General features: G+C 48.7%; 3 protein-coding genes and 2 long non-coding RNA genes across 22 annotated transcripts; 4 read left to right on the top strand and 1 right to left on the bottom strand.

The window, feature by feature from the left end:
- Positions 1-26,032: 26,032 nt before the first annotated feature.
- RSPH9 (radial spoke head component 9) lies at positions 26,033-116,427 on the top strand (the record flags this gene model as incomplete). Of its 6 annotated transcripts, none has more annotated exons than XM_080586193.1 (5): positions 26,033-26,352; positions 26,496-26,658; positions 27,965-28,094; positions 28,691-28,837; positions 107,073-116,427. In XM_080586193.1, exons 1-5 carry the CDS (start codon positions 26,126-26,128, stop codon positions 107,291-107,293), a joined length of 888 nt encoding a protein of 295 aa, XP_080442319.1. In that variant the 5' UTR covers positions 26,033-26,125. The 6 variants fall into 6 exon arrangements, with proteins under 6 accessions (XP_080442319.1, XP_080442324.1, XP_080442320.1 ...); XM_080586194.1 differs by lacking the exon at positions 107,073-116,427 and adding an exon at positions 45,496-45,888 and having other exon boundaries at positions 26,038-26,352; XM_080586196.1 differs by lacking the exon at positions 107,073-116,427 and adding an exon at positions 42,062-42,177 and having other exon boundaries at positions 26,038-26,352.
- Positions 42,008-68,228, bottom strand: MRPS18A (mitochondrial ribosomal protein S18A). 5 transcript variants are annotated; one of them, XM_080586199.1, is made up of 7 exons: positions 68,054-68,228; positions 67,822-67,853; positions 64,650-64,754; positions 57,644-57,767; positions 56,793-56,859; positions 55,609-55,878; positions 51,914-54,277 (listed from the first exon to the last, which is right to left on the bottom strand). In XM_080586199.1, the coding sequence occupies exons 1-7, from the start codon at positions 68,151-68,153 to the stop codon at positions 54,169-54,171; spliced, it is 807 nt and encodes a 268-aa protein (XP_080442325.1). In that variant the 5' UTR covers positions 68,154-68,228; the 3' UTR covers positions 51,914-54,168. The 5 variants fall into 5 exon arrangements, with proteins under 5 accessions (XP_080442329.1, XP_080442327.1, XP_080442326.1 ...); XM_080586203.1 differs by lacking the exons at positions 51,914-54,277; positions 55,609-55,878 and adding an exon at positions 42,008-43,795 and having other exon boundaries at positions 68,054-68,211; XM_080586201.1 differs by lacking the exons at positions 51,914-54,277; positions 55,609-55,878 and adding an exon at positions 47,083-47,844 and having other exon boundaries at positions 68,054-68,211.
- A 4,183-nt stretch (positions 116,428-120,610) lies between the features above and the next one.
- Positions 120,611-145,898, top strand: LOC308192936. The gene is made up of 3 exons (XR_013949232.1): positions 120,611-123,303; positions 134,770-134,967; positions 138,381-145,898. It is a non-coding gene; the product is annotated as an uncharacterized lncRNA (long non-coding RNA).
- Positions 145,899-163,782: 17,884 nt separating this feature from the next.
- Positions 163,783-178,504, top strand: LOC308192935. The gene is made up of 3 exons (XR_013949231.1): positions 163,783-167,008; positions 174,991-175,279; positions 175,440-178,504. It is a non-coding gene; the product is annotated as an uncharacterized lncRNA (long non-coding RNA).
- A 246-nt stretch (positions 178,505-178,750) lies between these two features.
- VEGFA (vascular endothelial growth factor A) lies at positions 178,751-201,821 on the top strand. 9 transcript variants are annotated; one of them, XM_080583708.1, is made up of 9 exons: positions 178,754-179,777; positions 185,569-185,620; positions 190,744-190,940; positions 192,549-192,625; positions 193,031-193,063; positions 193,231-193,377; positions 195,754-195,825; positions 196,968-197,099; positions 199,379-201,821. In XM_080583708.1, exons 1-9 carry the CDS (start codon positions 179,712-179,714, stop codon positions 199,398-199,400), a joined length of 798 nt encoding a protein of 265 aa, XP_080439834.1. In that variant the 5' UTR covers positions 178,754-179,711; the 3' UTR covers positions 199,401-201,821. The 9 variants fall into 9 exon arrangements, with proteins under 9 accessions (XP_080439836.1, XP_080439838.1, XP_080439834.1 ...); XM_080583710.1 differs by lacking the exon at positions 196,968-197,099 and having other exon boundaries at positions 178,751-179,777; XM_080583709.1 differs by lacking the exon at positions 195,754-195,825 and having other exon boundaries at positions 178,755-179,777.
- Positions 201,822-221,471: the final 19,650 nt, after the last annotated feature.

Here is a 221,471-nt window from a genome sequence, read left to right as displayed (position 1 = left end):
TCTCTTTGGCCCTTGTGAGACCATGTCTGGAAGCGCAGTGCTGAGGTCTGGTCTTGTTGGCAGAGGACGGAGCAGAGTGAGTCCAGTGCAGGGCCACCAGGCTGCCAGGGGCTGGAGCACATGCTGTATGAGGAGAGACAGAGGCCTGTGCCTGTTCAGCCTGGAGGACAGAATGCAAATGTGTGTGTGCGTGTGTCCATCCTACTGCTGTGTACAGCTACCTAGTGAACAGCATAGAAAAAATAGAGCTAGACTCTTCCTGGGCGAGCAACAGTGGAGGGACAAAAGGTAATGGATGCTAATTGCAACAAAGGAAGTTCTGGTTAGATATTAGGATAAATTAGTTCCCCATTCAGACACTGAAGTGTGTCCCAGAAAGGACACTGGAACAGGGTCACAGAGAAGATCTGGAATCTCCATCCTTGGAGGTATTCAGAATTTGTTAGGAGCAAGGCATTCAGCAACCTGACCTACCTGGACCTGCTCTGTGCAGGTGGTGGGACCAGCTGACTTCCACGGGTCCCTTCCAACCTGTGCATCGTGTGGTTCAATCCCATGTGCGCCTGGGATTTGCAGCAGCCAAAACAAAACAAAACAAAACATCAAAAAAGGAAAAGATAAGTTTTCTCATATACCACAGAAACTAGTGCTTTTATTTAGCTCAGGGAACTAGATTTCATTTCCCAAATGATCAATTAAATCTTACTGGATAAAGGTTTCTTTTTTCCCAAATTGTTGCACAGTGTCCTTGCCGTGTTTCACTTCAGGGATAGCTACATTTTACTGTCAGAGGGAATGACTCCTACCTCCATGCAATGCTCAAAGTAAAGTCCCATTACCAATGAGATCTGCGGAGATCAAGTCTTGTATTGCTGTGCTGTCAAAAGAGCTATCAGGAGGAAAACCTTGTAAATCCTACATTTGGTTTAAGTTCAATTTATTGCTACACCACAGCTATTTCTGGTTATGCCTGGGAGATGGCTGGGATTACTTAGCTTTAAGGCCTTATTTCTAAAATAAAAGCAGGTCTGGAAGCCTTTTGGAAGATGGCATCCCTGATTGCAGAGGGGGCTGTAATTAAGACTGGAGAATTACTATCAACGCGAGGAAAAAATGATCACCTGGGTGAAAGGTAGTTGAGGACCCCCGTAGTTTGACATGTTGGGGTACAACAGGCTGTGATGTTTCTAGGATTCAAAAGAGACCTTGAGAGAATTCTGTTTCTTACCTATCACTAGGAAAAGGCACAAAGGAGGAAGATCTGGCTTAAATAACTGAGAGTGAAAATATCTATTCCAGGAATGTTGGAAAAGAGCCAGCAGAGCTAGTTAAAGCAGCAGAGAAAAGATACAAGTTGCTGCCGTCTGTCTAAAAGGTTTGGGACTATCAGAACAGGTTTCTCTGAGATATAGGAGGGCACACCAAGGCCATTAATATCCTGAGGCTAAAAGGCAAAAAACAAAACCAAACCAAACCTCAAACAACCCATAAGACACAAAACAGTGATAAATCTGAAACAACTGAGATGTTAGCATGCTATATAAAATGCAGGGTATATGTGCAAGAGTTTGGTGAGTGCTGGAGCAAAGAGCTCAAGGGGTTCCGGAGGAAATCCTCCACTTTGGGATACTGCAGCAGCTTGTCCATCCACTGGAAAACAAGTTTTTTTTCCCTTCTCTCTTACAACCCCTAGTGGCCCAAATGCACAACTCCAGGCAGAAACTGCTTGCTGGTGTCAACTAGGCTGCCTACCAGGAGGCTGTGATGCACGTCCCATAAATGTAACTATCAGAGGAAAGGATATAGAAGAGTGTCTCAGAGCATCTCCCTGCACTGGGGCAGGATCCCTTATCCTTAATGATAGACGTTTTATCAAACCCATTTTAAAAAGCCTCCTTGGAGCACTATTAGAACATTTTCTGCCCCTGTCCCGGTGCTGTGATTTTGCTGGTCCAGCTGCTGTTCTGGCATGGGAAGAAAAAGAAAAGAAAAAAAAAAGAAGAATTGTTATATAGTATTTCAGTATTGCATCTGTCTAAACTTTAAAAGGCTCTCATGTTTCCATTGCACAAATCCCATGTGAACAGAGGGCTTGTTTCCTCTCTCTCCCTTGTTTTTGCCACCAATCAGCAGTATCACGCCTGCACAAACAATAGAAAATATGCACATGGAAATGTAACCGTAATGCATTTTTCCCACCTGTTTCAGCAGCGGGATACAAGCAGGAGCAGCCAAACACAAGATAACCTGCCAGCTCTCCCAGGGCCATTCACAGTGCTGCCGGAGGGAGAGCTGCTGCTGGAGCGAGCACCAAAAGCCCAACCAGAGCTTAAGCGAGTGCCAACAGAGGCACTCGCAGCACTTCTGCAAATACTGGGTGCCCTCTGGTGGGAAGAGGAGCTCAGAGTGCACAAAATAACCACTTTTTTTTTTTTTCTTTTTCTTTTTCTTTTCCCTGTTTGAGCACTTTGTGGTTTTCTCATTGTCCTTTGCACATAATTGGAATGGAAGCCTCCTAAATGCCATTAGTTCCAAAACCCGAGACGTGGGGAGGAAAGTTGGTGATTTCTGGTTATGAAATGAGATTGTGAACAGAGCTAAGACTGGAGCACAAAAGCTTTGCCTGCAGCTGTTTTATAGCTTGAGATGCTGGGCTAACTCGTAAATGATCATTCTGACCCTTAGGTCGATTACAAGCCCCTCACTGATATTTATGCTCCTGGCTGTAATGCTCTGCCCTTCACCTTTCTGTATGAAGAATTCACTATATAATTCTCCTTTTGCATGTGCAAAATCAGGTTCGCTATCTTGAGACTATTACTGGAGAGCAAAGACTGTGCAGTAACAGGGGATCTTTATGAATGTGGTCTCCTGACATACACCAAGGGCAAGCTGTCTTCTTTTTAGTTGGTGAGTGGCCACTTGGCAAGCTGCTGGCTGCTGATGCTGTTGCAGGGCAGGGCAATGCCTGGGAGCCTCAGGGCTGCCCTTTTCCCTTTTCAGGCTGTCATGCAACCCTGCTCGACCCATGGCATCACCTGATGATACCCACCTTCTCTGTGACACTCCATTTTCTTCGTTTTCTTTTAAGAAAACTCCTTAAAACTAATGAAGCTTTCCTCAGCTTGACAGGACCTTTGCTCCCCCAGACAAAAGACAGCTCCAGATACTGAATGCAGCATTTCCCTGCATGAACTCTGGAGGGGAACAGTCTGCACAACCCAACGGGTCCAAGCTGGGTCTGCTCGTGCACGCACGTCTCTTTCCACAGGTGTTGTATGAAAACAACACTGCCCAGCAATGGGATCGCACAGGAAGGACTGCAGAGCTTCCCACATGTGGCTGTGTCCTGGAGGCCAAGGAAGAGCCCCAAGCGTGTCTCCCTGCCCACAATGGATGGGCAGAGGTTTCACCTTCCTGGCGAGGCCTCGGGGAGTGCAGCTGGTCAGCAGAAGATTTGCTTTTCACCAAAATCTGCTTGAGCCCTGAATGGCTGCCTCTGTGTTCGTCCTCAGTGATTACATCCCAGAGGAAACACTGAACTCCTAAGCGCTTCCAAGCTGTTAATTCCTGAATTGTATTAACAAGAGCCAGACCAAACATCTGAGAGCAGATCGCAGCAACACCTCACTCCTGCCTCCACCAGCAGCCAGCCCACGAGGCTGCTCCATGGTATTTTATATAAAACTCAGATGGCAGGAGCAATGAACAACTTGGAAGGGCCATGGACAACCCCTCCTCTTCCCTCCTCCCCCTTCACAAATGCTCCTTTCTTGCCTAGAAAGCCCATCTTCATTTCTTCAGCTCTCTTCTGCAAGTACCCCCCTTCCCCATCTGTTTAGTCCTTTGCACTGCAGTGTACGCTGAATAAAAGTTAGTGTTTTCCCAGCTGGAAATGGCCCCTTCTCTGCCTCCCTTATTCTCAGGAGACCTCACAAATGTTTCACTGCTACCTCCAGCAAGGACTGGCCCCTTCTGTTGCTAATTAGGGAGCTAAGAGGTTCCCCCAGGCACTTCCCAGTGAAACCGAGCCCATTAAATGAATGGCAGGCAACGTCTCAGGGGGTGGGGAGCAAAGTTACACAACAGCTGTTTGGAAACAGGCAGTTGGTTACGTGTGCTGGTTTTTAGAGACTCTGCAACATTAAAAACAAAAGCAACTTTCAAGTCCAAAACAGCGTATTTAGGTCACTGATACCCTGGGGATAATCTCGGGGATATTGGTGATTGGAAGCAGGCAGCGGGCACTGGGATCTGGTGCTCAGAGCTTGGATGCGCAAAACGTGGTGGTCCCCCCATGTGCACCCCGCCAAGCGCCAGGAGCTGGGTGCACGGCCCCTTTCTGTGCTCTGGGACGTGGATCCCGCTGTGCTGCAGATGAGGCCTGTTGAATCCTGGAGCGTAATGTGAGGCAGAGCCCCCCTGGCCTTGGACACATGGAGTGAGCGTGGCTGAGGCTAACCCAGGAGCCTGGCAGCCTGGACACGGGTAAATTCTCCACTGAAGGCTGAGAGCATCAAAGCTGAACGTGCTGTTCCCAAGCCGTGTCTCCCAAGAGGCTGGATCTCTGGACGGCGTACTAAAGGCTACGTATCAAAGCTATGCATTAAGCATCAAAGCAGAATCTCTGACACGGGATGGAACTCCACACAATCAATGCAGATGCAGCTTTAAAACCCCGATCAGTTATGTCATTTTCATTGTCTTACAATCTTAGAAGTGCATCATGTACCTCCCATAACAGTTGCCCCAAATCACCGTCTCACAAAGCAAACAAGAATCATTAAAGAAAAAATGAGGCAACTTACCAAAGGCACTCGAAGGAGAGACCAGTCATAAGATCTGTAGGGCAATAAAGATATAAATACCTTATGGAAAAGAATATTCCAGACGATTTGTCATTAGTGTTGTGATGGAAGTATTAGGGGCAGAAGCAAAGGCCTTACCTTCATCAAAGGGATGAAGATAAATCAGAATGCACAGGTGGTCTATACTCAATAATTTATTTAGTTTAACAAAAAGTACTGAATAAAGCAATAATTGTGTTTGGGTGAGGCAAAAAGAAATGGCGGAGGAAGAACTCCATCCCTCTCAATAACAATGACCACTGCTGAGGATCCTGCAATGCTCATTATGATCACAAGTTCGTTTTCTGAGCCCTTGTCCTGGCAAACTCTGGGAATTGCTTTCGGTGGGCATCAGTGCTCAGTGGCTGCGGGGAGTAGGTGCACTGGAGGAGAGGGGCAGGCAGTCTCTGCCCCACTGCTCTCACACAGCTCTGTCAGCCAGCGTCCTGAATTGAGGCAAACCTCCTTCAAAGAAGGACTTCATAGGGAAAGGGAGAAGCCCAAATCTAAGCATGGTTTTGCAGAGACACCAGCAGAGCTCCCACAACTCTTATGAGAGGCAGTCGGAGTGTGTGAGCCCCCCTTTGCAGGCCTGAAGAAACATGCAGGCAGAAGAAGATTTTATTTATTTATTTACGTGTTTATTTATTTACTGAGAAGTCAGTTTCATGGTGTGTTCAGTTCACCAGAAATCTCAGAAAGTTTTCTGCTCTGATCCTATGCGTCAATTCCTCCCTTTTTGGGAACTGCGCTAGCTATCTGGAAACATTTCTGTGGCCTCCTTTCTGAATTATCATTTATTCTCTGTGTGATTTTTCCTACTGTTCATTATTAGTTGTTATGCCTACATTGTGTAACAACAACAGTGACATGAAGAAACTCTGTCCAGAGGCATTAAGCAAATCAAGACCGAATAAGCTGAATTTCTAACATAAGGATATGATTTCCATTTTTCATCAAAATCAGCTAGTCTGGGAAGCCAGGGAAGTTTGAGTATAATGCAATAACAACACTGCAGACATCTCTTCTAAAGAAAATAGCACTGTGGACTTTAAGCCTTGTAAGAGGACCTACAAATAAATCTGGGAAAATAACTAGGTATTGTATTTTAAGCTATTAGGCTGAATATGGTAAACAAGACTCTAGCAACAAGTCTGTAAGGATAATTTTTTTCTCTCCTTCAGCTTTTCAGCATTCTTGGAAAGACTTATCTAAGTACTATCCCAGCGTACGTAACTGGCCCTTCCCAAAGGTACAAGGATAATGCCCTTTGCAAATGGCTATTAAGAAAACTTGGCAACAACAGCTTGCAGGATGAATACTTGCCAAAGATTAATAAGCAGTTCCACAAGCAGTGGAACTAATGAAGCTTTGTTTCCTACGCATATTTGCAAAATAGAGCTACTATTTGCAAATACAAATACAAAAACTTTTAAACTGAATTATTGTAAGACTTTGTTTTCTCTATGTACATTTAAAAATTTCACACTGCACTTCCCAAAACAATCAGATTTCATGAAATGTGTAGGAACACATTTCATAACTATTTTGAAGTCTCTGCTTGCTGAAATTGAGTGAAATCAGCAAAAAGATCAAGAAATTACTGGGGGGACACACCAGATGATTGAATAAGCATTGGTTCTGCAGAAAGCAAGGGAATAAATTGAAGTTATGAACGAAAACATAGGAGGAAGCATCTATTTCTTAGCAGTGTTTTATAACAGGAGTTGCGAGGCATTTCCCATGATCAGCACTGTGATGTATAGCAGCCAAAAATGACCCACTCTGACTCTTTTTATTGCAGCAGCGGAATCTTCAACATTGCTAGCGAGACCACAGCTTGCTTTTGCACCACACCCAGAAGACGAAGAGTTCAGTACAGTGTCCAGGTCTATATAAGATACAGAATGATTGGGAAAAACTTCAAAAGACCTTAGCAAAGGCTGCTCCTTCTAAATCCGATGCATGTTTTGACATTTAGATTCAGTGGAAGCAGGAATGAAGCAAAACTTAGGTAAGTTGGACAAAGTGATGGCAGATGGAGCTCTGTGCATGCCAGCATAAGTCACGGAAAGCTGGAAAAACTGTTTTACTTATCTGCATTCTGAAAAATTTTGCAATAGAGCTGATCTCAGGAAAAAGATCTGGGTTCTTCCATAGATAATCATAGAATCATTTAGGTTGGAGAAGACTTCTAAGACCATCTGGTCCAACCTTTAACCTAGCAGTATTTAGAGATGAAGCTGAGAACAGAGCAAAGTGAAATCAAAATAAGATGTCATGTACTAAATGGGAATTTATATATTGTCATAATAATTCCTAAATAAGTCATCTGTGTATCACCACCTTGAAATCTGTGTTGGATATGATCACTTCCTTATCTAAACTGCAGAGAGTAGTAGAAAAGGCAGAAAATAAAACGGCATAACACTCATGGAACAGTGGAGGCTGTGATGGGAGAACAGAATGAGCGAACAGCATGGCTTAGCTTTGTGGAGAGTTGAGTTAGAGGAGAGACAAATACTCTTTCCATAGCTCCCATGCAGTTACAACCCCCTGTCCTGAAGATAAGTTTTTGTTTTCAAGGCCATATCTTCTCTCTGGACTAACCACCTGAGGGCAATCTCACACATGCAATCACCCGCACAGAGCTCCCGTGCCTGCAATACTGCACTCGGTTCCAGGAACCATATTACCAGACAAAAACATGACAAACTAGAAGCAACTCAAAGAGCAGCAGTGATGATGATTAGGAGGCTGGAGGTACTATGCAGAAAAAAAAAAGAAAAAAAAAAAAGGGGGGAGAGGGGGAAAAAAACATTACAAAAGCAAAATCAAGTTTGCCTAAGGGATGTTTGATTAGCATACTGACCTCCAAATATTTGAAGAATGAAGAGAAATTATTCAGCATAATAAAGGAACATAGAACTACGAGTAATTGGTGGAAATGAGGCAAGGAAAATGTGCCTAGTCTTCCTGCTGTATTTTTCCTACCTGTGACATACTGGTCTGGGAATTAAATGTATTGATTTTCTGATTGTGTAATAAAGATCAAGGCTCTGTCAAGGTAATCATAGTACAGACCAGGACCAGAGACTCTTGGCCAAGAAGAGCAGCTCTTAGTCAAGTGGCAGCCAGGATATGACTAATGAGTAAAGTGCATCACTGTTGTGGGGCAGGAAGATAACACAAAATATGCGGTTCTTTGAGAAAGAGAAGTCATTTCTCCAGGAAAAATACCTGAAGGCCTGGGAACACCAAGCTGTCCTTCCCCATCTGCAAATTTCACAAATTTCACAATACGTGTTGTCCCAAGAAGGCTCTTTCTTCTTTGTTGGTCTATGACAAATTTTTGGATGCTATAGAGCAATACTGATTTCAGGCCAGGGCTATTTCTTCACCTTCCCACTTTTTTCCAAGAAAGAAGGCGTTTGGGTCCTTGGTCAGACACAAGAGCAGTTGGAGGCAACCCACGGGACACATCATTTACCAATGGGACTGGGTATGGGGTACTATGCAGTGTGGACAACTGAGTCTCCCTGAAGGCCCACAGGATGGCCACAAAGAGGATGGGACGGGGTGTGCCGGATGTGTCGGACAAGCCAGCAGAACTGCCGCTCTGCAAGCCCAGGTGCTGCCCCAGCCTCTTCAGGACAAAAAGCAGATTTAGCAACCTGGGAACGCACATAGTTGGCAGGATCACACCATGCCAGGCCTGAAGGCAGAGCTAAGCTGCAGAGCTAAAGCTGTGTCACTAGGGGTAGGGCAGCATCTGTCCTCTGCTCAGGAAGGGAAAAGCTTACAAGTGCTCACGGGGAGCTCTGAATGCCTCTGTCAGCACAACACGAGAAAATCTGGTTCAGCTCAGCCTCAGGCAGGTCTGCGGGCAAGTGGTGCAGAGAAACTAGCTTCACGTGGCTTCATACGCCACGTGTGGTGGGGATGACGGGGGCACAGCGTGTTCTTTGTGTAGCCAGCCAACGAGGCAAATATGCCCTCAGTGCTGTCATACCTTACGGGAAGCAGGTCCATGGGAAAGGGGAAAACTGTGTTTGTTTCCACGGGAGAAGCAAGGCCTGGGGTGGCTGGAGCTGCTTGGTGACGGTGCTAAGGCATAGGCACGGCCTACCTATTTGGTAGGCGCTGCCAGCCTGTGCAGGTTAGCGGGGCTCAATAAAGCAAGCATTACGAATCAGGGCAGCACAGGGGCAGCATCTCCTGCCTGCTCGTGTCGACCCAGTCTGCTCTTCTGCTGCACCCAGCTCCCTTGTGGCAGTGGCCAAGTGTTTCTGTGCAGGTGCTGGAGTTACTCACCAGCACCTCTCACCACCCTGTGGGCTCTCCTGCCTTGTTCCCCTCTCAGCACCCCTTGATGGAACCACCTCCTTCCCCACTCCTCCCTCAGCTCTCTACCTGGCACACAAATTTCAATCTTCCCATCAGCAGGCTTTGCCTTTCTTCCCGTTCTGTCCCTCCATCCGCCTCCTTTGGTCACTGACCTGACGGGGCCACACCAGCTCTTGGAACGTGCCAGCATGAAAATCAGCTCCTAGCGCAGAGCTCCCTGTGACCGCGGAAAGCTGCACGGCGTTGTAATTCGTGCCAGGCCCCTAGGCAGAAGTGGAGCAGGCTCGGCTAATCCCAAAGGGAAATGATTAGCAGCTGTAGACTTGCATCTCGGTGGCACAGGATTTGGGATTCATTCTCTTAAAAAGTGCAGAGCTCGAAGCTTCAGGGTGACCTGGGGCCACCAGAAAGCCCTGGAAAAGCCCTGGAAAAGAAGCGATTCTGGTCCTGCCTGATGTCCGGAGCACCAGCTTTACACCATGACTTTGCAGAAAGATTTGCAGGATGTTCTTTATTTAAAATGCAGTTGGGGAAGGGAATGCTGTATGGGAAGACTTATCTAGCTCTAAATAACTGGGATGTCAATAGCGGTAAAGCAGCAGCAGCAGCAAGGTCTAACAAGCTTGCTCAAGCCCTGATTAGACTTGCCTGGCCTTCCTGGAAGTCTGTCCTGCTGTTACTTCATCACTGTTAGAGTTTACTTACAGTTGCTATGCTGCAGTTAAACATTCTGATTCTGTGGTAAGTATGCCCTGAGTGTGACGGAGCCTGAAAATTTGGGAAGCAAACTGAGCTCAAGTAACTGAACTGACTCCAAATGGAAAGCAATAGAAAACAGCAACCCCTCATTCCCTTCCCAGGACCCCCATTTAAGAAAGAAAATCCTAATTCTTCTGCTTTCCAGTCCTATAACAGGCTGGTTATAGGACTGACCTGTACCAATGACTTTTTTTTTTTTTTTAAGAAAGGCAAATCTACTGTCTCATCTCAGAGGGCTTATTTGCAAATATGGCTAGCTAGATCCCTTTCCTACAGTCTGCAGCAATACATTTTTTTCTCAGAGATCAAGCAGTCAACACTCAACTCAGTCAACCTCAGACCCTGGAGGCAGTCTAATGCACCATATACTCCAAAGCATTATCCCCACTGCCTGCTGTTTTCAGGTTCCTGCTAAAGATTAATAATCAAAGAGCAAACAGCTTTTGTTTTGACTCTAATACTGAATATACCCTGGATCTCTGTTTGAGCAGAAGCAAACGAGTGTTCACTTGTTTTGAGAACCACTGGTTCCCAGGAAAGAGGACAAATTTCTCTTTCCATCTTGATTGTTTGTATTAGTAGCTCTGTGACCCAAAGACCTTCATGCCTCCATGGCACAGCAGCTAGAACCCAGAGCATATAAGGGTGTAAGTGAGGCTGTATAACTCAAACTTAGAAGAAATTGTTTGAAAAAAAAATAAAAATAAAAAGCAGAGTGGTTTTCCAATTGAGGACAATAACCCATGGCTCTTCTGGCACCCTAAAGCCCTATCTGTTCTTTACCAGCATCCTCTGTAGGTTCCCATAGTGGCTACCTCGGAGTTGAGGATGACATGGGGAAAGGACACCAGTACTGAAGTGCTTATTGCTCTGTGTTGGTTTCTAGTATCTCCAATCCTTACATTCCACTGTTGAAAAACAACATACAAAGGGTATCTGGCAACACACTCAAGTACCTGACCTGTGCAGCGACATGAAGAGGGAGATACAAACTGTTCTTTTACAAAAGAAATGGCAGAGGTCTCCCTAGTTGGAGGGGAAGTCATCATTAGGAGGTTGTTTTATTTTTCCTGGCTGTTCTTTCATGGCTTGGTAGGGTCCTTACCCACCGGCTGTTTTCCTGGGAGAAGTAGTCAGAGATATTAATTTGATGTCATCATAACCTGTTTTTACTGGCTTCTGGAAAATATATCTCTTGTGAATGTGAAAGAGAAAAGGGATGAGCCCTCAAACAGTGATCTGTGGGACAGCCACGGTGCCCACAGCTACCTGTGTCCTGTGGCTACGACATCTCCCTCCTTGCTGTGCAGACACTGAGGCAGGAGGTGTGAGAAAGCCCAGCATCCTACCCCTAGTGTTGAGACAGGGACAGAAAAAGGTGTCCAAATACCTCCTGGTGCTTCACCACTAGCTCACAGCCAATGCTGGCTATGGAAATTCTGTCTTCATGCTGGGCCCTGCCTCTCAGATGTGTCAGTAGGACAGCAGCTCAGCTTTCCAGGTGCTCTCTTGCTCTTTTACTTCAGCTGCAGGGTGCTGTTATTTATCCCACCCTTTCCCCTTTTGACTTAAAAAGAAGAAGAACATGTCCACCAGAGCAGAGACACACTGGCCAGCCTGCACGGATGTTGGTCTGCAAAATCTGGAAGCCAGCAGCCCCCTCTGCTTAGGGCCTCATGCTTTATTCATCCTCCTTTGCTCTGAGTTTTGGGAATATAGATCCAGCCAGCTTTGTCTTACAGCTGGACATGGAGAAGGGTCATTTCACAATCCTTTGGAGTTGCTCCGGGTATGCTGGCCTCTAGTATCTATCCCACTGTGTATTCCCGACATCCCCTTTCCATCTGAACTGCTCTCCCATGTGTGGTATTGCCAATGTTACTGCTCCCGACTGCAGTGTGCTATCATGCAGAAGCTGTTGCTTCAGCTAAGTTCAGTCCTGTGTACATTCATTCTTCTTGCTGGTGATTTCCTGGATGACGAGCATCTGCATGGATCCCAGCCCCCATGTTTCAAAGGGCCTAGAGATGGAAGGCAATTAATACCATCTTTTGCTTTCTGACCCAGAGGAGCTACAGGGACACCATCAACCACCAAGGCATTAGGAAGTTATCTAGAGTTTCACACACTGTTTGGAGAGAAAAGCTCCCCCCATCTCCTAAAATCTATGTAATCCCCTTGCATCACAAGAAAGCCTTCACCTTCCAGGCTACTGCCCTGGGTGCTGCTTTGTGAGTTCCTTCAGCAGGGGGCTTAATGGAGAAAGATACCACAGACTGCTTTTCTCAGCAGGACGCCATCTTTGGCTCCCTTCCCAGGGTCTCAGTGAACTTCTGGAGGCAGCAGCAGAAGCTGAGAAAGCACAATGTCTTTATGGAAGACATTGTGACACAAATGGGAACCAACTTGAACAGTTCATCCTCTTCCTGGTGGAGTCTGGTGAGTCCTGAGAACCCTGCAGAGTCCGTCAGGACAGGATGGACAGTACCATCAGACATAAACTTGTGGCTGTAGCCTGCACGGTTTCTCAAAACATCTCAGCTGCAAAGAGCTCTTTTGTCCAGCTCTGCCTGTCCACGGGAGCCGCGGTTCAGGAGAGTGGCTGTGGATGTGCCAGAGCATGCAACTCACTATGTACAAAAGCACTACACCAAAATGTAAATGAAGAGGAGATTAAAGGGGAACAGATGTTGGCTGATCGTGTCCACCCTGCTCCTGGGAAGCAGCCCAGCGCAGCTGCTGTCTGCCCGGGGCCCTGCTAGCTCAGGGCAGCAGGGCTAGGATTCTTGCAGCCTCATGATCCTCAGAGGACAGTACTGAGAGTGCTCCTGGTGATATGCTTTTCTGCCCTGGCAGCTTGTTTCATGGGGAGGCCTTTCTGTACAAATTCCTTTAAATGAACCCCTGTGACCATAAGACACGAGCGTTTGACTGCAGGATGCTGGGTCCCTGCTGAAACTGCAAACTGGGCCTGACTGAGGTGAATGATCCAACCCCTATCGGGAAAGAAGATCTGAACAATGGGGTCATTAGTCCCAAGCCAGGTTAGGCCATCCATGACACACAACGTGCCATCAGAAAAGACAGAATGGACTTCTGACACTGCCTGACTCTATACATGCTTCAGCTGCAGAAACTATTTTTTCTCACTTCGTGCATGAGCCACATTGTTCTTGCTTTGTTATCTTCTTGCTGCTTTCTTTTCACTGTCCATAGCCTTCTTTTCAATACTGTGTATGTCCTTGTCTCCTTTATTCTTCACTCTGCTGTACCAAGCCACCACTTACTCATAAAAGGGGTGGACTCCCTCGCCTCATCTCCTCGTTGCTCAACCTCTCTGTTTCCTAAATCCTTGGGGAAATGCCGCCACCCACATTGCCATCTCTGAGGGATTTTCAAACGTACTTCAGCCAGCTTCTGGAGAACTTATGCTCTCGTGTCACTTTGTAGAAAAAGGCCCAGCCATCAGTCAATTATATTTCTTTTCCTGAAGGGTCCTGGTGGAGAGGGATGAAAAAAAAATGATCAAGAAGAAACAGCCCAAACTGAACAGCTTATTCTTTTTTGAATATTCTCCCTCAGTATCTCTAAGCCCTTTCTGCTGTTTACTGATCCCTCCCTTCTGCCATTTCCCACCACTGGGAGCTATTGTCCATCTAATGCAGAGCAGAACAAGCCTGCAAGCTCAAGCCAAATTCAAACCATTACTTGTAATGTGCCTACCACTAAAGTATCGTCAAACAGCTGTGAAATCCCAGAGAATTAAGCCTGAAGACGTAATGGCAGAAACTGGCTTCTTGATTTTTATTTATCTGCATATAATGTCTCGCTCATGCATGTTTGTTAACATGAGACAGCTCCCTCATGTTCTACAGCTGAGTTGAGAAACTGCAGCTGTAACTGTGGAGTGGAGCTCCTTGCCTTTTAGCCTGTGATGGTGCTTTCCCCACAAGTGCATCCCAGCTCCAGCCTTCCCCATCTCCTATATACTCAGAAATGGGAGATGGGGGCACCTTTGTTGGTGCACGTCTGGACTGGTTTTGCCCCCTCCTTGCCATGTGCTCCAGGCTGCTGCACTCACAGGGCTCTGCTGAAAACCCCATGACGGGGCTACGGCTCTGAGATCACACCGTGCCTTCCCTGTGGGGCTGCCTTAACAATTCACCACGCAGCCCTGCTCATAGCTGCATCTTCCCAGCACCCGATGCCATGAATACACCTTTCCTGTGTCTCTCCTGATACAGCATCATACGCTACCTGATACTTGCAAAAAAAGAACATCTTTCTCAGCAGGTGTCCCGAGCCCCCCAGGAAGTGTTTGCTGTTCTCTGTTTGCAGATCTCTTCTCATTTATCAGGCCAGCCTGGTCACTCATCACCTCCTGATGTTAATGCTGGAAGATAGGGCTACTGAGTGCAAGAGTGGCAAAGCTGTCATGCTCCAGCTGGGCAAAAGTGGAGCCTCACTCAGTAAATATTGACACGTCTGCAAGCAAACAGAAGGCAGCTTTCAGCAGGCAGCTCTCTGGCTCCCTGAGCTGATGCTGGACCAGAGACACTGGGTGCTTTGCGGTTATGAGCTGCTGTTTACAGAGTGCAGGATGCAGGAATGGATCTCCAGCAGCTGTGATGACAGTGGCAAATTGATGGGCTCACAGGAGTCACCAGCTGCATGCCCACTGCCCACCTGCAATACAACAAGTGGCTGCGACCACTTCAGGCTCTGGAAAAACAAGCAGTCTTTTCCAGTCCTCAGCAACTTCTGGCCAGGTCTTCTTCAAGAGGATACTCAAGACAGTCCCTATTAAAAATAGACAGCAAAAAGAAGTTTTGTTACAAGTCCCTTCGTTCCTAAAACATTGCCCTGAGTGTCTAGATGGTTATTGTACCTCCTATAAGTTGTCAGATGTAGAGAAGTCACAGGTGCAAGTACATGTAAATACAGAAGTCATCAGACTGAGTCCTTCTCATGGGTCTACGGATTTGAGTAGCCAGTCATTCTTAGTTTCGGTTCTTACAGAAATCCCCAAATTTAGTTGTTATATGTTATAAAAACTACAGCTTAGCATGTGCTCTAAAACAGGAGTTTTATGTCCCCTTACAGACTATTGCCTGGAAGCTAAGGACCACATTCCCTGCACAGGTGGAGCAGAGTCCTTACGCCAAGAAGAGATGGGATTGCAAGCAAGGGGTCTTGATGGATTGGGTTCACTTCCTGACCCACCCTCCCTATGGCTTTGAGCATGTTATTTGATCTTTTAATGCTCTCATTCCCATCCATGAAACAGAGGTGATAATGCTTTCTCTCCTCAGCTCTTTCTTTTACCTACTTAGACCGAAAGCAACTTGTCTTTTTTTTTTTTTTTTTTACTTTTCCCCGTTTCTCTGTTTTCTGTTTGTTTGTCTTCCTAGTACAATTAGATTCTGATCCACAGCAGAAGTTCCTTGGTTCTGCTGTAAATGTAAATAATTATCTGTTCTCATTTAGAGCCTGTGGGCACCACCAGCAGGCAATAAATAACAAGAGGATGACTCAGATCTTTAACTGACACTGTGCGGATCTTAAATAGAGAGCTAAGGAGTAGGGCAATAACTTCAGGAGTAGACCCCAGGAGTCACAATGCGATAAGTCCCTTTCACCTCTTTTCTTGAATGTCCAAATTCTTTCTTTACATTTGTTTTCCACTCTCTGATTTGTCTCTACTACATCCGTCTCTCACTTGCAGAGTAAAGACAACAGTTAATCCCCAGTTTCTTTCCCCTGCATGAAATAAACACACTAATGTGCGTGCTTTGGAGAGAGGGCTGATCCCTGCCCAGTCTGTATCATTGCTCTTTTTCCTTGCAGTCTCTTGCCATTTTTTATTTCTAAATCAGACTGTCAGTCTCTTTGAGCAGGGACTTTGTGTAGTGAAGCACAGTGTGCCTACAGCACTGTAGTACTTATGTCAAGCCATTGGTGTAGACTGTACGGGGTTTTCTGATTTATTAATTTCTTGGCGTAAATCAGTAACTGAATGTTTTCTGTCAGATGGCCTCTTTTCTGAACCAGATGTTGGGTGATGACAGGTATCAAAAGTGTGGAAAAGGAGGATGTAAACGGCAGCCTAGGGATAGTGGAAGAGAGCACAAGGATTTGGTTGGTGCAAGACCAAATATCTCACTGCTGCACCAGTGACAGCCCAAGCGCTGAGCAGAACCGGAAGGCACTGAAGTGCTGCTTCGACAGCAGTGCTGTTCTGATCCAAACCTCAGCTTCTGAAAAAAAATGTTTAATAGTAAATCATTTCAGCTGTTCCTCTCCTTCGGCCTTCCCTGCTCTGTGGGGCCTCTGCAGAGCCCTGTAAGGAAACCCACAGTTCCCGGCTGAAGTCAGTTCTTTTGCCAAGATCATTGGGGATCATGTCAAAGCCAGCGCCAAAACTGCTGTGTGCCTCCAGCACTGGCAAGTCTACCATTACAACCGAATTACAGGGAACAAACACAACCAGGCACATTGCTGGAGAACCAGGGGAGGGGCAGAGAAAGAGAGAGAAGAGGGACATGCAACAAAGGGCAAAAAGAAAAATAAAGGGATGTAGCAGACACAAAACGGACCTAAAAGTAAGTTAAAAGGGCAAACTGGTGATACCTTTTATTAATTATTCATCGAATGGTCGTTTGCACAGTTACAGTCAGAAGCAGCATTTACAGCAGGCACTGAAACTTCAATGGGCTGGCAAGCTGCATTCCTCTTCCCAAAGTCACCCATACTGACCACTACAATGGTACCAGTACAGGGCTGTCAGTATATATGGCGCTAAAAATTAAGCCAAGCAATTTTTTTTTCCTAAAAACTGCTTCCAGGTTAAGAACATACAGGTGGAGAAATTACACCGTATGCCACCTATGCTCAAAAGACAAAATGAAGAATCCTGCTATTTGGTGGCTGGTATCCTCACTGGACACTGGGAAGTGAGCCTGGACTGCACCTCTGTCTTCTGTGCCTCGAAGAGACTGAGCAATAAATAATTTATTTGGAGGCTTTTCCTGGCACAGACAGATGTGTATAGACACAGAAGGGAAACATTGCTTGTTGAAAGGTCAGCATATATTGGTTATGAGCAGGGGAATGTTTTCACAGGAAACACTGAGGACTGTGCAGAAGTAAACATACCTCCAGTGTGGAGTGGTGTGGTGATCCAGCTGAGTCTTTGGGGTCTCGCTTCCCAGGGATGATGCACAAGGCCCTTGGGGTATTTACACAGCCCGTTCTCTAAAGACCAGCTGCCACTCAGCACAGTTTATCTTCTTTTCCTGATTATTCAGTTTGTGTTTTCTTTGCTACTCCTGGCTTCCACTTCCTCCAGTTCCAGGAACTATGAGGAGCCGTGCGCCTCTGTAGCACCTGTGTGCGTGCGCCAGGCACGGCAGCTGCAGCGTCCCGTCCCCAGCTGCTGAGCGCAGCCCGTCAGCCACACGCATTTCCACGCCACTGTGCAATAGCCTGCTTCTAGATCCTTCCCACGCACGTTTCTTTCTAAACACACAAACTTTGGGGTTTTTGTGCAGCATGAAAGCACTGCTCTTTGTCCCTGGCACCTCCGTGTTTTGTGTTCCTTTCAAAGAGGAAGGCTCCCGTTATTCTGGTGCAGTGAGTGCCTGAAAAGACCCATCTTCATGCTGCTACCAGAATGAGAAGGGGAGAGAAAGTCTGAGTTTGGGAAGAGCCAGGCTGAACTCGAGTAGAGCACGGGGAAGATGAGAGACGATCTCACTGGATCCCTGCATTTGGGTCCTGCAAAGGCTCCAAATTCCAAGAGCCTTTCAACAGAAACAGCATCTAAAATGGATCCAGTTTTGGTGCTCTTACAGAGGGTCAAGGCCTCTATTTCTTCCTGCAAAACCTTGTCTGTCCGTGTCTGTGCTAGACCTCTCTGCAGGGACACAAAAGTCTATACGCAAATATCTGTCATGGTCTCCGCTTTGGGCTGGAGGAACCCTGAGTTGCACAGGATTTCCAAGCAAACAAAGATTAAGCAGTCCAAGCTGAACTGCTGGAATCTCTTCAACACACTTTTTAGCCAGGATTTTGCTTACTTGCAACAGCAAATTAGTAATAGCAGAGAGATGCATTCTTCCTTGTGGAACAAAGAGGGCACTGTCTACCAAGCTTTTATATGAAATCCACTCAATGAATTAAAATTTGCTACATGCCCACTGTCTACTTTCACAGGCCTGCCCTCCTGACTATATTCACCAGCCCCATTATTTTTTGATTCAACCTATAAAAAATATAAAAAATCCATGAGTTGCCCACAGAATACAATTCACACCTATTTCTGGAACACAAGGCCTATGAGAGAGATTTCTTCATCCACCCCAGATCTTTTCTAGGCATGACCCTGCAGAGAAATAATCCTTTGAAAATATGATTTAGAAAGGAGAAATACTTATTAAATGAACAAACCAAACCTCCCTTTGCTAAATTCAGGTTTTACTGGCATTAAGTCTCTCAGTTGAAAAACAATGGAGGAGATATTATAATGTTACTATTCTTCAGTTATTCATATCTCTCAAGGAGGTGCTATTTAATACCACACTGCACAGGAGAAAAAGATATTTATTTCATGCTGTAGTCTCCAAAATCAAATTCTTGATGTTTTCAGGTAGGAATGAGTGCCTTGATGTTCTTCCTATAGACTGGTGGTGCTGGGGGGCTGCTCTGGTGGGTATGAAGTCAATGAATATTTGCAAGGTAGGATATCTAGGGCATACAAGGCAGCTTGTCATCAGCCATGGTTACTTCTGACTTAAGCAATCAGCTCCATGGACTTTAGCATTGTTATATAATTGTAACCAGCAATCCTCTGGGAGTTTGAACCATGCTGTTGTGCTCTCATAAGTAATTTGGGAGGCATCTCTACCCTCAGGAGTCCATACTGGTCAGTAATGTAGAACAGCTGTCCACTTTCTTTGGGAGAGAGGTACTCCTAATGACCAGTGCCGAAGTCATGCCCTAATCACCTCCCATGATTTTATCTTACAGCTGTTCTTCAGAGCATGTAACTACCTCACAACCACTTCTTTTCATCGTGTACGGATTGTAGGTTTATAATTTTGCTTCTCCATGTGTAACATTGAGCACCACATCTCACTTTACCACAACTATTTTACTGCCATTTCTGCTACTGTTGTTCCATTGGCTCCTTATTTGCACTCTACAGATGAAATCGTAATCCAGCAAAATCAATGGAAGCTTTGCCACTGACTTCTGCGAGACCTAGCCTTCAACCAGTAGCGTCTGTATTTTAACCCAGAAACAGTTTCTGATTTTATTTTTTTTTCTCAGCAAGATTTTCCAGCCATTTAGCAATACACACATCTGACAGCTTACCTGAGCTCCTATTTCTGCTTACACCAAGTGGACAATGTTTTGAAATTGGCAGCCTACCCTCAGCGAAGTTCAGACAGCTGTGGCCTGTCACTTCAAAGACAAATGATCTCAAGCTGCCAAGATGAGATTCTGGGTCGACGAGGGCAAAAATAAAGCTGTGGTCAAATGAAAAGGAAACATTAAGTTGTTTTGTATTTTGTAACTGATTAAGCATTTACACCCTGAAGTCCCAGAACCAGACATCCAGATCAGTCAGTACTGACCTGAACAGCTTTCTCCCAAAACAATTATAGCTTAACTCATCCCTGCTGGTATTGGCAGCTATAAAACAAAGAAAGAAACAAAAATGCCAAAAACCAAACAAAACACAAACAAACAACCCACAGTTCTTGAGGTTGCATCATGGTAATTCTCTGGGTAAGGAAATTTGGTTCAAAAGCGCCCCTGTAGTCCAAGCCTGCATGTCTCAGGTGCTCAGAAGTTGGCAACGAGGTTATCTGACTTTGGTGACAGCCCGTCCCGCAGTGATTCTGCTGTGCCAAGTCGAGCTTCATGATGTGTCGTTTCTAGTTCGAGCTAAAGCATAAGAGACACTATGGCAGTCTAAAATACGAGTTCACCCCACCACCCCTTCCCCTGCCCTCCATCCCAGTTTTCTTGGAAACCAAGAAGCACAGCAGGGAGGGGAGGGAGGAAAGGACGGACGTTTACACATTCAGACTGCATCCTGACAAGCAAGCAGGACGTGAAAAGTGTGGTGCACATCTGGGCCTCTAAGCTGGAAAACAGTCCCAAGCCTCACAGTTCAGACGCATGTCTACACCTCAAAAGTTGTTGTCAGCATGTAATTGCCCTGTGGCTGGTTATAAAGTCTAAGCAACTGAATATGTGAGGCCCAACCCATTTTCCAGTAGCATAGCACCGTGCAGTCATTGAGCAAATTTCCCCAGCTCAGGTCTGGAATGATCTCCAGCCCTTGCTGGACAGTGTCAACCTGTGCTATGGAAAATTCGGAGGTGGAGGCATGTAGAAACACAGGCAAATAAACATTACTCCAGGAATGCAAACTGGTAGTCACTATTACCATTATTATATGTGATATTATTTGTATTCCAGTACAAACTAAAGACCACAAGTGAGACTGGAGGAATAGTTAATTCTGCTAGAGGTGGTAAACAACCCCAGAGTGACTCTCCATCCTTGAAGTTTACAGGTATTACCTGTAAAACTGAAGCTGAGCTCATGTAAAGGAAGACCTCTAAATTAACAGATTTTTTTTTTCCCCTATAAATTCTTTCATTTCTCTAAAGATTTGAGAAATAGAAAAGAGATCAAACCAGGAAAGGCTGGAGTTTGCAAGCACAACTATGTGGCTCGAGCATATGAATTATATTTTTATAGGGTTAATCAGGTTTTGGGAGTGATCCAGGCAATGATAAACAAATCAAGGCAAGAAGAAGACAGGTAGGAAATAAATTTCATAGGAGTATGACTCTGGGTCGGGCTATTAAGAGGACTGAATCTTCCTTCACACCCATGAAACCACAAACTGTATTCTCTCTTTAGAACAAGTAGGAGTCTCTAAAGAGACAAGGAGGAAAAAAAATCTCCTATCAGAGCTATGTCAATATAGAAGTGTCAGTAAAGGTTCTGTTGATTAAAAGAATTTCCCAACACAGAGGATAAAATATGTTTTACAGGGTGGTCTGTAAATGCTCTTAATGACAACCCTTCCCCTCCCACCTACAAATGCTTACTTAGCTTTTCAATAGCTATGTTGGAGGCACACATCCATTTAACATTTGAAAATTTTCACATAGAATTCCCTTCTGAATAGGCGGTGTATGTTAAAGATTTTATTAAACGAATAGGGACAAATTCTGCTCTTTGAAAATTTGATGTAAATCTGGAGTATCTGCCCTAATATAATTATTAAATCACTTTAAATGAGAACACAGTTTGGCCTCACGATATCCAGCACAGGGGCAGGAACGTAATACAGGAAAGGGTTACTTTCTAACTGCTTGTATGATTTAAGGCAGATAAATAAATAATAATAATCAGCCTTTGTTTCTGAAAGGAGATATTCAGTCTACCCAAAGCACCATCCAAGTCATTAAAGGATTCCCAGGTGCCAGTATTTGGAAAGGGTATTAGCTATTCAAACAGTGTAGGCAGAGGTCTCTGCTCTTCTCTCTCCTGGGTCATCTCAGATTTCTTCAATCTCTGCCCAGAACTGAACACAGGCGGGAAAGAAAGGTTGGAAATTTCACAGGAGTAAAATTTTCTCGTGAACAAAAAGAACATATTTTTCAGTCCTGCAGTAAAAACGAGGAAAACCCTCCTTTGTTAGTACAACTGCAAGGCTGATTGGACAGAGGCCTGCACACTGCACATGGAGGGGAAGACAGCAGGAGACCAGACTCTGCAGCAGATGCTGTGCAGGAACCGTCTTTTCCTCCCCTTTTCAGAGATAATTTACCTGGCTTGACTCTATTCCTGGGAAAAGAAACCACACAAAAGTGTCAGCGCAATGCAGCTGGGCTGTTCAAACAGAGTAATTCAGCAGCAGGTGGCAAAAGTGAATCCACACAAATGCAAAAGAATTGCTGAGGGGATGGCTGAGCTATACTGGCAACAGTCAGTGCCCCAGAGACAGGGATACAAACACCTCTCGGAGGGAAGTTCAGATTTAGGGTAATGACAATCATCTCAAGCCACCCACCCCAGCTGAGGTGGTCTCTAGCTCCTGCACATTTTTAAAAGTTAATAGTTGTAAGCAGGTGCCTGAGATTGAGTAGAAGTTTCAGTTTGGAAAGGTTTTCCTGAGGAAATAAAGAATGGATCGGAAATATCAATCACTTCAGATAGAGACATGAGGAAAGACCAGTGGACTCTTACTATCTGACAAAAGGAGAAATGCAGATGTCTCCAACTGGAATAAGCTCTGCCTAAATAAAAGCAAAGCTTTCTAGAAGGCTGTTTTCTGAAAACTTCATCTTTATTTAATGAGATCTGCCTTGTGAATTGTTCTGACCCCAGAGTCCCTCTAGATGTAACTCCTCACTCCTGCTCCGAGTTCCCAGACAGTAGGCCAGAAACGCTCATCTCACCATCATCTTGCCAAACGCTTGTTTGCTTTCCTCACATATCACCCAGGTCTTGCCTCTGAGCTAAACTGTTAGAGAGGTTCTGTCTGGAGCCACCTGCAAGCTGCAGACTTATAGACCTTTCTTCCAAAGACAGGTTGATTAAACTTTGTCACATCGAGACTGTGCTTGCTCATGGCTGCTGACTCATTCCTCTCTGTAATATATGGTCTTGGTTATGACTCTGAAAAGCTTAAATCATTCAGGTCCCTGCCACTATAAGGTATGCTCTTCCACCATTTCACTTTAGCAACTGCAGCTTGTAGAGAAGAAATGAGCATCAGTCCTAAAAATTGAACTTGTAAAGACCAGAGATCATCATCAGCAAAACTGCAATGTAGGAACAACCAAAAAAAAAAAAAAGGTAATTATTTGTCCAATGCCTATCCTTGCTTACAATATCTAAACAATCCTGTGTTAGCCCTTGTGAATGCATTAACTCATTGTGGCAAAACAGTAGGATGATGGGCAGCTTGAAATGTGGATAATTTAATAATGCATTAAATCCTCCTGATGCCCAACCACAGTCAGGACCACAGTTCCATACTAGTTTCTCACTGATATTTTTCTGTTTCCAAGGTTCCTGAACAGAATCCTCCCACTCAGACTGTAGGCAGTTTATTAGCAGCATGGTGGGGCAAGTTCACAGCGCTGCACCTCACCTCTCTGGTTACCTGGAAAACACAAAGAAAGGCGTGTGTTCAGTTGCCAACTGGATGAATTATAGCTACTCATGTGATGCCCAGGCATGGATGTAATCAGCACATTGGTGCTTCTTACCCAGTAAATGCTTTACCTGTCCCATGTGCCAGGAACAGTCAGGAAGACAGATGCTATTAAGAGAGTAATGAAAAGCATGAAATTAAACTGATAGACATAGAAAACTTCATGTCACAAATACAACAAAGCTCATTGCCTCTTGCGTCCATCTTTTCCTGACAAGGGCAGGATAACCACTTTTTTTGGGCATATTGCCTGCCCAGGATTACGCCAAAGAGAATCTCCGGGAAGAGCTTGTCACAGTCAACCCACAGATTTCCTCTGAATCTCAGCACAGCTGTTCCCATCCTGACCTACTAGCCCAATTTCTTGCTAACTTGTTACTGGGAATGCTTCTGCAGTGTTTCCAGATGTGGAGGATCCCAAGCCCGCGGCACACAGCACCTTCACCCCTTCCTCTCCAAGGCTCCCAGTGACAGCACACAGCAAGCTTCAGCCACACTAGTGGAGAAAATCGCAATGGTCCTGGATAAGCCAAAAACCCACGTCCTTTTCTTTGAACAGTTTGCAGTCAGAGTATTACCAGAGTTTTGCCGTATTTAGTACAATCTCCAAGACAGAGGAGAGTGTTGGTATTATAAAAAATAGGGACATCCCTGGTGCCTTCTGCTGCTGTTATACTGTAACCCAGAGGACAGATAACTTAAGAGCAGTGATGGCCTAGTATATGCCCAGAACAGTGCTACATGTGTCCTTTGAGAGTATTTCTAGGGCAGCCTTCATAATCTGTACCAGCAGAAACAGTGACAGGGATCAATGACTGCTTGTCTTTCTCCTGAGATGAGGCATACTGGAGAACACGAAGGAAAATGAGCTCACTTCCTACTACATCACTAAAGGTATTTTCAAATGTTTTATAATGCTGTGCAAGGCATACAGGAGCCACTGTGCACTCAGCAGTAATTTACATGTATTTCAAGATATTTGACGCTGCAAAGAGCTGTACAAGCTTCAGTACCTTGCCCAAGAGGAGTGCAAGGAGTTTGATTTCTCACCCAAAAAGTGTCACCTGCTCTAACAGGGCAGCCGTGCTGTGGGGTGGAGCAGGGAGGAGCTGAAGCATTTTGGCACACAGATATACGTCTTGTTTGGTCAAAGGCAGGAGAGCTCAGTGCTCTGATGGGAGACTGCCGTGCACCGCTGGAGCACAGCACCTTCCCTCCCCGAAGGAGGCCTCTGAGGAAAGCTGCCTGACCTGAGCCCTGCTGAATGATGCCCGGTGCCTATCTTCTTCCCTCCTGGCTGCCCGACTGCTGAGCTGCTTGTTTGAGCCTGCGATGGCAACTGATGGGAGAAACTGCTTTCAAACTGTTTAATAACAGTGATGGTAACCTCTGACCCTGCTGAATAGCAGTGCTTTTGACCTTTCATTTGTTAAATAATACAACCACTTACTTCCCGATGCTTATCAGTGTTTAGTAATTGGGGTCAAGACAAAGCAAGGCAGAGTACAGTTGCCCACCAGACTTTGCCGAACCAGGAAGAATTTCCTTAAGCTACAGATTTCCTTTCTGATAATCTTCAGTCAGGACAAGCAAAGATTGGAGACTGGGTGGCTTAGAAGATCCATAACAGGCTAAAAGAGCTGCTCAGCTGCTAGCATCTGGTTTGAATCCAGTTGTGGTTGACAGTGGCAGAAATTCATTATGGTCTCAGGTTGCCTCTCTGACTCATATGAAATGAGTATGGCTTGCAGTTCTCGTGTTTACTGGCCAGACAGCCATATCATAAAATATTAGTGCAAGAAATGGTTCTAGCAACATTGGTCATTATATGAGCTTACGAAGCCTGAAAACGCCTGTTCCTGTTGGGAAAATCAGGCTAAGGCACAGTGGTAGGTGACAGTGTGGACAAAATTTTGTGGTCACTCCTGCATGTTCTGCGTGATTCATGTTAAAGAGAAGTGGTTAACCTGCAGGAATCCAAGTTCATTTTTGTGAGACGTAAGTAAAACTAAGGGGCCTGATTGCATGCTGTACAGCTCATCGAACATCTCGCTTGACAGACAAGCAGGTGACAACCGTTACAGGCAGCAACCCTTAGATCAGTGTTTTCCTTAGGTGTGAACAGGAAATAGATGAAAAAAGAAATACAAGAATTTATGATGTGACAATGCATTTAAATATATGTGCACATACATATATTTATGTAGTGCACATATAAAGATTTAAACTTCCTTAAGACATCAAACACAACTTTTATTTGTCTAAGCAGCTGGATGACCTCATTATTTATTTACTGACGTTTGTATCAGGCCGGTCTGCAAGATTTTTAGGGCAGGAGCTATTTCACGAATGTCTGTCTGTGTGTGATTCAGCAAAACCGGGCCCCACACAGTGATCCAAATACTACAATTTAAAAATAATAATAAAAAAAAGCCATCTACTTATGGATGTACATGAGTTGGATAGCGAGGTCAGTAAAATGACACCGTGCAGTGGGATTCTGAGGTAATTTTTGCTGCTGGCTGTGTAAGACATGAGGAAAATGGAGCTGTTGGTGGTATCCCAGCCAAGGTGTCCTGCAGATTTTTAGGGACACCTTTGGCTTTAGCCCTCTGAGGAACACCGAGGGACGCCCGCCCCTGACCGCAAGCTTAACACGCTGCTTGCCAGCGCCCCCGGGGCTCAGATAACGGGTTAGGGTTACACGGGCCTGACACACCCAGCCCTGCCCGTGCGACGCCCTCCCTCAGCCCAGCGGGGCCGGCCGCCATTTTCCTCCCGGGGCCGCCGCGCCGTTGCCATGGCAGCCGTTGCCGAGGCGCCGCCATTGCCGCCCGTTCGGGGCCGTTCCCCCGGCGGCACGGCGGCGCGGCGCGGCGGGCGGCCCGAGCGCCGGTTGCCCGGCGACGGCGACGCGGCGGCCATGGAGGCGGCGGGGCTGCCCGCCTCGCTGGAGCTGGCGGCCGGCGGCGGCGCGGGGCTGAGCCCGGAGAAGCGGGCGGCGCTGGGGGCTTCGCTGCCGCTGCTGCGGCGCGACTACCGCTTCGAGGCGGTCTGGTTCTGGGGCTGCGTCCGGGGCGTGCGCGGCGCCTACTACATCGCCCAGGGGCTGGGGACAGACCGCGCCGCGCCCCGCAGCCGCCTCTACAGGTGCCCGGGGGACGGGGAGAGGGAGCGGGACGGGCGTCCCCACTACAACAAACGGTGTGGGGGGAAGAGGGGGGCTCAGGGCTCTGGAGAGCGCCCCGAGGGATGAGAGCGCCAAGCCCCGTTGTCGCGCTTGTCGCCGACAGCTTGGACTGTGTGGAGTGGAGCCTGCTGACGCCGCTGACCAAGGAGGTGGAGGCGCAGGCTGAGAAGCTGAAGGGCCGTTTCCAGGGGGATCCGTCTTTCCAGTACGAGTACGCCGAGGTAAACGCGGAAGATGCCGAAAGGTTGCTCGAAGACGGTAAGGAGGTAAATACAACAAAACACTTTCAAACTCGTTTCACTACGGTTGTACCCCTCACACCGAATAGACTTTGCCTTGTTTGTAATGGGCAGCTGACGGGTCACAGGAACAGCCTGGTTCCTACTCGTTTAATCACAGGATGGTTTGGGTTGGAAGGGCCCTTAAAGACCACCTGGTTCCACCCCCCTGCCATGGGCAGGGACACCTCCCACCAGACCAGGTTGCCCAAAGCCCCATCCAGCCTGGCCTTGAGCACCTCCAGGGATGGGGCATCCACAGCTTCTCTGGGCAGCCTGTGCCAGTGCCTCACCACCCTGAGTAAAGAATTTCTATCCAAGTATTCTACCCAAACATCCAATTTAAATCTGCCCTCTTTTAGTTTAAAGCCCTTATCCCTTGTCCTATCACTACAGTCCCTGACAAAGAGTCCCTCCCCAGCTTTCCTGTAGGCCCCCTTTAGGTACTGGAAGGCCGCTGTAAGGTCTCCCTGGAGCCTTCCCTTCGCTGGGCTGAACAACCCCAACTCCCTCAGCCTGTCCTCATATAATTGGAATATTCATAATAGTTCTGATAATTGGCATGTGTCCCAGCTGCTCCAGGCAAAACTTCCCACTTGGGGGCACTTCTTTCTTCAGAACCAGCACACTTTTACCTGGACACCACTGACTGATGCCTGAAAAGTTATGGAAGCAAAAATGGGAGACAAGTGGGACTCCATATCTCCTATTTTACATCTGTTTAGAAAGGCTGTTTCTGTGGTTTGTTCTCTAGTTCTTGGAGTATTAGGCATAAGTAATGCTCCTTCCAAAATGCATGCCTTCAAGAATCTCCCTGTTCACAGCAGGTGGAATATACCCGCCTTCCTGTTCTCTGTCATTGTGTAGCAACAGCTTCTTGATTGAACTCTTACTTCAATTATTCCTGGACTTAGATATGGCTCAGAAATATCATTTCTCCTTCATGTTTTATTATGTGCAATTCGTACAGATCCTCACTGCAGCGTCTGAAGCTCTAGGCAGGAACTGCAGGTATCACTCTTTCTAACTGAATAGTCACAAGTAGCTTAATTGAGAGGGAGGAAATGGTTGAATGAAGGGAGGGACAGGTAATTCTCTTGGGCGTCTAGACTCTCTGCTCCTAGCCATGTTTCCTGTCATATCTTATGAGAAGAACGGCTGATTTGTGATCATCTTTGGATAGCCACTGGGCACCAAGACGAGTTGGTTGTGGTTTCTATTGTCACACTGAGTTTATTTTCAGAAACAACAAGAAGCAAAGCCCTGCCTTTAAAATTTTCCTCTTTTTTAAAAGCCTGTGATCAAGGAGGAGGACCGCCTCATAGCTACGATAGACCAGATAGACAGAGCAGTTGGTATCATCCCCCGAGGTGCATTTGTGAAGACTCCTCTTGGGTCTGTGCATGAAAACAGAAACTTTGAAGGTAAATTCTCATTGTCTTTATCAGAATCAACTGTACTTTGATCATAAAGGCAGTAAATGAAGATGACTTTCTCTCTCCAGCTGATGCTTTGATTTCAGGTGTATTTTTGACCTGGGTAAGATGAACAGGGAGGAGACAATCCGGTGCCACTCCTGCCATTCTGATTCACACCACAGAGCTGTGAATATAATCACTAATGTTCAGGTGCAACTCTGCAGATTCAACTCTGGGAGATGGGAGGAGAACCTCTGGGTCATTAAACCTGTAGTTTCATTTGTCTGTGTGTGGTTTATGCCAGTGTTTAGCCATTACAGCTGCAGTGAATTCATCATCTGCATATAGTATGTAACCAAATGGGCAGAGAGTTGGTCTTGCCTCAGTGCCCACTGCATATCTGGGACTGCACTTAGTATGGTCCACAATGCATCGGGGAGTACTGCCACCCACTTGTGGCAAGTCTGTGGACTTCCGTGGAGTCCACTGGAGAAAGACTGTGATTCTGTCCTGTAGGCACTAGAGAAAGAACATAACTGTCTGTGATAGTATGTACATTAGCTCAACTCACTGTATTAATGGTCAGGAATGGCTGTTTGCAGGTCTTTCTTTGATGGAGGCAAAAAAATTAAGTTCCTATTTCCATTTTACGGAGCCTGTTAATCTGAAGAATAAAACCTTGCTGGAAAAGGCTAACTGGGACCCATCCACTGACTTTCTGGACTCTCTGGAGCATGATATCCCACAAGGTAAAAACAGCAGAGTCAAGAGATGCAATGAAAGGGAAGGCAGTCTGCATAGCCTGGAAAATGCTGAGGAGACAAGGCATGGGTTACAGTGGAGTTGGTATGCTTAGGGGAACCCCCTGCTAACCTATAAACATTATTCTTTACTAAACGTTGTACTTAATTCATTTTTTTTTAAGCAATTATAAACACTTAAAATGGTAAGTGTACCAGGGCTGTTGCATCCTTACAAAAGGTCTCCTGACCACAACACCACTTCCCCCCTCTCGGCCTCAGTGCTGTATTCCCTCCTGACTTCTGTAAAGCCTGTGACAGCTGGTGACCCTATAGGGGGAGATAAATTCCATTTCATTGGCGGAGTTACATGGTTTGAAGTATTTCACACCTTCCATCCCACCCAGTATTGCTTTTCTTTGCCTAAATGGGCTCTCATTAACACTAAGCTGATATCCTTGAGAGGCTGTGTTGAAACTTTATTTTGATAAACTGTGTTAGAAATACTGTAGCGTGGAATAATCTGTCCTCTAGCAGGATTATACACTGCAGAAGGAGAAAGGATGATGAATACTGGAATGTATCTTCAGTTCACATCTCTACTGTTCTTCTGGGCAACTGTTAAATATAAATACATTGAACCTCATCCAGGGATTCCTCTGGTGAGGTATTTCTCTAAAGAGATGTTACCAGTTTGGATTTATGTTGCTGTTTTGCTTCTGGAGCTTTGAACAGGGATTTAGTTTCTCATTCAGAGAGAGTAAATCATTATATCTACCACCTGGTCTGCAGCTGCATTCCTCGTTACTGTGCTACATTTTGAAATACATAGAATTCTACAGAACTGCTTTACGTCTGTAAACCGGGAATGACTTTTTTTTTTTTCCTAAAAAACACTGCTTTTTGCTGATACAGTGCGTTTTTGGGTTGGGCCAAACATTTCCACATCCTGCTGTCTAGAAAAATTTTTGAGTCACAATCAGACTTTACGTTTGCTATTTTATTTCTGTTCTGGAGTAGGAGGATCGGATAGTAGCTGTCCTGTGCCAGATAGAATTGGCTGTAAGAACTGGAATATATATATATATTTGCCCAACCTTTCCTCTGCCAAAAGGGAATGGAGAATGAAACTAGTGAGCTCTGTCCTGAATTCTGAAAATTCTTGACTCTTCAGAGCATAAACAGCACTAAAATCAAAACTGTCCAACTTACTGGTAGTATCCTTGCTGCAGTCATTTTTCAGAAATGTAGTCTGGACACACTGCGTGTTTTTACGTACACTGGCTCATTGAATTGCTCGTTTAGACTCAAAAAGGAATATTGCAAGTGGGGTTAGCTCCTAGATGTTTCCTAAGAAAATCTTAGTTGCAATTTTGTATGGCAGTTAAGGCATTGCTGCTACTTAGATTTTTTTTTTCCCCTCTCTTTTTCTAGGGTTCCTGATAGGGAGAGTCTTTAGTTTTGTGAGTTTTGTGAGTTTAGTTTTGTGAGTTTAGTTTTGTGAGTTTAGTTTTGTGAGTTTTGTGAGTTTAGTTTTGTGAGTTTTGTGGTTTTAGCCAGCTTCAGTGTGACGGGGAACGGCAGTTTCTAAAGATTAGAGACCCCGTCCTGCAGTTTCCCATCTAGTTCAAGGGTTCAGGCAACTGGCAGGTTGTGCTGTATATTAGACACGAAGGTGGAGGTTTTGTGGAAGTCTTTAAATCAAATGTGACTTGTAGCTCTATTTTACCCAGTGGCAGGTAGGAAGTGGGACTCAGACAGGTCACCATCATGTTTGTCTTCCTGTGGCAACCTGAGGTTTGTATAAGCGTGAACCTTTGCCCTCTTTCCAGGAGGCTGTTGCTCTTAATGCAGTTCTCAGTCTCCTCAAAAAAGTTACCTATTAAAGACTACCTGAGTTCAAGTGTAGCTGAGTGCTTCTTAATGGAAGAGTAGAAGATTCATCATGGTGCCTGTGCAGCTGTGGCTATATTGTCCTGCTCTTTCTTGGACTGAACCTGGGGATTGATGAGATGAGCTTGTCAGGCTAAGGAAGTAAGACAGGAACTGATTAAAGGATCAGCAAAGCATGCACCCTCTCTAATTGCACTCTATCACATGCAGATAGGAGCTCTGACATTAAAGAAAGATCAACCCACCTCTTTAGCAAGTGTTCAGGTTGTCTAACGTACTGGTTGCATGGGAAAATGTGGGAAAAAAAAAGGAAGAGGGGACAGACACAAACTTTGCGCTGATTTTATCAGCGTGGCTCTGCCGAAGTCTCCCATTCTTGGTTGCAAAGCTTTTGAACTCTGGTTCTTGGATCACTTTCTTTCAACTCTGCCAGTACATGTTAGTCCTGATTGAGAGCAGACAATGCTTTTTCTATTTCTTGACATGTTGTTCACAGTTCTGGCAAATCCCCACATTTTGACCTGAAGCTTTTCCTGTCTTTCCTGGCTAGCTCCTTTCTTGAACAGTTGTTATCAGAGCCGAAGCAGGAATTTCCAAACCTATTATATTCAGAATAGATTGTGACTGAAGCAGAGAATTGTTTTTGCCCTCAGCAAATAAATAAAAAGTGGACCAGTGGGTGAGCAACATCTCAGTGATGCTCACAGCCAGAATTGGCTAGAATTTCCCTAGTATCTTAAAAGACCTAAAGAACAGGACTGAGGGAGGAAAGGCTGCTTTTTTTTTTTTTTTTTTTTTCTCCTGCCTAAATGTAACAACTCTGTTGGAATAGTTTTCTTTATTAACTGGAGACTGAGCATCTGTGATGGTTATCAAGAGGGTAACTGTCAGAAAGTGGCATGTCATTATAGGAGAACAGAGGTGTCTTACAGAATGGAAAGCTGGAGGCAGAGAGATTTTATTTGACAGCTGAGAGGTGGGAAGAAAGGAAGCTAAAACCAGGTTGAATAAAGGATGCAATGGTAAATGCAGAGAGTTTAGTGCAAGACTACAACAACTGGAGTTTTATAACAAAACTGTCTGCCACCCTTATCTTTACCAGTGATATCTGTGGTGATTGCAGGTTCCAGATTCTGCTTGTGTGTCTGTCTTTGTGGTTATCTGTATACTTCAAGAGTTCAGAATATGTTGGTGCTCCTCCCCTGATCACACTGTGAGTCTGTCTGCTTTTTCTTGGGATCTCAGCTCCCAGAGGCAAGTGATTGTGTGACTTTTTATAAAAAAACAAAACACAACAACATTTTTTTTTTAATGATTGGAGAGAAAAGTGGGAGAATGTGAACACTACCGTCTCATAAACAAATTCAGTTTGCTTACCCCCTGTAAGATCTCCAGCTCTGAGCAAAACTCATGAATTTGAGTGGCTTGACTCATGATTTTTGAACATGGATGCGTTGTGATACTGATCTTCTTGTCACCGCAGTATCAGATCATGCAATGCTTCTTTCTGATCCAAATGGCCAGCTGGCCAAAACGTTGCGTGCTGGGATCTGTAGGTTTTGCTGGCCATATGTCTGCATTAAAGATAAGCTTGTTTGCTCTAGTCTAAGCAGACAATCTGCTCCAATTTATGCACAATTAGATGTAGCCTTTGAGCTGCTGGCAGATTGCCAGTGTCGTCCTTTCTGTTGCATGGAGTTCGGCACCATGGGCAATAACACTTCAGGAACTAGAGTTGTGGCAGTTTTACATGTGCTTGTAGATAATAAAACAGCAAAGCAAATAGCAGTAATTCCTAGCATGCCTATAGTGTTTTCACTTGACCTAATGTTGTGTAGATATGAAACAATAGTCACTTGTCACGCACTGACACGACGGGGAAAGTGAAAATGGAGAGGGAAGGATGATTTTACTGTGACCATAGTACCAGTTTAGGCAGTGCTACATTCTGCAAGGATGAAGGAAAAGGATGGGAGAAAGCCTAGGGTACTAGTGTAGAATGGAAAGCTTGGGAAGAACTAAAACAGTAGATGGAGAATTCAGTTCTTAGGCACTTTCAAACTACACTTCAGAAAAGCAATAAGTTGACTTTGAAGGTTTGTTACAGATTACTGACTCAGATCACTTTGATATGGAGATAAGGGACACCAACAGGGCGCTGTTAAAAACCGATGCAGAAGGGGAAGTTTGTCAGAGGCAAAGGGAAAGAAAATTGTAGATAGGAAAAGATATGAGTAGAAACAGGATTTCTATGAGAAGAGTTTAGTCAAAAGTCATGGCTCCCAGTCAAGAAACAGCAACTTTTGGCTCAAAGCCTACCGCAGTTTGTTGATGTCATAAGAGCAAGAATCAGAATTAAAAATCAATATAAAAGGAAATGCAGAAAGTCGGGTACAATTAATGATCAACATAAATTGAAATTTATAATGAATAAAAAATGACAAAGGAAGACAGAATAACCTGGGGTAATCCATTGCTGGCTTGTTTGACAACTGTAAGAAGGAATTTTTCAAGTATATTGACAGGAAAAGAAAGCATAGTAAGGGTATTGGAATCTGTCACTAAATGGCGATGGTAAAATAAGAACGTGGAAGGACAGAAATGCTCAAGATTTTTTTTTCTGGTTTGTATTTGGAACGAAAATAAGAATATGGACTTGCATCAAATGAAGACAATAAAATACTCTTTCAGGCGGTTTTCAGACTAAGTGAGCTAAGTGAGAGAAGGATTAGACAACCTTTACTGTGGGCCAAAAAATGAAAATGGCAGAGCCAGTAAGTTGCTCCTGAGTGCATTATCTCAGAAGACTTGTGGCATACTTATGATGCTAACCTTTAATAAATCCCAGCATTGCAGAGATACTCCCCTAAACTAATCTTGATTAGTAGTTGTGATTCAGAAATCACTGAATGGGTGTGTTCCTGGAAGGGGTCAGAAGGGGTTTCAGCTGGGACTGGTGCCAGCGCTGATATTCTTCAGTGTATTTATAAATTATGTAGAAATGCAGGATTGGTGGAGAGACAGATAATGACAAAGGCGACACCTACAGAGATCTGGTAAACCAGGCTTACTTAAATAAAGTACGTTTTGGTGTAAGTGCAAAATCAAGTATACAAGAACAGGGAGCATGAGCAAGACTGAGAACTGTATTCTGGAAGCTGTGGCTCTGAGAGGAAATCCAGGCACAACCCACTAAACACAAGCTCTCAGTCTGATGTTGAGACTTAAAAAGGCTAATATGATCTGTAGATGTATAAACAAGGGCGTAGCAAATAGGAACTGGGAGGTGACTTTACTTTTGCTATACTACTGGTGCGATCAGGGCTGTATTACTGCACATTGCAAAACTAGAGAAGTTGCAGAAAAGAGCCACAGAATGATTCAAGGGCTGGTGAGAGACATAAACAGTTCAATCTGTTTATCTTGCAGAAAAGAACACGAGAATGACTGTATTACGCTGTGTAAATACTCCATGGAGTTTAAGTATTGGGTACTGAAGGTCTATTTAGTATAGCAGAGAAAACCATAACAGGAACCAGCAGCTGGAAATTATAGCTGGAAAAACCGAAAGGAAAAATCAGGTAGAAATCTTAAGAGTGAAATGATTACCTGCTAGCAAGGGCAATGGGTGAGTGCATTCCTTGGTATCTTAGCGTCATGCTGGATGTCATTCTGGGGGATGTGTCCTAGCCAAATGGAAGCACAAACTGCGAGTCCTAGACGTGAGTAATTGAGTTCAATTTAATAGCCAGTGGTATGTAAGAGTCCAGAACAGATGACTTCCTGGTACACCTTGGTAAATTTGGTGACAGCTAGGATGATGATGTTTGGCTTCTTCATTGCCCGTGACGATGACACAAAGGTGACAGCGGGTTCCTGAGACAGTGACTCCAAGCGCAGGACTCTCAATACAGCTGGCTTTACTTCCTGAGCTATAACACATAAGGGCTTAAAAGAGCATTGAAGAGACTCCTGACTTATCACTCTTCATCATGGAGTGTGATCCGAAGAGCTGAGATTTCCTTAGATGCAGTTGCTGACTAACACAAGGAGAGATTTTATAGCATTGATCTAAATGGGTATACAGAGGGGGGATAATGGTGAGCCATGTCCACATGCTGCGTCAAGATTCAGTTAGAGGAGGCGCAGAACTGTCTAGACAGAAGATTATTTTATCTCGTCACCCAAAAGTGCAGTGTTTTGGGAGCGTTCCTTATACAGCGTTACAGACAGGGGTTTGTGGCTATTTCCTTGACTGTGGGCACTAGCCTTTCTTTAAACTTCCTGAACAGTAGCCTGGGTTAGAACGCTAACCTCCTGTCCTCTGAGCTTCATTAGCACACTCTTTATCAGTTTTGCAAAACCTTGTGCTTAATGGGGCCTTGAAGATGGAGAGGTTGCATTTTTAAGCTAGAGAGAGAGTTTCCTTTGGCCACTCTCAAGGGCCATTTTGGTAGCCTCATCTCGGCTGCCCCAAAAGCCCAGGTGCTGGGAGGAAGGGGGCCAGGAGACATGAACCTGCTTTATCTCCATGCATTAACGCAGCTAATTAACTCCCTTTCGGACTGCTCCCCCCCCCCCCCCCCCCCAAGGCGATTAATCCCCTATCAGCCTCCAGTCTCCAGCCATTCGAAGAGTCTGTGTCTGCAGAGGTATTTACAACCCCAGCTAGGCAGCAGAGAGCAAGTCGGGCTGTTATCAGGGCTCTAAGACAAATGGCTGCCTATCTCCCCAGTGGCCTTGCAAAATCCAGCGAAGTGCTATGCTGTGCTGGCCACCTACTTTCACCCAGCCTCCCTTCTCCGCTAACATTTCACAGATGTGACCTGAGGCCTCCCCTTTCATTGCTTAACAATAAGCAGCACCTCCCCAGCTCTGTGAAAGCTGAGAGCAAGAGCACTTTACTTCTTAGCCTGCCAAGAGCCACACGGGGACAAGGCTTTTTAAGCTGTCTCACTGAAATCCAAACTAAAAGACCCATAATGAATGAGAGGGCAGTGCTGCATGTTAGCAAGGAAAAAAAAAAAGAGGTAGCCAAAATGTAAACCAAAATACCTCTTGTGGCTCATAGCTATCCTCATTCCTGTTTAGGAGAGGTAATCCTTAGACTCAGTGAATCTGTGAAACTGAGCAATGGTATCCCTTGGAGTTACCTGACATTTAAACAAGTGGTTTCAGCAACCAAGCTTTATAGCACGGTGGCACAGGGGGAGTACAACAGATGTCTGTGGATCAGAACATCTGGTGGCTTTCGGATGTGGGAATTGAACCGAACAGTTGGCTTAGTGGGTTATTAGTTTTTTTGTTTGTTTGTTTGTTTTGTTTTTATCTGGTACCTGAGTTTCTCTGTTAAAACTGAAGTTAGCTATCCCTAGAAATAATTCTAGCGTGGCTGTAGCTGCTGCCTTCCAGCAGAGTGCACTATGGTGCCAGCATTGTCAGCGTTGAGCACAGAAAAGGAAACTACAGAAAAGTAAAATGAGAAAGAAAAGCACCAAGATCAGATTGAGGAGAAGGTAAAGCCTGGGTTCCCAGGCTGTGTGTGGTGTATTGAAATCCTGAACAGTAGGTAAGGAGAGGAAGAGATCCAGTCCCTTCGAGGCTTAGACAATTTCTGGAATGGTCACTGGACTTTTAAAAAGCTTTTTCAGCATCCTTAGTGACCAGAGGCATGCAATGGACGTACGCAAACACATAAGCATGTTTCCTGCCTCCTTCAAAGGTAGAGACACTCTTCATTGTTGCTCGTGATGTTGGACTAGGGAGCCTTTAGAGGCCAGAGGCTTTAGAGGTTAGCTTTCAGAGGCCTTTAGAGGCCACTCTCAGAGTGGCCCAAGAAAGTTCCCTGGGAACAATACAAGATACTGTCCCTCCTACAGGTGTGGTGCTGCTAGCTTAGGAGTTCAGTGTCGGACTGAAACCTCCTCTGTGGCAGCACAGCAGGAGGACTCCAGAGCCAGCTGGAGAGCCAACTTTTGACTGGCTGTCCATGATCTGCCTTGATTTCTGGAAGGGAGTCTGTTTTCCTTTGGCTTTGTGTCTGTGGGTAATAAAAGAGTGCATTCACTACTTTTGGGTCCTAGGTCTATATCACCTCAGGGGTCTTGTTTAGTCAGAGGCCTTGGGTGAGTTTATACTGGATCAGGGCTGCCCATCAACAGAGCTGTGGTGGGATCTTTCACCCTCCTGACTGCTGCAGTGAAATAATGAGGACAGAAGCACAGTCTTCACAGCAGCTTTCCAGGGATTGTATTTAAGATTTGTTCCTTCTCAGTAAAGGAAAACATTGCCCACCCTGTTTCTATTTCAGTTCCTGGTTCACTGGATGTGAAAAGGAGATGAACTTCTTGCTGAACTGATGGGGAAATGCTGGTATAGCCTCGGAACCAGAAATTGTAGTTTTATCAGTGTCAGACTTGAACTAAACCCTTTTTCGAGGGAATGATGAAAAATTACTTGAAGAGGAAATCCCAGGGCAGTCTGTCTGTTACTGGAAGTCAGAATGAGCCCTAAGCAGGTCAGCTTTTGCTCGGAGCGATCTATTTCTGAAGGGACTCCACGTAAGGAGCGGCGGTTCCTGCCTGTGCAGCAGCTGGCGTTGGTGCCAGCTCTTTGCACATGGCTTTCCTCTGCTGTTTGCTGCTCCTTTCGCTGTAGAACTTTTGCAGAGAGGGAGTTAACAGGCATTGTCTGGTTTTGCTGTACACAAATACTGCATGGATTAAAATTCTGCGTGCTGAAGGGGTGTGTGGCTGTGCGTAGAGGGAAAAGGTCCAGGGACAGTTGATCTATGGGTATATTTGTACAGCAGTTGTGGTGTGCATAGGTTTCCAGGCTATTCCAGGTACTAGAAGATGCTTAGCCATCTTTAGTGTTTGGAATTAGGTTTAATATCACCACAGCTGTACTGGGCTGTGTGGGCATGCTCTGAGTGACAGTATTCTCCGCAACTGGTAAACTCTTCAGGTAATTTGGGCCAGAATTTGTATCTAGCCTAGTATGAAAACATCCAGTGTTCATGATCTGTGCCGTGCCATCTGTTCTTCATCCTAAGTCCTTTTAACTAGTCATGCTAACTTGATGAGGAGGTGAGAAGTACACCTTGGGGACTGACAGCGTTCGTAGCCTTGCCCCTCCTGCAGGAGAGTGAATTGGATGTGCTCTAAGCATTCAGTGGGTTTTGAATCCCAGCACTGACTGCTTTGTGCTCTCTCAGAATTCAGAGATCAATGTGAGGTTCTTTGCTCGTAATCCAGCCCCTGTTCATCATTATCACCTCCTCAAAGTGACCAGTGCTTTGTTATCAGGAGAGGCAAAATCTTACAAGGTGGCCATAATCTCCTCTGAGAGTCAGACAGATATTCTCCCTCGGGTAAGAAAGTGACAGTGACCGAAAGCTCTAGGGGGAAGATGGCTAGAACAAAGCTGTCCATTGCATCCTTTCATCAAACTGTTAATCTTTCTTTCAAAGACATCACATTTGTTTGGTGACAAAAGCCCCAAAGAAGCTGAATTGAGCCTGAAATCCTGTAGCAAGATTTAGAGGAAGCGTCTTTCATTCAGAGCGGGGAGGAGCGAGAGACTCCTTCTTTTTCTTCCTTCTAACCAATGGGCTCACAGAAGTCCACGAAGGTGACGGATTAATGCAGGGGCTCCCCAGGTAGATGCTACGTGACTCCTGGCACGCTCCAAAAACGTTTCCACAGCGACCAGCTGAACAAGAAATATGGAGTGTGACGGGATCCAGCATAAACCTGTGCTTTGGAAGGAGGGTGTTTTGCTGCTCTGAGAGATTTCTAAATTTACTACCGAGGACCCAAGATACAATGGTCCATATTTTTGTTGTCATTATCCAAACAGAAGGGATTTGAATTAGTTTTTCCCGCTACTTAGAAGTTTTGATTGTATATTGTCTTGTTTCCTCTAGTGCACAGCACCATTCCAAATCCTTGTTCTGGATGCTTTCTGTGCCAAGACTGCATCTCTTTCATAACAAAACAGCAACGACAAAAAAATAAAAAATTAGCTGGTGGGAGAAAGGATTCTAGTGCTATTCTAATTATCACGTGGATTTAGGAATAACGGGCAACGTAACTGGGCTAAAAGGGAGGCTGTAATTAGATGTGCGTTATTCCTGTGCTAGCTCTTTCAGTGCTTCCCATCCTCTGCTGCTCATTTATGTCTGTGTATTGTCCCTTCTTTTGTATCAACATTGCTGGCTGTGCAGCCAGATTCCAGCTGGAAAAATAACTTTATTTTTGACTAGACTATTTTTCAACCAGATCGTTTCCCTGACCTCGTTCACTGAGCAGTAAATAAAACACTTTTGCAGTCTTTATGATGGAGGAGTGATGAAGGCGGGAATAAAGGTTTGAGGGCAGAGGCTGCTTCAACTGAATTAAAGAGCACTGATGTCAGATGTCTAGGTATGGCCTGAATTTCACCTGAATATTGTGAATGTGCGACAAAGCTGCAACCCCGGAATCTTCCTTGTAAGCAGGAAGCCTCTGAAGTAGGACTGGTTTACTTTGAGCTTTGGGCATGGTTTTATTTGTGTGTCAAAGATGTGGCAGGCATTAGGACCATGCAGGAGCCTCCTGGCAGCATCTGACTGTTTGTAAGCTCCACTTTCCTGGCTCTGGTGGCTTTTTAAAATAGTAGTGAACCTGCAACCAGTCTGTGTTTCTATTTAATTGTTATTAAATAGTTACATGGGGAATTGGAAATATTGACAGCAGTGTTAACATATGGGGTGCAGGTGGTGTGTCAAGCAAGTGAAAGAAATTTAGTTTGCAGCCAGTAAGTGGCATGAAGGAGTTTGAGCCCCACATAGTGTTTGGATGTGTTCTTATGGCTGTTAGGCTGTGTGTGAAACGTCCGTGTGGTGAAATTTGTTGAGAGCCAGAGCATAGTGACCTTTCCTTACAGCTGCTCTGCTTTGCAATTGGTCTTTGTTCCCTACAGACAGTGAGTTAGAAGTAGGAAGCTCTCCCCAGCGTAGGATTTTCTGTTGGAGGGAAACGGAAGTTAAATCCCACGGGTGTAGTGGAGCGCTGTCAGAACTAAGTGCCTGGGGTCACACAGCCAAGCAGCAGCTGCTTTTGCAAAGGGAAATGGTTATGTTCGCCTTCTCTAGGTGTTAATATTTGTCCTGTAACTCAGTACTTTACTCTCACTCTGGATTGACTGCAGAAAGACACATTACAACCTGCTCGTGCAGCAGCATATTGTGTTATTGGTAAGTGCAACCACGGCGTAGCTGCTTTTCCCTTGAGGCGTTTCCTTCTTTGAAGAGGAATTGATAATGCCACTTTTATGACCCTGTGTGAGCTTTTGCGACATGGAGTCTCTGTGTCAGGCTGTCTAGCTTTTAAAGCTGTTTCTTCTCAAGCTTGCTCTGAAATTAGGCATTGCTGAATCACCTCCAAAGCAGCAATGTTATGAGAGGTCATACTGAAAGTGGACCAGTTAAGGCAGGAAACTTCTCCTGCAAACAGCCCTCTTAAAAGGCTTTTGTTTAAAAGCTAATGTTTCATGCACTCTCTGAATTACAAGATTCAGCCCATAGCCGAGACAGACGCAGGGGATGAGACAGGGATTTCTATTGGCGACTGCAAAGGAAGAAGAAGCTGAGAAGAAGGAGGTTGACTTTTGAAATTCAGCCCTGGTGTCCTGGCAGCTGTTGAAGGGCCATAAAAAAGGCAGCGGTTTAACACTGGGTGAGCATCAGGATCTTCAAAGTGCTTTCTTGTTTGGAAAGTTGTAAGGAACTCCTCAGAATTCCTGCCTGGGTTTGGAGGGGTGGAGGCTGCAGCCTGCTCCGAAGGGGGAATAGGAAGCTCCAGATCTTCATCCAGCGGATATTTTTCCCATGCTCTTTCCTCCCACACAGCAGCTCCCTCCCTTCCCTTCTGGAGCAGTAACAGGCAGTGCTTGGCTTCCTTAGGTTTGCTGGGTGCAGCTTAAGAACTATCTTGCTCGTTTAAAAATATGTATTTTGAAGAACAGAAACCTTACCACAGCAGCGTTGCCATGAAAAATCTCTAGCGTGAGAGTTATGACCTCCATTTCCCTGCACCTCATCAAGTGTTGCATGATGAGCGAGTTAACTGCTGCTTGATTTAGGGACAATACAGGCTGCACCTCATGCTCAGGTGCAACTTAAAAGCAGTGTTTAACTCTAGGAAAGCTAGTTCTTACTTGCCATCTCCTAGTTAGAGTTGTATTCCCTCCAATGCGAAAAATAATATATGTGTGTGTGTGTGTGTGTTTTCCTGACTACTTCTATTCAGGATTCTTGGTGTACCTTACAGACTGATGTTCTGAGCTTCCCAGTCACACATTAAGAGACACCTCGCCTGACAGAGGGGTAATGATGAGCACAGGGGTAATGATGAGCCAGTGTTAGAAGGGATTTGAACCCTGCATCCTGCTTCAATATTTTTGTATTAATACAGACCCACACCTACCCATGCAGTGATTTTACTCTGAGAACCATTTATAATAAAGGGAAGTTTATTTATTAAAAAATATAAACGCAGCAACTAATTTTCATAATTCTCCTGATCCCTTTTTATATTGCTTTATTAAATGCATTTCTAAAGCTTTCTCTTGAAGGAGAAAGAAGAAACGTTCATTTTAAGCTATTATTTTATGCTGTTCATTTGCTACTGATTAAAATAGTTTGAGTGATTTATGACGTTATTTAGAGTTCCTGCAAGAAAGGTGGGGCTGAAAAAAACATCATGTTGTTTGAAGATTGTGAGATTTGAGCTGTGATGGAAGACGATGCAGTTGTCTTGGATCTTTCAAGGAGAACAACTCCATGTCTCTTAAATTCAAATACTAACTTTGTTTCCTTGAATGTAGCTAACATGGTAAGGTATGGAAAAAATCAGTACTGAGATACTGGACTCCAATTAACCTTTAACAAAAAAGACCAAAGTAAGCAGGCAAGTTCCAGAACTTGATTGTGATGTCTTCTTAGAAGGCAGACACCAGCATTGTGTATCAAATGCAGTTTCTGAATGGGTTTTGTGCATTGCAGGAGTGCAGTCTGGAAAAGTATACTGAATGAATTCAGCTATCAAAGATGATTAGAGAAATCTTCCCAGTGATTTGGTTAGTAAATGATGAAAGATGGCGCTGCTGCTGCCCTTTGGTTCTGCACAGTAAATAGTAGTTCTATGACTGGTCACTGTCATGGCTGAAAACAGGACCTGAGTGAAGATGGCATTAGAGTTTCAGGCAGTTACTTATAATTCGTCCTGTTCTCAAACCTACGTATGTTGTGATGGTCCAGCTGAGATTGCCCTTAAGTACCCTGCTTGTTTTGTTCAGGTCCTTGTTTCACAAGTACTCTTACGCAGCATCAGCAAAACTTTATTGTTCCCATTTGCATAGAAGTAGATGCAGAGTCAAGGATCAGAGAAGAGCTGGGAAGTATAATAACATAATATTCCTCAAAGGTCTTGCATTTATGAAATGACATGTTTGAGCCCGTAGCGAGTTTGCAGCTTGGACTGACGGTAGGAAAATGAAGCTGTTGCCCATCACAACCCTCAGAGATCTAGCATAAAAGTCTTCAGTTACATCTGTCCATTTCTGCCAGGTCTGAAAGTGTACGGGAAGCTCCTTTGATCAGTAGAGTTAACTGTTGATGCATACTCTACAGAGATTGATAAGCCTGTGTGACACTGGGTAAATGTTCTGAGGAGACCATGGATCCATGTACTGCATTGTCCCAGAACAAAGATATGTTGATTTAATCAAGCAGAACTTGATTTACTCTACCTTCTCTGTGAATTTGTCCAACAAAAAAGTCTTAATACAAACATAGGACCCGAGAGCATTAGCTTCCCTGTTTTCCCTCGCACCTTTCCCACTTAACGTGCTCCAGGCATTTGTTTTTTGACTACAGATAGTTTGGGGCAGAGAGTTCATCTGTGTACATGAACATGAATGTATGCATATTTATATACACACATACAAGCTATCACATATACACAAGGTGCTGGATGCTTCCAGTATGTTGGGAGGCATTAGCAAACTAGATAATCCCTAAGGGCTTTCACCACCCAGCAAGGCAAGACACAATCCTATCCTTGACAGACTTGCTTTTCAGAGGACTGGTCCAAAATCAGACAATGGGAGTTCTTCATTCCATTATTTTCTTGTCAGACAAACTCTTCCAAAAGTTTACAATCCTGCCTGCAAATCCATGTGTAAAGCTGCAGCAAAGCCCAACAGTCTGTAGATGAAAGGCTTGCAGATCATTTCTGCAGCTTGAAGCTGCAAAAACCCTGAACCAAAAGAAAAGTCAGTTCAGTGTTCAGTGTTGAAATGGAAGTTATTTGTCACGATTGCAGTCAGACGTATTTGCTTGCCACTTGTTGCCCAACACCTTCATGCATAGACTAGCTACTACCACTAGCAAATGCTGAAAACTTTAGAAGCAAAGTTCACAAAGCGATTTGAAAACTCGTGACTTTTGCCTCAGTCACTGGATGATTTGCCTTGTAGTGGAGTGTTCCTCAGCTAGGCTCCCATGCTATCCAAGTAGTTTTTCAAGAACATGTGGATTTTGTAGGAGATTCATTCAGTCAGAATTTGTAATCTCTGCCTGAACCATGATGTGTGTGTTTACCCCAGCTATGACAAAGATCCAGCCGTTTGTTTGCCTATGTGTGGCACTGGAGAGGCTGAGTGGGAGACTTGAGATTGCCTTGTATGGGAAACCGCTGCTTACGGAGACACTAGCTCATGTTTTAACTAGGACCTGCACAAGAGTCCCTGCACAATGCAAGGAAGGTGCAGTGATGGCATACCTGTACTGATCCTGCTCTGTATTAGTCAGTGTTTTGCTTTACTGTCATTTCCAGCTGTTTGTCTGTAGTGTAAACACAGAGCTGAGTGAGTCAGAAGCAAGCCCTTCATTGCAGAAATCTCCTCAGTCTTTGAAGACTGTGAATATCCTCTTTGTACTTCCATACTGCAGCCAGGGTCAGTTTGTCAGAAAGTTCAGCGGCTGTCCCAGAAGGCGAAGGGGTTCTTGTGGTTCATTTAGTTCCATGTCTGCATGTAATCAAAGAGGGTACTTTAAAAGGTAACAGAACAAAGATGGCACGGGAATTACGTTGTGCGTATTATAATATAACCCACCCGTGCAACTTGCTACTGAAAGACAGGAGAAACAATCACGACCAACAAAGTTTTGAAAAGAACAGAAATACAGAGAACAGACAGAAAACAGCTGAGTGGCAGCACTTGTGACACCTGGTTTTACAGGACCTTGAATCGTGTTATTCCCTTGTCATTCTGCAGCCACCATACATATGTTTCCTTTCAACATCACCTCCCTCCTCCCTCAAGAAATTAACTATTGTAGTTGGCCATCAGCTGGGTAAGAGACTACATGTACTGCGAGGGTACAAGAGCCATGCAAACACCAGTTGCCCAAGCTAGCTGTTGCCTTTTGGCTGCCAGGCAAGCCTAACAGCCTATGCTTTGTGCAGCTGCTGGCAGGCCAAACACTTAGCTTCAGGAGTTGCGGTCAACCCCTGGACCCCGTCCTGTGGAGATCTGTTGTAGGAACTTGGGGTGTTGAAGCCCTTCATCAGACGTGACTAAAATTGGCCAAGAACCAGAAGTTCCTGCGAGGGGGAGGACTGGCAGCTGACAGCAATCACAGAAGCCCTTCCTCAGGCTAACCACGACATGAGTAAGCATGAGTCACAGTACAAATTGATGAACCTAAAATTATCTACAAGGATGAATACAGGCTAACTGGCCCAACACATTATGGGCTTTCTGCTTACTCTGGAATTGGCAGTTTTTTGGCTTTGAGTACATGTAGGTTTACCACTTGACTCTAGGCCAGCAATAGCCAGATAGCTCCGACTGTGGGTGGTATTTTTTTTTCTTTTGATTTGGGTCTGCTGCTTTTGCTTTTAGATGGAGATTCAGCAAGAACCTTCTTCCCTACATTGCATCCTCTAGGCATTACTTATTTGGTGCTGAAGCTCTTATTTTCTTCTTCTTGGCAGCTCCTTGCCCCTAGCATTGAATCCAAGTTGATGCTCCAGCCCCCTCCCCTCCGGCATTGTTCCCAGGCTGTTGTGTCAAACTCAAAACAAATACTCAGTGGCTCAGAGCTCCTTGCATCCAGGAGAAATTGCATTTTCACACTGGCTCTGGACTTCCTCTGCAGAGCCAAAGCAAAATTAATGCTGAAACTAATCCCTTTGCCCCTACCACGCACATCCTCGTCAATGGTGGAGCCAAAAAAGACTGAAGAGAATTAACCTTTTCTGTAAGTTTCTCTGAGATGGGAAATATCCTGCTTTTAGCTTTCTTTTCTTCCTCTTTCCCAGTTGCTGCATTAGGGAAAACAGTCTCCCCTGAAGCAGGAAGAGTGCCACCTTCTCTCTATTAATGCTACAAGTGTTTTGAGGAGAAATTTCATACCTCTGCACACTTGTCCAGGATTGCCATATAGCTAGTAACTAGACCAAATAGGTAGCAGAGCTCGTTAGAGTAACTGCTGCCGATTTAGAAGCAGCCAAGAATAACTGCAGCTTCTCCTAGGGATAAAGTATTCAAGTCTGGAGCTCCAGGGGACCCTTCCTGTGATGCACGTCATTACTGTTATGGCTGTAGGAATGTGCTTGTGTGAAACTAGACGCAAACACCTGGAAATGAAGGCAGCCAATAATGCTGAACTGCCAGAAGAAGAAACAGCATTGAGGTTTCTGGTCTGACTTCCCTCTTTTCAGGTGTCAGGAACTCCAACGTACTGATGCATTCTTGTGCACTGTTAATTCGTGAGGCAGACCCCACCACGATCCTTCTCCCTTGCTGCAGGAACACCGCCCTTCTGATTTGCAGTAGTGACTCATCAGCACATATTCTCCTACAGGCTCCTGGACTGTCCAGTCAGAGAAAGGCGGCGCTGTGGTGGTGTTGAGGAGTCTGCTCTGGCCGGGACTGACGTTCTACCATGTCCCAATGACTAAGCAATATGGCTACGTCTACTTTGGCACTGGTGAGAAGAACTTAGATCTGCCTTTCATGCTGTGACACGCTTCTCTGGGATGAGGACTCAAGAATATTTAGATTTTACACTTCGGAGATTTTGTTTATTGCTTATTCTATAAATGTGTAAAACCTCTGTACTTTGAGCAGTATTCTTTTGTGCCTGGACTCTGGCCTCGATTCTTGTCCTAGGACTTGTGTGCAATCCTCCCTCAACTCCAGGCTGAATTCCCTGTAATGTGTCACTACATATTCTTCAGCCAGTAACAAAACACATTTTCTTCCATGAAGGGCAAAGCCTTAGGTTGGAAATCAAACCTACACGATCTTTTTGTGTACAGACACCACAACTCATCCGGAGGCAACACAAATGAATGCCTGCTGTCACCCATGAATGCCAAACAGAGTTTGTGCCTGCTTCTGGAGTCAAAGTAGACAGCTGGTGCATACTCTAAGGGATCCTTACTAAACCCTGAATTAGAGAAAGGCCTATTGAAGACAGGGCTGAGTGTTTTGTTTTTCAGGTGTTAGGCTTCACCAAAATTAGAGATGTCTTTCCAGCTCATGGCACAAAACCTTAGGAAAAAAATTAACTGTAGGCATCACCTAGTTGTTTGCAAAACTTTCTCATTTGGGTTCACCTCAAGGCAATGGCTTTATCCAGTGACTTTTCCATTTGTAGAACTCACTGAGCAGAGCTACCTGGGCTAGAAGACATTATTAACTTCTGTACGCAGCAGAAGAAAGAAAAATATTTTTGTTTCTGAAGGGCTGCGGGTTTCAAAGCTTCATAAAACAAGGATGGTCAGACAGAGATTTTATCTCAGGATAGAATGAAGTGTTCGTTCTGTCTCCCAAAGCCAAAAAATCTTGGCCAGCTTAGGAGGCTGAATCTAGGGCTTCCATTTAAACAAAGTGAGACTAAAAAGAACCATTTTAAACTAATTTCATTTCCTGGGTAATATGGGTTTATCCTCATCCTTTGTTCCTGTCAATGCTGACAAGCATTAACTGATGATTCTGATGAAAGCAGTACATTCAGTGTTGATTTGTAGCTCAGATAAGTATCAAGGAAATGGAGCCAATGATGACCCTGATAAATTTAATAAGCTTTTCATATGAGGTCCTTAACTAGCACTCTTAAGCAGAAGTTGTCAGTGGAAGACGCACACATGTATTGCACAGGGAGAGAAATGGTGCCGCCTTTTAGTTATAGGATGGAAAATTGTGCACATCTCTCAGCCCAAAACTTTCCCAGGAAGCAGCCCCATCACTGAAAAGGAAGACTTGTGGTAAATGTATTTGCAAGGAGGAAAAAAGAGGCCAAGTTGTCAAGAACATCAGCATTCTGTATTTGCTAGATCCAGGAGGGATGCACGGGCTAGGAATCCTGAAGACGTCACGTAAGACATACACATGCCTGCCTGACACTCCACAGGTGTTACTGCTGCAAATTATGAATAGTACAATTATAAAAATATTTCACTTCAGTAATCATTAATGTAATTTCCATTACTGCTGAGGAAACAGTGCTGCAGGAGGCTTTTTCTTCCATCAGTGTCACAGATATAGGAGCCCAAGTAAGGCAAATCTGAGTTGAAACACAATGGGGAATTACTATTCATTTCTGGAAAAAGAAGGAAACAACCTTTTCCAAATCCAGTAGTAGACTGTAACGAAACAGAAACCTTCGGATCCTTTCTGGCTTTGAGGAAAAGTCTTCGCCCCCTGCTTTCTCCAAATCATTCTGAACACTGAACTCTGCTTTGCTGAACCTTGTGTCTTCTCCTAGAGAAGCAGACTGAAGCTCATTCACTGGAGACAGTACAGAACACTAATGACAGTTTTTGAATTTGGAAATTAGAGATACTTATGAATTTGTAAAAAAAAAAAAAAAACAACAGTGTAAAACAGCTGTACTCATTGACTATGCCAGTTCTGGACCCTAGTGGTTGAAATTAAGAAACTTGTGTGTATATTTGACATTATCCTTCAGCAAGGGGTGTCCAACTGGCATGGGAACTTTGCACCACTTAGGGCCTCTCTTCCAGATGGGCTTTGCAGATCTGACGGACCAGCGGGTCAGATACCTGTCAAAACAACACAGATACATTTCAATTTGAGACTGATCACACTGATAAAAGGTTTTGGGTGAAGCAGAAGCACACACTCCTTCGTCTGCCTTTGCCTCCCCAAGTGCCTCTTCAAGAAAGCAATTACAAATGAGCACAGCACCCTCAATTCAGAATGGGCCACTGGAAAAGACCGTACGTTTTGGCACTGCTGTACCTCTGTACTGCACCCATTAGCACCTGCTTGACTTCCAGTCTCACAAAACAAATCAGGTGTAATCTCCAGGCTGCTGGTAAGTTGTCCACTAGTAGCTAAAACTGGAGTGCCTTCATTGCAATGAAGTCCAAGACTGAATCCATCGGTCCCCTAGGGGAGGTGTCGCTTCAACAGCTTGCCTCCATAAGGTATACTGATTACAAAGTAATTAGCCTAACAGTGTAAAATAGTCTCTAAAAAGGGACTTGTTTACTTTCAGTGGATAAATGGTTATTTCTTCTGCACAGGATGGGCTTCTGGCCTAGCCTTGCATTTTCATAGGCCCAAATTTACTTTAGTATTCTCTGTACAATACTATTCCAGCTTGCTGCTGCAGGAAGCCAGAACCTGAAATTAAGAGGTACTAGAATAGAATTATCACAACTACAAATCTCTGTGAAGAGCAATGTCTGGCAAATATCCTCTGCTTTTTACCATTTGAAGTTTTAGACTTGGCTTTGCAAACAGGCAGGGGATTTCAGATCCAGAATCAGTTACTGGAAATCTTACCCTGTGGCTGGGTGGCCTGCAGTTTTGTTAGGCTTTAAATCTTTTGCTACCAGTAGAGAGGGAACAGAGGTCCTTAGAGAAAGAGGAGTCTTTTCAGACAATAAAGATCCAAAGTAAAACCCCAGCGTAATCTGCACAAACAATGCTCCAACAAATTAGAATTTGGAACAGACTGATAAACTTTGTCCAGCGATGTTTGCATGCCTGTGTTGAGTAATCCCATGGTCTTAATGGAACCTCAATCAGTCATCCTCTCCCCAAACAGCTTTGTTACCTTCTATTTGTATCGTGCAATTTTGAGATATTAAGAACTTTGGACAGAGACCACGTAATGCATTTGAAGGCATTTGGCAGATTCCTGAGAACTACAAAGAAAGCTTGCTATGCCAGGCAGCTACAAACTATTTAACAGCAGCATGTTTTCCTAGGGCTTTCCTTCCTTAGCAATCCTGAATAACAAACATAGAAAAATGGATCATATTTGGAGGTCCCTGCCACTGAAATGGAGTCACTTCCAAAATGTTTTTATTTGCTTTGAGGAGTTTATGATAGTTAAAAGACCTAGAAGCAGCAGGAGGGATTCAGGAGATGGCATGGAACAAGACTCAGTCACTTTTTCTCACACGCATGCGTTAAATTAGTCCCTTTTGACCTTTAATGTTATGCTAGTGCATTAGTGGAATCCCTTACATAACACCACGAGGACAGGAAGTCAGAGAGACTCCTGTCTCTAATTTCAAATGCAAGGGGAGTTCAGAGAGACCAAACACAGGTCCCTACTTGGGAATCTGGCGGAGAACCAACGTAAGGCAGCTTTTTTTGGGAGAACTTGTAAGGGTATTTGACAGACACATAGGGCTAAGTCCTTCTCAAATTTCCCTTACTGTAGGGGGAGGTCTGTAGCACAAGTTTTGATATCGCAAGGCTGCAGTTACAGTGAAGGAGGAAAAAAATACAAAATAGTTTTAATCCATCAGTGTGCCAAGTGCAGTTCTGATCACGTGTCCGCACGCTTACGGGAAAGTGCTCCCGTGATAATAAATGATCTCACTGTGAGAAGTGAATGTGTGAATGTGAGATACGCATCAATGCTGTGTGCAGGTTTAGACAGACAGTGGCTTTTTAAGAAATCCCTCTGTTTCTGTGTGGGGGCTGGAAGTGCACACCCCAATTCTGCATAGGAAGGAGGATTTAGTAATGGCCTGATTTGAAAGCTTTTGTTATTTCTCTTTTGAGCAGGTCTAATCCAGCCCTCTGGTCCAGGCTTTTGGCTTCCTTTGGGGACTGCAGGCTGGGGCTTTTCATTGTTAGCTGAAACAGACATTTGGACGCTTTCCCTTCCTGGAGCACATTTGCTTTTAGCACTTTTAATACTTGCTTTGTCCCAAACTCAAACTTGTCCTATTTTGTTTGCTGCCTTTTTTTTTTTTTTTTTTACCTTGATTCAGCAGTGGCAAAAGCCTGATGCCTGGGAGCGCTTGGTCTACCAAGTTCCTTTTCCGTTTTGACTAACACCAGTTCCTACTGTTTCACAAAACAGATTTTCTTTTCCTGAGATCCACAAAACTCACATGAGGGCTTCAAAACCCACAACACAGGACTTTCCTGTGAATTCTGCTGTCCATGTCATCTGGTGTTTCTTGAAATCGTACCCCCTTTTTTAGTCAAGTCACCCAACTTTCCATTATATCCAGCCACTTGGTCTGTCCTGGGGAGCTTTTACAATAACCTACAGCTATACACTGGCAGATGGTCTGAATTTTCTCAACCAGCTGAGGGGTGTCAGGACAGAGCCTCCATGTGGTTGCCAAATGCAGCTGGTGTGCAGTCTCCTAACCTGTTACCTCAGTACACGGAGCTCTCACTCTGCTAAAGGGGGACAGAACTGCCAATCTCAGAGAGTGGCAACCCACCCCAGGGCTCTGCTTACCCCCTTGAGTATGATAGGATCCCAGGGAGCAACCAGAATTCCCAGACTCCAGCTGCACAAAGGACTAGTTTGGATAAAGTGTGATGAGAAGCCTGGTGGAATTTCCCTGATGGGAAACGGCAAGATATAAAAAGCATGGAAACAGCTGTAGGTATTGTCACTGCAGTCACCTAAAATCTCTGTGGCACATGGCAATCACTTTGCATGAATTTTATTCTGTGAGCAGGAAGGCCACAAAGCCTTCTCGCCCAGAGGCTGCTGCTTAACAGCTAGGAAGGGGCACAGGACTTCCACGTGCTAGGAGAAATTACCTACACATGGGGCAATTGCAGCCCTGCATGCAGCTCAAGCACGCCGGTGGAGTTCAAGGCTGAACTTCTGAACCCTCAGTGAGCTTTTTCAATCTGGCTCTTGTTTGGATTAAGAGCAGAAGGCAGAGGGCTACAGACTATGCAGGAAGCACTCGATCAAAGTGCTGGCAAAGACTGCCTCCTCCCTGCCACATCCCTTCCCTTGACACCTCTTGGTTTTGCTCACCTGCAGCAGCTCTGGCTCTTTGCTTTTGAATTCACGTGGTATGCACAGCACAGTTTCCATGCAGATGAGAGAAACCACATGCTGCTGGCGTGAAACACTGATAGCAGTGAAACCAGATTCTGCTCCAAGGGATGAAAGGTGTCCACAGAGCCTGAGAACTTCGTAATTCATGAGGAGTTCATATGGAACCTGCCTGTTCCCTAACGCATAGCAAATTCTTCAGTTCAGGTGATGGAGGAGAGGTTGACTTGGATGTTACCCGTGCCAATTTCTGTTCTTCCAGTAGGAAGCTGAAAATGGAGTGGCAGCTGAGCACTCAGGACCATGTACTCCGTATCTACAAAACCTGTTGCTGACAGAGCAAGGGTGACCCAGGAACCCGTGACATCCTTCAGTCCTTTTGGGAAGGTAACAACTACACAGTGTTGTCCTTTAACCAACAATTTGGACCTGCCAAAAGAAAATGAGTGCTATATTAAGGGAGCGTCTAGATGCTGGCCTGAACTCAGCGACTCTTCTGGATAGTTAGTCCACACTATCCACGTAGCAATCTCCATGCTGTAAACTGCTGAGCTGCTCAGGTTTCCACTCCTGAAAGCAAGAAGTCTGACCTGCAACAGTGCTTGACACCTCCCCAAATGGTTTTGGTGTGTTGGTGGCCTGCACACATGACTCTGGAATCTGGAAATGGCCTATTGCTCCACACAGCGCTGGTGAAATCCCTGAGAACTTACTCAGCCTCATGGGCTAGTGAAAATACTTCGTTGCTACAGCACTTAACTGGAACACGCCAGGCTAGAGCACAAATGGACTCAGAAATAAGAAAGTAACAACAGGAAGTTATGAAAGGGAGAACTTAGGCTGGGGTTGAAAGAACAATCCTTGGCTACAAAACAGATTTGCTTGTGGAGTCATCCCTTGGAAACAGTGAAAGCCGCGGACTGGGCCAAATATGAGAAAGTGAATTGTAGGGAGCAATTCTGCAGTGATAGGGTAAACTTCATTGGTTTTTTATGTCCAAGTGCTGCAGACAAACGTTATGAAAGAGAGGAGGAGGACTCAAGAATTTATGGATGATGTGGGTACTCTGATGGCCATACTTCTGCAGAAGAGCCCATAACAAGTAAAGCAGTTAAGCAATAACGTTCATGAGATATTGCTGTCAAAAACAAATCAGGCAGAAAGTGAAAAGACAAAGAACTGAAGTCCAAGAAATGAGGAATACCATGGTTAGTCTCACCTGGACGGTGTCCGAACTGCAAGGGGTAGAACAGAAAGCTGTGGAGTGCTCCCCAGATGAGTTCTGACCACAGGCTGTTCTCACTCATCTCCTACCACTCTAATGACCACAACTTGGCTCAAACTAGCATTTCACCTTCATGTTATACCTTCATTCAATCCTCTCCTCTATGTTATATCATATCCAGGATGGGTGCAAAACAAATTCTTACCATTGTGCAGAGAAATTGAAGGCACATAGGAAAGAAGTTTGTACAATGGAAACAGTAAAACCTCTGCAGAAAATAGAACAGGATATTTCTGGTTGTAAGCACCAGAAAAAATGCATTCAGGAGGAGCAGAGAAGGCAGAGGGGTTCTGGGTGATAAATCCAAACTTCACATCGTTATATCAACTGCAGAACAGCACCCCTGACCCTTGGTAAAACAAGGCAGTTTGCTGATAGTTCCATATGGTGGCGTGGTACTTTTTAATCTCAGCTAGGTGATAGCCAGTGCATGCCAGGCACTTTGTATTTGAAGCAGGCTCTCTTAGACAGGGTGAATGTGACGTGGGCCAAACGTTCTGGCCAAGATAGCCACAAGCACAGCCGAGGTACTCTCAAAGGTATACATTAATACAGCTCCTCAGCCCTTCTTTATGCACCTCCTTAGCACCTCTGCCCAGGAGCCACAGGGCTCCTCCTATGCAGCTGGTTTGAACATCATCTGAGGAGCAAAGAGCAGATTCCTCAAGAACAAACCTGCTGGATAATTTGTACTGCTGACTGCTGTGCTATGAAAATAGTCTCAAGCTGGCAAAGCACCTCACTTCAGGTCAGAGACAAAGCAGAAGTGTTTCATCTGTCTGGTTTGTTCCTCCTTCAGCAGCAGATCTCAGCAGTACCAACACAACTTGGAATAAACCTGGCCAAATGGAGCATCAACCATGACTTTGCAGGACTGGAAAGAAACAAAAGGAATTGCTTATCCATATGAAGTAATCTGCCAGACTCCATCCAGGTAGGGGTTGCTGCTCTGAGTCTGAAAAGCATCCAGAGTCTACATCCAGAAACTGGATGCTCAGGTCTGTAGTGTAGTAGAGGTGCTGGGCTGACTCCTGAGTCACGCTGCATTCCCCACATTAAATCTCCTTCAATCGCAGGTGGTGTGAGTGAGCGGAATCTGTCCTTAAGGTTACCTTAGGCTTTTGTCTTGATCCTGTCACTTCACTCATTTCAAAGAGCAATGGTGTCCTTCAGAAGGGCAAAGCTCTTACTGTCATGGTCAGAGACAGACTACATCCCTGTACAGTGCTCAGCTCTGCCTATTCTTTTCACCTTGCAGCAGACCTCCTGTTTTAGGAGCACAGCAGGAACTAAGTGTCTTCTGTATGCAGAGTTTTCTTCCATGTGCAATGCAAGTCCCCGATGGCAGGAGAATAACGGCAAATGAATGAGGGAGATAGACAGCAGGAACAGAGGATGTGATTGGGAATGGATGAAATTCTCAGTATACTGGATATCACTAGCCACCTGTGAGAAGTACCCATCTCAGTTTGCAGCCATGATACAAATTTGTCTCAAGTTCTGTTCTGTTTCCTCATGATTACTTTCCTTTGACCAAGGAGGGACAATCTACAGAGCCCAGCAAGTGACACACCTCTTTCATTTATGCAAGCATCAGTACCAGCAATCGGCAAGCTGCAAGGGCAGGTACGCTCCTAACATTTTGGCTAGTCAGGGTTTTTTTTGGAGGGGACAGGGAACAGAAGAGTATATTTCAACATTACACACACAGCAGACCCACTGGTGGTGTAAGGAAAAAGCCATGAAGGCAGGCAGATATGGAGAGCACACAGGCTGGTTAACCCTGATGTTAAGGGATGTACATTAGCTGTGTTCCTGTGTTGGAAGAGCTTTAAGAAGTAGCCCAAAGTGTGATCTTATGCAACTGCATATCATGGGACACCTCAGTTTCTCCTCACTGGTGTTCCCAGGCCTACAGCAGCAGTGAGGAAAAAAAATAAAGGCACTGTTACCTCTCTAAACAGAGGTAAGGAAGGCCACAACAGTCAGTACAGCGATCTCAAGCAAAGCTGAAATTTAAGGATTTAGAAGAGACATCATCTAGTTGTGCAGTATAGTGCCTGCTATGATAGGCTCCCTGCAGACCCTGTTGATCTCTTCATGGACTGATACTTAAAACTCCAGCAGGTCCAAATGCAGTGAAGAAAGGCTCAGTTAGGTTGGCAGATATTACACCAGACAGGATTAGAGGATGTCCTGGTCAAGTCCTCATGGCGTTGAGCAAGGCAGCTTGTTCCACTTGGAAGTCCCAGCTCGATTCTACCTCTGCCTTCCCCTGCCTTGTGGCAGCACAACAGGTTGAGCACTTCCCCAGTTACCATGGACTTACAGAAGGCTTTAGAAACAATTACAGAGGTAAAGAGAACGTAAGCCTGGACAACTCATTTATATGGGAAACTTGTGATAGGAATTCTGGCTTCATTCCCCAAATAACTACTAGTTAGGTGTCTTCAAACATGTTTAGTCCTCGCAGGGCCACCCGGCCCCATCAGGTTGGGGGATGGAAGCAATTAATGGCTCCCACTGTTAAGTGGTGCCAGCTACAGTTAGTTCCACAGAGCAACATAGAAAGCACAGGTAGCAGGGCAGGAAGAGTCAAAACTCTCACAGAACCACAGTGGATAAGATTCTGCAAGGAGACAGAAAGCTTTCCCCTTCCAGCACGCTGAGACGTCAGTGCTCTGGACATTTCAATGCTGTTCCATCTCCTCAACAGCTCTGTTCTCTTTTCCTCAACTGTCTCCACCCCACTTGTTACGTCTCCTTGGTGGGAGGAGGAAAACATCAGTGGTGTAGAGAGGGACTAGCAATGTAACAGGGAGGGCTTGAATCCTAATCACTAATTAAGATCTCTTAATTTTAGAGATTAAACATAGAACATATCTGGAGGTATCCTTTGTTCTCACTAAAAGCTTATGGAACAATTTATCAGAGTCAAGGCATTGGGTCTGGAGTCCTGGTGTGATTCCAGCATGACAGAGGATTTACCATTTCCCATCTCAACCTGCTGTGCAGGGTTGCTATGTGAATGCTAGCTAGATAACGTGCTCCACCCCACAGCTGCTAGATAGACGCAGCAACTAAAGAATCTCAAAGACTTCAGATACAGGAATAACAAAGCTTTCAGAATTGAAGTATTTGATGGCTACAGGGCTGCACCAAACGTACTCCTCTAATTTAGTTCTCGCTGTTACCCATTGCACAGCGGGCCAGCATCTCTCAGGGACTTTTCCAAGGGCCTACCTCAAGTCTCCACTGCAGAACGTCAGATCCGAAATGCAGGAGTCTCCAGCTGCCCCAAGCCCTGCAGCCCAAGCTCTCCCAGCAACAGCCCCATGGCCTCTGGTAACCCCATGGCTTGCTAATGCAAAGTTCATAAACCGCTCTGACATCCCCATGGAAACAGAGTGTGAGGCCATAAACAGGGGATTAGCACCTCCTAACGCTGAGCAAAGCGCAGAAGGCGACAGCAGCCTTTCAGTTTGTCCACCAAAGGGCAGAGGCCATTCAGTCCTGGGAGGGGGAAGAGAGCGTGTTACACAGGAAGGGCAGGCTGAGGGCGAATCATTGCCTGCAGTCAGAAAGGGCAAATGGGGATGGGGGAGAGTAGAACAGTTTTGCGACAGGCCCTTGCTAGCTGCTCAGCCCTCATCTCACTGCTGGTACCCATCCTGAGCACACCTTTCTGTCCTAATTGCAGCTGGGGGCCAGACACTGAAAGGCTGAGAGAGAAGGGGCTGTTTGTTTTGGAGATGAGGGGGCTCAGCGCGGGTCTTATCAATGCTTATAAATACTTGAAGGGAAGGTGGAAAGAAGACAAAGCCAGACTCTTCTCAGTGGTACCCAGTGACAGGACAAGAGGCAACAGGCACAAGTTGGAACATAAATTTTGTTTGAATGCAAGAAAGCACCTTCTTCGTGTTAGAGTGGTTGAACTCTGGAACAAGCTGCCCAGAGAAACTGTAAAAGGTTCATCCTTGGGGATATTCAAAATCTGACTGGACATGGTCCTAGGTAACCTGCTCTCGGTGACCCCGCTTTAGCAGGAGGTGTGGACTAGACGGTCTCCAGAGGACCTTCCAACCTCAACTACTCTGTGATACTGTGACTCCAGTTCTGTGGCATCCTTCCATGACTGCCCTACTGAATGTTACTGAACAGGAGGCCAGTGCAGCTGGGAAAGGGCGAGCAGACTAACACACATGGCAGTTTTCATCCTGTGGGGATAGATGGTCTGAATGAGATGCAGTTTGCCCTTAAAGACTAACAAGAGTTGTGACAGATACTGTTTCCCTGAAATGCTGTAAGTACTTTTTATGAAACCTGTTGCCTGAGGCATGTTCTACCCAGTTATAAGAAACTGCTTTTCCTCTTCCAATCTATTGCTTAAATAAATAAAAAAAAGACAGAAAGATAAGACTATTCACCTGTTGAGCTTGGGTTTCTTGGGAGTATGCCCTTCAGGAAGTCGAGGCCTGTGGTTTGGCAACAAACCTGAGATAGAAAAAGAAAGGTGTGAGAATATTTTGCAGTCCCTCCTTGCCTCTGTATCATCCAGAAGTTACATTACACCTCATAAGCCAGGCAACCCAGATCCCTACTGCTAAGACACAACTAAAGCACAAAGGGTATTTGTTCTTCCTTTAGCCATTGCTGAACCTGCACCCTAGCCAGAGAGAAATGAGGAGGTTCTGCTGGATACACTCTTTGAGAGGAAACACACACATAAGACCCAGCCACTTGGGCTCACCAGAGGCTTTTGGAGAGGACATAGGACAGGGGTGCCCAATCAGATTCCATCTCCAGGGTGAAAAATCTATTAAAATTCTCAGTCCATTTAACTTGGATACATCTCATGTACCAGACAAAGACCAGCACAATACACAGACTGTGTCGACCTGGGACCCACTTCCAGGTCAAAACAGAGATCTTCACAATGCAGATGGTCGACAGGTGCATTAATGGGGTCAGGGTCAAGCTTACACTAAAACAAGTCACTTCAGAAGCGGGTATTTAATCATTAGTAGCACAGTTACAGTCTGTGCCGCTTCCCACCTCCTTCTACAATGGCAGACTCATCTACAGCGATAAATGTTGACTGCTAAGGCAGGAGCAAGATGCACAGAAAGCAGAACACGTGGTTTCTGGTCCATCATCCTGTCCCAGTACTTGGTGCACAACGGCTTTGCTGGGTGACTGGACAATGAAACCTTACAGAGTTATACCAATAGCGTGGGACACCCCTCTCATGGGGTTGTCTGAGGAGGCGGCCAGGTACCTGCACGGTGAGCCATCTGCACGCAGACCGCAATCTTCTTGTGCTCCTCCAAACAGAGGCCTGTGGTCCGTCGTGGCAGCATCCCTCCGTCAGAACGGATAAACTGGCTCAACAGCAGGACATCCTGAGGGAGCAAAAGAGGGCAGGACCATCAGTGCTGCAGCTACTTTAACTGCTGTCATTCTGAGGTGTTGTGCTGGTCCTCACGCTGCGCACAGAACTCGGTACAAAGCAGAACAAGGATCACTTCCTACACGTTTGGCTGCAGCTTGACAGCAAGTGACTTTTGCTTGCCATCACTGCCTGCCAGCTTAGCTCAGTTAGGTCACTTAGATGGCCTGACTTTTCCCCTGACTTCACTAGTGTAAACACATGATGTCAGCTCCAATCCTTGCTCCTTCGCTGTCCCTTGCTCCAAGATTCTAGCTAAGACAATGTGTCCTAGGTACTGAGGCACAGTTACACAAGACCTACAGATGGACAGTGTTTACACAACTTGAGATTCCATCACAGCTGCTATCCTAAAGGTCAGATATGTTAGATCACCCCTGGCCCTTTCATTGTTCCCTCAGAGCAGGGCTGTTCTCTGCTACCTATTCCTCCAACTTTCATCTGGTTTCCCATGGTGGAACTTCCCTCTTGTCTCTCTGGAACGGCGGAGAGCAGGGCAGCATTCCAAGACCTTGCACGAAGCAGCTTGTTGTGAGAAAAGAGCGTGCGCCGATAGGGAAGACCTAACAGAATAAATCACTGCTTTCAGCCTTTCGACTGTGCGTGCGTTAGGCAGGGCTGTTAAAGCCATGCTGGATGGAAGGAGCGCTCAGAGCACGCTGAGGGTTCGGCTGGGATTCAAGGATCATTTAGATTACACTGCTGTTGACCTTTCCAATTAAGTGCTCTAGAAATATAAAGCGCTTTTAATAAAAACAAAATTAAAGGGAACTGTAGAATCAGATAGTATCATAAGTCTACCATGACAAATTATTAAACACAGCACAAGTGTCCCATTAACTGCACATAGTAAAACAGCCCTGTACTCAGATACAGCTCTCCATTTCCACACACACCCACTGCCAGAGCACCCTCAAGCCAACATAGGCACGTCTTGACACACTGACGTCTGTGTAAGTTGGCCCAAAGGGCTTTTGGGGCCTCTGTGCTGGTTTCCCCCCCCGTCTGTTGACAGACTTGTTGCTGGTTGAGAGTTTACTTCTCCACTGCTGTTGTAAACATTTTCATAGTTGAGGTAGCTGGAGCGTGCAGAGGCTGCTCTCAGGCTGGAAGGGACGTGCCAGCAGGCACCCCGACAGAAAGGGAATTCAAATCAGGTATGTCAGCACTTTATTCCCCCGTCTAGGGCAACAGGCAAGAACAAAGAGCACTTGTTGCTTTTCGTGATGGGTGACCCCTGATTGCCTGTTGATCACAGACCTCCTCCTACCCCATATCTATTCCATTTTCCATAAAGAATTCCACAAAGAGCTCCCTGAAGCACTCCTAGCTTCATTTACTGCCCTTGCAAAGACAAACAATCAAGTGGACTGACATTCAGAATACATAGCTATCTAGGATTTATAAATCCATCCCCACTGCAGGAGACCAGCTCAGCTCTGAAGTGGGCTGTTGGAATTCAGCATGGCTTTCTGGTAATGACCAGCTCTGACAGATGCTGCCATACAAGTGCTGCGGTCAAAATATGGAGTTTTTTTTCCTCTCCAATCCCACCCTCACTACTGTGATCATGAAAAACAAAGTTTCCCTCTTCCCTTATCTGGCTTCCTTTCTACCAGTTAATGCATTCAGGCTTATTTTCAGATTTGTCTCTTTGAAATAACAGCAGGTTAGGTAACTCCATGCTAATGAAGAATGACTTACAACCACCATACAGTGATGTTGTATCCAAAGAACAAGAATAGCGCAGTTGAGCAACTAGCAGGAAGCTCCCAAGAGGCCATCTGTGGGTAAAAAGGAAGTGAAGTGTCCTCAGCCCAGCTAGCATATGACCTTGCCAATGAGAACAGTAACCAAGGGACCATTTGGTGCCAGCTGCGTTGGTGGAAACTGGACAGAGGCCAGCCAAACAGTCCAAGGGCACTGACTTTTGGCCACTCCTGAAATGCACTGGATTGGATCCAGGAAGCCTAAGCAAGCCTCCATCCCGTTTTTTCCATCTTCTGTAGCCATCCAGTTCTCCAGATCACCTACACCTCCACTTGCTGTTTAGCACAAACATATCACTTCCCTAAATGAGAAAGGGCCGTTCAGCTCCAAGTGCCTCGAAAGAGAAAAGCTTCCTACACTCTTCTACTAGCCTGCTGTACTACTCTGTGGGGAAGAAGGAGAAGGGAGCTGATGGCAAGTTTGAGGCTGTTCCAGTCGTTGCAGCCGTGAAAGCCTGAGTAGCCCATAGGCTCTCCTGAAGGGTGTGTGGTCCAAGCGCTTTCTCATATTACCACCACGCCTCACGGAGTCACAGGGCTGTTATCAAGTGTTTCCATGCAAAGGTGGGAGGTGGGAAGCAAAAGGAGACAGTCTTTTTCTCCCTCTGGAAAAAAAAAAACAGGGAAAAAATCCATTCTCTGTTATTATCTTTGACCAACAGCGTGTCTCCAGCTGACCAACTTCCTTGTGTGACAGTTGTATCTCAAGTGAAATCATCTATGTCCCTGCCGCTGCCGTTCCAAACTACGCTCACACCATTTGGCTCAAAATGCTGCACACTCAACAGAAGATTTGTCCATTTCAGAAGATCCCCGCAGTTAGCAGGCCAGGTGCCTCTCCCAGCGTACTTGTGCAGATGCATCCTACAACAGGGAGAAAGCAGACAGGTACAGCCAACTTTATGGGGCAGCTGCGGAGGGAAGTGAACAAGCATGTAGAAAAATCAAAGAAAAAAAATACGTCTGGCAAGTTCTCATGGTGCCGTCATGTTCCATGAAATTCACATTCTGTGCTAGTGGACAGCCAAGCCTGTAACTACAGATTTGCTTTAATCACTGGACAGCTCCCATGAGGCTGGACCCAGATTCCCACCCCTGTAATCTGCAGCATTTGATGAAAACAACTTGGATTGAATTAATCTAGGGCTAACAGGCAAAGATTGCAGTTTGGTTTCCCCTAATTGCAGCCAAAGCAAGACGACATATTTACTACCTACTCAGACTAATGATGTTTGAAGTGGATAAGGGGGAGAAGGAAAAACAAGTTTAGCCTTCACCTTTAAAAGGTCTGGATAAACTTGCTGAACAAAACACTATGTATAACACATTCTTGTGAGTGGATGGCAGCTGAAACACAGAGGCATCTCTGCATTTCAGTATCCGCAGACAATTTGGAAAGCAAAATCCTTGACTGGTTACATGCAATTCATTAAAACCTTCATTTATCACAACACGAGTTCTGTCTGTGTAGCCAAATTACTACAGGGCTGTAGACAAGCCTGCCTGTCATTATTTCCAGTTACACAGGAACGTATTTCCTCCTTTAACCCTTACTCCTGGGAGCTGTACGCCATTCTCTAGGCATTTTGTAAGAGGATTGCAGGTTCCAACCCAGTTGCCTCCTGACAATGATGAAAATCAATTTTTTTTAAAATCTCTGATGGCTATGAAAAATCAAGTGAGGTCTGGGATTCAGTGAACAGACATACCCAGACGACAAACAGCGGGCATTTGTACCTCAGGCTCCTTTATCCTGAGCCTCAGTGGAGACTAAGGACTGAACTGGCAATGACGGCTGCAGCCCTCCACACCGCAACTGAGGCAGGTTGGAATCATGACCCGTGAGCGCTCACAATGCCTGTTTGGTTGATTAATAACTTCGGAGACATTGGTCCCCCAGTTCTCTGACAGCTAAAGTAACTCATTATGCTACTACTTTAGACTGTGCTAGTTGCCCATGACAAAAGAAAAGTCCTATGAGGTCATATTACTCAGCTCCCTCAGGGGCTAATTCAACACTTCCCTTTTCATAGTGCCTTATTCAGTCCAATTACAAGCATCCCAAGCAAAAAAGCTCACACTTTCCCTTCTGTGCAACCGACTGATCTCAGCTTATCAATCTCAAAGAAACCGCTGTGATCCACCTATTCTGATCTCTTACTAAGCACGGGTTATAGGTTATGCTGTATGAACTAGCCTGTATCTTTAAAATAGCTGGTCTTGATTTACAGTCTTTTAGGACAATTCAGCCACCAATGAGTAAATTGTCTAATTAAACAGTTTAATAAACCGTTTAATTATCCACACAGTTAAATGCCTGCATTTTATTATTTGAGCATTTCAAGATCCCGCTAGTCATCACTGCTGCAGCAAAGAAAAACAGCTGAGAGCTTTTGTGCAGAAGAGAGGGATTTTATTCCCCTTAACATTTAAAAGCCTATAAATCCACAACTGGCATTAAAATGTATAATGGACTTATTCAAGCAGAAGAGGTGATCTGCTCCAGAGCTGAAATTTCTCCTAGCTCTCATCAACCCCATGGAGGAATAGTTCTAAATGCTGAGGCAGGAACCTCCTACAACTCTGATATGCTGGTTCACACTGCTCTCTTTAGCTTTCTGTCCAGACTCTCCTCTGCTCTGCAGCACGCATACTGGATGCATACTCCCAGATACACTTGCATTCAAAAACTACGCAACAGCCAGGGTGGACATGTGCCAAGGCTTCCTAAATCGTTAGGAACAATCTCAGCAATGATTCTCAAGACTCTGGCTGCAGGATCTCTCCTCGCATTTGGTTTTCTCCTGCCTCCATACTGACCACTAGAAATCAGAATCTAAGAATCAAACAGCTTCAACATGGAAGAAAATGTGTAATCTTAGTTCACAGTACAAACATATTTAACACTCAAACTTCACATTGTCCTACTTCTAATCCTGGAACTCTGGCCCTACAGCACCACATTATCTAAAAGCACTTCGTTTCTCATTGGCCCAGTTATCTCTTTGTGCAACCGAGTCCTCTACCACAGACAGCAGCAGAAAATAAATCTTATTAATTTTCAAGATGACTCATCTCATCCCTGAGTATCAGTTTATAGTTTCTATGAAGTTCCTAGTGGGTGACTCATGGAATGCTTTCTGAAAATCTGTAGAGCGAGGCAGTTTAATGACGCTGTTGACTCCATGCATTTAGAAGTTATGTGACTCTAAATTAACCTTAGAAAACTATTTTCCAGTGTAATTGGTTTACTTTGAATACAGTGGAGTTCAGCAACTATGAAGAAGTGAGTCTTGCAAGAAATCCCTGCATTCAAACATGAACGAGTCTGATCTGCTTTTGTAGTACTTTCCATACCTTAATGATATTTGCCATTTCTCCTTACTTATTCTCAGCTGCTAATTCAGAATATTTTAGCTTGCCCGGATTGTTGTGAAACCATACCAGAGAACACAAAACACTTTGCCCTGACATTTATTTCACTGTTTAATACTGCATCTGGCCCGATTTGGAATCATTAACAACACTCAGATCCTAGACAACATCATTCCTGAAACACGACTGACAGATGCTAATCTGCCATTTCATTTATATCTCACATGTTTCACCTGCCTGAAGTAATTGTATTTTATCTGGCACTGTTTCTGTACTCATGTTCTTCAAAACTCATGAGTCATAACTGGTCCTGTCCTAATCACTTACTAGGTTTTACTCTTAATTGATACCATTCTACTTGGTATTTGCAGCATTTCATTTACCAAGTAGTAACCATCAGCATCATTCTCTTTCCTCTCTGTTGTCTAGTATTTTAGATGTTATTTTCAAAGCATTTGGTGATTCCTTAAGATTTTTTCCACACTTAAAAAAAAAAACCCTGCAAAAGTCAAGTTATTTGTTAGTTAATTCCGCTAAGATCTTGGCACTACACGCAATCCAGGCCTGCTGGTCTGTACCTAATTCAGTGCTTAAGTCTGTACCTGTTTTCTCCCATTGCTTTACAGCAGTCATTTGCAAGACTGCAACTAGTACCTAGATATTCAAACAATTTTTCATTTGTGTGCATGTGCTCACACATTAGGACTGCACGCTTGGCCATCCTGCAACCAACATCAATTTCAGTTCCTCTGACTTCGTTCTTAAAGTTCCCCGTGTCTTTCTTACAAGCATTTATTTTCCTCCAAATTTATTTTTATCTCTGTCACCCTAATCCTAACAGCATTAACTTATTCTGACTTCTCTGTTGCCTTACCTTAGTAACAGCATGTTGCTGTCTGGTTTTCCTCTTTTCTAATTCCAGCATTGGGATTTTAGCTTGCACAGGGGCACTTCGGTCTTTTATAAACTGTTTGAGTGACCTTTTCTTGTGAAGCTACATTCTGTAACCTCTACCTCATACTCTTTATTCTAAGATGTTTTTGACTGTTGTGCTTTTATTTTAAAGCATTACATAATTTCCCTGCCATCTTCCACATTTAGTGTCAATCATACTCTCGTTAGTTAATAAACACCTCATTAGCATTTCCTGCAAAAGGCTTCAATCAACTATTTTTTCCTGTTGCTAAGGGGAAAGGAAGAGAGCATGTATGCTCTCTGTCATATCCATCAAGAGCTTCAAAAGGTATGCAAAACAGTTACTACTTCAGTGAACAATGACCTGCAAAAAACCAGCAGCTCTTAAAGATGCAAGTCTAGTCAAGACTTTTGGCTTCTCTGGAGTTACAGCAGGCCTGAATCTGTTGATTAAATATTGCATTTCAGTTCCGTTCTCTTAGAAGCACAATGTTGAAGGGCAGCTAGGCACATTAGAGAGATATGGCCTTCTCAGATCGGATGGCCAGCAATAACGTGCATGTGCATAATTCCAAACCTCATATTTGATATGAACAAATCCTTCTTTTCCCAAGAAATACTATCAACCAAGGCAAAAAATCACATAGAAGCAGAGATGGAGTTACCTATCTTTACTATACCTGGCAAAAGAAGAAAGGATCAGGTTGTGCAGTAGGCTAGACACGAGAGCAGTATTTATCTATGAGGACGGTGCAATGCTCCTTCATTAAACTTACCACGTAATCATACTTATGCTTTAGGTTCCAGCGACAGATGGGACACTGGCCAGAGGGGTTAGGAGGAGTTGGTGCTGCAGCATCCTCTATAATTTTCCCTTCAATCTAGGAAAAAATTCAGAGGATAAAATGGTCAAGCAAAAATTTCATAATCTATACCTCTACCTTCACCTGTGATTTGAGAAAAATCTATCACTAAGACCACAACATGTTGACAATTACTGCACATATATAAGGGGGACCGGACCAGCATTATACAACTCACTCTTTTATAGATCAATAAATCAAGCACTTCAGATATACACAGATTATGGGGAAAATAAGTAATCCAAGGAGCAAAGAAAACCATTTGATAAATTCTTGTAAATATTTTATTTAAATCTAAACTAGTTCTTAGTTAATGTGAAATTCTCATATTTGCCTGAATTCCATTCATTGCAATATTCCTTTGAACTACTGTGCCTTGAAATTGCAGTGATCCTTTAGCCAAAAAGCCTTAAAACACATTTCTGCTGGGAATATGAGAGTGTCACAGAATAGCAGATGCATGCTGTGGGCCAAAGTATGCAGAGGTTTACTAGACTATAAGCCAACACCAAGGAAAATTCGGAGCATAAGTCAGACCTAAGAAAGGACTGTTAGAAGATGTCTGCTGTGTGTGTGTACATATATATATATATTTAAAATACACCAATATTTTTTTTCTAGTTTAATTCCCTGAACAATCCCTTTGGGAGATCATTTTACAATCTTTTCTCTATCACTACAAAGTGGTGACATCTAACACTTGACTTTTCTCAAAAGTAACATGCAAAGAAGTCTAGAAGGCGTGTGTGGGAGGAACCTGAGAAATTTGTTTTCGAAGCGTGGGTATTTTAGGAATATGAAGTCTATATAAGTGTGCGCTTGTCTTTTTTGAGGACTTATGAATAGAAGCAAGAACTCTCTCAACTTGCAGCTGAATGGAGATGTAAAGACAATAAAACTAAGTCAGTTTTTCTTCAAAAACATTTTGGAAGTTTTGTCTGGTCAAATTAAGATTAAAACCATTTGGAACACCAACCGTTAGGCTCAAATAGTTCAAACACCAGAGAGTTTATGAAGAAATCCTGGGTATCTAATTAAATTCTCCAACACTGTGAAGGAATGCAATGTTATTTTTAATAAAAAGCTGAAAACCTGGGAAGAAAACAGCATGACGTTTTCTCTAAGTTTGTATGGGACACTGACATCCAACTGAAATGTCAGAAACAGCTCATACCATGTGTCTTTCTTGCCTAGTGATGGCAAACATAAGTGAGCTGTACTTGAACCTCTGTACCTCAAAGAGAGGGAATGCTGTCAATTTTTAAGATCCCTTCCTCCACAAGTAGGACAGCCAGTTTTACAAAAAAAAAAGTTATTATGAATATAAAATACAGGCCAGTATCTACTCTTCCACTCATTGGTAAAATTATTTTTAGGGAAGCCAGTCTATCTGGTTTCCTCAGAGTCCTGATTCCTGCCAGTCTTTGACTCCAATTTCATTTTCAAAACGAGTGAAGAACCAGAATACTGTATCAGTATCAATTTTTCTTGAAATAAATTTTGGCGTACAGGTTTTGGTAATTACTCCCCAACTACTAAGGATTCTCACATTGTTAAACCACCCAGTTATTTTTCTGTTAGAGAACTAAGAGTTAATATAGATGCTTGATGTTCTCAATATGCTGATGAAACCCAGTTTTTTTTTTTTAAGATCCATCCATCTGATTCATGTCGAACACTTTCTTCAATATTGATAAAAGAGAAGAATACATAAAAAGATGAGCACAGAGAGATGGATTCAGAAAAGTCTGACATTGATTTGGTAGGATAAATGAAATGACCAGGGGATATACTGAGAAATGTAACAAATGGTATAGGTTGACCAACTAAAGGGCTGAATATCATTTATGAGTATGGATGGATCCTAGGTTGATGCTAGAATATTATACGATTTAAATATCCAAGTATTCCTTATATTTCTACATTGGATAGGAACTTGAGAATTATGCTACCAGAGAAACCATCTAGAAAAATAATGTAAAATTATACATCTAAAATATAAGTAACCTGCTCCATTCAAGTTTCAAACCCAAATATGACAAGAAGGAAACTCACTTTCAAAGGCATAAAAAATCTCTTCCCTCCCTAGTATTTATTTTAAAATAGGTTAGGGCTTAGTGCTTTGTTTTCTAGTTATTCCCAAATGATTCCTGCTCTACTCTTCCAATGGTATTTAAACACTTCAAACTATCCGTACTGCCTGCCTGCCTCTAGATAGATAGCTACTAGCACACATACTGTGAGCAGAACAATAACATTTTTCCACCCCCTCCAGTAATTTCTGTGCCTCTTCTTCAAAAGAATACTTCTCTTGATGACACGCAACAGATCAGATGGTGTTAATCAAGCAAATTCCAATTCTATTGCTTTGGTCTTTTCCTTTCTGTTTTACAGCGTAGCTGAGAAAAATGCTGTTCTTCATCCGAAAACTCAAAACCGAGGTTTTCTTTTCAGAACCAGTATTCTTTTAGTATTTTGACAATACCTCCACCATTTTTTTTATTATTGAATATGTTATGAAATGCAACCTTTGCATCACCAACAGTCACTAAGGCACACGCTTTGATTATCAAACACGAAGCACGTCAAAGCCAAGCAACATGCATGGCACATAACAACCCTGTGCTTGCACATCGGGTAAACTTCCTTTGTGTCTACTCACACTAATCATGGGGCTGAGATGATGTCAAGTGTCACTTAAAAAAAAAAAATGAAGCAGAAAAATTGTCTTTTGCATCTCACCTACTCAACACCTGTACTCTGGGCTTCCAATTTTACCAGGGATGTGATGACACCACAGATTTGTTGTTCATGGGTGACACTGACTGGAGCACTTCATCCCCTCACCGGCACCAGGGCAATGAGACCATGACCTTCTCTGGCCAAACCATCCACCTGACATACCCACGCTTGTAACACACTCCTACCTCTGTTTTGCCTTCATACCCTGTGATGCCTTTTGGGCAGAAAACCAACCCTTTCACCGTCCCTTTTGGGAGCCACCAGGAGACTTTATTTCCCTCTGAAAAGGGGAGACACAACAGCACGGACTGCTACTGAGCAAAACATGGGGACAGAGACTTACTGTGGTCGTATTGCCTTCAGTCACCTCCACGACTGCACAGAAAAAAACATGAAAAAAAATCAGGAAAACAAAATAATAGAGCGAGACTAATTCAGTAAAAAATAACTTTTTCTGGGGGAGAGGAAGGGTGGTGAAACAGAGCGAACGCTACCATTTCCCCCAGCCGCAGTAAGGCAACAGGGCGACGGACAGCCCGGGAGCCTCTCCGCGGTCCCCCCGGTGCCAGACTCACCCTCCCGGAGGGCTCGGGCCGGCGGCGAGGCCCAGCCGCGTCCCCAGAGCCCGGCAAACAGCCGCCTCAGCCCCCCGCGCAGCAGGCTGGGGGCCGCCATCTTGTCGTCGCCCTGGGTGCCGTCACTCCCGCTTCCGCCGGGGGGAAGGCGGGCTCCGCGGCGCCATTTTGAGGCGCGGCTGGTCCCGCCCCTGTCACCTGAGGGGAGGGAGGGAGATTGCTGTTACCGGGCCCAGCATATTCTTCTTGGGGTGGTTTTCCCTTTTTTTTTTTTTTTTTTAAAGAGCTTTTTCCACCTCCAGGTGGAGGTGAACCTAGAGGTAGTGTTGATACTGTGTTACAGAGGCCTGAGCTATGCTCCTGCCGCAGCTCCTGAGTCTCTCCTGGCTCTCCAGTGAGAGGAAGGACAAGGACTGGTTTAGCTTAATTGTGTGATGGGCCCAAGGGTGGCTCAGGCTTCAGGTGTGCTTCAGGCAAGCTACAAGGTGTGAAGAAGGGGCTTGTGTCAAATCTATCTATTTTCCATCTGTATCTGCCAGGTCAGTGCATATTCTTGCACTGGCGTCTGTAACTCAGGTGAAGGTTTGAAGCACCATGTTGGCAGGCTGCAAACTTACTTGTGCTACAAGTAGCCCAGTTTAGATGCTTTCCATTTTTAGATGAATATCACTTGCATTTGGCAGATCTTGGGCAGCTTGTAGCCTGCTGAGAAAGTACTTTACCATTATCTTTCTTAGCATATATCCATGTCTTAGCTTCTTTCACCTTCCTTTGATGGAAGGTAGCCCCTTGGTGCCTGTTGAGGGGGTGCATGAAATAGTTGTGACTTCAGGTAGCAAAGTTAACATTCATTTTTGATGGGAACACTGTGTCTTCGTGAAGAGCCTGCTGGTGTAGTTGAGGTTGAGATGATCTGTAACCAACAGCAAAGGTCATTCATGTTTTTTTCCCAAATGCTAGTTAGTTTTCAAGTCTCTCTCTCAAAAAAGCTAAACTAATAGAATGAGAGACAATCATTTGGGAGTCGCGCATTGGTGGTTATTCATGCATATGCTTTTATCAGTGGTCCACAGTGTTCAAGCAAGATACTCTACATTTTTCTGAGTTTCTAGCTAAACTGTCATGTAAAAAATATAAATTGTGACAAAGATAACATTTAACATAATGTAAAATAAAACGTGATTTTACTATCTCCAGAGGTTTCTTCTCTCTCCTACCTCCTTCCTCTTGTTACGCTTGCTTCTTGTTACAGTCCAGTTTGAAAACGTATGCCCATCTGGGGCAGTGGGACTATGCTTTTTTTTTTTTTTTTGTAGTCCTTGATAAAACTGGGCAGGTTCTCCAGGTGATATCGTCCCATTAGATTGTAGAGTGGGAGACCAGACCAGAAAATTAATGCAAATCTTTCTATGGCAGTCCTAAACATTCAACTCAGACTTTTCCGAAGAAGTGGGAATGAAGGCAGGGCTTCTGTCCAGACTCATGTGCTCTATGCCAAGCAATGAAAACAGGGCCATCCCAGTTATTCAGAGAACAAATTGAGTAAGAACGCTAGCCGGAAGAAAACTCTTCGTCTCTTGTTGGATTATGCTATATAATGATCCCTAGAAGCAGGGTGATCTTCAGCTTGTCCAAAAGTTTAGAAATAAGAGCCAAACAAAATATTTACTGCCATCCAGTCTAGGAATAGCTTCCTTATGAGGAAAAGGAACATTGCTAGACACAGTGATGTAGCAATGTCACATTTTTGTGATTTTTTTTTCTTTATATAGAGAATTTTATCCTAGTGGAAGGAGCTTGGTTGCAACAACCTGGCAGGAGAGTTTATTCAAGGGTTTAAATTAAACCCAGTTTCCTCTGCTTGTCTCACGTGATGGGGAAGACTAAAGGGCTGACCATTTCAATGGGATAGAACCGACAGTAAGCACAGTGCTGATTCAGTATGGTAAAGATAAAGAGATAGGCAAGGTTGGGTGCTGTTCAAGAGTTTCTCCATGTCATTTGACTTTTCAATATTGACGTTTAAGCAGTATTGTGGTTTCTGTTCTGACAGAGGCTACCAACATGGTGATAGGTCAGATAACAGTAAGAACTCCTCTAGCTCGTCTCACCCTCAAACAAAGGCTGTCTCTAAATGAATTAGTGACACATGATTTAACGCAAAGAAGGAAATTAGTTGCTTTCGTAAAGAATTGGAGTCTCTGGGTAGAGTGGATCCTCTCTTTCCCCAGGACATTTTCTTTGCCTTCAGAGTATTTTCTACAGCTATCAGCAATGCAGACCATTGAGTTCCAAGGAGATAAACAAAGTTTGTGCCAACTTGGGTTGAAGCCCATCATCTCTTTCCAAGTTTGGAAATTTGACATATTTCTAATTTCCTACAGATAATTTTAAACGTGTTTTTTTTCATCAAGCCCTTGTATTTTGGGGTAAAAGAAAAAGAGTTGTGAATGTTATGTCTGCATACGCAAGAGAAAAGTGGCGTTCTTTCCGTAAGTCATTTCAGCCATGGTCTGTATTTTGTCGACACTACAGAAGGTGGTTGAGTTTAGATAGAAGTGGACATTTCCGAGGAATAGAATGGGATGTCACTGACCATTCAAGAATGAATGATTTTCCTTTTGAATTAAAATTAAACCTGTGTGCACAAGTGTGGAGCTGGTCAGAAGCAAAGAAATACCATATTTTGGATGAGAAACTTATGTCCTAATTGCTTATGGCCTCCAAAGATTTTATGGCACTGTTCTCAAAGAAATGGTATTCCCTTGTTTGAACTGCTTTTGGATTAGATGTTGTAGATTTTCCGTAAGGCACCATTTTTCTTTTCATACTAATTTTTGTTCTGCTCTTTGGTCTTGTCTGAAAAAATAGAATATGTTTTGCCATTTTTCTTATTTAATATAACATATTACTTCTTTCTGTTTCCAACAACAAAGAAACTTTTCTGGTCCGTTGGGCATTTTTTGGTCCGTTGGATGCTAATAGATGACATGTATATCTGCTCCAGAGCTTTACCCGTGCAAACATCTTGTGAAGGCTGAGGCTGTTCCAAGGCAATATGATTAAAAATCATAGAAATCGAGATGGAAAAAGCTATTAGGTCATGTAGTTCCCACACGCACCCCCCAGAGCAGTACAGGTTTCCAATGGTACGTTTTTGGTGCTTTCCAGAAGGGGTCACTGCAGGTCAGCGTTCACTTTGCATCCAACAGCCCGCCTCCCTTCCTCCTTCTTGAAAAATTAGGAAACCTTCTGAATCTGGTGATGAATACGTTGCAAAATGTCTAGAATTTTTATTATAGCATGTGATTTGATGTTGGGTGATCAAAAGCAGAAGAAATGTGTTCAAGTCCAACAATGGATCATCCAGGATTTTATATAAGGAAGTTCAGCGAGCTCTTCAAAATGACTTGTTACCTATGTATGTTTAGCCAGTGCTACAAATCCTCAGAACTGCTCTGGAGCCACTCTGTTGTAAGGAGAAAGATTCGCAGGTTTGTCCTGTCTGGTAGTCCATACTTAGAAAGAGTGCATTACAGTAACATTTTATAGTCAGATAAAAAATAATTGAAATAAAACTACTGATTGTAAAACAAACAAGCAAAACCACCACCACCAACAGAAGTGACAAAACCCCCTTAATCGTGAATAAAAGAAGGGAATAGCTAACACTTTGCACCGAAAGTGCAATTCATCATACTCAACCATTCAGAGCCACTGCGATACAGAGACCTACCTGAAGATTGTCCAGCGTCACGAACCTGTTAGGGCTCAGGGACTGTGGCAGGGTTCATCTCATTTATGTGAATCGAATGTCCTGGTTGAGGGTAGCCAAATCCTTGTTAGCAAGACAGGCCTGCCCATTCCACAAAACAACAGCTAACCCCGAACGCCCTTCTCCATGTAGTGACAACCGCCTTCTGAAATGGACTTGAGAAGGTGGGAGAGAATGATCTCAGGACAGAATTTAATAATTTGAAGTGTGGAGGGGGATGAAAGGGTGACTGGAGATGGTAAGAAGGAAAAACTGCAAGGAGAGCAGGGGTACAGGGCAAGGAGATGGCACTGGCAGGAGAACGAGCAACTCACTTGGAAATAACTTGTTTGTATTTTTGAGGTTTTCTTCTCTTCCCGGTGGATATGGTTATTTTTCAAAGTAAAATAACCAAGTAATAATTTCATTACTTTTCCTTCCAAGATTTCCAGTAAAGTGTAAACAAGAAAAATCCAGTGGGAAAAATAATCCAACTTCCTTTTTCAATAATGCTTCAGTTCTGTTTCTCCTTCCCCTGCCTCTCTCCTTATGTATTTTAGATGCTACTGTTCTCATGTGACATTGCTGACACCAGCTGAAATACCTCAGTGATGACATTTATTAGAGGAAAAAAATTAGGTTCACTGAAATTCACTTTTGATACAGAAATGATAAGTTCTAAGATTTTCAGTGTTTAAAAAAATATGAATAGCTTTTGACATTTTGGGAATGTTCCATATGGGCAAGTCAAAATGACGGAAAACAACTGAACCCCTTGCACTGAGATTTGATCTCTGGCAATTAATATGGATTGGCAATTAATCTGCATGGGAGAATCATAAGGAAGAAAAGCTCTGCAACAACACCATGGCAATCAGACCGGCAAATATCCAAAGATTTAGTTTTTCCAGCTGTTGTGTCTTTTTTTATTTTTCTCAAGCCAGGTGAAGGAGGAACTTCAGAAAAACAGACAGTGGAAAACATTGACTTTGTAAGCCATGGTTGGCATTAACACCACTGCAACATTGAATGCTCAGATACCAGTGTGCTGAAACACAACAATGTTAATTTGCATTAAATGAAGTCAGAAGGTGTATCTGGGCCATAAAACAGCGGCTGTGTTTTCAGACATTTCGAGGCTGAATTGTAACAAAACGCTCAGTTTGACTTCAACAACAGACGTGCTTCTAAATGGTGAAGACGAGCAGGAGGAGACTAGGATTTCTCTGGTTCATTTGCATGAAGACAGCCCTGGGGTGGTCTTCCACTGGGGAGTCACGAAAACCTGAAGCCAGCTGTCTGAATCAGCGTTTTGTGCTGTTGGCTGCAGCACGTATAACCTCAACTCATTTCTCTCTTACTGCCACCAAAGCCTGAAGCTTACCAGAGAGGCCTTGAGGCTGTGTAGGCAAAGCCAGTAGTGCCCAAACCTTCCATCTGTCAAACTGTTGTATCACTGTAGAAGCTGCTTTGTTGAGTATTTAGTGCATTCATCTGAAAGCTTCATGTTCCCAGTCTCTGAGCATAGGAGGATCCAGAAGCTCAGGCTCAGATCGCTCTGGTCAAGATTGACACGGAGCTACCAGGGTGCAGGGCAGGCTCTGCAGACCATTCCAGCCAGGAGCCAAACACCTAGGCTTGCATCGAAATGGGAGTTTTGTAACGAGGCGTAGAGTCAAAACTGAAATTGTTTGCAGGGGAGAGTGCCAGCTGGATCTATACTTTGAGAGGAGAGTAGAGGCTCTGTCAGAATGACAAACTTTGCAGTCTTCTTCTTGCTCTTCTCCCTGTTTTCAGCTCCGTGAGTTTGGAGTGGGGGAAGCCCGTGTTGTGCTCTGATGTTGGACCATGATGGGATGTGATGGAGAGATCTCCAGCAGGGTTTTCCTCTTATGGCTCCTCCAGCCAGATGGCTTCAATCTACTGACCAATTCTCTGTGCTTTGTGTGAGGTCTGTATGCAATTTAGATGGAGCCTGTTCTCAGCTAGTTTTGCCTTTTCTTTGCCCCCCTCCCCCACATGCACATACGTTCCCAACTGACCCTTTTCATGCTTCCCCTTTTCTCTAGCCATTAGGGGAAATTATGCTGGCACCATATAACAAATATATCAGCTGGATTTGCCTCAAAGCCCTTCACTTCTGGAGGCTTTCAGTCATCTAACTCCTCTGAGTATTTCTGAGAATAGCGCTCACTTAGGCAACTCTGCTGTTGATGTAGCTCCCAGACTGGTATTTCTTTGTGATGCTGCTGTTTTCCAGCTGGTAAAAAGTTCAGAACGTGGTGCTTCTTATACACACCTATATACCTATATTTGCTGCTACTCTGAGTCCTGACAGATTGGTTGTATCAACAGAACCCTGTTATCTGAACCTTGATCTATCTTTGCATTTTGCAAACCTGGAGAGAATGTATTTTGCTCTCTCTCTTTTTTTTTTCTTTTCTTTTTTTTTCTGATATTGTTCAGCACAGAAAGCCTCAAATATCATGACAAATAAAAGTAGGGACTGCCCTTTTCACTGCATTTTTATAACTTGTACCAAGGCTACAGTAAGTAGCAGACAATAGGAGACAGTCTTATTACGGAGTCTTCTAAATAGAAGACAGAAAAGGACAACAGAAGGGTGATAATGACAGAAGACAGTAGGACATCACTTGTTTGTTTTGTTTAAATCATCAGCAAGCTTGTTTCCTGGACTGGTATGTTGGAAAAAAAAATCAGATGGGCTGAAGTGGAGTTTCAGGTGATAGTTGACGATCTATTAAAAACAGTTTTACTTCATCCCTAATTGTACGTGACTTTTGCTTTGCATTGTGTTGCATTTTTTGTTCAGTGACCCTTACGTCAAACAGTATCCAGGGAATTCTTTACTTTCATTAATCAGTGGCCTGGAAGCGGCTTGGAGGCTGGTGGAAAATGAAAATTGGCCTCTTTGCCAGTCAGGTGAAAACACGATATACTCTAGCATTTATTATGGCTTCCTGAAATGAATCCAAGTCAGACAGATACCTATCTGTTTAGAGACAAGGAAAAAGGAATTTGTCTTGGGGAAAGAAGGAAATGGGAATACTCCTGTGACATTTTCCACTTCTCCTGATACTTGGGACTGTAGGGACTCCAGGCCTCTGCCGTGTTGTGCAGCTCAAAGAGCTGTTCCGCTGAGGAGGATTTCCAAAGTGCATCACAAGGCAGCACTTCTCTTTTCATTGTGTTTTCATTTTATTTCTGTCAGTTCTTTCTGGGAATGGCATTCAGTGTGTGTATGAGTAATAACGACAAACAATTCCCATTTTGATATCTGAGGCATGGAAGCAAACTCCTTTCCTGACCCCAAAGATACTTGTTTCTGGTACCCTGCAGATCTAATATATAAACAAGAAGGACTCTGCCTTCTTTTCCCCCCCCCCCAAACAAGCAAACAGAATGAAACTGTTAACTGTAATCTCACAGAGTGAATCAGAGAAGAATATGAGCTTGGCATACAACAAGAAAGCTGAGACAGTGCTCGGCAGAGATGAAAGTGAGATACTGATGGCCAGAGTTTAATTGGGTTTTCATAAAACATGCTGTTCTTCACAATTTGGCTAGCATTTGATAGTTTCTTTTTATGAGTCTGGCAAGACAATGAAACTTCAAACCATTTGCTTTGCAACTGGAAAAATGAACCAGAGAGATATTCAGAAGAGCACTAGGACTCTTTGTCTCTTGTATTGAGGAGAAGCAATTCAGCAGCGAGGGAACGAGAGCCTCTTGCAGTCATACAAGCACAGTTTAGCAGTAAATCAGCTCAGCTGCAGTCCTCACCACATGATATTCTTTACTTGCCACTGGGGAGAGTTCTGCTCATCTCCAGACAAGATTTTGACTTGAGTTAATATTTATTTCCGTTTTTACAGATGTGCTGTCCGGTGATGGATGGGGTGTGTTAACCTTCTACTTTTTCACACCTGGTCCACACCTGTTTGGGATCTCATTCCCTGCCCTACTGGGCAGCGGCTCTTGAACTGTGCTGGATCCTGGATCACAAGCCAGCTGAGGGTGGTGAACAACTTTGAAACTCTTGGCCAGAGGGCTTTTTGTTTTTAAAGTCAGAGAGGTTGATAGGTTTTGTTTTGTTCTTGAGTGAATATTCATTCTCATGACAAAAACATTTCACAATAAGCTGTTCCCATTTGACAGCTCTTTGGCAGCACATGTGTGAAATAAGTTGTTTTTTTGTAGTCCAGCTCCTAGCGGGCGAGGGTAGCCCTGCCTCAAAAAGGCATTGGACTTTCATTGCTCTCATTGATAGTTTAATCAAAGAAGTTATGGACTAAATATTCCACAGAGTCTAAACTCGCTAGGGAACGTAGAACCTGATCCTCCAACATACTGTGAAGAAACTTGTTCTCATCTTGTCTGTTCAGTTCCTTTTGGGTAAGAAAGGGGCTTTGGTCTCCAGGGGTGTGGATTGAAGAGCATGAAATTCAATACAAAAATTTTAAGACCAAAACCAAATGGCATTGTTTAGAATCCTGTTATAGCATGTTTTTTTCATTTGCACTGCAGGGGCTTTAAATATTAGCATGTGAGCACTGGCCAAATTTAGGTTGGTCAAGACTAGAGAGGACTGTTAGGAAGTTCAGAGAGACCCAGCTAAGCTTACTGAAAAGGCAGCTCAATTGCAAATGAAGTTCCCTGTAGAATGCTAAAAGATAGTGCGTGCTTGGGAGAAAACTCATTTGCTCAGTCATCTTAAAGTGCTCTAATTTAATTCTTTCACTTTAAGAAAAGAGCTGAGCATTACTGCTGACAGCTCAGTTAAAAACTCCAGAGATTTTTTTTTTTTTTTGCAAGGGAGACATGGACATACTGGAGAGAGTCCTTCGCGTGAAGATGGTGGAGGGTCTGGAGCATGTCTCATATGGGGAAAGGCTGAGACAGCTGGGACTGTTCCGCCCAGAGAAGAGAAGGCTCAGGGGGGAATCTCATCAATGTATATAAATACCTGAAGGGAGGGTGTAAAGAAGAAGTAGCCAGCCTCTTTTCAGTGGTGCCCAGTGCCAGGACAAGAGGCAATGGGTACAAAAAGAAACATAGGAGGTTCCCTCTGAAAATCAGGAAACACTTTTCTACTCTGAGTGTGATGGAACACCAACACCGGTTGTCCAGAGAGGAGTGGACTCTTCCTCCTTGGAGATATTCAGAAGCCATTGGACAGCCCTGGGTAACTGGCTCTAGGTGGTCCTTCCTGAGCAGGGGGATTGGACCAGATGACCTCCAGAGGTCCTTTCCAATCTCAGCCATCCTATGTGTGTGCTTACCAGTAGTACTGAGAATCACAGAGCTGAGCTGTGGTTAACTTACGGGTAGACCAGCATGGCATTGTAGGTTATCGATCAGAGCTCAAAGTCAGCTGCTGGTCAATATGTTGTGCTCCCAGGGCCGGAATACAGGTCAGTATGAGGAGCATCTCCAGAGCTTGTTATAGTGGAACCAGGAACAATGGAGAAAGGAGGCTAGCTGCCAGTCAGGAATGAGGGATGTTGGCAGAGCCCAGTATTTGGAGCAACTGGTTATTGCTAAGGTGTTTCCTTCTTCCTTGGATGCCACTATGCGTCAATCGGTTTTTCTGCAATTTCCCTTTAAGAATCCGAATCCCCCTGAGCAGCAGGTGATCTTGCCTGTAGTGGAGAGGAATAAGCTTGGGAAAGTTTTGTTAAAAGAGAGCAGGTTATAAAAACAACCCTCTCTGCACGGCTTGAACCTGTCAGCATGACGCTGCCGACAAGGCAGCTGGAGGGGAATGCGGCGGGCTCGTCGGCCCCGAAGCAGAGCAGCCCACACAGCCTGCAAGCGTTGTGGCCCCAGTGTGGGTATGGGGGAGGTGTGCCTGCCTTGCCAGGTGGGCCCTGCATGGCAGTCAGATGCTTAAGTGGCCGTAAACATTTAATCAAAGCGATTGCTTCGAATCCCTGTTCTGCCAAGAGCTTGAGAGGGGAGAGGAAAGTGCATGTGATTCTGTATGGGCTGCTGGGCTCATCTCCAAAGTACAGGGTGCTTGTGAGTGTCCTCTTTGGAACAGTATTATTGGCCCCTTGCAAGAGAAATAGCTCTTCGTAGGGACAATTCTCTCTGCAAGTGGCTGCAATGTGAAGTTTTGCTGTTGTCCAGAGCTGCAGCAGTCAAGAAGAGCTAGAAAGAAGGTGGTCAAGGGGCTGGGGAAGTTTGTGTCACCGAGGTCTGGGATGTCAGTCGGCCCGGGATGTCTGTCTTGGTGTCCTCTTTGGGGTCAGTAGTCCTACAGCAGGGATTGCTGCAAACATTTTCCTTCAGGCAAACTCACCGTGTTCATTCCTGTTGGCTATTCTCGTCTCCTCTGCTTGCTGGAAACACTCTGCCAGTGCAGGGCTTACGTGCAGTTTTCCTGGAGCTTGGACAGTCAGCCAAAACAGCAGGAGCGATTTGGAAATGACAGAAGCCAGCTGAGGTCAGTTCTGATCCAGTAGGAACTTTACTGAGCCAGTCTTGATTAGGAGTCACTTTCATTAGGCCAAGTCAGTAGGAAATATAGAGAGCTGGCTGAAAAGGTGTAATTCCTGGGGAGCAGCTTTGGATGGAAATCACCTCCTGGATGAAGGAGTAGGAGCCATGCTGAGTTATTTGCTGCTATAAGGGACTTTGTTCTTGACCAGTTGAACTGGACAAGGCTCTTGAAGTTCTTCACAACTTTCATCATTGTATACTGAGACCGTTTCCAAACAAGCAGCAATGGACCTGTAGCTTTTGCATAAGGAGTAGCAAAGTTTACTGTGCCCTTTGTGGGTGCCCCTAGGCCAGGCTGGAACCTTCTGTGCTCATGGTTGCTGTCTAAGTCCACTGTGCAGCCCTCACCCCAGTTGTATGAAGGCTTCTTTTGATCTTCAGATATATGCCAGAAAACTATTTCCTCTCCTTGGCCTCAGAGCTGTGTATTTGTAGAAGAGTCATATCATAGCACGACGTGCTAATGTATGTAGTTCTGTGTTGTGGCATATTCAGCACGCCATGTAGCCATGTAGTAGCGTAGGTGAGCATCCCCTGCTATGTGTGCATCCGTCAGAGCAGCTCACCCTTTCTCCCAGGATTATTTTGCTTCCTCCTTTCTGAGTTGTTACATCTTCATGATTGCATGGATTTTCTTGGGATGCTTCCAGGCTGTCCTGCTTCTAATGCAGCATCTGATCCATGTTTTTAGGTGCCTAGCTGAGGATGCAGGACACCTGGGTTCAATTTTGTACTTTGCCCCAGACTTCTTGCATGACCTTGGTAAGCCATGAAGTGCTTTTTCCAACATGCTTTTCTTGTGACTGATCAAATTACACATTTTTAGAAGCAAAAGTCAATCTCTAACAGAATAGCAAGAATAAGCTTTTGCATGCTGACTGCTCTTGAAGTACGGAGTACCTGCATGTGGTCTGTGTGGTTGTACCTGAGAAATAATAGCTTAGAGTAATTACCAAATGATCAAGAGCATTGCTACATTGGCAGAGCCACCTAGTGGGAATATGGTCTGCATGACTAGAAGTCTTTGCTGGATTGGGCACTGTTTTCTGCCTGCTCTCTTCCCAGCCTTGGTCTCTTCTTTTTACCCAGTGAAAATCATGAGGACATTATAGTGTTGCATCAGTTTAAATGCATCTGCATGAGGGTTTTTGCTGGCACAGGTACATCAGCAGCCCTCTGTGGCTGGATGAGCTTTCCAATGTGGGACAAACCTTAGTCTTTGAGTGCTTCAGGGACTTACCCGTAACTGGGGTGTAATTGTGCCTCTCTTCCCTGTAGGTCTGTATGAAGATGAACACATTAAAATTAAGAATTGCATGAGCTGTAGCTGAAGGGATCTGTGGCAAACTCTAATAGATGCAGCACCATTCAACCAAGATTTCATAAGGTGTTCAGTCCCCAATGTATGAATTGAAATATTCACTTGATAAATGGAGGTGAACACATGCATGAGATGGAGATGCAAATCAGTTCAACATTTCATGAATTCTAGGTATCCTTTGCTATGCTTCTAAAGATACCCATGTTTATATACAAGGAAAGAAAATGTAAAACATGAGAGCATTAAGGTGATCTGTTTACTTTGCTCCTCACTTGACTTGGACAGTGTTTTGGTCATTGGTTCTCAGTCTTGTCTCTTAAATGGAGTAAAATCATTGAACTGAGGATTCTCAAGGAGCAAGTGCAGATGATGGTACATTTGAGGCCTTTTAAGGACAGTAGTTCTGAGAGTTAGTGTGTGACTGTATCAATTTCAAAACAAAATTGTTTTTGGATGGGTCCTTGAAAGCTTCTGCTGGGAGAAGCTCTGTGACCTGATCTAGTGCTCCACACATCAGGCTCTATGATAGGAGCTTTTTCCAGCCTGACCTGTAAAAGCAGTTCCTTCTCTTGGCCTAAAAACTCATGGGGCAGTTGACCTACCACTTTTGGCTTCAGGAAGAGGCTCTGATCCCACTGGTATCAGAATCCAACATTCATTGTGGCAGCTACTTTAAGGTCAGCATTTCACATCAGTGCATACTTGGCCTTTATACTTTCAAAGCAGGTATTTTTTTTTATTATTATTATTATTATTATTATTATTATTATTATTATTATTATTATTATTCCTTTCAGGTGCTAGGGGATAAGAGGCTCGGAACTGTCTGGTAATGGAAGAGCAACATGATGCCAGGGATTGTATTGCTGGGAGCATGTTTTAACATGGTTGTCTTATAAACTGAGAATCTGGGTCCTCTGTAGGAATCAGAGTTACAGAGAGTAACAAAAATACAAAATTTATTAATCTTGTCCAGTAATCAGTTGCTGGTATTGTGTGAGGACAGTTTTCGGAAAAGACTGCTTTTCATTCTCTGTTTTCTGAATTGATAGATCTGTCTGTCCACTTACCTGCCTACCTTTACTGGGCACGCACAAGGTGATGGAGAAGAACACAGACCCTGAGTGAGATTTTGAGCTAGATTATTCTTGGCATATGATCTCTGGTCTGGCACAGGCATCTGGGGGAGGTCACCAGGAAGCCACATGTAGTTTCCTTGTCATATGGGGCAGTCATAGTGTGGGTTAGAGTACGCTGAGGGCAGTTTGTTCTCATGCTACTGATGGATAAACTCCACAGGCTCTCATTCTGATGAAGAATCAGATAATAAAACAGAATTCTGCTGAGAGCTCTGCCCCTGTTGAGACATTTTTCTCACTGGGAAACTCTCCGCTTTGCACCCGCAGTCCAGATGACATACATTGAGTTTTGCAAAATGGCAGGGGTGGAAAAAAGACAGAGAAGTGGCGTGTAGTCTCTAGGCCATTTCCTTCAGCCCAGGAATTTTTCCATCCCATCTCCCTCCCTGTGTTTTTTATAAATGGCAGAGAGGAGCTGGGCTGTAGCTTACAAGTCATGCTGTTGTTGTTGTTTTTGTCGTATACAGCGTGCTCTGTGACATGAACTGCAAGCGCTCTGTGAAGGGCATTTTGCCCTTCCACACAAAGATTTCAGCCTGCGCCCCAGCACAGCTCTGCCGCTGTCTTCTGATGGGAGGCCTCAGCACGGGGAAACAAGTCCTGGGAAGGCAGAACAACGGGGCGGGAATTAGTCAGATGCAGAGGAGAGGGGCTCGGTACTAACAGCCAGATAGGCTCTGACAGCCTCACACCAACGGGCCACTCTCCTCTACAGGGAGTTTACGAGGCCTTGGCTTGTGTGGCCACCTCCACTTATGAACGAAAATCAAAACCAGATTGGTGTCCCACTCCCAACAGCAGCTGCCTGTTTTTTTGCATAAATTGTGCTCCCCTGCCCCTCTCCAGGGGAGCTCCATAAAATAAATGGATTCATTACATGCGGATTTCCTTTTCCTTCTTCTCTGGAGAAACAAAGAGCCTATTAGACACAATATGGAAATGCACATACGCATGCACACACGTGCAGACAACATGAAAACGTGCACGTGCACATGCAGTGCAGAAAATCCCTCACTCTCCCATCTCCCTACCCAGACAGTGCCATAAAATACGTGCAGAAAACCCCTTCTCCTTCGCATGCACAGCTCTGCCAAACACACAAGCGTGTATTCATTCGCACGGATCTGCAGCTTAAATTCCGAACTAACGAGGACAGGAAAGCCCAGGGCAAGTTGCCTCCTCCCTGAAGGTGCAGCACTGAGTGGGGTTGTGTTCCTCAGCCAAAGCCGCCCGTAGTGGCCGGGAGCAGTGTTTTTACCAAGAGCAGAAGGGCCCTGGCTCTCAGTGGGGTAACCACAGGAGCTGGGGGGCTGCCAGCTTGCCCCGTCCCGCTGCAGTAGAGGAGGGTGCTGTGTGTCTGAGGAAAGGCAGGGGGATGAAGGTAGGGAAATGGTTGGGAGCCCTTCATTCCGCTCATCTCCAGGTGGCGGCAATACTGGCACAGGAAAGAACTGGAAAGCACACCTCCCCTGGAAATCTCCGCCTGTGTGCAGCAGGCACAGATGCAAATCTCACACACCTGTGCACCAGGGTGAGGGGCACGCTGCAAACCCCTCGCCAGGCAGCTTACACAGAGTTAGGAGATACATATGTTCACCTTCTGGATGCTGCCATCAGACGTTGGCCGCAGAACAATAAATATGATATATGTGGATATGTTCACATTGTATGCTAAAGCTGGGTCTGAGCCTGGGTTTGAGCACTGACTTTCTTCCCATGCAAACTGTTAACGCCCTCACCTTCAGGTCCAAATCCTTCCGACTTCAGTTGGGAAGCCTTTGGCACTCCGAAAGGCTCAACGGGGTGTTGTGCTGTAGAAACAAGAGGCAAAATCCCACACCACTAGGAAACCGATCGTCACCTTTGCCAGGTTGACTAGGAGTCACCTCTTAGTCACCCACACCCATCTGATTTGGGAGTCAGGAATGGAGCGGAGGAGGAAGAAGGGAACTGCTTTCTGTCCCTACTGTGCCTTAGGACAAGGGAGGAGAAGGGCAGCAGGGCCAAGCTGAGGGAGGAGGGAAACCAAGAACCATGGTGACATTTGCTAGGCCAAAGCCCAGGCCACGCTGAGGACATGCCATTAGTGTCTGAGCTGGAGACAACCCTGCTAAAGCTCCAGTTTTTGAGGGCAGGAACTGAACATCAAAGCCTTTTTTTTTCAATCCGGGATCCAGACTACTGCAGAATCCTTCTTAGCCGTCAGAAAGGAAGCGGTGAAAAGCTGGGAAGGCATAAGAGCAAGCTGGAGTCAAGAGAGACCTGCTCAAAATGAAGGGGTGTGGAGGGCAATGTTGCCCTCAGGAGTTCAGGTGCATGACCCAATAACCAAATCTATCGAATCATAAATGCCTCAATAGCGTAAGAAGATAGAACAAGATAGCGGTGTTTTCCTCAGGCCTGGAATACTGGGCTTTGGGGTTACATTCACGCTCCATTGCTAGCTTTTTCTGGCAGCTCTGAAGAGTAGGAACTTTCCCTTATAAGATGCATGTTTTCGCATAATTGCGTGAGTCGGAAAGCCAGAGCTTTAGAAAAAAACAGTGACTTGAATGAGATGTCTGATGAAATCCAGAAAGCCAGCACCATGGGGGAAAACAGACCCCACAGAAAAGGGTTTCTGAGGAGCTGCCGAGCAGAAACCCTGTGACTGAGAGAAGCTAGCAAGAACTGAGATATGAGGCAGCTCAGAGAAGTTCATATTGCCTTAAATTCAGTATTCTAAGCCCCAGGGTTTCAGATATCTCAAGCTGGACCATGAAAATTTATGTTAACTTTAAAATTATAAGCTTTTATAAAAGAACATACGTTGCATTTTCTCTCCTTGCCTCTTGGTTTCTGAGTCTTAAAGTTGCCTTTGAATCACGTTTTTCAGTTTTCCCCACAATGAAGAGGGCTAGAAACTTGTCTTATGTAGAAAACGTGTTTTCACCTAATCATCTGTCATCAGGATCTGGAGCTTTAAGGAAAAACAGCAACAGTATAATGAGATCCACAACCCATCACAAGCACAGTGCTACTTCAAATGGCTTCACTTCACTGGTGTCTGACAAGACTTTGTATACACAAATTCGGAGATTGCAATCTTGACCCTGGAAACTCTGGAGCCTTGGAATGGCCAAACTGGATGAGCCCCAAAATCCATTTATTCCAGGAACCTGTCTCTGGTGTGCTGATGCTCTGATGCTGTCTCTGATGCCTTTGCCAGATGCTTCAGGGGAAGGTGCAAGAACTTTGCAGTAGGCAGATGTAACATAATCTGTTCCGCACACTTGAGATTGCTTTCTGGTTCCTACCCATTAGAGATGGGATTGGGACCAGAAATACAAAACTGAACTTCTTTTCCAAAAGTACTGTTAGCTATTGTTATTATTATTTTTTTCCTTCACATCCACATCATTCTACAGTTTTTTTCCGTAAGGCTTGGCCTCCCCAGCTTCTTGTGTTAAGGGTGGCTTAGTCCAATTGCATGCGATGCGAAGGAAATTATTTACTTTGATGAAGTTTAAACTGGTTCCTTCTTCATCTTATTGAATATCTGTTTATCCTTGTGTGTTCAAGGGCAACAGCAACAACCAGTTGTCTTTCCTTCTATGGATATTTTGCGTGCCTGCATCAGGTTGCCTTCTGGTTATAGTAATGTGTGTTGCTGGGGATTTGTGCAGATGAAACTCCTTGCTTGAGGCTCCCATGTACTTTACCTGCTTTCTTGTACAGACCCCACTTCTCTCCAGTGTTTTTCCCTCCCTGTGTGTAATCAACTGTGTTACCTGATAGCTGAGGCACTCAGCTGGGACTGAGACAGCCTCTGGTCTGTTCCTTGCTGTGACCTTTTGCAGCAGCATCTGCCCCTCTAGACTACAAGCTGAGTGTGTGTGTTGTGCCTGCAAACTGTGAATTCAACCGGAACCTCTATGCTCTGCTGCAATGCGTACAGCGATTCGTAATAATACACACTGAAATATACCCTCACCCCTCTTGGCAGCTCTAATGCTCTGCAGCTCACAGTGTTGTGAACCTCCTCACAATGGGGTCGGAGGTTCCCTGTGAACTGGGAGCTGTGGTGCCCCGGTGCCCGGGCTTGGTGGTGGGGCTTGGCCCCAGAGCACAGTGAGGCCGGTGGCTTGGAAGGGACGCGGCCCTCCCGATTCTTCATGGGAAAGCAGAGAGCACACCATTCTCTCTAGAAACAATCCTGCCTCTGTCTCCCTCCTTTGCTCCTTATCTCCGAGGACATTTGTATGCAAATAGGATCAAAGGATCAGAGATGCGAGATAGACCGCCTGAATATGCAGGCGGTGCACTTCAGAGCAACCCATCCTCAGCTCACAAGCGAGCGAGGAGGAGGGATGGATGCAGGGGATCAAGCCCTGACCCTTCTCTGACAGTCACCCCTCTTTCTTACACTCGGGAGGCACTTGCTGCTGTTTGTTGAACCAATAGCTCCCCACTGAATGGAAAACCCAGCTGGAGATTTGCCTGTGATATCTGACACTTGTAATTCACGGTATGTTGGCCAGTTCTGCAAAGTGGAGCGGGAGCACAAACAGCCCCGCATGGCTTGCCAGCCACGTGTGGGGTTCAGTAGTCACAGCGTGTGTGGGCTCCTCGGAGAGCAGAAACCTCTCCAAGCAGCCATGGGCCTGTGGCGAGGGCGAGGGTGGGAGCGGGGAGGAGGGATGGCTCCCCGCTTCGGGCCCGAGCGCAGGGACGGGTGAGGTTTGGTAACTCGCGGATTTGCTCAGGCCCAGGGGCTGGTGGGGGTTTGGAGGTGAGGAGCCGGGCCAGTCTGTTGGAAGGAGGGAGGAAGGTTTTGTCTGTGCTTACACGGGGCCTTTTCGGCTTCCTCCTCGCCACAGTCTGCCTGCGGGGATGGGGACTGCAGCTGCCGCCGCAGAGTTCAGCCAGGGCTTCCTCCCGGAGGATTGCTCGTGGCTTTGATCAGCCAAGGCCATGTGCCTCTATCGTGGCCTGCTCCCTGGGCACAGGGTCTGCCTGTTCGGACAAGCGGGGGTGTGCACGAGCTCTGCTGCGCTTACAGCCCTGCCAGAGTCAGAGCTCGCCATCAGGGCGAGGAGAAAGGTGATTCCTGGTGCAGATTGCCAGTGTGACACGCAAATGGATGAGTGAGGGGAGCAAGGTGCATCGGCTCCCGGCCCCTGCTTTCTGTGCCTGGCCCCGTGAAGGAGGCAGAAGGCTTCTCCTGTGCATTTGCCATGTCCTGGCAAATTACTTGTGTCCAGTCACTCCTTCCTCAGCAGCTGGGGTGTACAGCAACAAATCTGCATTTCAGGCACTGGTGTTTTCAGGTTGTCTCAGCAGGTAAGCCCCAGCAGCAGGAGGATGTACTGGTCACGGGAGGGTAATATTCAGCTTGCTTACAGTCTGCGGACACCTTGCCTGCTCGACACATATGCTGTGCCATGGCTTAGCAGAGCTCAGGAGCGCACATTGGAAACCATTCCCTGGTTGTCTTCTTTGGGATACTGTGCCCATCATTGCGATATTTAGAATAAAAAATCATTTAGGTTGGAAAAGACCTCTAAGATCGTGAAGTAATTTAGGTACTTTCCAAAATGTTGAAGATCTGAAGCCTGAAAGCTGGGAGTCTTTACAGGCCTCTGGATGGGCCCGCTGGCCCTGCCTGCAGCCAGGCACACAGCCCCAGCTATTCCCTGGTTTGCAGATGGGACTTCTTCCCCCTGTGGTGGAAGTCTGAAGGTAGAACGGGATCTGGCAGCCTCCGCGGCTGGTATTATAAACCAGCCTTATAAAATATGAGCAAGGGAGCAAAACGCAGCAACATGAGAGAGAGAGGAGGAAACCACCAATTAGGAGCAGCCCCTGAGGGGACGCTTTCTCAGGAGCCAGGAGGCACTCTGCCAGCAGGGCTTTTGGAGCAGGATGGGGCCAGCTGGGAGGGCAGAGACGGGGGCAGCAGCCTCTGCAGAGCCTTTCTGCAGTCAGGACGGCTTCGTCCTGCAGTGCTGGAGTTGCTGCCTCCAAGCAGGGCAGCAAGAGTTGCGGGCACCTTCTCTTGCTCCTCGGCTGGCCAAGGGCCAGCACCTGGGAACAGGGGGGAAGAGCGGGAGGAGCACTGGGAAGGTGTGCCCTCCTTAGCCTGGGGCAACAAGCTAGCAACTGGGAATCGCTTCCTCCAGAAAGCACCTGGGAGTAGTTTGCGAAGCTCTCCTGGGAGCCAGGTTTCCCACAGGATGGCTAATGCATGACTTTGAGTGAGGTACACCCTTGCAAAATGACCCCACAGGTGGTGCCCAGCTCCAAAGGCAGCCCCTTACGCGTCGGAGGAGAGGGCCCCACCAGGCGCGGCTCGGGAGAAAATCGGGACACGAGGTCTGGGCTCCCTGGAAACCCAGAGGTTATGCAGTTCCTGGCCCGTAGGGCTGTTGTTGCTGGCTGGGAGTCAGAGCTATTGGCGGTGGTGGAGTCTGGTTTGCAGTGGGACTGTGCTTCTGATAAGGAGAGCTGAGGGCTGAACGGCCAGGATGTGGCTTGTGGACCACGTACATCCCGCTGAGGAGGAGTGGGTGTGGAGCGGGGCTTTTATTTGTTTCAGTCTGTCTTATTTTGCAGTCTTCCTGGATGTGCCGTTTTTTTAGGGCTATGCTTAGGCGATGGGGCATTGAGGGAGGAAGAGGTAAATACTTGCCTGGGCCCACCAGATGACACATCTTGGGTGCTGTTTACAGAGGCTGTCGAGGAGAACATTCCTAGCGTGTGGAGAAAGCTGGCCTAAGCTTGTGGGAAGCAGATCTGACTGTGGACAGCCACGAAATGGGCAGGCGAAGCCTTTGCTCACCCCTCACCCCAGTGGTGACCTTGACCCTTCCCTTGTTTTGGCAGCAGCAATGGTGCTGCCCTTAGTGGGTTGGGATGCTCGTGGATCTGGGTGATAAATGACCTTGTAAACAACCACAGATGTGCTGGCAGCTGGATGGGGAGGCCGGTGTTGGTCACGAGTGTTGGATGGATGGAGGTGCTGGAAACTCATGGCCACGACTGAGGGAAGGGAGAGGTGAGATCCCTCTCGTCTGACAGTTGCTTGCACTTAGATGGGCCTAAACCACTCATACTAGTGCTTCCAGCAGCCTGAAACACCTGAAATCTCACCTATTTTTTAGGGGTGCCAGTGGGAACTTTGGAGATTTAGGTCCTGCTGTTTTCTTATCAGGTGGCTCATCAGCTGCCTAGCCAACATCTCCTGAGATCGGACTTAACTACCCTCGTAATGGCACTGGGCTGGTCACTGCAGGCATCCAGAGCTTTGCTTCAGCTCTTCAACAACTGGATTTGTGCTCTGGGAGAAGTCCAGCTGTCCTCACTGATCCTCCCGAGTGCAAGCGGTGCCTCAGGTCAGATGTGCCAGGCAAGGAGAGCTGCAGCAATACTGAGCACAGTGGCTGCCCAGAGCCACTGTGGGTAACATGGCACAGAGCATTTTGATGGTGCTGTAAGCAAGAGTTCAAATATTTGCTTGGCCTGTAGCAGGGACCAAGGGCTCAGTCTCTGGCATCCTGGACATTTTCCCCATCCTGCATGTTTCTGTATGGAGTTGCTCTCCCTCTGCCCAGGAGACCTATTTCATGTTTTGTGAGTGATTCATTAGGCTTTAGGAGAGGGATCTGAACACAGGTCTCGTCCTGTCAGAAGAACCATGGCAATGTAACGAACCGGTCTGCATTTGATGTAGACTTTGAATCTGGGTCTCCCACATCTCTCTTGAGTACCTAACTTTGATCGCTGTGATCTGATAGCATTGGTAATTTCCCACAGAAAGGTTCACTTCTAGTAAATTGATTTTTTTTTTCAATCTGGGGCAAAAAGCTTACTTTTTTTTACTTGCTACCAGATCAGATCAGATCTAGTACAGACATGTCAGTCTTCTTCCCAGAACAAAATCTGCACTAAAAATCATCTTGCATCAGCTGAATCTCAGAGACAGAAAATGCACCACCACAAAGTAATCAGTAAGCATTTTGTCTACCAGTATGTGCAAGTGAAAAGTCGGAAGAGAGTCTTAGTTTGACACACCAGGTAACAGAAATCAGACCATGTAACATTCTCTGCCTGACTAACCATAACTAATAAGAAAAATAAGGTGAAGAAGGTAATAGATGTTAGAATGATATCTTCTGAGTCACTGCAGGGTGAAGCAGAAAGTCCTGATGATTCGAGGTTTGGCACTTTCCCTTGCTGAACCCAATGGCACGTTATTGCCAGGAGAAACTCGGCCGTAGGAAGTCCTGTCTTCCATCTGAGATAACAGAACTGGGATCTTTCCCTTCATCATTGAGCGGTCCAGCAGTATTTTTCATGAGAAATAAAACCCTGATCATAGGCTCGTGACCAAGACGGTGTGCAGAAGACTTCACCGTTCCATTTTCAAAATGGCAGTGAAATCTCCCTTCTTTTCAAAGTCATCTTGCTGTGTGACAGTGTGCACATACATTAATTCATTAGTCTATCTGAGGAGCTAGTTCTCTAGCTCATTAGAACAAGTTATGTTTATTCTTCATGTTGCATTACTTACAGCCTTTGTTTTTCTCTGCCTTTGCAGTGCTGAGATGCAGACTCAGTCTCATTTTGTGGAGAACAGAGTTGTTTGCATTTTGCTCCAGATAAGGTCAAATCTGTGCTCTTCTAACTTTCCTTTAGAAAGGAAGTGTTACTGGGAAGATGCTTCTGGTGACACACAGTCTGCTTTATAGATTCTATGGACTGCAACAACTAGGGTGTAATTATGTTAATTAGCAAAGACAACCTTTATTCTTTCTCTGCCAATTGTTTTTGGAGTGGCCTTCTGCTGTGGTGCTTCTCCAGTTGTCCCTCCTCCTCTCCCCTTCCCCTCTGCCCATCTCGTGGCGTGTGCCTGGACGTCCCCCTTGCTCACTGTCCTGGCACCTTTGGAGAAGCACAGATGTGTCTCCAGTCTAAAATCCTGCTGTGGCTCGTTGAAAGTCTTCCAGCAGCAGGGAAAACCTTACATTTAATAGCCAAATCAAAAAAAAAAGAAAGGGCTGTAGGTGGGGGACTCATTTAATTTGTCTGCCTTTAGCAGAAGCTGCTAAAGGATTTCCAGGTGTTTGCCCCCGTTAGCCAGGGTGTCTTGTTGCAGATCTGTCGAAATTGCGTGCACAGCAGCAGTCATGGTTGTTGCACCGGTGAGCTAAAGAGGGCACTTGAGGCTTTTAGGCAGCAAAGACGGAGTCCTGTGAAAGAACTAACATATGGAAACCATGCAGACCATCCCCGGCCTGCTGGCCGTTGTGGGCCTCATCCCCACCACCTCTGCCAAGCCCGGCCATAGGAATGATGTCAGTGAGTCGCTCTATGGGGTTCTGGAGAGCAGTGAAATGCACCCAGTGAAGTCAGTTATGACATTTCCAGTCCTGGGGGGTTACACCACCATGGATTACCCCCCCTCCAGTTCTGTTGGACGTGGATCTGGCAGCCAGACCCTTGCAGTCATGACTTTCAGCTTCTTGAGTACAAGTCATTATATCTGGGACCAGAGCCAAGGGGGACTGAAGGAGACTTCAACTGGTGTGAATCCCAGCAGCACGTCTGCTTAGCAACATAGGTTTTCATAAATACAATATCCACGGCTTTGCACTCTCTCCTGTTTTTAAATTTAAATATTTTTCTTTTTCAAGCAGAGCCCCGTGTGGGAGCTGGGGCCACCCCTAGGACCACTGACCCTCTGTGGCCAAGACACTTATTGAAATGCTGAAGGTATCAGCCACCGGTCTTTACCCGCTGCCTCCCAGATGCTGCTCCTCACAACTGGGCAGTGGGAACTGCAGTCGCTGTGGGCGCTGTGGTAGGGCAGGCAAGGAGCAAGGAGAACTCTTCTTCCAAGCAGTCACACAGTGCCTGATGCCCTCTGGCTGCATCTGCTGGGGAGCTGTGCTGCAATATCTTGGTGCCAAATGGTGAAAACCTGAGAGCAGACAAAGCTCTGAGGAAAAAAACTAACCAACCAAAACTCAACAACAACAACCACCAACACAGAACCACACACATTAGAGGCAATCTTACTGTAGATTCAGTTTTGGTCGAAGGCATCCTTCTGAGATGTACCTGGCCTCAGACCCACTTGGCATTTAGCTGGGCATGATCCTGTGCCCTTGCTTTTAGGAGACAATGTATGTGAATGAGGCTCATCCTGCTTTTTGCTTTGTCCCTCCACAGTCCCCGCTGGGTTCAGTGAGTGGGACAAGAGCTCTTCCAAAGGGTGATGCCAAAGGACTGGAGCAGGACTCCAGGGCTCCTCTCCTCTCCGGGAGAGGAATTGACCTAATGGATAAAGCAGGCCCTGGGACTGCTGAAATCTTGTCCTAGCAGGGGAAGGGGTGAGGTTGGGTGGCCAGAAGAGGAGTTGAGAAGTTGAGAAGATAGGGCTGTAGCCCTATCCATAACAGAGAGTCCTTTTCTGATTGTGGTGGCAGAGGACATGGGTCAGGACTTATCAGTCTTCTGGACAAACCACCCAGAAGCTTTGTTTGACTTTGATTTTGATCTGAGCTCATTCAGCTTTTGTCTGAGGCCAAATCTGAACCCACTCCTTTCCCTTTGAAACGGTTTTCCGCTTTTGGCATAAATGGGAAAAAAAATGACTTCATTACATCCCTGAGTAAACAGATCCCACTCCATCCTCAGAAAAGGAAAGCTGAGGATTCATTTTCCTCAGGACCCACGGCAGATGAATCAGAGAGCTGGACTTCCCGTGCCTTTGAGGCTGACAAGAGAAAGTGAGCTGAATCAGGACGGCAGACGTGAGGAAGCGGAGTCGGGAGCCGGAGCCCCCACGTTCCGGGAAGGTGGCGTGCGCTCGACGTGAGGAGGAGGAGGGAGACCTCCAGCCCCATGCTTCCAAAGAGCTCAGCTGTTGAGTCAGCTGAGCCGCGGGCTTTGCGAAGCACCGAGGGGGAAAGGGTGAGCAAAAAGCCGAGAGCGTGCGTGTGTGAGAGAGACGTTTCACCTCTGGCGTGGGGCCAAAGGAGCGGCTGTGTTACGGCGGCCCTCGGGGACACACTTGCAAGCACGCATGCTGGCTTGCACACGCACACCCTTGCTCACGACCACGTCCCACTGACAGCGCACGGAGGCTGCTCCCAGAGGCCGGCCCCGGTTCGTGACGGTCCTGCTAATGGCCAACATCTGGCGAGATAGCTGGGGTGGAAAGACAGCTGGGGCCAGCAAGCACTTTCCTTGGCTATGAGCGAAGGGGAGGGCTGTAGGAGACTCCTCTTCTCGAAAAGCAGCCTGCAAACACTCGGTCCTGGCTCCTCTGCAGAGAGCAGAGGTTGAGCTGCTGTCTGCTTTTATGTTTGTGTCATAAGGAGCCGCTGAAAGACAAGGCAACAGTGTGAAACCCTCAAACCAGAGGTCCCTAATCATAGCCGTAATAACCAAGCAAGTTTTGCCAGCCCAGCCTGGCTTTGCCAAGAGGCCTTAGCGTTAATATGGAAGCACAGATATCCTCGACGCATGCTGTTAGGGAGGATTCATTAGGGGATTTTTTTTCAAATGGATGTGGGCTGTTTACAGGTTTGGGCACTGCACCCTGTCTCGCCCCTGGAGGTTATCTGCGGAGGGCGAGATGCTCACACCTCGCAGAGGCTGGAGGATCCCAGTCCTCCGTGTCGGAGCTCTGGGAGGCAGGAAACCTCCCCCGTGTCTCAGCCTGACTGAGCCTGGGCTGCGGCTGTGCCAAGACAGCTCTTAGCAAACATGCCAAAGGCTTTCTGAGCATCGGAGCAGTGATATTATCCAGCTCCGCTGTTATCGTAGCCTCCTTCTTGGGAGTACAGGTCGGAGTGCTGTCAGAGAGGGAGAGAGAGATAGAGACGGGGGTATGGAAAGGTAAAGGAAAGAGACAAGGTCTTGTACAAACAAAGCAGAAATTTTTGTGGATGTTGTTTCTCCCGTGCTGGGCCTTGGGAACAGCACCCTTCCCACTCTCCATCATCTCACCATCATTCGCCCTCTCTCTAAGGCACGTGCTGTGCATCAGGGTCCCTCTCCCCAGCGCTGCCTTCAAACCAGAGCTCTCCTCCACCTGGGGTCAGCGAAGCCGGGCTCTGCCCTGTGTCTCTGGCTTCCAGGTTGAGTGTGGGACCGCAGAGGAAGGCTGAGGTTAGATTGTGGCCGTGCAGCTGATTACTCCCCCAGACATGCGTATGCACAGAGCACCACCACCGGACACCGGCCACACGTCCCACTTGCTCACCACTGACTCACAAGAGACTGGAAAAATACAATCCCACTCTGGTGATGTGATGAAGATGTAAATTCTCCCTAGTAATACTTGAGTCGCGTATGTGAGCAACCAATTGGGATATTCGGCGGGCGATGTTGCTGCATTGATGGTTGGGATGTTTATGGTATGACTACATTGAGCTGAACAGGGGGTGACTCGGGTAGCAGGCCTTCATGACATCTTTGAGGTCGTTTTGGGATGATAATCATCAGCTCTGAGGATACTGGCTCACCCTCCCTCCCCCTCCTTTCAAGCCCATCAGACAAGCATTGGGCAATCGAAGTCCTGAACCCCAGGTACTGAGGAAACGGGAAATCTTGTTGCCTAGTGAGACATTTCTTCTAAGAGGGAAGGAATTCATCCTGGTGGATGTTGCGGGGGGAGCTCTCATCAGAGGTCAGTCTGTCTGGGGCACCATGACAAGGCAGTGGGTCAGCTGGTGGTGACCAGTGAACAGGCAAGGCCTTGCCACCATCTCCCTCCTCACCAGATACTCCCGTGGGGTGGCATCTGGGCACAAAGCCCTGCTGGGGGGCCTTGGGATGCTCCGCAGGGGACCAGCCACCTCCCACCTCAAAGGCTGGGAGGGAAGCACCAGGTCCTCGCTCGGAGCCGGAGGGGTAGCCTGTGCGGCACGCATGGGCCGGGGAATTCCTTTCCTTTTGGGATGCTCGGGATGTGGCCTGGGCTGCCAGCTCTGCACAGCTGGGTCACAGATGTGCTGCTCTGGGGCACACTTGCAACATGCCCGCGTCTTTGCTGGTGGGCTCCAGAGAGGGCCCGCAATGATCTGAAGCGCAGACAAGAAACTGCATGCTTCTCTGCTGTGTCCTTTCATCAAGGGCCCACCCAAAGAAGGGTGGTGGCCCGGCTGTGGGGTCAGCAGAGGTGTCCTTTTCGCCTTCATACCTCACCCCTTTTGCCCTTGCATACTTTGCTTGAAGGCCAGAGAGCAAGGGGGATGTCTCTGATCTCCTGACGTGTCCGATGGGGGGACTGGAGAGGAAGAACCTCTACCTGGTGGCTGGATGGATTCCAGCCACGTTCCTCCAAGCTCTGGTGGAAACCCATTTTTCAGGTGGGGTAGCTAGGAGGCTGCAGGGTGTTGCTGGGATGTAATACGGTGGCTGAAGCTGCTACATTTCTGTCCTCTCTCCTTGGCCAACACAGGTCCCCGTACACTGAGTGTTTGGGAGCTGTGGGAGCTCCAAAAAGCTCCAGGGTGTCTGAGAACCTGAGTAGCAGGTCGAGAGTGGACCTCCAGCTGCGGGGCACTGCAAGTCAGTGCCACAGAGACATACGGCATCTATACTGCTACTGGAACTAACTTGCTTCTCTCTGAGCACTGGGGTACCTTGTCAGCTCAGGTCTGCTGCTGGGGAACAAGAGCTGAGCCTGGGTCCTGCCGCAGTGAAACGATGGCAGGCAAATTGTGTAGCAGGAACAATGAAGCCTATGGAGATCAAGGAAAGCTTTGAAGTTCCTGGGTCCAAAACTGTGGCACCTAAGCTCAAAAGACCTACGTGAGAGCACAGCAAGAGACATATCCCAGGTCAGCTCCTGCCTCTCCTGCTTTGCTGAGCTGTGGATTTCTGAGGGTGTTGTGGCTGTATAAGCCACCAGGGAGAAAAAAATCCTGAGTGGGTCCCAAACTGCTGATGGTGGGGCCCAGGGATTGACCTGAATGGTGTGTTTTGGCATTAGGAGATCCGGGTCCACCCCCAGCATCCAGACCCAGGTAGTGACAAGTGAGGGAAGAGGACCCTGGGTGAAGAGAGAGGAATTAAAAAAAAAAGAGGTGGAAGGAGGCAAGGATGGCTCGGTCTGGGGTTGGGGTGAACCGATGGCAGCGTTTCTGTTATCACTTTGCAAAAGGGCCTGCTGGAACATCTGTCTGCCACCACGACCTCTCAGGCTTGGGCCAGAGGATGTGCCAGGCGCGTTTGTAGCCTGAAAGCTTTGGCGTCAACGGTTGTCTGCGTGGCGGATGGGCGCCCAGGTGCGTGACGGAGTGGGGCTGAATCTGGCTGCTGAGCGTGGCAGAGGGTTTAACGCCCTCTCCACTGCTGATCAGCTTGCTGCAGGCTCAAGCTGGCGTGTCGGCTCGGGGAGCCTCGGTGAGAGCACTCGTGTGGGCAGGCGCTCGAGTTTAACCCCCCAGGTGGCAAGAGCGTGCCAGGGAGCTCGACCCGCATGCCTGGCGAGGCAGCCCCGTTCCCAACCCCAAAACTGTCCGCAGCTTTCTGCCGGTGCGAAGGGGGCTCTGTGTCTGTGCAGGGGGGGCTGGGACGGTGCTGTTCAGGCAGGGGCTTCCCCCGTGTCCCGTGGCGATGCTGGCGGGCTCCCCAGCTGCAGCCGGGGCTGGGCGCCGTGCCGGCGACGCTGCTCTGAGTCACGGCGTGTCTGCGTGCCACGCAGCCCAGCCCCGCACGGCGAGCGGTGTGCCTGCGAGCCCTTGTCCCAGCCTGCACGTAAACCATCCCTCCGGCCCCCCGTCCTCTGCGTCACGGGGGTCAGGTCCCGGCGGTGGGATTTCCCAGCGTTTGCGTGCAGACAAACCTCCCCGCAGCTGGAAATAGTCCCCAGGGCGCAGCTCGGGATCAGGCAGGAGTCCCAGGATGGGCGATGGGGCTACACGGACCCCTGGAAATCTTTTGCTGCTGTAAATAGCGGTGCCTGCTGTCACCGTGGGTCGCTTTGATCTTTCCCCCCCACCACCACCCTTGGCTGCTGGCAGGGCTGTTAACACAGCTACGGGCTTGGGAGCACCCGGGGGGATCTTAGTAGGGGGCTGGTGGTGCAGCCGTACTTCTGGGAACATCCCTGGGTGGGTGGGAGTCCCTGGGGGGCTTGGCTGCGTTTTGCGGGGTCTGTCCCCACAGTGAGCACAGGGACAGATGCCCCAGCTGCTGCTGAGCCCTCCATGCGGTGCCTCGCATCCGCAGCATCCAGCCAGTGTGGCAGATGCCTGGGTTGCAGGTAAGACGTGGGGGCAGCAGGGAACTGGCTGAATTTGGCTCTCTGGGTGCGTGAAAGGAGGGTGCCCCCCCCCCACCCCCTTCCCCTGAACCGCGTCTCACTCGCTGCGGGTGGGGGGGAGGAAGGAATATTTTGGCATCGGCCGTGCACGGATGCCAAACAAGCAGCCAGCAGAAAGGCAAATATTTTGGCTGCCCCAACACATCTGTTTAGAAGCAGCTCAACCCCAATTTTAAACAAAAATGGGGAAGAAAAGACATTAATTGAAGACATGTCCTGAGGAACGCGAGCCCTTGGCTGGGGCCCAGCATTGGCAGCTCTGCTGGGAGATCGTGTGTCACACAGATGAGGCGATAGCCCGGGCTCCGTTGCGAGCCCCCCTCGCTCCTTTTGGGCAGGTCGCACGTGCCCTGCGGAAGCAGAGGGAGGCTGTGCACGGCTGTGCGGACACACAGCGCTCTCGTGGGGGTCCGTCTGCTCCCAGCATTGCTCCTCCCCACCGCCCTGCCGCATCCTGGCACAGCAGCGTCCCTTTGTTTGGGGCGTAGGGCTCCGTCTCGGCGGTTGGTAGCTCCCATCCTGCTCCGGCTTCGTTTTTCACGGGGAGGATCCAACCCCAGGGATCCTGAAATGGATCAGCTGTTTTCCCGGCAGCCCCTGGCTCTGTGTGTGGGACTGGGATTACCAGATTGGGAACAGCTGATCCCAAGGCTGTTGACGAACCCATTAAGAATTGGTGAAGCTTTGACAGTGCTCTTCTGGTAGCCTCTTTTGACTGGCTTTGGACATTGCCAGATCTCTGAGTTCGAGATTTTGGGGTTGTAGATCTCTGGGGGTTGGAACTGGATGATCTTGAAGGTCTCTTCCAACCCAGACCACTCTCTGATTCTGCTGCGCCCAGAGGCAGAGCTGCAGAAACAGCTTCAGGTGGGAAACTGGTGCGAGGAGTAGAAAAGGGAGGTCCCTGAGCTTTCCATGTGCTTCTTCAGCGAGCTCTGCAGCCCCTCCTGAGCTCGGTGGTGTGGCGGGTACCTGCTAAACTCACGGGTGAGGGTTGCCTGAGCTGTGGTCACGGAAAGGCACACCCCCCCAGGTCCCTCTGTACTGCAGCACCCAGCGGGGGGTTGAAGCCCCCAGGGACGGCTCTGGGCTTCCCAGCGGGGCCCCCTTTGGGTGGCAAGGCTCGGCGGTGTCACCAGGGCTGTCCTGGTGCCAGCCGGGGGGATGTGCCCACGGACCCCCTGTCCCTGCTGGGGCCAGTCGTGCTCTGGCAAGAAGAAAGGCGGTGGTTAACTGCAGCGCCCTCGTGGTTCTTGCACGGCCTCCTCCGCTGTATGCAGCCGGCGGCCGGGATGTAATAAGCGCTAATGCTGGCTTCCCGGGCGGAGGCGAGGGGGGCAGGGAGCGTCTCGGAGGAAACCCTCGGCTCATGTCAATCAGCGCAACTTTTTATTTTACAGATCACGCTGCACGGCGCTTCCAAGTATGAACAAACCTAAACGAAGACAGCTGGCAGGGGCTCTCGTCATCTAACTCCTTCCAGATGTGCGGTCGCATGCCGCTGTTTCTGACTAATGACATCTCCGAGGAAATCCCTGGGGACGCGGTGGTGACGGGGCGGGAGAGGGGCACGCCAGGAACCTGTTGGTGGGCTGACAGCATCGGCTCCCCGGGGGGCTGCTCCCTGGAGCCCCTGCCCGGAGGGGCCCCCGATGCCCCTTTTGGGATCAGCAGGGCTCGGTGGGTCGCACAGGGGCTGCTCCTGCCCCACGGAGCACCTGGGCATCTCTCTTCGGGTGGATGCAGCTACTTAATCCAGAGCTGTGTCCTGTGGAGATAGCTGCTTTGTGGCCTGGAAGCCAGAAAACCACACTCAGTACGGCTGTGCTGGAGCGAATTAGTGATGTTTGCTGATAATGAGTTGAGGTTGAAGCGTTTACGCGGTTTGCAGCCTGGGAGCCCGTTCAGGTCTCCCTGCGTGGTGCCTCTCTGTGCTGCGGGGATGTCTGAGAAATCAGACTGGGTGGGAAGACTCGTAAATCCTGCCGCCCCCCTGCCGAGATATCTGCCCTGCACATCCCCAGTTTATGTTCCTGCGCGGCCTGGGTTGTGCTGGAGCCATGCGGGATCTCCAGCAGGTTTAATTGCCTCGCACCTCTGTGGGAAGGCTGTGCCAGTTTTACGGGCTGGGTCCTGGTGCATGCTTGGTGGCGGACCAGCGGCGGGTCAGGAATTGGGGTGACGAGCCCCTCTGGCCCCAGGCGAGGGATCATGTCCTCACAGAGCATTGCCTTCTTCCCACCGTGTTTCTGAAAACGCAGCCAACCTGCGTCCAGGATTGCTTCTTAAATGGAAGAGTCGTTCTGGGTCTTCCCATGGCCTCTTCTCTTCCCCCTCCCTCCCTCTCCACACCTTTGTAATTAACCTCTGAACTCTGGCTAATCCTGGGATTAGTGTGTCACGGGCTGTCGGATGGGGGTCCCACCACCCCTGGTGCTGCCCCAGCATCCCTGGCAAACTTGCAGGGGGGTCCGGAAAGCCAGGTCCCCCTTGGGGAGGGAAGAGGCTCCTAATGGATGGGGAGAGCTCGAGCCTGGTGGGTGGCGAGGGCTAATCCAGAGTCACCCATGGCTGATGGCAATCTCCCAGAGCTTGGGGAGCAGGGGGAGAGGCAGGAGGAGCTTTTGGTTGCCTGAGGCAGGATCTTACACACAGGAATGGGGGCTGCTTTAACATCCCTGCCCTGGGCCTTCTGCAGGGCAGATCAAGGCTGCACGGGGAAGGGAAATCCTGATGATTTACTTTTTTTTTTTTTTTTGGTGTAGCATCTCCACCAGGACAGGCAAGGTGTTGGGGGGCATCTGGGCTCGCAGCAGCATGGCTGCAGCTCTCTATCCTTCCTGGGGTGAGTGAGCAGGTCGTCATGAGCTGGTGGCTTGTTGGCACCTCTCCTCCCTACGTGGAGCTGGGCCCGGGGAGCTGCAGCAGGCTGGGAGAGGAAAGAGGCGATAAGCCGCGTCCCCGCCACGCGATACGCGGTGTGTGCACAGGATGTTTGGTTTCCTATCAGTCCCCTCCAGAGACGGCGGGGATGGGGAGATGTAGGGACAGGTTTTGTGGTTTCTTTAATCTGATAGTTTCCCTTTCTTTTTTTTTTTTTTCGGCCGCTTGCAGGGGATTACGTGCGTGAGGCACCTGAGCTGGCACGCTCTGTCCCGGCACTGGCTGTGCTTGCAGCGAGGTGTGCTGGGGGCTGGTTGTCTCGGGCATGACTCAGGCTGATGAGCCCGCTCCTGTCCCGACAGGAACACCTCGCTGGAAGGTGTCTTTGCCTCCTGGAGGCTGGCTTGTTCCTGCTGCCATCTCGCGTGGGTGCTTGGTGAGCCACCCGTGTGCAGGGGAGCAGAGGATGGGTGGATGGACAGGCTTGGCGTGAAGCACAGCATGCACACAGTGGTTTCCATCCCCAGGGGTTGCAGTGTCACCTCGTCTGGCACGTCCCAGGGGAAGAAAGAGGGGGTGGGTGGGAGAGGGCTTTTAGGAGGATCCCGATCCCACTGCTGGGCAAGCCTCAGGCAGGCGCTGGAGAATCCCCGGCTGCAAGGGAGGAAAACTGCTGGGGAGCGGCACCGGCAGCTCCTGCGAAACACTTTCATTCATCGCCAGCCAGGCAGGAACCGATGCTGGCAAAAGGCGGCGAGGGGATGCGTTTCATTCCCAGCAGAGCCGGCGGGGGCTGGTTTTCATCAGAAGCGGTCCGGCGCTGGATCTCAGCAGGGCCGATGGCTGCGACCCGCCGCGCCGCGCGGCCGGGGGAGGCCGGCTGGTGTTTGCCTTCGAAAGGGGCCTCCCGTGCTCGCAGCGCTCGCAGTTGAACGGCTTCCAAGGCGGCTTGCTTGTCTCCTTTTTATCGCCGTTATTATTTTTTAATAAAGTTTCCCCATTAGCTTCTAAAGGCGTTGTGGCCGAAGGGCCTGGGGATTCATTTCCTCTCCCTGGCCGCTGGCAGGGCTCGCCGGCCAGCTTGGCGCTGCCGCCAGGGCTTGGCCCCGCGAGCAGGGATTGAGGCGCTTCGGCACGGTTTGGAAAGGGGTCTTGCACTGTAGGGTTAAGTAAAATCGGGGGAACAGTGCGAACGTAAATTTCCTTGTGTGTCGTACGGGGAGGGGTGGGAGCTCCTTGTCCTCTCCTTGACTTCTTTCTCCTCTAGATGTGCTGAGAGGTTTTCCTCCAGGCCACAAACAGCATCGCTTATTGCTATCAACTGTGTTATTAGTAACAATAATCAAAGCACTGATATTAATATTAATGCCTAATGTCTTCTGCTATTCATGGAACTGAGGGCACAAAGGGCTCTGCACAGAGAGGTGACACTGCAGATGCCACTAAGTCTTCTATTTCTACCAGCTTCTGCATTTTGTTTTTCCTCTCCTTAATAAAATAAAAAAAAGCTTTTGCTGCCCTGCTCCTGCACAGAGATGCCCGACCCAGGGAGGCCACCTCCAGCACAGCCAGGGGGAATCTGGTCCCTGCCAGAGGACGTGGCGAGTTCAAGGCTTGTTCATGGGGAACCCCCACTGATGCGGGGAGTGGGCAGCAGCCCCAGGGAAGGCAGAGGTGGAGAAGCATGAGTGGGGGAGGCGCTGGGATCCCCCCAAGGGGTCTTAGCCCAGGCAGGCATAGGGGTATCCCAGTCTGGGGTAAGAGATGGCCAAGGAAAGGATGTGTTCCCTTGGACACATGGAGCAGCGAGGCAGAGGCACAAGTGGGAAGGGAAGGTGCCTCGAAATGGAAAATGCCATGTGCTGGAGCTGTGTGTTGCAGTGGGTGCTCTTCCTCTGCCTCCCCACGGGGGCTCTTGCCCGTGGGCTGTGTGTCTCTCTTGCTGCAGCACCTCACCTTCCTGCCCAGCTTTGGTCCCTGGCTGGCTTCGAGGAGAAGCCATCCGCTGCCAATACAGGTCACTTCTCTTGCCCTTCTCTCCACAGCTGACAAGCTGGAGATAACGTATCTCCCCCTCCCTTTGCCTCGCTCCCCTTTCCCCTCCACTATATGTATTTCTCTCTCTATCCATCCCCGTGACTGAAACTTGGCAGGGAATTCAGAGACACGCTCAGTCGTCAAAATGACTGCCCCAAGGAGAGCCCCGAGGCAGAGGGAGCGGGGGGGTAACGTGCTCTGGGCTGAACTCCATCGTTTCCACATCAGCTGTGACCGAACTTCCTTCTCCCTTTGCTACAGGCTCAGGAGACCGTGGGCTGGAAGCTGCCCGTTGAGGGGTGCTCGGTGTGGGCAGGGGCTTTGGGTTTCATCGCTGCTTCATCCTCCCCAGTCCTTGTGCTGTCTCCCTTGTAAGAGCCTCATGACCAGCTCTGAGCTCTGAAATGACAGGAAAGGAGGCAAAACAGGGAGCCGTTTGAAAAGCGTGCAGCCTCAAGCAAGGGAACTCTGTGGCCTTGCCAATAGCTTGAGGGGAAAAAAGGGGTGATGTGGTCCTGGAGTGGATTGTGTAGGGAAACCCAGAGAGGCTTCCATGTGTCGCAGCTTTCAGCCTCGGGAGAAGGGGGCACAGTCTGAAATGCCAAGGGGCCAAACTCCAGGCAGATAAAAGGGGTTGTTGTGCAACCCTGGAAGCCGGCCGAACACTAAAGAGCAGGACGTATGTCGTATCTTTAATGACCAACGGGCAGCGTTTGCCAATTGCTCCATCAAGTGCCCCAGGTGGTGCTGGTTAGCCACCGGAGCCAGGATATGCAGCGGCTTTGGTCAGGGTCTGGGCTGAGTGCAGCGGTGAGGAGCTGGCCCCTGTGGTCAGGAGAAACCCCATGCAGTCTGCTCGGAGCCGGTGATCAGGTCTGGCACGGCGAGAGAAGGGCTAGTGGTAGCTGGCTGGACCGTGCCCTCTTCAGCCTCCCTTGCTCCACCTTGGTGTGGCTCTGGTGGCATTTTTACAGCACCGAGCTGCTGCATCTGGCTGTACAACAGCTCTGGGCGAGGCTGGGCTTTGATGTGCTGTGGTTTTGTTCCTGCAGCTCCCGATGAGAAGTGTTTTAGGCAACATCCCAACTTCCCCACGGGGCAGTGCAGATGCGAGGCTTCATCAGGGCTAGAGCAGATATGAGGGAAAGCCGCAGCTGTTCCCATCTGAGCCTGCCCTGTCTTGGGCTTGGTGGGAGCAAGGGGATGTGAGCAGCCTGCTCAGAGCGGGGCTTTGGGATTCCCTGTCCGGATAAGGCAGATCTTAGGAAGGACAGGGACAGGCAGTCTTCATTAGCCACCCTGTCCCCTAATTCTCCAAGCGTGTGGATGCTGGCCAGACCATCTGAGGTTGGCTCGTCACTACTCAGAGTGTAAAAGTGCCTCACGGGTTCTGTTAGGAAATCTATGGTGTTCCCCGTGTGGGATCTTGGGCAGCCTCAGCTCCCTCACTGACTTCAGGCATCCACCAATGTGCTTTGAAGGAAGCCAGACTGGAGCATTAGCTGCGATGGCCCTTGGAAGCCAGCATCACCCGAGCGGAAAGGAGCTTTATGAGCGTTACTGGAAGCTGCTGTGGCTGAGTTACCAGAAATAAACCACTTCAGTTTGAAGCCAAGTGCTTGTAGACCACTGCATTTCCCACTCTGGTAGCTGGGCCGTCTTCCTATTGCCTCTGCTTGTCAGCAGGGAGATCTTCTGTAAATGCCACCCACTGCTCTTTCTGCTTAGAGTGGGTGGCAGTGGGGCAGGAAGAAAAAGGTGGGTGCATTGCCGAAGGTTCCTGTTAGCAGAGATTTATATATATATATTTCAGAAGTGCCTTTTCTGGGAACTTCTGGGTTTCCATAGAGGTAGCAAGAATAGCTCCTAATTCACAGGCAATTGCAGGGCTGGGGGCAGGAGGTAGCTGGAATGAGAGGGCTCTGCCCACAGTCTGGGAGCAGAAGATGTGTCCCCAGAGAGGCACAGATGCCTCAAACTGAGGCTCTGCACGCATGGGGGTGGCAGCATAAGTGGCCTTTGGCCAGTGCATCCCTGCCATTCTCCTGCCTGTCTTTGACTTTAATTAAGCTGCAAATTTGACTTATGAGCTATGCGTCAACCTGCTCCCCTTCAGGAAGCACGGAGGATGATGCCTACACAGCCATCAGAAGCTTTCTTTTCCTACTGCCCCAGAAAAAGTGAGCATTTTTCCTACCACTCCAGGAAAGTGAGCATTCAGCCCCAGCTCCCAGGGGAAAACTGAATCAAGGAGGGATGTGCCTTCTGCACGCAGAGCAGGGAGTCCTGATCCCAGTGCTTTAACCTCAGATCCGTGTTTGTTCCTCCATGGAATACCTGGTGAAGAGGCAAATACTTACGGGATATGTAAAGTTTCTGTGGGGCTTAGGGCACATGTTGTGACTGGTGCCACCTCTGTTTTTAAATGCAGCATCATCTGCCAGGTCAGGACTCCTGATAATTTCCCTTGCCGAGCCTTTGGGTTTGGTGGAGGCAGAGATCCCACCACCAGACCCCCTTGGCTGTGGGGATGGGAGCTGCCTTTTCCACCAAGCTCCTTTTTCAAGGTCTCTGGGTGGAAGGAGCGGTGAGCAGCCTCTGGGGCCAAGACTGGGGACCCATCAGCAGCACGTTCTCCTTGCTGCACTGTGAATGTGGCGGGGCCAAAGCACCAAACCCGCCAGTTTGGCCTGGATCCTAACCACAAATAGCACAGCCAGCTGCCAGGCAGTGCCTGGTTTTCTGCCCTGGAGTCAGGGGAAGGAATGTGGGTGGTTTTGCATGCCAGGGCTATCGGTGCAGCGGTGCTCAGCCCATCTTGGCACTGATGGCTGGCCTTGCTGGGTGTTGAGAGCCAGCACAAACCCTTCCCCAGGGATGCAGGTGGTCCTGGCTCGGCTGCCTCAGATGATGACCCTGGGTTGGGGCAGTACCTAGCTTTGGAGCTGGTCAGGGTGAAGCCAGAGGGTATTTCTGTGTTGAACTTGCATCTTAAAGCCTGCCATAACATCTGGTAGCTCACTGTGCATGTGGGGCTGCCATACCCCATCACGTCATCCCATGGAGCTGGGATGACTGTCCCCAGCCAGGGGTCTGCCAGGCCACATTATCTGGCACAGGATCCATTCCTTCTCATCATCCCTCTTTCCCAAAGCCCTCAGAGGCCCATGGGGAGAAGGCTGTGGGCTCCACAAGCTGTTCCTGTGACCAACAGCCTGCTCTTTGCTGTCTTTCAGTCTCCTCCCTGTGACATGGCTGGCAGTGCACTTGCTGCATGGCCAGAGAGCTGGTTTTCTCCATCACTTGGCAGGTGGGAGCCTCGCTGTGTGGTGGGAATGGCCATGGACGTTGGGCTGTGGGGCGAAGGATGGCTCCTTGTCACAGAGCAGGAGAAAGGCCAGGGCATAGACCCAGAGGGCTGTGTGCATCCCTACCGAAAGAGCAAGGGGGGATTTCCCCATCCTTGAACCGGAAGCAGGCGGCAGATATTTTATCGTCATCCCAAATAATCTCATGACAAACCCTCTTCTCTCTCACTCAACCAGCAGAGGAGGTAGTAACTAGTTCAAAGGGCTCTATCGACTTAAAAACATGCTTCTATCTCAGTTATTTCCATCCTGCTGCTGACCTGTGAAGTTTCTGAGAACCCAGGAGTGGAGAAAAACACTGGGGCTCAGCTGTGGGTTGGGTTGTGCGGTGCGTGTGTCAGCACTTTGGGTGCAATCAGTTTTCCTCTGGTCAGTGAGTTTCTTCCGTTGTTTGGGTGGGCCTTGCACAAGCCTTTGGGGGAAAGCAGAGGCTTTTTTAGAAAGTGGAATATATGACTGTGAAACCACAAGAGTGATGGAGGGTCTCCGGCGTGGGTAGAGGAGCCAAAATGGCTCCTGACTGTCAGGATATTAGTCACCATCACTATCACCTTCCTGGCGTGCTGCTGCCTGCTACCAACCTTTTGTCAGTGTCCTAATTCACCATGAATCATGTAGAGTTTTGGGAAGACCACGCTTTCCTCTCAATCTGTACAATTCCCAGTGCCTGGCGGCTACTACTGTGACATAAAAAAGTTGTCCATAAAATAACCACAACACACTCATTTTGGAAACAGACAAGAATTCAAATGGGCAGTTTCCCTCTATACTTAGGAGTAAAGCCACAGGTCCTGAAAAAGCTCCAGTTGGTAAGAGGCTGAGCACGTGTAAGCGTCCATGAATATTTGAGGTATGATATTAGGAAAAGCTTTCTAACTATGGAGCAAGCAAACTAAGGATGCAATGGGAGCTCTTTCCTGTGATGTTTTCAGAGGGGCTTAGACTGATATCTCCCAGGTAGTGCTGCTGATGCCTGAGCAGGGTGCGTTTCATGTCTACTTGTCTATGATCCATCCTACTTTCCAACCTGGAACACAAATTCCTGTTCACTGTCTCTGTTTTTAGACTCGGAGCTCCCTGATGGGCTCAGCTGAGCCCAACGAGGGCACTGCACCCATGGCTATCCTCTGCCAGGGGTTTGTTGTCCCAGTGACTGAAATGGCTCCTGGGGGAGGCCTCTTAGAGCAGAGGATGGAATAGGGGAGTGAAGTAAAGGTGGCCAAAACCATGGCCTAAGTGCAAACACTGCTGCTGTGATGCTGGTGGACACTGCAGGAATATCTGCAAGGGCAGTCCAGTGCGGTATCAGCTCCAGGAGTGGCTGCTCTGGCAGTGGCAAGGCAGCAAACCCTGCCACACCTGGGTGTGACAGAGAAAGATTGGACCGAGCTCGCCTGCCCATGTCACCAGTCATGGTGGGGGGGTACCCAGTGTCCTGCCAGAAGCCTGGAGTCAGAAGGTCTGCTCTGGTATCCTGGATAGACAGGATCATCCCACCACGCTTCCAAGAAGGAAAATTACCCAATTAGTGTTATTTCAGTTTATTTAAGGCAACAGGGGTAGGCAGTGTCACAGCGTACAAAAGCAGAGAAGGGGCCTAGTCCTTCACACAACACTTGGTGAAGCACTGGGATGTGTCAGGTGCTGACAACCTGAACTACGACTGGACGAACTCATGAAGAAAAAGCCCCTCCAGGACTGTTAGATATGAAGACACAGCCTCTGGCCCAGAAAATCCCAAGCCACCATCACGTGGAGGCAGAGAGAGCATGTGGAGGCCGTATCACTGTAGCTTGCCCCGTCCCCTGCTCCCAGACAGGCCGGCGAAACCCCGGCCCCCCCGGCCCCCGGCCGCACAACGGAGGGGCTGTGTGACCTGCCGGCTCCCGACGTGGTTGCTATAGGAAAGGGAAGAGGCTGGAGGGAATGCCTGGGACCTATTCACACCCCCCAGCCCCGATTCACAGTGCCCCTGAGGTAATGTTTGCCTGGCTCGCCGTGGCCTTGCCTGATAAAGGGGCCTCCGAAAAGCAAGGCGGGGGGAAGAGCTGGCCGGGGCTGGGAGAAATATTTGCCTTGAATGCCGGCAACGCGTGGAAATGGGGAGGTGGCGGGAGGGACAAGAAAGGACCCTTTGAAAAAGGGGGAGGTGGAGGAAGTCGGGTGCGGGGTCTGGCTGCGCACGGGGCCGTTGGGGCTGCCCCTCACAGCAGCTGGGTGGCACGGAGCTACCAGCGTGGGCACTTGTAGCCAGCTTTGTGTCGGGTACTAAAAGACAGGAGGGTTTATAAGCCTGCCTGAAACTCATCTGCCTTTCCTTCTGCCTACCTGTCCCATCTTGAATGATCTCGTTATGCAGATTATTGTTATTATTGTTGTATTTCTGCTTTTGTGTAGCCAGAGTGCCACTTGGCCCACTATAATGCGGGATAGGCTTTGTTCTGGAAAGCCCCTTCAGCTGCACGTGAATTCTGGGAAACAAAAGCAAAATTCCCATTGCCTAAAACCCAGCAAAACAAACACCGCCCCCTCCTCCCCCCCAAATATCCTGCAATATTTCCCTGCACAGAATAGAGCTGGATGAAGAGGAATTTTGGCACAGGACAGGCACTGGCCACCTCTTAAATTTTTATAGCTGATCTTAACAAATGTCCTTTTTGTACATTTTAGCGTTCTCCTCGACAGGCCTGATCAAAGCGGTGAGACAAGCACGCGGCTGCTGTTGGGATGCTTTGCAAGATGGAGGCTGCGTCCAACATATGAGGCAAGAGGCCATTTTTAAACATCATCAACGAGGCCCAGAGGTTTCCTCCCCAAGCTGTTATCTCTGCTGTGATGGAGGAGTGAAGAGGGCGGTGGGAACATCTGGCCTCCGAGGTCCAGAGAAGTAAAACCAAGCCCACAGAGGAGCTGTGGGGAGTTTTGGGAAGGCTCAGCACAGATGGGTGAGTGGATAAGAGTGTTCACGGTGGCCAGAGCTCAGCATTACTGAAGCTTGGGGAAGATGCATGACAAGGAGCCAGTCCAACCAATCCTTCACAGGACCGTGTTTCAGATGAGCTGCAGCTGCTTGGCCAGGAGGCTCGGTATCGGTGGGCACGGCTGGGTCGAAAGCTCTTCCCAGCGTGGGTCAAAAGAAAACAGAAATGGGAGTGGGATGGAAGGGGGGAAAAAAAGTAGCAAGCATTATAATGGCATTTTCTCGTGGGAAGGGAATATAGTCTACAGCCTTGGTAAAAAAGAAACAGAGGGGGCTGGGGCACTGCTATTGAGAATGGCTGGGAGCATGGGAAAGCGCTTTTATAATGAGAGAGGGAAAAGATGAGGGTGATTTAGGATAAGAAATGTTGTCGTTGGCTTCAACTAGAAGGAGAGCAGGTCTGCTCCTCCTCTGACTTTTTGTGCGGCACCTATCATCGTTGGACGCGAGTAGCTTGCAAAGAGACCAGGCTCCGAGCAGGCTGCGAATATGGTTTATAAACACCTCTGCTTACCCTGAGAAAATAATGCCCTAGAAGGGGCTTTCTCGGCCTTCCTTTATTACAGGCAGTAGCCCCTCACTCAGGAAAAAAAAAAAAAAGAAAAAAGAAAAAAATGAAGCCCTCCTGTGCATTATGGAAAAATAAAAGCAAGAAAGTGCCTGGCTGATGACTTTGTGAGGGGAAATGGTGTTCAGAGAGATGGCTTTGGACCTCAAAGGACAGTGATGCGGCTGGGAAAAGTAGCAGCATTGCTTTGCTTTGGGATTTAATAACACTTTCACTGTCTTGCCACCCCCTTGGCTGCCTTTCCACAGATAGCAATGGGGAATGATGCACTGGGGATATGCAGGGGAGCAGGGAGGGAATCTGGAACTTACTGTAAGCTCTGTATTTCATTTCAGCATCTTGATTGGGGTCCTGCCATTGGGTCAGTTGCTGTTAATCCTCTATTTGTATTTACCAGATACATCTCTCACTCAGTTTTCTGGAATTCCCCCAGTCTGATGGGTGATGCAGGCTGCATCGCTGAAGTTTAGCTTTCATTCATGTGCAGAAGAAACCAAACTCATTTGAAGTTTGCTGTTGTTTAAGCTCAAAGCCCCCCTGCCCCCTATTTTTGGTCAATTTAACAGCGATCAAAGGATGTTTTTACTCTTGCATGAAGCTGTTTCTTTAAAGCCTGTGTTGCAAGTGACCTGGCGAGGCTGTGCACTGATGCTGAGCCCTCTGAGAGCTCCTGTGGTTAGCACGGATTAAAGGAACTAGGTCAGATTTCTAAACTATAGCATACATGATTCTGCTGTTCCAGCTGGACTATCTATAAAAGCTGGAAAAGAAAATCAGAGTCCTGGAAAGAGGTTTTGTTGGATGTGCACTTCCCAGAACTCCCCCCCAAAAGCAATCCAACTGTGCAGGCTAGAGCAGAGAAGCTTCAAAAGGTTTTTCCTAAATCAACCCAGCCTGTTGAAGTCCACTGGGAAAGCTTTTGAGAATTTTGCTCACAAGATGGATGGATAATGCAAAAAGCTAGAAAGCGATATGGAAGAAAAGGCATTTTTACACATGGTGCCACTCCCAGCATTATTTTATATGAACCAGGACATAAATAACTGTTTCTCTTTCAGGCTTAAGCACAGGTATGAGGACATCACCGTCCACTGCAAAACAGTGCTCTCTGGGCTGGAACAGAAAACTGTTTCCATGTAGGCAGCAGCACTGCAGAACAGCTTGGGATAAGCAAGGAGAAGAAGTTTGCCACCCATCAAAGCTACTTCAAAGGAAGAGACAGGCAGACCATGGCATGCCACCGTCCTTGACAAGAAATGTGGGCAGCATCCCCACCCACCGGGCAGAGGGGCTGCACTATCCACCTTGTGAACGTTTTTCCATCCCCAGCTTCTACACAACAGTGCCGGCCAGCCTGGACCTTGGCCAAAGCAACATCCTGGTTCCACGGCAAGTGCTGTGGGATCCGGCCACACGTGACGAGGACCCCAGCTCCGCGTTACGTTGGGAAGAGACGGCTATCGTGACCCCTGCTGCGCCCTGGGAAAGTCTCTTGGCTGCAGCTCACAGGAAGGAGAAGGTTTGCTTTCTTCAGATCCAGGATTTCCTCCTAGGCCCTCCTCACATGCTGCACCACATCTTAACCCACTCTCGCAGGCTGGGACCACAGAACAGTATGGAAACACCACCCGGCCTTCCTGTGCTGGTTCTGGGGCTGGTCCCAGCTGCCTGGTGCAGAGAGGAGCCCCTGCCTCTGACCCAGTGCTGCCCACAGGACTGGGCAGCCCGGGCACGGGCTGAGCACGGCAGACTATGCTCCCCAGCGTGGGAAATTTCTAAAGAAGCAGCCTTCTGTAAACCACATTTTCATTTAACCAGTCTAAATATATTTCAGTTTCAAAACACACGCTTAAAAATAACTTACAGAAATATTTATATGGACACTGAAAGGAACTTTCCAGCTTTGGGGATTCAGCCTACAGCCCACTGCAGAGCCCACAACTGGCTTCCTGTTCAGTCACTCCTAACCTGTTGTTGAGTCTCTTGTTTTGAGAGCGTTGGAGTCTCTTTCTCATTCAGTTATCTTGCTTCACTCCACCCTGCCTCACAGACTCAGAGGGCTTTGCTTCAGCAAGGTCAAGACTGATACCTCAGGGCAGTTTTTCTCACAGCTGCAATCATTGTAACTCTCTCAATGGTGCGAGTTTTCTTTCAGACCAAATGGGAAAACATTGCCTCACCTGGGATAACTCAGCAGCCCCACAAATGAGACATGGCACATACTTAGGAACGCCCTCTCCCATTTTTTGCCCCCTGTACCATTCATTCATCTGGCTGTCTCGGTCCATGTGCTGCTTGGGGCAAACCTCTGTCCTTGACAAATGTATGTCAATGTAGTACAGTGGTGTGAAAGGTCAGAGTTTGAATCTTTTGAGTGGTTTGGCAACAAAAAAAGCAATGTAAAGCTAAAAATTAGCTTCCCGCCTTGTGTTTTTCACCATCATTTGTTCCTTGCTATCACTAATGTCTGCTGGGGCACTGTCAGCTATCGGAGGGAACGGACGTGTACCAACCACATCTCCTCGTCTATGCAGACAATCCCCTTTGCTAAAGAAAGGCTGGGCTCTCCCCAAAGCATCACAATAAGAGCACGTCAACCAATCAATATGCTACGTCATATGGGAGAGAAGCAGTCTGACGGGTCAGGACGAAGGTTGGCTGATAAGGACGTGTTGTGTCATGGGCCCATGTGTCTCAGCTTTTCTAAAGACATCCCTGTAACCCAGGAATGTTTTCTAGGAGGCTGGAAATGTCTCAGTTTTTCATGTCACCAGATTTTATTCTTAAATCACGACACAGTGTTTGTTCAGTACATATTGCAGCACTGGTGAGAATCTGTCCCATGTTTAGCAGGAACAAACAGCCCAGAAGAAGGTGTGCTCACTGGGATGAAGGGTATTTGGATTACAAGAGAGGTCAAATGAGTGCAAACCCCATTGAAGCTGTATGAGCCACTCAGTCTGGTTTAGTGCTGCAGGAGGGACTGTGCTGGAAAGATGAAAGCTGGAGAAGTTCTGCTGCGAGAAGCATTTGTGCTGCTGTAGGGGCAGGAGCTCGTGTAGGAAAAACACAAACACTCGATCAAAACTAGGTCTGGGATGTCTTTCATGGGAACAGTTTGTGACAATCTAATACGTCACCACCGAGGAGTCTCTGGTTTTGATTTTCAAAGTAAGATTCAGAACCCTACTGGCTTGCAAATGATTTTGCCTCTCTCTCTTCCCCCCATATTTCTCTTTATATGTAGGGGCTGGAGAGGCGTATGTGGGCGAGTGTGTTTTAGTGTTTTTCATAAAATATAACCTAAAACTTCATACAAAGCTGTGGCAACAGACTCTAGGTCACCAATTAAATGCAGCTAGCTCTGAAATGTCACACAACATCTATTTAAAACAGTCCAAACTCCAGGCTTGGATTAAGATCCATGCATTCCTAAAAACACAGGATTAAACTGAAAGCTCGGATTTCCTTTAAAAAAGAAAGCTTCCTGCTCTGTGACTGCAGAGAAAAGATCAAAACCCTTAGCTAAACAGAAGTGATGCAACAGCTTCTTCTGGGGGCCTGAGTCTTGGAGGGCACTGATCAGTGCTGTGGTCATGTATGGTGATGTAGTGGTACCACCGGTGGCAGGGCAGGAGAAAGGACAAGCTGCTGTGTGGGGTCAGGAACATGAGGCTGGAGCAGGAGCAGCTTTGCCATGGAAGAAAAACTGTCATCTATCTGCCCCTGAGGTAAATTGCTGCATGGGTTCAGGAACCAGCAGCCAGGAAGCTCTTGAACCACTGATGTTTCTGGAGAAAACAGACCCAGATCCAGATCCTGCGGTAGCAGCTTGGAAAGGGGGGAGCTGTCCTGCTCACATCAATGGGGCTTGTCCATAGCAGACCCCAGCAGGCACTTGTCTGGCAAGGGACATGGGGAAAAAGGAGGAGAACACAGCAGATAGCTTAGTGCCTGTAGGGTAGTGGGGCCTGGGTGCCCCAACTTGGCCCAAAAAGTACCACTGGAGATGAGTGATTTGGAGGGCTGCGTTACATTTGCAGTGGGAATGAGGGCAAAGCCTGTGCTGGGGGCAGAGGTCCCCAGGGCCTGCAGCATGGGAACTCCAAGAGGCCCTGCAGCAAGGGAACCAGCTCCCACCATGCTCTGGAGAGCCCAGGCCAACCAGCACACCAATTTCAGACCAAGCCAGTAGAGGTCACAGTAGGTCCAACAAATTCCCCATGCCCTCCTCCCAGCCCAGTCTGCCCTCACATCTTAAACAGTTCAGCTCTGACTGACTGGAATTATACCCTCTTCCTACTCAATGGCCTCAGCAAGCCCAATGAAGCCAGCCTGTGTCTGGCGTGTGCTATTTAGGACGGGGAAATCAGATGATGGCGAGCTGGGCTGTGGCCTGGTGGTGCCTACCTTCCCCACCGTCTGCTCCCACTGCAGCTAGTGTATATCTTGGAGGTGAAATCTGTCATGCGGGTGTGGATGTGTTTTCTTCCTGTCATTCCACAGAGGGAAAACACCAGACCTGCCAGCTCGTCGGGCTCCCTTATCTTCCCAGACCTCTCACCTTCACCCAACCTGTTCCAAGTTCATGCCCAGCCCGGAGGACATTCCCACCGCCCAAAGGTGGTTGGGTCTGCAGGGGATGGGGCTTTGTGCCTGTCTGTGCTGCGTCGTCCACAGGCCAGCAAGTGCTCTAGGACAATCGCCTGAGCATCTTCATGCTATGATTGAGGTGGTTCCTGATGTTCTGGGCTCTCTTGGGGTCTTCCATGAGAGTTGGGACATTTCCCCATGGAGGGACTGGTAGGCGTCCTCTCAGCCGGTCCGTGCCCCTGCTCAGCTATAGCCCCATGAGGAAACTGCAGGCATGGCATACACCTGACAAAATTTGTAGCTCTTTGTACAGAGATACTGTGAATTACCTTCAACCATTTCAAACAATAGAATCTTGGTCAGGGAAGAAACCAAAGGCAAAACCTGTACCTTCCTTAAGTAAATATTGCAGCCACGCAGCTCTGCATGCAGATCAAGGTCTGCACACAACCAGGCCGTGGCTGGCTGGGGTCTCCTACGGGTGACAGGATGTCCTGCCGGGGCATCTTCCTGGATGGGACTTCCTTGGCATGATGCCTTGGTGGCTTTGGAGCCCACCACGGCTACGACACATGGCATTGCCACCACCAGCAGGACCTGAGTGCCCAGGCTCTGCTGCCAAAAGCACGAGAGATGGCTGTGGCCTGGCGAACTGGGAGAGCGAAGCCTGGCTGCTGCTTCCTGAAGGCCTCTGCCACTGGAGGGGGACAGAGCACCTCGCTGCGCAGGTAGGTCCCCCCGCACCCTTCCCAGAGGAGACCCTCCCATGCCGCAGGGCTTCCACCCAGTTCAGCCCGGTGGATGGGCCACTGCTTGCACTGCCGCACCCTGGAGTGGGTCATCGCGGGATTGCGCTGCTAGCAGAGGAGGGGAGCCATTTGGCAAGAAGGGAGCATTTCACACAATAGCAATGAGTCCACTGGCAGCTCAACACCGCCAAGCCTGCCACCACGGGTGTCGCAGCACGTCCGGGGAGAGGAGATGCACAGGAGCCCAGTGGGGGTCAGGAGCTCTCTGGAGATGGGCCTGGGTGTTTAGGTGCTGCCTCTAAACCCCTTCATGTTTCAGATGTGCTCCTGATGTTCTCTTATATCCAGCTGCTTTGGATGGGCCATTCCCATCTCCATCTTTTCCATCAGCCTAGGGCTTGAACTGCTCAAGCTGGTGCAGTGCCCTGGCCCATGCCTGATGGTTTCTGCAGACCACAGGGACACAAATACAGCGGGGATGGAGGCAGAGGGGCTGCACCAGCCGGGCTCAATGCCATGCCAGGCTGCCCGGCACCACCTGCACAAGGTACCATATGGGGACACCAACAGTGGGATGGGCACATGGCTCTGAAATGGCACATTTTTGATGACTTACTGTGGCAGGATGGTGCTGGCTCCCACAACGCCAGGGGATGTGTGGCGGGGAGCTCACTGAGGAGAGATGGTTCCTGCTCTGGGTGGCCAGGTGAGCAGCTCATGCCTTGTACTCTCATGGAGCCCTGGTGCCATTGTTCTGTCATAATGATGGCTGGTGATGATGGCAACACGGACCTGGGTGGCAGCTCTGCCCCCGCATTTTGGGAGGGTGTCGTGAACTGGAAGAGGTGGCTTCCACAGCAGGGTACCCCAAGGAGCAGGCACCTTTCTCCTGGCCAGCTTGCTCCGGCCGACGAGACCTGATCGATGAATGAAGCCGGGGCCTGGCACGCTGTCAGGAGCAGGCTGCATTGTGCAACAGTGCGTGATGCAACTGAACTTTACATAACCTGATGCAACACCTATGGCTGGAGTTTAAAGCAGCAGGTCCTGGATGGCTGCTGTATGGTGTACATACCTCCTCCTGCATGCACACATGTGAGGTCAGCTGGTGGGAGCGGACAGCAGCACTGCTCCAGGCAGCTCAGGCTTCGCTCTTGGGTTTGAAATCACTGCAAACAAACAAACAACTGTGGCTCGTGAGAGGTGAGTAGACCACGAGCAGAGGCAAGAGCCAGGCACATTGCAAACAGCAGCTGTGGAAATGTCCTCCCTGCAGCTCAGCCCATGTTCTTCATTCCCACCTGCAGCTAATCCTGTCCGAAGTCTCTTTCCTCAATCGTGTGCTGCAGCTCCCGAAGCCTGCTGGAGCTGGGGTACCTCAGTCTCCATTTGCAGCCCCTCACCCCCAGATGCTCCTTGCACGGCATCTTCCACCAGGCTAAATCATGATTTTGAGCTCAGTGCTGTGTTAGGCAGCCTTGAGGCTCTTCAGATCTGATGCTTAACCTGGTGCCTTGGGGAAGGCGGCAGTACCCCTTTCCTGGGGCAAGACACCAAAGCTCTTTAATATAGCATGAGGCAAGGCATCACCCTAAATCTGCCCATGGCCTGACATCTGCTGCTGTCTGTCCTGAACCTCAGGCCAAAGTAATTCCTCATCTTTTCTCTGACATTTATCATATTTAAGCTAAAAGAAAACAGAGGGCGGTTGCTGGCCTGCTGTTTTCTGTACAAGCAGTGAGAGTTTGCAGCTGTTGGGAGGTCTGGCGTGTGTGTGGTGCCCGAGCAAGGCAGGGGGAGCAGGGGCACGCCGGGGAGGGATGATGAGCCCCAGAAACAAGCCGGTCATGACAGCCGTGGTGGGGTGGTCCTGCCATGCCCCTCACTGCCGTAGCATCACGCCAGTCCAGGCTGCAACACTGCCACCAGGAGCAACGTACTTGGGTTTTGGGAAGCCCTCCTGGGACGAGGCAAGAGAAAGCATCGGAGCCCAGAGGGAGCCAGATTGTCTTTCTGTGTGAGGATCAGCCTGGCACGACCCCAAGTATCACCTGCCTTTCCCTTCCCCCTGCAGAGGAAGCTAATCCTGGGCACTGCTGTCGCTGCCAAGTTTGCATGGAAAATGCCACCAGCAGGAGCCAAGCAGCAACCACTGAAACCGAACTGGGAGGGGACGGCGATACAAGCTGGTATCCCCTTCCTGACGTGACTCCTACCTGTGAGTCACCGTGGCCTCAGTACCTTTCCAGCCATGCTGCTGCGCCCGCAGCTGGTGCTCGAGTGCCTGACTCTGGTGAGGTGAAGCCTTTCAGCTTTCTGAGCCAGGCCCTCATGATGTAACACTGCAGGTGAATTTCCACAGCTCTGCCAGAACACAGAGTGGGGCTGGGAGATGGTAAAAATGCCTTTCCCCAGCCTGGTGCCTGGACCGTCCTTCCATCTCCCTTCCCAAAAGGTACCTTTTTATCCGTTCCCCATCCCACCCTCCAAAAGCGGTGCTCTGGGGCTGGAGAGACTGTGCTGGTGGTAAAGGGGGTTATGGCATGGCCCTTCAGGGCTGCAGCAACACCTCCAACCACTTACACACAACAGCCTGTGTGCCCGAGCTCCAGCCAGAGAGGATTTACAACACAAAACCATCAGCTGATGCAGAGATCAACCGGTGCTGCAATCGGGTCACAGATACTCTAAATCAAACCAGATCTTTACATCCTGGAGCTGCACAGCCTGCAGGGAGCAAATAAATGGTTAAGAAGACAGGCTGAAGTGCCAAACGAGAAAGCAAAGTTTGCTCCACGCTCGTGGCCAGGATGTAGTGGGAGAAGCTGCTGTGTGTATGCAGCACGCGCTCATCCGTGACCGTGTGGCTCTTCGTGTTATGTCTGAGAAGGAAAGCAAAACAAGAAATGGTGACCAGGGTGGGATTATAATCCAGGAATACCGTGACTGCTGAAAAACCGAGGAGGAAACCACAGGCTAGTAGCTGCTGTTAAACTAGCTGGTGGAACGCTTGCCGAGATGGCGGAAATTTTCCCAGCCCCTCTCTCCATAAAGGCAGTGGTGATAGTGATGCATTTGAGCTCCTGAAAAATGCAATAAAAACAAACAAAAAACAGCAAAATGAAACAATTTCTAAATATGTGTTGGTAAGGAGGTGGGGGGGCTAAGGAAATTACTAGCGTGTTGCCAGTTTGGAGAGAGTTTAAATGCTGCGTCAAGGGAGCGGTTAGCATGTGGTATGCAAAATGAAGCAATCCAAAAACGGTTATTAACTGAGGCTGATTTGCCCTTAAAACGTGCTCTAGGAACTGCTGTGTCAAAGGATACAGCTACTCTTGGTGATGGGGAGTTGCAACAACATCAAACAGCCTGAAATTAAGGGTTTATTTTTTTTCCCCTTTGGGGGACAGTCACCTCTTTTGGCTGAAAGTCTTTCGGGACAATATCAGAACCAAAACATAAAGGAAATTAAGCTTTGCTTGAGGGAGAAGGGTGTTTTTGACTCCACTGTTCTCCTGAGGCCCCATCTGCATGACAGCCTGAAGAAAGGCAGGGCTACAACACGGACAGGGCTTGGGATGACCTCCTGGGTTGCTGAGGGAGGTTGTGGTGAGGGAAGAGGGGGCTTTAGAGGATGTGGTGTTTCCCTGCTCACAGCTAAAAAAGGCTGGCATCCTTTGCCTAGGTCTGACTAAGCAAAACCTATCAGCCAGATGGGGATGCTGAATAACGACAAGAAGCATCCTGTGAATAACGCACACGGGGTTTTACTCCAGTATAACAGACTAGCATGAGGAGAGCTTCCTCACCCTTGTTTTGGTAGAAGGCCACAGAGCAGCTACTGCAAAGCACGTTTAGTTTGGAGCTATGCAGACAATGTATGGGTTAGTGGAGGTGACAACGAGGGGTGTCTGCAGAGGTGCTGGTGAGGCTGTCAAGAGCGGTTGTGGAGCAAATGAGGGAAAAGTGAATTTTCCAAAGACCCGGCTGTGTGCTGTGGGACTTGCAAATGATTTTCATAAATCACCAGTAATGCTTGGGGTTATTCTCAAGGCACTCTGACCACGAGATATGTCACAATTATCTTCCTTTCTGGGGATAGGCAGTTATTACCAAGGGGTCTTGCCCAATACCTAGACAATATTACAGTCCCTAAATAGACCAGTGCACAAAGGACAGAAGTAATGTTGATCCACATGATGTACCAAGGCTCCAGATGAAGCAAAGAGCTTTGTATTATCAACAAGCAAAACGGTGCCTGTAAAATTAGCTTGCAGCACTTCCCCACGGGCCTGAAACACTGGTGCAGAAAGCCAGCTGTTGGGGTAGGACGCCGAAAAGACCCGCGCTTAGGGCTGGCTGGCATCGACCTGCAGCCCTGTGCTCACACCCCCAAGGAGATCCAAGCATCGCCTTGGGAGGTCAGCGGTTGAGCCACAGCTTATCTCAGGAGGAAACAACTTTACTCTGGCTGCAAATCATCAAACACCAGCTTCGGTTTTAGCAGTTGCAGCCTGGTTACAGAGCCAGAAGGTTTTCTGGGGCAGTCCCTGCTCTGGTACTGTGGTAGGAGATGCAGTGGCTGGCACCACGAGCACCCGTGGAGTGACAGGTACCCTGACGCAACGTGAAACTGAGAGCCTGACGGGCCTGGCTGAGGCATCCGATGATATGATGAGGAGATGGGCTTAGCACACAGCCTCTTCCAGCCTCCTTGGCTGGAAAGAGAGTACTGAAATACATGTCCAGGTTGCCTAACGTGTGGCACCAGAGCGGTTGCTGTAATAAATCCCAGGTCTAGTGTACTCCAAGAATTACATGATGGCCTCTGGGAATAATAACTATGAAAGCCCTGGCTAGAAATTTGGTTTAGTGGCCAGACACTGATACACAAATAGGAGGAATGACAAAACGATGTCAAGGGTATTAATAAAGCTAGTTGGGAAATTTTCCATCAGAATAATTCTCCGATGGAAAATGTCCTTTTCACTAGCTCAGCACTTTCTGTAAGAAAATTGCAGATTTCCACGGGGAGGATCAAACTGAAGGATCCTTGGCTCTTTTTCCGCGAGGAGCAAACAAAATCGCCGAGAGTGCTTGCGGACGGGCGCGCGGAGGTTGCCTTCCTGCGCAGCTCCCAGCCACCCAGCCTTCCCCTGGGGACCAGAAATCCTGGGCGCAGCGGAGCAGCCAGAGGCAGCCAGAGGCACCGGAGGGCTGGGAGCTGCCCCGGGAGCTCCCGACAGCTCACCTGCAATCCGCTGCAGCCAGGAAGCCGGCAGTTTTCCTTTTGGTCCTGGCGAAGCCTGGCTCTTGCGGAGCTCTAATGAAAACAGCGGGTTTGGTTTTTCAGTCTAGTATTTTGCTTGAAAAGGAACTCGGTTACTATTGTTTTCTTTCTCGCTGGAAGGGATTTCTATTTCCCAGCCAGCCCCGGGTATCAGCGAACACTACACTTGCTTAAATATTCTCCTTTGTGTTCTCAGGAGCGGCCAGCTGCTCTAGGAAAGCAAACTTAGGCAGAACTGGGCCATTTATGGGACATATGTTTTTGATTGCAGGAAGTGCCCCTTGTAAATGGCCTGAAGTGCTGCATATGAATGCTACTAATTTAACACAGACTGGGAAAGTGTTAAGATTAGTATTTTCATGGACAGGAATTCCTACATGCATTGTAAGTGATGAAGGCTCGCTTTTTTGATGTCCAAAAAGTTGTGTGCTTTTATCTAACAAAACAGTATCAACTCTGTCACATAAGCTCCTCGCTCTCATGCTGTAAGAGGAGCGGGGGGAAGATTTGTTCAAACACACAATTCAATGATCCAAAACAGAAGTTTGGATAAAGTTAGCTTACAGCAAAAAAAAAAAAAAAAATCTGTGAATTTTCTTCTGGCCTGGCAAAGACATGTTAATACAGATCTCTGCTACAGTCATCCACAGTGCTGGAACACAGATTTTTCTTGCTTGGGCGTGCTAACACCTGATTTCCAGGGGGGTGTTTGTTTGAAAGTGATAGGATCAAATGGCCCCACATAGTCATGCATGACTCTGCTGCCTTGGGATTGGAAAAAAATCTGTGCAAGAGGTAACTCTGAAGACTTGGGGAAGTCTTGAGCAGTCATGACAGCCTGCTCGTCTGACTTATCAGACGGAAACAGCATTGCAAGCCTTGGAATTAATTGGGATAATGGAGTGAATGAGCTGGGCCCTCTTATCAGTAATAATGATAATAATCCCACGCCTTTGTGGAGAGGCTAGTGATCGTGAACTGTGAGGTAGGTCAGCTGGCAATTGTTCAGCCAGCAACAGATGGGGATACGCAGCCTCTTGGAAAGACCAAGACCCTTTCTAACATGCCTGCAAGCTGTTTAGACATCTGATTTAAGGCTTCCACATTCAGGAACATCGGTTGGAATCTGCCGGTGCTCCAGTTTCCCGGTCAGTGAGATGGGAATGCTTTTGTTGCAAGAGCGTAAAGTTTAACTAGTTCTTGTCATGAAGGACATCGCAGTTCTCCAGCATTCCTAACTGAGGTGTTACGTATTGCAGGAAAATGTTTGCTTCATGCTTGCTCTACCACCCTCATGTCCTACTTGTCAGAAGTTCCTTTTCTCTCCGAACCTCTGACCTTGGCAACCAGACCTCGAGAAGGAATGATACTTACATGTGGGAGTTGTCTAAAGAGTTGATGGTGCTGCTCTGCACAACTTGGTGCTAGGGTCAGCTTCTTCAGCGCCCCCTTCTATACCTTTGTGGCGGTATTTTTCCTGCTTCAGCTCTATGCTGGGGTCCTTAATTGACTTTGTTTCAAAACTCCCAGAATCTCTTTCTTTTGTTGTCATTTGGGATTTGTCTCTTTCAGCAGTCGGCCATAGGGTGCTGATAATGAGCTCCAAGAAGTGTCCCAAAGGAACATAAGGGAGCTTTGCTCTTCTTTGGCCAGTTTTCAGTTCTTCCCTGCTCTCCTGCAGAGCTCGCTGACTTGGTGCCCTTCTATCTGAGCTGTGGGGTGGCCCTTCTCTGGCAGTTCATCCACTTCTCCTTTCCCCTTGCTGAACTCTCAGCTTTTGGAGGTTCTCCACCAGACCTAACGCTGAATAGATTCATCACATCTATAGCAGATAAAGTTCAGCAGAGCCTTCACAGGCAGGGCCGGGCTTGGCTCGCTGATGCAGGGTCAGCTAGCATATGGTAATGTTTTCATCCCATGCCCCAAACACACCACCCTCCATCAGTTTGTTAAGAGAGGTGACTAACGTCAGTCCTCTATGGTATACTCAGCTTCCTAGGAAAAAGATGCGTTGTTTGTGGGAGGATGGTGTTTTCTTTGAGATTTGCATCCCTTGGTGGAGAAGGAACATCAAAAACATGTGCCTTCCTTTTGTTAGCAGTAAGTGGTAGGGCTTGTGGTGTCGGGTCCTCCGTCACAGGGCAATGCCTGAGAAAAGATGACTGTTTCCCATCACGGTAGAAGGCCCCAGGGTGTCCATGGAGGGCTCGTTTACATGAGCTCAGAGGGCCCCAAGGATGTTTTGTACAAGTACCTGTTACATCCAGTGCAATGCTGCCATCCTCAGCAGCAAATCCTTGGGAATTTACTTGCGTAAATGTAGAGGGATACGCTTGTATGTATTTCTGAGTCATGTCCTGTCAGCACTTCCTGCACCAGTTACATGTGTGGGTTAGATAAACAGAAGAAAAAAAAGGAATAAAATAAATGGTGTTCTGTAGAAATGATCTCAGTGACCATGAGTTTTAAATGGTACAAGTTCAACAGACAGTTTTAATACAAGATTCATATCAAGTTTATAAATCTCCTCCTCTTGGCTGTTCTGCATCTTAGCCAGGAAAACACACATATTTTGGGGAGCTTTAGCCCTTTTTCTGGGGTGTACTTTAGGGTGTTCTCTAGCTACTGAGAAAGCAGGCTGTCTTATTTTTTGTCCGTCTTCCCATTCATCGTGATCTTGGTCTTACATGGGTGTAGCAGCTGATGCATAAGACCTAGGACAGCTGAATAATTCATTGGCAGGACTGCTGAATTTATGGAGGGGATCAGATGACAGGATAACGGGGTTCTGGACTGGAAGAATAAAGCTCGCAATATTAAGTTTTGGATGTTCCATTTGGTGGTATTGCCAAGAGGGACTGAAAAGTGATCTGATTTCAGTTTGTTGCAGTGCACTAATTAATCCCAGTTAATGCACACAACTCTGCTAACCGAATCCCTTTCTCAGGTTGCCTATAAACCCACCAGCAAACTTTCTTCCCTACCAATTCACTTAGAAAGGAGGCTGAAAAGAAGGCTTGTTTGCATTTCCCCCTCTTTTGTCCCGATGCATGGGACGCTGGCTACTGCTAGAGACAAGATGTGGAGGGGTGTCATGGTGATGTTAGCGGCACACAGAAATCCCTCCGAGGGCTGCTTGACATGGCTAATATATGTGTTGTAGCCCTAAGGAAATGCCAAATCTGGGGTCAGGAAGGTATTTTGATCAGATTGGCAGGAACAATTTTTTAACCTTGTGTAGTTTGTGGTGTGCTCTGCTTTCCCAGGGCCACCAGGAGATGAGGGGAATGATGAGGCATTTTGTGATGTGGGTGATGGAGGAGATGGGGGTGAATATCCTCATGGCCTGTAATTGCAGGGACTGGGGCAGATGGCCTCAGTGACCCTACCCAGTCCCATAGCCGTGTAGGTGACAAATAGCTGCCTGCCTCTCCCCTGCCTGACACGTAAGGGATGTCTTTTTGCTTTGCTTCCAAAGTTACCAGCATCGCGTGCAGATCTGACGTTTCCTCCGCTGGTTCAGCACAGAGCAGCCCCCCGTTCCCCTCTAGAAGTGGCACTCCTGGACCTTGCACCCTGGGTCCCTTCCACTTTGGGACACTTTCCCAGCCCCAGGGCTGCGGCAGGTCATGGGAAGCGATTAGCTTCCACATCCTGGGAGGGGATTCGGCACGTGTCAGGGCTGCCAACCTTGCAGCGGCACGGCGATGCGGGGCTGGCACGGTAAGGGGTTTTCCTCCTGGGAAACGTTTCAGAAAGCAGCAGTTATCTCTGTCACGGCAGGCAGAGCTCCTCCCCGGCCTCGTGCTAAAGCAGGCATTGTGTGCGTGCCTGTGAATCACCCCGAGCACGCTCAGGAACACCGAAATGTTGTGCCATGTGAGCAGGGGGTGCGCGAGAGGGACGGGAGAGCTTCAGGGGCTGGCTGTGCCAATGCAGGCATCGAGGTGCAAAGCAGCCCCCTGGGGCGTGCACTGAGGATTTCCGCAGCGATCCTCACCATGTGCCAGTGTGCCGCAGCATTGCCTCGTGCCCTGTGGAAGAAGTGGGAAGGGTGGTGGGCAGGAGTCCCCCAGCTGCCTTGTGCCTCCTCCAGCTCATCTGCACTCCCACAACCAGGTCTCCACTACCCCTTCAGGAAGGCTTTCTGTATCTAAACAACACAGTGCATTAGCTGGAGGATTTTGTGACGTGAGGCTGTTCCTGGGAGCCTTCACTCGAAGGACCTCAGCGCTCCTCTTTTTTTTTCTGTTTCAGAGAAAAGCTTGGTTATTTGAGGAACGGCATGTGCCTGGCATAGCTGCTGGCATAAATTAGCAAACCCTGTCTGGGGGTTTTCTACATAATGCCCCTGCTTACAGCATGCATTTATGGATGGAGCTCACTTGTTTTCTAATGCAAAGTAGACTAGAGGAAACCTGTAAAAAAAGTCTTCACCACCCTTGGCTCCCAGGTTTGTGTAGTCATTACTTCATGGCTGCAGCTCTTGGTAACTGTGTTAGGTGTAAACACAGCTCGTGTATGGGTTGCCTGCTTCTCAGCTCATGCCAGGCAGATCCAAACTAGGAAGAAGGCAGACATTTTCCAGTGGTGAAGACATTTTTCCAGTGCTTCACTGGAGCCCTCTATTGTGTGTGATGGTGGCTTCTCTGTTTCTTGATGTCTCTGGATTGCAACTGGATGCCCTTTTGGAAGATATGCCTGGCAAATAAGTGATATTGGTAAGTGAAGAACTGAGTTTCAGTTTCATGGCTTGCTTTACACATGAGATGCCACTCTGTTTTGGCCCAAAATCTGAATCTCAGCCTTGGCCAGCACCTAAACGCAGTGGCATTTGGTGCTTCGGAAAGAGCTTTGTCTTGCAACCAAGTGGCGGTTCCTCACAGACAGAAATGCTTTGCTGCCACCAAGGATGAGCATTGATATTGGGCTCTGCAGGGACGTGCAAGCTCTTCCCTAAGTGCCTCTTGGAGGCTAGGTCTGTAAGGATGAGATGTGGTGCTCTGTGCAGGGATTCCCGTGCAATACCAGCTCTGACAGCTGAGCAACAGCTGGCTGCAGATGATTGCCAGTATTAATAAAGGAGGCTATGTGATGGATTTCCTTATGTGGGGGTCACTAAACAAACAGAGCTTGAGGAAACCCTGCCTTCTCTAGGAGCAAATGCAGCACAAAACCTCGTCTTGTTCTGACGGGCCAGCAGCGGGTCCTTCTCTGCTGCGATTTGCAGCTAATCCTGTGTGCAACAGCTTCAGAAACCGATCTGGTGAGAGCAGCCCCTCTGTGCATCCCTGGCCAGCTTGCTAGCTGTGAGGGAAACATGGGAGCTGCAGAGCATGATGATCCCTTGGGGGTTGCCGAAGTGATCTTGCAGTGCCTTTTGGGAGAACCTGGGACAGTCTGCAGCAAGGCTTCCTCTCTTCATGTTGGTGTAGGCAGAGATACCTGGATGTCGGGGATGGGAAAGTGTGCCTGGGTCTCTCCACTTGAGAAGTCCGAATGGACCTAGAAGGATTATGTTATGTCTTAAAAGAGTAATGGGAGGGGGAACGTATCCACTTTTCTACATCCATGGGCAGCGTTGCCCTCATACCATCCCTCTCCAGTCCTCTCCATCCCCTTCCTCTTTGCTCTGACTCTCCATGGCCCCTCTCACGTTTGTGGCTTGCCTGCTGTCCGTCCCCAGCCTGGCTGTGTGCCACAGCTTGCCCTCCCCAGGGCTGTGGAGGCTGGAGCTGGAGGCCGGAGCTGGCCAGGAGGTTAAGAGGCTGATAGGAGCTGCTGGAGCGAGGGAGGGCAAGTCACTGACCTCCCAGCAGGAGTGACACAGGAAACCCGTAATTACATGCTTGTGACAGCCACGCTGGATCATCTTAATCACACTGCTGCCCTGTCAGAGATGCTGCCTCTTGGGATTAAGGAAAACAAACAAGCTGAAGCGGCACCGGCAGCAGCGGTGGCTCCGTCCGGAGATTGCCTGGCGCATCCCAGTGCGGTGGCCCTGCCAGATGGTTGGCCTGGCTGTGAGGAGAGTGTGATGGGGGCTGATGGCTCAGTGAACAAGCTCATCCCAGTAGACCCTGATGGCTCCGTCGCTTTTACTGGTGGCTTGGAGTCCTCTCCCTTTCTCAGCAGCTCTCAAAGCACACAACAGTAGTGGCTGACTCCTCCACCACCTCTTGGACATTCCTTGCCCTGACTTATTCACCCTGCGGTTTGCATCGGCCAGCTGAGGCACAAAACAGATGCACACAAAGCTATGCAGAAGCAGACTTTGAGCACGGCAGTGCTGCTTCCAGACCCTGTGTCCCAGCCCTTGCTCTGCTGCCCTTCTTCACTACGGAGGGAGCCCTGGTGTCCTGCCCTGCAGTAACCCTATCCACACTGCTGGCTACTATTTTTTATTTTATTTTTTTTCCAGTGATGGCTAAACATCTCCACTTTTGCAGTGTATATTTTGCTTGAGCCGTTTCCCACCCTCATTTCCTTAATGAGGTAACTCCACCTCTGTTCCCATCCCCACCTATTGGAAAAAGTCTGGACATCCCTCTCAAAGACAAACTTTACATCACACTGACCCATCCTGCAGAGCAAAGGGAAGTTAGTAATGTTGAGCTCAAACCACTCTTCTGCTACCCTGAGCTGAGCCAGAGTCATTTTTCTCCCTTTTCAAAAGCTTCTCTTGTTTTCGTGATTCAAAAAGTTGGACCAGCTCTTTTGTCAGTTGGAAAAATAAAAAACAACCCCACCTCCCAGCTTTCCCTTTCATTTTCCGTCTTGAAAGCTTAGTCCTTTCATCATGGTCACAGGCTCCTCCAGCGTTTTGTCCCCCCTTGCCCCTGCTCCCCTTCTCGGTGGGACACAACTCTTCCCTGAGTCCCCGTGGTGTTAGGCTGGCACCTTTCCCTCCTCCCTGGGGCAGGAGGAGCTGCATCGGCCCCACCGTATGGGAATGCTGTGGAAGGAGCCAGTATCTTTCCCGAGGAGAAGCAGCCCAGTTAAAATCCAGAGCGGCTAAACCTTGGGGAAACGTGAGGTTTGTGGGGATAGCTGTCATGGTTTGGGCTTTTCCTCCTGGACACGGAGCTGTGCCCAAGACAACCCTAGCAGCAGAACCCTGAGGTGGAGGAGATGCCGTGGCCACGCTGGGCTTTGCCAGGTGATGCTGTACAGAGCAAACCCAGCCCTTGTCCTTGGAAGGTCACACGTTTTGTCCCTGCTATCCAGTGTCCATGAAATGGTGTTTGACATGGGACCAGGGCCTCCCTCTAGCAGCCGCCTGGGTCAGCACAGGAAAGAGTGCGTGGGACTGGGGACAGGCAGGTCCACAGTGTGTCCCCAGAGAGTGAGGGGAGCGAGCCCCAGGCTGGGGGCTCCGGGCTTCAGCCAGCCCCTAATCCCGCATACAGCTGAGAGGATCAAGAGATAGAAAGGTTGCTCGCTGCAAATCCTTTTGAAGTCGGTTCCAACTCTTTTGCTGGGAACTCGCTGGCCTGCGTGCCAGAGGGAATGCTAAGTCAGGGAGCTGCGAGGAGCGGGGCTGTGCTCACCCGTGGGGCCACAGGCTCCAAAAAACCACCCACCCCAAAAAGAGCAACAAATAAAGCTGCCGAGGGCGTGAAAGCATCACATTCGAGGAAGCCCCTCTGCCACAGCAGGAGGGTCCCCGGCTGCGGCTCGCCGGGATGGCCTGGCCGAGGAGATGGCTGCCGTGGGGGTGGCCGGGGGCACGGCTCCATCCCCGACCCTCTGTGGCTGCGGGTCGCGGGACGGCTTGCCGCAGGCTCTGCCCTTACACAAACAGGCTTTGCTTCCCTTGCCGTTTCTCTTAATGAATTCCTCCTCTCCCGGCTGTTGTTTTTGGCCTCCGGCTGACTCTGTGGTTTTCCTTCCCCTGCACGTGATACAAACATTGCTCGCCGGCTGCGTCCTCCAGGTGACGGACACCTGTAGCTGGGCCCCGGGTGGGTCAGGCCCAGGCACAGGGGTGCGAAGAGGGCCCTGCATAAAGCACCCAGCACCCCCAAAGCCAGAGGGACACAGGGACATGGGACGGCGGTGCTGAGCTTGTGGCAAGGCCGGAGCCTCCCTGAGCACCCCGGGCCGGGGAGCAGGAGCGGTGCCGCAGCCCCACTGTGGTGACAAGAGAGCAGCCACCACCCTGCGCTGGCCCCATGCTGCCAGCCTGAAGTGCGCAACAAATTGGTAGAGTAAGTAAAAATAACAGTAAAAAAAAAAAAAAAAAAAGCATCCGTATTTAACAGCCCTTCCCCTCCTCCCCCACTTCCAACTGCTTACCCTTAAAATTCCTCTTGGGACACAACTCTGAGCGTTCCTCTGAAACCACCAAGACTAAAAACTGCCTTGCATTTCTAGGCAAGCCCTGAACGCTTTCTCCCCTCAGCAAAAGCAGGGGCTGTAAGGAAAATCCACGCCATCGCAAAACCCATCCTAAAAATCTCAGGGCTGGCAGCCCCGGGTGCCTCTGCCCTGCCCGCGCTCCTCTCTCCGTGCTGCAGCCCCTCTGCGGATCCGTCCTCCCAGCCCGTGTCTGCCCCTGCTCCCGAGGCCAATGCTCCCAAACCGTGGCCCCAGCAGCATTCAGCCTCCCTGGTTCCTCTCCCCAGCCCCTGCTTTCCATCCTCCCTCCTTTTTTCCACGAAGTCCTGCTCCCTGATCTCCCATGCTGTGCTCTCCTATAACCCGGCCCGCTCTTTTTCCTTATCTCATGGGGTTTCCCACAAACACGGGTTCTGTGTTGTCTTACAGCAGATGCTGCAGACATCCCTTTGGCGCCAATGGCTGCGAAATGGTATCGCGTATAAGGGGCTCTCCTGGGATAGAGGCGTAGCATCTATTTCTGGAGGCACAGAGTAATTTTCCTCAGCGAAGTGACACCAAGCACCTCATTTAAAAATAGAGAGAGGAGCCTGAATCAGCAGGTGAAGGGGATATGAGGTAACCCGGGTAAAACTTTTCCGCCGCGACACGCACTGGGCACAGACAAAGGGCCACACCTGCGGTTTCACTAAACCCTCTCACCTGATCCAGCACCGCTGGTTACCGACTGACGCTGGCAAATTCCAGCCCGGCAAATCCTGCCAGGAATTTCTTCCTGTAGGTATCAGCTGTGCACTGCGATCCGCCTGCCACCAGAGCAGCAGCCGGGGCTCCCGGCCGCGGGCTGGGTCAGCGGGGCCGGCAGGACCCACGGGTGCTGGGTCTTCTGCAAGAGGAGGTTGGGCTCGGCGGTGACCTTGTCCCATTTATCCGGGTTATGTAAGATCTTCCCGTACGGGCTGTTGGCGACGTGACACCTAGCTATTTAGGCCAACGTAGTCCGTGACAAATGTGACAGTCGGTTTTTGGGGGAGGCAGGCGGGAAGGCTCGCGCTGTCTCGGACCCTGTTGGGAAGGGAACCAGCTGGATGTCCTGCAGCCGGGACACTCCTCAGCTGACACAAATTTCCCTGCCCCGCTGCTCGGGGGAGATGCCCGATTTCAGCTGAGCTCAGCAGTCCTGTACCCCGGGCCTCTTTTCTGCACAAGAGCTGCTTTAATAAATCAGCATGTTCCCTCTTGACCATCCTGTTTAGGGCAGGAGGGGAGAAAAGAGGAGAGGGTGACTGAGATCTGGGTCCTTTGCCTCTCCCTTGTGGGTTCACAGCTGGGCTGGGGTTTCCCCGTGGTTCTTTCAGAAGCGGAGCAGTTCCTGCTGCAGCTTTAGTTTGCATGTATGGCAAAAGAGCAGGGGCTGTGGCTGTTCACAAGGATTCAGGGTGCAAGCCCCTGGTAGCCTTGGAGGCAGAAGCTTGTGATGGAGCTGGCAGGAGTTGGCACGTGGCAGCTCATGGCTAACGGTGGGGTGGTTGGACCAAATGCAGCACAGGGAGCGGCAGTTCACAGTGGTGCTGCCACCAGCTTGCCTACAGAAACTGGTGCTGGACTTAATCTGTGTCCTTTTTCCCCTTCTGCCCCATCAGGGTGGCATTTGAGAAAGGAAAATGGAGAAAGCACTGCTGGGAATGAGTGTTAGTCTGGCAACAAACCGGGCTGCTTGCAGGTGTCTTCAGGTAGCCACAGCTGGGGTCTGACATTGTGCCTTAGGTACCCCCCGGCTTGTCCTCTCTGCATTTTGTCGCCCTGCCTGCTTTGGTTGCAGTCCCTCAGAGCAGGGCTGTGCCTCGCTGTGCTGTTCAGCAAAGCCCCGTTCTCTCCCAGGAAGCTCCACTTGGGGCCTGCAGTGCAAAACCAATGAATTTACCCAGGGACATAACCAGCCTTCCTTGCCAGGAGATCTGATAGGGGGCTGGGCAGCTCTCCCTGCTCTATCAGGGGTCTCAGCTTTGGACCCCAGTGCTGGCACCATGGCAGGATGCCACTGATCTGCAGGGCACAGCGGGGAGCACCAGGCAGCTTTCTGATAAGTGCAGATGCTGCAATAGCATTAGACAGGATGGCATCTTGGAGACATCGAATATTCATAAACATTGCCATAATCCTGGCTGGTTTTGTCATTGTGCATAAAACGCTTTCTTTTATAGGAACCTCATCCAAGATGTCGCTGCCCTTGAGGTTATCAAACAGCTCCCTGAGGTCTCTGGATTTTTTGGCTGTCAGTGGCTAAAAATCCAGCCTTGCACTCCCGTGGTGTCCTTGTTACATGTCTCAAGACCCCCAGCCAGACCCCGGGGCTGGGTGCCCAGGGTACCCTCCTGTGCACAGGGGGTTCAGCCAGGCCGAGCTGGGAGAGCTCACACCGCCGTGAGCTGTTGATGTTCCTCAAAGCCTCAATTTATTATTATTATTATTTTTTTTTCTACCAGGGAAACCTCTTGGGGACAGCCTTTACCCTGAGACATCAGCGTTGGTTAAGTCAGGTCAATGTCACCCTTTTTGTTTATAAATGGCTAAGTGGTTAGTGGCAGCCTATCCGAAATGGGAGACGTGATACTGTAAGAAGTTAATTTATTTGTTAACATAGCTTGAATTTACCCAGTAAGTAAAGTAGTGTAGCCTGGGTATAAAAGCTGTTTCCCCCATGAGAAGCTTCACTGGTGACAGCATATTCCTGGAAGATATTTATGGCAACCCTGGACATGCAAAGCCCCTGTGGTGGTGCATTGCAGCAAATGCAGCATTGGTGCAGGAGAAGGAGTTTCTACATGAGGAAAACCCACTGCTGCAGAAGACACTCACTGGGTGTTTGGAGATAAGTCTCCCTGCAAGGCCAGCGTGGACAAAGGGGATTGCTCCATTTGCACCAACAACGTTGCCATTTCTTTAGATCTTGAAGCCTTCAGTCCTTGAGGCCGCCTGTCAGACACCTTTCATCAGGAGCAAATTCTCCTGGGTTGGAATTTGCCTCTGGACAGGGTGAGAACCGCTCCCAAATACCACTCGCCCCGATTACTCCCTCCCAGTCGGTGGCACTGGCACTGAGGCTTTGCACCGCGCCTCTCGGCCGTGTCTCCCTGCGAGGACGTGTGTGCAGCCCTCCTGGCTTCCCTCCAGACGTGGCCCCTTCGGAGCAAGGGTCCCTGGAAGATTTTGTGCCTCTTTGTGGACTTGGAGCTGGGGGGAGACGGCGAAGGAGCGCTCCGAGCGCCCCGTCATCAGGGCGGGCTGGGGCTTGCTGGCTGCACTTAGACAGGATCGCCCTGGTCACCCAGTTCATCTCTGCCACGGTCACACGCTGTTATTAGGTGATTATGTTTTGGTATCTTCATTGTGTAATTAGTCACATGCTCATAAACAATGTAAATAACCCCTAATGAGTTAGTAAATTAATCAGTCAGTAACGACTTCCAATGTCAGTAACCATCCACAAAGAACAGCAGCTACTTTCAAGTTTTCTTTCTTTTCTTCTTCTGTGTTGCAAAACCATCTAGCATTTTTTTTTCCCTAACGCTGCAGGCTATTCGGCTCATAAGCCAATTGACTGGAGAGGATTTACTCACCAATTAATTCAGAAAATGTAGTCCCATTGTTTCATGTTACTACTGATTTTTATTTAATTATTTACTTTTAAACAGCTATATAGCAAGTTTCTCTTCTATTTTTTTTTTTTTTTAGATTTTATTTTATTTTACTCTAGCATTGATAGTCCTAGATAGATCCTTGGCCCTATTCTTCTGTGACCTTGCTATTTTTGAAAGTCTTTTTCAGGATAAATATTGAGGACAAATTCTTACCGAGAGAGGAGCTGCTTTGCACATAACAGCAAGGATTTCAAAATGGCCATGGCAAAAACTAAATCTGGTGCCAATCACAGCTTATTTTTCACACGTGTTGTTTTTCTTTAAACATGTTTCCAGCCCCAAGTATCATCAAGAAAAGCTTGGGACCGTGGAGTCTGAGGACTTGAAGACTCCGTGATAGACATGAAAACTTCAGCATAACATGTTGGATATTAATTTCTCATTTTTAAATCAAGATCATGAAGTTTTTGAATCCTGTTTTGTGCTCTTGGGTGCCTGGGATTGCTATTACTGTGTTAGACTGGTGCTTTACTCTCTTTATGGTGCACCTTTTAAGCAGTGATATTTTCTTCTGCTGCCAGCCCAGGGAGGGGAGCCCAAGACCAGCTTCCCCCCAGCACTTTAAGTCCTGTTGGCCTTTGGCATTTCCTATTGTAGCGTTTCAGAGCTTCAGTGTGTGGTCAGAGCCATACTCCTACTTTTTTTTTTTTTTTTTTTTTTGTAAAATAGACTGTGCCGTTCTTTTTCAGAAGTGTTTATAAATTGCTGACACACATCCTTGTCTTTTTTTTTTTTTTTTTTGACAAATTCGTGTATTTCTGGAGTCAGGCTGCCATAGTAGATAACCAGAGGAAAGCAGTTTTGTTTGGGAATGACTTTCAAAGCTCCCTAATTAGCTCTCAGTCTGTTTTGGGACAAAGCCACGATATTTCAACTATGCTGGCAGAAAGAGGGTTGTGTCCAATTTCCAGTTTTTGTGTGTGAAATGTGATTTTCAGATTGAAACTTACATTTTTCACAGCTGGAATACGAGGAGCGCATGCTGGTAGCTTGTGCCCAGATTCAAGTCTCTGTCCAATCTCATTTTGAGCAAAATATCTACCCCAATCATGCAAAACCAGACATGGGATGGAGCCTGTTCCAAGGCTTGGGTGTTCCCTCTGGCTGCGAGTCCACTGCTCCTCTCTGCCCCCACCAAGCAAAACATGCATGTGCATAAGGGAGGAACAGCTGTGCTGTGTCAGACCAAGGGTTTTCGTGGAGCCCAGCATCCTGTCTCCAATGATGGCTGATAGCGCATGCACAACACACAGTCTAATTGGAAGGCAAATGTATAGTGATATGTCTCCCAAACGCATGCCAGTCTCCAACAATTTGTGCTTTGGGGACTTTCTGAGGCAGACCTACCATCTTTGTTGAGTTTTTTATTTTATTTTTTTTATTTTTCCATACATTCGTCTTGCTGTATTTTGAAAAGGTGTAAACTTCTAGCACCCACAGCATCCTGCGGCAAGGACTTCCACCGTTTAACTCCTGTTGTGTAAACGGACACCTCCTACTGCTTGCTTTGCTTGCCACTTTCTTTTGATGCCCCTGGTTCTTGTAATGTATGCTAACAATTTCCTCAGATGAGTTTTCACCAAGGCCTACCCACCTCTCATGCTTTTGGTTGCAAATAAATACCCTGTGGTATATTCTCACCCTGAGGAATGGAAGGATGTGTCTTCATGTGTCTCTCTCCTCCTCTTTCATGTGCCTTCCAGGGACTTTCACTAAAATCTGGGAACACAATGCAGTTCTATAAGCTTGTATTTTCTGGTGATGAATGTGACCAAGAATGCTTGAAGCCTCTGCACCTACAGGGGTAATTCGCTGTCTCTGCACATTGGTTCAGTATGTCCTGCCGTGATGTGTGGAGACACCAGTGAAATGCCGTAGGTGGCGTTTTGTACCAGAAGACACCTTTACCCAACAGTCTCCACAGGCACAGGCCTTGATTTTGCAATGGGTATGATTTAGGACAGCACTCAAACACACGTTTAACTTTAATCCACACGTGCTTAAGTGCCTCTTGGTTATAGGTTTGCTCTGCGTTTGTTGTTAGATGTGTGTGTTCAAGAACCAAGAAAACCAGTTGCTGAGTTCATACTTTACATTCTCATTTTGGACAGCATGTATTTTTTTTTGCTTTTGGGAGTCCTCCACATGGTCACTGACACCTAATGCAGGAGCTGCCTGGATGATAACCAGCTTTATTAGCTGTTTCATATAAGCAACAGGCACCCTGGGTGGTGCTGGGTCTTGCCTGAGCTGCTCCACGTCTACCCAGCTGCCAGCCTTCTCCAGCAGGATTAGGGCTTCACGGTATCCCTTGAAACATCCCCATGTTGCCGCAGGAGGATGTTTCCCTGTGGCTGTAGCTCCCCGTGCGAGTGCCACCATGCTGGGATGTGCAGCAGGCGGTGCACTTTGGCCACAGCGGTGTCGTGCCATTCCTGGAGCGTCAGTGATGCCGTGCTGTGGGTTGCTTTGCCCTACCTGGTGCTGTTTGCATAACAGAAACTGTCTGTCTGTTATCGCTGCTGGAGATACGAAGCTCTGATTGTTGCGGTTGCAATATGCACGGCCTCCCTACTAGGGTGCTCAGGCATGCGGTGTTTGTTCATGTTCACGTGCTGGGGACACAACAGCGCTTACAAAATTTTAGCACACTGCTCCGTGAGATATTTTACCAGGGAGTCAATGGTGCCTGGTTGAACTTTGTGTCTGGAACTGCTAGGGGCTCTTGTAAAGGTACATAATAAATGTAATACAGAGACTGCTGGTTTTTTTATGGCATCTGAGGCACAGAGCAAGCACAGCAGGGTATCCATGCCCATGTCCCATCATGGCAGTGGTCTGCCCTTCTCTCAGCAACGCGTTTTTTGTGGCTCAGGCAGTGGGAGGCTATTCACAGCTCAGTGCCTACCAGCATTCCCTGCAACTTAATTCCCTCGCAGAATTTTCCACTCCTTATGCGAGGCAGTTAAAATAGAAAGGGAGGGATGGCAGCACTCCGTGCGATGGGGAGCCAGCACAGCTAACCAATTTCGGAGTGTGCTGAGGGGTGAGGAGCCAACCGGAGCTGGTTTTTCCCATTGCTTCTTGCTGTGGATAGTTTCCATCTGCTGCTGGGGGGTGAGCTCCAGATGAGTGGGACTTTGGCAAGGGAGAGGGCAGGAAGTATGTATTGCACACAGGACTTGACTAAGCGAAGGGGCCTAGGAGTTGGCAGCTAGGGCCAGCTTGGTGAGATCTTGGCAGAGTTTCTGGTTACCATGTGGACCTGAGGAGTCATGCCTGCAACCATGCCTTCCAGTCATGTATCTGGGGTATTTCAACGCTGGTCGTGTTTCTGAGCAGTCCGTGAGTTTATGATTGATTATTCACCATCTCAAGTAACATATTCATCTCTTGTCTCCTGACGAACTCTCAGCAGTTAATTTCTTGGAAATTCCCAATACTTCAAAATCAGAGTTACTTCATTTTCTTGGATCATGCTGATCACCTCATTTATGGTCTTGGATGTTGTTTATGGTCTTGGATGTTGAGTCACATACATCACCCCTTGGTCTTGGAGGATGAGCCTCATGCTTGGAAGGAGGTACCCACTGGAAACAGGATTTCCCACATAAGCCAGCGGCATCCCTTCCTATTTTCGCAGATGTTCCCTGCAGCAAATGTCCTTGGCTGGGGCAGTGCAGGGAGGTGAGCACACAGAGGGTGAGAGCAGAGCCAAAGTGAATTCCAATTTCCATTCAAGCAGAAACCTTCAAAGCATTTGGGCCTTTCTAAACAGGAGTGTATTCAACTCTTCCTCATTAAGTCAGTGACACAGGAGAATGCCTTGTGCATGTTTTCCACGGGGATTCAGCCTGTTCTTAGCCTATTGTCTAAACTTATATCAATGACCTTTTAAAAGACTGGCTGAAATTCAGTCAGACACAATTAATAGATACTTTGCTTACACTTGACAGACATGCAAGGTAAGAATGAGGATGTTAGCATGCTGGCCATGCGAATGAAAACTTTGTCACGCTAAAGTATTCTTGGCCAGTTCTGGTAGTGTCCTAAACCAAAGGACAAACCACAGCACAAAAAGCACAACTCCCGAATTGTTTTGAACACCTCCTTCTCATAGTGGCTCCCACGCTCAACACCACACAGGCACGGTGGCTGATTTACTCATGGAGTGGATGGGCAAGCCCTGAGAGAGAAAATACAGAAGAGAATTTTTCTTTGAGATCGTGCAGAAGGTCCTGGAGAGATCTGGGAAGGGGACTTGTGCCTGCTGACTCTCAGACCAGAGCTTTATCTACTTGACAAAGCCCCATCTCCCCGAGTGATCCACCAAAATCTCCTGAGGTAAGTTTCATTTTCAACTTGGCCTTGAAAGTCTGCAAAAAGGACCTTCAAAACAAGCAAGTATTTGGCAAACAATATGCATAATGCATTTGTTTGGGAACATTTTGATCCTCTCACAGGCTGCCAGCAAAGCAGATGCAAGGTGGAGTGTTTGATTCATTCACTCGTGAGGAGTGTGGTCAAGTGAGGATGAGTCCGGCCACATGGCTCTGTCTGCATGCTAGGATGACCGAGGTTGGGACTTCATCTGCTCGGTGAAGTACACGCTTTAACTGGGGGTCAGCACAAAGGAAGAGAGTCTGGTATATTTATAGGGGATTTTTAAGGCCCATTTTCCAAAGGAAACAATGCCTGTTTGGCTGTCCATCCTTCCCTCTTCAAGTAGCAGTGATATGTCAGCCAGTTTCAACCACACCTGAAAGAACAGTAGAAGTTTCAGAAATACTAAGTTTGTGGCTGTCAGAGTAGATAAAATGACACAAACTGGTGATTTCTGAAGGAAAGAGAGGGAGAACCCAGCTGTTGCACCTTCTGCTAGCCATTAGCTGACGACACCATCACCACGTGTGAACATGGCCTGCCCGCCAGCAGGTATTTAACTCTAGATTATGCACACCACTACTGTCTCTAACACGTAGAGGGATGAGGGTTAATGCAGTGGGTGAGGAGAAGACATCTGGGGATGACAGGCACCCCCTCTTCTCGAGGAGTCCTGGGCTTTGTTAGCCCTGCTGTTCAAAGGGCATCTCATTTCCTTTATGTGTGGGCAGTGCTGAGGAATAGCTGAGCCTGGCATTTTGCCGCAAGCCTGGGAGTCCCCATCTCCTGCGGGAGCGCGTTCCAGCATCCAGGGCCAGCTCCAGGGCACGCTTTGTGTCCCACAGACGTTCCTCCCTCCATTGTTCGATGGTGGTCTCAGCCTGCCGGGACACCATTGTCAGCAGTGGCCGAAGTGGATAATGAGCAGAGGGAGAGCTGGGAAGACAGCACAAGTATACCAGGAGAGTAATGAATGATGGCCTCAACCACCCAAATAATAACTGGCTGTGTGAAATACCAACTCAAATGAAAACAGGTTGGGCAAGCTTCTGAGAGCGCTTGGGCCAACTGTACACTGCTGAGGGTATGCTGAGCACACCACACACCTTCATTAAGTAAACACTGGCCACCAGTGTAGTGGTAGAAGCCCTCAGCCCTGGGATGGCCACTCAGAGGCACCCGGGACACCCGGTCCATCTCACCGCGGGAGCTGTCAGCCACCACTAAGTGAGGACACCCAAGGACTTTCTAAGCGAGAGTTACGTGACTGCACGTCTGAGCCGCAGGGACGTGTCAGACTGGCCTGGCTACTGGTCCCTGAGAGCCTGGGAGTCTGGCTATTAATTTCAGGCACTGGGATCAGATCCATGGTTGGAAGCAAAAGCTCTCTGCAACGAAGCCACTGCACCCTGGGGCTGCCTTGTGCGTGGCCTTTGCGTGCCTCGTGTTATCTGATAGTTCAGATAAAAGCCCTATTCCCCTTTAAACTTTTAAGCGCTTTATAAATTATCAGAGGGCTTTAATCTCTTTTTCATGAGATAAAGGGCCTTCTAAGCCCCAAACTCTAATTGAGTGGCTGTGGTTGTTTTGTTTTAAGTCCCTCTTTGGAGGAAAGCAGGCCCGTCATCCTGAGAAATACCTTCCAACGTGATCTCAGCTGGAGCCGAGCTCAGCTGTGGTGGTGGGGACAGGCCCAAGCAAAGCTGCTTGGTTTGGGCTCATGGAGGAAAGCATGAAAAAGGATGCACCAAACAGTGGGTATAGACAGAGCCACTGCTTTGCTGCTTTAAATCAGGAAGGGCACGGAAATTCTGCAAAAGCCTTACTGTCAAAACTGCCACCCTGTATTTGCATCTCTGGGTAAGCTGATCCTCAGGTATTCATTTAGCAATCTGCTTTTGGACCTGATGCTTCTGCCTTGAGTGTTCCCTGTTCTCCAAAGGGACATGAACATCAGACATGAGAAAGTGGCCTCAGCAAACCATTCTGCAGTTTTCAGCTGAGCACATCTGCACCATTCAAAGGATCCCCCTGACGGCAGGGACAGAAGGATTCCGTGGCACCTGCACGTCCACTGCTTGTATTTCAGGCAGATTTACACAGAGCTGTTCGTGAGCGAACTGATGTCTGGGAGCCATCTGTGGGAATTATCTGATGAATAGCTTCATAGAACAAGCTGCAGAGATTGAAACAGAGAGAAAGGGATGAGAGAGTCAGAAAGAAAGATGTCTGAAACTGGGCAAGATGCAGCAGGAAGAAATTACTCTGCAATAAATTCTGTGGCGGGGACTCAGCAAAGAGTATTATCCAGACCCTGTCCCCAGGCTGGAGGGCAGGCTTTTCTGGTCCCACCTCTTTCATCCTCAGAAATTGCCCCATGCCTCCTACACAGTCATCCAGGCTTACAGCATCCAGTGAAACAAAACGTGGTCGCTGTGATGGCAGACGCCAGCACTGAGGGAAGGCTGGGGGTGAGCATGGTCCTGCCTGCATCAGGATAAGCATTTGTAACCCCTGCAGAGAGGGTGGGCAGCCTGCACAGCTCAAGGCTGGTGTCGCAGGGAGCTCCCAGTCCTGTGCCAGGTCTCTGAGGAAGACATAGGCAGAGAAGTCATTGAAAGACAGGGATGAAGCTTTGGGTGGTGTTAGAATTAACTCAGGCTATGAAGAAGCAGTCCAAGCTGGGGATTTTGCATGGCACAACAAGGCATTGTCACCCTGCAGTCAGACTGTTTGAGCAACAGGGGATAAAACTGCTAAGATGTCCCTAAGCCACCTCAGTGGCGTGCAGAACGTGACACGTCCTCCAGCATGCCCTGTGTCCTCAAGGAAGCTGGTGGGGGGACCAAACTGCCACCATGCCATTAATGCACTAGCATGGGGCATCAGTACCTGACAGAAACAGGCTGATACAGGCAGGAGAACACTGCTCCCAGCAAAAACAGCCACTCTGTCATAGATCTGCTCCTGATCCTTAAGGCAAACCCAGGAAACACCTTCAAAAGATGAGTAAGGAATTACAATCTGTGACTTTAATGCATGCTAAAAACCAAGGATGCAGCACCAATACTGGTTGTATAGTGCTTTACAATTTTCCCCAGCTTCCCACTTTTCCACTAATCCCCTGCTGTTCCCCTGGCAAGAAGTTCTGCCTCTCCTTGTTACATGCAAGCTAACAGCACTTACCCCTCTCCCCTGCTAGCGTTTCCTGCTGCTGTGTCTGCACTAACAACCCCCTTTCCTTCAGAACAGCTAGCTGATTGACACACTGAAGTTCAGCTTGTTTGCAGTCTGTGCTTAGCTTGAGGTTTGATGTGTCTCTTTCAGACCTGAAGTTAGCTCAGGTTCCTGACAGCTTGTCTGTCTTTTCTCAGATACATCCTTTGGTCTAATTAGAAAACTCCACTGCGCTTCCTACAAACCCTGCCATGCTAATAAAGAAGGTGGGAGAGGAAAAGACTTCGCACTCTGTCTCTCACAACAGGAACACCCATCACTCTGGATGATGATTTTCTTCCCGTGTCTCTCTTTGCTGTATCCATCTCTATCAGTGTGGATAGGTCTTGCTGTGAATAAATATTTAGCAGGACAAAGACGACTTCAACACAAATGTTTTGGCTAAAATCAGAGGGTGCAGCATGTCTGGAAGACAACAGCCCAGAGTTATCATTTTTCTTATGTGGCTATTCCAATTCTGGACCGTGCTCCCTGCTCTCCCACATCTATCCAAAAAATAACACCTGAGATGAGAGTCTTCAAAACACCCCCATTTTGCTCCTGGGTGAAAGGTAAAAAATTGGAGGCCCAAGTCTCAGAGGCGGGATAAATGGGGCCAGCTTAGAAACTGGAGAGATGGAGGGGCTATAGGAGCCGACATAGCAATAGAGGTTAAAAATATTGTCTAAGCTCCTGAATGAGAAAATGATGGAGTTAAGGTTTTCTGTGCACCTAGCATGCATAAGGTGTTCAGGTAGTATATTTATACCATCACATTATATTTATATATATATTTTTTTTTCTGACTGGAATGGATCTCAGGATTGGTGGATATGAATTCAGCTTCTCTACGTAGGAAACCAGAGATGTTTGTGGGACACAGTCTTGGTTGTGGCAGCAGTCAAAAGATGTTTGAAGTTAATGAAGTTAGGGTAAGCCTGGCAAGTGTTTCCAGCTGATGTTTGGCAACTGGGATTGGGGTGATTCAGCAAGATTTTACAAGGCAAATGCTTACTTCTCTGCTTATTTTGCAGAGAAGGTAAAATTTCCATCAACAGCCCCAAACGCAGACACGCTGACATGGAGAGATGCAGATGTTGCAGTGCAGGACTGGTTCTGCACTTTGGGAGCTACGTGTGGACAAACAGAGCACTCACTTCGGGCAGAAACTTTGCAGCATGGAGCAGCCAACTCTGCCAAATCTGTTCTGTGTGAGCATCGAGCTCATAACTGGATCAAAATTCAGGGATATTTTTCTTGGGGACAGCAGAGACATATTCTTGGCAGCTAGGCACTTCCCTTGCTTAATTTCAAACTCTTGCTTTAAACTGGAAACTCTCAGTTAACCCAGTTGTAAGCACTGCTTTTCGAGCATGGACAAAATAACCTCTTTTACCCCCCCCTTCAATTCTAAAAACAGCCAAAACCCCTAGATGTGTGTGGGTTTTTCTTTTTTTCTTTTTCTTTTTCTTTTAACAGCCTAAGGCAGATGCCTGGTCTGGAAAATGTCAGCCCAAGTGGTGAAAGTGGCAAGTTACAAGCAATTGAAACCAGGGCTGGGAGAGACGAGTCCAATAGGTGCTAGTGCTTACATTCTCTAGGATGGAGCAGACCATTCTCAAGCAAGACACAATCACCAAAGCATCCTGGGGAAAGCATCAGGGCGGCTTCCACAGTGGAGATCTGTTTTCTCTCACTGCTACAGCATTAACTTTGCCTGCATCCCTCGGCGTTTGCAGAGTGCTTTGCCTGTCCCAGGGTGAGCCTGGTCCCTGGAGCGGCGAGCAGGGTGTTTCCTCCCAGTGCCGTACAGAGTTAGCAGGCAGCTGTGGGCACCGGGCTTGTTGCTTTTCGCCAACCTCATCTGCTTGGGAAGGGCCCAGAGACTAGTCCTGCAGGAGGCTGTGATTCACTCTGTCTACAGCTTTTTTAATGAGACCATTTTCATTGTCTATGAGTGCTGGGCTTGAGAGCACATTGGCATCGGAGGCTCTGCTTGGGACCAAGCTAAGAGCACGAGTGCTGTGTGTGAGCGTTCTTGGGGATGCTAAGAGGGCTGGCACATTATGGGCCAGGGTATATAGCCTGATGGTACACCCTGGCCTTGCTAGCCCTGAGCTTGTGTGGGATGAGGTGCTGCCACCCACCTCACCGCTGCCAGGAGGTGGGGGCAGGCAGTGGGGCTGGGTCCTCCGTGGGGAGCTGAGTGCAGCCTGGGACCCACGGACAGCAGGGAGGGCAATCCATTGCCTCCGTATTTCTGGGCAAGCAGCTCCTGTGGAGCAAGCCGTTAAGGAACAGCTGTGACTGCTGCTGACTTGTGTCAGAAAGGCCTGGTGTTCAAGAGGAGGGGGTGTTGAAGCAAGGGGGCAGAGCAGCAGGAAGCAGCTGGCATGCAGGTGAGCATCTCCGCACCGCCTGCGAAACGCGTTGCAGTTGGCTTTGCACATAGGGCACTCCAGCAGCAGGATGGCCAGATGTGTATAAAACCATGAAAGATCAGGCATTGAACTGCGAGTCGTGCCTGTGGGGGCGATAGCCCTGCTCTGCATTAGCAATGTGGCACCCATGCTGCTTGGCGCAGCACCAGGCTTTTGGCCGCATGGTGCTCCAGCAGCAGCACACCCATGTGCAGCCCTGACTCGGGCAATATTAGATCTGACAGGAGACGAGGGTTACACAGAGGTACTCTGCTGTTTTTTCTCCAGTAGCTAATCGGACTTGCATTCCCGACTCTCTGGTTTCCCCTTTGCCTCAGTTCATGTGATATCCTGAGCTAGCACTAATACCTGCATGGCAGTGTTATTTCTTCATCATCCGTGGCCTCTCTGTGCTCCTTAGCCTCAAATATCTCTGCTAAAGGACACGGTATTTCTCTTCTCCAAGAGGGTGGTGGTGGAAGGCAATCCTCCAAAAGTTTCATGAGCTCCCGTGTTGTGTTGGTAGTGGCTATGGACATTTTCATCCCCTACTTGTTTACACACAGAGCAGTCTCCCTGCCTAGACAAGCACGTATTTGCTCCCCTCTGAGACATGCAGCAAAACCAATGTAAGGTGGACAGTGGCTGGGAAGAGAGCACCTCCTCTCTTGGAGCCTCTCCAGCCTTAGAAAACCCTTTCCTTTGGGGCAGGTGTTCAGTATTACAAGGTCCAGGGGTCTCATGCCAGGTGGGCAGATGAAGAGATGCAAGCCCCAACCTGGGCATGCAGGGGACACCCGTGCAGCCTAACACTGGCTTTTCTAGCCCCTCCTATCCAGACACCTCCCTTGACACCCAGCTCTGCTTCCTCTGCCCTATCCCTTGGTCACCGATGAATTTCACCCCTTCATCTTCCTCTGCCTTCCCCTCCCGGCCCCGTGCCCCCTCCTAGGCGTGCATGCAGCTGTCCCTCCTCAGCAGCAACCAGAAAGTGGGCCAGAAGTCATGGATGGGTTTCAAAACCGCTTGGTAAGTCCTGGATCCTTTGAAGCCGAGCAGGAGCTCCCAGAGAGAGGCAGGTCTTTCTATTCTCATTAGGATTATATGCTTTCGGGCCAAACTTAACACACAGTTACCAGGCTGCCCAGAACGCTTGCCAGAGTCTGGAGTTTGGAAAAAGCAGAGTAAGACTTATAAAAAAAAATTAAAAAAATCCTAGACAGAATAGCCCAGAGGCTTTGCTTCTCACAGCTAACGTTGCTGTGCAGCTTGGCTCTGGCAGGCTTTGCCAGCTTGCTTACCACAGGCTCCTCTTCTCAGCCCAGGAGCCAATTTGAATGGAGACACTACTGTAACTCTGTTCCTCCTGGCCTGGGGTCTTCACAGTTTACTCTGCTAGTGGCTTTTAGCTGGGGACATGTGAGTGTGTAGCTGTGTCAGACCATTTCTTCTCCTCTTCTCCATTTGTCCTTCTAACGCCTAATGCTCTGCACTGTGCAGATGTGAGCTGAGCCTCCCCCTAGTTTTTGGTGGTGGGATCCTGGGCCCTGTCTGCGCTGCTTTATGCGGCGGTGTGAATTAGTACGTGTCTCTCCTTGTTCTTGGCTTCCACTGACCACCAAGGGAAACTGCAGCCCCCTGATTTCTAGCCTGAGGGGTTTTCTTGGATATTGCTGTAAAGGTCAGAAATATAAAATGAGAAAGGCAAAGCTGGAGAAGAAGAGCCCAGCTCCCTGGGGTGATCCCGGAGGAGGTCAAGCCAGGTTTGGCTGTAAACTATAAGCTCTTTCAGTCAGGCTGGGACAGCACACACCGTCCCTCCCTCTACCCTACGTGCTCATCTGCATCCATCCGCTCCGTGATTTCACAGCAGGAGGCGGGCGGGCACCTTGGGAAAAGCTCAGTCCTCCTCACCCAGCCTGGCTTGCAGCATGGAAAAGTCTCCAGCAACCGCCCCACTGCCGGCAAGAGGGTGGCGGTGTGGGCGTATGTATTTTGGAGAGGGAGAAGCATGGCACCTGGGGGCCTGAGGAGCATGCCCAGGGCACAGGCACCCTCCTCCTCCATGAGCAGCACCAGGAGCGGGCACGTTGTGCACGCAACCACTGAAGCCGCCGCTGGGCGCGGGGCGGGATCACACCCAAACCTCTTTGTTTTTGCAACACAAAGGTGGAGACGGAGAGTCAGCGAAGGGGAAGACCTGCCAGCCCTTTCCTTCTGGCGAGGCGTCCTGCAGCCGCACCGCTGCGCGCATGGGCTGCTGGCAGCACGGCCGGCTGGCTCTTCAGCACTTCTGCTGCTGCTCTTCAGGGGATGGGGTTTGCTATTGTCCTCGGTGGGAGCTGGGCACCATTAAAAACCCATCTATTTCAGGCTAAGCTGGCCTCTATTACTGGCAGGCTCACAGTGGAATTGAGACATGTAGGGGTATGGTTTTTTTAAGCAACATTTCTATACTAGGAAGTGTAGCCACCGTTACTCCAGCATTGAACTACGATTGCTAACTCATCCCATCTGCTGAAGCAGCTTGAACAGTGTTGCCAAAACACCCCTCTGCAGAGCCCAGTGAAAGAGCTTTGTAAGGGCGGCTACCCCGGGCCTGATTCTGCCTTGCTCTCAGTGCAGGCATTTAGGGCTGGGGATGTGTCCTCAGCTCTGGGGGACCACCAGGCCCCCCAAACTCTATCAGGCCCCAACACCCGGAGAGCAGTGCACAAAGTGCTCCAGAGCTCTGCGAGAAGGAGGTGTACTGAGCAGGGGAAATTACACCTGTTTCCCACCTAGCCAAAGTGAGCTGCAAGGGCAGATTTGGGGAACGGAGGGGGCAGGCGGTGGGAGCAGCGGGAGGAGGACACCGTGCCCTGGCTGTCCGGGAGGGCGCAGGGAGGCGGCAGGGGGAGCAGGGCAGTGCTCTGGCTGCTGGAGGTGCCGGTAATAGTGCTGGTCCCACCCTCCTGAAATGGGCAACCCCCTCCTGGCAAAGCAAATCTGGTGCTGAACGGAGGCACGGATGAGCGCTTGCAATCCGTTGAGTGGTGTGTGTGTGAAAACGACCAGGCAAATGCTAACTTGCCCTTCTCTTTCAGGCAGTTGCAGTGCACATCATCAAGATCCTTTGCAAACAAGGGGGTGCAGCAGGATTGTGGGCAGAGTGCTCAGATCTGAGGGCTGATGCCAAACTTGGCAGATAAGCATCTGAATGAGGAGAAATCATTCAGATGAAGAGCTGTCTGATAGAAAGCAGTGGAGGTGGATGCCTGTCCAGAAGAGTCTGCTTTGCTGTTGAGTCTGGGAGCAAAGCACAGCCACAAGTTGGTGTTTTAATACAGGAACTTGTAGCAGAGTTTGACAGTGCTGCTTGGCTATGAGGAAGATTTTTTTCTGTCCTCTCTGCGATGGTCACAGAGTGATGCCCCCGTCTGTCAACCCTGTGCTGCCTTTGCTTGCCACTGGGAAGTGTGAGAGCTGGGGGAACTGAAGAGCCAAGGCTCTTCTGTGCAGAAGACAACTCTTCTCCCTTCCCACCCCCACCCTGCCTCCCTTCTCTGATGAGCGGAGCAGTGGGAATGGGCTTAAAGCCTGTGTCAGCCCTGCCTTGATCTCCATGTGCACTCCACATCTCTTGTGACTTTGTCAACACAGCAGGCCAGACGCTGTCTCTGGCGACAGGGCTGACTCCTGGGCAGCTGAGCAGAACAGAGCTGAGGTGAGAAATTCCCCCTGGGAGAGATAAGCCAAGCTGTCTCTCATGTCCTATCCCCTGCTTGTCCCCTCTGTCAGGCACTAATGCAAGACAGGAAAGAGCTCTGGGGACAAATGAAAGGGGGATGCTGGGGCGGGCAGAGGGAATTTAGCTTGTCACCTAGTCAGAGAGCTCTGACTCTATGCACCAAAGTATTAGAGACTTCAGCACCTTGCTTTAAGACATTCACTGGCTGAACTTCCGTCATCCTGGCCCCTTTCTCCCTTGCAGTACCTGCTCACATTTTTTTTCCATTTTAAAGGTTCCCATGTAGTCAAATTGGGACAGGGAATGAGAAGGGGGTCTCTGGAAACACCTTTCCACAGTAGATACATGCTGGCATGACAGTGAGGGTGCCTTTGAGGTGGTTCCGTGAGAGTCTTGCTCATTGTCTGGAGCAATAACTGCAAAAAGTCCATCACTCCTGTATGTCCTCCTCGTGACAATAGGACAGAGGTGCCAGTCAGGCAGTGTGGGATTAAGCTCCAGAGGTTTCAGCACTTGAAGACCTGGTTTCCGCTCTTGGAAATGCTGGTCAAGAGGGCATGCAAAGACTTTCATCGAACCAGCCTTTAGCAGCCCAAAGGAGGGAAAATGCGGCAGCATTTCAACGGGCAGCTCTCTGGGTGGGTCTACATCAATGCTGCTCCCCTGTGCCACCGGCCTTGACCTTCAGCGAGCCATCGGGACCTGGCAGCATCCTACCAGCACCGGGCCGAATGCTGGTATGCAGGGGTCTCCCCAGCTGGGGCAGGCCAGATCCGGGAGCCTGGTGGGGAGAGATCATTGCTGGTGGCCCCTGCAGGACCTCACCCACGTCACAAAGGACGTCAGCTCCAAAACCGCTGATAGGAGTAGGGATATTTCTGCATGGAGGAGTGTGTAGGGGGAGATTTGGAAGAATATACAGACTCAGCACCCCTCCTCCCCCTGAACTTCCATCTGGGGCCCTGCGCTGGGCTTTATGACACTCGTTAAGTGGAGGTGATGGCAGCACAGTGGAAAAGGACGAGGCTGTGGCCTTCCAGAGTCCTGGGAGTGTGGAGGATTAGGTGTGGGCAAGCTGCTTTGGGACAACTCCACCCAAAGGCAAAGCCCTCCGGTGTAGTTTGGGGCACTGGTTTGACCATTGGAGGCCTCACCTGCCTCTGCAGATTCTTTGGGGCTACCGAAATGGTTGCACCTTACCTAAAGGAGTTCAGGAGGGGACAGTATTTGTCACAGTCACTGAGAATGATGCTAGTGACAACAGCAAGGCCATGCCATACTTGGCATGGACTCAATCACATTTTCAGTGCCCCAAGGTTCCATCTTATGTTGACTAGCCATGCAGTTAAAGGTTTCTCTTCTACCAGCTAATTGATCTTTACTGGACCTTTGGGCAATCTCTCATAGGTGTTATTTTAAATACGCAAACCCAAACCACCCCTATTGCACGCCACCTGAGGTCACCGAAATTGCAGCAGGAATGAGTTTGTTTGCTGCATCCCCTCAGGGAAACCGGCCAGCTTGAGACTGCCCACCATGTGAAGTGCCATCCTTCTAACTCCATCAGAGGGGAACGAACCTAATGTTCAAGGTTGTCTTTGGTCTTTGCATAGCTGCCCCTGTTTTGCAGGCAAATATGGCCACGTAGGCCTTAGAGTGCTTTCTAATGAGGCTGTTTCCTTCAGGAGTGAAAGGAGACTGGGCGCCTTCCAAGATGAGATGCTAATAGGAGTCAGCATATGGCATGTACATGTAAATTATAACCCAGCTACGTGCTAACATGGCAGCACCTTCCTGGCCCTATTTGCTCGAGTGTCCCTGCTGCCCCAGGGGTGAAGGACTCCATTCATCCTGTGGGCCACCCAGCTCTCCAGCAGAGGAACACTGAATTTTTAAGTGATGGATTTAGAGCTACTGGAGGGAAATGGGATCAGCAGGCCGAGAGACCTTTCAACCAGTTATCTTTGCCTGCTCAGGATGCAGTACATCATAGGCACTCCTGGAGCACTTTGTGCCCATGAGGATCCCTCTGCCACTGTCCCCACACCGGCCCTGGCTGCTGTCACTGCTTCCTGCCATCAGAGCCAGCCAAGAGTCAGCTGCAGCATGCGTGGAGAGGAGAAACAGCCTTTCTGCCACAGAAGTGGTTGCATTTTGCCTCTCCAATCCTCTCTGCTGCTCAGAGGTGCCCTCCCCTCAGAGATCCCCCTCCCTGCCTGCATGCCTGACAGCTGGAGACCATCATTTCTGTGCCGGCAGCCGCCGTGTCAGGGAAGCGAGGGGACGCAGGAGCCCAGCACACAGAGCACATGTACCCCTTGGAAAGCCCCTCAGCCCTGGCCCTGGTGGCTCCAGGCATCAACAGCAGGCAGCACTGCTGAGGACCTCTGCCTTCCCTGCCTGGACTCTGCCTCTTGTCCCTGCACCCTGTGCTTTCCTTGAGGGCTGCTGTCCCAATTCCTCATCCACTCGCAGTGCTGAGTGTGGTGCCACATCTTGCAGAGCCCGAGGGGAGAGGGGCAAGCCTGCTTCACCCAGCACAATCTATGATAGCAGAAGAAAGAAATGGGGGTGTCTGCTCAGAGGTGCACACCCCAATCCTGTTTGTCAGCGCTGCTGTTTTGCTCGTTAATTGCTTGCTTTCCATTAGGCCCTGAAGCTGTTTCTCATGTTGCAGAGGGGACGGGGAAGTGGCAGCCTGCCTGGGTAAAGCCACCAGGCTTGCTGAGCAGCACACTGCGATGGCGGAGAGGAGCCGGGTACTGAGGCCGCAGGCCCAGGCGCTGTATGGAGCAGGGGTGGCCGGCTGCTGGCCAGGCCTGCTGGCCTGGAGGCTCTCAGGAGAGCCAGGCCTGCCCCGGTGGGCCCTTATCTCCCTCCTGCAGCACCCGCAATGCTGATAAGGGGCTGTGGGGAAGCCTGATTTATGGACACCCAGCTCCTCTGCCACTGCGGCTCCATCCGGCCCCACTGGCCTGTGGGGATGGGGTTTTCCTGGGAGAGGGTGTTTGCATTGTGGGGGGTGCCTGTGCCCTTGACAAGGGTCACATTGCTTTTTAATTTCTTGCTGGAAGTGCATCTGGAAAGTTCAGGCAATTACTGGCTGGGAGACTCCCTCACAAGGCCGCAGTATTTATGAGCCCCCCCAGCCCGGGGGGTGCCAACCGCAATTAGAGGAGACGAGGGAGTGAAAGTTGCCTGCGGTGAACTCCAGCGGTGTGGGGGAACAACCCACAGGCCACTAGCGGAGGGAAAAGGGCAGTAGATCTGTGGTCTAGCGGGGAAAAGCAAAGATATTGTCCCAGGGAGGAGGTGGGGAGGATGGGAAGGGACAGCAGCAGCATGTGGGACAGGTGGGACATGAGTGGGACAGATATGGTATGGAGGAACGTGCTGGTCACCTTATGGTGAAGATATGGTGTGCATGAGGAGGATAACACACGCGTACATTGGCCTCGTTTGCTGTGCCTGAGCCCTCAGCGGTGTTCAGAGTGTAATGATATAACAGATGCTGGGCTTGAAGATTTGTGCCTATGCACAGCCCTCCTGGGCCCCATGGAGGGGCTTCAAAGCATGCTTCAGTGCATATACATCCTTTAAATGCTGCATGCTGATGAGGCAGCATTAAGGGGTCATCAGCCTGATCCATTCCCAAAAATTTTTTGCCTGCATAACCCAATTAATTAAGGAAAGAAAAAGTCATCCTGTCCCTCCCGTTGATGCGGCAATGCTGTCAAGAGTCTTAAGACGATGTGCTGTTCTGCTGGCAGCAAATTCATCAGGGATAAGCCACCCTGGCAAAGGCAGACCTTTTGCCAGGGGAAGCTGTGTCTCCATGGGGAAGGTTTGCTACAGCATTTTCCGTGCAAAAAAGGCCTTGTTGGAAAGTACAGCGAGGTGCCCTAAGTGGTGGCAGATGGAGAAGTTTGTGATCGAGCTAAGTCAAAGTGGTGGAAGAAGACTGGCTGGTGGCCCCCTGTCCCCACAGATCCTGTCCCCTCTGCGATCTAGTTCATGAAGTGGCTGCTACCAAGCTGAGCCTGGTGTGTCTTGCTAGACTTGGCCGAGGTCTCGTGCGCTGCATTAGCTGCCAGGGCAGTTGTGCTGCTTGAAGACACGCACCCATCCATGAGCCGGCAGGCTTGTCCTCGCCGGCGTGTCAGTGTGAGAGTAGGTACATGCGTACAGTAATTGAAGAGATCAAGACTGAGTGCACCCAACAGACCGACAAAGCCAATTACCCCGCAGGAATTTCTGCTCCTCAGGCTCGGATGGTGATTACAAAACCTTTGCCATTAAAAATTAGCCAAGGGAGAGACTTGTTGCCAGAGTCCAGTAGGAATTTCCCATGCCCATCTGATACAAAGAGCGACCACAAAACGTGCAGATGCCAAACCATGAACACCACCTTTTCACTGGCCTGGCCTTCCCCTGTGCTTAAGGAGATGGGTAACATGACACACGGGTGCATATATATCCACAGACACAGAGCATGTGTCCACATATATTGGCACACAGAGCAAGCAAACCGTAAAGCTGCAGTAATAGGAGGTTGTGAAACCCAGACTGATTGCGCTGACAGCTCCCATTTCTGGCTGCGTGCTCTGGGCCCAGCTGCGGGGTCTCGGGGTGAAGGCGGAGGAGGGATGAGCGCCAGGGGGAGGGGGTCTGGCTGCTGACATCCCCCGTCCTGGAGACTGGAAAGGAAAGCCATGACCTGCCCCCACCCTGTGCAGGTGGCCCCAGGACCTCTGGGTGCGTGGGGTGGAGGGAACGAGAGTGGGAAGGCTACAACTGGACCAGAACTACAAGCCTGGCTGCCCTGCTTCTCTGTTACAGTCACACTGTCTCCCTGGCCTCCCTGCTTGGTTTGGGTGTTCACTGCAGAGTTAATAAGATTATAACTCCAGTGTTGCTGGTAACTTGTGTTTCATCCACACCCACATCCCTATAAATCAGAGATGCTTTTTGACTTGAGCTGGCTGGTCAGCCAAGGAGATGGGCTAGAGTACAATCGCAAGGCCGCTGACATAACTGCTCTGCAATGTGGGTGCAGGCTAGCCCCTCACCCATGCTCCTAGTCCTCGAGGGGCTTCCTACAATCCGCCCCCTTTCCCTGGGTCAGACAGACACCTCTCCTCCCAGTTCTCTGGGAAAGGGCTTAGAGAGCTGTGCAGTTTTCCTGCACGGCACTCAGGGCTGTGGGATAAGGCCCCAAAAGAATGGAGGGGAGCCAGCAAGGCACTACTCCTCTCTTGCAAAGTCGGGTAGCTTGAGAGGAGAGACTGGAGGGTAGACTGCACAGGATCATCTGACCATGCAGATGAACCCTTGCTGGCATAAACCCTGCTCATCATAAAAGTTGGCTCCTGCAGTAGAACACCTAGGGATAATCTGTCCTCTCACCCTACGCTGTCAGTCCTGCTATTTTTCATTTCTCCTTCCTGTACGGTTTGGTAGTAGAAATAGTAAACCTTTTTATAATAGTCTGTTTTCTGGGTGGTGGTGGTGTGGAATTCAATCCTGTGCAGAGAAAGTCGCACTAGGCTGGAATCCACTGGAATCTCACTTAGGCCCAAACCTTTCCCGATGTATTCAAAGGGAGTTAAAAAAGCAAATTACCTGGTGTTATCCCTCTGTACTACATGAGTGTCAGTCTAGTATATTCCCCTCTCCCCCGTATACTGCCTGATTTCAGTTTTGGTAGGACAGACAATGCCACTGGAAACCTCTTAGCAATAGGTCTGTGAGAGCTTCCTGTGTACCCAGTACTCCTGGTACCCTTGCAGCCATGTGTCACTTTCACCAGTGTGCCATGCCGCTGTTTCTGTTTCCTGACTAGGGAATAAGGTGGGAGAAGGGATGTGATCAAGTCACTTGGCCTTAATTCTCCTGTTGGGAGAATTAGTGAGCACGATGAAATTTTTAGAAAGCTTCACACCTCTTCTCTAGCAGACCTTTCAAGCCTCATTAAAAGTCACTCTCCCAAAATGAATTTGCTGGTACAACTCTGGCCCTGGCCCTGCAAGGAGCAATTTGTGGGTCAGCTTTGGAGCCCACACCGAGCCCCTGTCAGTTAATGAGGCCTGGAGGTTGAGCAGGAGAAGACACTTGTAAGAAACACATGGCAGAATCAGGGATTGTGTTTGTAACCCCCCAGCACCTTGACAGCAATATTTGTGATTTGAAATAGTTTCTTGTATTCCTGTTATAACCCAGTGGAGATACCCAATGTTGCTCTCCTGGTACATAGGCTGTGTGAAGTATACAGAACCTTTAGCAGAGAGGAACTTCATGCTCCAACTCAGGAAGAAGTAATACAGCTACTTTGCTTCCTAAGCTCCCTTTGTTTTTCCTGTGCTCCACATCTATTCCTTGCAGCCCTTCTGTCCTCTTATTCCCTTAAGGAGTTTGCAGTGGTTTGTTAAACTTGTTGTTTCTGCATGCCAGTGAAGTGCCCCCAAGCATCACTTTCTTTGTGTTCCACTCAGTCCTCGGCAAATTCACTATTCAGTTCTCCAGCACTGCATGGTGCAACTCTCAGTGCCTCCGTTTGCCACTGTTACAAATATGCCACTGAACAGTCTGGAAGCAGGAGGTGCTGGCTGAATTTTTAGCTAAATTAATTCATCATACTAGTGCTAAACAATCCTTTATAGTGCCCTGACACTTTGAGAAACCTGGGACTGCTTATTTAATGAAATCTCTGGCTGATTCTGGCTTGAGTTAGGGAAAGCCTGTAAAGCTCTGGCACAGAAAGGCACCGTCAGACCTTGGTGTGTTCCTGACCTTTTTCCCACCCTAATTCCAGCCTGGGTGTCAGAGGCTGTGGTCCCACGTGCTACCACGCTGGAAACACTATGTCCTCTGAGCACAACCTTGTGAAGCCGCCTGCTGCTGACCATTACTCCCTTTCTTGATGTAGTGAAAGGATGCAGAGATGAAACCACCCTTACTCAGCCTCATGATCTCAGTTCAGTGAGTATTCAAGACGAAGCCTTACTGGTGCTGCATAGGATTGCACAATCCCAGCTTCAGGGGCTGCCATGTGGGTGTGCGTACACTCTCCGCGCTGGAAGAAGCACAGAGAGTTCCTTGTAACAGCCTTTGTTTCAAGGCTCTGGGGAACATCTTAAAAACCTGTCCCTCTCCTATGTCAGCCGTAACTTCCTTTGCACGTCACTGGAACACACACAGTGAGTGGGAGAGGTAATGACAGTGGAAAGAGAAAGTACTCACAATATAAACACACTTTCACCTTGCACAGATAGCCAAGAGAGCCCAACAAATGGCTCTGCCAGGAAGGGAATCTCCTTCCAGCCTGGTGTGTCTGCTAGGGGAAGGTCACAGATGTGGCCTGCACAGACACTGAATTTTCTGTAGGGCAATATGGTGCTGCTAGGAGTGCTGTCTCTGATGCTGCACTTGTTTACTGCGGTGTGGTGTGGCTCTGGGAATTGCAGCACAGAAATATCCAAAAGGTTTTATACTTGGCACACATCACACAAAGCTGTGGCTTGGAAAACTCTGGCTGGCCTATCTTTTCTTCCAAATACTCAAGCAAAATGCTTGGAAATGTCATTCTGCAGAAAGTTTTGATTTCTTACTTTTCCAATTAATTTGGGGAGAAAACAAAAGTCCTGGAATTTCCCACAAAGCAGAATTTCTGTTTTTCAACCAGCTTGACTCAGCAAGATTTTTTCCCACAGGAATTTGGCCATAAGCATTCCTACCAGCTAGGCAGTTTGTATGAATCTCTGAAGATGGTGAAAGCAAGAGAAAAGTATCTCATAAGTCATCATGATGTTGCTGTTTCATAGCCATGTGTACAGAAGATCATCTCACCTTTCTCTCCATCCCCCCATGCAAGTTTCCTGAGAACAGCCTGTGCAGATGGATATCAGAGTGAGGGTCTGCAGAGGGTCTGAAGGGCCAGAGCTGACTGAGCTGTGCACTGTGAATTGTTCCTTGCACACAGCTTCCCCCTTTGTTTCTCTTTATGAATGAGCTCAGTTTTTACAACAGAGTTTCTTGGTTGCAGTTACACAGAGAGCTCAGCCTTTTTTTATTATCAGTAGATAACTGACTTTCAGAAATAATGTTTTTTTGGGTATCATTTGTGCTCCTGAATTCATCAGTGGGGAAGGGTGGTGTGGAGAGAGTGGGGACGAGAGGCAGTGAAGTGTTTCAGTGACTGTGCACCAGACATGGCTTGAGAGGCCTCATCCTGAGCTCGGTATTGAGACCTGAGAGAAGAGCTGGATGTGGTCTGGTCTGTCCTCACCTGGATGGGATGTAAGAGTGATGGAGATTTTACCATAGTCTTTGTGTGGCTCCCTCTCTCAAAGTCGTTTCAGAAAACAAAACCAAAACAAACAAGCAAACAACGACAAACCCCAGCCAATTAATACCTGGGCTGCTTCTTTGCTGAAAAACAAAAATCTTGAGGATTCTCCTGGCACTGCTAACAGAGATTTGCTGAAACCAAGTATAGCTCTGGAACTGCTGAAGTCTGTGGCCTAGGGGCAGCTGGAGGTCAGACTAGATGTTCTGGCTGGCCCTCTATGGCCTCAAGAGACTGTGAACCTCAGATAAAAAACAATGTTACCCTGAGTCAAGTTCAAAGTCTATGAATTGAGAATTCAAGCCTGAGCCTAGCTCAGTGGAAAGGAACAAATTCATGGTATTTGATGACAGTGCAAGATGTTACTAGGAAGTTTCCCTGCTTATGCTTAGCAAAAGCCAAACAACTGACTGTGTTCATGGCCAAAACATTTATTTTCTTTATGGAGTGAAAACAGAACCTGAAGTGCAATAAATAGCTTCTGAATGTGCCTTCATCTCTGGGCCAGTGCAGGAGGTCTGACACTTTTAAAAGCCTGCTGGAAACTTGGGCTTTGATTGCTGCTGTCAGAATAGCTGCTGCCTTTTCTGTGGTTTCATCAGGGATGTATCCCCTGAATTTGCGCCTGGGCCTGAGCCTGCACTTGCAACCAATCTTGTCTGGTGTCCACCTGGTTTTCCTCATGCCCGTGATGTGGTTTCATCGACTCTGGGGTGTTCTGCATATGGCCACGCATGTGCTAACCTGCAACTGCTCTGCAGCTGCGGGTGGGGATGGCTGTGTGGAGCAGGGCACAGGGAGTTTGCCAGGGTTCAGATTTCTTCCTGGCCGGGCTTCCCTCGAGTGGTGTGCATGCAACCAAAATTCATCCAGGTGGCTACTAGCAGGAACACAGTCCTTTAGGCAAACATATGTGAGAACCAGTAAAATGTCAGTGGTTGCTTGTATAGTAAGGTCTGTGTGGTAGAAGAGAGCTGATTGTGGCTGTCACACTTTTATTTATTTATTTTTTTGATAAAGAGCATAGTCAATAATTATCTGGAGCTTCCCAGATGTTTGGTAAATTTTTTTTTGTGCTTTGGAAGTAAGTACACTTTTACATTTTTAATGCTGAAAGATTGCAGAGCCTGAAAATGGCAAGGTGTGTTGTGATTTTTTTTTTTCCCCATAGGCACTTTAGTTCTCCTGTATAGACAATGAATTGTTTAGTTCTGTTCTTGCTTGCAAGACGACAGAAAACATTGCGGCTTTTTCAGAAGTGGCTTCTGCAGAATGACGTCTCTTGTTTTCTTTCAAACTCGCAAACAACACAAATGACAGCAACGGCTATGCTGAAGGGCACAGGTAACTTCAAGACTGCTTTGCTGAACTGCTCAGGGACACAAAGGGTTCACCTTGTTTGCAGATCCATTTCCAGCTCAAGACTGAACCCTTTGTTAGAGTTTTCAGAGGGGAATGAGGTTCTGCAAAGGACCCCACCCTGCATCATTGTTAGTGCCTGTTGGCTGATAGACACACAGGACCATAGAAGGGCTTGGGCTGGCTGTTGTTATTTGAAATAGTTTCTGGACATATCTGTGGACATTCTATTTATCTAATTCATCTGAGCGGTGAAAACAGTGACGAATTAGGCTATCTAGAACATCTGTATCATTAGTTTAGGTCACAGAAAGGAGATATCTCCTGGCTTTGATCAGGAGACCTGTCCTTCCTTCTTGAAGAAAAATTTGTTCCAAGCTCTTTCTAAAAGCTTTTTAATCAGCTACGCCACAAGCAATTAACTGTCCCCACCACATGCTTTCCTTCATTTCTGTCTGTCAAACAGGCTGTTGGTGAAAGTGATATCAGGATCAAATTTGCTGTTAGCATGGAATATGGAACAGCCCATAGCTGCACAGGGAGATCAGCCAGGAGAGGTTTGAGCTGTGCAGGCCATGGACAAGAAGAGGATATTAAGGTCTGCTGCTGGTGGAAAGGCGAAGCTCAGACCTGGAAGGGATGAAGGTGTGGTATGAAGAGGTATCAGATGAGACCACTCTTCACTTCCTAATACTGTGCTATTGTCTGTCTCTGACCCCTGGAAACAACTTCAGGGATCATGGAAATATGGCTCTGCAAGGCTGCGAGAGAGGCTGTGAACAAGAAAATCTCACCTGTAAGAAGTCATCTCCAAAAAAAGACTCCAGGACAGGCTCAGCTGTGTGATATGGTGTGCGTATCAGTTCCACCAAGTTAAAATGGGCCAAGAGATTAGAAGGGCACACTTTTTTAACTCTTCTGGTTTTTAGGGTGTTCTTCAGACTGTTTCTCTGCTGCTCTGAAAGTGTATTTTTGTTTTACCCCATGCTTTGTGAACTTCTGAGTGCTTTTGCTGTCCAAATAGAAAGTTATAACTGTGAGCAGTTATATCTGATTCAAATCTATACGTTTAGGTGTAATTAACATGCCAACCTCAAGAGACTGGCAAACAGCCAACGTGCTCCACAGCACTGCCAACATCTGGCACCCTGGCTTGTCAGGAGGAATCAAAGGTGTTCCTCTCTCCGGAAGCAGACGGGCTTTTTTGGCGTCGGGAATCTGTGTGGTCCAGGAGGGAGAAACAAGTCACCAAGATTGGTCATTATTTTCTAGGACATCATTTGGCGGGGTCCTCTCGACTTTCTTCCCACCCAGTCTCTGCTGCTCTTCTGCTCTCATCACAGGGCAAAGCAGAAAGGGCAGAAATGCTTCTCTTGTGTCTGAACTCGCAGAACATTTAAAATTTGGATGAGTGCCTAGATGGGATGGGTTCGGGATGATCCCATTCTGCATTACGATTCCAGGCAGGGCAGTGTATGCGCTCACACTGCATGCTTTCCTCCATGCCGACGTGTATGGATTCACAGCTCAGAGGGCTGGAGTAATGTGGTACAGGTTGCCTATTCCCCTCGAGTCTCCTGTGGCCCACACCAGCACAGCAACATGTCTTGCATTACCTGCAAAGCAGAGGAGGAGATAATGAAGGGAATCCTGGTCATTGAAGTTGGGGTGTTGCTGACCCTGCATGTGTTGGCCCCCTTTTATGGGTACCTGGGGGGAAGTACAACCTTTGCAAGGCATTTCATGATGTCGCCTGTGCTGAACAGTCCCTACTAGGGTTTCTTTGGAGAGCGATGGTGACTGAGGGAGATGCTCAGGCCCTGGTGTCTCCAAGGCTTCTCCAAGATATACAGGGTTGCCTCCTAGTTTCACGAAAGGCACCACCGGGACCACAGGCAAGTAGCCTGTTTCTCAGGAGGCTGAATATTGCTCTCTAGTACCCTCTAGGGTTCACAAGACACAGGACCTGGGAACTCTTGGCTGTGGGATGAAGGAGCCCACAGCAGAGGAGCCTCGGGCTGGGCAGGAGGGCGAAGGAGGCACACTGGCTACCTCTTGGCTGCTCTCCTTCCACAAGGCTCTGAAGCACTGTCTGCCAGAGGGATGTAACTCGCCCTGGTCCTGCAGGCCAGCCCGAGGCCCTCACATCACCTCCGTCCCACCTACGGGGCCGAGCCTTGCAGCAGATGGGAGGGAGCGACTCTCCAGCCCATAGCCAAGTCACTGAATCACAGCATTTAGAGGCAGAGGCGTGGTAAGGATACTTGGGCTAAATCCCAACTCTAAAACAATGAGCCCGAGGGGTCTTTATTGTCCATCACAGTGCAGACAATAATATTTTTGTTGCCAGAGCAATTGCCAGCGGGATGGTGGGGACAGCAGCCCTCTACGTACCACAAGGCACAAGAAAATATTGCTCAAAAGTTGTGTCATGTTTTGGATAGCAGCTCTAATTTATTGCTTCTCCCTGCCTCTGGGGACACAATGCTGAGGCAATCCAGGAGTAGGGATGGTGCATTTTTGGAGCACAGTCAGGGCTGGACCGTCAGCATTATTTGTAAACACGGCTTAGCTCTCCTCACCAGGAATAAAAGCCACTTATCCTGCAAACAAAGCTTGTTCGACTGTAGGCCCCTTACACTGCTACTTCCCACTTCTCCTCTATTTCCTAAGGAGAAGATAAGCTTAATCCTTTTCATATTTTAATGATAGGGTAGCTAGCTTTTCAGTCCTGCTTTCCCTTTTCTTGTGTTTGGACTTGTAGACATGAGCCCAACTCTAAGCTTTGCTACATTCACTCCTTCACAGAAAAAGCAAGCGGGAGGTATTCCCAGGAAAAATCAGCCTGGGCTCAGGGCAGTACAAAAGGTCTCTCTGAGCTGGCTCTTTTCCTTTGCAGAGTCTCCTGGGGGGACATCTGCCCCTGGTCTGTGGGGAGGATCTGCTCAGAAAGGGATCTGGGGAGGCAAAGAGTGAGGAGGGCCTGGGAGGAGAGAGCCAACAGGCTTTGCCGTGGGCTGGCAGGGATGGAAGGCATGGCACAGGGCATGGCCAGCTCCTGCTGGGGGACACCCCACATGCCACCAGCAGGACCTATTTCAATGCAGTCTCTAAAGGAGTTAGATCCGTGGGCTGCTCCCCTTGAAAAAATGGGGTTGCTGGGGTGTCCTTTTAGTGGGGTCAAGGGAAACAGGGGGGCTGCAAAGAGCCTCCTGCCCTGGGGAAAGCAGCAGGAGAGAGGAGGGCTGTGGTGTATCCTGAGGCCATGACATCCCCCTGGTTTGGGGCAGTGGAGGCAGATGTGCAGCTAGGCCTCGTTTGTGTGAGGGGCTGCTTGAGGAGAAGGAGGAAGCAGCGGTGGGGCAGAGCAACCTGAAAACTCCACAAAAGCCAGGGTGTGACGTGACAAAGCAGACTGCTCGCTTCCCTGCCTTGTTCTCTCAGCGAAGGACTTGCCAAGGTGTGAAAGCGCTTGCTGTGGTGCAGGAAACCTTGGGGAGGAGGCAGGGCCAGGCCCGAGCCCCAAAACGAGAGAAATTAACTGCTGAAGAGGAGGGAAGCAACGTTGAGAAAGAAAGAGCTTGAAACCATGGAAACGGGTCTCCCCCCTCCTTCCCTTCACTCCCATCTGTATTTCCCAGAATAGACGCTGAACTCCGGTTTCTTTTGATGAAGCAGAGACTTGGGCCGGTGTGGCGGTGAGTGAAGTGGTCACTGTGAGGCGAGGTGAAGCGAAGGAACGGGAAGCTGAAGGTCTCCCTTGGCCCTCCTCCTGAAGCCGTCTCATCATCTAGAGGCAAATTAACAGTCCCCCTCTAGGTCACCCTCAAAGCCAGAGGCAGGGATTAGCAAGGGGAGTTCTCGGCACACAGCCTACTTTCAACACCCCCTGCTTATCTTGTTTGGTGCCAGGGGTTCATTTTCTCAGCTACAGAACTACTGAGCAAAATCCTGACGTCTTAGCTTGGCTCTAGGATTTCCCTCAAGAATTTATTCTTAAGTGCATGCAGACCCCACTGCCCATATTGTGGATCCAGCAAGATTTCAACAGCCGCTCCACCCACTGCTATTCACGCATGCAACATAAGGGTGAACGGCGGGAGATGGAGGGAGAGTCTTGCAGGGGAAAGTGAGATATGGAGAGCAACCGAGGAGGAAAGGGGAAGGGCTGCTGAAACGAAGGGCGAGGGAAGTGGAGGGCAAGAGCCTGATCATGCGTCCATGGAAGCAGATGATGCAAGTGGAGATTACTGGGGCCCTCTTTGATTCAGCCTTCAGAAGCGGTGTGTTCATCCATAACTACCGAAAGGGATCAGTTACGCTTACGTAGTGTTTGAAGGGGAAGGCAGCCCTAATGGGCGTCTTGCTTGAAACTGTACAAGGGGAACATTGGACCCCTGGGAAAGGCCATCTGGGGGGAGTATGGTGACTATGCAGTAATGCAGCCATCCTCTCGTCCTGTGTGTTTACAGTGGTCATCTTATCGCTCCACTTTCTAGGATGAACCCATTTTCAGGGTCCCGTTGTTACTTCTGCCGGGCTGATACTAGGTGAACACCAAGCACAAAAATTGATGCCCCATCACAGCCTCCCTCTTACTCTGAAAAAAAGAGAATCATCTACAGAGGTCTGTTCAGAAAAACCTCTTCACAGAGATGCTACTGGAGAGACAGAAACATGGTCCAGGTGAAAAGCTTTGTAATTGTTCTACTCTATTCCCAAGCATGAGATGCAGAGAAAGGGAATCTCCTCCCGGGAAGGTGAAAGGATAAAATAAAAGACCCATGAAACAAGCTGAAGATGAAACAGGGGATACGGTGAGAATTGCATCCATTACCAAGTACAGAGGAAATGTTACTCCAGGATAGTATTGGATGAATGCCTATTGATATATGTATATTTATATGAGGTGAATGGGAAAATGCTTAGCTTTGGGATGTACCAGATCCTCCAGTGAGGACAAACATCTAGAGGGGATAATTTCTAGTTAAATGGAGTTCCACACTGAAACAAGTAGTTTTCATTGTAGGCAAGGCAGGAGCAGGCTCTCTTGCTTACCTCACAGACTCTGGCACTCAGGAGAGGTAATGAGAACAAGGAGCGCTCCTGCAACTGAAGACGAACCATAGTTTTTAAAACAGAGCTGAACACACTCTGTTCTTGGCAGCGCTCATGCTTCAGCTGTGTTGAGATCAGGCTCAGCTGCACCCCTTTGCAGTAATTGCTAGCGCAGATATGCAGCATACGCAGCGCTGGGACTTCATGAGGAACACGGCCCCTTAGATGGATGCTCAGATTGCAAAACGCCATACTGAGCCCTCCCGTTGGCTCCAGGAAGTTTAATGTACAAAGAAAGTGCTTTCAAACACTTTCATCATGATAGACACTACAGGGGGCTGAGGAAGAAGCCTGTGGTCACATTAACCTGTGCAAGCTGGGGATCTGTGGAAAATATTATTCCTGGTCTATGGAGAGGAAGCCTTCCTCTTTGCAGTGGTATTTCTGGCATCGTTACAACCCCAGAAGCAGCTGAGGGCTCCTGGCTGGAATGTTGTGGGCACCTTGATACCGGAGAGAGCAATAAAAACCAGCTAAAAAGCTCTGTTTTATGTAAGAGCAAGCATATGCTACAGGTGCCCTGCCAAGGCAAAATACAACCCGGTTTATGGCCTTCTTTGTTTGTTGACATTGCGTGATCAGGACAAGAAAGAAAAATGGGAAGAGGGGATGGTTTGCTTGTTTCCCTGCTAGAAACAACAAAGTTCTTGTATTTGGGTCTTCCTTGATTTTGATGTATGTATGTTTCAGAACCAACAGATGTCTTATATCTAAAGTTACAAAGCAGCAATTGTTAACAAAGATATATTTTTCCTATGTTTGTTAGGCACCAATATTAAAAAAAATAAATGAATCCTTCAACTGAGAATGCCTATGTGATATTCTCTTTTTCTTACGATGTAAGAACTGTCTATACTTCTCACACTATGTCTTGGTATATATGAGGCTGAGTATGAAAATGGAGAGAAATCACTCTTTAAAACTGCCACAAAAACATTATTAAACATCTACCTCTTAAAGTCTATAAATTCAAAGAGTTTTTCATTGGAAGACAACTTGAAAATATTCTTTAAAGATGATGCCATAATACAGAAATTTAGAAGAATTACATTTAGAGGCAATCAGACACTTCAAACAGTTATTTTTCCCTGGTTTTGATTTTCATTATCCTTTTTTTTAACTTCATATCCTTTCTGCTCTGGCTTTTAATTCCTCCTGGAGGTCAGACAGTTGAGGCTTCCAATTCTGATTGATTGCTGAGGAAATAATGATGAGACAAAAGTGAGAACGGTGACATCATGGGAGAAACAGATGGTGAGAGCTGATGAACTTCTAAGAAACAAAGACTCTTCTGCCAATAAGCATTCCTAGAGAACAAGAAGAGAAAAACTGAGAAAAACAATCTTAGTGCATAATGCAAAGGGGGAGCACTTGGAAATTACCCTTAGACTGTCTGAAAATAAGGACAACTAGCCATTGTGGATAGCTTTTTAGACTCCCTCTAGGCCTTCAAGCAAAATTAAAACAGCACTGAACTGTGGAAGAGCAGAGAGTAGTAGATCATGCAGAGTGCAAAATCTCACAGATAATTCCAAATGATTAGGAAGATAGTTTAGAGTGAACTCAAAAAAACTCCCTCTTTGCTCAGACATGTTTGGAAAATTTGCTTTTGGAGAAGCAGAGTCCTCACCAGGCTTTTCAGTTATGGGGTGATAGCTGTGTCTTTAATGAACTTGTTGAGATCCTGATGTTGTGTAAATGTAGCTAAATTTGAAGAGGAATATGGATAAAATGACTGCCAGCCCTGATATCAAGGAAAGGAAGTTGCCTGCTGTCTTCTAGTGTGAAGAAAATGAAGAAATGGTTGGTATGGGGAGGAGGGTGGCAAAGCCTTTCAGTTTCATTCTCCTGTCATGATACTGGCATTGCGATTACTCTGGCATCTAAATATGAGAGTACTTTGTCATTACTTGGTTAAAAGCCTGCTATCTAAGGTTGCTAGACTCTCTCTGGCTGCATCGTCAGTGGGGGAAGCAGTTACAATGCCTACTCTTTACAGGATTTGGAGGAGGTCTGAATGTGTCCTCCTGTGACGACGTGGACAAGATGAGGTCTCGCCGCTGACAAGCTGCAAACTGTGCTGATGAAGTCAACTGAGTTGATACACCTTCGTGGTGTAAATTTAGAGATGAGGAGGAAGTATTTTGCCTTGCTTTACTTTGGGGAAACATGAGCAAGCATTATGGAAGGCTGCATCATATTGACATTGCTCGGTAACACGAGATAAGCAGCACTTCCCACAAATGGAGTTTTCTGTGGAGTCATTCTTCCCTTTGCTAAGACAAGGCAATCTGACTCCACCGATGGCAGCAGAAATATTTGAACCAAAGTTGTTGGGGCTCAGGGCTGAGGTTTAAGTCTAGCTGTCTTCAGGCATGTGAGTGGATACCACTCACAGACAAGGAGCGTACGGCTGTGATTCCTTCACAGAAAATCCTCTCCCTTATTTTCTATTAATATTTGATCATCATAGAAAACACAAGCATAGATATTACTTGATGCACTGCAAAAGACCCAAAGCCTGGTGAGTATTGAAGTGCTTTTGTATTAGGTGCTTTGAGGACCACACACTTTCATCTCACCTAACTTTTGATGTTTATGTTTGAGCTTACGTTCCAGGCAATCTTTATAGCCAATGGAGAGATATGCGCTTCCAGGACTTGGTTCATCTGAGCTTTTTCAACATCTACGTTAAAATGCAATTACCCGTGCCCCAGATTGCCTGTTTCTATCCACTGACTGTTAGAGTAAGTCTAGACGTCTAGCTCTGATGTAAATGCCAACATCTGGACAGGTTTATCCCACCAGCAAAACGTCCCCTGGTAAAATCCAGAGCAATTGCTTTGTTCTCTCGAAAGAACAATCAGCTAAATCAAAGATGAGAGCAGAGAAGAGTGAGGCCAAAGGAAAAGCCAAGGAGAAAGTGATAAAGGGTTCAAATTCCCACACTACTCCTGGGCTGGTAAGGAACAGAATCTGTGTGGAGGCCCAGCTTACCCCCTTATCTATGGATTTGATGGGAAGATTTTTTTAGATTTCACAGGGAGGAGACAGAACGATCTGAATGTTTGATATGGCCTGCAGAAATCACCTAATAAGTACTGGCCCTGTATGTAAATGTAGTTATCACATTAGCCTAAACTCTATGACAGTGTTCTGGCTGGAAAGAAAGAAAGAGAGAGAGAAAGAGAGAGAAAGAGAGAGAGAAAGAGGGGGAGAGAGAAAGAGGAAAGAAAGAAAAGAAAGAAAAGAAAGGAAAGAAAGAAAGAAAGAAAGAAAGAAAGAAAGAAAGAAAGAAAGAAAGAAAGAAAGAAAGAAAGAAAGAAAGAAAGAAAGAAAAAGAAAGAAAGAAAGAAAGAAAAAGAAAGAAAGAAAGAAAGAAAGAAAAAGAAAGAAAGAGAAAAAGAAAAAGAAAGAAAGAAAGAGAAAAAGAAAGAAAGAGAAAGAAAGAAAGAAAGAGAAAGAAAGAAAAAGAAAGAAAGAAAGAAAGAAAGAAAGAAAGAAAGAAAGAGAAAAGAAAGAAAGAAAAAAGAAAAGAAAGGAAGGAAGGAAGGAAGGAAGGAAGGAAGGAAGGAAGGAAGGAAGGAAGGAAGGAGGGAAGGAAGGAAGGAAGGAAGGAAGGAAGGAAGGAAGGAAGGAAGGAAGGAAGGAAGGAAGGAAGGAAGGAAGGAAGGAAGGAAGGAAGGAAGGAAGAAAGAAAGGAAGAAAGAAGGAAAGTGCTGTGGTGTTCTAGAGGAAAGCAGAGCCTCTGTGGGTTAGATCATCCATTGACAACTGTCCTTGCTTATTCACACCAGGAGCAAAAAAGCAGGGCTATGTGGTGTGTCACCAAAGGACACTGCTTCTTTTATCAGATCCCCCAGAACAAAGAAGCCGATAGATAGCTGCTTTTTCACATACTTGAGAGTACTTGACAATTTTTTCTTTTCTTTCTTTTCTACTTCTCCATCAAACCAACAGATAATAAATTCTGTCTTGGTAAATTTGAGCCTTTAAGATCCAGTGTGAAAGTTACTGAACTTGACTAAGACAGCACAGCAGAGCATTATTTTGCATTTGCTCATATGTATACCTACATATGAATTCTGTTAAAATCTCCCTCTCAAACATTAGAGATGCATATGCTTTTATATTTCCAATACTATTTTGCTTGCTCATAAAGACAATTACTATTTTTTATGAGGAACACTATCTGTGTGGCTGTGGTATATATTTATTATTGAGTTTTTTGCTATAAAAGAGTCAGTTAAAATTCATTTAGTGTAAGGGGTAAAGTATTAGTGTGACTAGTGGAAGGCAAACCAGAAAGAAATGTCATGCATAGGTGTGTATTCATATATGACTTGCCATAAAATACAACCTAAAATACGAGAGGAAGAATGTTGCTATAATTAAAAACAAAGGACTGGAAGCAAGAATATCTGGTTTCTGCTTTTGGCTGTGTCACAGACGCTCTGTGTGGCTATGGAAGGATCACTTCTCTCTCCCTTGGGTTTCCCCATCTGGAAAACGATCTAATGATACCTTCCAAAAAGGTGCTTGAGAAGCATGACTCATTAATATTTGTAAATATCTTGGGATCAAAGGGCCCGCAGATATACGATGTACCATATGATTATGCTGCTGTTCTTTGCCAATTTCCCTTCGCTGTGAGGATGAGATCTTTGTATTTATTGCTTGACTCAGAAAAAGGCCCCATGGGACTCCGTGTTTTTATTGACTCCAGATGAAGTTTTCTCATGTTTACAAATAAAGCGATAACTTACTGACCCCCAATGCCCACCGTGTGAGCCCAGCCTTGTATCTGGCTCCAAGAGTGGTTATTCCTGGTGCATGGCAATAATCAAAATGCTACATTTCTGGTGAGCAGAATCGGCTTTCTGTCTCATGGATGGATCCTGTGGGGCTAACACAGAGGGAAAAGCCCTGGGTGGGTTCCAGGAGTAAGCAGACCCAGGCAGGCACAGGGAGCTCAGCTGTGCTGTAAGGAGTGCTCGTGGCTACAGATATTTTGCAAAACTTGACGTGAAGCTGTTGTAGTAATGGTTGGTCCTGTGTTCCCTATCCTGGGATGTAGATGGTTTACAGTTCTTCTTATGAGGCAAATAGCTTCTGCAGCTGCTTCATGGTGGGGACGTTTCAGAGCTAGAAGAGCCAGACAGCAGCTCCTGCAAAATATTTTCTCTAGCTGAAGGGAATGTATCATCAAACCAAAATGGTTCTGCAAATACTTGAAAATAAAACCAGGGTTGTAAACTTGCAGCCAGCTATTGAAGTGTGTGAGAAATTCTGAATGCGTTGGAGTCCACTGGTAGATAACAATTCCAGAGAGTGATTCTGCACAGCTGCAATCAAAGCATGTCATCAGCCCTTAAAATACAAAATTTACTTCAAAATTTACTTATGGTTACTTTGTTGTCCAGGGAAAGCTGAAAAAGTTTGCAGTCTGGTAAAATGAACAGGTAGCTTTTGGTTACTGGAACACTCACATCTTTTGGAGATGGGTAGAAACTGTGTTTTGCTTAAAATATAGTGGTTGAGCAATTCTGACACAGCTGCATTTCTCCAAATGCACCATACAACCCGTTGGAGAAGAAAGAAGTGTGGTGGCCTAAAGCCAACATTTGCTAAATTATGGGCAGGAGTTTTACTCAGGGGAAAAGTGCTTTAGTTTGGGGTAATTTTGAAAAAAATTATTATTCAAAAATGTTATCTTCATGGGAACAAGAGGTTGCAGGAGAGGCCAGGGCCGACCACTTTGAGCAGGAAATTATTAACGATTCTTATCTTCTGGAATTTGAGTAGATTTGGTTGGTGATCTCTATAGAACAATATTTATCTTTCCCTGATGGACTTTCTCTTTGGCTCCACCAGCTATCAGAATTATAACCTGGCGTTCTGCATGAGTGTGCTTGTAACTGTGAGCTGAGGGACTGGGGAGCAAAGACAATAGAATTATGGTTACGGTTGGCAAATTGTGAAGACTTTCTGTTTAAAGGTTGGATGGTAATCACAGGAGATTGGGTTTTGTGATTACTAAAGGTCCTTCACTCCCCTTTCCCATGCAAGTCTTTGCCTATGCAGAGCTGCAAGAAAGTGCATGGAGTGAGACTTTCTGTTTTTTTAATGCTATTAATATGAGTTAAGATTTCAGTCTGTTTTTCTGTGCTGTTTATGTTGTTTCTGTGTTTATGAGAGGAAAACCACAATTGTTCTTTGGAGATCTTCTGATGTTTAAAACTTTCACTCAAATTCATATCTTCCTCAATCTCTCAACTGCCCTGTACAAAGTTTCTCGTTTTCTTCTCTTCCTACACCACCTTATCTGTCCTTCCTCACTGTGCTATCTTGTCCCATAAATACCCCAGAATCTATATGTTTGTACGACTTCAACTATTTTTCTTACACTATCTTGAGCTATTTCTGCTGCATATGCAATAGTAAACAATGATAGCACAAACTGATGGTGTTTTTTACTCTTTGTATATAAATATGTCTAATCCCAGTTGTTGGGAGAAGTTACTCTTCCCTTCCTTGCTTGAAAACTGGTTGCGTATGGGCTAACAGTGTGCAAATTGTCCTGCCCCAGAGGAAATCAGTGCTGGATTCCTTACCAGATAGGCCAGAGATACACTAAAAATTTAACTTATCACCATGGGGCCATGCTGTCCCTGTTACAGCCAGGTCTGTGCACCCTTCTTGCTTTATTCCAAGTGTGATGGTGGCGGTGTGCAGTCCACAGACCAGACCACACGCTGGTCTGTTGTATTGATAGGCATATCGGAGACCTTCTGGATAGAAAGCCTGGGCCGTACTTGTCCCGATGAACCATCTTCTTCTGAAAGGGTGGGCTGGGGTTGAGGGGAGCTTCAGCAGGAATTGACAAGGTTATTTTGGCAGGCAGATATTGCCAGAGAGATAGAGGCATCCTACGGGTTTTTTGAGTCTTTGGCTCTCTTAGGTTCTCTCTGAGTTTCCAGCTCTCTGCAACTGAAGTAGAATCCTGGTGTTCTTCTCTGGGGTTTAGCAGACTTGCCCTAAAGTCCTCTACACAAAGAAAATGCTCAGAGTAGCTTCAGCATGCAGAGGATCAGGCCTTCTAATGGCCTAATGGGATCTGGGGAGCACAAGAAATATGAGGTGCAAGGCCAGTTGCATTTCACTCTGGAATTTATCTATCTTCTCGCAGCTAGAATGCATTCCCTGGAAAGCCCAACTAACATGCTCTTCCATTAGCTGCATGTTAATTATTACCAGCTATCTCAGAAACGGAAATCTTCACTCATTTTTCTCCTTAAACCCTATCTTCAGCAGCAAACGTCTCTCTTCAGAGGGTGGCAGGCAGGACGGGTCAGGGGACAGAGGCCATTCCTTTGAGTTAGTACTCCAGTAACTGGCTTCTTAGTAATAACAACAACAACAACAATACTAATAAGTTATTTATTAGCAATCTATTTCTGCCGGGGTTACGACCGCGCTGTCAGAGTGCACAGGTAATGGGATTGTGCTTCTACTTCCAGCCATGAGTCATGCAAAGCATGAGGTAACATTCAAGTGAGTTAATGACATTCCTGTTCACACGCCTGCCCAATGGCTCTCTGTAGCTCTTTGATGCTGTTGAGTCTTTCCTGCAGTGGCCTTTGCAGGCAGAGGCTTCCTTGGCTTGGATGACGGTGATTACCCAGCCTTTATTTTCCTGCTAGCATCAGCCAAATAAAGAGGCATTCCTCATTGCTCCCCTCATCCAGGCTGAAAGTCATGCCCTGTTGAAGCACACTGGGGAGGGATATTTTAATCCTGCATGCCTCCAGGCAGGTAAGTGGATGCCGTCGTGATCTTTGTCTATATCTCACCTCCAGAATTCAAAGTAGTCAGAAAACTAAGTCAGAATTGGGCCAGGCTGTAGCAAGGGCCGAGCGCCAGTGTGACCAGCAGGGGGGAGTGTGGGCAGCACGAAAATGTCGTGGCTTTGCTGCTAGGGGAGAAACCAACGAGTGACCGAACATGGTCCAAGGGTCTGCATGCTGTTGATGGGAGTCCGCTCTGCGCCCCTTCCCCACTCCCCCACAATGCTGGGGTTTGACCTTGGCAAGCTGCTCACCTCAGGAGTTACCTTGCCAGCCCCAAAGTTGTCTTTAGCTACCCGAAATTTTGCCTCTGACGCAAGTCTGAGGGAGCTGCAAAGCCGCTCTCTGTAGCCGAGTGGAGAGATGGGCATTTTCAGGGTCTTTCTACAGGTACCTCTTGTGGGATTACAGTCTTGTTGCCGGGTTGGAGGACTGTGGAGAGTTGGGCACATGGGGATGGGTTGGGAGGCGTGGAGTGCCCCGTGAGGACTTGAACATCATAGAAAGCAGGAAGGAAGGTAATGAAGCAGTCTGCTGGTCCTGGCTGCGTATATGAAGAGGGGAAAGAGGCCGTCAGGAAGGGCTTCGCTACTGGATGTGGAGAAACAGCACTGACTGATCAGAAGAAAGGTGTGAATCCCTAACACAATGAATGCAAGCAACAAATATACATGCAGAATCCATCAATTTTTTATAAGAGCACAGATTCAGAAACATAGGGCAGAAAGGACTACTGTGACCATCTCATCTGATCTGCATAACACCTGGTAAAGGACCTTCCTGAGTTCATCTCTGATTGAATTAAGAAGAAACGTTAAAGCTCTTTTCTCAGAAAAAAAAAGTGACTGAAAGATATCTGGCTGTCAAGAAACCCACCAGAGCTTCTTGCAGTTTTCCCCAATGACCAAATGATGGCCAAATCACCCATGACCTTCTCTTTCATCCAACGAGCAGGCTGCATCCTGGCAGCTCTGAAGCATGGCATCTTTTCCAGTGCTGCAGTCATCCTCTGGCCCTTCTCAGCACCCTCCCGGCTCCTCCCTGCCCAGCTCACAGCGCCAGGGCTGCACGCAGTGATCCCAACAGCAGTTGTCTTGGTGTGAAAGGCTGGGATAATGCAACCTCCCTTTTCCTGTTTGATATTTCCTGTTTGTACAGCCTGGGATCTTATTACCCTTGACACTATATTTCACACTGGCACATATATCCATGACCTCCAAGTCCTCTCCAGATTTCAGGCTTGCTTTGGTAGAAATCCCCTTTCGTCAGGAGGTCTCCTGTTTTGTTCCACAGCTGTGATTCACACATTTCTGCAGTAACATGCATATCGTTTGCAAGGGCCCAGGTAATCCATGCTGTTCTGCACCAAAGACATATCCTCTTCCTTACTTAATAGTTCCATCTTTGTGCCATCTTCAGGCTTCAATGGGAATCATTTTGTGTGTCTTTCTGAGTTCGATTTGAAGGGTCTGCACCAAAAACACCACCTGCCAAATGGTGACTCTTAGCTCACGGTGTCATATCCTGAGATGCACTAGTTAGCCAGTGTTTAATCCAGTCAATAAGATCCATGCTTATTTTATATCGTCCTATGCCATGAACTAAAATACCCTGAAGAAGTCCAAGTAAATTACATCAACCCTGGTAATCTCTGTCATGCAAACTTGTAACCTCACTGAAAAAAAGCCGTCATTATTCTAATTAGATCCATTTTCTACGTATCTAGGCTCACTGATGTGAATTGTACTATCCCCTTTAATTCATTCTTATAAATTCTTGCTTCAGTCCATTTGGTTATGCCGCCCTGCAGCCATACACTTACCCGCATCATGTTTGCAGTCATAGAAATGATTGGAAAGGACACCGGAGAACTGGAGGCCAACCTCCTGCTTGGAGCAGGACCATCACCAATGCTGGATCAGGTCAGCTTGGCTCTGTAGGGCTGAATACCGACAAGCTTGGGACTGAAGGCTCCACCAGCTCTCTGGGTATCTTGCTGCAGTGCCACACAAGCTCCTGTGTTTGCTCATTTTAATACTGGCACAATGCCACTTTGCTTCTAGACCTATGAAACCTGTTTCCCAAAACTTATCAAAGTCACTCACAGTCTTTTCTGCCAGCTCTTTTAACGTTTTAATGCTTTGAAAAGTTGGCTTTTTTTTTTTTTTTTATCTTTTCTTTTCTTTTTGTCCCTTGAATCTAAATTGCTGCCTTCGGGCTTCTTACACTTCTGTTAATTTTTTTAAAGTTTCCTAAGATTCCAATTGAGAAGGAAATATGTGTTGTCACTGTACAAAGTCTAGACTGATCATATTAATTGGCTACATCTACATTCTCTGAATCATTGCTGGATATTTATTTTGCCACTATTTCCATGCAGAAATAGACCAGAATTGCTTTATGATATCCTTTGTTTTGACTCAGATTAAAAAAGACATCTTATTGCCCTTAAATCTACTGTCCACAAATGTCTTCCTGTCCTCCTATCAATTTTCTACAGTTGAAATCAATTAAATTAGCTGTCACATTATCTATTGTTGTCAGCTTCTCTCTTCCCCCTCATATCTACATATACACAAATCCATACAGAGAGCACATCTACATATTTAATTTTTGCAACTGCTTTATTTTCCCTCTAACCAAACTTCTTTCTCAATTGTGATATTTCAGCACCAATAAAATATTCAGTTTCCCAACTGTTCCATTTCTTCTATTTGCATTTCTCTCCCAGCTGATTTAGCCCAAAGCTGAATTGTTTTCAGCTCCAGGAACTGGCCCTTTTAAAACTCCATGTTTGTACATTAGTAGCTTGGACTTTATTCTGTTTGCCTATAACAAGTCACACTAGTTTGGCTCTAATCAATAACTCATTTTTAGTTCTGTAGCTAGTAGTCTTCCTCTGGTGCAGAATACCAATAGGGAATGAGTTTCTACCGAAGGAAGGTGTTTTGGGATGTCCACCGTGACCCCTCCTACGCCACTCTGCCTCAGTTCTGCCTGCAGATGTGTGGTAGCTGTCATGGCATCACCTCCCATGCTGGTGTAAGCATTGTCTGAGCTGCTTGATGCAATATATGCACAACTCAAATCTCTCCTTGCTCACAGCAGGCTGTTTTGCTCTTAATGTTGCAGAGCTTTGGACTTGGACATACTTTGGTGCCTTTGGAACAGGAGTGGCCAGCAAATGAACTGCCCTGGATAATTTTTGCCCCTGTTTGCCGGCAGGTGACTGTCCCCGAGGTGTCAGCAATGACAGAGCTCAGGCCATCTCCTGAGGGATGGCACAGAGGCGCTGTGCTGGCTGCCTCCAGCTGTGTGCTCGGGTGCCTTTGGCTAACTGCTGCCCAGCAGTGGGCAGGGACCTCCCCATGGCCGTGGTCTGATTCTTGTCTGGTTTCTTCTAACTGGGCCACATCCACTGTAGGTTAACGCTCCTGGTGAGGGGAGAGAGACCTTCAGAGACCTTTGCTCCCCCGGCAGCAGATGGGATGCAGAAGAGAAGTGCCCCCATGATCCCGGTGAGACACAGACCTGGGAGAACAGGCAGCCGACGGCCACTTCCTAAATTGCGTGCACGTTGTTGGAGAACAACGCAGCCAGCTCAGGACACCTCAGCAGCTACTTAACGAGCCTTGACTCATCCGAGTACGCCAAACTTTCGACTAGATGAAATCGACACTGGCTGATGCAGCTCCTCCATTCCCACTGCCCAGTCCAGGGCAAAATGAAAGGCAAGCGTTTTCGACCGAAACCTGGCACAAGGCACCGGCCACCGGCCTCAGCTCTGTACACCACAGGATGCTGTCCAGTGGTGAGGCCAGCCCGCACATGGTCTGCACCTGGTCAAGGATGAAAATTATTAAAGGAGACAACTCCTTGGGCAACCACGTCATTCTCCAAGGTGGTAGCCCGTGGGCTTCTCAGTGTCTCTGCTGTGGCACAGATTACATTGTGTCCTGACTGGTTCTCCTCTTCTCGTGAGACCCTCCAGGCACGGTACTTTGGGTGCTTTTCCACCACCAGCACCTCCATCTCCTCACCACATGTTCTGTGCCCAAACCTCTCCTCCATCCTGGGCAGGACAGGAACAAGGGTACACACACAGGAGAGATGTTCATCACCGGAAGAACAGAAGTGCATCACAACTAAGGTTTTGCTGCCACCCCTTCCTTTCAAAGACTTCAAAGCCACCTTCCTTTTGAACAGACAAGGCCAGCTAGATCACAGACACAGATGCTGCTTCAGTAGAGCTCTGCAGCTGGAGCCATTTGCCATTGCAAGGTCCTTCCGCTGAGTATGCCAAAGCCACAAAGGATCAAAGGGTGAAATGCAGTGAAATGGGTCGGTGTTCAATGGAGGGAGTGAGAAAAAGTGTCAGAGAAGGGACTGCTGGTCTCCAGAGCCAGGCTAGCTAGGCGGACACGGTCTTGCATGAAGCACTCTTAGAGTTTGGTGCCTGGTTTCGTTTGCTTAATTGTTTGTTTTCACAGATAGCATTGGGTTGTGCAATCATTTTCTTTGAAAATGGGATTCAGCTCACGTTATTTCACCTAACTGAGCTGATGTTGAGTGAAGCAAAAGCTGTTTTGCTGGCAAGCCCAGTCCCCATCCAGTGTCATGTACTCAGGATGTTGTCTCAGAGAATGGTTGTCTTGTCCTGATGTCAGGCGAGTCCTGGGGCCCCAACCCAGCACTGTGCCTTGCAACTGGGAGACGTAAAAGACCTCTCCCCCACTCCAATAAAATAAAATAAATTAAAATTAAATAAATTATAATAGTGGCACTAACTCAGCCTGCTTCTCTTCTCTTATATTTACAAAGTGTCCGGCTCAAGACTTGAGCTGTCCAGGTATAAATGCATTGCTGTAAGAGTTGTTTTATGGCTCACTTTCCAAGAAAACAAGCTGCTAGGTACTTCTTAGGAAGGACTAGGAAGCGTGTTTGGAGCAAGGACTGTGCCTTTTCCTTTGCCTCACATCATAACGAGTAGAAAGCACTGCCCTGTGCAGGTCTGGATCACTGCCCTGATGGTCCTGTGCTGCCCTGGACATAGCGCAGACAGATAAGATGTTAGGGGATAACATGCTAGCACACCCACAACATAGCTGTCCTGAAATGTCCAGGAAGGGGATGAGATAAAGCCGCACTGCATTTTTTTTTTCTTCCAGAACAGAGATAATACATTAAATTCACTGGAAATTTGCAAACCCTTCCTCGGTCCACCATGCTTTGGAAGAATTAATATGGCCCCTTAGAGAGAAAAATAATGTAAATGGGAATACAGACAATTGAAAAGTAACTTTACTCTGTCAAACTATAGATGTCAGAAGCTAAGCTCTTTGACCTATAGCTTAGTTCCAGAAAAAACATTTCTTTTTGGATGAACAGAAAATAAGCTGGAAATGATGAAACCGATCATATGTTTGAACTTTAATTTTGTTGATGGATGACAGTTGTATGAATAGCTGTCCCTGCAGTTTTTGTTTTAAATCTTCTGGGCTTTTAATGTTGACCTTTCTGTGAATTGGTGACATCACAAAACCTATTACCCAGTTTGGATTTTGCCAACCTTCTTCAAAAGTAGTTTTATTTATGAATATCATTTTTGTAAGAAAGAGGGTATTTCTGGCATCTCAGGCATCTTAAGCTCTGACTATGTTTTGTCCTGCTGGTGTAAAAGAGGTTTTCCCAGAACTGACACTAGCGAAGTGTTGTCTCGAGTTGAGGCTGTTTGGACCAAAGTTCCTGCCTCCAAGATTTGCCCTAAGAACTTTGTTTCGAAATTCGGAGAGGAAAAAGGAATTTTGGAAATCATTCTTTGCAAGGAGAAGGCTGATGATCTTGGCTGAGGATGAGGAAGGCTGTCTCTTAAACTCTCCAGAAACGCTGTATGGGCTGCATTTCAGATCCAGAGCTGAGAAGCACTCCCCCAAGAGACCGAGAGCTGGAGAACTCAGGAACCTCCTCATAGTCTCTTTGCCCTTGTTTTGATCTTTTTCTAGCTGGAGGATTGCCCAGCTGCTTTTGGGTGTGAAGGTGTGGCGCTGGGCAGACAGCCACCAAGGTGTGTGGGCATCTGTAAGGTCCAGACACAGAAGGAATTTAAGAAAACTCCCCTGCTTTGAGCAACTCGATGTGCTCTCAGGAAATTGCTCACTGAACTGTATTCAATATGTTCTGCTTAAGGTCCTGACGAAACTGAAATACTATCTTGTGTAAACTGTGATTCAAAAGAGTTATCAAATTGCCATTTATCCAAAACAATTTGTTGAAGTCTGTTATTTAAAAAAAAAATAAATTGCATGTTTTTTGGAGTGGTGAGCCAGACATTAATATAGCTCTGTGATGGAAGCTTTACAATTGTATCTATGGTTTGTGGTTTACACGTCAGATAATAATCTAGTTTCAATATGGAAATATTTAACTGGCATCCAGTTATAGATCTGATTGATTGCAACTTCCTTCGGTCGGGTTTTATAACCTGCGTGGTAGAGCGGGCAGGAGTTCTTGAAAGGCTGGGGCAGTCACGGAGGTGAGCGTGGGACGGTCACGAGTGACTTGTGGGAACGGGGTGGGAGGAGGACATGGTGCAAGGAAGCCTTCAGTCATCCGTGGGGAAGTGGCGTCTGGGGACGGGGAGGTTCCCTACCTCACACCCTAATTACTGGGGAAGAGGCACGGGCGTTGCTTTGGTGCACATACATTTCACGCCCCTCTGCTACCCTGGGATGGGGAACCCCAGACAGCTGGCTGGTAGATTTCCTCAGCTTTTCACCCTAAGGAAGAAATAACCCCCAAACCTCCCCCTTTTGTTGGATGGAGTATTTGGGTCTCTGAAGGAAAAAGGAGGTTTCTGGGTTTCTTCTCTTGCTTCTTTCTTCTAGGGGAGCACTCGTGAGGGGCCTGAGCAAAGGTGTGATTTGTCACAAGACATATCCACGCTCCTATTCCTCTGGCCTCAGGATTTAATCTGACTGTCAGATCTGTGGGCAGGAGGGAGTTTCTCCACGATCATGTAGATACCACCAGTCGGGGTTTGCTATCTTCCTCTTTGATGTGGAGCACTGACAACTTCTGACGGTCGTGTGGGGCATGGGTGCAAACAACAGCCTGCTGCTGCCGGCCTTTGGGGAGAACCTCGTGCTCTTCTCTCTTTTTGTGGCACATCACATTTGTGGCGTTTGGCTTTTGGTACGGCTCTGAAGAGTGGTGTGAAGTGCTGGGAGGGACTTTGTGACTCATGGCACGTAGAATAGATGTTTTGAGGGTTTCTCTGGACTGGAGACCCATTTAAATGTCCTTGCAGAGGACTGCACGTGCTGACTGTCCATCTTATGTGTCCCTCCATTACTCATTTGATGCATCACTGGTGTGATTCTGATTTGATTGTTGTATTGGTTTATTTATTGCTCAAGTCAACATCATTAACGGCCTCTTGATTTGTGGGGAGTGATAAGCATGCTTGAGTTTAGTTTTATTTTTGCTTAGTAGCTACCAAAACGTGGAAGTCTGAGTCCAAATCATACCTTCTTCAGCAAGCAACCCATGTCCAGCACCTGGGACAAACGTCAAGTGACCAACCTAAAGCAGCAGAAGAGCTTTTCTGAAAACAGCCTTCGGCTCTTCGACCCCTATCCATGAAAAATACCCACTCCCAACGCTGGGAGTGCAAAGTAAGAGCTCCAGGACAAATGATAATAAATGAGCCCAAATGAATTCTCCCCTCCAGGAAATGATTTAATATGTAAGGCTGCCCCATCAGATGTTTCTCCTGGGACTGTGATGTAAGTGTAAGGTGAAGTACTTTCACAGTAACCGTGTGCGTATTCCTACTGGCTCTATTAGCTGGGGACACATAAGTCGGGGTCAGGATGTCTGCACCCTTAGGCTGACATTATGTGTAGTTTGGGCAGGAAAAAAAGCTGTTTCAGCCCCTTGATCTCTCCGTAGATATTAAAACAATCCTGCTGATAGCTGACGACCTGTCCTGTTTCCTCCGCTTGTCACTGCCTCTGCTGCTTGCTGCAAAAGGGTCAGATGAAGATCCAGTGATGGAGATCAGCTGGAGAGTGAGGAAGGGGAGCAACTCCTCGCAACCTGCTGCAATTATAGACTACGGGAGAAGCACCTGGCGTCCAGAATCAACTCGTGAGGATGATCTGAGTGATGCTGCTGCCCCTCGAGTCTTTTTATCTTTTCAGGAGCTGAAGCTTTCTGGACAAACTCCTGAGTGACAGAGGCAAGTGAAACTGCCAGTGGGTGGTGCATGGGCATCTCTAATGCTTGCAAGCGCAAGCCTCGCGCTCTGCCCGTGCCCGCTGCATGTATTCTATTTATACCACAGCAGAGGGAGCGTTGGCAAAGCATCTCAGAGGAGCCACCTTTTGTTATACCTACAGCTACTCCCTTCCCTGTCCGTACAACTGATGCAAAAATCATCACAATATCGTGGATTGTGGAGTTAAGTGATCCGCTACCTTGTGACTGCGCCGCCGCGGCCGTAGCCTGGTTTTGCATCGCTGTGATTTCTTGCGAGGAACGAAGCACCTGAAATACGCTAGGACTTTTGGGGTCTGCTCACCTGCCTGCTTCTCTCTACACCCCACTCCATCCCGGCCTTTTTTTCCGTGCCTGCCAGGCGGCCCCATCGAGACGTTGTGCTTCCTCGCGCTGTTCTCCAGGCTCAGCGCTGAGGGACTGTACTTGAAATCACAGAGTGAGCTGCGTGTTAAGAAATAGCTCTGGCACTATGATGTTCAAAATTACTCTTTGTTTTCCTGACTTCTCTCCTAATTTAGATTATCCAAATCCAGATTCCCCCCAGACTTGCCCACGAGATGGAATTCTAAGAAAATATTGTTTTGTTTCGTTTGTTTTTTAACGCCTGCATTTCTCACATTTCCTGTTCCAATTTCAAAGTGGGCCTGAGCTCCTCTACTAACACTGCTCTGGCTGTTATTTCGGGGACCTGAGAGAGGGGAGAAAAATAAACGATGTGCAGGGAATGTGATTCTTGGGTTTCCCCCTGTTCAGCCACAGGTTCCTTGAGGTGAGCCGGTGAAGAGTTACTGACATTCCTCCCTTTTCAGGTCAAACAGAGGGATGAGATGCAGGCTATTACTAGCACGGGGCAAGGTATTAAAAAATGGATGCCTAAATTTAGGCTCCTAAATTTGTATTTTGAGCCCCTAAATATGGGCTTGATCCCGTGCCCTTTGAAGTCTGTGCCAAAGCTGCCCCTGAATTCAGTCTGTAAGATGAAGTCCTAAATTATGGTCAGGTTCTTCAAAGTTCTCCGTGCCTCACAGCTCCAAGTCAGTCGTCACTCAGCCTCTTTGCAAATCACGCGTCCTACTCGCTGCAGTGCCTAAACATGGAGCTCGTGCTTTTAGGTGTTCCATATTTAAAATCCTGCCCCCTGATTCCGTGTTCCTTTCTGTCTCGGGAGCCGTCGACGTGAGGAAGACACCAAGGCTAATGAAGCAGCGTAGCCACGACACGCATTGATCTGCTTTTTTTGGTGAGCGGTACTTAGCGCGAGCACCGCGGATTCTGTAGCAATGTCAGCATCTCCCGTCCCCGTATTTATTACGGTGTAACTCTAACATGGGAGGCACATGAGTGTCCCCGCTTGTGCCAGAATTCGTGCAAGTACATGACCGCTTGCACAAACTTCACACGCGCCGCTCTCCTGGTAGCAGGATGTTGGCAGGTGGGAAGATCACAGGATCCAGACGAAACGTAAGACGAGCTGAGCAATCCTGTAGCGGTAATTTTAGAAGCTGGGTTCTGTACATTATTTACAGTACATTGTAGCTCGGTGGGGGTAAGGCTCCCCCTCTCCACTGGCGGGTTTAATCTTTTCTGTTGGGTTTCTGTGGGGGACTTTCCAAAGTGCAGCAGCCCTGGGGATTTCATCCTTCCAGAGGAGTGTGAAAACACAAGTTATTTGCAGCAGAGCTACGTTCATTCATAAAATGTTCACCTAGCGGGAAGGGAAAAAGGCCCCTAGGGAAAAAAAAAAAAAAAGGCCCCTTCTACCAAATACAGGAAAAAAAGCGAATTATCTGCTCTCTGCTGGTCTGAAGAGCAGAGGCCTGGCGTGAGGAGGGAGCTGCTCGCAGTGAGCTGTGACAGTCGGAAGCAGCTCCTAGCTCCAGGACCTCCAGCCTGGCTTTGCCTTCAGTTAGTGAAACATCCCCTCGCTTGCCCCAGGGGGAAGCCTCCCTATCTCCGGGAGGACGTTTTTGGCAGTTGCGTTCTGAATATGGGAAACTCCAGATATTTTGGACGGATATTTGTTTCTTCAGAAACTCTTTGCAACAATTAGTTAAAAGAAAAAAAGAAAAAAAGAGAGAGAGCAAAGGAAAAAAGGATTCTTTTGCAACGTTTGAACAACACCCACCATTCCTCTGAAGAAACGTGATCCCTGAGGGGACAGGGATTATATCCTTCCCCAGGGTTTTGCCTGGGCTGGATTTCTCCCCTCGCCCAGGGGTGCAGGATGCCCCGCAGCCGTGGGGCTGGGTGGGAGCTGGGGAGGCTCCTGGCTCGGACCGAGCTGCCACCCGCCTGCCAGCCTTCCTCGGGATCGGCAGGACCCCGGCGACTTTCCCCAGTACCGCACGAAGGGGTGACACAAACCGGTTAAAAAAAAAACAAAGGGAAGAAGGGGTCTAAGATGTGCCGAGAGCAAAGATTTTATTCGGATTTATTTTTATGTTTTGTGTGTTCCCCTCAGCCAGCAGGTGCCTCTATAGAGCCAACGCTTTGCCTGTATCAGTGGGAGTCTGTGGCACAGTGCTGGAATACCTGCTTTCTAACGATGATATGGCCTTTTCTTTCTTCGGTGTCTTTTTCCCCTTCCCCTTCCTCCAGCCTGTGGCGAGCCCCAGGAAGCTGCCGGTCTGGACTTCCACCCCGTCCACCACCGAAGGTCCTTGGGGGACGGCGGCAGGAGGGAGACCGATCTATGTCGACACGCGTGTGTTGCTACTATATCCCACAGGAGGAAATTTCGCGGGTGACACGAGCGAAGGAGCTCGGTTGGGGAATGCCTGCGGTAACCCCGGGGAGACGGAGACACCTTTTTGCCCTTCAAATACCTTCCCAGAAAGCGGGACGGGGTTTGCCCGGCAAGATCTCCAGTATAATGCCCTTCTGCAGGCAAAGGCTGGTGCGGGCAGGCCCCGCGACCTAGGGGGGCTGGAGCTGGATACAGAGAAATAAAACCCAACCGAGGATGCGCCCCCTCCCCTTTGACACGTAGGTGCTAAGAAATCACCGCAGCTGCAAAGCAAAGGGCTTGGGGGGCCGGGCGGCGGCCGGGATGGCAATTTGTCCCCTGCTGCCCCCTCCCCCCAAATGGCTCTGCTGGACTTTGGAGCGATTCCCACGGGCGGGCGAGGTGAATTTTGACCCGAACTCACGCATCGCTCGGCGGGGCAGAAAGCGCGCCCGTGGGGCTGCCGGGGTGGGGCGGGTGGGGGAAAAAGGTGGGCGCGCATCGTGGGAACCGCGGGTGGGGGACGGGGTGGGGGACACGATCCCGAGTGGGGCGAGCTTTGGGGGGGGGGGGGGCGCGCCGCGCACCCCCTTTTACCTCCGTGGCCTTTTCGCCCAGAGCCGCAAGGACGAGAGGGGAGGGGAAGGAGGGAGGGGAATCGCCAGAGAGGGTGGGACTTCGGCGGAGCGTCTCTCCCCGCGGCCGCGCCGAGCAGTTGCAGAGCGCCGGCGAGCGGGCGGTGGGGCGGGCGCTGCGCGGGGAGCGGGCGCTGCGCGGAGCCGCCGCTGGAGTGCGCGGAGCCGCCGCTGCCGCGGCGCCGGGGGGCGAGGAGCGCACGCCGAGCCGGCGGGGGACAGCGCGCCGCGGGAGCACCTCAGCCCTTCCCGGGCACCGGGACCTGCGCTTGGCTCGCCGCCTTGCTTTATCCTCCTCCCGTTTAATTGAATTTTTTTTTTTTTCCCCACCTATACTTTGGATTTTTTTTTTTTTTCTCTCCCTTTCCTGCAGAGCTCCCCCCCCCCCCCCCCCCCCTTTTCCCCTCTTCTCCGCCCCGGTTGCCTCCCTCTCCAGCCAGTTTGGATTTTTTTTTCTTTTTCTTTTTTTTCGCCCTCTTCTGATTTTTTTTTTTTTTTAAAAAGCGGTGGACGGCCGAGCGGCGGCGGGCTCAGCCCCTTCCATCCCCCCGTCGGGGGGAGGCAGCCGCCGCGAAGAAGAGGTGGGGGGCGCGCAGGAAAAGAGATGCATTGAAACTTTTCCCCGCAAACTTTGGCGTGAGTGCGCGAAGCCGAGAGCGAGCGCGGCGCGGGTGCCTCTGCCTGCCCCGGTTGCCGCTGTGGAGCTCGGATTGCCCGGCGGCGGGGGCCGGGCGGCGGCGGCGGGGCGGCCGCGGAGCCTGCGCTCGGCCCGGCGGAGCGCCCACCGGGAGCAGCAGCGGGGGCCGCCGGCGGAGAGCCGGCCTTATGGAGGGGTGAACGCGGACGCCCCGAAGAGGAGCCCCCCTTCCCCCGGAGCCCCTCGCAGCGCCCGGCCGGCGGCACCCCAGGAGGGCACGGAGGAGGCGCGGGCGAGAGCGCGGCGGGGCGGCGGCGGCGGCGGCGGCGGGGCGGCGGCGGAGGCGAGGCGGAGCGCGGCGGGCCCCGTTCCTCCGCGGCGTGCGGCGGCAACCATGAACTTTCTGCTCACTTGGATCCACTGGGGGCTGGCGGCGCTGCTCTATCTGCAGAGCGCGGAGGTAAGCGGCGGGACGGGGCTTTTGTGCCCCCGCGTGCGGAGGGGAAGGGGTTGGGGGGGCGGGAAAAATTAAGAAAAAAAATGTGTTTTTTTTTTCCTTTTTTTTTTTTTTTTTAAATTTATTCCCCCTTCCCTCGGCTCCCACCTGCTCGCTGTGCCCGTGCGAGGGGGGCGAGGCGCGGAGGGGCCGCGCACATGTGCGCGCATTGCACGCCCCCGCCGTGGGGCTCCGCGGGGCCGGGGCGCTGCGCGGCGCTGCGCGGGGCAGGGAAGGGAAGGGAAGGCAAAGGAGGGGAGGCAGCGCGCTGGCTTCTTGCATCAGCCTCTCTCCTGCCGGCCTCGGCTCTCCTGACATTGCAAAAGGGTGTTTCGGCGGTATTTGCCTTGGGTCCCGGCTCGGGTTCGCGCTGCCGTGTGGAGTTCAAAATACCTAGCTGGAAAAACAAATAGAGATCAAAGAGGACAAAATGGATCCTGAATTTCTTCCAGATTGATTTTTTTTTTTTCAAAATGCATATCTCCTGCACCGAGATTACAAAACCCCTCGTTTTTCCCTTCTCTCCTTCCTCGGTCACTTTTACTTTTGCCTCATTGTCATTCCTGAGCGATTAGAAACCGACTCTTCCTCCTTGTCTTTCTCTCCTTTAAAAAAAAAAAAAAAGGAGAGAGAAAAAGAAAGGCAGCTTTCTGTGCAAACCTGTCCTATAAATCTGTTTTCAAAAGAGTCAAGAGGGCTGTGTTGCCAAGAGATATTAAGGGGTTTAGACAGAGTGCCCACGTGAAAGTGGCTGTATGCTAGGCAGGCGTGGATTATGTTTTAAGGGCTGTAAGGAGCTAGTTCTCCCCTGCCATTCCTCCTCAGCTCTTGGCGAGAATGCGGGCCAGATCATCTCCCACTGTCGTGAACATAAACGTCGCTTGCAAACTAATCAGTTATTCACATTGTTTGTTCAGCACCGATGCTGGAAGGTAACTCCCCAATTAGGAGCCATTTCAGCTGTAACCGAAGTCATGCAGGCACTGCACGCTTTGTTTCTAGCCTGTTATATCTCTACTTTCTCCAGTGACAGCCGCACGTTAGGCTGTGCTCGATGGGAACCGAGGCTGAGCTCTCATTAGAGCGTGTCACGGAGCAGCTCCGTGCAGCCAGCCTGCCAGATTTGGCTCGTGGGACGATTCTTTCCGCTCTCCAAGAGTTTTTCCACCGTCACCGAAAACAGGGCTTCTTTGCCTCCCAGCTCCTCAGTAAACTTGCAGAGCAGCGTCTGTTCCCTGGCTGTAGGTTAGACAACTCCGGGTCGGTGTCTAGTGATAATACCCTTCAACCCTCCCCTTGCTCCTTCTCCCCTCCCCTTCCTCTTCCCCGGAGATGAAGCTGCGGATCAGGTAGGGTCCAGGTCTGCCTGTCCTCGGGAGTCGCGTGAAAGCCTCATGCTGCCTTTTCTCCCAGGCGGGAGGATGGTGCTGCTGAGAAAAGACAGAGGGTAACAGTGGGGGGGGAAAAAAAAAGAAAGAGTAGGGAAAAATTCCGGGGTGGCGTGGGAAATGTGGGGTGGTGGGAAGCGTTGCGGGGATAATTGCACGAGAGATCGCGAGATGTTCAGACAGCCGGGTGATGCGGGCCATATAAGTGCTCAGACAGACAGACGGTGAGGTCTGTCCTTCAGTTCTGTCCTTATTTGTCCGTTGGTCGCCTGGGCACCACGGTGATGGGAACGTTGGAAATACCAGCAGATCTCACGTAGGCAGCTTGACGATGGCTCTGGGCACGGCAGAAAGCATGACTCTTCACGTTGGGACTAGGGTTTTGTGCTTTGATGATAATATTTATCTGTAGCGTTAATCAGGCTGTCGTGCTGAATAAAACCTATCTAGCTCGCCAGGCGCGTTGGAGAGAATTAAAGAAAAGCCCTGGCAGAGGCTGAGCTGGGAAGGCAGGGTCCAGCGCGTGTCAGGCTGCTTTCCTGAAGGCGAGGGAGGAGGGACGCAGGAATCACGGTGCTCCCCCGGAGAAGGCGGCAGGGGGATGGCTCCTGACCGAGGGAGCTGGTACGGTCGCTCCTGCAGCGAGGCCGGGACAGCGGGGAATTGTGTCACGGCCCGGGCTGGGTGGCGCTGATGCCACAGGTGTCTGCCTCTGCTCGTGGCACCAGCCCTTCCATGCGGGAGAGGGAGGGAGAGGTGGTTTTGCAGTGCCACCCTCCCAGCTGTTGGCCAGCGGGCGTGTATGTAGCCCCGCAGGGTGCGGGAGGTTGCGTTTTTGTCCCCTTCCAGTCCCCGGTTTCCTAGAGAATGGGGGAAGGCAGGTCCTTCCCCATCTTCCTTTGTCCAGGGGTCTCGGCGGCGGCATGGTGGCGGGTGCATGCTGGTGGGGGGCTGAGAGCTCATCCCTTCCCACCCCAAACCGTGGAGGGACCTGGCTATACCAGCTGTATTGCCACAGGGAACAGGCAGCGATCAGACACGGAGGGAGGGAGAGCGAGCCTGTGACCAGACTGCTAATGATCACACACCCACCAGCCGCGCTGCCTTCGGCGTGCCTCTGCGCCAGGCCCCGCTGGGAGCCCCCAGAGCCTGCCTCCCGAGCCCCCTGGCAGCCAGGACACCACGGGTCACCTTCCCCAGAGCCGCTGCGGGCCCGCGGTCCGGGGACACGCCGGGAGGAGGAGGGCTCCTTCAGGAGCAGGGGAGAGGGGAACCCATGCTGGGGTCTCGGAGGGGCTCTCCGATTCCTGAGCGACCCCGAATCGGGTCTCTTGTCCGTCCTGCTCCGTGTCAGAGGTGCCTGCGCCGTGCTGGCAGCTCGCGGGATTACTGATCTCCATCTGTAGGTACAATGGGGAAGGAGTGCAGCGAGTCCCCCCACCGCTTAAGTAGAAACCGCTGAGAAGAATTTCTAGCGCCTAAGACGAAAAGTGCCTTAACTCCTGTCCCAGAGCCCCTCTCAAAGTGGATGGATTGTTTGTTCCAGTCCTAAACAGTTACAAAGCTCTTTTAATGAGGCTGCACAGATTAGGGGGAGGGGAAGGGAGAGAAAGAGTCCTGGTGGTGGTGGTGAGGGGGGTGATGGCTGGAGAGGAATGACTTGATTAACCTTTTCTCTCCCTTCAGAGAGTAACTTGCTTCGTACTGGCACTTGGAGGAGAAGGGGGGCGGGGAAGGTGCAGATACAGACAGTGTGAGGCAGGTTTATTTGCTCGGGAGGGTTTTACCCCACTTCAGGATGTGCATTCACTGCGACCTGCAAAGGGCACAAAAAGGAGCTTCCCCCTGGTCAGCCCCATTCTCTGGGGGCATTTTCCCTGCTCTCGAGCCCAGGGCTTGCTTCCACACCTCTGTGAAATGCTGAAAATCTATTGGAAACAAATTGTGTTACAGAGCTGTTGGGTAATTCCAAAAGACAGCAGAGGAGAGCGTGACCTTCAGGCTCCCACCGAAGGGCACGCTGGGCCTGCTTGTCCCTTGGAAGGCTTTTGGCTTCCCATTGCCCTTTATGATACGTAGCAGCCCGGTTTCAAGCGAGGCAGAACCCCCTGCCTGCTCTGTTGTTTGAGTGAACGGGCTTGGAGGGCATTAGCCACAGGTGAAAGGCACTGCCAAAAGGGCAGAGAGGTTTCCTGGTATAGTGGGCAGACAGCGTGTTACTGATAGTTCTGGGAAACCTTTTGGGTGACTGCTGAGAGCTCCCCTTCGAGTGCTGCAGAGCTCTGCCAGGGGGGAACAGCAACCTCGTTCACCCTGCTCCTGGCAGGCTCCGTACCGATCCTGTTTCCCACCCTACGGGTGCAGTTGCAGCCCAGGTCTAGGTGAGAGCTGGGAGGGTGCTCTGGCTCCCGCGCCGGTGCATTGGGCAGGGAGAGGTGCTGGCCACGCGCAGGTGAGCAGTGAAAGTGTGCGGCTTACGTCTGCTTCCCAGCATCCATGCATCACGTGCGCGTGTTCGTGTGCGTATGGAGGCAGGGGGCTTGGCAGCAGGCTGAGCCGCCTCACGCTGGGAACAGGCAGAAAGACCCTCAAGGTGTCTCAGAGCTAATTTTGCTTAGTCCATCACGGTCATTTGGTGTGCAAACCAAAAAAGGTCTTGGGAGCATTGTGACTTGGATAGATCGGCCTGGCTCGTGATCTTCTTCCTGTGCTATGACATGAATGGAGGCTTTTCTGCCCTTGATGCGGTTTTCTTTTGACCCATAGATCTTCAGGCGCTGTGCGTCTTTGGAAGGCCGCTGCAACCTCTGCTGCCTCCATTTTGTTTGTGCTGTTGCAGTGACCTTCACACTTCAGGAATGAAATTGTTCCTAGGAACCTGCTTTTTAAACTGTTATCACAGCACTGAGGTTAGGCACACAGGCTTTTCTCCCCAGGGACATAACAGATCCACGCGTGGGGTGGCTCAGGTCTGGGCCTGGTGCGTTATTCCCAGGTACAGAAGGACGTCGGTTGAAATGAGAAACAAGGAGTTCGATCAGGGGGACCTTAGACAAAGGGAACTGTGCACAGACACAAAGGAATGGCTGGGAGAGGGGCTTTGCCGGCTCTCTTTCCTCCTCCTTTTAAAAGCTGACACTTCAGGCCACTCAGAAGGTGGTGCTGCCCTGTGCACAGGGCTGCTAGAAGACCATAGGTGGCAGATTCCTGTTGTGAGCTCGAGGTGGACTTTGCCTGCTCAATTCAGTCCTGTCTCCAGCTGTGAGATCAGAGGGCCTTTTTCTAAGCCCAAATACAGCATGTTGCTGATGAAACAGTGCTCTGTGTGTTTGCATTGCCACTCTCTTTTTGCGCCTCTGCTGAAATGCAGCAGGTTCCGGGGTGGATGGCGTCACGCAGGTGGCAACATACCTTGCAGAAGTGAAGAAACCCAAGCTTTTTTTGGTTTTGGTTCAGAAAAGAACAGCAGGGGGAAACCTGACTTGGCTGGAAAGTTACGTCAGAGCTAAAACCCTCACGCAGAGCAGGAAGAGTGAAGTTTTTGTTTCACCTGGAATTAAAAAAAGAAACTTCCTCAGTGAAGCAGCGTAACACCGCTCCATCCCAGTCTGGGGGTGGGATCCCTGTTGCTGCTCCTGCCTGCGTCAGCGGTTTGGAAATGCCCCTTGTCCCAAGAGGGCAGCAGGAGCGAATGCAGAGCTCAGGGCCTCTTTTTGTCCTGGGGAAGCCGCGCAGGGGCTGGGGACGGGCCCGTTACGTGACAGTGCCAGCACAGAGGGACACATGGGGGTTCACGGCGTGCGGTGCCGCAGCAGTTAACCGCCCTGACACCGGGCCAGATAGCGACACCTCTGTGGCCACCGCCACAGAGTGACAGACATCGGTGACATTGAGCGGGGCGCGATGCCCTTTCGCGCCTGACAGCCCTTCTCCCCGCTCGGCCCTCCTCCTGGGCCAGATTCACCTCTATGGCGGGGAAGGGGAGGCCTGAAGGAGAAAGGCAGGCCTGGCGCTGCTCTGGAGGTGGCACCGGGCCCACGGCTTGCCCAGGCCCACGGAGCAGCGCAGGCCAGCGGGAGAAGGTCACCCGCGTTGTTTTTCTCACCCGGCCCTCATCTGCTCAACGCTTTTTGCCCCCAGTCGCTGCAAATCCCTCGGGGGGGCTCCTTCCAACCCCTCGGGCCGCTTTCCTCTCCCCTTTCCCTTCCCCGGCCCCGTTCTCCCTTCGGCTCCTGCGGGGCCGAGGACGGGGGGGAACAAAAGGGCTCTGTGCCCGCCCCGGCCTCCCCGGTGGCGGCGGGCCCGGCTGCCCCCGGCCCGGCGTGGGGGGCTCCGCGTTGTGACCGATTTTTCTCTTGTCTTTGCAGTTGACGAAGGCTGCTCCTGCCCTGGGGGATGGGGAGCGGAAACCCAACGAAGGTAAGAGCCGGGCGGCTTCCCGGGGGGCTCGGGGGAAGGCGGCCCGGGCCCCGGGAGCGGCCGGCGGCCAACACCGCCACCTCCCGGGGAGCCGCAGCGGGAGCGGGGGGCTGCCGCCGCCGGGCGCCGCCATTAGCCCCGGCGGGGTCGGGGCCGGACCCCGCGGGGCTGGGGGCGGCCGAGGGATCGGGGTCGGGATCGGGATCGGGATCGGGATCGGGAGGTGCGGCGGGGCCGGGACGTGCGGCGGGGCCGGCCCAGCCTGCTGCGCGCTTCCCATAACTCCGGGGAGAACTGCGTGCGTGCGCTGGTGCACACACACACGCTCATTTATATATATATATATATATATATATATATATTTATGCGCGCACACAAAGAGCTGAGTGGCTGCGAACAGCCTCCTAGGAATTCGCCACAGTGCCGTAGGAAGGGATTTGTCATCTTAGCCGCCCGCCTCCTCCCCGGAGGCGCCGGTGGTGCCCGGGCGGCCGGGGCTGATCCCCGAACAAAGGCCGGAGCCGTGCCCGACAGCCCCGGCACCACCAGCAGTGGCTCTGGGGACAGAGGGGTGGCAATGCAGGGTGACTTCCAGCCTCGTCCCCCAGCTCAGGCTACCGCTGTGTGCAGAGCCAGGCTTGAGAAAGGCACCCTTTTACTCCGGTGTGAGCAGGCGTAAAAGGTTCAGGGGTTTGATCCCATATAGGTTTTGCTTAATCTGATGCTGGCAGCGCAGTAGAGATGGGACCAGGTGATCCTGGAGGTCTTTTCCAGCCTTAAAGATTTTACGAAACGAGGTGGTGCCTGTGCAGTCGTAGTGATTCTGTGCTGCTCCAGCCACCCAAAGGCCAGGCTGTGGCCATGTCCTCGGCCCCGTGGGTTTCTGCGAGCACATGTGTGTGTAGGCCAGGAGAGTAGTCAGCCGCCAGGCTAGTCAGAGGTGCCTCCTGCAAGCCCCCTGCCTGGTGGAGCCCCGTGCCTTGCAGCAGGTGGGCTTTCCGTCCGCAGTCCTCCGCTCAGAAGTGGGGGCTGTGGACTTGGGGGCCTTCAGGCTGAGGTGATCATCAGTCAGCTTCTGTTCTGACCATGTTTTCCCCATTACCTTGGCAGCGGAGCAGGCCCCTCGCTGGCGTGGCTGGCTCTGTCGGAGGTCTCGCAGGGTCCCCCCATGGGCTGTGACCTCCAGCGTTATTCCAGCTGGAGGTCAGCAGAGGGCTCTAGCAGTGTGGGCCCAGATTGGCTTTTTATGTTGCACTCTATTTCAATTTCTGTAACTTTATTGGTATGACCAACTGCAGGTAGCCAGAGATTTGTGGCAGGCAGCGTTTGGGCTAGGTGTCCATTTTGCGTGGCCGAAATTTCCGATTTGCTGGCGGGCTGCCGCATGTTGCGCTTGACCCTTGCTCCTGCTGAAGTCAACAGAAGAAGGTTCAGTGACTCCAGAGGGATCAAGATGGAGCCTGCCGTGAGGCTTATTTTGGTAACCAGTCCCTCTGCTGTTGGTAGAAGAGAGCTAGTGTCCTGATCTGTGCCATTTGTTGTGTCTGACTACGTTCCTGGGGAGGGAAGAGTTGAACAGAATTTAATTCCCTGTCACAGGAAGGTTGATGGGAGCAGGGGAGAAGTTGGTCTAGCAACGTGAGCAATGGGACTCCAGTGCTATTGCCTTGATGCTATTCCTGGCTCTGCTATGCAAATACATCTGCGAGCTAGAAATCAGGACTCTTGGCATTACCTTCCTGGCTCTGCTTCTGTCCTGCTGTATGACCTTGGCGGTTCTCTCTCTGTACCTCAGTTTCCCCTCTGTTAAGAGGAGTCGATGATGTGCCTCTGTTGTACAAGGACAATCCTGCAGTGCCTTCTGCTGATGCTCCTGGGGTCTTTGGGGTGGGTGCGTAAGGTGACTTTGTGTCTTTGGCCATTTTGTGCTTGCTCTGAGATGTCAAGCTGCGACAGGTTTTTATTTGGGATGGACTTACTCTGGTTGGAGCCTGTAATTTTAACTTCAGCCCCTACCGTTTTGTGCTCAAGAGAGCCTTCCACATGTTTTGTGGCACGGGAAGTTGTAGAGGAGTTAGACAAACACTCTTTGTTTGTTCCACGAGAAAAGATTTTCTGGTATAAATAAAGGAAACCACCAGCACTTGTGGCTGCACTTTTATTTTTAACAGAACAGTGTGTCTGTATTGCTGCTAAGCCATTGACGGGGAGGGAGGCAGAATGATCACAGACCTGCTCCTTTTCTAGTCTAGCTTGTTCCCACTTGACTGCTCCGAATTTGGACTTAATCCTGCCTGCTGTGGCCATGTCTGCCTAAAGAGTTAATGTGGGCCCTGGCTGAGTTTTAACCTTACTTCCCTCTCCATTCACAAAGAAAAACCTCTGACTCAAATTTGGAGGTGTTTTACAGGGTAGGGGTGTGGGTTAAATGTGGGATTAACTTTTAACATGGGCTGAGGCCCAAATTGCAGGAAGGGAGCAGGCCAAGCGGTGTTAGTCCTTCAGTGACCTTCCTATGTTTCCCCGTGAAAGACAGACGTCCTTCCGTCCCTGACACAACCAATGGAAAGGAAGCACGGACTGAATCAGCCTGGCAAAGTGCGGAATATGACTCCCAGTACATAGGAGTAAGTGTAGATACAGTAGCAGGGGCAGGGCTTTGTTGTGAAGATGACTGTACCTCAGTCATGTGCTCCGGTTTGGGAACTAGCTGTGCAAATGGACTGTGGAGTGCTGCACAGTCTCCGTGTGAATGCTCTGTGTCCAGTGAAATCGAGGCAACGCGCCTTTTGTGGCAGGATATTCTGACTGGCAGTTGGATAAAGAGTCCCCGTTCCCTCTTCCGAGGCTGATTCAGACTTTGGAAAATCCTTGTACGTTAAAGTAAAGGCAAAAACTCCAGCACTGATAACGGGAGGCGTTTGGTCCTGTCAGATTTCCCAGATCTCAAGTATAGTTATCAGGGTGCAGCCATAAAAGTAAAGGCTCCGCAAAATAAATCAAATGTGCTGTTCCGTGGCCAATCTGTAGTCCGCATTCCCTGGTATAATCCAGCTGCTCGCGCAGTGCAAACATGTAGAAAGCACTGTGGACCTGAATCAGTTTCACTTCAGTTTTCTGCCTGGTTTCGGTTTCTGGCTCTTTATATGCTCCAGAGGAATTCAGTGAGCAGCAGTTGATCTGCACAGGTAACTATCGCTTTTCCTCCCTCTTTTCCTCCCTCCTTCCCCTTGCAGTGGGTCTGGAAGCATTCTTATCCAGCGCTGTGCTTGTGTTGCCGGAGTTCCCAGATCCTTTCTGCTGGCAGAGCGTGAATAATCAACAGTGCAGTTCAGTGGCTGTCATTGTGCCTGCAGAATTTCCCACATATTAAATTGTTCAACTTGTTGGAGCATAGGCAGTGACTAAGGTCACTCTGAAGGGGAGCAGGAAGAAGGAGGTAGCACAGACAAGATCGGAGGACAGGCAGGAGGCACGCTGTAGTTAGGGGAGGAGGGAAGAGGAAGGGAAGGGACAGGGAACAGAGGCATGCTGTCTTTTAGGCTAGGAATACCAACAAGCAGTCCATGCCTGCCAGGCTACATTTCCTTTTCATAAGCCACTTTCTCTTTTAATAGCTGCTCACGCTCTCTGACACTTCAGACTGCCTGGATGGGAGCTCCTCCCCTCTTGTACCCGCTCTCAGCGCTGTGGCACTGTCAGCTCTGCATGACCTAGAATTAACTTTCAACAATTAACTGCGGGCTGTGAGCTCCAAGCCCTGCAGCTTTTGCATTTTTGTGGCAAAGTAACCTTTATGCCAGTTTGTCACAAGTTCAGGGCGCTTTAGAAACGCTTACCAGAGACCATTTTTCCATGATGCAAGCAGTTTGCGCTTATCACTCAGAGTTATCAACCTCGGTGCTGTAGGACTCTGCATACTGTACAGGTGGATCATTATAGCGTGTAACAGCACGGGGCAGGTACTATCTCTCTGTGCATACGCTTATCCTCTGCTCCATTTGAGACAACTTCCTTTGCTGCCTGCATGCTGGTAGAGCTGGGAGGCCTGGAGGGCTCCAGGGGTTCGCTGTTTGCAGAGGTGTACGAGCAGCTGGGTTTTGTGCGTGTGTACTTATCTACCCTATCTCTCATCTCTTTAAATCTCTCCAACCCTTGACCAAGCAGCAAGACGAAGCTTTGGCAAGAGACTGGGAAACATTGAGAAACGCTTGTGAAATCAGTGCAGGTCGCAAGCAGTTAGTGTTTGCTCCATTCAGAGGGAAGGCAGGGGATAATGGCAGATCCACCCCGTTCCCCCTCCCACATCGCCTTATTGTGGTTCAGTAGCCAAGTGTGTGGTCTGGTTAATCCTGGGGGTGCTGTGGGCTTGCTTCGAGTCTTCCAGGTGCTGGCTTGCTTCCTTGCTGTGGGAGAGTGGTCAGTGTAGAGACAGGGAGGCTGCGACTTGTAGCAGGTGCTGTCGGTCTTCTGAAGGTGGCCTGCTGAGGTGGATGCTGCACGTGGGCAAAAGCTGTAGCTGGTGGGGAGAGTGGAGCCACGTGGATGCGCTGCTCACAGCTGTCTCACCATTCTCAGGGGTGCCTCTGCGCTGAGGTCTACAGAGAGGATGCTTTTGCCTCTGGCTTATACCCCTGCCTCCTAAAACCAAGGCATCAAATGGCCTTTTTGAAAGAGGGTAAAAGACGAACGAGTGAAGGGCCTTAATCCAGAGTGCAGGTCATCTGCAGCAGCCTCAGGTGCTTTTTAGCTGGGCTACTTTGCTTAGAGGCAGCATGTCTGAGAGTATGGGGAATGGCAAGGGGACGAGGCACCTGCGGGATGCATCATGTTGCCAGGGAGGGCCAGTCCAAATAGCGAAGCTCTCCGGTCCATCTTGTCTCTGTCCCGAAGCAGCAGGAGGAAGGGCCATCTCCTTCTCTTCCCCTACTGATTTGGGGTGTGGGTGGGAGGGAGGGAGGGTGGGTGAGTAGGGCAGAGACGAAGGACGTAGGCCTGCAAGACTGGTAGTGAAGAGCATAGGGTAGATGTGTTGCAACTGTCTGGCTCATTTTAAGGGGCAAAGCACTAGACATTCTTGAGCTAAGTTTGCATTAACTTATTCCCTCCATTCCTCCCTGTAGTTATCAAATTCCTGGAAGTCTACGAGCGCAGTTTCTGCAGGACAATTGAGACCCTGGTGGACATTTTCCAGGAGTACCCTGATGAGGTGGAATACATATTCAAGCCATCCTGTGTGCCTCTGATGAGATGTGCGGGTTGCTGCGGCGATGAGGGCCTAGAATGTGTCCCTGTGGATGTGTACAACGTCACGATGGAGGTGAGGGCCCAACTTGCAAGCTGGCATGCTTGGGTGGAGAAGGCAAGTCACCCGTCACAGCCACCCCAAGAGATACAGAAGCTAGCAGCAGGCACAGGAGCATTTCTGCAAAGGAGCACTTCACGCGTAGAGAATGCAAAGGAGCATTTTTGATGCCGTTATCTCTGAGGCCCCGGAGAAGATACTCCCCAGACCCTTGCTCTACCTTAACTCTGCATTTGGTCCACACAGCTGTTGCTCTGAAGGCAGCTGAGTAGTGCAATAGGGAAAAGCCTGTCAGTACTCTCTCCCGGAGGGCATGTGAGGTCAGTCTTTACCAACAGAGCAGGGGATTTGGGTCATTAGCTACACTGGCACAGCAGGGGTGGAAAGGGTCTCTAAGAAACACACTGCTTCAGTGTCAAGTGGAAAAGCCTTTCTGCCTCTGGGCGTCCTCCTCCTTTGTTTGGAGGCTGCTGAATTCATTTCTTGGAAGAGACAGGGACTGGCCGTGATAGCAAAGGCTGGGCACACGGGGAAGGTCCAGGCTCTGCTTAGAGAGCATTGTCACTGCCCTTGTCTGCCAGCCTGGATTCCAGCTTGTATCCACTGTGGTGCTAGTGTCCGTTACCCTTAGCCTGTAGCTCCCTCACCTACTTTTGTCCCTCAGCCTCTTGAAAGGGCACTGTAAATATTGCCATCAGTTTTTGATATGGATGAGAGACGTGCAGGACTGCGTGATTACCAGCCAGTGCTTTTCACTTGTGACCTCGGCTGTGTTTGAACTCCGGCAGAGAACCTCTCTGTGTCCTTCCATGGTTCCCCTGTATTGCTTTTCCACTTGCATGCTCCAGCCTGGGCCAGAGCCTACTAGCACGGTGTAACTAAGGACAGTTTTCTTCTTACCATTCCTTGCTGAATTACATGTTTTGGCTGGCATGCCTGCATGCCTGTGAAGGGTCAGAAGCACTTCAGGAGATCTGTGGTGCAACTGCTAGAACTAGTGGTCCAGCCAGGTTCTGGGTTGAGAGACTGTGACAGTACATGCCTAGCTTCCCGTATAACTTCCCTGGAGGCACACGGAGCGGGGGGCTGGGCGAAGTCTGGCTCTGCAGGGGTGTTTTAAGCACAGAGCACCAGATTTATTCTGTGTGTCATCTCACTGAGAAGGTGACATGTCAGCCGGGAAGGAGTGGTGGCTTAGAGAACGGTAGTCGGACGTGGAGCTTTTGCTTTGGGCCTTTGCTTTAGACTGAAACATGCCTCTCTCTGGGAGCAGGCTGAATGCTCCATTGCTGTCTCGCTAGTATTGACCAGGGACGGCTCAGTGAGAATCTTATGGTGGTGTTACGCCCTCTCCCATGCCTCTGTCTCCAAGGCAGTCCACCAGTGCTGGCACCTTGCATGCATGAGCAAACAGAGCTTTGGCACGAGCCTGGTGTTGCCGCTTGCTTGTGATCAAAGGCCTTCTCTGCCTGGGCGAACGGGGCCTCAAAGCCAGCTCAAACTCTGCCATGCTCTTCCCAGGAGCACCTGGGGTGCAAATGCTTTGCCGCGCAGCGGGCTGATTTGGAGCTGTGAATATAAATAGTGAATGGGCAGTGACCCTCTCTGTTTCTTTCATTCCAGATCATGAGAATTAAACCCCATCAGAGTCAGCACATAGCGCACATGAGCTTCTTACAGCACAGTAAATGTGACTGCAGGTGAGAATGGAGCAGCACTGGTTCCTCTTGCGATAAACTTATTCTGAGCCTTTCGTTTTTTCTGCCGTTGGGTTGGGACTGTTGTCCAGAGGCTTCTGCGGTCTCCTCAGTTGGTTTGCAGTGGGATGGCTGAGCCTGGGAAAAGAACTCTGCTGGCGAGGCTCCTCCATCTCTAGATATGGCAGGTGGACACTGCTAGCCTGCAACCTGGGGTCTTTTGGCACTGGTGAGGTGCAGCAGGAGAGCAAACGCTTTGAGAAGGACTACTTAACCTGTGCCATGGGCATCCTGCAGCGGCAGCTGTACGTGTCCTCTTCCCTGCGCTTGCGGGAACTGGGAATAATACTGGATGTGTATGTGGTAAGCTCCCTTCTAATGAGGCCTTTGTTCTCTCTTCCCCCACAGACCAAAGAAAGATGTCAAAAATAAACAAGAAAAGTAAGTGACAAACCTTTCCTCCTTTCTCTTTTGGTGGTTGGTTGGCATTTCCTCTCCCCACTGCCCCTTGCCCTTTTCCTTGGTTGGTTGGAGATACTCACTTTGAGAAGGTGTTTTTGGAAATGGCATATGGTAGTGCATGGGGCGACACTCTGAATCCGTTCCAGGTGGGCACAGAAACCCAGATCTGACGGTCCTTCCTTCATACCCCAGACCTGGAGCTTGCATGACCCACGACCATGGCAGTCATTCCTAATGCTTTACCCCGAGTCAGGGAAGTCCCGTCGTGTGTGTCCTACCAGAATGGATTCAAGGTGCAGCCCCCGTTCTCCCTTCCCTCTTCCTGGGGTGTTTCTGGTTACTGCAAATCGCTGCCTTTCTTTATTATTAATTTTTTTTTCTTGCTGCTTGAGTGAGAACTTGCTGGCTTCTTTCACAGCAGCTTGGGTAGGAACTCTGCTGGCTACAGGGAGAGGTGGCAGTGGAGGCCTGGTGAAGGCAGGACTGATGCCATGCACGATGTGATGCTGGTTTTGGTGGGGTGGGGGCGTGGGAGGGTATAAAAGGAGGTGGATCTCCTAGCTGGGTCTCGGTGGAGGCTTTCAGGAGAGTTTTTTTCAAGCTGATGGATTTACTCTGGTGACCTGAAGAAGGTTAAGGCACAACCTTCCCTTTCCTTCCTCCCCAAAGTAAAAAGGTTATGGAAAGTAGATAAATCAGCTCTCGCCCTGCAGTAGTTGCAGGGACGATCACAAAACGTGGAACAACATGGAAAAATAGAGAGACCTCTCTGGGTGAGAGTGTCAGCCGGACTGCGCATGGCTGGGATAGCGACTCTGCCACTTGGAGGTGCGGAGTTGGAGAGGAAAGGGGTGAATACTGGGCGATGAGGCTGAAACAGAGAGAGAGAGCAAGCGGGAGAGTGAGAGGGAACTTCTTTCACCCCTCTCCTGGCGGTTGTGTACTTCTAGCCGCCTTCCAGCCTCTCCTCCTCCCCCTGGAAATCCGCTCGTGGCTGCATCGGGCAGCCGGCGCTCCTCTCTGTGCAGGGCCGTGTCGGGGACGGTCGGTCTGCGTGGCTCTGTGGTCTGAAGGTGTGCGAGAGTTGGGTCTGTGTGAGCTCTGGTGAGGATGGGGTGTGGGTGAAGCAGCCAGCCCGGACTGTGTTGCATTCCCTTTCCTCTTCTAACAGCACCTTGCCTGCTCTTTGCTGGTTCTGCACTCCCCGGGGAAGGAAGGGAAGGGATGGGAGAGATTGCTGTGCTTTGACTTGCTCTCGATTGAAAGTCCTGTTATATTGGTGCCCCTCTCCTCCCTTCAGGTCGATTTTCCTCCCCTCACCGCCTCCCTGTGACTCCTGACACGTAGGGCAGAGGCTGGGAGTGAGCTGATGCTCTGACACTCGTTCCAGCGAGAAGACTTGAACGGGGCCTAAGGAACACCCGTGGTGCTTTCCCTTCTGCCCCCCCATGTCCCCTCCCTCAACAGCTCCCTCCCGAGGTGGGCTGCGCCAGGGAAGGAGGGAGTCTCTGCTGAGCTGCCGTGGTGCCCACTTGTCTGACAAGCCCTGGTGCTTTGCCCAGGGCCTTCTCCTCGCATGCCTCTCCCTTGGTGCTGCGCTGATGTGGCTCAAGGAGCAGCGCAGGCTCCAGCCTCCCTCCCTCTCTGTGCTCTCGCTGGGCTGTAGAGGTCCATGGTTAGCGTCCAGGCCTGCACGTCCTAGCCCCGTCCCGTCCCGGCTCCTGCCACCGAATCAGGAGCAAGGGGTGAATTTTTAAGAGAGTCGGTGCCTTGGCTCCGTCCGCTCATCAGTTTGTCAGATCCACGTGGAAAGCGGAGGGAGGGAGGGGGTGGGTGAGGGAGAAAAGGAGGGAAGGCCTGAAGCCTCTTGCTGGTTATCATCTCCTTGGTGTCATAGCTAGGTCAGGCCTCCCTCTTCCTCCTCCGGCGCTCAGGAAGGAGGCTGCCGGAGGGCTATTAGCGGACAGCGAGGTCTCCTGGAGCCCACTGAGCCGCAGGCAGGCAGTGGGGTGGGCGAGCAGAGCCCGCGGGCTAGGTGGCCCCTTCCCACACAGCGCCGCTGTGCAGACCTGTTCTCCCCCCTTGTCCCAGCGTGCTGAGCCCATCCCGAGGCAGGATTGTCGCCATCCCTGGGCTGCCCCCTCCTCGCCACCAGGTCAGGGCGGTTTCTTCTTCCCCAGGGGGAGCCCCTCCACACAGGTTGCCCCTCGTCAGCCAGCGTGCGCCTGAGCTTGTGGCCCGGGATGGTTGTCTGCGCTCGCTGCGGTTGCGTGACGCTTTCACCAGGCTTTCTGTTCCCTTCCCCTCGCCCCCGCCCCGCTGCCCCTCTCCGGGGAGCTGCGGGGGCCCTCTGAGACAGCCCCGCGTGGAGGTGGCCTCTGCGCACGCCGTGTCCCCTGGCGCTGGCTTGGCTGCGGGCAGGCTGGGTGCGGTGCTGGCAGGAGCGCAGGAGGCCCGTGAGTGTGTGTGCGAGGTGGAGATCTGTGCTTCGGCCCCGGGACTTGCCCTCCGGTCCTGCCTCATGTGCTTCCCCCTCCCAGCAAGGCACATGGCTGTGTTTTTTTTCTCTTCTTCCTTGCGTTTTCTTCCGTTTTCTCTCTATCTCTCCCTTTCTTTCCTTCTCTCTCTCTCTCTCTTTCTCTGTTTTTTTTTTTTTGTTTTTCTTCCAGAAAATCAAAGCGAGGAAAGGGGAAGGGTCAAAAGAGAAAGCGCAAGAAAGGCCGGTACAAACCACCCAGCTTGTACGTTTGTGTCCTCTGCTTGTAGACTCTCTTCCCTCCCTTTCCCCAAACCAGTCCGCCTGCTTGCTGCTCACTCAAAATCTCACCCTCCCCTCCCAGTCACTGGTGGGCTGCAGATCCCGCAGGGGCAGCGCTGGCGGTGGCACCGCTCTGGCACGAAGGGTATCTCAGGGAAGGCGGCTTTCGCTTGCTTGGCTCTCTCTAATCATCACTGGCGACCATTTTCCCGAGGCACAGGAGCGCGGGTGGGTGGGCGAGCGCTCTGCCCCTCTTCTCCCACTCCTGGGGTTGCGGCTCTGTCGCGCGCTGTCCCCCACTTGTCTCGTGCTACGGTGACTGGCGACGGGCAGGCTGGTGCCTGCCGTGCATGGGTGTGTGTGCGTGCGTGCGCGCGTGTGCGTGCGTGTCTGGTGGAGTCACAAGCGGAGAGGAGAGGTGGGACGGTGGGGAGCTGGAGAGGGGGTGCTGGGGAACTGGGGGGCTCTCTCTCTCTTTCTCTCTCTCCCTGCTGGTTTCGGTGGCTTCTCTCTCCCTGTCTCTCTCCCTGTCTCTTTCGCTCTGTCTCTCACGGTGGTTCACAAAATTCTGCATTGAAAACTCACGGCCCTTCCCTCACGGGAGACTCCTAGGTGGCAAGGCTGGGACGGGGCTTACAGAAAGGAGGGCCTTGCCGACTGCAGGGATAAGCACGTGATGCTGGAGCCCAGCTGCTTTCCAGGGGGGAGAGACCCTGTGTATTTAACTCATTTAGCCGCTGGCCTCTTTCTACTCGAATAGCCCACTTCAGAGGACGCCTTTCATTGATATATCAATGGCTGGTTGGGACCTCTCACCTTCCCATCCTTGCTTCCCCCTTCCTCCTCCCTGTGGCCTGTGCCGATAGATCCAATGCAGCATTTGTGAATACTGTGCAGAGCCTGTTCTCTTTCTCTTTACGCTAATGCAAAGGGGTGCTGTCCTGACCAGGTTCTGGGGCTGCCGGGGTGCTGCTGGAAAACCATCAGCCTGCGACGCTCCAGTGGGCAGCATGGGGGCTGTGGGAGGGGGCAAGGGGATTGCTTTGATGTTTAGGGTGTTGCATGTGTATTTTCTTTCTGCTGAAGCGCTGTAGCTTAGACATCTTTCCTTTTGCCTTTTTGCAGTCACTGTGAGCCTTGCTCAGAGAGGAGAAAGCACTTGTTTGTACAAGATCCCCAGACCTGTAAATGTTCCTGCAAATTCACAGACTCACGTTGCAAGTCGAGGCAGCTTGAGTTAAACGAGCGCACTTGCAGGTTTGTGTCCTGAAGGATGAAAGAGAAACACACAAAAAGAAAGAGAGAGAAAGAGAAAGAGGGGGGAGCTTGCTTCCTGCTGACTTCTGGCACCAGTGCTATATGATTACTTCGTTTGTCTATCCTACGTGGGCCAGAGGGCAGAGGGTCTAACTGAGATGAGCACAGAGATTCCGTGTGTCAAAGGGCAGCTCTGCGTTTCTGATGTGCTGTCAGGACTTGGACGGGGATGGCTCCCAGAGACAGGGCATTTGTATCTAAGGTGTCCATTCCCCTAGAACGAGGTAACGGAGTTCATGCTGCTGTAGTAGCCAGGGGGAGGGTCTGCAGCCCTCTGTGCATTATCTGTGTGCAACTCTGAGGGTGCTGTTGTACAAAGCCAAATCCTTCTTAGCTGACTAGGATTCCACCACCCCTGTCTTCCAAGCCCTTTCTGTATGGCTTGTGGACACTCTGCAGTGTGCGGAGTAAGGAAGGCCAGGCCAGGAACCTCCCTCACCCTCAAGGATGTCCTCATGCTCTCATTTGCCTTTTTGTTCTTGAAAGCCAGGGAGAGGGCCCTGTCCTCTTGCACTGTGCTCGCAGTGTACTTACTGTCCATGTCTTGGCCAGAGTTGTGGTTTGAGGGACTGCACTCAGGGCTGTGATGTGGGATACAGCATGTCTCTAGGTGAAGGCAGGCAGAGGTCTGTATTTCAGTTACCAGGTGGGAGATGCAAAGACGCTGGTTAGTGTCTGCTCAGAAATCCCCACTGTGCATGTGTTGTCTGAATGCTACTTACCATGCACCACCTGTGGCATGGGCATGTGCAGAAACCGATTCCTGGTTCTCACCTGAGCACTTTGGTGAACTCAGTGGGGTCACTTGACTCGCACCAGCTGCGTGTGCATCTCTGGTGCGTGATCATCCTACCTATCCGTAGAGAGGACAGCGATGGGTTTGCTAATGAGCCCTTGGTTGTGCCTCCAAACTCAGTTCACAGAGATCTAGGAGCTTCCTCCTGTCAAGAGAATATTGCAGGAGCAGTGGCTGGATGAGAAAGAATAAGGGAGAGAGATCCAGGGTCCTCACCAGTGGCTGCATCCTGACAGAGGAGACATCTGTTTGCCTGCCTGGAATTGGCTAGGTGACTAGGGCTGTGCTTCCATTAGGTGTGAAAGTGCTATGTGCCAAAATCAGGGAGGCGTCTAGGCACTGCCAGAGTGGTGGAAACTGCTCTGCAAACAGAGGAATTTTCTGGGGTTCTGTAATTCGAGTGGGAAAGTAATTGATGGAGGGGCCAGAGTACAGCAGCTTCCAGAGTTACACTTCTCCCAGGGAGCATAGCCCCCAAAGAATGAGACCAGACCTAACCTTGCTTTTTTTCCTCTGGTCCTGCTCCCTATCCACAGAGTAACTGGAAATTACCCTACAGAGTTTGAAGACTGAGAAATAGTACAAAGTACAATGAAAAACAAACAATACCCCAAAGAAGTCATGACGGCAGAAGGGGTTTACTTGCTTCTTTTACTAGTCACTCCCTGTGGTGGGATAGTTGGCACTAAGGGAGATTTCCAGAGCTGGTGTGTTGGCCAGGAAGATAGGGAGGAGTCATAAGAGTGGGTAGCTTATCTGTTTCCAGATAAAAAGCTGGTTAAGCTGTAGTTCTTCCTGTTCCATCTCTTTGTAGAGTTAGAATTGGGCCCTGGAGGGGAGGGCAAATTTTTGTTTCTCCTGCTGCTTCTTCAGGCTGCTGCTGCTGCTCTTCTGTGGCGCTAACCCCTGCTTGTGGCAGCCAGTGAAATGAGACGCATTTTCTTTTCACCTTCTCGCCTGCATGAGGCTTTGTTGTCTGCATTGCTTCCAACCCAAACAAGAGGCTAGGTGGGGGGCTGAGGGAGTGTGTCTTTCTGCATGCGTTGCTTAGCCTTGTTTTTGTGTGTGTGTGTATCTATGTGTGCATGGTGTGAGAGGGTGCAAACAAGACACTCAGCTCAGCTTGTGAGTGAGGAGACCTCTGATCCTGCTCCTAAATTCACCCCTGTACCAGTGTCCCTCCGTGTCTAGGTGAGCCTGTGGGAATAGAATTCATCGACCCATTCATGGGTCGAGGTTCTCCGCTGTTCTGCCCTGACTGCACAGCACTTCACCCCACCAGTGACGTCATGCCATGTCTTAACGCCATATGCTCTTAAACACATCAGTCACCTCCCTTCCTCCCCTTCCCTGTCCTACTTGCACCCCCGTCACAAACATTAATCTCTTCTCTCTTTCTTTCCTTCCCTCTCCTCTCTGACAGATGTGAAAAACCGAGACGGTGAGCAGCGGAAAAGAAGGGGGAACAGCCCTGTTTCTGGAGCCTGATTTCTCGCCTGGACAGAAAAATACAAAACAAAACACTAATCCAAATGAACCCTAAAAATGAAGGATCGGTAGAGCACAGCACTTTCAGTACGGACGATGGACTCCGGAAGGAACATTCCCCAAGGCACCCGCCGCACAGAATTCACCTTTGGGTTTTGAACTGTTTTATTTTATTTTTCTTTTCATGCTGCTAAATAACAGAGCCAGGAAGACTATAGGGGTGTATTTGATGGGTTTTCCCATGCATACATATATATGTGTGTATACATGCATATACATATATATATATGTATATATATTTTAACCACATCTATATATACATATATGTATATCTTAACCACACACACACACACACACATATATATATAATATATATATATATATACTGATTATTTTTTTTAACATTGCTAATGTTATTGGTGTCTTCACTGGATAATACTCGACTGCTGTGGACACAAGCGGGCTACTTGGGGCATAAGAAACAAGCTAAGACTGGACTTGAGTAGAAGCGCTGGGTGTAAACTTCTTAACTCTAACTGACTTGTGCGGCCTCCGCTGTTTCTCTGTAGAGTGTGCTGTACCACAAACCACCTTCTCCTTGCCTGGGACAGGGAGGAGAGGTGATGGAGAGGATGGGCAGGGAGTTCCAAAGAGCGGCATCCTAGGGTGCGATGGGTCAAAGGCCAAGGAAACGGCCATCTGCGTGATCAAGGATTCCTCCTCCCCTCTCTTCCCCCAACCTTCGCCCTTACTCGTCTCATAACCTGCCTGCCTTGCTGGGACATGGGATGTCAGTGTACATTTTGCGTTGACTTTATTCGCTATAGAAACTTCGTCAGAGAGGCAATGCTGGCTTCTCTTAAGGATGGTGGGCAGCTGATGCGCACTAACTTTCCATTCAAGGAAGTATCACAGGAGTCTAGATTCCCCGCCCTTGGTGGCTGCAAAAGGACATAAGGCCTACAGTGTGCTGAAGCAAGAATGGGGACCGGTGCATAGCCACACAATTGTTCAGCACTGTCTGCTTTCTTCATGCACAGAGCTGCCACTCAAGAGCATCCAAGATGCTTATGGAACATTTCTGGAAAGGGATATTAATCAAAAGTATATACACAGTAGGGGTGTGTGTGTGTGTATGTGAGCGTCAAGATTTTTTTAATGGCGTACTGTAAATATCAGGCCCCTTTTCCAGCTCTTGGGCTGGGGAATCAAATGTGAAGGCAGCCGGAATCCCCAAGCCGTGTCTGAAAATCTTGGCTATGTGTGTATCTGCAATATACGCTGTGGTGTATGTGAAACCCACCTTACACACGCGCGCACACACACACCCCTGAAAGCGTGTTTGTACATCTATGTGGATATATATAATCTAGTTCTGTGATTAAAATTATTAATAATAATAATAATAATCAAAAAGGTACTCGGTCTGTGTCAGAAATCTGCCAAACATCATCTGCAATTGAATTTTTCAACGCCTGATAATGTACAACACGGAAAGCTTCCAAAAAAGACAAGACAGTCTAAAAACAGACTCACAACAAGTGACTACTAACCACTAGGAACTCCCCATCCGACTGATGGCTTTCAGAAGGAGAAAAAAAACACACGGGTGGGTGCTTGCATCTGCAATGTATAATACTCATGCTGCATCGTGCGCAAGACAGAGGCTTCCAATGGGGGGGGGAGGGAAGAGAAAGTGTTTTATATACTTATTTAATATCCCTTTTTAAATTAGAAATTAAACAGATAATTTAATTAAAGAGTAGGGATTTTTCAGTATTCTTTGTTAATATTTAATTTCAACTATTTATAAGCCGTACCTCTTTTTTTTTTTTTATTTGTACTGGTTGTGTATAAATTTAACCTTCCTGTTGTCCCATCCCATCTCTCCCCAATTGTTGGCAGAGTCAGTAGCATGTTATGGGCAGTTATTTAATTAATTTCTCTAACACCTACCCCTACACATTCCTATTGAGACAAGGGTTAGATATACATCTACATACTATATATATATTTGGCTATGTGTTTGTATATATATATATATGTTTATGTATATGTGTGATTTGGATTAAATAGACGCTACGATTTTTTTATATATGTAAAAAGAAGAGACAGGAAAAATAGAAAATTCTACATCTTGAATCTCTCTCCTTTTTAATTTTAATATTTGTTATCATTTTATTTATTGGTGCTACTGTTTATCTGTAATAATTGCGGGGAAAAAAGATATTAACACTACATATTGTGTCTAGTGAATTTTTTCAAGATATTCCTTAGTGCATATTTATTTTTAAACAAAGAAATTACAGATATATCTTAAAAAAACGACGACGACGACGACAAACAAACTTTTTTTGTATTAAAGAATTTAATTCTGACCTTGATTTCCTTTGCCTTCTCCTTCTGCCTTGCATCCTGATTTTCTTCCATTGTGTAGCAGACCCTCCAGCATTGCCTCTGGAGGACACAGGGCTCCAGCAGCCTGCCAGTTGGACTCTTGGATTTGGGCCCAGCGCCTCCAAAAGCATCTAGGTACCTAAAGCCCCATGAAATTAGTGGGAGGTAGGCACCAAAATACTTTTGTGAAGCCCAGCCCAAGTTCCCAGCTCAGTGAGAAGAGGGTGGTCTGATGGGCAGGAACAAGGGGGCAGGACTCCTGGGTTCCTTTCCAGCCTCTGACACCAAGCAGTGCCGTGATGGTCACAGCCTTGCCTCTTGTCTTATCAGGAGACAAGCCCCATCATGCTGGGTGCTGCGCGGGCACGAGTAGATGTGATCTTGGTGGAACTTACAATCCAAGATGAAAAGTAATGCTCTGAGCCTGCCTTTCACTGGTAATGGACTCGGTGTTTGCTGTTGGAGCTGTGTGTAATCCGCTACCAGTCATGGCTCAGGGACACCTCACCATCCTGGACGACATGGAACAAAGATAAATTGGGTTAATACAGACCACTAAGTTCATTGCTGCCCTGTCCTGCTCTTCTCAAGGTAAAGGATGTGGCTTTTGTTTTTTATTTATTTTATGTGCAGTTTGGGCCTCTGCAGAGGGCAGAGAGTAGAGGGAAGAGGAAAAGCACTTGAGGCTCTGGTTCATCTTGTTCAGTAACATCTTGCAGAGTGCAGCAGTGAGAGGTGTGAAGGTGAGCGGGGGCCATTTGTGGATGCTGCTGTGTGACGAACCCAAGGAATTTCTTGACTTGCATATTCACCACTGACATTTGGCTTGTGAGGATCTATTGGCTGTTTCACAGATCGCTGTGCAAGTTAACAAAGACATCAAGCCTATCATTGGCAGACCTGCATTGGCTTTATTGGAGCCCGGAAGTGTTTACAAGTCAGCAAATTGAAAAAGATCGAAACCAGCAGGTCAGTGGTGCCACCATGGGCTGAGCTGAAGAGACCTTTCTGGATGTGAACTATCAGCATGAGGGAACCCAGGTCCCCTGGATGGATGAGGCAGCAGGTCCCTACTGTTGGTCACAGCATGTTGAACCCTGCCCATCGATGGAGAGCTGAGCTGGCTGCTTCCTGTGAGTGAAGAACAGCGTCTGCACTGCTCTCTCCTCCCGCTTCTGAGGGCTTAGGAGGAGGAGGAGGAGGACACGTGCAGAGCCAGGCTGCTCCATGAGACAGCAGCTGTGCCTGGTGTGGTGGCACTTTTCAGCTGGGACAACTCCACCTGCTGAAGGGATTCACTTGTGTGTGGCTACAGCAGAGGTGAGGCTGCTGCCTCACGATACATTATATACGCACTGCAGCCACAACAGGATGGCAGCGCAGCAAGAGGCTGTCCAAGTCAGCTCTGAAGGAGGCACCTGTGCCACTGGAAGCCTTCCAGCTCTTCACATTTACCCTCCAGAGTGGATATGGCTGGGCTGCAACCTCCTGTGAGGAGATCGGTTGCAGCTTGTTGTTGGAGGGGAGCCTTGGCCTCACTGGAGCGGCTCCACACGGGTGAGGACCCCACTTCAGGAGGTATCTGGATCCAGGAACGTGCCTTTCCCACGTCCTGCCCATCCTGAGCCTGTGCATCATACCTGGCTCACGTGTGCCCTGTCCTGGGGTGAGGCAAGGACGTGTGGAGCCCAGCCAGCTTTGCTGCCACGTGCCCTGCACAAAGGGATTTTTCCCTCGAGACTTTTGGTCACATCCACGTTTGGGTGGGTGGCTGACTGAAACATTGCCTTCAGGCAGTTTTCCTCGTGCCTGCTTCACTTATTCTGTGGGAGTCGAAGAGCAGAGGCACCTGAAAAACCCTGGGCAGAGAGGACAGAAAACCCCACTGGCAGTGGGAAAATGGTGCTTTTGGTTAGAAATGCCTTCTGTCTTTTTGATTTGGCACCTGTTAGCTGCTTTGACCCCTTGTTGCTGATGACTTGGACTGCAGATTGAGTCCGTCAGCCTTCCAGGAGGGAAGCAGGGGGAGCAGCACTGCAGAGAAAGGCCTTGCTCAGGCTCCTCAGTCATCTCCAGAGAATATGTTAAAAATGCATGTACATCTTTTGTCCTGTTCAACACAGTCCTGTGAAGGACTGGGAGGCCCAGAGGAATCCATCCCCTGTCAGTGAGGCAAGAGCAGCCCACACATTGGCAGTGACCTTGTCCCTTCAGGTGCTTCAGGTGCACCTGAAGTGTCTCAAGATGGCTCCCAGCCATGTCACCTGATGGTGTGCCTCCTTTGGGTGAGATGCTGTAGGAATATCACCACAGAAAGAGCCAGGCCAGCTCCAGCCATGCCCCCCCGTGTGTTTTGTGGGAGGTGGTGAGTTGTGGTACCCCCATACCAGGGGCCAGGGCAAGACTGTGAGGAATTTGAGCAGCATCTGGCTTTGGGGAGGGATTCCTTTCCGTTTGGGAAGTGGGGAGGCATCGGGGGGCTCTGCACCATGACAGGGATGAGGGTCAAGTCCTCCCTTAAACATCAGGGTGGCCTGGTGGCCTTGGTTTGCTGGATACATGCAGTGAGGAGGGGATGACAGGGCATCTCTCAGAGGTGCAGCTCTCCACGTACGTTTGGAGGTGACACACAAACTTGGCAGACAGGCTTCTTCCACACGTGTGACCCATTTACCTGGCCAAGTCTGGCCTCCCGCCACCAAAATAGTCTTCCAGTTACAGGTCTCCACTGAAGCACCATCTGAGATGCCTCAATGTATACTCAGGAAGGCGTTGCTGTGCATTCACAGCTGAGGGACATATTAGGAAATATCTGTGCTTCTGGGCTATATCCGTACGTTGTGATATGGGGCTAATCTTGCTGGTTCACGCTTTTTATTTTTACCTCACAACTTTGGATACCCCTGACACCTCTTTGGGAGTAAAAAAAAAATGCCCAACCCCTCCCCAAATGGGGAGTGCCCAAGTGTCTCCCCTGGCATCCGTGCTGCTCACTGCAATCTGCTGCCACAGGCTCCTACGTGCCTTTAGCACAGGGGTAGCTCTGCTGTTCACTGCGTGCTACGCGTCTCCTGGCCAAGCCTGGCATTTAGATGTGGTGGGGAAAGGTGTTGAGCTACAAGCCCCGTGGCTGCATGACAAGGGTTTGGCTAGGGGGTTGCTTCAGTATGGCCTTTGCCAGCAGTTTCAGGAGCTGCTTGTGTGCTCTGCCCCTGGAGCGTGTCACTTGGTGGGATCCAGGCTAGGAAAGGTGTCTGGCTCTGCTGGGTGTTATGCCCTCAATGCTGATGTCATGCCAAAATAACCCGGGATACAGGTGGTGATGCCTTGCTCCCAACCTGAATGGTGCCTTGCAGCTGAGAAGCTTTGGCTGGGGATGGCAAGACCTGTGAATCTTGGTTGAGCGGGTCTGTGGTGCAGGAAGGGTGTGCCCTTGGGCCTTCCATGTCCAACCCCATTCAACGGGACCTTTACCTGAGCAGAAGGGGGAGAGACCTAACCCCTTAGCTGCAAGCCCCATGGGCAGCTCAGGAGAGGCGGCACAAGATAAGCACAACAATCAGCTTAAGCAAATAACCCTCTTCCATCACCTCTTCAGGGATTTTGAGGCCAGAAGTGTGGTCTGTGTGAACTGACCTGAGTCCTTCACCTCCATCTTATTCATAACTCTTCCCTGAGCAAGAATACAACTTGCCTGAGTGAGTGTACACTTTGGAAAGGCATCTCAGCTGCTGTCTGTCTGCCCAGCCTTCATATCCTTCTCACTACAGAGAACCCTAGCACCAGATACAGTCCATGCTGTGACTGTATCATTAACCCAGTGCCATGTTCATGTCATTGGCCTTTTCTCCAGTAGCTAGGCTCCCACCACCACCCCTCCCTATCCTTACTGCCTAGCTGCTTAGAGGCTAGTGCCAGCACTAACTTCTGGAAAAGCAAATTGCCATCATTTGCCTCCTTTTTTTTTTTAATTTTCTTATTTATTTATTTATTTATTTATTCGCACCTTGAATTGGCTCATTTCTCCTCAAGACCCCTTCCTTATTTTGGGCAGCTTGCTGGAGTGTTCAAGCCTTTTTTTTTGCATTGCAAGGACCTCACATCTGGGAGAAACAGCCTGGAAATTCCTGGTCAGCTCATGTTTCTTCTAAGGTGTTATTGCTCCTGGGGAATAAGAAGCCAACTCCTACTTATTTTGATTTATCTCACCATTGAAAGTGCGATGAATTGGGGTCAACAGCACCGAATCTGATTGTTTTCAGTCTCCATAGGAACCATAAATTATGAGTCATAGGATCATCCTGAGTTATTCGGTGACTAATACGAGGCTGTATTCTTGAGGCTTTGGGCCAATTTCTCGCCTGCAGTATTGGCTTGCCCGAGCTGTGTGTTGTGAATGCACAGTGCGGACCTAGCCAACACACCGCAGCCAGGAGAACGGGCTGAACCGCCAGAGGTGGTGCTGATGAGTCAGGGAGTGGCACTGCCCTCTGCACCAGTAGCCCACTGGGGTGGCTGGATGTACAGCACAAGGGACTGGGACATTTGTGACTCGCTTTGTGGGACTGAGTGTGATCCACACCCCTGCTGAAATGCTGGGACCAGCCACAGGCTCCGACACATCCCAAGAGGAATAATTTCTGATTTTAGGTTGTCTGGTCCACCAGTCACAACTGTGCTGCTGTTTTGAACATGTTTACTGTCACGCAGGTCATACCCTGCAGCCTGGCATGTTCTCTCCGACATGGACCCCTCAGATGCTTGTGGAGTCTCATTATGTCTCCTCTGTGGGTGTTTCTTGGCCAGTGACATAAAACAGTTCTTCAAAGACCCCTGCATCAACTCATCAAGCTCTTCCCTCAGTTATTCCTGTTCCTTGTCTCCTGATACCCTTCATTTATAACAAAAATACTCATTTTCCCTCATAAGTTTTCTGCTGCTGAAGACGTTCCAAGGTGGATGAATGCAGAACTGCAGAAGTGGCTCTAAACATCTCTTTCTTCATATTCTCTCTAAATTTATCTCTCCATGGATGTTCATTTTCAGCCTCTTCTGCCAGTTCTGCTTTCCAGGGTGTCCCCTTCCACTGCAAAGCAGCTTTGCCCCAGATATATTAGCTTATCTTTTCCCAAGTTAAATCTCATTTTGTTTCCTGCTCATTCCTAATCTCTCTAAATCCCTTCGGGAGCTTTCTCATTTTTGCACTGGAATTTGCAGTCACTTCTGCTAGAAGTGCCAGCTCGGGGAGCTCACGGGGGAACCTTCTTACTGCTGCTGAGTCAGGAGGGTGCTGTGGCTCCCAGTGCCAGGGTGGTGGTGGTACCCCAAAGTGTGGGTGCAGGTGCAGCTTTGTACATCACAGTGTTCAATCATCTGGTGAGCTTATTTCTCCCTCATCATCAGGTAGGAATTGCCTAGTACACCTGAAGGGATGGAAGAAGTGTGGGAGTCAGCAGGTCCTAGTCTGCAGAGCAGAGCAGAAGTGTGGGAAGTGAGGGAGCAGAGTTCAACTCCCAGCTGGGCAGATGATGATCTGCTTTACCTCCCTGCCCTCATTTCCCCATGCATAAAATAAATGCGGTCCTTCAGTCTCAAAGCAAATTCTTCCTTTTGGTATCTTTGGCAGATGATTAAGTGCCATTCACTTCTCATTATTTTATTGTCTGTTAGTAGAAACTTCCTGGCTTGCTGGAATTGTTAGAAATCTTGGTGTACTTTCCCCCAAAGCAGATAAGTCATAGAATCATAGAATCATTTAGTTTGGAAAAGACCCTTAGGATCATCAAGTCCAACCACCTATCACTACCAAGTCTACCTCTAAACCGTGCACCTAAATGCCACATCCGCATGTCTCTTAAATGCCTCCATGGATGCTGACTCCACAACTTCTCTGGACAGCCTGTTCTGATGCCTAACCACCCTTTCCATGAAGACATTCTTCCTGATATCCAGTCCAAACCTGTTCTGGCACAACTTGAGGCTGTTTCCTTGCATCTTGTCACTTGTCACCTGAGAAAAGAGACTGACTCCCTCCTTGCTGCAATCTCCTTTCAGGTTGTTTTTGAGAGCAACAAGGTCTGCCCTCAGCCTCCTTTCCTCCAAACGAGCGGCCCCAGCTCCTTCAGCTGCTCCTCATACGTCATTTTCTAGTCCTTTCACTAGATTTGCTGCTCTTCTCTGAATGCATTCCAGCAACTCAATGTCATTCTTGCAGTGAGGGGCCCAAAACTGAACACAGTATTGTGTTCGCCACCCAGCTGCAGCTGAAGTCATGTCTTCCTGCTCCTCTCCATCATTTGAGACACAACCTCAATAGGTAACTTTGGTATCAATTGCACCTCCCTCCATTTGCTCTTTGGGAAGGGGATGGGAGCTGTAAAAACAGCATACAAGCAGGTTTTACTTACTTTGCTGGTAGGTATTTCTCCCACTTGCTGTAGATGCACATCCAAACTTTGCTCTCATTCCCTCTCCTATGTGGTGGCTCCTTTGAAGGGAGCTACTTTCTGCCTTCATTGAAAAAGGTTAGTATGGGCCATGGCCTTGCCACTGCTGATAGGGCCATTTGTGAGATTTTGGGATGGGAGGTGCCTGTTGCTCACCATTTTGGTGATGTTATGGCATGAAATTGTGTTGTGTTATGACAGAAAAAAGCTCCCAACCCCACTTCAGGAAGGTTGCAACTCCCTGCAGGGAATCCTACAGCTGTGGTCACTACAATCTAGAATTTTAGACCCATGATCCAGCTAGAATTGGGGTGCTGCATATGGGGTACGGGGGGTGATGGGGAGGGGAAACAGCAAGGCACAGCCTGGAGGGGCTTTGCTGGCCTGGAAAGGTGGGGCACAGCCCAAGACCAACAAGGGAGGAAGGTAAGGGATGCCATGTGAGGTGGGAGGATGAGGAGGAAGAGGCTGAGTGTGTCTGAGGAGTGGGGTGGGGCAGGCCCAGATTTATCTGTCAGCCCTGGGCTCAGGGAGCCCTCCCAGTTGCAAAACCTCCTGCACTCTCATCGACACAGCTCTCAGTGGAGTAAATTGCTCCAAGCTGGAAAACTTGCACCTCGGGCTTGCAGGAGTGTCTGACCTTGGAGAACCTGCCCCAGGCAACCCCTCCATCAGACCATGCAGGCAAAGAAGCAGCTATTAGAGCCCAGGCCATAATTTTACTGAGAATTTTGTGCTATTTGCACCAGCGCAAGAGCTGTGTGATGTGCAAGACTAACAGCTTTTAGTCAAACCAAAAAGCTTTCAAGCCTTCATGCTTGCAAAAAGATAAAATCCAGCATGACCCAAGCATACTCCAAAAGCTCAGAAGGTAAATGTCCCCAGATTGCATTCATTTTGAAACTGCCATGGGGTTCAGCTGGGTGGGTGATTTGCCAGCAATGATTTTCCTTCCTAGCCTTAAATCCCATCACCCAGCCCCCTCCAGCACACTTCAGACCCCACTCTCCAGTCTCTTGCCATATCCCTTTACAACCAGGTTCCACCCTATTTTTAATCCACTCCCCATCTTCTGGTGTTGTCAATCTCGAACCTTTCCTAAGCCTGGAAAAGGATTGTTTATATATCATTGTCTCAGTGTGGATATTTTTTATAGTTTCTCTCCTGGTTCTAAGTCACTTGAGCCCTGTTTGCCTTCTAGGTTGCAGATACACACAAAACCCAGGCATCTAGTCGGAGGTATCCACAGCAACTGCTAAATATTTTTTTCCAGAGGGGACCTTCAAGGCCCATTGGTGGAGAGGTGAAGTTATGGCTGTCCTGTGCCAGGGTACGTCACCTTGCACCTGTCCCAGTGGCCGATTCAGAGGGCTGCTGGGCTGCTTCACTCCAAATAATCTTTCCACCCCTTTTGGGCTCCTCTGACATCTGAGCACCATCAGCCAAACCATTAGCTCTTCATCCGCGGTGTCCTGGGATCATTCAGCAGCGACCAGAACATGGCACTCTGCGGCTTCCTCATTGGAGGCTCTGCTCTGAGCAGCAAATTTTCACTTTTTCTCTAATCACATCACCAGGTTTTAATGCCCAGTAAGAACTTTGACCCTTATCCAGGGATTAGTTGTTATCCTTACAAGCTTTCTGCGGCAAGCCTTATAAAAGAGCTCCAGCTTTGGAGAATGCAGGCAAATCATGTCCACCGGGTTAATTTTCTTTATTAGCTGACTACCTCCCTTTTCTGTACACAGTCCTTCGATATTGTCTCCTCTCTCCGGGAGAAGGGCTTTTCCCATCAGTTCACAGGAAGTTCACTGCCGGGATCCTTATTACCACCGAGCCACCCTCAGCAAGAAGGCCAAATCTTGGCCTTAGTAAAATGAAAGGAAAAATGTTATGTCCCCTCATTGGGCTGTTTCACATCCCATCCCTCCCCCCTCCTGAAAAATTCAGCACTGATGGAGGGCTGCCAGAAAGGCCCTTTAAAGAGGCAAAACATCTTAATAAGGGCTGTAGAGACAGCTGGGGTTAAGCAGAGGTAGCAAAATACACTCAGCTATTTAATAAGTTGTCTTCATGAAAAGAAGTGTCTTTCTTCCCTTGTATCTCTCTATCACAGCCTGTTTTAAGTGTAATTCTGTTTACTAAGCAGGATTTTAGTAAGGCAAAACGAGGGATTTTTATTCTTGTTATGTACTGTTATTTTTCATGTGCCCATAAGGCGCTCAGATATGGGAAAACCAGGAGCACACTGTTTTTTTGCTCTCAGTAATTAGAGGCAGGATTCACAGGTATATTCTGGCTGCTTTCAGCCTTTCCCGTGACAGAAAGCAGCTGCACACCCAGCATTAGCCAATCTGCTAATAGGCTGTGTCACAAGACACAGCATCGCCACGTCTCACAAAGCAACTGCATTGTCCTCCCTAAGCTCATTGTGCGAAGTATCACGGGAACACCACCAAATCGTGTCCCGCAGACCATTCCAGACTAAACATCGACGGCCCGGCTCCCTGACCCGGACTGGGGCCTTGAGGGAGGAGAGGAGGTCCCTCGCTTTTGCTGGGCTTTGAGAACAGCCTCCCTGAGCACTTGTATGCCCTTCTCACGCAGACCTGCCTCCGTGCACAGACTCCAGCGCACCCAGAGGATGAAATCTGCATGGAGGTTAATTAAAAGGATGAGGAGAGGTTTGAATAGTGTCTTTTAACAGAGACGAACCAAATCAGTTTCCTCTGTGGAAGATGTGCTTTTGTCAAAGCCTGTGTTTTGGCTCAGTGTGAACCGAACTGGCTGAAAGCTATGGCCATTTGCACACAAAGGAGATCTTGTGCCTTGGTGCTGAGCCAGAGCCAGGACTCCCAGGTCTTCTTCCCAGCCCTGAGCCTCATTCGCTAATGACAACAGGTGTCAATCACTGCTCTGGCTGGTGCCTCAGTTTCCTCGTCTGTTAGCAGTGATAACAGTACTGAACCACCCCGGGGGATGATCTGTAAGTGAATTAATGGCAAGTTGTTAAGGATGGATTAATTGGTAACCTCTGTCAGGTGCTCAGAGATTCCAGATAGCAGGCAGCAGGCAGCAAGCTGTAGTTTTGCGTGCTATGCAAAACATAGCTTTTGCTTACAATGCAGCTTGTCACCGAGTCTTTGCTCCGTTCTGTGTGGCTCCAGCAGAAAGTCACGCCTTCGTTAAGACAAGCGCTCATCAGTCACGTAATGTGATTTCCAGGTGTGCAGCAGGCTGTGTGGGCAGGATGGAGTAGCTTCCCAGCTGCAACTGTCTTCCCCTGAAGCAATACATAACGACTAACAAGGTTAGCCTTCTCTTGGAGATCCCCACATGTTGTGTGTGATGACAAGGAAAGGGGGGAAAAAAAGAAGAAACAGAGCAAAGGGGGATGTTGCTTGTAGCATGCTAGTGCTGTAGTGTTTTTCCCATAAGCAAGTAAAAGCTAGGGAGCATGGCTCTGGAGGAGGGAACCTGGGCAGTGCAAAGCATCGCACAAAGTCTTCTGTGCTGAGAAGGCAAGATCAAGGATTGGAGAGAAACGTCTGCTGATAGCTGCATTTGGCTTCTGCCTCCAGATGCAAGTGCCATACCATGAGCCCTGTACCTGGGCTGTGACAACAGCTTGTTAGATTTCAGGTTTCTTTCAGCCTCTGAACCCCTTCCCCTCCTCCATGGGTGTTCCAGAGAAACACCAGCAAAGTGCCCTACTTGATCACTTCTGGATCACGGAGACTTAGTCAGTGTGGAGATGTCTGGGGCACAAGCAGAAGATCACCCTTGGGCAAATCATTTCACCTCCTTGCACCCCAATTTCCCCGTGTAAAACCAAGGCAATAGCACCAACACCCTCCCAAAGAGCAGCTGGGGCCCCCAAGGCTGGCAGGGGCTCTGGCGCAGAGCTGGGGGACGTGTGGAGTTATGAGCAAGTACCCAGAGGACCAGGGCTCTTCACGGAGAAGAGATGATGTCCCCGGTGTAGTTGAGTATAGGTGAGGAGGGGAAGAAAGCAGACGGCCCCTCTGCTCTCCACCCATTTGCACTGTCTCTGCTGTACATCACACAGGTCACCCCATGGTACCGGGTCCCCTAGGCCATGCAGGCTGCATCAAGTCAGGGTGCTCTGCCCGTCCCTGCGAGCAGCAGGTCCCCAGGGCCCCGAGCACCCACCTCGACCCGTTCCCATGGCTTCTGCCTCCAAAGATGGAGCCTCTTCCCCCGAGAGCAGAGCAATGTGGCAACGCGCTCAGACCTTGGCTCGTAACAGCAGTAACCTCCGAGCTGCTGACTGTTGCTCAGCAATAAACACCACTCATGCTATTAATAAACACTATCTGTCAGCCTTGGTATTTTTAATGCTGGGACACAGTGCCCTGGCATGCGGAGCCACTCGGAGACTGAAGGCCGGATTCAGAGATGAGTCTAAACTGGCGTAAGGCGCTGCATCGTGCATGCCTGCAGCCTGCACACGCTGCAAGGTGGGAGATCCCCGCTCCCCTCAGAATGTTAGACAGGGTCCAAGTGCCTCCCTGTATGGGATTTCCTCTCCCACCCATTGCAGTCCTGAGGCACTGAGACTCAGAGACAGGCTCTATCCGCTCTCATAGCCAGGGATGGAGCTGAGAGGAGCTCTGGACCTGTGTGAGTCAGTGGAAATACTTCAGATTTTCTTCATGATGTGCCAGCACGTTTAGCTGAATCAGCAGGGGAACACTGCCTACTTACACGGTGTCTTTGGACTCACAGTCCTGGTATAGGAGGTTTCAAGCACCAGCTTGAGACATACTCCCCTGCGCACAGAGGTCATCAAGAAAGTCCTGATGGGAACAGTGCCTCGGGGCGTGCCTCCTCCAACAGCCTGGAAGAGAAATAGGAAGAAAAAGGAAAAAGGAGCATGTATGGGAGCTAGTCACTTCGTAGTGAATCTCCCAGCTGCTTGCATCTGGCTGCCTCAAGCTGGCACCGTCCTTGCTGGGGTTAGTGTCTGCCGAAGGGGGCTGGTGTGATGCCACGAGGTGTCCGCGTGGGAAAGGACCTGTGGCACTGGGAAAGAGTTGTTTTCACCTGCAGCTGCAGCATTTGGCCCTGGAAGCATGGATGGGGTGGCTCCTCCTGTGCTCAGGGGCAGGGAGCGGGGCTGCGGGTGCTGGCGAGCCAGGGTGGGGTGCGGGTGATGCCAGAGAGGAGCAGCACGGCTCCGTGTTGGGCTGCGGGATGGGATGGGGCTGCACTTGGGGTGCACCCGGGGGGCTTTGTCCTTTGCTGCCAAAGGGCAGCTGCAGAGGGTTTTGGAGGGGTGGGCAGGGGGAATGGCTGAACAAAGAGCCACCATAGTGAAACAATCGGGTTCTGGTTCTGGTAAAGCTCAGCAGATACGCTGTGAAAACTGCTGCTGGCAGTGCTGCTTACCCTAGTCATTGGGTATAGTGCTATCAGAGGGCAGATCCAGAGCAGCCTGGGGAGGCAGGGAGAAGTTGTGCAAGAAAAAGCTCTGGCCAGCATGACTCAACGCTCATTAGCGGTGGCACACCTACAAGAAGCCAATTAAAACTGAAAGAAAATCAAGCACCTAATTTCTTCTCTCTGCTGTAGACCATCTATTTTACCACATCCACATCTCAGTGTCTGAACTGTTGGGTGAATGCCATGATGGCAGCAGAGAGAATTGTTGTGGATCATAATTCTCTGGTTCTTGGAGCTGCACAGCATTTTTTGAGAATTAGTCCCTGTCCTGAAGAGCTTCCAGCATCACTGGAAGCAAGTCACTACAATGGAGTGCAAATGGCTAGAGGAAAGGGAGATGGGAGAACAAAGTACCAGAGATAATTCCTTAACCCATCATCTTAACCTTTTAAATTCCCTTCTAGCTTATCCCTGGGTGCTCCAGCTCTGCCCGTGGTCCCCACCAGCCCAGATTTCTGTACTTGTCAGTGATGTGGTCCAAAGCTCAGCTGTCACCTCTCTTCCAGTGGTTTGGACTCCACTTTCTTCGGAGCCCACCCTGATGACTGCAGTCTCCTACAAAGGCTGGAGTAGCAGAAGGACTGCGTTGCCCTGTGTGCTGCAGTGTCTGTAGCACAGGTGCAGAAGACCTCAGCTTCTGGGGTGAAGCTGTGCTCTCTGAACAATATCCAGCTGCCAACTTTCCCTTGCCTGCTGGCTGGTTTCTTTGACATGCCCTTGAAGAAAGCACTAAACTAGAGAGAGAGGCCTTCTGTGTGTCTTGGTATAAATGCCCTGACCTGGGTGTGCAGTGAGCAGAGAGCATGGCTGCAGTGCTCTCATTTACACCAGTGTCCCTTGCTGGTACATCACTGGGAAAACAGCCTCATTTTCCTGCTTCCACTGAAGAAGAAAAAAGTGGATTTACCCTGAAGTGCTTAGTATGCAGATCTAAGACTGGCCATGGAGTAAAACTCTCCTCAGTCACATCTCTGTTAGTACTTTACAAAGAGATAGCTAAATCCAGTCATCCCTTGGGTATGCCTGTATTGCATTCCAGAGGTGGAATCAGAGCTTGGTAAACACAGTCTAATGAGATTGGGTGTTAGGCTGAGTTTTAACCTAGATTTCTACTTGCTGGCAAGGGTACCAGCAGCAGTGTGCCACCAGGGTGCAGGACTGCAGACCCCTCCTAGGCCAAGCTCAGCTCTCTGCTCCAGCCCATACCCTGCCACTGGTGCCCAGCTAGTTTAAAGCTGGCTCAGGGATGCCTGGCCAAGACATCTCATGGCATCGGACCACTGTTTCTTTATGCTTTGTCACTGCCAAACTCCCACCACATCCTCCAGACCAGAGTCACCGTGAGAGCTTCCCTTCTGCCCTGCTGCTCTCCATGTGCATCTGAGCTCTTGGGCTTGCTGGTTTGGACCAAGGTGAGAAGCCTTCTAGCACCTTGGAAAAGGGGCTGCTCTGTGAAGGCAGGGGCTCTGGGAGGCATGTGTGTGCTGTGATGGGGCTGGGTGGTCCCTACCCCCTGCACCAAAGGTCAGGATGACTTTGCTGGTCTAGAAAATTGGCTGCTGCAGAACATGCAGGTCATCCTGCCCCATCCTTCCTCCCTGCTCCCCTGTCCCTCCCTCTTGGTGCCTACCGCAAGACTTTGGGAGGTGTCTTCCCTCTCAGAAACACCGTACTAAGCTCTCTGTCTTTTATCTGATTCAGATTAGGTTTCTTTCTGCTTTTCTTTTTTCTCTGTCGACACACAGAAGAGTGATACCCCCATAGGAGAAGGACCGGACACGCTCCAAATGATGTCAGATTTGATTTATTATTGTTTAATATCATGTTGCTTACTGTTGCTGTTGCATGGAATTAGCTCAGTTTGGGAAAGATTGCTCTCCTTTGGACAGGACAGATGGTCTGTAAATTATTATTATTTTTTTCTTGTCTAACTAGATATCCAAAGCAGGCTGTTCTTTCATTGGAGCTTTACTTAGGCAATATCTTCTGTTGGCAGAAATGGTGAGGGAGAAAGTGGGAATGTGGGGGAGAGCAAGTGGAGGATGAGCACATTACCGTGGTTGAGGTTTCTCTCTTTGTCTCCTCATCTCCCCTCTGCAGAGCCTCCTTCCTCTCCTGCCATCCCTGCAGAGACCCTGTCTCAGAGGAGCTTCCCAGTGGTCTCACTCAGAGTTGTGTCTGGGACGGGGCCAGTGCCAGACAGTGCAGGGAAGAGGGGCAGGAAATATGGCTGAAGGTAATTATGAGATAACCTGTTCAGATGTGTAGTTCTTAATCCCCGTCAGTCAGGGCTGGCCTGTATCCTGGAGCAAAAGGGCTTCGATCTCTTACTTTTTTATTCTATCTCATGTAGCTCTGGATGTTCTTTCTTATCCATTGAAACATCTGATCCTTTCGTGCTTCCTGCAAAGCTCTTGGCCTCCCTGATGACAATGATTTCCATCTGTGCTCTCCCTCAGATCATTTCCAGGCTCCTTTTGGTGAGCGTGTGGGTTTGCTGGGATCTGAGCTCCTGTTTTGTGAATGAGCTCAAGGGCTTGCTGGGGCGACTGTTTGAGCTCTTGCTGCTGAGCAAGCTCCACAAAGCAGAGTCCCGTCCTGCAGTTGGCAGGACTCCGTGGGGCCTGGTCAATGTGGATGGGCCCTCTCGTGCTTCTTGCCAGGATCACAAGCCAAGCTTTTTGGGCTCTTCAGAGTGAGGAGAAGAAGACTCCACGCAGGAGCAAAGGGAGGGAAGACACCCAGAACCCACATGCTTGAGCCACCTCCAGTGTCAATTTTAGCAGGGACGCTACCTGACACACGCTTTATTTCTTGTACATCCACTGGGCAGATGGAGAACACTACATTTGTTACCACCACTACTTTTAGTATCCAGCTCTCAAACGCATAGACCTATATCGTCTCGAAATGTTCCCTTATTTTGTTTGGCCTGACTCCTAGAGGACATAACTGTGGGTTTCCGAATATTTAAGGCCAATGTGTTATTTATAAGCCATGTCGGAAACATCCTGAGCATGTGGATTTTTACTGAGTAGAGTCTGGGTTTGGTATGTCCACACACCTCGGGTTTGCCATTCTGCAATGCTTTCTGTGGTGATTGCATTTGAGGTTAGCAATGTCTGTAGCTGCTCCAGTCTCATGACATTCTCTTCTTAACATCTTCAAATCCACTGGCAAACAGCAATGAAATAAGAAGACGGGTAGCGAAGGACTGAGGGAGAACTTGTGTGCTTTTGGATTCCTTGCAGCACCCCTGTTTAAACTCCTAGCAGCCATCACACCCCTTGTCTCTGCTCTCTGCTGGCCCCCTAACAGCGGTCTCACTTCTGAGATAGTGACTGCTGGGCCTGGCGCAGCACCCACACCTGCAGCCACCTCCCGGGGAGGAGCAAGCGAAGGAGAAGTGAGCTTCCTCCTTCAGTACTGCTCCATCCACCCACCCCTCATGGTGGTGTGTGAAAGGAGCTCATCTTCATGCTGTCCCTCCTCAGCAGCTTCTCCTCTGGGATTCGCAACCCCAGTGCAGCCCAAGGGCCCGGCAATGAGCTGAGAGCCAGCCAGGTTCCTGGGGCCTGGCATTTTCCTTCTCCTGCAGGAGCAATTAGGCTGCCCCAGGCCGCCTTCAGCAGGCTGATGTTATCTCCACCCTGACGCAGGCGAGCAGCCCTAAGCCCTTGTAATAACCATGCCAGGGTCACTCTCTCCCTGCTGCCTGTGTGCTCCTACCTGCGAGATAGGCTGGCTTCCAGGGCTCTTCCAGCTATCTTCAGCCAGCGGGCAAAGCCTTTCCTTTCACAGCACCAAAGCCTGAGAAAAACCCTTTGCCCTGTGCTTGAGGTGAGCCTGGAAGGCTGTGTGAAGGGGAGAAGCACCTGTAAAAGCAATGCTTTGCTTTGTATGCTCCAGACATGGAGCTGCTCTGCCAGGGAGTTATCCAGGGGAGAGACTTGGCTTCCTCACCAAGCCACAGAAGGTCTCCGTGTTTGCTGCCCCTTAACTGAGACAAGATAAAAGCCTGTGTCAGGGGTGTCTGCTCCTGCTGACACCATCGAATCCAGCAGGCCTCCTCTGCTTGAGCATTAATTGTGTCTAGAAGCGCTCCCCGCTGCTCTGTGTCACTGCCGAGGGAGAGGCGATCTCTACCCTGGAAAGCTTTTACCTAATTAGACAAGACAGATAGGCAGGGAGACTGAGAGGAGGAAGTGGCACTTTGTTTGCCCAGGGCCACATGCCAGATGAGTTGCAGCAGTAGGATGTGAAGCCAGGCCTGGCGGTGCTTATGCCACAGGTCCACATTGCCTCCAAGGCAGGGCTCCAGCACAATGTGGTGGCGGACACATCCTGGGGCCCATCACCGACATCCAGCCCACCATTCCCCTTCACCACAGGGATTCAGGAGGGCATGTTCCTTGGAGAAAAGCCTGGTCTGGCTGGGGATGAGGGTGGGAGGACATGGAGATGAGCAGTGGCTGGCCAGCAGCCCCCTGAGAGCAGATGCAGGTTTGGGACACTGTTAGTAGCTGGGCAAATGAAGGGTATGAGGCTTGAGAGCCATAAGCAGGCACATGTTGGGGTTGACACTGGTAATACTGTTGGGACTGGACACTGTTGGGGTGGACACCGGTCCATATGCTGTGGGACACATCTCCGTACAATCCATGATTTGACATTGGCCAATTCTCTACCCTGTATCATCCAGTTTTGCTACAGAGATAAGGGGTTTGACAGGAAAAGCAAAGAGACTGGGCCTGGCTAAGACCCTTCTTGCTGAGCAGCTCTATTCTGCTACCCATGATTATTTGGGGTACATCAAGATCTTTAGTTTTACATCCTAGCAGAACATTTTATATCTTATGATGATTGCAAGTTCTTTAAACACCAAGCCAAGGTCTTGCAAAGGACGGGAAGGACAAGGGTGAAAGAAAAAGGCCCTGAACTGTGAGACAGAGTGGAAGAAAGATCCTTATTTCAGCTGTTTCAGCAGACTGAGTTTTCTCCAGATACCAAGAACCATTTGGGAGCTGCCTGCTGCTCCCCAAATCCCTAAAGCATGAATGGGAGAAGAGGTGAATTAGGAATGGGGTGCTTCCACAGAGCTGGGAGGACCACGGCTACTGGGCTTCAGGTTCAGCCTGGTCTGCAAGCCATTTCAGCACATGCCTGCTCACACGTCGTTGCCCGCAGAATTACATTAGCAGGACTCTTTTTGTCCCATTCTGCTACTTCTGATGTTGGGGTCACTTGGCGTTGTGCTCTCTGGCTTTGTTGGTTGAAGAAAGTTAGCTGGGACAAGCAGCAAGGTGCTTCACCTTTCTCCCTGATCAGAGGAGCCAGCCCCATGCAATTAAGCAGCTTAGCTCAAGGCAAAAGAAGCCATTATTGCTGGGCTCCTCTGCTCTTCTTGAACTCTGTTATCCATGTTAAAAATGTTAGAGAAAGAAAACATTTCCTTCTCTCCCCGGCGTCTCCCTGGCGCTGGCTGAGTGGCAGGTGCATATCTGAGATACCTGTATGCGTGTCTATCTGATCACCCTTTCTCCCCACTTCAGGCTGTTTAATTTGAGGTGTGGAGGTAGCTGGTCTCATGACAGAGCAAGAACACCTGGCCAGGTGTGACTGTCAGCCCTCCTTGGGGTAAACCGCTCTGGTTTGGCAACCTTCCTACCTCTTGGGGAGAGAAGTCAGCTGCTGAAGACACCATGCAAAACTCCCCACCTGCCCCTTAGGAAACAGCAGGGGTAGAGAAGAATCGCAAGGCTTCCCTCCTTTCTGCATCCAAGTGCCTTGGTGCTTCTCCATCTTCCTCCTCTGCTAGGTCTGAGACAGAGATTGAGATGGGGAAGGCATATAAAACACCCTACTTTTGGTTAAGAGCAGTCATAGAATCATAGAATCATAGAATATCCCGAGTTGGAAGGGACCCATAAGGATCATCGAGTCCAACTCCTGGCACCGCACAGGTCTGCCCAAAATTTTAGACCATGTGACTAAGTGCACAGTCCAATCGCTTCTTAAATTCAGCAGGCTTGGTGCAGTGACTACTTCACTGGGGAGCCTGTTCCATTGTGCAACCACCCTCTCGGTGATGAACCTCTTCCTGATGTCCAGCCTAAACTTCCCCTGCCTCAGCTTAACACTGTTCCCGCGGGTCCTGTCACTGGTGATAACGGAGCCAGTCCCTTGGCTTTTTGCACTGTAGGTGAAGAGCTTGAGCTTGGCTTGTTCTGCAGGGTTGGGAGGTTTTTTCAGATAGGCATATGTGTTGCAAAGATTATTCTCTTCTGGTTGTGACTGTTCATGCTGCATGCAGTCCCACTACACCTTATCTGGGCAGAAATGTGTAATGCTAAAACAAAAATCCACATGTACTTGTATACTCATATATGAATACATCTGCAATGCATGAAACTGAACCTCATAGCTACCCCTGAACACAACTGGTGCTTGAGGGAAGGGTGTATTCACTCCTGCCCAAACCTACAGACTGTCTGTTCCTTCATGGCTGGTCCCTGTTGTTTCCTATCTACTTACCCATGTGTCACTAAGCCTTGCCCTGTTACTCAGACATGTTTCCCAGTCATAACTTATTGGGGGTTTTCACATTCAGGTGCTATTATCACCCATTCATGTATTAATAAAGACAATTAAAGACTTGTTTTGACAAAAATGCTCCTTCCAGGGAAGATTCCTCTAATCCAGCTTCCACCTTGCTGGTTAGAAAGTTCCCTAAGTCTGTTGGCACAGTGCATTAGGGAATTGGCCTGGTTGCTTCCAGTCCAATAACCTAAAAGGGTGTACTGAGCTCACTGGATGAGAAGTGGACACTCCCATAGCACTTCAAACACCAGTTTTGCTACTGGCTGTGAAGCGGCCCTGCTGTAGATGTTGGGTCATATCATAGCGGCTGGAACATGTGCTGCTTAGGAAAACAGAGCAGCAGAGCTCAGGAGTCAGGGCACGGAGGGCAGAGTCCAAACACGAACAGGAAGGAGTAGGGAGATTTGTGCGGGTGAACCTAATCCAGCTTGTGCCGGATGCTGGAGCACACAACCTCTGACAGCACAGACTACTGTGGACATACTGAACTGCGCAGAGAGACCTTTCTCTTTTGTTTGGGAGACACAGGTTTCATCACTCCGACTGGGAGAAGCTCAGAATGAACTGGTTTGGCTCCAAAGTGGACAGCCATGCAGGATTAGGTAGGAATATGAGCTTTTATCTTTATGAAAGACGTCTGATTAAAATTGCAGGTCTCAGGCCTGTTCCTTGAGGAGATTGCACAGGATTTAGGAATGAAGCTGCAGGTGCCTGCTGCATATAAGCAACAGAATTTGCTGTCAAATGGGGAAAGCTCCTCTGTGCAGGGAGGAGAGCTTTCTGATGGGACAGATAACCATCTGCAGGAGGTAAGGACCATTGCAAGCCTTCCCACCTCCTGCCTTACACATGAGGGCACCTCAAGCTGCTTTCTCTGGCTATGATACCTGGTGAGCTAAATAAACCACTTGCATTGTATGTGTAAGAGGAATGAGGAAAGAATGAGTCCCAGGGGGCAGATGTTAGTCAGGCTGCCTTGGGCACTACTAGGAGGTCTCGAGATCCTGCTGTGATATGGTCATGTAAGGAAGGGATTAATTCTGAGCTTGTGCTATTGTGGGCTGGGGGCCATGTCTGCTGGTGTGGAGTCTGACGTTTGGGTAGGAGTCACGAAAGTGT

Source organism: Anser brachyrhynchus (genome assembly GCF_964034855.1).
Source record: "Anser brachyrhynchus genome assembly, chromosome: 3".
Classification (NCBI taxonomy): Eukaryota; Metazoa; Chordata; class Aves; order Anseriformes; family Anatidae; genus Anser; species Anser brachyrhynchus.
The sequence above is the reverse complement of the archived record's forward strand: the minus strand, read 5'-3'. Positions and strand labels throughout refer to the sequence as shown.

Excerpts from the sequence above, each read along its gene's own strand:
- MRPS18A (XM_080586199.1), bottom strand. The coding sequence starts at position 68,153 with ATGGCGGCCCCCAGCCTGCTGCGCGGGGGGCTGAGGCGGCTGTTTGCC. Across the intron at positions 67,854-68,053 it reads GGCCCGAGCCCTCCGGGAGG|TCGTGGAGGTGACTGAAGGC; the intron begins GTGAGTCTGGCA and ends TTTTCTGTGCAG. Across the intron at positions 55,879-56,792 it reads AAGAAACCCAAGCTCAACAG|GACTGAATGGCCTCTGCCCT; the intron begins GTGAATAGTCTT and ends TCCCCCTCCCAG.
- VEGFA (XM_080583708.1), top strand. The coding sequence starts at position 179,712 with ATGAACTTTCTGCTCACTTGGATCCACTGGGGGCTGGCGGCGCTGCTC. Across the intron at positions 193,064-193,230 it reads GTCAAAAATAAACAAGAAAA|GTGGGCACAGAAACCCAGAT; the intron begins GTAAGTGACAAA and ends AATCCGTTCCAG. Across the intron at positions 193,378-195,753 it reads CCTACCAGAATGGATTCAAG|AAAATCAAAGCGAGGAAAGG; the intron begins GTGCAGCCCCCG and ends TTTTTCTTCCAG.